We start from the raw sequence: 241,896 nt of genomic DNA, 5'->3' as shown, positions 1-241,896 counted from the left end.
TTTATTCTTTTAAAGAAAAAAAAAAAAAAAAAAAAAACACTGTTGGCATGCTGAAGTCCTTAGTCTGTCACTGATACACCAGAACATTAAAAGCAGAGAAAAACTGAAAAACATACATTTTGAAGATGGAAACATTTCATAATTGCAATCAGTACTTTTTTTTTTTAACTTTAAAAGCAAACCAGCAACAAAAGCACTGATCGGAGTCACCTGTAATTTACTGGACGGTAATGGTTGGGCATCGGTTAAGCAGTCAGTTTGGGAAAGTCTCGGGGCTTTATGTTGCATTGGCAGATGCAATAAGACCCACGTTGCGGCTTATCAAATCTAAAAAGCACCAACAGCCACCTGCTGCCCTCAGCCGGCGGCGCAGCTCCCTGCTGCATATCCTGCTGAACCTCAGCCGCACCTACAAGTGCCGACCAGGGAGTTGTCTCCGTCCTTTGTTTTCCAGCTGTAATTCTTCCCACAGATGAGCCCACACGGCTCTGCTGGTGACGATACCAGTGGCTCTCATGGACCCAAACACACCCACTCGTGTAGTTAATGAGCTTCATACAGAAGACAGAACGAAGAACGAGAACTGCGGCCTTTGTAGTTTAAAAGAAATGACGGTGATGTGAACTTCTGAAAACAGTGTGTGATTTAGGCCATGCAAGAGCCAAGGTCATTTATTGTGTAATTTAGAAATATATACATGATTAGTGCGTAGTATAGCACATTTTGTTGTGTGTTGGGAAATAAAGGAAATGAGAGAAATTCTAGTCAACTTAACAAATATCTTAATGAGCAGAGGAGCTGTTCAGCGGAGAAGACTGGGGGAAAAATGGGAACCATTGATTGTGATATAGAACAGGCAGGTGTGTGTGTGTGTGTGTGTGTGTGTTGTCGAGGTAGAAGAAGCATTCTCACGAACACAAGTTGCAGAGGTGACATCCAAACAGCAAATCAGGACGTTAAACAGCTAAAAAAGAAGGAAAACAGTTCAGTGTTTACACACAAACAGTTAAGTGGGATTTTTCTAGGGGGGAAATCTTCACCTTGCATCCTTCCAAGAGCTCCACTTTCAGTGACCTTGCATGTGGACAAAAAGAGCTAAAGTGGATAAGAAAAAGCCAGGATTTGTACATATATAAATATATATTTTTAATTTCCCCCCTGGTCTTTAATCCTGACCGCAATTAGTCACATCTTTCCTTGAGGGGATTTTCAGTTACCTGTGTGTGTGTGTGTGTGTGTGTGTGTGTGTGTGTGTGTGTGCGTACGTGCCTGTGCCTCCCCACTGCGACACATTCCCACAGTTCTCTTCTTTCCCGCCCTCAGACGGCGGCGCTGTGTCATGGGATCTGGAGGCATCACAGTCTGCTGCTGCTGCTGCTGCTGCTAACGCAGGCTGCAGCTGCCTGCTGTGGCCTATTTATGAGCCCTTCATGTGCTCTCTGAGCCCGTTGGTCACGGCCACCGCAGCCGTGCTGCTCCAGGCGTGCTGGATGGTGCCGTGAGGACAGGTGTTGTTGTTGTTGTTGTTGTGGGGGGAGGGGGAGGGGGGGACAACGCGGCGGCAGGGACAGCGAGTCCTTTTTTCCTGCTTCACTGGAGCAGCACACAGAGGAAGTTCCACGGTGAAGATGCAACAGAGCTTCTATAGATGGAGATAGAGAGATATTAATGATGAAACGTGTTTCCTGACACAAAGTCTGCCTTGATCCGGGGGATAATCGTACAAAGTGCTTTTAAAAGGAGCCTAATCCCTGCAATTATTAGATTTTTTTTCACCCTCTTTTTTTCTTTTCTCATCTTGTTCTCTCACGTTGCTGCTTTGGTGTGACATCAAAGAAGCGGCACCGCTAAGGAAAAAAAAAAAAAACTCAGAATTTTTGCTTTCAAGTAATGAAAGACTGTGGCACGGGCTCACCGACCGCCGCAACCAAACAGCGACCTTGGTGCAGCAGAAGCTCTGAACACACTGCGGCCGACATGTGGAACATTCATCCGCTGGAAATGCAAATGAAAATGTGCATTAGTGGATGATTTGTGCTGCGGGGGGTGTGAGGTCACGCTGTCGCACATGGCACGGCCGCGTTGTGTGTTCTGAAGCTGGTCTGCAGACTCTGGTTGTAACCAGCGGTTATTTGAGTTACTGTAGCATTTCTATGGTCTCCAGTCAGTCTGCCCATACTGACCTCTGACCCCTGACATCAAACGAGGCGTTTGTCTCCGTGCAGCTGCCGCTCACTGGATATTTCCACTGTTTGTCGAGCGGCCATTCTCTGTAAACCGTGGAGATGGTCGTAATGTAAAGATCCCAGTCTGTCACCAACAACCACATTCAACCACATTCAACCACATTCTTCCCGCATTCTTTGCACCGCAGCGAGTCGTCTTCACCGACGTCTACAAGCCTGAATGCACTGAGCTGCTTTGTTTTTAGTTTTTGTTCACAAGCAACTGAACAGTGTACCTAATAATAAAGTCAAGGCACAAAGATCTGCGTTACCATCAATTCTTTTAATTCATAGATAGGATCAACAAACCAACATTAACCCACTTAAGTCAATACCAAATTATCATCAAACACGTTTTTTTTCCTCGACTATATTCAAAACATCAAATCAATTTACTTTCTTGAGGAGTATTTCTTTTTTTTGGACATTTTGCAACTAGAAAAATTGATCTTGTGGTCGTCACTTTGTGACTCACAAAACTTTTTTTTTTAGTTTTATGGTGGGTGCACAGTTTAAAGCAGCGCAGGCTAACAGCTCTTGCTGGCTGCATGAAATGAGTCCTTGAGTTTGACACATGTGCTTTGGATCACCACTTAATTTCCCGTGGTCCTCTGACCATGTGACTCAGGGGGGGTCACCTGAAGGTTCAAGGGGAAATTTTCTATTTTTAGCCTGAGATATACTGTGACATATCAGGCTGCATGAAAAATTACAAGTAGGGCAGGTTGGAGATCAGGGTTCAGGGGTGCACGACTCGGTTGGCTGGATTTAGAAAAAAAAAAAAGACATGTTTACACAACCGTGCATCTGCAGATTGATCTCTCTTCTGTGCTGCATGTGCAGTAAATTATTATTTCCTGTCAACAACCATTTCATAAGAGCGCTGGGATGCAATGTGCCAATATGTAGCTGATGAAAAGAATCTCTGCAACTCGTAATACAATCTGGCGTTTTAAATCACTTCCTTGATGCCAAGCGTTCACACGCAGTCCAGAGCCATGTCCCAGCACGCCAGTGCATTGAGAAAACAGCCGGAGATCCGCAAGATTTACTTGTTACCTGAATTTTCATTTCAGGATCAAGTTCAGCAACAAAAAAAAAATAATAATAATTACATTTGGCTGACAGGAGATTTAAAAGCAATTGTAAAAACCTGAAACAGCAGAGACTGAAATATACTTCATGATAAACTGCTGCAACAAACAGCAATAAAAAAAACATTTTTTAAAATTGGATTAATCCAATGTACTGACAGTTTTCTCTAGTCTATTAATAGTCTGGAGCTGCTGCTGCTGTTAAAATTGAAAAAAAAAAATGTCAGTTTGTTGTCTTCCACATCAGGTGTTTTTTTTTTTTTCTTTTTTTTGATCAGTCTGACTAATGGCAGCATGAAAAGACTTGAAAGAGAACTGTTGCATAATCAACGTTTAGAGCAGAGAACTGTGTGTGTTGCACCAAAAAGAGTTTTTTTTTTTTAATTTTGCAGTCACAGATAAATAGAAATCTGGCATTTGAAAAAAATAATAGAAGAAAAGCTCCCTTTCGCAAACTGAAAGCGGCGATGACATGAAGCACTCAGTGAATACGTTCAACGGATTTTATATAAGGCCGAGTTCTCCAAGAAAAATGAAGAAATATGACATAGACATTAAATGCAAATATAGTCCTTCAAGTCCTTCCTGTCTGGGGCCAATGGCATTAATTTGACCCAACGGTCCGAGTCCACACATCGCACCCAGTCCGCCAGTCATCTTTATTTCATTCCATCTGAAACACAACCAGAAGAGAATTAGAGCAGCAGAGGATTCTCACATTAGCAGTGAGAATGCAGCCTGTCAATCAGCTCCATGGAAATACAACGTGCAAAGCCTCTCACAGACCGTATGGCACAATGCTGGGAAAAGGTCCCTTTCTGATGTCATAAAGGGCGCATATACCTCCACCAGGTTCATGACACCTGACCTGGCCAGGTGTCGTCTCGGCCCTCTCAGTCCTCCTTGTTCCGGTCCAGTTTCCAGACGTCTGAAAGGTCAAAACAAAAACATCAGTTTTAGCAGGAAGCTTATGGAAGGCAGTAAACAGAGGGCTAAATATGCTGTTTTTCAGGAGGTCTGTGTCGTTTTAATTGGTTAATTAATAGTGCACGGCTGCTCTGTTTGGGTCCAGGAGGGAAAATATAGTTGCAGCACACATAACATAAATATGTTGTTTTTTTAATATACTTTTGGAAGTTCTATAGATTTGTTTGGGTGTTTTGCTTTGTTAATGGATAATGAATTAGCAGGTGCTCCACTGGAGTCCAGGACAAAGAAGCCTGCAGTTGGCTGTGGTGTACAACCTTTGAGCTGTGTTTCATGTAGTTTCATGAGTGTAGAGTCTGGAGCTTCAACCCCCGACTTGTGCAACCTGACATTCCACGATACCCACCGTCACTTCTCACGGTGGTGAAGTGAACGATGCAGGTGATGGCGATGATCAGGAGGCCGATGATGATGGAGGCGACCGCCACGTAGAGCGCCATCCTGCCCAGCCGCCTGGAGCCGTCGTAGTCTCCCTGAGAGTAGCTGTTCCTGGACTGGGAGCGAGAAGACACCGTCGCAAGTCACTCTTGACATCTAGACGCTGAACTCTATCAGAGGTTTCAATAAATCCAGCTGTTCAGTGTCGGGGAAAATCTGGAAAACCTCCAGACGAGACTGCAACGTGGCTGACTGCTCTTAATTTCCAAAACAGAAATCACATGCGTTGGTTTGACGAGCAGAACAGGTGTGTGTGTGTGTGTGTGTGTGTGTGTGTGTGTGTGTGTGTGTGTGTGTGTGTGTGTGTGTGTGTGTGTGTGTGTGTGTGAGAGACTCGGTTACATCGAAGTGTCCAAGCACACCGACTCACGAGAGACGCGTAACCGAAGCGTATGAAGTCATCCTGCAGGAAAGCACATCTCTCTCTCTCTCGCTATCTGTCCTTCTTTTAAAAAGGAATCTATCTACCCAGAATTTTCTCGGTGCTCACCATGATGGAGAAGACCAGAGCCACGATGTTGACGGGGTAGGCGGGACAAAAGCAGGTGAAAATAGTCAAGCACAGGTAGCTGCGCAGCGGAGACGGAGGCTCCTGTTCTCCAGTGGAAATGCCGTCCAAGTATGTGCTGGCACTCAGGTAACTCTTCACCTGCGGGTTCAGGCTTCGCAGCGCCATGCTGCCTCAATCAATCAAAACAAATACAAGCAGGTAAGGATTAAAAAAAAACAAAAAAACAATAAGAAACATAAAAGGACTGCAATCCAGTTGGAGAAGTGCAAGTTTCAAAGAGACCCCTGTGGGATTTCAAGGGTTGGTTGTTTGTCCCCGTGCGTCGGTTCCACTCAACCTTGGAGGTAAAAAATAAATAAATAAACCCTGAGGTTTGTGAGGAGACGGCGGGGCAAGGAAAGACGTGGGAGAGGACCACTCACCCCCTCCTCCCCCCCTCCCTCACCCCGCTGGCGGCTGCCCAGGACGCTGGCCTGGGACGTGGTGTTAAGAATCAGACTCTGTTTATTGCCGCCGCCATGGAACTGATCCCTGAGAACAGCTCAGTGTCTGAGTGGCCGTGCAGCTCAGCCTGAAGGAGGCCATTCCCACCAGTGAAAGCAAGAGAAACAGAGGGGGGAGGATAAGACTTGACAATACAAGAAGGAAAGTCATAGTATGGCATCGAAGTTAAAGTTGTGAGACACCAACCGAGACCAAGACATTATCAAGACTAGAGTATCGAGATCAAAACAGACAAATGACAACAAAAACGGGGGGGAAATGCAACTTTGCTTCATAACATTTAAAAATAAGTTAACTGGAAATGAACTCTGGGTGTCACGAACAGAGGATTAAACGGCAGCAGCTGGATTATTTTCCTTTATTATCTGTCATTGCAGTGTTGGCTGAGTCTCGACTGGTCTTGATCAAAAATCCCCAGTCCACCCAGTCCGAGACCGAGACAAGACAGAGTAAAAATGTCCGAGACGAGACCGAGACCCTTAAAAAGTGGTCTGGAGACCAAGCCCAATCTCCTGTACTACAACACAAGACTGAAGGTGGTAATAATGAGCTGAGACTTTGGAATAAAGAGAAGAGCAGCTGTGAAACAATGAGACACAAGGCAGAGGGGGGGCGCTGTAGAGTCTATATTTTAAGGCTTGAAACTTCCTCTTCACCTTCAACACTAAATCTCTCTTTCATCTCTCCTGCCAATATTCATGCTTCACATATTAATTCTGCTATAATCATTGCAATGATTATAATAATAACAATGCTGTGTTGAACCTGTGAATCCATTTTCTGAGTCCCGTCGAGGACCAAAGCACGGGGCAAAAACTTCCACTGTGCTTCATCTTCCATACTTGGTTGTAAACTTCCCTTTTCAATTCAAAATCCAGTTTGAAAACTCAAAATGATCATGCATTTAAATGAGTGTCCACAGCGAAGAGAGAAAAGAGAAGTGATCAGCTGACGTGTCATCTACATACTTGAAAGTGCATCCAAAAAAAAAAATCCCAGTGAAAGGCTTTAGAATAATTTATTAGGATTTTAAAATCGAAATTATCAGAAAACAAAACGAAAAAAAAAAAAAAAAAACAAGGAAGAAAGAAAAGCATTGCTGTAAAGCTTGGCGGGGGACAGCCCAAATCTTTTTTCTTTTTTTTTTCCTTTTAAACATTGAACCGAGCTCACGTCAAGCAGCGAGCTCCACCCACAGCGTTGGCCCTTTTCTCTTTACATCAACACAACAAAAAAAAAAGAAGACAGCATCGAAATCAATATACAAGGGGAACAAGATCTCAGAACAGAAAAATATAGTTTCTTCTTTTTTTCTTTTTCTTTTTACTGAAAATAAGTCTTAATGCCGCAGAATTGCCCACTCGTCGTCTGCTATTACCAATAATAGTACTATTTTCTTTTGTAAGGTAAAAAATAACTTATTGCTTTATTGTAAGTTTAAAAAGTTACAGTGTTGGTGTCCAGCAGTAGTTTTTTTTTTTTTAAATCATTATTATTATCATCATCATCATCACCATCATCACCATCATCATCATTATTATTATTACTTGTGTGTCTTGTCCCGGGCGGCCTGACAGAGGAACTCGCAGCTGTAGCAGGAAGTCCTCCTGCTGCTGCTGCTGCTGCTGCACATCAAACAGTCTGCAGCGCAAGACGCCTGAACAAACAGGCCTCTTGTTTTTAAGCCCACGCTGAATTTGTTCCAGCCCTTTGACTCTCTCTCCCTCTCTCCCTCCCTCTCTTGTTTTTCAGTTGTTCCCTCCAGTCAGTGTGATGAGGTCCTGTGTCAGAGCCACCGGGAACCACACGCCCCTGTTCCATTTCTGGCCCTTCCCCTCTTCCTCCTCCTCCTCCTCTTCCTCCCCCATCAGATGACCACTACACAGAGCAGCAAGTGTATATCATAAACAACGTGGGTTTCAGGGAAGGACAGATCCAGAGATGGGCTGAGGAGGATGAGGAGGTGGTGGTGGGAAGAGCGGACGGACCAAAAGTCAAACAGAAGATTTTTTTTTTTTTTTCAGTACCAAAAAAAAAAAACGAACAAAAAATAAAACATGGCAAACGAAACGCTCCTTCATTGCCAAAGACAAAGTAGTTCCATGTTACACCTCCGTGTACGCACACAGACACGCACTCGCACGCACGCTCACAGCCACATGCACCTTCAATAGTGATAAGAAGACAGAACATGATTGCGATGGGTTTGTTTGTTTGTTTGTTTGTTTTCTTTGAGTGTTTCTTTGTTTGTTTGTTTGTTTGTTTGTTGTGTCTACAATTGCTTCTCTGAGAACGTCCTTCATTTCGCTTTGTCCGCGGCAGAAAACGCCGCGTAAAAGAACCTTTTAAAAATAAAAAATAAAAACCAAAAAGAAAAAACAGTAAGAAGTGAACCGCGCCAAAAAATATATATATAATATTTCCAAAAAAAGAGGAAGTCAAACCCCCGAGATCCCCCGTGAGCCCCTGATTTTCTCCTGTTTTTAAGGTTCTTTCGTTTCGTAGTCCGTCCTTTCAAGGAACTGACGTTTTCATGAAGATGTGAAGAAAAGAGGAGGAGAAGAAGAAGAAGAAGAAGAAGAAGAAGAAGAAGAAGAAGAATGCTTCGTCTTGCTGTGAGAATGATCTAGGCAACGTGATGACTAAACTGTTGTTTCAGTGGATGAGTGTGACAGAAGAAAAACTCCCAGAAGCTGACTGAGCGTCGAAGCAGAACTGGCCAACAATACACACATGGAGCATATGCATATTGATCAAACAAATAAAAAGTAGTGAGATGACCACACGTAGCAGTAGATGACAACCCCCCTTTAAAACGCCTCTTAACCCCAAACCAACCAATGGCATGCCGGCCGGTTCAGCAAACCCCGCCCACCCTGCCCTCACCCCTGCGTCTATGTACAATATCTTACAGGAAGACATAAAAACATTGCTTTAAAACCAATTACAGAATAAAATACCTTACAGATTATCATTATTATGTCAATATTAATAACAATATTACAAAGATTTTTGTTTTTAAAGACTACCAAAATATACATTTTAGTTTGTTTTCTTTTTTTCCCCCATGTTTCCGTGATGCTGGAGTTTAAAAAAGGACATTGTGTGAATTTGTTCTTCTTCCTTCGTTAAAAATGGATTTTTTTTCAGACAAAAAACCCATCGCGCACAGCTTTTTTTTTTCTCCCCAACTCTCTCTGTGTTCACATCAGTAACAGCTTCTCAGGATTTCATGATGAAATGTTAAATCACATTGAAATAAAATTATAATTAATAATAAAAAATAACTCATACAAGTCCTCTGGGTCTTTGTCAAAAGGTGGCAAATGTTTCCTCAGAGATTTTCGTGTAAGCAGTTTTCTTTTTCCCCAGCTTCAAATGAAGAATAATGGGAAAAAAAAAAATCAACAACGGAGGCGGGGGAGCTAGTTATTAGACTACAAGGGGACAAAAGAGGAGCGACGGTGGAGGTTATGTTGAAGTGAGATTAGTACAGCAAAAAACAGAGTTCAGGATGTTTAAAAAGATATTCAGTCGGTGGGTGCAGCCACAGGGAGCCAGGAGGGAGCCCGGGGGAGGCTGTGGCCGGCCAATCAAGTCGCGCCATCAGTGGGCAGCCAGCGTTTCGATTGGCTCATCAGCAGAGGAGAAAGCCCTCCCATCATCCGTGACCTGAGTCTTCTCAGTGGTAGCCATTAGTGAACGCAGTAGCAATCAGAGGACCCTGGAGGAGACACAGACAGGAAATGATGTCATTTCTGTCATCGTCTGCATCCCTGAGTGTATTCAATAGTGTGTGTGTGTGTGTGTGTGTGTGTGTGTGTGTGTGTGTGTGTGTGTGTGGGCGGAGGTGACCTACCCCGAGTCCGTGTCCAAACCCTGTGCTGGGGGCGGGACTAGCGGCACTAATGTAACTGTTGACTCCTGAGTCCTGATTGGCTGCAGCGTACAAGTCAGCCATTGGTCCAGGGCTGCTGGTTCCCAAGAAACCAGCTGTGCGTGAAGGGGTGGAGCCTGAAGGACAGAGCAGAGGAGTCAGGCCTCGTCACAGTCACACACACACACACATACACACACACACACACACACACACTTCTAAAAATATTCCTTTAATTGTCCAAGAAGGACAATGTGCACACACAGTGCCTTAGGCAACCACACAAGAATATGCTCAACACATTCTTTTGTCTCACCACACACACACAATCACAGACACACACACAGACACAATCACACACGTACCTCTAACTACTGCGGCTGCTGCGGCTGCTGCCATTGGTCCATAAGCAGTCAGGGGAATGGCTGCGGGTTACGAGCAAAACAAATTATTGCGTGACGGATGGCGGTCACTGTGCATCGCACACAATATTTATCTATTTTCATCAATTTAACAAGCAAAGGAAAAACAAAAAAAAAAACAGAAAAGCAGCATGAAGCTGAACAGGCTCAACGTAAAGACAGAAACAGCATCTGACGTGAATCTGTTTAGTGGCAGCAGTGAAATATCACCTCCAGTAAATCTGACTTATGGGAGAAAAAAAACAAGCAATTCCAACAAATAGTGGCGCAGATGCAACACAGACACTAGATGGCAGTGTGAAGGCCAAGCCGTTTGAGGACACCCTCTGAAATTGCATTACGCGTGATTAAAACATCCGATGTGTGTGATAATATTGAGGAGGAGCGATGCGAACTGAAGAGGGGACCAACATTCATTCCAGGATGGTTTGCTTTTTGATGAAAAACAGATTCACGGATGATTTAGGCGAACCAGGCTCCAAACTGGAGACTGCAACAGCTCATTTAATTCTCCAACAGTCAGGCTGCTTTTATCTGGATATTCTTTTACCAGCTTCAACATGACGCTGAACCATAAAAGTGCAATTTGTACTCTTGGACAGTAGTAACTGTTACTGATGCACCAATGTCAGATAATACAAATAATACACATACACATATATATACATATATGTACACATATATATAGAACATATATATAGCTATAAATATATATATACATATATATATATATATATGTATATATATACATATATATCCAGGTTCCAATATCCAGTCGTCAGTTTTTTGGCCATTTTTCCACCAGATTAAATGTTTTATTGACCCGGCGAACTTCCTGAGGTTGTCAGTTACCGCAACATTTTCTGGAAAATTTGCTCATTTATATTCTGGCAGGCGCTTCTTTATTTGACTTTCAGCCGCTGAGGAGATTTGGTTTTTGTTTTGTTTTTTGCCGTTGTTGTTGTTTTCGTTTCGCCCTCTCTGCGAGGAGCCACTGACCTGTCAGCTCAGGGGGGTGTGATGATGTCAGGAGGGGGGTCCTCTCTAAATGGAATTCTGGAAAAGGAGAAGGTCAAGAGAGAGAGAGAGAGAGAGCGTTGTAAGTATGGTCACCGTCCAACAGCCGGCCTGCGAAGCTGAGTATACACAAACAGCAAGTTAAAAGTCTTTGGCGTAACGGCAGGCAGGAAGCGGAGGAGGCGGTTATGTAAGGAAATGAAAACAAACACCAGACGAATATAAAAGGAGGGAAAACTGGCGAGACAATGGACGAGACATTAAAAGATGTTTGAGAGTTTTAAAGAGAGTCTGGAGCGTTCACGTTAACGTCTCTCCGAGCAGCCACTCAGTCTGCTGGAGGGAAAACCGTGCAGGAAAACTCACTCGCTCACTCGCGCACAGGTTTCATCACAGTTTAGACTGAATGCCCACCTTGGAACTCACCTGGGAATTGATAAGTGTAACCAGGAGCGATTCCAGAGTAGCTGCGGCTGGTGTAGGTAGTCGTTTGGAAGCCCGGGTAGCCTGTTAGACATGGACAGCGATCACCACGGCAATCGTTAGTTCAGACAAAGTTGGTGGAAATACACAAAAATGGAGCTACAGCACAACATGAGAACATCCACAGTGAAGTCCAGCCTGCTCAGAGCTTCTTAGACCTTCGGACCTTCAAATGTAGTAAAATTTACACCTCACTTTTTTCTCTACTTTTGAGAAAGTACGCAGTAAAACATGCACTTCCTCAAAACCCACCCGCTGTGATGTCACAAAGGGCTATTGCCTGGCTGAGGCTCCCTTCCAAACAGGAAGGTCCAACAAAGCATCTGTTGCAGCAATGATGCTTAACTTAGTCTTTTTTTAGTCTTCGTTTTGTATTTTGCTGGAGGCTGTAAACACCGAGCTAAATATGAATGTGTAACAGTTAACAATGATGTGTTTTGATGGGAGTAGCTTATTTTTGGAGTGTCTGCCTGTCTGAGAGCTTTTTTAGAACAACTCTGCTTCTTAGTCTGCTTCCTTCTGCAGAGTATGCAAAGCTTCTGGACAGAATGCAAGTTGCATATCTAATGTCACAAGGTTGCTTTGCATGTCATTCCTGCAGCAGCCGGTGTTTCAGTCAAAAGGTCTCGTTCAACAGCATCTACGTCGCAAATAAAATCACCCAAATTGAGATTGAAATGCCTCGTTTTCATTCACTTCGGTCCAGAGTTTGTTTGTGTTTAAATATCACAGCAAACGAGGTACATTCTAAGTACCATCGGCCTCAGACTGCAACAGTGAAATCAAACGTCCAGTAGAGGGCGCCAAACTGCCACAGAAGGCCCGTTTGGTTATCAGTTTGTTTTCTCAATGACAACATTTGTCAACAGGATGTGACTCCAGCGTTCGGCTCTATGCTGCCCTTGAGTTTGTGACCTCTAGATTGAAGAGGCTTTGTGTTTTCATTTCCTCCGCATTTGCACGCGACAATTAGCTGGAAGCAAATGAAACACGTTAAGCTGTCAGCAAAGAAAAAAAAAACATTATTAGAAAGGTGTCATTAGATTAAATATTTTTTCCATTTTTAGATTTTTATTTTTCATTCCTGACTCCAGAAAACAGCCAATTTAGCCCTCTGTTGACAGCCTCCTAATACAACAATGCTGTTTAGCTTCCTGCTAGAACTGATTTTATTATTTATTTTTTTTTGTTGTTTTGTTTTGTTGTTTAGTTGATGTATGGTAGTACATGTATGTAATAATTGTGGTGGTAATTGTGATGTCTGTAAGTTTGTCATTGAAAATCTCATAAAAATATTTGAATATAATATAATATAGAACTGATTTGCTTTTGCTGGACCTTATGTCCTGCGAATGTTTGGAAGGGGACAGAACATGTCCTCGCCTCAGAGGGTGAAGCCAACACTTGTCAGTGTTGCTGTTGGGAGGTGTCTGTGAGGTATCAGCGCCCTTTGTGACATCACAAGCTGCGTTTCCATTTCCCCTAGAATATCGCAATAAAAATCGGGTAGCCTTCACACCATTCAATATAAAAACCTGCAAATTGCAATTGCGCTTTGTCAAAATCTTTAGAAATATCGCTTTTATTTTGCGAGAAACTGTCCTGGAAACGCAGCAGCAGAGGGCTGATTTCCAGAGTTCCGCGCTATAGCGCACCGTTTTTGAAAAGGTGAAGGGAACAAGCAGAAGAAGCAACGGACTTTGGACTTCTGGAGACATTTACCGCAATCGGAGGCTGCTGGTGAACTTAATGTTGCCTCCATTGAGCCTTTAAACAACCGAGCATGTTGTCCAGCCATTCACACACGCTCAAATTCACCTCCTAAACTGCTTCACACAGACGCGCCCCCCCCGCCCCTCCCCCCTCCCCCTGCCTCCTGGTTTCTTGGCATAGTCCAGCTCTTTGGGTGAGTTAACCTTTGGCCGGCAGTGGGTTCCAACCTCAGCCGGTGACAGCGTGAGGTTTTGGCTTCGTCGCGACCAGGTTACATCACCAGAGAGGGCTGTCCGAGTCTGTCCGGAAAAAAAAACCTCCAGCAGCGGCGCACACACGCGAGACGGGGCCGGGCTGAATAAAAGCCAGAGGCTCGTGTCTAGGTGTGGGTGGGTGTGTTTGTTTCAGCCAACAGCAGACCGAGACCAAGAGCGCATCAATCGGAGGGGGGACGGGAGGGGGCGAAAAAAAGAACTTATCTCTATGATTCACTGTTTTGTTTTGCCGTCTGTGTGTCACAAGTTGTGCCGGGCGGGATGGGAACGACTCTGCGAGGGGCGTGTTTTTGGAACGAAGGAAGAAAAAAAATAAATAAAACTGACATCCAGCAAAATCAAGGTCTCGCAGATAAAAGTTCATTCACGTGTCGTCCCAGTTGTGTTGTTTTATTATGAGGTTTTAGCTGCGGGCTATTTTCTCACTCATTTGCAGATTTGCGGCGTGCGTGTTTGTCCACACTGTGCGTTTGCTGGAGGAGCAGCCAGGAACTCACCCAGCATGCCTATTCCCAGCATGAAGGCGTCCATCCCGTAGGGCATCACTCGGGAGCGGCCTCTGGCTGAGCCCGTCGGCGTCATCACTTCCTTGGGCTGAGCTTTCTTACACTCCACCTTCAGGAGGTGGGAGGAGCAGAAAGAGAGTGAAAAAAATATTAATAATCAGTGTTGAGGAATGAGTTCCGTGACGACGACGCAGCAGCAGCAGCAGCAGCAGCAGCAGCAGCAGCGGCGGCGGCGGCGATGACTCAAAACACACCCTGACTCAAAAACGTAAGCAACTCATTCAAGTGCCGGAAGGAGGAGAAAAAAAAAATTTTTTTTTGGCCAATTATGCGGCACAAAAGTCAACGTGCACTGACAAAGTTTCCGCTCCGCCGACTCGTCTGCACTGACGTACCATCTTGTTGTTGATCTCGTGGAAGTGGATCTCGCACACTTTTTCCACCACATCTTCGTTCTCGAAGGTAACAAAGCCGAAACCTGCGGGACACAAACACACACACACACACAGCACACACTCACGTTCCATCACTTGACCTCTCCCATTGTTCCTGTCTGTTACATGACGCGGTGTGTGTTTCACAGAAACCGCACACACCCAAACCTCAGTCGCTCTGTACCAGAGCAAAATAATCACACAACTGTATTTTGAACCCGTTTTATGTTTCGTTTTCTGCATTTCCGCGTCTCTAAGCAGGCTGCGTTCAGACTGCAGGCAAATCTGATTCGAAATTGGATTCCTTCTAAAAAAAATTTTTTAGGGCTGACTGTCCACACTGTTTTTAGCAAGTGGCTCTGTTCAGACTGGGCCACATTGTTGACTCATCTGACAGGTTGCTGTAGCTACGATGTCAGGAGGGAGGCGTCGTCCAGCGTAGCGTGTAGTGTGTGACGTCATCTCATTGCAACAGCGGCACTTGTTGCGATGCATGGCCTGGAGCTTGTATGGAGCTACAGTATCCCAACAGACTGATGAGCCAATGAGGTTCCTCCTCTGTCCAGGGACTGCTGCCGTTCTCTACTTCTTCTCTCCGCTCCATTACGGTTACAGCTCCGCACCTGGGATGGCGCTCTCTGGTGGCGCATTGGGTCTTGCGTCGTGCAGAGTGACGTCACGGACGGTCCAAACCGATCGGTGTGTTTGGAGCTGTTCACGCTGAGACACATCTGTCCAAATGCGATTTGAAATCGCCTCCCGAAGGTGGATTCAGTCTCGATCTCATGTGATTGGTGTCTGTTCAGACGACAAAAGAGCCATCCGAGTTTCAATCTGGATGGGCTACATATCGGCTTTTGGCTGGCAGTCTGAACGCTGCTTCAATCTATAGCCAATGACTTCAGTGTCCCGGTGATTCTCCTGATCCCAGTCCAGGCTGTGACGATGACATACACACAGAAACACGTGTGCACCCACCCCCCGACCCCACCCCGCCCCTGTGCATGGATGATGTTTCTGATCATCCCACCTTCTGATTTGCGGATTCCTATTTGCACGTCCTGTTTGTTGACTCGCTGGCGCCCAGACGGCAGGAATTTCTAAATCCAAGAAACGTGAGACTGAGGTGGCTCGCCGCGCCGCTAAGCGCTATTAAATGCCACCATCACGTTGCAGATATGCCTCATCCGAGACGGGAGGAGAGAGGGCGACGACTGATATTATCTGGTCCTCACCTTCCGACGGGTGTCAGGCTGCCATAACACACCGGAGCAGCGGGCCAACGTGCACAGCCAGTTCTCTCGGTGGTTGGTGATTGGTGCGGGGTCGAAGTCGTGTTGTATAATAGTCAGTTTGCTGCCGTGTTTGTATCCGCGCTGGATATGCGGACGAACGAGGCGCTCACGTGCTGCCTCTCGCTTTTCTTTCAGCTCATCGCAAAAAAAACGTTCTTAAATGGGGCTTATGTGGGGCGACAGAACCTCCTCCACAGCAGCTGCCACCCCAAACACACTGGTGACTGTACGGACCTGCCCACCTTCAAATCCCATCTCAAAACCCATCTCTTGAACTGCTTGTAACATCTGATTAATTGTCCTGCATTGCCTGTCCTATTTTGTCCCAAACTTCACCGTCTTCAATTTCTTTAAAAAATTTGTTGTCATTTTTATGTACCCCTACATTTTGATTTATTTTGTAGCTATGATTCTGTGCACTGATTTTATTACTTTAATGCCCTTGTAAAGTGTCTTGGAGTTTTTTGAAAAGTGCTGTACAAATAAAATGTATTAGTGACTCCCTGCCCCTTATTCCTAGTTAATTTGTTTTTTAATTTTATGGAGCAAAGTTGTTTTTTTGAAAATGGTTCAAAATAGTTGGCAAAGAAGCAAAATGTTAAAGAAAATTATGAAAAGACACCTTGCTGAAAATAGATGTTGCTGTTCTGTTTAGAAGCAAACTTGAATTTAAAAAAAAGATACTGGTCGTGTTTTTTTCTCTGCTTTGTTGTCATTTTTCTTTGCTATACAAACTTGGTCTGGTCTCGATCTCAATACTCTCTAGCCTTGATAATGTCTTGGTCTGCGTCGGTGCGGTCTTGACTACAACACCCGTGTAAACACAGTCAGTGAATGGATTGAGCGCAGCCCCGGCAGACGTCAGTAGCTTCCTTTGGCGCCCCAGGAGTTTGCCGTCACAAAGTAGCGACTTTAGAGGGCTAAAGATTCACTTCTTCCTTCCTTTTTTCAGCAATTTGTGCTGGAAAATCCTGCTCTGGTGTCGGCTCCTTTTATCTGCCGCTATCACCCTATCAAAGGCCGACCCTCCGCCCTCCGCCCTCCACCTCCACCTCCACCCTCAGTCCAGCCTTCACTCCCTGAAGCATGATGCTGCTAACCCGCTGGTTCCTGCCCTGCCGGGTGTTAGTGTTGTTGTTGTTGTTGTTGTTGTTGTTGTTGTTGTTGTAGGTCTGCTCGCGCATTAACATAATTTATGTGCGTAGTGAATTGAAAAAAAAGGAGTGGAGGGGCATTAAGGGGTGGGGGGGGGGGGGTGCAGTAACTTCTCACACATACGAACCTCTGTGTCTGTTGGTTGTTTTGTCGAACATGAGCATGGCATCGTCGACCTGCGGGAACAAAAGCCAAAGAATAGATGAGCTTTGACATATTAACACACACGCGCACACGCACACGCACACGCACGCACACACACACGCGCACACACACACACACACACACGCACCATTACACAGCATGGGGTGCTATTGTCCCTCTTCAAGTGTGGAGAGTAAGAGGGGAAAACAGATGGGAGAGGAGGGAGGGAGGGAGGGAGGGAGAGAGAGAGGGGTGAGTGTAGGCTGACAGGTGATGAAGGAGAGAAGAAAGACTGAAAACAGGGGGGAGGAAAAGGGGAGAGAAAAAAAGAGGAAATTAGGGGATGAAGGGCCTCGGCGTGTGTAAAAATAAAAAAAGGGGGATAGGTGGAGGCGAGAAGAGAAGAAAAAGAAGAGGCAGCTTCCCCTTCCCGAGGCGCCGCCAGGAAATTCTTCCCGCCATTCTTTGCTCTCCTCCTCCTCCTCTTCTTCTCCCTCTTCCTCTTCCTCACCCTGCGAGTGTTTCTCACCAACGGCTCACTCGCTACCTCTTTCTACCTCCTCCTCCTCCTCCTCCTTTCATCCGCTCACCCTCGCTAGTTCTTTCTCTCCCTCCCTCCCTCCCTCCCAACAAAGTTTACTATTCCCATGGAGACTCTGTAAAGAATTTCAATTAGGAGCCCCCACCACCACCACCACCACCACCTCACACCACACCCCCCACTCCACAACTCCACACGCACCACAATGAATGAGTAAAGAAGGGAGAGAGAGAGAGAGAGAGAGAGAGAGAGAGAGAGAGAGAGAGAGAGAGAGAGAGAGCATGTGACAGAGAGCGAAAGACAAACTGTGGCAGAAAAAAAAGGAAGGAGGCACAAACAAAAAACGCAGAAAAGTTTCTCAACGGAGGAAATTAAAAAGGAAAACGGTCGTATTTGCGTTTGTGTGGCGGCTCAGCGCAGAACAAAGTGACATGAGGGTCTTTGTCAGCGCGCTCTTCGCTGATTCCCCGGCTTTCCCTCCACTTTTCCTTTTTGTACTCACTCCGCTGCCCTATTCATATTCCTCCCCCTCCTCCTCCCCCTCCTCCCCCACCACCCTTTTCACCGCTTTATCCTCCCTCCTTCACTTGTCCTACCCTGGCAGGGAACTCAGCAGCAGCTTCTGCTCCAGCCCTTTTTTTTTGTTGTTGTTTTTGTTTTTTTCGCTTCAGAAACATGTTTTGAACACACGGGGGGAAAAAAAAAATAGATTTATAGAAAAGAAATCGAGTCAAGACGCTTTTCCCCTATCACATGGACACCCGCGTGGAGTATGACTTCAAGGCTATTTTCATTGGGCGGGCGAGCAATGAAACTCAAACCAGTGTAACATGAGTGGCAGAGGCCCTGTGGATGACTGGGCCAAACCGATTTCTAACCTTTACATCAGATGGGAAACACATCCTGCGCTCTGATTCAAACCAACAGTGTCGGGTGGGGGGAGGAGGGGCAGTGGGGGGTGAGGGTGGGGGGGAGGAGGGGGACCTTCTGGTGGATCAAAGCCACTTAAAAAAATCATGTCAACATTATTTTCCCCCTCTCTCTCCCTCTTAGACGCACACACACACACACACAGACACACACACACAGACACACAGTGAGCGACAAGCCGCCCACCTCCTCCTCCTCCTCCCCCTCCACCACCTCCTCCTCCACCTCCTCTTTTTTCTGTCCTTCATTCACTTTTTATCCCTCCCCCTCCACCTCTCTCCCCTCCCCTCCCCTCCCCCTCCCTCTCATGCTTTCCACCCTTCCGGTCATCCAAACTCAATGACACAGCAGACGGCCGGGGATCAGGACAGTAAGCAGACAGCTGCAAGCCAACATGTTATCACGAGCGCTGCTACACGCACTGGCTAGCACGGGCTAGCCCAGTTAGCCGCCACGTTTCGCGCCAGTCGCCGCCCACTCTACCCCCCCGACCTTCCGGGACCGAAGTGACTCGTCGCTTTTCCATCCTTCCTTGCTGTGATCCGATGTTTTGCGCTGACTTCCGAGGTATTCGCTCCCCTGCGTGTGACCTTAACGCCGCCCCCACCCCTACCCCCCCCCGTCCTTGCCAGAACCAATAAGAGGGCCATCTCCAGTGTCCACTGTCCAGGGTGCTGTAAGACAATCTGATTGGGTAGCCATGGGGGGGGGGGGGGGGGGGGTAGAGGGGGAGGGGCTCTGACATTGACTGAGGTGAAGCAGGAAAAGCAGGAGTTTAAAAAAGAAAAAGTTAAGGTCATTTTTTCATGACGTTCCGACTTTCTCACATGTGACTGGACAAAGGTGGACTGTAATATCCCGCTCAGCTTTCTTCCCTTTCTTTTTTTTTAATAACGAGGGTGGGGAGGAGGGGGGGGGGGGGGTGGCGGCTGGTGGCGCTGCTGCTGCTGCTGCTGCTGCCGCCGCTGCGGCGTTTCGAAATATCCCGTTTTTACTGAAGCGTGCAGCTATTGTTTGAAGACCAAGCGTTTGCTGACAAGTCCATTACTCTATTTGCCAGATTATGAAAGGTGGCATTCACATTTTTTCCCCTCCTCTCTGTCTCCTCACATCTCCCTCTTTCATTCTCCCGCAGCCTGCCTCTCTCTTCCCCTGGCCGGCCATCTCTCTCTCTAAACAGGCCAGCGGACAAAGTGTTCAGTCAAGCCTCCTAATCGCCAGCTCACATGGGTGAATGGAGGCCCAAGTTTTTCCCGTCTGCCCCGTCCACGCTGCATTTTTCATCTTATCCACTTCTTTCCCTGCTGCTCTGCTGCTGCTGCTGCTGCTGCTGCTGCTGCATTCTGATTTGATTTCAGGACAGGGGAGCCGCAGCCTTGTTTGTTTGTTTGTTTTATTGATGCGCCGTTGTGACATCCTGGGCCGACGCTTATAGCCGTGTTTAAAATTAAATTTGGCCGATAGAGATGTTTTTCTGCCGCTGCCGCGGTTTGTTTTGTTTTCGGTATTTTTTGCCTTTAATTCCTGGGAAACAGCGAGACAGCAAAGCCTTACACAACCCTGGAATAATCACAAATGTAATCACGGGGAAATTATGGAACAACTTCTCGTCTCGCATGAAAATGATTTACTTTATTTGCAAATGGCCGCCCTAAAAGACTTTTTGGCCCGAGACGCGGCTCCGCTGCTCGATAAGCGACAAAGAGCAACTCCAGCAATCAACACAACGGCGTCCGTGAAAACACTGGCAAAAAAAACATCTTGTCAGGTCGGGAAGATTTCAGAAATACAGTGCTTCGCTCCAACACCAGTGATTTTACAGCCGATTCCCCACGAACAAGTGCAAAGGGCGCGAGAGGCTGAAATGTTAATTATCAAATTACCTTCGTGCAACAAAATCTAAGTGATCCACACTAGCTGAGCAGAGTCTGGCCTCTTGCAGCAGCTCAATCTGCCCAAGGGAGGTGACACGACCTTCACCTCAACACTGAGATTTAGTTCTTTGAGAGAGAGAGAGAGAGAGAGAGAGAGAGAGAGAGAGAGAGAGAGAGAGAGAGAGAGAGAGAGAGAGAGAGAGAGAGAGAGAGAGAGAGAGAGAGAGAGAGAGAGAGAGAGAGAGAGAGAGAGAGAGAGAGAGAGAGAGAGAGAGAGAGAGAGAGAGAGAGAGGCTGCCGTGGCAGCAGGTGCTCGGATGTGTTCTGGAAAAAAAAAAGAAAAACGAAAAAGCCACAATGGCCTTTGACTCTCCACAGCCTGAAAAAAAGGAGAAAAAAAACGCCTGACCTGACTGACTAGTCAGCTGAGCAGCCGTTCCTGAGCCGTTTGACCGAGTTTGTGTAGGTGCGCTTTGAAGGAGCGGACTGTAAAGAAATCAAACAACAGCAGCGTGCATCAAAGAGCGGCGGGAGGAGGAGGAGGAGGAGGAGGAGGAGGAGGAGGAGGAAGAAGAGAAGGAGGAGGAGGAGGAGGAGCCGTAGTGCACTGGTTGGCGAGGCGGTGCCACAGTATGAAAACAAGCAGCACGCCGAGCCCCCCCCGCCCCTCCCTCCCTCTCCCCCTCCTTCCACTCTAGCCTGCACCTTGCAACCAGGCTCGGATAATAAACAAGGAATACCTCCCGCTCGGCTGGAATGTGCCGTGGGACCCGCCGCTATCCTTGATACAGCTCCGGCTCTCACGTGTCCAAACAGTCCAGATATTCCCTCATCCTGCGCGAGGCCTCGCCAGGCCTCAGACGCCGCGAGAGCGAGCGAGAGAGAAAGAGAGAGAGAGAGCAAGGACGGCATCCGGCACCGAGCTGCAGCAGCTGCTTTTTGTTTTGTTTGCTTGTTTTTTTCTTCATTTTTTTTTTTTTTTTTTTTTTGAACGAAAAACGTAAGCGGCCCGAGTGCGAGCGCGACACGTCGCCTCGCAAGGAGTTAAAACTGCGCGATGGTCGCACGCCAAATCCAGATCAACGGGGATTGGCCAACCCAGAATTAGGAATTTAAATTTAAACCGTTACCTGAAATATGGTAATTACGGCCCGACAAACGTGAGGCGGACTGAGAGGAAAAAAACACGTCCAGGCAGGAGGCAGACGGTGATCCGTGCTCGCACACCCGGCCGCCACGTTAGGATCAGCCCCAGTTTGATGACGCCGTGATCAAACAGAGAAGCACAACGCAAAGGTCCCACATTATTCCCACTGTCACATCTTTGTTGTTCGCCTGCCTGTAAAATAAATTATTTCAAATATGAAAATGCATTGGGCGACACGGTGGTGCAGTGGTTAGCGCTGCCACCTCACAACAAATAGGCTTGATTTGCGGGCCTGGGGCCTTTCTGTGTGGAGTTTGCATGTTCTCCCAGTGTCTGCGTGGCTTCTCTCCAGGTTCTCCAGCTTCCTCACACAGTCCAAAAACACCCATGTGAGGTGAATTGGAAACTCAAAATTGTCCGTAAGTGTGTATGAACTGGCGATGAACTGGCGACTTGTCCAGGGTGTCACCCTGCCTTCACCCTATGACAGCTGGGAGAGACTCCAGCAGACCCCCACAACCCTGAGTGCAGGAAGAAGCCGGTATTGAAAATGGATGGATGGATGAAAATGCATTGGTGGCCACCACCAACATATTTCAGCTTTGCTTAAACTGTCCAATAAAGATAACGTTAAAGTCCCAGTGATTGTCACATCCCGCAGGAAGTGAAATTTGTCCTCCGCATGTGACCCATCATCCCCTGAGGGAGTGGTGGGCAGCAGCAGTGCCACACCCGGGACTCAGTGGGTGATGCAACCCCACAATTCCAACCCTGAATACTGAGTGCCAAGCAGGGAGGCAATGGGCACCATTTTCACAGTCTGTGGTATGAACCGGCTGGGGATCGAACCCACAACCTACCAGTCTCAGGGCGGACACTCTACCCCTGAGCTAAACTCTGTGGAAAAATATTTTAAAGTATAATAAAGCATTTATCAGCCCTCTGTTTGAAGCCACCCATCAAAAAAAGCTACATTTTATCTCCCTGCTGAAACTGATGCTTTCTTGGAACTTCCACCTTTTTCCGACCAGAAACAAAAAGCCGTCTCGGGGGGCGGGGGCGGAGCCAACATCTAGCTATCTGGGGGAGTAGCCATTAAACTGGAGGTGGCGTGGAGTGCCATTTGTGACATCACAAGGGGGCTGATATGTCCAGAAAGGCGTTCTCCCGCATACACGCGCACTTGCTGAACTTTTCCCTCCTCTCTGGGAAGTTCAGTGGCAGGTGTTGCGCTGGAAGCCGTCGCTGAGGTGAATCCCCTTCATGCCTTTGACAGCAGCTCCTTTAGTTTCTTTCAGTCGGTGCACAAAAGTACACAAGCCCGCCTCCCTCCCCCCCTCTCCCTCCCTCTCTCCCACCGCCGCGACGCCGCTGTCACACCACCATTGCGACGCCACAACAACGCGCACAGACTCACACACTTATTTTCCATTCATGCAAATTCGTACTTCTTACACGTCTTTTTTTTTTTTTTTTTTTACAGGGGAAACAAACAAAAAAAAAACCCTCTACTGGATTACAGCGGGACAATGGGTGAAAGCAGGTCACCACGGCAACAAGCTGAGAGGGGGACTGGAGCAGGGTGTGTGTGTGTGTGTGGACGGAGGGGAGTTGGTGTCTGCAGTGCTGGTTTCAGGGGGGCCAGAGAGGTTGGGGAGGGAAGGGGGGGGGGGGTGAGGGAGGGGTCTCTTACAGGAGCAGCTGTTGCATTTGATTAGTTAATACTGATGAGCCTGAAATCTTCTCCAACACGCCTTCGGAGCGGCGCCAAAGTGGCAGCCGGTTAAAGAGTAACCCGACATTTCATGGCCGATTGATAGTCGGACGCCGTAACGGCCCGTCAGATCGCCGCTGTCCCCCCTTTTTCTCACCCGCACGTCTCCTCCTCACTGTCTCAACATTCCTCCCTTTCTCTGGCCTTCAACCCCTCAGAGTTCCCCCTCCTTCCCGCTCCATGGGGGGTTTGCTTCTTCCCTTTCAGCCCCACCGCCCACCCACCCCTCCCTCACCCGCTCTCCTCCTCCCCTGGCCACTCATTTGCCCCCTCCACTGTCCACCCTCAACCCCACCCACCCCTTCTCCCCACAGCATGTGTTTGCCTTTCACCAAATTTCATTCAAAAGGAGCCTGGCCGAACAAATGCAGCGGCCGAAAAAAAAAGAAGATGGTGGGAGAGAGGAAAAAAAGCTGCACGATGTGATCGGAAAAAGAGCTAAACAGCCACGGAGGAGAGTGGGATAAACTAACAAACTAATAATACGGCAAAGCAAACCGCTGAGAGATCACACGGCGTCTTCTTTTCCTTCCGTCAACTTGGCTCTCTTTACGCTTGCCCAAACTTTAGCTGTCTTCTCTCACTGCTACTCTCACAGTGAATTATTGTCTGATGCGTCTGAATCAAACAACTTAAAAGAGGAGAATGGGGTGCAGATGGAAAGAGAGGGACAAAATCTATCAAAAGCGCAGCGCAGTGTTTCCAAGGGAAGAGAACTCGTGCTCTGCTTTCACACGCTGCTGGGTTCCAGGGTCGACAATAATCAACAGTTGGAGGGAGCTTTCTTGAAAACAACTGAACCTGAGTCATTGGCTGTTTGCTCGAAAACAGAATATCAAAATAGAGCCAAATATGTCCAGTCAATAGAAGAATGAATAGAAAATGCCACTGGCAGTGAAGCCAAAGTGGTTGAAAGGCCTCAGGGTGAGCCAAAATAGTTTGAAGCTAATCTGCTAAAGCATTGGTGACGCTGCTCGACAGACGAAAGACAAAAATCTGACACGAGCCGCTGACATACGATCAGAATACTTCAAAGACACAATATATCAAATCCACGAGATCTGCAGATCACTACGGATCTTCTGTCACTGCGTCTTTCACACCGTCTTAGATCCAGCAACTCCCAGCAGAGCGCGGCTCAGAGGCGAGGTCGGAGGAAACACTGCGCTGAGGGAGACGCGAGTTGACGGCGGCTTGTTTACCTTTCCAAACTGGTCGAAGTAATGCTTCACATCTTCTATGGTGGTATTAACGGACAGGCCTCCGACAAAGATCTTCTTTGTCCTCGTCACCAGCTGGCAACACAGCGACCGAGAGGAAGAAAGAGAAGAAGAGGGTGATGATGATTGACACTTGACCTCTATTTCTATTTATCTGATCCTTCGCAGACTGAGCACCTTTGAGCAGCAACCTTTTTTTTCCTTTTTCTAAATCATCATGTGTGTGTGTGTGTGTGTGTGTGTGTGGTGGTGGGGGGGAGGGGCATCCGATCTTAGCGGTCGGGGGAGGGGGAGGGGGAGGTGGAGAGGGGGTCACGGCAAAGGGTCAAAGGGTCAAGACGGACAAGTGGATTGGCGCTGGTCGCCCCCGTCGCTATCTGTCTCTGAGAGCAGCGGCCAATCAGAGGCCAGAGTGATGAGGTGTGACAGGGTGACATCATCAGCACGGCCTCCTCCACGTTAACCCCTTCAGTGCAACTCACCTTAGGCTGAGCCCGGCGGGGGAACGCCACCTTTGGGTCGATCTGTGGAGAGGCGAGAGAGAGAGAGGAGCTGAGATTAGACCGGAGGTGTCGGATGCAGCAGGAGAAGATTTGTTTTGTTCACACTCCATGATGCCGCGCTGGAGATCGGCTTGCAGGTTCTGACGTCGCGACGCAGGGGGGAAAAAAAACAAAAAACATGTCGGGCTGCTTTATCACACGTGCAGGAGACTCCTATCAGAGAATCAGCCGGTGGTGCTCGGTGGCGGGAGACGTGCATGTAAAGCGTTTGCCGCCAGGGTTTTCCCTCAAATCTGCTCTCCCCCTCTCTCTCTCCCTCCCTCCCTCCCTCCCTCCCTCTCTCTCTCTCTCGGGAAGCAAAACGTGACGGAAAGTATTAATGCAAAGAGAAGGGTCACTTCTTTCCCTTTGACACAAGCTGGGCTTTCATGGGGGCACAAGGCCAAAACAGAAATAGCTTGTTTTTAAACCAAATAAGCTTCTACGGCTACGCGCACACACTATGCGCACACTATATCTTCAGTGTGGACGGCCGAACGCAGTTCTGGAGCAGGTGAAACTGCGGCAACTATTGCAACATCCCGGGCTGCACCGTTAATTCACCTCAGCACAATGTAATTTACTACTGTTAGGGATTGTCGTTGGGTCATGTCTCTTTACTTAAGGCTGCTTACTTGTTATTACTGTTGTTTTAAGCAGATTAAACAGGAAAATGGGTTTGAAAATCCTAAAAAGCATACATTTTGATTTTAAATGATCATGGATTAAACATGCAAAGAGGAGAAAAGAAGCTAAAACAATGAAACACTCTACCGCTCTGCCTTAGTCTGGAGATTCACTCGTTTTAGAACCTCTTCACTGTTTATCCTGCGCTTGCGTAAATAAGCGACGCCGTATTTTTGCCCTTGCTGCCGCTCAGTTGTCACCCCGTCGACTAACTAGAATCACTTTCAACACGTACACAAGCGAGTGTGTGAACCAACCCGTCCTAAAATAGAACATATGCTAATCTACAAGAATGTATAGAAGACCCTTGTTTACGTAAGCCCGCCTCTCCCGCCGCCACCCTTCCCAAAAAAACACAACAAAAAACAAACACGACAAGCAGACGTCGCACGTCAAAACACACAGTCAGGCGACAATGTGTACATTTACAGAACTGACGCAACGTAAATGTGTGTTATCCGCAGCTAGCTGCTGCTGCTGCTGCTGCTGCTGCGCGGAGCCAAAATGAGCTCTTCACACCCTGTGTACGTTCTCAGATGGATGTGTGTTTTCCTTAATTCTCACACATGCAGACAGGCTCCAGTTTTGGATTAGCCAGATTTGACTGTATCCATATTCCTCCCGAGCGGGATGTCTCGGCAGTGGTCAAGGTTACAGATAAAATTAGAAGCAAATGAGTTTTGAATGAGCTGGCCTTTAATAACACTAAATATGCAAAGCCTGGCCTGGCATTTTAAATTTGCGAGGAATCTCGTGTTATTCTCACTCAAGCCGGCGCGAGGCGATGATTTTGGGTCACAGGACCTTGTGGTGTATTACAGTCTTAGGAGTTCATCTTTGTTCTAATAATTGGATGTGCGAGGCTGAAACCTCTTGTGTCCCACGCGCCCGCCGTCGGAGGTATTGAATTGATATTGGCAACTAAAAGGAGCCTATCAAATGGCCGGCAATAAGCACTTACCATGTGAATAAGGCCCACAGTACGAGGGGGACGGTTTTCATTCAATATTCACGCCGTCCTTTTCATCTCCTCTCTGTGATAATGCGCCCTGCGTCTGATGACAAATCTACAGACGAAAATACCCCAAAAGGACCTTTAAGAACCTCATATTTAGCACCGCGGCGCCGCCGTGTAACCAAGATGCAGCTGCAGCGTCCTTGGGAGGGATTGCAGAAGGACTTTGCACCTTGAAGTAGGACACAAAGACCAAGAGCGCCGTGTCACCTCCAGCTGGTCTGAGCACAAAGGCAGAGGTGACAGGGACACGCCAAGCCACCGGCGACTGCTGCCGACGGCTGTTCGTCAGCGGCGGGGCTGTTCAATCGATGGCAATACAAGATTTCTCACAAAAATCCATTCTGGTCGAGCCAATTGGTTGCGTTAGAGATGAAAACGCTGGAAACAAGCTGCTTTTGTTGTTACTTTTCAAGCAAAAATAATTACACGGATGCTAAACATTTCGACATTTTCCGCTACTGGTAATTAAATTCACCAAAATAAATCTAATTTTGAAAAGCGGTTCTGTCGTTTAATGGGGTAAAAACCATGGGAAAAAAAATCAAGGAAAAAGGGCTGCAGTGACCTCTAAAGCATTACCCAATGACACAATCAATCTCTGACGGCGAGGGGTGGTTTTCTTCGCAGCACCATTTCTCTGGTGATATCCAGAAAACAAATCAAGCAAATTAGTCTCAGTGTTAACGAGAATTTGCCCAGAGCCGCTGGCGTTTAGGTCAGCGCTGCCGCCTTGAGCCGTTTGAACGGGGCTGGAGGGCAGGTGCTGCCCTCAGGCGTTTTTTAAGGCAGGAACAGGGATCAGGAGCTGACGACGACAGCGGTCAGAAACCAACTCTCACTGACAACCAGCCGCGCTCACACACAGCCTGTCGACGGGCTTCACTGGGGTAAACACTGTTTTTGCTGTCCTTTTTTAAAAAACAGTGCTGCGATTATTACAAATTTCTGTCATTGTGTCTTCTGTAAATCTAATTCCTTCAATTCCCCAGCAAAATAGTTTCATTATCATTTGACTGGAAAACGTTAAATTGGCTGCTTGCTCATTTTTTTTTTTTTTTTTTTGGCTTTCCTAATAATAAAATTCAACACTTGACGAATCAAGAAGCATATCAACGTCAGAGCCCTGTTAATACCACATTATGAGAGACATTTCAGAGCTAAATACCGGGGTAAAGAACAATCAGAAGACATCCGTTCGTCTCTTGGCTCGGCAGGTTTTGCATATTTTTGGGAATGCACGATATACATAATGAAAATTCAATGGGAATTTTAAAAAAAAAAATCCTTTGAATTCAAGCAGCAATAATGACGGCGTGCAAAATCAAGCCGGCGTTCTTATTGTGGGAGCGTAGTATTTGTCGCATGGTGTGGGCAACAAATGAGTGAATGTGTCGCCTTTGAAGGAGGTTTTTCTTAATTGAGGTTGGACAAAAAAAATTATCGCAGCTCACCGTGCACAGTCGAGGGGAGAAAAAGCATTGGTGAACACAGCAATTCTTGCCAGAGCTCTGGAAGATGAAATAATATACCTCTTACGTGCTGAAATCTTTGTGCTGGGATCGTGTGACACTGTTAATCAGGTTGGAAAACAGGTTCTGTTGAGCCAAGGAAGGCCACGCCGTGCATCCCTTCGTGAACCCCCCACTCATGTTTCACACACCAATAGTCCACCTCTTCTAAAAGCGATCAAGATCTCTTAGGAACGTCCTATAATTAAGGTTACTACACTAACTATTCTAGGTTAGGCCTAGTGCGACGTCGCAAGAGTGCTACTACGGCTACGTCATGCCATGCTGTTAAAACAAAATCATTCCACCTCACGGAAATAGCAGAGTTCGTCTAACGATTAATGTCTACGTCTGAGCTCAACTGTGATGAATACAACTAGACGTCTATTGGGCTCAAGGATTAGCCTCGGACAGGAAGACAGACAGGCCCAAAAAGCAAAAAAGGATTTGGCCAGGTCACAGTTTGCAACACTCAGAAATAACTCTTCAGGAGGGTCTTTGGGGCGGCTGGGAAGGAGGGAGCGCTGTGCAAACCAATAAGAGGCGTCAAAGCGGTTGTGGAATTGTTAAGAACAATGTCCCAGCCCACAGGAAGAAAAAAAAAGAAAAGGCGCTCTTCCCATCGTGACAAATGAGAGTTATGACCGAGTGCTGGTGAAATGGTCTGACCAACATCCTGCTTCATGACATCCAACCTCCGCTCAATCTAGGCAGCGTAGTGACGGCAGCAGAGTCTACGATATGATTTAGGTGGTTTAGCTCTTTCTTAAATTATTTTACTTTTTAATCTTATTTTTAGGACTAGACTAAACTACGACCAATAGTCACCTCACGTGGCCCAGCGCGTTCACCTGCGTTACAAACTGCAAAACAAAAAAAATGAAAAGGGGAAAAAAAAGAAATAGGACATCAGAACAAGATTGATAAGGCATAAAAAGAGAGAGAGAGAGAGAGAGAGAGAGAGAGAGAGAAGGAGTTTGATAATGAGAGAGCGCAGGGAGAAAGAGGAGGCATTCATTTGGAAAACAGAGTCAGCCCATGAGAAAGTGGGCCTGTCCAACGTAGCGGTGCAAGCAGGGCCGTCCCAGCAGGCAGCCCCTCTGATTTCATTAATTAACAGGACAAAGAGTACAAAACAGATGGGCCCTTAGAGGAACTGGGGCTCCCATTCTACCCCCACAGCCTCACATACATACACTTGCAAAATGCCATCATAATGCAGCGCAAACATAAACACCGACACACGTATATGCATTGTGGCACATGTGCAGAGATAAAACGGCCAAGAAAAATGTGGCCAAAAAATGTGAAAAAAAATTATAACAATTATATATTTTTAAAAATCCCGCCAAATACGTATCCATCTATTTTTTTTCCTGTTCTTTTCCTGGCAACTAATGTATTCTCGGCGCATATATAGACATTTAAGCTCTGGCAGCGTTGGCCAAAGACCTTCTTGCAACAAAATGGCAAACACCAACGCCGATATAAAGACGCCACAGGCTGCACTATTATGGGAACATAATCAATATGAGCTAAACAAAAAGCTCTAAACAGGGGAGGAGACAAAAGCGGTTGGCATGTCGACTCGGAACAAGAGAAAAGACTCGGTTTGGGCCCGGGCCAGCAGGGTCAATCTGCACGGCTGAACAATGGCACAATAATTAGTTAACGAAGCTCACTAATGAGGAGACCGACCCCCCCTCCCCCCTCCACCCACCCACCCATCACCACCACCACCAACCCCTGCCGTCAAACTGGCCCCACCCCTAACAGTGCAAACCCCACGATGGCGCCTCTCTGGTGGTGCTGGTGGTGGTGGTTCTACACTATGCTGTGGGTGTTAGGACTTATAGAGACGACGAGACGGGGACAACCTTCAGAGAAGGTCCAGGGCTTTATCCTGGGATCTGAGGCCGCACATGGACCTCTGAAGCCAAATCCAGTTTGTTTCCTCCAATCGGATTAGTTGCTTTTCAGATCTATACTAATTACGGCGCGGTGGCCCAGGCCTCCTCTCCCGCCTCTCTGCTCTCCTCTAACTTCTCCATCCTCCCCCACCACCACCACCACCACCTCTCTCAACTTCTGTCCACGTCAGCATTTACAAGCTAATCTCCAGCCGGTAGCAGGGCACAAGTGCATCTCCTCCTCCCTCTCCGCCATTCCCTCCCTCCCTCCCTCCCTCTTCTGTGCTTAACCAGGTGTTAGACCGGACCAGTCTCCCCGGCAGCCTGTGGTGCCAGTGGTCAACAGTGGCAGGTGTTAACATAGAGCAGAGTGCGAGTGCACGGACTAAAGTAGCTCTATTAGCACCGAAAAATCGTGCCCACCGCTGGGCATCGAACAGGCGGTCCTGCCATATGCGATCTACCTGACCCCAGAATAATTTGGACATGTCACATAATGGTCAAACACAATCATCCATAATCCCCCACGTACAAGAAAAACTACAGACGCTGCTGCCGAAAAACATGCTCAGTCACCCCTCAGTTACTCATCCCAAGCAGAGGCACAAAACTGCCGTGGACAAAAGTGACGTCTCAAATGACAAATACGACCTTTTGTGTCGTCACACCGGCCCCTTGTGCTGACGTGTAAGAAACTCAAACTCTGGAAGCTTTTCACAGAATATCTGGCCTCGTCTTCCCCCCACCCCTCTTTCCGCAACTGGTTCCAGCAATTCTCAGAGAAAACAAGTACCAGTTGTGCCCTTCTTCACCGTCCAGGGCCATAGGAGTGCACGCCACTCCACTGCCCCGAGGCCGGAGCGCTGCGCCGACAGGAAATCTAACCCTCGGAGCGAAAACAAGAACCTCAGCGGACACCACTTTAGAGCAAATAAGACTACCTCTCGCGAGCGCCTCTTACATTTTAGCCAACACAAGTAGTGACAGTAAGGCACGTGTATGACGTCGGGCGACTGTTTGCTCTGAGGCTTTGGCTTCCTGCAGGTGGATGGAACGATACAGGATGTAACCGAACTGTAAATGTTTAATACCGCATGTAACCGGTGGCATGGACCTTGCACTAGCTGCAGTTTACCGCTGAGCCCTGTGTGCAGTCCAAGTGTTAGACTTGGAACGGCTTTTCTTATAAACCAAAGGAGACAAAAAAAAAGAAAAAGAGGTGCACTGGCTGCTTTTTCTTTTTTGCAGGGCACAGGAAGGGAAGAGGAGTGAGTGAAAATAAATAAATGAGGAGATGGGAAAAGCTGCTTCAGATTTACAGACTGGCGCTGGACCGTTTGAAGCCGCTCTTGAAAAGTCTTTATCTATAATTATTAACAACTAGAGACGACAGAGACAGCATTACCTCATGCTGAGGTTGGAATGTGCCGCCTTCACAACCTTCTTGGTAATATTTCCAATTTTCGGACTAAACGAGGCCAAAATCACCCGCATCGTCTGTCAAAGTCAAAGCCATTCCTTCGTGAAAATGTGGGAAATTTGCACACAAGGTACAAACTGGGCATCTCATTTTTCCAATCCAAGCGCCAAACAGCAACCATAGCCACGTTCCAAAAAAAAAAATAAAACACCTGGTGGATTATAAGGCACCTCGGTGCATTCCTGGCAGACGCCTGCCACAATAACCGGAGCTGCCGAAGCTGCGTTCAAGAGGGGCACTATTAAACATTATTATTGTTTAGCCCTGTGCAGTATTTTGGTTGGTAATAAGGGGCAACGCCTATCTCCACCAGTAGCCTGCCAGGCAGCGCTTCAGCTTCCAGAGGGCCGAGCCTCCAAACTAATGTTCATATCACACACGTACAAACAGATAATGTCAAGACTCAGCCTGTACCTAACTTAACAGGTAATATGACACAGTGAGTAGCACTTTATGATTTCTTTGAACCTATTTAAAGCCACCTGGAGATGAGGGGGGTGTAAATCAAAAAGGTTACCAGCAGCTACGCTCATTATCGGTAAGAAAATTTACAGTCACCGCGCAGGAAAAAAACAAAACAAATCTAACTTTTTACTTCCACAACTCCCGACTTTTCACACAAAAAAACCCGAATCTCCAAAAGCCGGATAGGCTCGACTGTGCGAAACCAAGACAGAAAGGCACGGCGTGTGTGCGTGTGAGTGTGTGTTTGTGTCTCGAGTTAATGCAAAATAGCAGAGAAGTTGTTATGGGGACGTAAATCCCATCAGGCTGTGCCGTTACAGCGCCGTCTCCTGAGGACGACATAACCCCTGGCAACAGGCTTGCTCCGACAACCAACCGACTCGCTGCCCTGCCGCCACTTCTCCTCCGCCAAACAATTCTTTCCTCTTCTTCTTCTTCTTCTCTCGCCCTCTTTTCATAATTCCCCAAATCATCCCATTGTGTGCGTGTGTGTTTGTGTCCGTGTGGTTGGCGGAGGTCACAAACCGAGGAAAGACACGCCCCTGCAGCCAATCTACATGACCAAAACAGCAACATTCACACCGGCATAGTTATTTAAATGTGAGTCAGCAAGCTTTGAATCTGACCGAGAGCAGCAGCACACGGCAGGGGCTGACACGCCGTCTCACAGCGACTTTTTAAAACATTATGTGGCCGGGGTGCGAGTGCCACATGCTCCACTTTTTTACCGCCGTTTGGTGGCTTCTTTGTCCCATTTACCCACATCTGAATTTTCGTGCCTCCGCCGTGTAGGAGGGGAAAATCACAGGGAGCAGTCCGCCCTCCCATCGCAGTAGTTGTGCAAACAAACCTCTGCATCCACATCAATATTTAAATTCAAGTTAAGTCTTATTTGGACCTCACAGACTTCCTGACATGACTCTGGGAACCACTGCCACAACTGTTTCCTTCCCTCAAACTTTTTTTTTTTTCCTCCCCACCTCTGCAACTAAACTGGTGCACACTTTATTTCTGTGAAGAAGAAAAAGAAGAAAAAAAAACTTAGGAGCTCTCTCTCTGCATAAACCCCTTTGAGGGTTTTGCAGGGGCTCCAACCCCATTCAGGTCCCCCAGGTAACCATGGCAATGAAGACCAAGAAAGAACGCTTTCATGTTGGCGCCCTGAACCGGGATTTGAAGGGGGAAATGAGCAGAGAGAGGAGGAGAAGCAGGAGGAGGAGGAGGAGGAGGAGGGAGGCTATTCCAAACTCCTCAATTTTACAGGCCCAAGACAAGGGTAGGGTAGGGGGGGGGGGGGTGGCATGCACGCTCAAAAGAATCAGTAAAGTCAACCCAGTGACGCAGGCATGCGGGGCTTACCGTTTTGGAATCCAACTCGTGTCTGTTCTGCGCCAAAACCTTTTCCACACCGGCTTGTTCTGCGTACGTAACAAACCCGAAACCCCTGAGAAAAGAGGAAAGAAAGAAAGTAAAGAGTTGGAGGGGTGGCAGGATGTTTAACGGGCAAAAAAAAAGACAGAAAAACAACTGCTGGGGAGAAGCGAGGAAGGGCATCCCGTGATAGGACGGCGGGGAGCACACGCCTCCTTCTCTCTCTTACCTCGACCGCTTGGTAACGGGATCCCGCATCACCATGCACTCCTTCACCTCGCCAAATTTACAGAAGTACTCCTTCAAGCCCTCTGGTGTGGAAGAGGGACAGAGAGGTGGTCAGACACAGCCGGACATTCCGTTTCCAACCCCCCCCACCACCACCACCACCACCACCACCACCCCCACTCCCAGCCTCCCTCTGTGCAGGCCCCGGTGAGGTGATGGTGGTGCTGGCAGCGTGCGGCTGAGAGACAATGGGGGTCGGGGCGGACCACGTTGTGTTTGTGTCGCCCCCAGAGGTGCGTGTGGCGCGGACTGCGTGTGCGTGTGCGTGTGTTTGTGGATAACAGTCGCACTTTAACTTGGCCAATAGCGGGGATTTACAAAAGAAAGGAGGGTGGCAGGGATGGCGTGCTAAAAGTCTATTTCCCGCGCCAGACTGCGCTCTCTTGGAAGCAAATGAATGGGATCGATGCGGAGGGGAACCAGCAGCGAGCAGCGAGCGAAGCGGGCGAGCGGGCTGCACCGCCAACTTCTCGAACAGCCACAGCCGCGTGTCGTTGCGGCGGCGCCGCGATGGCACCAGAATGTGGAGAAAAGGTACAAGTAGTGGCTGGAACGTGCACGCGTTTCCCCCGTGTTACGTTAATCCCCTCCCTCCCTCCCCCCCACCCCACCCCCCTGCGTCTCAGCAAGTCTAAATCCAAAGAGCTGATCCTTAGTGAATAGAGGCGCGATCGGAGCAGAGAGGACTGCTGCTACTGCTGCTGCTGCTGCTGCTAGTGGTGGTGGTGGTGGTGTGTGTGTGTGTGTGTGGGGGGGGGGGGTTGCTTGAACTATTTACAGTGTTTTTATTCCTCCATAACTTCAGGGGCTGAATAGTGAGTGCGGCAAGGAGGGTGGTATGGCGGGGAGGAGGAAACAGGAGGCTTTCATTCAGACTTATTGGAGTGTAGTAGCAGCAGCGGTAGCAGCAGCAGCGTGCGGGACAGCTCACCTTGTGTTGTCTGCCAACTCAGACCTCCGATGAACATTTTGCTGAATGGTGGAGGAGGAGGAGGAGGAGGAGGAGGGGGAGGGGGGGAGAAATACAAGCCGTTAAGTCACCACACAAAATAACACGCGTCGTAATTCAAAGCAAAGAGGGACGATTGTTGGCTGTAGCGTCGATAAAAGTAGACAGAAAGAAAGAAAGGAAAGAAAGAAAGAAAGAAGAGAGCATCGGCCATGTTGCGAAGTCACCAATCGGCCAGTTGGGCCGTTATAATCCCCTGGAGGAGCGGCGGTGGTGGTGGTGGTGGTGGAGGAGGAGGAGGAGGAGGTGGAGGAGGAGGGGGGAAAACAGCGAGGGTGTTTTATTTTCCAAGAGGGATGGAGGAGAAGTTGCGCCGTAGCCTTGTGTGGAGGAAAAGGGGAAATAAATAAACAAACACGAGGGGTTGGGGGGGGGGGGGGGAGGAGGGGGTGTGCAGGCGGAAAGCAGCGGCGCGTCTCCTCCACTGAGCCGATCCATCCCACAGAAATACACAGACACGGTGCGCACACACACACACAGCAGCACACCACATCCACGTCCGAAAAAAAGAGGGGGGGGGGGAAAAAAACACGCGCACGCAGCACACAACAACGTGCTTGTCTTTTGTCTCGACGCGGCTCCGGCTCCTCCAGCTCCCCGCACCGCGCAGCGAACTCATCTAAAGTCCAAGGTGAACTCAACCCGGGCCGAGCAGCAGCAGGAGCAGGAGGAGGAGGAGGAGGAGGAGGAGGAGGAGGAGGACAGCGGAGAGAGAGAGCGAGAGACAAGACTGGGCGCGAAAATAAAAAATAAAACACAGCAATATTTTTAGATCCTAAAAAAGAGATAGACAGAAAGAGAGAAAGAAGAGGACGGCTGCCCCGAGGCTTGTTACCAGGGGTCGTGGGGGGAGTTGTCCGTGCCGGAGGACAGGCTGCTCTGGCTCCCTTCCGTGTCCATGCTGCTGCTGCTGCCGCTGCTGCTGCTGCTACTGCTGCTCTCCGCTGCTATATTCCCGCACTGCGAGGCGAGGAGAGGCAGTGAAGCTCCACTGCTGCTGCTGCTGCCGCTGCTGCTGCTGCTGCTGCCGCTGCTCCAGACTCAGGGGCGGGCAGCCGAGGGGAGGAGGGAGGGAGGGAGGGGGGAGGGAGAGAGCTGGGAGGAGGAAGGGAGGGAGGGGGGGAGGGGGGGTTGAAAAAAAAAAAGGAGGAGGGGTTGAGCGAGGAGAGCGAGAGCGCGCGCGCGCGCGCGCACACACACACACACACACAGAGTGAGGCACGCAAACACATGTACACACGCACGCACACCACACGCTCGGAAGACAAGCTCCGCCCCCTCCTCCCTCCCTCCCTCTCTCTTTCCCGTAGCCTACCCCTACTAGCGTCGGACCGCCCCTCCCTCCTCCTCCTCCTCCTCCTCCTCTTCCTCATCCCCCCTCCCTCCTCCTATCACGCCCCTCCCCCGCTCCGCCCCGCCCCTCCCGCCGCACGTTGCCTCTGCCTCTATTCATGCTGCCGGTGGTGCCCGCGCCGCTTCCGTCATTGGCTGGCGAGCACGTCGGCACGGCCCATCAAAGCGCTCTCTTGGATGTTTTTTTGCGAGGGCTACGGCAGCCTCATTACTCCCGTTTAGGATTGTTGCTCTGTAACGGAAGTAGGGTGTTACGGCGAGTGATGAGAGTTGAAAAATAGCGACGGCGTTACGTTACAAACATCTACACACGATAGGTCTCCGGGCTTGAAAGTTAAAGTGGTAAAGTTGTTTATGTTATGTTAATAGTAGACAGATGTTTATGTGAATATACATCTAAATAATGTTCAGGTTTGAATGTTCAGGTGTCTAATAAAAGACAGTTTAAACATTTAAATGCTGTTTGTTATGTTATGTTACAAATGAAGTGTTACGCTAGTTGTTCTCTTCATGCACTACTTTTATTAGTTACATATACACCACCAGTCAGAGGTTTGGATACGTCTTCTCATGCAATGCTTTTTCTTTATCTTTACTTCTTTCTACATTGTAGATACATACTGAAGACTTCAAATATGAACAATATCTGTGAAATTATGTAGCAAAGAAAAGACTGTTGAATAACTCCAAATGTTTAATATGAAGGGAGGCTATATTGAAGAAATTAAAATAGGAAATGTTTTGACTTATGACACACATTTTTTGTTTACTCCATAATACCATATATGTTTCATTCATTCATTGTTTTGATCCCTTAAGTGAGAATCTATGCAAATAGTCATTAAAAAGAAAGAAAATGACAAAATGAGAAGGTGTACCCAAACGTGTGACTAGTGTTGTACATTACTTTTATTTGTGGATTTTAACTCATGGGGTCCTTAATTTCTGAATTTATTTTTAAGCACTGAGCCCCAGCGATAAGACAGGCTCTGGAACAGAGCATGTTTGTTTATATTATAGTATAATAATATAGCATGTTTTTTATATTAGTTTCTTCGACTATGGGATAAAGCTGATTCATATATGTTGTTATTTTTACATTGCATTGCGTAATTACAATTTCATTGAATTGTATCACAATTCAGCCTTAGCATGAACTTCATTTCTACTCCAGGGTCCAACCAGTAAGAAATGAACCTGAGTGATTACAAACAAGGAAGGCAAGAAAGGGATTTGCCAGTTCAGTTCACAGAAAACAGTAATATACACTCTATGTGAATATATATGAAAAAAAAAAGACTATTTAAAAGATATATACTTAATTTCCATGGCATTGAAAATGAGGCCCTGTTATAGAGGTGAAATGTGATGTTTATGTTAATTTTTATTTTTGTTTTTCCCTGTCTTTCTTTTTTTAGGATTGTTTTTTTTTTTTCATTCGTCTTATCACACACTGTCTAAAATGTAAATGTAAAGCACTGTGGCATGATAAAGCCCAGTACTGTCAGTAGCCATGATTTAATGCCTGACCTGAGTAGCTGGATGTGTGACATCATGCTGGGCAATGTGACCATATGACAACATGACACCATGTGATATGTCGTCAATTCAACTTGATGCGTTGTGGCACGTTATGTCACAGCTATATGTGTTTGCCGATCAATGCTTAGCGACATCTTCACATTCAAACTGAAATTCCATTTGCGTGCTAATCCATGACGCTAAGTGGCCAACTGAATTCTTCCTTTGCGTCAGACCAACATCCAGAGGCATATTTTCAGGGCAACTCTCTTCTTCTATCAATCACTCTCTGTGGCCCCATCCCTCTGCCCACCTGTCCCCGCTGCCCAGCTTTCATCCCTAATCCATCACATCCAAAACAGCTGTGATGGCCACGGCTACATTCCTCCTCCACTTCTTCTTCAAGCCACTCTGTGTTCAACCCTCTTCAAACCAAACCAGCTCTTGCCCCCCCGACTCCCTCACACACACCCCACGTGACGGGCCGCCCTGACCAGCTAAGTGGAAGATTAGCAGCTTTACCTCTAAGTCTGCCAGTCTTGGCCGGAGCCAGCCCTGGTCAACTGAGCGGTCTCTCGTTAGAGGCATCAGGTGCTCCGAAACAAAGAGTCAAACAAGTGCTTGCACAATTGGATGTAGAGGAGGGCACTTCTTTTCCCTCGTCTGCCTGTGGCCTTCGCACACAGGAAAACCAAAAACCTCACTGCTGTGACATTTTTTGGACTAATAAAAGAATGAGCGCCGTTTAAACAGAACACACCTGCGCCACTCGCCGGGCTCAGTAGCGGCAGTGTAGTGTAAAAATCAAAATGTAGCGCAGACGTATGAATAACACAAAACGTCCTTGTCCCTCTTCAACCGACTAAAGGGTTTTTTCAGTAATGACGAGTTAAAATTCCTCGCACCACATGATGACCTGTGAATGTGCTGGTTCTGAGACAGGCCGCCGGCTATTTGTGTGTGTCCGTGTGTGCGCGTAGAGGTGGTGGGGGGAGGTGGGTCAGCGAGGGGAGGCAAATCAGGGGGAGGGTGCGACTGTGGCCTGGTGGACCATGGAGAGGGAACAGTATGTAGGACAGGGCTCGCACTAGCGAACCTATCCTGGCGAGAGCGGCGGCTGGGCGTGCTGACTTTCTGCATGCATGATCAATGGCAATGAATAAAAAAGAGAGAGAGAGGGAGGGAGGGAGGGAGGGAGAGGGAGGGAGGAGGCAGCGGCGTGGGGGGAAGGGATGGTGGAAGTTTGGTGAGATGATGAGAGAGTGAGACCAAAGCACACTGATTTACCTTTTCACATGTTGCACTTTGCAGCTGCTGAGGAACTTTGGCAAACTTTTTTTTTTTTTTTGAGAAGGTCGAGGGAGAACTCGAAAATGTGGGCACTGGACAAATGTGAAACAATTGTTTCAAGGGTGCGTGTGTGTGTGTGCGCGCCTGTGTGTGAAAGACGTCTGAGCTATTCTCCCGTTCGCTTTTTGCCTTTTCTCCCTTCTGTCTTCCTCCCCTCTGTCTCGGTGTCACTGTCACCTGAAAACACTGCCAGAGTTTGTCCACGTCCCAGTCTTAACTGCTTTTGTTTCCTCAACCACAGCTGACCCGCAGTGGGAACACCATTGTCTCAGGGGGGTGACCTTTGACCCTCCGGGGCCTGGGACCTGCTTTCCAGCCGCCCTGCAGGCAGCCTGAAAGAGAAGTCAGAAAAAGAGCAGAGCCACTCTTGGCCAATCTCAAAAGCCAGCGCCTGTGGCTCTGTCAGCCATGTGCTTCTGATCCCGCACAGCAGCGCTGAAGAATCAGGAAAAGGAAGAAGATGAAGAAGAGAGAAAAAAAAAGACAATTTGCATGCAATGTAAAAACACAAACGATCAGCAAGTTGTCGGAGAGAGAAGTCTGCGAATCGAGCGTAGGCATCGGAAGATTAAAAAGAACACAAATACGGTGTTTACTGACGGATAAAGTCCTTGAAAAGCGGAAGCCAGGGGGCCATTTTAAAAAAGATTTCTTTTGCTGTGGGGGTTTTTTTCCCACCTGGCAGGTGGCGAGCCAAAGAAATCATTACATGAGAGAGGAGAAGGGAGGAAACCAGCACACCTGTGGTTGTGCCAGCCCCGCCTCCGTTCTCCGATCACAATCCCTCCATTCCCCGGGGCAAGGTGTGGCAAAGGGAGAGAGACAAAGGGAGGGGAGAAAGGGAGAGGAAGGAAGAGATTGTGGGGGAGATTTACAGGCCTGGCTGAGGGCTGTGTTAACCTTTTATTAATCGAGCGCACACAAAACAACTGGACTGCTGGCAGTGGAAGACTCCGGGCGCAGGCTTCCTGTGAGCGACACACATATTTACCCCGATGCCATGGGACCGCACTATCTGTGTGTGTGTGGGGGAGGGGGAGGGGGGTGTGGGGGGGGTTCAGCTCGAGGATGAATGGGGGCAACAGCGGCAGCAGTAGCAGAGAACTTTGCTGTGGTAGCACACAGGCACACACACGCATACAAACACACACTCCCACACACATATAGGGGCCGCACAGCAGCTTGTGGTAACAGACCGGCAGAGAACTAACACTTAAAGACAGATTGTCAATACTGCACTTACTGTGGAAATTGGTGCGAGACTCACAGTTCGCTAATGGACTTGCCTATTCATTGCAGCCATGATTATTAACTCCTGGATAACTAATTATCTGTTATCTATCGGCCCATATGGGATGCCGTTTTATTACGCTGTTTGTTTTATTGGGAATTTCAAAAGGTAAATTAGATTCAAAGGGCCCGAGTTGCGTTCCTTTTTGAGTCTTTGTTTATAATCCTGGACGCTAGTGGGGGGAACGCCAGCATAATTAATAGTCCAAAAAGAAAGTAGAATCTATAGACCACCAGGGATCCTGCCCGTTTAGCCCTCTGTTTACAGCCTCCAGCCAAAAAAAAAAAAAATCCTCCGTATTCACCTCCTGCTAAAACTGATGCTTTGTAAACAAACAAAAAGGAAGAAGACAAGGCAGCTGTAATGTGTCTTGGGGGGCTGAGCCAACACCCCGGGGGTATTGCTGCACTTTATGACATCACAATGGGCTGCTTTAAAGAGCTAGGGATTTTAGCACACACATTCTAAACAGTACACTGTACAGTAATTATACATTAACAGTGGCATTGTTATTGGTAAAGGAAAATTTGCATTATATGAGTCTTTTTAAAACTTTTCCATCTGCCCTGATATTACATGCGCTTCAAAAGCAGCACCGGTGTTTCCTGTCACTCGTTAAGTGATTGTATTTACGTTTACACTCGCAGCCTCCAATCTGCGCTGACCTCCTTTTCGGGGGCCGAGGTGATGTCACCGAGGCGATTGCGGGAAATTACAGTGTGACGAATCCCGACCATCTCTGACGGCCGTCGCCGCTCCGGGTACGAGGAGACGACGGCCGCGGCTGTGACTCATCACCTCTTTTTGTCAGGAAGGAGCGTTGCGGGTAATGTAGTGTGAAAACATGATGGATTTCACACGGGGGCCTCGGAGACGGATGGAAACAAAGGAAGAGAGACACAGAAGGAAGAGAAGGAATAAAACAAACCCGAGGATGAGGTGAGATCTGTCTTTATACAGAGAATTTTGTTGGTGGCAAGAAAGCACCTTTTTTAACCTCACTCTCTCTCACGCACACACGCACACACACACACACACACACACACACACACACACACACACACACACACACAGGAACCTGCAGAGTTGCACTGTATCTCTTTTAATCCTTTTTCCACTCCCCCCTCCATTTCTTTTCACAGGACCTATCAACGCCATTCCGAGCTGCTATTTATAGGTGACCACTATCCCCCTGTCCCCCTGCCTGAGTGTAGGTCTTTGTGCGTGTGTGTGTGTGTGTGTGTGTGTGCGCGCGTGCGCACACGTGCATGTGAATAAATGAGTGCACGTGGGTGAGTGTTTTTAAGGGGGAACGTCAGTGAACCAGCGTGTTTCACAGGTAACTAACTTAAGGTGGTTGTTTGATCCACTGTGTGGGATATGTGGGGGAAATCCAGTTACAGAGATAGGTGTGTGCCCTGTGTGTGTGTGTGTGTGTGCGTGTGTGTGTGGGCGTCTGGGAGGAGGAGGAGGAGGAGGAGGAGGAGGTAAATGAGGCTGATTTATCCCACCTGTCCAGTTGTTTCCGGTGTGTGTGTGTGTGTGTGTGCGCGTGTGTGTGTGTGCACTGAAATGTATTCCGCGAAAGCCTGGGAACACACTGCTCGTCCCTGGAAAGCTGGAAAGTGTGTGTATTTATTGCTCATGATATGCGCGCGTTGCTGTGGACGCTAAAAGTGGATCTATCAAGGTTTGGCTTTAGACAGCGGCCAGCGGCTCAGCTGCACTGCGGCTGCCTGACTCGCGTGCTGTGGGGTGTGCGAGGCCCTGCAGCCTGATGGAAGGCTGTGGTCATTGATTTATGAGCTCACAGTTAGATCACACCCTGCTTTGTGCTCTAATCAGTAGCTGACACATTAGTGCTTCACACTGCTGGATTTTAGGGGAGGGGGTTCACTTTCATGGTGCACACAACATGTATAGAGTGAAACTTTTTTATTTATTTATTTATCTTTAAGGAAAACAGGCTTCAGGACTATCCTTAGGGGTCTTTATAAAAACATTTCTTACCATATTTGTGTTTTTAAGGTGTTTTCCACATTCAGGCTGAACTGTCACTATTTTTCTTCAGCGGTGTGTAAATGTGAACATTTTCATAGGAGTGTATTACTTAATTCTGCATTCAAACTCTGTCTTTATGTGTTTTAGCTCAAGCTGTTGGGCTGCTTTTACGACTTGCAGCATCTTAATGGTCCTGATGCAGTTTAAATGACCTCGTTAGCTTTGTTTTGAGCCGCAACAAGCGGCGCTTTTTCACTGAAAAACTCCGGTGAGGCCTCTGTTCTCTGGGCGCTCCGCAGCAAATAGCAGAGAGGCACAGCTGGCAAGCTGTGGTGGATGTAGTAAAAATTTTACCTGATTAAGAAGCGCATTAGTATAAAGAAATTTGCAAGAATGTTGAACTGGCGTTGCCTCAAATCAATGACCACATATTAAAATAAATGACGCTGGATGAAAAGAAACTATTTTCTTCTTTGCGTCCAAAAAACATTATAGCATTGTGGAAGAGCTTTCTGATTTTATGTGTGTACCACATGGCCCATTAAAACCAATTTTTCCCAAATAAAAAACTACAACTACATACAACTTTGCAGCGTGTGAATCAAAGCAGAGAATTGCCCAGGGAGTCAGACAGAACCAAAGTAGGGATTAAATTGAAAAGACAAAACTGGAAAGAAAAGATTCCTACTGCGAAAAGTCAAGGAAAGAGAGTAGAGGAAAAGGAATAACAACTGCAGGGTGTATGTATTCTTATATAATTTGGCCTGTTTTCAGTGTGTGTGTGTGTGTGTGCAGCTGCAGCGACAGAGTGCAGGGAGGAGAGAGCAGAGGGGGTCCATTGTGGGTCTTTGTGTGGCTCAGATTGTCCTCTTCTCTGGGAAAGTGGAAACTCAACACTCCTCTCCAGAGGTCTGGTTACCAGGTGAGAGAGGAGGAAAGAAGAAGAAGGGGGGAGGGAGGGAAGGAAAAAACCAGAGCAGGGAAGCCGAGGGAGGGAGCCGCTGCATAGGTGTGGAGAGCCAAACAGAAGCAGGAGAGGCCAGGGGAGCATGAAAGAAGGAAAAAACACGGCCATGAGAATCTGGGCCTGAGAGCTTGAAACTGAAAGAGGAGTGATCAGGAGATGGACACAAAGATAGAGGAGGAGGAAGAAAAGAGGAAAAACAAACCCCAGAGTGTGCAGCTCTGATTCCCTCCACATTAGACCTTGTAAAAGGGACGAGCAAAGTTTAACAACCCCGAGGAAAATTTGAATTGAGCTGCATTTTGCGTGAGCTTATCAGAGAGGCAAGCAGATCAGTGGCTGTTGATACGTTAATGAAGTGGAATTTAAATTATTAACTATCGCATCCTGCCTCTCGGCGCTGAAATCACAGCGAGAAACTAATTTCAGATCACTGCCTCAAGTCCAGTTGGGAGCGAATGCCAGGACGTCGTCTTCAGATCAAAATAAACCCATTTTCTGCTCAAACATGAAACTTGACTAAAAGCAGCGCTCGTGTTTCAGAGTCTGTTAGAATATTGCTCCTCCTAGTGGCAACATTTGGAACCTTCTGCTTGCTCTTGCAACTGGGTGAGTTGAAATCGCATCAGGCTTTTGTCAACCACATATGTAACATATCGTTATAAAAAATGAACACAACTGGCACTTGTATCTGAAAATTTACATTTATTGATCCAATTACTTTTCTTTACAAACTATACATTTTTTTCTTCATTTTTACAAAGAACAACTTTAAACCCTGAACACCAAAGTTTACAAAGAGGAAGAACACAATCTATCTAAGAGAGACCAATCAGTTTACTCACATTACCCAACCTAATGTTTCAGGAAATACGTGACAAAGCATTGACTGTTTCATGAAACTTGGAGGGGGGGAAAAATAAATGCGATGTGGCTTTAAAATAAGTTTATCTTACCACACTTTTTTTTTCTTTTATCACGATCAATACAAAAAAAATAGATCTTAAAAGTATTTTCTCTTTATTAAATAGATCATGATATGAAATCATGACGTCTTAGGGGGATTTTCTCCTCTTGAAAGTCCCTTTTTGACCATTCAGCAGGTCATTTTTAATCATCTGTTTGCTTACATGTAACACATATACACACACATTTATCCTGATTGTTTGGCCTTGATCAAAATCGACCGTTCCAACAGACAAAATATACAAACAGCCTTCAAAAGACCTCTGATTAAAATCCCGCTCGACGTGAGCGTCCATGCAGCTGTGCGTGTGTGTGTGAGACTGGGAGGGAGGAGGGGGAGGGGGGATCTCAGGAGTGACCATGTGTGTTTGACAGGAGTGTTTTTGTGGATGATCTCTCTCCTTTTTCCCCCCCCAGTGTCGTCTGGAGTGCATCGCACAGGCGGCAGCTGCCTCTGACAAACGCTCAACAAGAACGATGTTTGCCACTTGGGGGTTGAGTGCGTATGTGTGTTTGCATGGGCGGAGCAGAGGGGTAGAGGAGTGTAGTTGTAAAATTGCTGGAGAGCCCAATTTAAAATCCAAAAGAATAAACCTGGCCTTTGTTTCAGCATTTGTTTCAGGGCTTCCGTGACTGATAATGAGCTCCTGCAATTTTGAATACATAAATAAACAGGAAAACACACACAAATAAATAGCTTTTTTTTTTGTAAGTATGTCTGTATGTTTGCTTGAATGAGCCCATGTGTATGCGCAGCTATGTGCATGCATTTGTGTATGCAGGGGATATATAGCTGTAAAATTGAGATTGTGTTCGCATGCACACGTGCATGTGTGTGTGTGTGTGTGTGTGTGTGTGTGTCTGTGTGTCTGTGTCTGTCTGTCTGTGTCTGTCTGTGTGTGTGTGTGTGTGTGTGTGTGTGTGTGCATGTGTTTGCATGCTAGTAGGCAGACATCACTGTCCTCCATTGTAGGCATAGTCTGCCTTGTTGTGCATGACCAGTCTGCTGTCCACAAAGTAGAAGCTGTCCGACCGGGTCTCGTAAGGGCACTCCACCATCTGACGCACTGAAACACCGAGACATCACACAGTCAGCGGCTTAATACTAATGACGCTCAATCATTGACACAAGCATTTGTGGGAGTATCACTTAAGTCATTTACTCGTTTATTAAATAATTCAAGCTGAACAACAGTAGTTGTTTTGTAAATGTAATTACTTGGGACAGTATTACAGCATGGTTTTAAATTTCTTTTGCTGGTATGACAAAACTCTGAAATATTTTAACTCTAAAAATGCAGAAGACCAGAGTCACAGTTCTTGATGTGTCCACCAACTCAGCTCAGGTTCACATCATGTTAATGTCGTCCACTGCTACATATTTTAGGATTAAATTTCCTCTCTGCGTTTCCCCCAGAGCGGCGTCTCCCTGCTCTCCCCAGCGGCTGCCACGCCACTTAGTAAATAATATCAGCTTGAGCTCGACCTCAGGGTGCAGTTTTACACGGCATAAGGGCAGTGCCGTTTGTTCCGCATATTGTTTATTTCAAGGGTGGAATCTCTTTCGGGTCTGTGTGCAGAGGAAGAGGCTCTGCAGTAATAAATACCACCTGGAACTATTGTCGTTTTTAGAAGACTGATTTTTTTTTCTTGTGTTTTTTTTTTTTTTTTCAAATGAGAGCGCAATTATTCTGCATAGCAAAGGGGGTCCAAAGCTTCACGGCGTACACATCTGTAGACACTGCATCATGTATTGTTTTGACAATTTCAGGTCATATCTTGGCAACAACAATCCAAAAAAACAGGAAGATTACATACAGTACTGATATTTGTCCTTGAAGCACCTAGTTAGCAGTCAACATCATGTTTTTCCTTGGAGCCGAGGGCTCCACTGTGGCGCAAGGAAAGAAAAAAATTGGCCTTATCTAACATTAAAACCACTAACATAAACAATAATAGCAAAGCCACTAATCAGTGGCTAGTATTTGCACAGCTCACAGACTCTTCTTGTTCTTATCTTGTTTTTATTTTATTGATTATTTAAGTTTTTTTCAATAAAACTATTCTATTCTATTCTATTCCAGGAGAAAAACGTTTGGCATGGGGAAGAATAGGCGACACATATATTCAGGATAAGATCTCATAACGCACTGCACCCTTTGATGGACTCGTAATGAGAGATATTTCTGTTGAATTAACATGAGTCACCATGAAAAGAAAGATGACTCACCCAGGCTCTCAGATAGCTGAGGGAACTCGTAGATGTGCTCGCAGGTGTTTCGGCTGTTCGGGATGCAGAAGCCGAAGTCGAAGTCGAAGCTCTTCAGCAGGTGATCACGGAAGTAGTGTCTCTCGACCATGCGGAAGTTGTTGAGGGGTCGGTTTCCAACGGTGAATTCCACACTATAATTGGATTTTGGGAAGGGGAAAAAAACACAAAGAGAACAGTGAGAATGTACGTCATGAACTCTTGTTTTGCTCTTGTGTAATAATTCACTGGCGTAGCTTCTGGCTGAGGGAGACAATGCAGCAGCAGTTCTGATTGTTTGGGCACAGGCCAGGCCAGGTTTTTTTTGTTGTCGAAATGTGAGTCACTCACGTAGCTCCCACGGTCCTCAGCTTGAGGAAGGCCGCAGTGAACTGGTAGCGTACAAATCTGCCCGCGCTGGCGTCCGCCTCTCGGTTCTCCTCGTCATCTTCTGACAGCGCAACGCAGAATAACAGCGTTAGTGGAAACTAATCACAGTGAAAAAATTCTCTCTGTGACATTTTAACAGCGGTGGACGTTTGTGAACTTGACAGCGTTAATTTGTTACTAATTTTCAGCTAATAGCAAGTAACAGGCTGTCAACGGGGTCGGCATTTTCACTTTGTGCGTGCTTAAAAAGCCAATTTGTGTCACCGTGGCCGGTAAACACCAAACTGAAGCACTTGAGCAGGAGACTGAAGCACAGTACCTGCATGTGGGGGCTTGGCAATCTCAAACAGAACAGTGCTGGTCTCCAGGTCCCGAATCTTAAACCGGACAAAGTCGATGTTGTAAATGTTCTCCTCTGGTTTGCAGAGATAGCCTAGAAAGAGGACAGGCAGAGATTTGTAACACTGAAATGGGCTTTAAGCTTAGCATGTGCATCCCTGAGATGCGCACGGAGCCTCGGCATGTGAAAGCATATCATGCAAAAAACAAAAAAGAAAAACAGTTGCTCTTATTGGGGCAGCTATAATTAGTTCATTCACAAGCGGATGAGCATATGCCACAATCACGCTATATTTAGGGTAGCTATGGAGAGGTCTTATCACTGAGGGGCATCAGAAATTTGAAATCAGTCTATTTTAAGGGAACCCTAAAAAAAAATGTCATTTAAAATTTGACACAGCAGCAATTGAATTTCGTTTGACTTTTATTTCCCCTTTCTGGTTTTAATTTTTGCTTTAACATCTGTTAAATAATAATGATGATGATTTTTAAAAAAAAAAAAAAAAATGACTTTGGTGCCAGGCAACTGGATCAGCAGCATGACTATATATTACATATATACATATTTACACTTACGGAGAGAACCATCATAAAATTTGCTCAAAAGATAACACGTCATGTCACAGCTATTATTAAAACCACAGCCCCCGCAGAGATGCCCAAAATGAAAGAGCGGCTGTGACGTATGCGCGTGGTGGTTACAGGTATACCCTCGCATGAATACCACGCATTTTACCTGACGGCAGGCGCTTCCATTTTTAACGATCGATCTATGTGAACATACATTCTATGGGGGGCTTTTACAATTTCTTTACATTATGACAGAGGCACTGAGCATCATATGTCCACGTATAGCCGATACAAAGGACGCAAACCTCGCGTAGCTAACCGCAGACCCAACACATCCTCCGGCGTGATGGCTCCGGTCTGCGTCCGCAGGTCCTCCTCCGTCACGGGCCTGCTGTCCACCTGGCTCCTGCGGGACTTGAGCCTCTTCAGAACCCCGCCGCCCGGCTTGCGGTCCCGCTGCTGAGGAGCCGCAGTGCTGTTCCCGCCGCCGCCGCCGCCGCCGCCGCCGGAGACGTTTTCAGCAACAGGCGCGTCGCTGCGGGCTTTGGCTCCGCTCATCGTTCACTTCCCTCCGGGCCTCCCTCCGTTTCCCCCTCCCCGCGTTTTGGTGTCGTCGCACCTTCCCGGCTGATTAATGCCAACGGAAGAGGAGCAAGAGGAAGAAGAGGAGGAGGTGGAGGAGGAGGAAGAAGAAGATGGCGCCGTGGATGTCGAAGAGTCGGTGAACGGTCAAGCTCTTGTTTTTGTAAGCACATGCTGCACAGTTGTCATGACAACTCGTTCCGAGGAGGGTCCCAGGGAGGTGTGAGTTGGTTGTCGGCCACCAGGGGGAGGTGGAGAATCTCGATTCATTCATGCCTTATTTCACCTCTTAAATCGAAGTATGGAGAGAGAGAGAGAGAGAGAGAGAGAGAGAGAGAGAGAGAGAGAGAGATAAGAACCAACCCGACCATGTCTCTAATTTAGTAATACTATGAAGTTTGAGCGATTCTGTGAGTGCAATATGCAGCTATGGGGGAGGAGGGAGGGGGGGGGGTTCTCTCTGACTGTCTCTAACAAAACATAACAAAACCAAGAAGCACGTATTTGCTTCGTATCCTGATGAACAAAACAAAAACGCAAATTAACCCTGAAAAACCCTGCTTTAATGCAAATGTCTCTTTTGTGCGAATGGATGGCCTCGTCCCCTGCAGTAAAGATCTGCCAGATAACCTCGACTCCCCCCCCCCCCCAGCCAGCATGGAGGGCAGCAATAGGATCGCATTCTCATTTTCACTGTGTGTTAAGTGGCTTTTCACTTCAGAGAACCAGTTCATCCAGTGGCGCTCTCAACAACGTTAGGTCGAGACAAGTAACAATGAATGTACGTGTCACTTCCTGTTTTGAGTGTCAAAATAAAGGCGCTGCCTCAAACGTGTAATATGTACCACTATGGATTTGCTGGTTTCATTTTTATGACGTTATTGTTATGATGTGGCTGTATGACTTGGCTGTTACTGACCCTCCGCGAAAAACCGATGACTCCCACATTTTGATGAACTGAACTCAGAAATAAAACAAATCCATCCAACACCTCTTTCACGTGTTCCACTTTCCAGAAAGTGTGCGTTAACAAGGCCAGCTCTGGAAATTAAAGGACACCTATTCCTAAATTCTCCTAGGTCAGTGACCCAAGTGAGCAATTGGTTCTGCCCTCTGAGGCCTTATTTTTGACCCCCTCCAAAACACATGGAAGATACAGCAAATAATCCACTTTAGGGTTGATAGTCGATCAGCTCTGCTGTGATTTGCCCGTCATTTAGCTGGTCGTGGCGCTTTTATTTTGTAACCAGGTCAAGCCACTTCCTGTCCTGAGCGTGTGCATGCACGTCGACTGATTCCCCCGGGGCGGCAGCGTGGCTCTGGCTCGACCTGTGGCGGGCGGAGGGAGTGTCTCCTGGGTGTCGGAGCCGCCTGACGTCTCGGCAGCGGGAGTGCCTGACTGCCTGGCTGGCTGACTGACTGGCTGGGGGAAGAGAAGAGGGGGGGAAAAACAGTCAAGAAAATAAAAGAGACACTCAGCGGGACACCGTGGGACGTCCGAGCGGAGATTGGTCTTTTGTCACTTCTTCCTGCATCTCTTCCCTCCTCCAGCTTTCTTACATGACTGCGTGGAGACAAAAGGTAACTGCATTTTCTCTATCGATTCTTCTGCCAACGGTTCGCTTAGCCCACGTTAGCGGCAGGTGGGACGTCTGTGTGACTTGCTTCACTAACGTGTGTTGAGATGTGCGGGAGTAACTTCCCCCCCTCTATCTTCTTCATAAACAACACAACGAGCAGCGAACTCCTCGCTGGGGTTGAACGTCGACGTCCCGGGCTGCTTAAGTTCCTTTTGTTACTTTCTAACCCCGAGGAAACTCCCGGTTCAACGACTGCGTGTTCGTTTGTTGATGCGTCTTGATGTTTTCGTTTCCCTCTGGTCACTGATTAACCAGACCACGAGTGAGTGAGTGAGTGAGTGAGTGAGTGCGTGCGTACTGTTAAAATTCACTGTAATGTGCGCGGACTTCGACTCCTGACATCACGATGCTTGGCTCCCGTCTCAGGAGCAAAGTTTCCCTTCCGAACGACCCACCACCACCACCACCCTACCTCCGAAGTATCCAGATCCACATATGTAAATGCATTTAAATACAAGAAAACAGCAGACACACTAAAGACAAGGAGTGTTTGCTTTGTTGACCTTGGCGCAGGGCCCTGGGGGGGGGAGCAAACAAGAGATAAAGAAAGTTTTTCTTGCTAAAAGTGCTCACATGTTTTTCTGTGTGTGGCTTCAGAGTGGTTCGACCTCAGCTGTGGTCTAAAAAACAATCATCTTGCTTGTGTTCCGAGGTGCCTCACTGTTTAGGCAAAGCAGATAACAAACAGGACACGTTGCTTAACATCGCTGGGTGGTTCACACTGCCTCGTTTCATCACACCCATCCAGAGGTTTTGGAATTGTTTGTCTATTTGTTTTTCACTTTTTTTCGTCGCAGCAACAATGCAACCACTGCAAGGCGCTTCTCGTGCAGAGATGCACACATTACACTTCTGTGGTCAGTGTTTCGAAACAGTTTCGCCGCTACCGCCGCCACCGAGTAGCTGTCAATCAGAGGCGCCAACGTCGCAACAAAGTGGGCGATACGTTTTGCACACCTACGACAATACACAGTATCAAACCTCGGGGCGTGGAGTTACCGGTTTGTGCAAAACTCTTACAGGTCAAACCAGATGACACACTGCTGCACAAAGCCTGTGGTATTTGGTGTAGCAAATTTAGAAATACAACTCTAACCCTTGGCACTGGCAGCAGGAAGATCTGACCTCCAGTTAGCGAGCTTATCTGCGGCCCTTGTGAACCTACCCCCGCTGTGGCTCGTTTAGACAGCACTTTGTAGTTCCAGATGCAGATCTGGGCCGATTGTGTCTCCCCACAGACTGTATTGTTGATGTCTGTGGTGACTCATGAGGCCTGCATCAGTCTTTTGGGGCACGTCTCCTACCTGCCGGTTTTGCTTCCTATGCAAATTTCGAGAACTGCTTTATTGTCCTGTAATAAGATTTGGTCTTTATTTTATAATCTTTACAAGCTAAGACTTTTGATTTAACAGACTTTCTTGTAAAGAGCGGTGTTGCCTAATACATGACGAGCACTGTTTGCTGTTTGTGAGGATTTTAAAGCGATGATATAATCCATAACAGGAGGATGGCAAACACGCTTTTCTGTCAAAAATGACAAATGGTTAAGGCTCAGTTTGTTGTATTTACTTGTTTATGTGTTATATTTAACACATAAATCATGGATCAGGTAATTGTTAATATGTTGTTTTCATTTAAAAACAAAAATACCTTACTTGAAGAGGAAAACCTAAACAGTTTCCTGTTTAGGTAAGGCTAAACAGGAAATCGTCATCCAGGTAGCTGGTCCCTAACAGTTTTGAGTGTCTGTTCAGTTTGATTGATGAGTTTCTTTTTGCCTGAGCAGATCTAAAACACATTCTAGAATCTAGACCAACCAGACCTATCCAGTCTTTACACTCAGTTGGCTGCGGCTCAACAGAGAGTGTTTTATTTCCAGTGCGATCGTTCAGCTATCTACCTGTAAACACCTCCTGTCTTGTCCTGTCCTCCTTCAGTGATTCAGAATGGAATGCTCTGTCGAGGCTTCCCAGATCGCTGGCATGTCCAACTCCAAGTCAGCCTTGGGCCCGAAACCGCGGCTCGCTCCCAAACCTTTCTCCCTGCAAAGCAACACCTCCATTCGCTCAATCCACGCTCCAAAGATGGTTCCTGCCGCCTCCAAGACAGCAGCACCGCCAGCGCCCTCGCCTGCTCCAAGACCCACTGTCCCCATGCCCAACTCCAGCTCTGTCGAAGTGCCCACCAAGGACCAGAACAAAAGAGCAACAGAGGCCGAAGCCAGTCCGCGTGGAGACAATGCAACTGACTCTGTTGTTGGAAAGTCTGATCCAGCCCCCGAAATCGCTCAAACTGCAGAGAAACCCAAGTCTGCAGCGTTGCCCATAAGCGAGCCCATCCAAGCAAATGGCAAGGTGTCCGCTGACAGCGTAACCAAACCAGAGGTACAAGATGAAAACAAGAAAGAGGACAAAACTCCAACCGTCCTCCGCAAGCCTGAAGAACCAGGAAGCGACATTTCTGCTTCATCAAACCCGACGTACAAGAGGAGCAGCGCGCGAAACCGCCTGTCCATGGAGCTCACGTCCAAGTTCGAGGGTGGCTCCATTCCTCTGCCCCCGCAGCCAATCAGCAGAAGTCCAGCAACCAGCTCCAGGAACGAGAGAAACAAAGCCGCGCCATCACATCCTGAACCGGGCCAGGCGACCCCAGAGCCGTCGACGCAGAGGGACGGCGATAACGGCGGCCTGAGCGAGGACGGTGTCGGAGGAGGCAGCATAAAGCGCAGAATCAGCCTCCTGTTTGACACCTCGTCCAGGCCAGAGGTGGCGGCGAGGAGAGAGGAGCCAGACGTTCTCAACTGCTCCGGAGGTGTCAAGGCGAGAATCAAAAACTGGTCCGCCGAGACGAGCGGCGAGCCGGAGAAGAAGACGCAAGTCGTAGCCAGAGCTCGACCCAAGAGGTGAGTCATTGTTCCAGCCGCTGTTTGTGCTCTCACTGATACAAGCACACCTACAAGCAAACTGGTGATACCTTATTATAACATAAATTCACCTTGCCACTACACTGTTAATGATAATGCTACGAACTACCCATGTAAATTAGTTGAAACTAATTAATTAATCCACAATTAGTTGATAATCGATATTGTTAACATCCCTAGGATGTACAAATTTTTCCGACCGATGTGTATTCCAGATTCATGTCTTAATAAGCTGAATTTTAAGGGTCACATGTTTCCATTTTCAGATCCTTTTTTCATCGCTGACACCCGGCGAATCAGCCGTGCACGATTTGTTATCCAGAAAAAGCTCAACAGATCTCCAGGACTTTGCGTTTTAGCTCCCTGATAAAAACTGATGCTGTGTTGAACTGTGTTGAACTGCATTGAACACGTCCACACGTTTGGAAGGGGACGAAAACAGGGCATCTGCAAGGCCACCTCTCTCTGATGCCAAAACCACCACCTTGTTGGGGTTGTTGTCTTTTACCAAGGAGAGGTTTCAGTCCCCTTTGTGACATCACAAAAGGCTTATTGCCACAGCGGTTCTCAAAAAGTGAAACAAGAAAAAGTAAAGTAACTGATGAGCTTTTCTAATTCCTGGTGGGGCTGGAGACACTGCTCTACTTCTACACTGCGAACGTCAGGTTAATTTTGCACTTTCAGTTTAAAGGTCACATTTTTGAATGTGAACTCAGAATAGCAGACGTGCACTCGTAAAACAGGCTTTTTCGCTGCTATGAATTGATCATTCTTTCCGTTGCTGAGAGTTCGAAGTGAGAAGCAGCGCGGCGCTCATGTCTGTAAACAGTTAACACTCGCGCTGCCAACATTGGGAAACAACTTTGTTTGCTTTGCACTAACTCAGCCAAGATTGGGAAACGGCGATGGCCTCGTCCAATGTTTTTTTTCTCCAAAAAACTCACAATTAACATACGGAGAGGTTTGAGTCTTTGTTGCGTGCCAGGCGACTTTGCTGTAACAGGAAGACTCAGAGCATCGTGACAAAAATGAGTCCCAGCTTGCGATATATATATATATTTTCAATTTCATCTTTTGCCCTCTTTAATCAAAGAGCACACCTTGTGAAACACTGAGTAGCAGAAGCCGTAACAGCTGGATCATAACGTTCTTATCTTGAACTACTGTTATTTTTCTGGCAGCTCTGAGCCAGCGACTCCTCCAGCTGCAGAGAAAACACCCCAAACACCACCTGCCCAACTCCCTGCAGCCGAGGCCAATCCCAGTTCACTTTCAGATCCGGCTTCACAACTCTCACCCGCTGAGCAACCCACAGCTGTCCCGGAGGAACCTTCAGCAGATAGTCGGAAAGACGAGCCATCGGAGGCGACAGCGCCGAGCACGTTGGCTGAAAGTGACGTCCAGCTGCGTGTTCCGAGCTCATCGTCGGGCGACAAGGCCGCAGAGGAGGAAGAATCCGAGAGCGCTCGACGCAGTCTGACGAGGGACAACGTCAAACGGCGCTCTGTGCGCTTTGGTGTCGTAGAAAAGGACAACGGAGAGCCGCCGCTGATCCTGGGCTCAGCCTCTGATTCCGAAGACGAGGAGGAGGAAGACGAGGAAGAAGGCGAGTCTGAGGAGGAAGAGGACGTTCCCGTCTCGATGCCCGTCTACCACAGAGTGGGACTATTCCGGAATGACGATACGGCGCAGGAGCAAGAGGCGGAGCGGCTGAAGCACTCAGAATTCGAGAACAAGCGGCGGGCGGAGAAGATGGAGGAGGCGAGGCTCAAGCTGGAAGAGGAGCGGCGGCGCAAAGAGGAAAGGGAGGAGCGAGAGAGGGAAGTCGCAAGGCAGGCGGAAGCGGAGGAAAGGGAGAGGAAGAGGCTGAAGGAAGAGGAGGAGGCCGCACTGAGGCTGAAGGAGGAGCGGCGGCGCAGAGAAGAGGAAGAGATGGAAAAAGAGAAGGCGAGGCAGGCGGAAGCGGAGGAAAGAGAGAGAAGGAGGCTGAGGGAAGAGGAGGAGATGAGGCTCAAGTTGGAGGAGGAGAGGAAGCGGCGGGAAGAAGAAGAGAGGGAAAATGAGAGAGTGAGGCAGATGGAAGCGGAAGAAAGAGAGAGAAGGAGGCTGAGGGAAGCGGAGGAGATGAGGCTCAAGTTGGAGGAGGAGAGGAAGCGGTATGAAGAAGAAGAGAGAGCGAAAGAGAGAGCGAGGCAGATGGAAGCAGAGGAGAGAGAGAGGAAGCGGCTGAAGGAGCTAGATGAGGCGAGGCTCAGGTTGGAGGAGGAGCGCAGGCGAAAGGAGGAAGAGGAGCGAGAGAAAGAGAGGGCGAGGCAGCTGGAGGCCGAGGAGAGAGAGAGGAAGAGACTGAGGGAGCAGGAAGAGGCGAGGCTCAGGTTCGAGGAGGAGAGGAGACGCCGGGAAGAGGAAGAGCGGGAGAGGGAGAGAGCGAGGCAGCTGGAGGCAGAGGAGAGGGAGAGGAAGAGGCTGGAGGAGGTGGAGGCAGAGAGGTTGCGGATGGAGGAGTGGGAGAGGGAGCGGCAGGAAGAGGAGAGGATGGAGCAGGAGATGATCAGAGAGGAGGAGCTGGAGAGGGAAAGAGTGATAGAGCGCATGTTGCAGAGGCAGAGAGGGGAGGAGAGAGTGAGGGAGCGGAGCGAGGAGATGCTGAGGGTGGAGCGGGAGGAAAGGGAGAGGGAGAGGGAGAGGTGGGAAGAAACGGTGCACGAGAACAACGAGCACAAGTTGGAGAGGAAGTTGAGGGAAGAAGAGCTGAACGCCGAGAAGCAGAGAGAGGAGGAGTGGGAGAGAGAGTGGCGGAGTGCGGCGGAGAGGGTGAGGTCGCAAGAAGAAGAAGGAGAAAGGAAAGAAGAGATGGAGCGTGGAAGTGTGGAGCCCAACCTGATCAGCCTGGACTCCGAGGACGCTGCTCCTCCTCCTGCGGCGGTCGAGCCGCTGATCAACGTGCCGTACGAGGACTTCTCCGTCAAGAGGCCCCTGATGGAGGTGGAGTTCGAAGACTTCTCCGTCAAACCCAGGAGGTGGGGCTCCAGGGCCGCCAGGGCAGAGCCCACAGCGGCAGCCCACGCCTGGGAATATGTGGAGGAAGTGGCCGTCAGCACTCCGGTGCGCCAACTAGTGGAGAGCACAGGTAGTGAGGAGCCAGGAGAAGCAGAACAGGAAATAAAGGAGGAGGAGGAGGAGGAGGAGGAGATGGAGAATGAGGTGGAGGTTGAGGTAGAAACAGAAGACAGAAAGGAAGATGAAGCCGAAGAGCACGAGAAGGAGGTAAATTCACACAGTTTTTATTATTTATTTTTATTGTCTGCGGCGACACCTGCTGTATTTGTGTGTTTGTTTGTTACCTTTGTTTAATCTCGTTGATACACTGAGGCGAGCCTCAGTTACAGAGCAGGCGAGAGTACCAAGCAAAACAAAAATTAAAATACAGAGTAACACAATAAAATGCAGTAAGAATACAGTAACAGAGATGATCAGAGAAAACACGGACAGTTGGAAGACAGGAAAGTTGTGATTAATGGGCGGTGCAGAAGCAGAGAAGCCAGAGCTCCCAAGCTCAGCATTTCAGCAGAAAGCAGAAGTATCTCACACGGTGGAAGGGTGGAGAAGAGTAGCACTGATTCAGGACCTTGATTACTCGAGTGACTCTAGTCTAACAAAATAAATCCACAGAAGGTGATAAATGTTCCCCCGTCATCACCGTCTTTCTAAAAAAAAAAAAAAAAAAAAAGCCTTAAAATATTGCTAATTTTGTCTATTTCTTTTTTGTTTGTCTAAGTCACCTCTTGATGATGCTGGTGAAACAGTTGAACAGATCCTGACCCTGCCTCTCAAGTGTCGGATCGTATCGTATGCTGTATATTTGGGTCAGTTGTTCCTGGGGTGTCTTTCATTTATTTGTTGAAACTTTCGGAGGACAACAATATATTTCATGTGTCTTTCTGGGAAGTAGCCCATAGAAAGCCATGACTGCGATGCCACTACCTTGATGGTGATTGGACTGTCCGTTCCGTCCGTCACACTCAACACAACACAGGCCAGTCACGCTGCTGGATCCCGTGGCGAGAGAACCTCAGGTCATTATCTGCTGCAGCTGTCGTCCTTCACAAGTTATGCGGTAGTTTTATTTTAGTTTTATCATGACAGCTAAATTACTTTGTGGCTGACCTGCATCCCCCTATCTCCTCAAAGGCCTCTGATTGGTCCAGTCATGTTTTCTCACCCCTTCTGGCTATGACAGTAAAGGTTCTACAGAGGTTCTGCTTCTGCAGGACTTCAGTCTGGAACTCTCAGAAACTCAGCTGCCTTGCCCCATATGTGAATTTTTTTTTCTCCCCTGTGGGGTTTTCTTCTCTTTTGAAGCACATTGGGCTGCATGTCTGGTGTCTGATGTCTGTAGACATGTGGGTTGTTTTTAAGCGAACAAGTCAAACAGGAAATGAGGTTCACACTTCCTGCGTGTATTTTTCTCTTGCTTTCGGTTTGCTCTCGTGTCTGTCTCGAGGAACTTTTGGCCGAGGTCATATAAAGGGCTCGTCATAGTCACACCGTTCGAAGGTGGTATGGCTTATTTCTCCTTCTCGTCTTGGGTAGCTTATTTCCAGCAGCTGTGGGTGAGTCCGCATGTACGTAAACGTTACCTAATGCAAGCTTGAGGTTGTGCTGTGAATTTCCTGGATGGGTTTCACTTCACCAGTCTGAGCACTTATTTGTTTTATTCTATTTTTTTTAGACGACTTCTTGAGAATTGAGACACGAACCACTGAAGTGTGAAGAGCCGCTTTGAATTTGCTGTTTTCTCATAATCGGCAAAGCTCGGGAACAGAGAGATCAGCAGCTGCATTTCACTAAATGCAACAACTCGCCTTCCTGGTTTGTGTTGGTGGTCCTGAAACAGTGAAGCACCTTCTAAATATTGCTGTGATCCTGAAAACGAGGCTTTAAGCAGCGTCACACTGGAAGATGTAGACGAAACTGTCACTCTGAACGTCACAGGGTCTCTCAATGTGAAAGTGCGAGGCAGGCAGAATTTGATGTGTGAGCTGATTTGAGCGTTTTGTTTTGCCGCCAGGGCACAAACATGTATTGCGGCATTTACGAAGAAAGGACTCGAAGAAGCTTTCTTGCACCAGCACGCAGTTGGAAGCTGAGCACTGTTCAAGCGCAGACAGAAACCCGCTTGTGTCGAGCTCGATGACGTTCTGCCAAGGTTCTGCTTTGTTTGCTTATGTCTTTTTACCACTTTTGGTTTCCACAGTAACAGGTCTGGGTTAATTATTATTAGCGCTCATGCCCCCAGCGCCGCTCACCTGCTGGCCTCGGCGATTTTGCTGTCCGTAAACTGCCACGATATTGAATTTCTTCCTTTTTTGCTTTTTGTCCGACTGGCCCGTGTTTGTTTTGCAGGTATAAACAGGTGTGTGAAAAGGTTGGTGGATGAGTCTGAGTTTGTTTAGACTTTACCCATTCATGCATAATAGACGGTGAAACTACTAGGTGTCTATAGCGGGATCTTTGAAGCACACACACTCACAAGCAATGTATGTGGAACTTTATCTCTCTGGTCCTGCTAGCAAAGACGGTTCGCATGAAAGAAGGTTTTATTTCCCCTCATTCTCAGTAAACAGTATTCAGAGTGAATAAGTCACTCCTCTCCATCTTTTATCAGGCAAAATGTAGATACAATATTTAGGTTATACATTTCCAGGTTGTTCAATGAACGCATTGTTTGCGCTATCTAAAATTTCAGCCCTCCGAGTTGGATGAACGTTTTAGAAATTTAGAAACACTGCCTCTCAACAAAGTTGACATGTAGATGCAGTGATGAGCACTTCTTGGCGGACTCTCGAACCAACATGGTCGCTGTTAGGTCAGAAAAAACTTAGTCAAACAGACTGTGTGACAGCCAGCCGGATCCTCGTTCATGGTGGTGTGGGAATGGTAGGGGTATTCATGAGTTTGAAGCATGTCTTGGATTATTGCCATGTATTAGATGTCCGTGAACAAACAGAAAACATCAAGGATGAAACACACAGGCCATTCAAAGCCCCTGGGGTCAATAATTCAGGGTAAATGGAGCAGAGATTAAACTCGAGAGTTGAGCTGCGCTGCCAGTCGAGACACATCAGCGCCCCACATGTTTGAACCTGTCACAATTTTTTTTTTTTTTCTTTGCACTGTCAGTGAAGCCACTGATCTTTGAAATCCGGCCGGGTCTTACATGTGTTATGTCTTTGTAACGTCGCCGCACAGCCACTTTCACAAACAGGCCAGACACACAAAACAGTCCGCAACCACACACAGAAAAAAGTCAATGAGCCACTGCAGGTGGTCATTGCACACCACCGCGTCACTGCCTGAAGGAAGTGGCGCCGCCTCTGCTGACGCCAGCGGTCGTCGGGATGGGCACATCCCCGCTTTCACCACCGAGAGGTGCTGCAGCTCTTCAAAACTCAACTTCCTAGTTCAGCCGTGGCCGAAACCGCCGAGCCGGTCTCCTGAAAAGCACCTGACGCGCCTGACCGTAACTGAAGCGGCACCGCCTTTTCAGAAATTGTCTTCTTCCGGATGAGAAGCCCTCGAGTTTGCGCTGCAGGGATTAAAAAAAAAAAACAAAAACAAAAAAAACTTGTAGAGCAGCAACACTCGTGCGAGAGGGAGAGGTGTTTTATTTTGGCGGAGAAGATCGAGCAACGTGTTTACTGAACAAACACAACTGGCAACCAGGTGCCTCCGCATCCCCCGAGCCCCTGAAGGAAAGAGAGAGAAGTCTAGTCACTGTGCTTTGGATGTGGTCAACGGGCCAGCGTGTCACAATGACCATACATGGTGACCTTCTTTCCCTGAACTCGATCTCTCCACCCTGTTTTCTGAGAGCCAGTCCCAACCAGCAACACGTCGGCACAGATACCCTGTGTGACACACACACACACACACACTGGGGGAAAAAAACCTCTCCAAAGAGGAAGGGCCAATGCGTTCACACAGGGAAGTCGCTCACTCTCCTCTGGACTTGCCTTGCAGAGCTCACTTCTATTCAAACTTCTTCTTCTTTTTTATTTTTATCATCAAAAGTCTTCCAGGCTGCTCTTGCTCTTTTCCGTCATTTCTCTGACAAAGAACAGATTCATTCAGTTGTATGTGTCCAACCATGGGGAGATAGAAGCAGCAAGGAGGAAAAGGAAGGACCCTGGCTGAGCTTCCACGACCTCTGGATTTTACCGCGCCTCAGCAAAGACCTTCAAGTTCAAGTACAGGACAAAAGCCGATAAGGGAAGGAGCAGCCTCTCTTCCGTCCTCCATCGGGTCATTTTTTTTCCTAACCTGCGTTTTGAAAGGAAAAAGGGTGTCGGAATTCGCAGCGGGACTGAGGCGCAACCTGAAAACAGGCTTGACTGTGGCAGGACAAGTCTCGGCAAACACAAGGCGCACATGAAAGGAGGTAATTGTTATTAGAGTTGTGTGAAAAAAACGACTACAAAAAACATCCTTTTTTGTTTTGTTTTGACAAAGAAAAGACCAAGATGCCTCCGTCCTTTTTTGTGGCAGCCCTTGAATGGGCCGGCGGTGCGATGATGGCGAGGTGTTTCATCCTGGAGCTGCTCTTTACGACGCCCCGCACATCAGAGTGAGCGCCGCGGAGGAATTGTGTTGTCGTGGAGCAAACACATCCCCAGTCAGACTATTTACTTCACTACTGACAGCAAATAATGGACCGTTCCAGGAAGTTTGTCTGCCTTTAAAACAGTCGGGGGAGAAGAAACAAAAAACAAATCCCATTCAAATGAAAGATTGAGTGAGTGTATGTGAGGGAGCGGAGTTCTCGAACAATGACGGAAACTTTGTCTGAAGGATTCACCGCACTCTCTCCCTGCACCCAGAATGTGAAAAGCAGCTCGGTGACTCACCAGCGGAACCTTTCGTCTCAAAACAAAAGCAAATTTCTTTCCCCCTCCCCTGTGACCCAGTTTCCATGGTGATCTCGGCGTGTCCACCGGCAGCTGCGTGAGCTCCTCAGCCATGCAGTACTTTGGGGGGAAGCTGTCGGCGGCCCAGCTGCAGGTAGCCGGCTGGGTGGGCAGCGTGCGACGCTCCTTGCAAGGAGCTCTGGACCTTTTTTGGAGCACTTCTGAGGAAAAAGAGGACGAAGACACAGATGGAGGAGTAGAAGGAGATAGAAGAGGTGGAGGAGGAGGAGGAGGAGAGGGAGATGGAGGAGGTGAAGGAGGAGGAGGTGGAAGGTTCGAGAGGGCCGTGTCACCGCTACGCAGCTTTGCCAGACGCAGCAGGAGATCCTTCCGTCGTTTCTCCATGAGGAGCCGGTCGACGAGAGCCAGCAAAGCCTGCTCTGTAAGAGAGCATCACAGTCCAGCAGATGCAAAATGTTCTTCAGAGAGAAATGGTTCACACGTCATGGTTGGAGGACATAGGATTGTTTAATGACCGTTGGGTTCCTAACACTTAACCCCAAAGCTTCATACATTCCTATGCAACTAATTTTCTGGTCTGATAAATACACCACAACTAGACACTGAAGACATCAAATATATGAGCGAGATACATGTAATCATGCAGCAAAGAAAAGCATGTTGAGTAACAACCTCAATATGCTTTTTATGAAAGCTGGCAATGTCAGTAGTCATGAGAATGAAAGAAAAGACATTAAATTCATAGGGTGTGTCCAAACTTTTGACTGGTAGTGTATATATGATGGAGTGCCACATACAATGTCTCTTTCCTGCTGGACGCAGTCAGAAGATAAAGTCATGCAAAGAGTTTTATCAGGCGGACAAGCGTTACCCATTTTCCCTCTGCGGGTTGTCCTGTGTGTTGGAGATATTTCACATCTCTCTTTCGTTGTGGACAACGTCACAGTATATGTACAATACGTCTCACTCTGAGTTTGCCAGTGAAGATGTTGCGGTCAAGTAAGCTGGTACACCAGAGTGTTTTCTAAGTCCCTTTTCTTTCATGAGCATGAGATGAAGAGCACATTTCTGAAAGTACAACTAAAATGTTACCGAGGGGGAACTAAAACTTGAGAGGTGGTTGTATGGCCACCTGTCTGTCGTATTTTGTGGCGTTACTTCCTCCTGCTGCAAGGTTTAGTTGTTTTCTCAGAAAAACCACTCCAGTGTAAAATGTTTTCGTCCGAGAAAATCCCACGGTGCCTTCGTAGACATATAAATCTTCCATCTTTAATGTGTTACTGTAGAGTTACTGTAATGGCATCATCTGCAGGGGTTTTCAGATCAGCTCTCTTAGAACAGATTATGGAATCTGATAACATTCATAGAGCAGTTTAACGCTGCGTCTATTTTTACTTAGAGAAGAGATGGAAGTCAGATTTCAGAGTTTGAAATGTGAGCGGTTGAATTGCTGTGCAAGGTTGCTGGTAAACCTGGGCTCATTTCAATCTGGTTTTGCTCAACCTGTCAGCCCCACTTTCGATATCAGACATGACATTCAAGGGACAGTCTCAGTGTGACCACAAGCTTCGCTGATGCAACAGCGTAATGCAGCAGTGGGAGAACAGGGCTACTATGGAATTCATTTGTTTGGAGATTGTAAACAGATGTAGATAAAACTATTTATCAGTGGAGCTTGCAGGGTTTGTGCTCTCAAAACCTGATGGTTGATGTTCTAAAGTCCAGTACGGGGTTTCTCTGCGCGCAGCGACATAGTTATCGCAACGTGTGCTGTTGTCTCAGCGGGGAGCACGTGGTTTCCTTGTCGTTCCTCATATTTGGTTTCGCATCTGTGTATCGTCTCAGAGCGAGCCGGCCTCTTTTGAAACTGTTTGATCAGTTTTGGTCCTTCAAGTCAGGTGACACAGTTTGCGTGTTTGTCCTCAAAGCGAGTTTTGGAGTGTACGCTGAGAAGACAAAACCTTTTAAGGTGATAGGAAAGACAGAGAGGGAGTGGTCTGATGGTTTTTGGGATTTACCATCCTTCCAGTCTACCCTGTTGCAACAGGAAGCGTTTCTTCTTGTACTTGCAGCCGTAGAGGGCCTGGTTGTAGGAAAATGTATTCATGCTGCAGTGTCCCAGTATAATCGTCACCATGCAAATGATTGCTGCCTCAGTCCCGCATTACAAGTGGACTGATGGACAAAATGAGAATGTATAAGTAAGTGTTGGAAGCTACGGCTTATGTGCTTCACACCATTCAGTGGAAACACCTGCAAATCGCAATTGTACTTTGCCGAAATTTTAGAAATATGGCTTTTATTTTGTGAAAAACTGTAATGGAAACACAGCTATTGTATCCTGGTGACAGTGTCAGGCAACCAAACATTTGTGTGTGCTGCAAACTGCAAAGTGAGTTTCAAGGAATGCAAAAATGTGCACGGAGTTTCCTTTGTGTGTGTGTGTGTGTGTGTGTGTGTGTGTGTGTGTGTGCGTGTGAAACATTCCAGCATGTGGGTGTGACAGCATGAGTGTGTTTGCTGCGTCTGTGTGTTGACACACTCGGTAGCCATGTGAGGCAGTGTGTGTGTGTGTGTGTGTGTGCGGGTGTGCGTGCATGCACGCACATGCTGGTGCTGGTGGTGTTTATTGAGGACAGCTCGTCCTCTGTGACCGGCTCATTAAAAGATGCACGCCTGGCTGGTCCTCGGTCCCCTCCACCCTGACCACTAGTTTAGGGTCTTGGCTCAGCAAACGATCCGTTTCATCCCGGCCTCTGCTTGTCCACATTTTTGAGCTCCGGCTTGCGCAGTGTCCATCGAAACGGACAGATCTGTCAAACCCGTTTGCGAAGATTAACGTCCCAGATTATGCAAAATGATTTTGAATGTTTGGCGTGATGTTAATATTTCAGCTGCATAGAATTTACCATTTATCTTTTGCTCGTTTTGCTCGCACTGCTTATTATGAGGAGTGCTCTAAAACACCAAGCGCTGTAGCCCTTTGTGACATCACAAAGGGACACCTCTCCCAGGCAACATGGCCTTGCTAGGTGCTTTACTTGCGTATGTAGAAAGTGGAATGACTCATCAATTTTAGCAGGAAGCTAAAACCAAACATTTTTTAATGGGAGGCTGTAAACAGATGGCTAAATGTGCAGTTGTCTGGAGATCTAAGCAGTTTATTGGCCAATAAATAATTTAACTTCATTCCACTATAAACCTGGATGAAAAAATAAAGACCTGAAAATAACTTTTTAATGGGATGTTTAAGCTGTCAATTTAATATTTTGTGAATCACAAGGTCAAATGCTTCTTGCTATATATATATTTTTTTTGCAAATGAATGTGTCTGTTCTCTGCAGGTCCCCAGCAACAGTCAAGGCCCAACCAGCGAGGACCCTGACGCAGATGCTTTGACTGACGTCGAGCCAGAGCAGCAGCAGATCGAGGAGAGTGCACAGACGGCTGAAAGTGACAGGTAGGAAAGTAGGAATCCTTCTTAGCCAAGAGAATATGGCTTTGCTGAGTTATAAAGTTGAAACTCCAGACTGCCAAAGCCCTGGCAGCTGATGAATAGGCGGAGTGTGTGAATGGAGACGATGAAGCATTCAGTGAAAGAGATGGGAATTTGAATGGGCCGACGTTCAAACAGCCTTTCAAAGTCAACAGAGACGGAGGCTGACATTACCGGGCAGGTGACGAGTCATGCTCTGGTCATCCTCACTATATTGTCCTGAAGGTGTGGTTCCACATCAGCTGATTTCACTCGCATACTATAATAACCCTAAGGCTGTGTGACAATCAATTCTTAAACGTCTCGGGCCGGGCCGGGCCAAGTCATAAAGAACCGCGTGACCTCAAATCTGTGTGTTTGAACAAGCGGCTGATGGCACATCCAGCTGCACTGCACCAGTGTGCTGCATCAAACGCTGTCAAGCAATTTCCATAGCTGAACTCCCTCTGCCCCCTTGTGGTTTATGTAGCACAACGCTGAAAACAGATGAGTGTGTTCTGTGGTTGGAATAAGCTTAACCCTTAATCTGCACAGAAAAAACTCACGTTATTTTTATGTATTTTTTTTCTCTCTCCAGTCTGGAGCCTGTTTCCCTCCCCGATGCTGCAGATTCCTCTCAGGACTTCGACAACGCAGACTTTGGAACAGTGGCAGACACTATTACGTTCCCTGATGTTAGTTATTCACTAATCATCTCTGCTTTTTAATGACGATGTATCATGACATGACATTTCAAAACTATCCGGGGAAATATGAACCTCTTGCAGATTGTATTTAGTTCAGTGATTTGCAAAAGGCAACAACAAATTAAACTCCCTTTCCTCTGTGTGCGCAGATATTCTCTCCTCTCCTCGACACCAGCGCACAGAAATCTAAAAGAGAGCTAGGCAAGAGGAGAAGTCGATCGCGGCCGTCGCGCATCCACCGAGCAGGTTCGTCCGACGTGAGCAGCCCAGACTGGAGGACTCGGGATTCCACAAGTAAATTATTTGCATCCATATTCTTTTCTGTCAAACAGAATACATTGTTAAAACCGCTTTGGGGACTTTGCCTGCTTCCAGCTCTGACTGATGTGTTTACTTCAATATTGTGTAGACGAGAGGGATGACTCTTCCAGACAGAGGGAGTCGGATTCTGAGGACGAGCAGCCGAAAGCCAAGATCTGCTCTCCTACTCCCTCTTCACAGAGGGTGCCCGTGTTCCCTGGCCTGAGTCCCGCAGCATTAATTGTTCGTATCCAGGATCCCTGTTCCACAATTTACAACATTCACATGTAATGGGCAACCTTTGAGTCCATTAAAATATGCTTTCCCCACATGTTACAGGCTCAGCTAAAGAAGAAAACGGGTGGAGGAGCAGCAGGAGGAAGAGGAAGAGAGGAAACGGAGGAGGATGTGAGAAGGGAATCGAGGGGAGGTCATAATGAGGAAGCAGCAGCGCCCTCCCCCTCACAGCTGTCCAGCTCTCCCCGCTCCACTGCGCATCTTGCAGGAGCTGCACGAGTCCTGCCCCCTATAGGCGGCTCAGACGGAGGGTGAGAGAGAGAAAAAATGTACACTTCAACCACATGTTAAAAGTCCTAGAAATCATGTTGTTGATTTGAAATGTCATCGGATGCGACAGTATTTTAAAAACTGCGACTCTGTTTGACTCAGCGGCGCCTCCTGTCCCGCTTGGCTGAAGGAACTGAAGACCAAGAAGCGTCTGAGTCAGTACGGCAGCGACTCTTAGACAAGCACAAAGTGAGTGACCTGGTCGGGCTGAGTGAAACGAAGCGGGCGTGCGCCACAACTCAACGAGCTTTTAACTCTCTCAAGATTTCATTCGTTGTAGGAAAAATATTATCTTGTCTTACTTTGCATATGAATCAGTCAATATTTTTCCAAATTCCAAACTTCTTGCAAGATATTTTTCAGCCGTGTAAGACCTGTCATCATCAGTTAGCTTGTAGTATGTAGAGAATGATGGTGTCAGTTATAATAATAATGAGCCTGAGGGCAGCAGGTGATAACATTTATTGCATATGGCTTGTGGCTCTGTGGCTTCTGAGGGCGGGGGAGGGGCGCTTTGAACTTTATGGCAAAGCTTGCAGCAAGATTCGAGTCGCTGAACGAACAGCGTCATTAAACTGACAGCGAGGGGGGAAAAAAATACAAAGTGGGTTCCAATTCTGCTCCACTTTCTCTTATCGCTGAACAAAGTGCTTCCGATTCAGAGGATCCAAAATGCAGAGCGTAGAAAGCCTCTGCTGTTCACCTGAATGCAGACCGTGCATGGTGGCTTGTTGCAGTATTTGACTCTGACTCTTTCTTTTTTTTTGCCACCCATGCTAAAAGTTAATTCTCCCGCAGTTGCAGCGTAGTGTAATTACAGATAAATCCACTTGAATCTAGGGCATGATTAGTGTGGGATATGATGTGTAAAGTCATTGTCTGTTCTGCTATTCTAAAAAAATGCTCTTTTCCATTTTCTTTAGGGGCTGCTGCTCAGCACGGTGCTGTTTTTGTTCCTGTTGCTGCTGCTGCTGCTGCAAACAAAGTTGCCACAATTGCTCCATTTTGCACTTATTAGTGCCTTTTTTCTGGACTCCTTACAGACCAATGCAGGAAGAGAGTTGTTGATTCTTGTGTTTTGTAAAAGAACTATATTGGCAAGTTTATGTGCCAAGACTGATTAGTCCTCCGCCCGCATTGCAATGTAAAATGATACCTACTGTTGTACAAATACTAAGGGAGGGGGATTTTGCCCTGTGTTTTTAGAGCGAAGTAATGGACTGCTTTATTGTTGTGATGTGCACATCAGATACCAACATGGACTGTTGACACAAGGCCTCTGGCAGGGTTTCTACCTGCACATGCAATCACGCAGATGTACAGGAAATCACTGACTACGTGTAATGAACTGCACCTGGTGTGTATTTACCTTAACTAAATGTCTTGCATATTCTCTCCAATCACAAGCTATATCTAGTGTACCTTCAAGCACTTTAAAATCAAAACAAATCATGTAAACATTGGGTTCATTCAGGTTCTGAACTGCAGCAAAGCGGTCGAGGGATTTTTTTCCCCCCAACTTTTAATGCAGCATTATTTTCTTCTTTTTAAAGAAACATTCCAGACATCTGCAAGATGCACTTCCTGTTTTTACAGAGAACATACATTCTTGTCATCACATTATCAGTGAGTGAATCAGGTAAATGACAGCGTTAGGGTGGGTTAATCAATCTGCATTTTTAAGCCAAGAGTATGCTTTCATCTGTTGATTTGTGTGAGTGCGTCTGTTTGTGTGCGTTTTCACGGTAATGCAGAGTGACACGATAATTCGTCGATGATCAATATCAGTGCAATGAGCAAATGTATTGTAAGAGGGAAAATGAGGGAATTTTATTAAAAACAAGGTTTTCTATTCAATGGAGCCACGCCTCTTTCTTGATGGAAGGTGAAACCTGATGAAAAGTATACACACAACACGCTTCTGTGGAAAATTTCAATGACAAGATCGAGCTCGTTCTCCATTAACAACGGGCGTAGATGCGTTTGTTTGGGCGCCAGTTGGAAGAGAAAGGTCAAGAAACAGGTAGAGGACAGGAAGCTGGAGAGCAAGATAGCTGGGTGGGGCCAATTGTGCTGAGTGAGGCCGATCACTGTTCGTTCTCTTGGCAGGCAGTCAGTGCGTGTGCCCACTATAGGATCACGATCAGGATGGCAGCATGGGCAGAGCTGGGCAGCGCTTGCCAGTGTGCCAGCGACAGAGGGGCAAGCCTATTGAGAAGCAGTGTGACGGACACAATGGGTGCGACAGACTTGCTGCATCAACAGGCTTTTTGCTGCTGTGGCCAGAAATAAACCATAAATACCCCCGCTGGCCTCAAACGAGCGCTCACCAGGCCTCCACACCCACACACACCCTCACAGAACTGAGAAAAAGAGAAAAGAAAGACGAAAGACGGAGAGCGTGGTTTGTACGTGGTGCAGTGAAGCACAAGCCATCCAGGTAAAACTGAAAAAAAGAGAAGATTAGCATTCGCCAGAGGAACTTTCTGTCTCCTCCCTCCCTTTCTCTCCCCTCCTCTGTCTGTATCCAAGTGCCTGCTTCTGAAGTAGCATTTTGTGCTATATTATTAGAGTGCCTCTAATGGAAACAGTCAGCAGGGCAATGATTTGTGCAAAAGTTTTTGTACTGTTAAAAGGGCTCGCTGATGTCTCTGTTAGCACGTGCGTTGCCTACTTGCAATATTTTCCTAGTAATGCAATTCTATTTTTAAAGAGAGGCGTTTTTTGACAGTCACCACTCGTTCTGTTTTTCCATGCATGGCGTGCAGTAAAAATGACAGAACAACAAAGAACCCCAGACCAGCTGCCAGCAGAAAAAGGCCAAGGAGGGGCCGGAGCCACATACAAGGTACCTTATTATTAAGCACACTTTTTGCAGTGAGTAAAAATGTGCATGTATTGGAAGGGCTCTGTCAACTTTCTGCCTGTGCACCCCCCATTTACAGTTGGCCATTTTTGAGTTTGAGAACTTTCGTGGGAAGAAGGTGGAGTTGTCTGGCGAATGTAAAGATGCATATGAGAAGGCAGAGAGAGTTGGATCAGTCATTGTAGAATCAGGACCGTGAGTGAACAAGTTTCACCATAAGTCTTTCTATTCATGCTTCACTGTGTTATTCTTACTTTTTTGTACCACCATTATTGTGAAATGATAATCACGTCCAATGCATTTGTGCCCGGTTGTCAGATGGGTGGGGTTCGAGCGCCAAGGCTTTGCAGGAGAGCAGTTTGTGCTGGAAAAAGGAGAATATCCACGATGGAGCTCTTGGACCAACTACCTAAATGTCTACACCCTGAGCTCATTCAGGCCTCTGAAACTGGTGAGTGTCATGATGATTCATGCCGGAAAACAAGGCATTCCGTCAGCTGTGCTAAAGCCTCGGGTTTATCTCTGCAGGACGGTGCCGATCATAAGCTCTACCTGTATGCAAACACAGGCTTTGAGGGTCAAAAGATGGAAATTGTTGACAATGATGTCCCCAGTCTGTGGGCTTATGGTTTCCAGGACCGTGTGGGCAGTGCTAAAGCTGTCAATGGAACGTAAGATGCAAACTTACCTCTCACGGATAGTTTTCTTGTTGTTAGCAGAGTCTGTTGTTTATGCAGTTTTGATGTGTTTTTTTCCTGCCCAACTGCCCCCCACCCCTCCCCCCTTTTTTTCTTTTTTCTCTTTGCAGGTGGGTTGGATATATGTATCCGGGCTACAGGGGGCGCCAGTATGTCTTTGAACACGGTGATTTCAAGCACTGGAACGACTGGGGAGCCTCTATGCCTCAAATCCAGTCCGTCCGACGTGTGCGGGACATGCAGTGGCACAAACGAGGATGCTACATTGCCCCTGCCCCAACACCTCCCAATCCTAATCCTACCCCCAATCCCAGTCCTAACCCTAATCCTAGCCCTAACCCTAACCCTAATCCTAACCCTAGTCCCAATCCCACCCCCAAATCCCAGACTCAGCCCAAACCTTAAAACCACGCCTCTGCCAACTCTCACATCAATTTGGGCTGGCAAAGCAGCTGGCCAGCCCCCTGTCTCCTCACTAGGCCTGGTATCAGTCTACAATATTTGATCAAGAAATTCTGGAAAACTGGAACTGATAATTAATAAAACGTTTAAACCTGTTGGGGGAAAATGGCTTTTGGTCTTGATTTGTGTGACTGACTTCTCATTTTATATTAGATTTTCATTCACAAAGCATAATTTAATTCATATTTCACTAATCTTATTAAAGGGGTTGAATTATTGTTAGGAGAGATAACCAAATATGCATTTGCGCAACAGATAGTATTTTATTTTTTTTAATAGACGACTCACAGCTGCTGCCTTTATAGGCAGGAAAATCAAATTATCCTGAGTTGTTCAGTTATGATTATGCTAGATCAATATAAGTAACTCAGATGATAGCTAGTTACGACAGTCAAAGCTTTGGATCAGTGGAGGGAAAATCAATTAAATGTTTACAAAACTAGTACTTGTAATTTTATTCCATTGTTAAAGATCAACAGTCCTGTCTGGAAAAAAAGTTTTACATGACGATAAAGTAACCACGTTTCTAATCGATGAAGATAGTATTGCCGTTATTTACAAAAACGGCAGTGGCGGGTTTCTTCTCTGATCACATGAACGATAAAGGAAGGTTGACATAAAGCACTTCCTTGTGGTGTGTGTGGCAATGAGCGGGCAGCAGGGTTAAACACGAGTCATTGGTTGAAGCCGAGCTATGAACCCGCCCCTTGAGTGTCTTGTCCAATCAAAAGCCGTTCTCATTCACCAGCCTCCCGACTTGTAAAGCGAACGCGCAAAATTTGAAAGTTGACCGGAAACAACGTTGGCCCGGAGGAAAACAGAGGATTTCCTTGTGCGTCAATGTCTCTGTCGCACTAAACCTAGTTTAATAAGAACCACCTGGATGGCAGTCTGGTAAGAAAGCACTTGCGATTCTATTTCGTCTGCGTTCGCGCAGCTCACAGTTACGTCAACCTGGGAGGCATTAGTGTGTGTGTTTTTTTGTTTCCTTCGTTAGCTTAGCATGCTACCCGAGTTTGCTATTGACGTGAACTGTCATTGGTCTCCACTTAACTGAATTTTATTTTATTCCAAAGAAGTGGGACAGCACTCTAAATGAATGCTCACTTTCGATGTGACCCATCGTGTCACTGTTCGTCCAGGTCGTCTTGTGTTTAGAAGCCATGCTGAAGTTTAAGTACGTAGGACAGGGGAACCTGAGAGCGTCGCCGTCATCACTGGAGCCGATCACCAGCCGCAGCTCTCGGCTCAACCAGGTGTTTCAGGTACAGAGGGATCGGAGCATTCGCCGAGTACACACACGTCAATCGCCTTGTGTTTATTAAAAGTGATTAAAGTGATTGCATCTGATTTTCCCCGTGCTTGTGCGATGCCCTCAGGGCCGAGTCAGCCTGTGTGGGCAGCAGGCAGCATGCACGGTGGGCCGGGAACAACTACTGGAGGCTCTGTTGATCCTCTATCAAGAGTGCACCACCCCGGAGCTCATGAAAATACATCATGTGGCTAACTTCGTCAACAAATGTAAGCTCCAACTTTACATGCGTCATTTCTGTCTTTGGAAGGCACTGTCACTGTTGCGCTTTTGACTGTGTGAAGTGAGGCTGAAAATAAAACAACCTATAACTGTAACATGGAAACATCTCCAACTAGTACTGTGCTCATTTCAGAAATCAGGAGCATGCAAAGATGTTATATTTCTACTATATCTATACTTTATAGATATAAATAACTATGTATAAAAATTCTATCACAATTACAGTTTATTAGCTTATAGTATATTACAAGAGTCGCCAGCCTTTCTGGCACTTCATGGGTCTTGGCTCATATAAAGGGCTACAAGTTTGCTAGACTCTCTTAAAGTAACAAACTCTCTGAGTTATATATTATTAATGATACTCATCTATGTGAAGACACTTATCAAGTTAATGAGTTTTTCAATAATTATCAACAATGACGTAACAGGGTTGGATAAAAGTGAATTTTAGATGCAGCTCAACGAACAGGCCTGCAGGCTACTCCTTGGGGGCTACCTGGTGCCCCCAAGGACCCCAAGAGCCCTGGTATATTATACATAAGTATATATTTATATAATAAATAAGCTATATTTATATAATATTCTTTGGATTCTTAAAGATGGCACACACTGGTTTATTCCACCTGATACGAGAGAAATAGTTGAGATATCGCTGTTATTTTGTGCTTGCGTTGACAGTTTCAGAAGCGATTGCTGAGCTGCAGGCCCTGCAGCCGTGCATCCATGACTTTGATGTGCGAGCAGTGGTGGGTCGAGGGCGGTTCGCTGAAGTCCAGGTGGTGCGAGAGAAGACCAGCGGAGATGTTTGTGCACTGAAAGTCATGAACAAGACAGCGCTGCACAGTCAAGAGCATGTAAAGTTTCCAATCGTATTGATTATGATCGATAAAACAAACATTTATAGAAATACGGTTTCAGTTTTCGACCATCAGATTGCATGTGGACACTGGGTTTGTGCTTCTAGAGGCACTGCTACAAGAAACTAGTGACACTATTACTATTACTCCTTTGATTGCTTTCTACTAAGTAGAGTGATCAGACTGAATTCACACTCGGAGCAAAACAAACACACAGCTCTAGTTTTGTAGGGTTTTGCGTTCCATTATTGCAATTTTATAATAATAAATATCCACTTGGGGGTGCTGTAGAGTTGAATGGCACCATAACCTGAAGAGGGTACATGATTTTTTTTTTTAGGTGTGCACTCTTCACACTAGAGGTCATCTGCCGTATCCTAGAAAGGAATCTGGGCTCTTATGATGGTTTTGTACCAGTATAAATGTTCAAGAGTCTGTTTTTGGTTAGCACTGTGATGATGATACTTTTTCTTTTACATATTTCGATTTAACACAATATTAAGTATAGTAAAGATTTTGCGGGTGGTAAGTTCATAAACTAATTGCATTTAGCTTCTCAATCTATCTGCAGTTGGTGTTTCATGAGGAGGAGAGAAGAATTCTGGCAGTGAACACCAGTCCCTGGATCCCACAACTGCTCTATGCCTTCCAGGATAAAGACCATGTTTACCTGGTAAACCAATGTTATTATAACTTAAAATGTTTCTTAATTTCACCCATACTATAAGTATATGATGAGAAGATAAAGCTTCTAATATTTATATCTTGACTGCTGTCACAAAATACTTACTAACACTAATACTAATTTAGTACTACTACTAGGAAGACTAATTATATTTTTATAACAAGAGAAATGTGTTTTTCTAACAACCATATTTTTTATCTCATGACATGTTGTTTTTGGTCCAACCACTAGGAAAGTCTTGAGGTGCCGGTGTTTTGTTGAGATGCATGGCGGTATTTAGTGCTGGCACCTCCTCTGAACACTACCTCAAAGTGGATGCGGGCAGTTATTGATCCCGGTTGTTGTTGCTGCTGTTGCTGCTGCAGCTGCAGCTCAAATTGTGCCCCTGCTGAAAGCTATTAATAGAAAAGCTGGTATTCCCCCATGCCTTCTTTCTAGAACTTAGGGTTAGGGGCACCTTCACAGTCACTGTACCTAATGTGGCAAATTAAAATGTGTATTTATTTGAGCACCATCGGCTTTCTGCGCACAGGATATCTGACTTGAGCGTCAGGATTGATGTCTTTATTTTCCCTGACTGGCTTGAGCGTGTCGCATAAGCAGACTGACTTCCTCCTGTGCCCCCCCCCCCCCTCCACCACCCTATTCAAATATTTCCCATAATGCCCCCCTGCATGCACGTGTCCTTTCTTCCTCCGACTTCCCTTTCAGCCCCTTCCCCTGTCTCACCCTGCTCCCTAACTGAGCACTGAAGGAAATACAAAGCATCCATCTTTATCCATGTGTCAGAGAGGCACCCAGTCTCCCTGTTGCTAGGTAACACTGGAGTAAGCTCCTGTTCATTCAGACTTGCCGACCATTCATGCACCAGGCGCTCCTGCCTGCCACGGCTGTAAAAACCGCACAGCCGCACAGCCCCAAAATCGGAATGACCAGCGCTTTATCTCTCAGTGTGAAGACAGCAGAGCACTGGGGAAGGCGTGAATCTAATTTGACGGCGCTCAATGTGTGTGTCGAGAGCTGAAATGTACTTTCCGCGATGTCTTTTCTGTGGCAGCTTTGGCGCAAAACGTGCCCCCGTTGCTGCCGTGTCTGATCTCAGACGCCCGACACTGTCTCAGCTCGTCGGGGGATATTTTTAGCTATCGAAGACCAATGCTTTATGGCATCGCTGATAAATCTGCAGTAGTATCCCGCCGAGTTGCATAACTGAATCTTTAATGAGGAGAATCCACCCTATAGGCTTAAACTGAAAGGAGCTTTGATGTCGACTCCACACGTGCGCCTTGCACTTGTTGCTTTTTTCCCCCTCTCTCTCTTCTTTCTAAATTTAGCCCCCATTTATAGGCATTCATAAATGTTTTAACGGCATGTGAGGCCTGTTTCATTTTTATCACATTTATTTCATTTATACGCGCCTGGCCATGGATTGATTTCTCCCGCCTGCGTGCTTGTCTGCAGGCCATGGAGTACATGCCAGGTGGCGACTTGATGTCCCTGCTAAACCGATACGAGGATCAATTCGATGAGTCCATGGCTCAGTTTTATCTGGCTGAGCTGGTTGAGGCCATACACGGTGTCCACCAGCTTGGCTATGTCCACAGGTAGGACCAACTCTCAAAGGCTGCAAACAACAATTAACATTAAAATCGTTCTGCGTCGACCTTTTTTTGCTTCTACTTACAGGCCAAATAACTTTGAACTCCGGCAGACATTAACGGCGCGTGAAAAATGAGGCGTAATTCACATATTAACCCAGAGCTACAGTGGGGGGGGGGGGAGTAGTAAGGCGAGGGTTGTGTTACGTAATACAGAAAACATTGCCGTGGTTTACAAATGTATTCTATTATCATCAGTGGGTAAGACGCATTACAGCGCCCGGCCAACAAACGGCTCCATAAAATCCCCGCTCAACTATCCACTTGCAGAGACGTCAAACCGGAGAATGTTCTCATCGATCGCACCGGCCACATTAAGCTGGCAGACTTCGGCTCAGCTGCCAGGTTGACTGCCGGCAAAACTGTAAGTCGATTGCAGACAAAGTTCGCTCCACGTATCCACTCCGATACTGTCGGGCTGTACGATGACATCGAGTTTTATCAAAACTTTTTTTTATTGATGATCAATAAAGGTGGCCGCCGCCACCGTGCCCGTCGGGACTCAGGACTTCCTCTCCCCCGAGGTGTTGGCCGCCATGAACGGGGGATCCCACTGCACCTACGGGGTGGAGTGCGACTGGTGGTCCCTGGGGGTCATAGGCTATGAAATGATCTACGGCCGGTCGCCTTTTTCTGACGACAGCTCCGCCAGGACCATCAACAACATCCTCAACTTCCAGGTACACTCGCCCGTTTCGCTTCTGTCACATTTTCGAACCCACTGTGGCCCACGTGTCAAAAAGTTTGCCCAGCCCTCCTCGAGCTTAACCCGTCTACCTTAAGATGACCTGGATGACTCAGAACCTTCACGGACTTCCATCCTCAGTGTGCTGTGTGATTGATAATTCTTTGTCAACGCCGCCTGCCCACAGCGTTTTCTCAAGTTTCCTGAGGAGCCCCATGTCAGCAAACAGTTCCTCGACCTGCTAAAGAGATTGCTGTGCGGCGCTAAAGAGCGACTGGGCTTCCAGGGACTCCGCTGCCACTCTTTCTTCTCCAGCATCGACTGGAACAACTTAAGACAAGGTGAGGGCCATTCTTTTTTTTTTTCTTCTTCTTCTTCTTTGTTTCCCTCCCTTGAGACGCCCGCTCCGCTGTCTTTTGTGAGTTTTAAATAACAGGATCATTTTGACTTGAAATGGCTGGGGCGTCGCTGCAATCACGTCACGCGGCTGATGATCTACGAGCGCTTGTCAAATTTGATGTTGTTTACTCCCGGAAGATCCCGCACGGGTGCCACGCAGTCGTAATTTTTAGCCACCGGTAGTAAAATAGTGAGATTCTGAGCACCGCTGGCTGCAGGCCAGCTCCTCTCCCTCAGTGGAGGAGGATTGAAGAGTCAAAAACAACACGTCAGACAGACGGAATAAACAAACTCCAGAGCGTCCCAGCAGACGCAGGAAGAAATGTTCACGTTGGCGATGCGGGTCTCTCTCTCTCACTCTCTCTCTCTCTCTCTCTCTCTCACTTACTCAGATGCGCATGAATTTTGTCGGATGTCGATGCTCCCGCGTCACATCACGGCTAGATGACAAACAGTTTGACGTGTTCGCCCGACCAGCTGTTGGCGAATGAACTCAGTAAACTCACATTAATGAGCATTTTTAGTGACTCACTGGCAAAAAAAAAAAAAAAAAAGACTTACTGCTCCACCGTAGCTCTGTAATCTAAAACAAGGAGCTGCAGGGTGTTTTTTTGTGTGCATAGCACCCCATGTTCTTGAATAAATAGACCTGATTTGTTCTGTTTAAGCCGTTGCTGTTTGTCGTTTTGGTGTGTTCAGTTATTTCTTTCAAATCCCTGCAGTTGGACACCGATAATCAATTTAAAAAATGGAGAGAATTTTAACGTCTTCTCAATAGGAACGTACGGATGTTTGTCGAACAAATTGTCTCAAAGGGAAAATATGAAAATACAGCAAATGTGTTTTGCGTGTTGTTGAAAAGAAAGTGGTTTATTGACAGTTGAGCACAAATAGAGGATTATGCTTTGGTTTTTGGCTCCAGCCGATCGGCTTCCTCTGCTGCAGTGAGGCAGAGTGAGTGAGCATGTGTGTATGAGAGCGAGGGAGGGAGGCAGGGTGGGAGGGCGTGAGGGATGGAGAGAGGGAGGGAGGGAGAGACGGCATGTGCATCAACGCGCTTCTTACCGCACTCTAGGCTCCCGCCGCTCCGCTTCGTTTCTCCCCTTCTCCTTTTTCCCCCATTCTCCTCGTTGTCTTTATTTATCTCCCCGTTTTTTTTCTCCCCCACTCCGTCCACCACTGCTTTACCCCCCCTCCCCACCCCAACCCTACCCCACCCCACCCCAACCCTCTCCCCCTCCCCCGAACCCCTCGCTCTCTCTCTCTCTCTCTCTCTCTCTCTCTCTCTCTCTCTCTCTCTCTCTCACTTCCTCCTGTCGTCCCTCCCGTGCACCCGCAGTTCTCCCACCTTTTGTTCCTGCGCTGCACGCCGAAGATGACACCTCGAATTTTGAGGAGCCGGAGCAGGCAGCCCCCCGGCCAGCTTCCGCAGCCCAGCGAGGTGCTCAGCCAGCGGGCTTCCAGGGCCAGGATTTACCCTTTCTAGGCTGGTTCTTCAGCAGAGCGTTGACAACATTGGCCAAGACTGAGTAAGTGCTGCCTTTTCTTAATTTTACTACACATTGTCTTCTTCTTCTTTTCCTTTAATATACATTTATATGTACATACATTAAAAAAAAAAAAGAAGCAGCCCCTGTTGGTCCAGTCACGTGAGCGCTTCCTGCACACACCTCCTGCAACACACCTTGGACTGCCCATTAGTTGCTGTTTTAACATCAGACTCCCCCTTCGCACGCCGACAGACTCCAGGTAGCCATGTTTCAGGTGACCTACGGTGGCACCCCGGGCCGGCTGATGATTTTTTTCTTCCCTCCGTCCCTTCCCTGGTGTTGTGCCTTCCAGGGGGTGGGGGGGCAAAGCGCATTCGGCCGTGTGCTGTGTCAGACAAGTAACGAGGGAGGAGAGGGATTTCCCTCCATTCTGACGCGCCCCTCTCCTTCTCGGCCCCTCGTGTCGTGCCTCTGGGTGGTTTCGCCTCGGCCGATCCGCCACGCAAACAAAACAAATGAATGGACCAAAGGATGCAAAGTTGCCGTTGCATTGCCACAGGCGCTGATTGGTATGCGGCTGAGCGTGTCAGTGAGGTTTGCAGAGAGGTGGAACCCCAGACAGACACACTCCCACCCCCTCGCTGCTGCTGCTGCTGCTGCTGTTGTTGTGTGTTTTTTTTTCCATTCTTTCTTCTCCTCCTCCCCGTTAGTGTGCAGCGTAATTGGCTGCTGACTTTTTATGGCATTGTTTGGGGACGGTAATAATCCCTAATGATATTTGGCTTTTTAACCTCTGGTGATAATGCACGAGGATGGGTTTTCCTGTCTGCAGCCCCTTGGCGGTGCTCTAGCAGGTTAATGGTCGTGGAGACTGCGGATCACAGCAGCAGCAGCAACAGCAGCGGCAGCAAAAGAGAGGGAAGGGGGGGGGGGGAAGCGTTAGCAGATGAGACAGGGAAACGGATGGGAGCTCAGATTGGGAGAGAGAATCTATTTCTATGGTTACAACTCTGATGGCTTTTTTTCCCCTCTCCCGTTCCCCACCCCCATCTTTACCCGTCTCATCTCCTCGATCTTTCTCTCCCTCTCCTCGTGTCTCTGTCGCTCCATGTGACACCATCAGTCATCTCACGTGTTTAGTTTTGTCTTTTTCTTTTCTCTCCCCCCCCACCCCCCTTCCAACTGAATCCCAGTCGATTTCTTTTGCTGCATTTGATTACAGAGATCTCGCAGAACGCCTCAAGTCTGCGTCCGAGTGCATGCGTGCATATGGATGTGCAGCATGTATGTTACATTACAGCCCCATAAAGACGGGGCCATAAACGAGCGCAGAGATGGCCGCAACAGCGTTGCTATTATATTTTTCGCACTGTGGCCTGAAGCCTGTTGTCCTGGTTGTGTGGACAATTCAGCAACAGAATCCCATTGATAATTCAGCTTGCGTTTACAAGAGGTTGTGTTGCGTTCTGGTGTCTCGAATTAATCTTTCCGCTTTGGCATTGACTGAATTTAAATCGAAGCCTCAACGGTTGTTGATTACTTTTGTCATGAAACTTTCCTTTATCCACAATTTCACGCGACAATGTGTTAATGGAATGGACGGAAATATGAAATGTTCTGATAACAGCCTCTTTCAGGGTTGCAGTGAAATGATGCTGCCAGATAGCCAATGGCTTTAACATTCTGTGTCCCCAGAGGATAATAGCAAATAATTTTATCAGAACAGTATTTTTTTTATTTATTTGTTTCCCCCTGCCGCCATCATCTGGTCGGAATCACCATTACATAGCATCTCAGTGACTAATGGCTAATCTACAGGGGAGTATCATGGCCTTCTGAGAGGAGTCTCAGCTCTTTAATGGCCTTGTGACATGCTCTCCAAGTCCTCCGCTGGGATCATGCGCACTGAGACGAATGTTCAGAGTCAGAGTGTGTAATGTCAGACTGATAGTAAAGTGCAACAGACCACCCCAGTGGCCATGTTTTAATCCAGGAGGCTGTGTTGTATGAATTGTGAGTGTTCACATTTGCCTTTTCAGACGCTATATCGTCTTCTTTTTTTTTTTACGAGATGCACTGAACGTGTTGCCTTTATTTACTCCTATTGTGACAGTATCTTATGATTACAGTCGAACCACAAGCACGGTGACTGTCAAAGAATTACCCCCCCCCCAAAAAAAGTCAACTCATCCTTCAGTGTTGTTTGGACTTAGTGCTTGCCATCCTATAGAAACCTTTTACGACATCCCTGATTTGCACTGATGAATTTTCTTAGAAACTGTAGGAAAACATGAGCAGCAAAACAATGGCATTTAGATTTGATATATGGATAAACATATATAAATAAATAGAAATCATGCAGACGGTAACAAAACAGTCCTCCCGTCCTGCTCACTACAATTTAAAATTCATTATGGAAACATAAAATACAGTGTGAACTAAGCAAGAAAGTGTGTGTGTGTGTGTGTGTGTGTGTGTGTGTGTGTGTGTGTGTGTGTGTGTGTGTGTGTGTGTGTGTGTGTGTGTGTGTGTGTGTGTGTGTGTGTGTGTGTGCGCGCGCAGGGTCCTGCCCGCCAAACTGTTTAACTGAACCTTAATGAATTCTGATATCTCGCATCAATTTTTAATCTCAAACAGATTCCCAGGGCTGGAACGCCTTTTCGTTTAGGTTCCTTTGAGAAAGTCTGCTCGCTGTTTTTGTTAATTACCAGTGACGCACGTGCGTGTGTGGCTGTGGCTGTGTGTGCGCGCCTCCACTCCTCCCGTGGATTGTGTGTATTTTCAGGGCGCCCGATTCCTGTTGCAGCAAGGCAAAAGGAGAGGCTCTTGCTTTTTGGGTGATTATTTTTAACAATATGACTCAGAGAGTCTGAGTCAACCGTATCAGAGATCCCTCTGAAGCATTTCTGAGCGCCATTCATACACAGCTACCTACTCATTTAGGAAGGTATTTGTCATAGTGCTAAAACCCGACTTGGCGCTCGCAGCGATTCTCTGGGAAATGGAAATAGACAGTGGGTTCGATTCAGAGCTCCGGGCAGAGCAGGTCCAAGTGAAGGCACCGCCCGAGTCCTCCTGCCACATTCTGGTCAGGCAAGGAGCAAATTCTCCCAGGTGTGACAGGCTGTTTTATTCATGCGCTCTGTTTTTGTCCTGGATGTAAGGCCATGAATAAAATATAGTTTCTCACTTCAAACACACCCAGTTGGATGTTATTGTAAATTGTTGCCAATATTCCCTCGACTGGCAGTCATAGCTTATTTATTGCAATTCTTTTTTCTAATCTTTGTCGTCTGTTTGCTTTCTCTTACGTGTGTAATGTCGCCGGCTGTCAGCCAGCTTAATCACAGTAAATCACACTCAGTCGCTCGACCGGAGCTGCAACAGCTGCAACCTGAGCGCCGTGTTTATCTCCATGTCCGCCGTGCTCAAGTCCAAATCAGCCCTGTTTTCTTTTGCGTTTGGCTTAAATTGAGCTAAACAAGATGTTGTTTTCAGGTCCGTGTCTGCAGGCCTCAACTCTCCTGCAAAGACCAACTCCATGGAAAAGAAACTGCACCTGAAAAGCAGAGAACTACAGGAAACTCAAGACAAATGTCATAAGGTGAGGATGTTCCTTCAAGGCCTCGTGTCACCGTTTCGTCATCGGGGAACAGACAGAGTTGCTGCCACCCAGCAGTCAGACTGTCACAAAACTGCTGCAGGCTCATTCTAGAAATGTATTTCTGTATTTCCATATTGTTGCACTTTGTTTTGAGCACAGGAGGACTCCATTATGATTTATCAACAGATGTCCTCAGTTAATTCCAACTGGCAGGCTTTACAGAGCTCAGGCGGGCTTCTGGTGCTGTTGTAAAAAGCCAAGTCAATTATGGCAATGCTTAGATGGTTATACTTGGATTTAGACATTTTCATTTTGGTCGAGTTGACCCAGAGGCTAATGACCGGCTCGTGTGTGTTCAGATGGAGCAGGAGATCTCCAGGTTCCAGCGCAAAATGACTGACCTGGAGTCGGTGCTGCACCAGAAGGATGTGGAGCTGAAGGCTTCTGAGACTCAGAGGAGCATCCTGGAGCAAGACCTCGCCACCTACATCACAGAGTGCAGCGTGAGTCTCAATAGCAACCGTGTGTGTAACGTGCCGTTGCATGGCAGTATCGATCCAAACCACAACAGCAGGCCTGACGGCGAGTGGACCTCCTGTGTGTGTGTGTGTCTGCAGAGCCTGAAGCGAAGCTTGGAGGAGGCACGAGTGGAGGTCTCCAGAGAGGATGACAAGGCCATGCAGCTGCTGCACGACATCCGCGAACAAAGCAACAAGCTGCAGGAAATTAAAGAGCAGGTATGTGACTGCTTCATTAGGACCGTCCGTCTCCTCATCGCTGTTGTTTGTGATTTTCTTTTCCTCCTCCTTTTTTTTTTTTTTTTTTTTTAAACAAACTCTTCAAGGTGTTTCCACAGGTGCAGAGGAATGCCTTAATCTCACAACTGATTTGTTCCATTCAGTTTCCATTAGACCTGATGAAGGGAGAATTAAACCCCTGGGAGGTTTCCCTCCGTCTCGCACATGCAGGGCTTTCCCTCTGAGGACAGCCCCGTTCTCATCACTCATAAAGGTCACCCATGCAGATTTGCATCCCTGCAAGGTGCAAATGTATTGGAGAACTCTGGTTATTACCCAGGGGACTATTCACTCGCCAACAAGGGGATTAGATTAATGCTTTTTTGATTTCTTTAATCACCTTCATAATTGAAATGGCATATTCCGGTCGGATTCACAAGCATGATCTTAAACGTGACGAATAAATAATCATAAAGATGATTGAGATCTGGTCTGTGGCGGGAGACCCATTTTGTTTCTCTTCAGTGCTGTGAAATTGGTCACATTTCAATTGCACTGCCTTCCGTTGCAATTATAGAAGTGGAAAAACGGCTGGAATAGGAAGAGTGTTCGCCAGCGAACAAACTGTTCATGCACAGTCTGAAAATTGGCAACAAATGTTTCTAGGAAGTGAAGTCTGTGCCGTATTGGGTCACATGACCACCCGCTTTCGAAAGCAAAGTAAATGGAGAGTGTTAGTGTTTGGCTGTGTTTAAATGCACCAGTGGCAAGTAAAGTGGAACGCTTACATAACAATATTTTAGAATAAACAGTGATTGTGGGTAGAACTTTGCAGAATAACATAGGTTCAGCAAAACTGTGGAGGGTAACTATTTGAAGAATTCCTTTTCAGTGTTTGAACACTTGAGTCTTCAAAATATTTTCACACCAGCCGTTGTTTGTCTCCTTTGCTGTTGGAATCTTTACAAAAATTAATCTCGTCTTCCCACTTTGTTGATAACGGTGATTTTTTTTTTTTTTTTTCTCCAGCTTACAAATAAAGTGTGATCACAGTGTAACGCTTGAAGGCAGGTTTCATAATATCAATTATGTCCCCAGCCCCTCTGGCTTGTTCAGGGATAGCCGGGCTTCTTTCCCTATCGTGACCATGTCGCGCTCTCTGTGTCCTCAGGAGTACCATGCTCAGCTGGAGGAGATGCAGGTGAGCATCAGGCAGCTGGAGGAAGACCTGACAGCTGCCCGACGCCGGAGTGACCTCTACGAGGCTGAACTGAGAGAGTCCAGGCAGACCAGTGATGACCTCAAAAGGAAAGCTGTGGAATACCAGCAGCGGATGCAGAAGGTATGACTGCCCCAGGGATCAATTCAACACAGTAACTACCCAAAATGGCAATAATTAATACAATGTAATCATTCACATTTCGGGTTATTGGTCTTCTTCTTTTTGCAGAATTGTTGCTATAATTTTAAAAACGCTTTATTACTCTTGTTTGTCATAAAACTCAGCGACTTTCTGCTGCGAATTGGGCATGTTTTACTTTTCTCTTTGGCTCACAAGTCTCCTTGAACTGTGTGATAATGGCCTACAGTGAAATGATCAGGGAAAGTGCTCTCTGGGATGCAAATCTAGACCTTCTGCAGCTGAATGCACAAAAAAGCGAGTGGATGGATTGCATTGTATTGAACGGTCCCTCTTCTCCGTCCCATCATTTAATCAGGCTAAAGAGCAGGGCAAGGCTGAGGTGGAGGAGCTTCTGTCCAAGCTCGAGAAGGTAAGACATCTGGCGTCTCACACTTATCTGACTGTTTTAAACTCCTCCAAAGTCTCCATCTTACATTTACTATGATTTGTTCATAGACCAACTCTGAGCAGCAGGTGAAAATACAAGAGCTCCAGGAAAAACTGTCCAAGGTAAAACCAACAACGTTTTGGTTTTAAAATGTGTCTAAAAACATCAACAAATATATGTTGTATTTATTTTCAACCAGATTTTATTTATGTGCTGATTTATCTGATTTCTAGAATGCTGATATGAAACACTTTATTCCGGAGACTTTAACAATTGTTGTCTTGATGGCTGCAGCCCTTTTGCAACTCTATTTCTATCTTTTTTGTGCGTTTTTTTTTTTTTCTTCAAATACCTCTGTGGGTTGCAATTGTACAAACAAATGAACATGCTTGTCCTGACCTCCTGACCTTCCCCAGGCGGTGAAAGCGAGCACAGAAGCCACAGAGCTGCTGCAGAATGTCCGTCAGGCTAAAGAGCGGCTGGAGCGAGACCTGGAGCGCCTGCGAGGCAAAACCGACTCCAGCGACACATTAAAGCGCCGCCTCAGAGAGACCGAGGTACCGGAGTAAACCATCGGTGCCCAATCATGCTAATTTGGCCGATGACCCTGGTTTGTTTTTGGGAAACAGCGGGCGCCGCACAGTTGGTCTTATATCATTTTTGTGGTGTAAGCAGGAGGGCAGGAAGACCCTGGAGAACCAGGTAAAGAGGCTGGAGATGGTGGAGCGGCGGGAGAACAAACTGAAGGATGACATTCAGACCAAGTCTCAGCAGATCCAGCAGATGGCTGAGAAGATCCTGGTGAGAGGGCCGCAGATCAGGCTTACTAATACTCCGACCCACCCAGCTTCCTAATGTCGCCCCCCGCTGCTCTGCCGACCACTTCCACTCATCCTCCACAGTTTTCTTAGGCATCGAATGCGCACAGTGCACACTTTGCTGCTTGGAGAAGTCAGGGTGATTTCAAACGAATTGATTTGAAAGAAGGTGTCCAAGATGAGCAGGCAGCGCAATAGCCGTCTTGTGGATTTTCAGATTTTTCGTGCAAGTGCTTCTTTTTTTCCCCCCATTTGGATTGCAGTATATTAGATAGTTGTGTGGCGTGTTGTCCTGTGCTCTTGTAGCAGGTTGTTGCAGCGATGGTTTATTTATGTGGTGCATTTTGACTGAATAGTTAATGATGTTTCCTTAGATGCGTGTTGTTAGATGTGTTTTGATGCCTCCTGCAGGAACTGGAGGAGAACCTGAGAGATGCCCAGTCCACAGCCCAGAGGATGGAGACCCAACTGGTTCAGAAGGAGAGGCTTTATGAAGATAAGATCAAGGTTGGAACATTTCTGTCTCGTTACTAGAACTGCACATATATGGAAATGCTCACTTTTTGTTGTTTTTTTTTAAAACTCCGTCATCCCTGCTATTGGAATTAGTGTTGTTTTGTCACATGAGTCAGAGCTGTCGCATGTCTTGCGGCGATGATTTGACACCACATTAATTACTACTTTCACACCAGGCTGCACAATTACAACTATGTTACTATGTGATATTTCTTTTTAACACATAGGAAAAAATGACTTTCATCTATATTTGCAAGTACCTAAACAGCACTGAGTCTTTTTTTTTTTTTTTACCCGTTTGTTCTCATGAAGGTTCTTGAGGCCCAGATGAAGGTGGACCTGGCTGACAAGGAGAACTTGGAGGCCAGAAGGGCCCAGCACGAGGAAGAGTCCAGGGAGAACAGCAAACTCATCAGTGAACAGAAAGCGGTAAGCCTAAACAGTATGGATTTCATTTTTATTTTTGAGCGTTGCTAATATTTTTTTTATCCCTTTTAAAATGCGTTTTTCAAACAGCAATGCTGCGTGGAGTTTTCTGAATGTCAACATTTTCACTATGTTTGTTTTCAATATCTGACACACACGCACGGTGCGTCAGTGTTTCTCCTTGTCACACGGTAGTTCCTGTAGAAGCATCGGCATGTACAGCCAGATTAGACTGCAGTACGGTTCATGATGCACAATAAAGCCCGGGATTAAATCCTAATCTAGTTAATGTGATAGAATTGAGGCACTTAAGAAGCTTTCATTGGAAGTCAGTTGATATTGGCAGCAAAAGATTCAGGCCACACCTTAATAGGCTCTAATAGGATTTCACTGCCGCACAAAATTCTGTTTCCTTTAACAATAAATAAATAAATTGCTGCTGTTTTTAAAGGGATTTTCCACCATCAACCCGAAAATGTGCACGATATCCCAACATCTTAATTCCATCATTTTCTGTTTGTGCAGACCATTAATGCTATGGATTCCAAGATGAAGAACCTGGAGCAACGCATTTCCGAGCTGTCAGAGGCTAACAAGCTGGCCGCCAACAGCAGCATCTACACCCAGAAGAATATGTGAGTTTACCAGCGCCTCTGCCCACGCTGCACTTTGATCAGGCCCTCCCACCCACACAGACGCCGGCTTCTCAAGGGTCCAATTGCTTCATTAGCGTTTGCCTGCGTCTCCGTGTGCATACACACCGTCTCCCCTGCAGCGTCTCTCATAGGTTACGTCAGCTACAATCTTCACGCAGGACTGAAAATGAATTACAAAAAAACAAATGACTGTGTGATTAACGCAAATGTGGCCACATTGCGTGTTGGAAAGAGCCAACCTGAATGAGTTTTATGGGAATTTTCACTGTCAAAATTGTAAATTTGTCATCCGTAGTTGTAATTTTCCTGTGAGGCAGAAAACACTGAAGTGTTTTTCTTTCTTTAACCAAGTTAACCAACTCGGTGGCCAACAGGGACATTTGAAAAAATGTAGTGCTTGCAGGCCACCGGTTCCAATAAATTAACGTTTCAAACGTCTACCTATTCATCAACACAGACAAGGCCGCTACTGCAACGGTGACATTTGTGTGCATGTGGTTTTTTTTTTGCAGGAAAGCCCAGGAGGAGATGATTTCAGAGCTTCGACAGCAAAAGTTTTACCTGGAGTCTCAGGCGGGCAAGCTTGAGGCCCAGAACGCCAAACTGGAGGAGCACCTGGAAAAGATGAGTCAGCAGGAGCAGACCAAGAGGACCCGCCTGCTGGAGCTGGAGAGCAGGCTGCGAGAGGTGAGGCAACAGGGAGCGGGAATACCGGCTGCACATTTTTCAGCTGCCTGAGATTAAGATGTTCACGTTAAAGCAGCACACAGTGTAGCCTTTCATTAATTCTGAGCATGAAAGGGATTAAGGCAGCTGATTAGCCAGCAGGCTTAGATCCCTTACAGATAAACAGCTAATTAAATTCTGGAGGTCTGGAATGGCACCTCAACAAAATTGCTATCGGGCTCTTTGTGTTTTGTGTCTACTAGGCCAGTGGAGTCAACACTCCTGACTTAAAAGGAACAGTGAAAACATATCGAAGTACATCATAATGAAATACAGCTTTAAACCTGTTGGAGGTTTAAAGTCCAGTTTGATGGTGCTCATATATAAAAAATAATTTAATGGCTCAATATCTGAATCCAAGGAACTTGGTGGCTTGGAACAATGAAACGCTTTTATTCTTAGTTATTTTTTGCCAAAGTCTACAGATGTCTATGTTGAAGGGCTGCTGAGTCAGAGAACGTTCAGAAATCCAAATCTTTTAATTTGTTCAGCTGGTCTGGAATGACTGGCTTTGGTCTTGCAGTTGTGTGATGAGGGGGAAAATGCAATATTTTCATCATGTCTCATCCTTGGTCTGACCTCAATGTTTAAATTAATAATTAAACCATTTTCGACAAGTCAATGGATTTCCACATTCGTTTAGAAGGTTTGGTAATAGAATAAGCGGAATAGAAGGAATTCCTTTTTGCTTATCTCAAATGTTTAATGCTTAATGTAAATATTAAATGATAAATGAATTAGATCTTACGTGAAATATATATGGCTACCTTTTTGAGATTTTCCATTGTGAAATGAAGCAGTTGTGCGTGCAGACAGGGTGAAAGTGGTCTGTAAAAAGGTGCGTCGACATAACAGAGTCGCTGTCTGCCAGCCACTGTGACTGCAGGTGGATCTGGATGTCACAGCTCCACCTGCATGTCGTCCTCCCCACTGAGACGTCAAGCACTGATTGGCACTAATTGCTGGCCTTTCTGTTCAATCCCATTCCAACACACATGCTGTTGACTCCCACACATGAATACCAAGTCTCTACGATCCCGGCATCAGCAAGTGGTAGACCTATAGAGAGACGAGGCAGGTTCACTCATCTGGTGGATTTTTAATCTTTTTCTGTGTTAATTTCCTTGGAGTTAAGTCTTAAATCCTTTCATTATTTCATTATTATTTTAATAATGGGCTAAGTGTGTAAGTTATTTTACCAAAGATTTTTACTTCATTTGGGGGTGTATTTCCACTTCATACTAGTCATAAAACGGGGTATCCTCGCGAGAGAGAGATGTAGGCCGGCTTATTTCAAGCAACCTTTTGTGAAATTTTGAATCCCTAAGTGGACTAAAAATTCCATCCATCTGCTATTAATTAAACATGCAAAAACAATCTGTTCGAGGGCATTTCTATTTTTTTCTTTTTTTTTACTTCGAAAGCACACAACACTCACCTGGGTGTCGTCTCTTCGCAGATGGGCCTGGAGCACGAGGAGGAGAAGCTGGAGATTAAGCGGCAGGTGTCAGAACTGACGCTCTCGCTGCAGGAGCGAGAATCGCAGATCAGCAGCCTGCAGGCCGCTCGCCTGGCCCTGGAGAGCCAGCTGCAGCAGGCCAAGACCGAGCTGGAGGAGACCACTGCCGAGGCTGAGGAGGAGATCACAGCCCTGCGGGTAGGAACAGACAAAATGAAACGACAACATGAAAACACACACTGTTTAAGACTGTCATTGATACATTAGTACAGATAAATTCATTTTTAACTGTATGGGATCTGTTTCGGGGATACTATCCAACTGAAATCTATTTTAACGGATGCTGTCAGCCTTTCATAACTCACCCTTTAACACAGCACTGGGGTGTGATTGTGTGTTTTTTCTCTCTTTCTCTCTCTCTCTCTCTCTCTCTGTCTCTCTCCCTGTCTGCTCGTCTTTCTCACAGAATCACAGAGACGAAATTCAGCGCAAGTTTGATGCCTTGAGAGACAGCTGCTCAGTAAGTGAAGCTGCCGCAGACTTTTGTCTTTTTTCGAGGTGGCAGAACAATTTCCCACATATTCGACAGGGCCTTTCACTGCAGAGTAATTAGCGCTGAGCTCTGGAGCTGGCCAGCATTTTCCTAGTTTCTACAGTGAGGGCATGAGTGTCTCAGTGGTGGATATTTGGGAGCAAATTCACAAGCTCATTATAAATCCACTGGCGTTATTTTTTTATACATGAGGTACTTCAGCTTAGTCGCGCCCAATTATCTCCTTGAAGCCCTTTGTTTTTCATCCGAAAATATCCATCCACTCCAGCCTGCTAATCCAACCCATCTTCTCACTTCTTGATTCAGGTGATCACCGACCTGGAGGAGCAGCTGACTCAGCTGAGTCAGGAGAACGCCGAGTTGAACCGCCAGAATTTCTACCTGTCCAAACAGCTGGACGAGGCCTCGGATGAGAGGGAGGACCAGCTGCAGCTCAGCCAGGAGGTGGACCGGCTGAGGAGGGAGGTGGCTGACCGCGAGATGCACCTCAACAACCAGAAACAGGTAAAAGATGCAAGTGAAAAGCTTGTTTGCACAGTCATGCAATTATCATCATATCTTGAGCACAGGAAGACATTTCTTTTTTCATGCAAAAGCTCTGGAGGTGTTTGCTTAGTCTTTTTACACCACCTCCCATTCCTCTCAGAACATTGAGACTCTGAAGACGACATGCAGCATGCTGGAGGAGCAGGTGGTGGAGCTGGAGTCCCTGAACGACGAGCTGCTGGAGAAGGAGAGGCAGTGGGAGGCTTGGAGAGGCGCCCTGGAGGACGAGAAAAGCCAAGCGGAGCGACGCACCAGGGACCTGCAGCGACTGCTGGACAACGAGAAGCAGAACAGGTGAGGTCCAGGTCAAAGGGCAGAGACGCCGCATGCGGAAAATTTCTCTGCGCCAGGTTTCAGTTCTGGGCATTATGAGAACTTTTTGCTGTGTTGCTGTTGCAGGCTGCGTGCAGACCAGCGCAGCAGTGAGTCTCGCCAGGCAGTGGAGCTGGCAGTCAAAGAGCACAAAGCTGAGATCTTGGCCTTACAACAAGCCCTGAAGGAGCAGAGACTAAAAGCCGAGAGTCTGTCTGACACTGTGAGTCACAAGCAACAACATGTCCGGTTGTGGTCCATCTTTAATCCTTCTAAATATGTTTCTGTGCTAACACAAAATCATCCACAACAAAAAATACCCAATCACAGCTTTTTATTTATTTATTTATTTATTTATTTATTTAGAAGTTTTGGCTTTTATGATTCATCAATTTAATTATATCCCGGCAATAATTCTCAGAAAGAGATGAGCCAAGACAAAATAAGAAAGTCTGTGCTATAACAAATTGGCAATAAAATACTAAAACAATGTTCGTTTTGCGTAATTTCTTGCCCAATTGTAGAGGATCATATTAAAAAAAGAACAAAGCAATAATAAAAGATTTCGTACCATCAGAGCCATTTGAACAAACTACAAGTTCCCAAAGATCCGCTCCAGCAGTTCAGAGCTGCACTGTGGGCTTCCTCTGAATGTGTTTTATCTTCATACACTTGCCTCGGCAGAGTTGCCAACATTTTTTTTTTTTTTTTTTTTTACCTTTCTCGCAGCTCAATGACCTGGAGAAGAAGCACGCCATGCTGGAGATGAACGCCCGCAGCCTGCAACAGAAACTGGAGACGGAGAGAGAGCTGAAGCAGAGGCTAATGGAGGAGGTACAAGTCAAACAAACAATTCATTACATCAAAGATGCTTAGCTGGCTGTCCAAAGAGTGTATGAAATGCTCGATTGTGAGTAGGACTGTGCGATTAATCGATTTTTTAAAATCCAAATCTGATTTATTAGTCAAGACGATGTTAATCAAAAAGGAAAATCCTAAACTCGATGTTCCTCTCTCATGCTTCAGGGCAGTGCACCTCTACAAAATGTCAAAGCTTTGGACTTAATTCATTCATTGTTCAAGATAATGGAAAAACCTCCTTTTAAAAAATAAATAAATAAATAAAAAGTGATTATTCCATACTTTTACCAAAAAATTTAAATCAAAAATTGAATTTTCAGAGATTTTCTTTTTGTCCAAAATCTAAAAATCAAATTTTGCAATTTGCCCACAGTTTTGGTCCAAATAACTTTAGTTCGCTACCGCCACCTGTCCAAAATTCAAGATGTTTTATTATCATTCTGCATGCATAACGAAATTTTGAGGAGCCTCTCGGCTTTCACATGGAAAAAGAAAAAAAATAGAAATATACATACATTGTTATTTTTTAATAAAAAAAAATATTGCACACAATAATAAGTGAAAGAAACTGAGTCTTTTGGTGGTGACGTTAAAATGTTCTTCTATCGTTTTCTGAGCCGTACAAACACGGTGTTTGTAGCATGACTTGATGTGTACACGCCTCTCAACATCACATCGTCGTTGTCTCCACAGCAGGGGAAGCTGCAGCAGCAAATGGACCTCCAAAAGAGCCACATCTTCCGGCTGACCCAGGGCCTGCAGGACGCTCTGGACCAGACCGACATGCTGAAGACCGAGAGGACGGACCTGGCGTACCAGCTGGAGAACATTCAGGTAGGAAATACTCCACCGCGCTCTGCAGTGATACGCTTGCCTGTGGCATGTGTGTGAGAGAGAGGGAGTCCCAGTTTGATGTGAGAGTAAAATAAATGATTTTTGGCAAACAACAAGGCGTCTCCGGGGAGCCAGAGAGGAAGTATTAACATGTTTTCTCCGAGGGAGCTCTTCTTGGATTCGCACTCTGAAGGTGTCTTTCATCCCTCCCCTTGCAGGCTGTGTACTCCCACGAGAAGGTGAAAATGGAGGGTACCATCTCCCAGCAGACCAAGCTCATTGATTTCTTACAGGCCAAAATGGACCAGCCCACAAAGAAAAAGAAGGTGGGTGGAGGGGAAGCACTTTGAATGCTGAGCTTTCCTCCTAAAAAATAAATGATTGAATGATGATGACAATGAATGATTGTTGTTGATTATGCATTTCAGCTCAGCCTCTTCTTCTTTTCTCTTCTCTTCTCTTCTCTCCGTTTCTTTCAAGGGGATATTCGGACGCCGTCGGGAGGACGTGGGCACCACGACCAACGGGGCGCTGGCGCCGCAGCCCCAGCCGGCCGTGCCGCTGCAGTACGGCGACATGAAGCTCGCCCTGGAGAAGGAGCGCTCGCGCTGCGCCGACCTGGAGGAGGCCCTGCAGAAGATGAGGATAGAGCTGCGCTCCATGAGAGAAGAGGGTGAGGCGGGTGACACCGGGCTCCAGATGGGACTGAGCTAAATGTTTCTCACAAGTTTCCATTTTTTGTTGGATTTGTTTGTGTAGAGGAGTTAAGTTGAGGCAAATCGGACGAGAGGCAAAATGTCTTCAAAATAGCAAAGCCAGTCCAGTCCAGTCCAGAGTCAGACTGAGAACCTTCACAGACGTGTTTATTGATTGTTTAAGAGATGAAAGAAAAATTGAACAGCTTTAGCTTTTAAAGGTCCATTGCGTACATTTTTTAAGCAAGCGTGGCATTTAAGAAATCCTCCCTACAGCTCTTTTGGTATTTAGAGCACTGTCAGGTGGGCTTCCTTAAATACCAGACCTCCTTATAAAAAGGCAGCTAACGAGGAGCAAGACCCTTGCTCTATCTATATACTTATACATATGTTAACTGTTCTAAAGGTAGAAAAAACGAATTACTGTTATTGTACTGCAAGCATACACTTTTATAAATGTATTTATGTGCATTGAGTTAAGCTCTTACCAATATAAAAATCCAAATTCAAGCCAAATTTGACACACTGGACCTTTAAGTGTTGTGTGGCTCTGCACACCGGTCCTTTAACAGACCCGATCTGAATTTTGCCGTTTCTCCGATGCAGCGGCCCACTTCAAGGCGCAGGAGCACGGTGCCTCCTCCACGCCTGCGCAGGCCCGACACCAGATCCTCATGTCGGCCATCGTCAAGTCCCCCGAGCACCAGCCCAACCCCAGCAGCCTCCTCAACCCCTCCACCCGCAGCAAGGAGACCTCCACGCCCGAAGGTCAGTCGCGTTCTCAAGACTGTGGAGAACGGGGACGCGCCGCTAGAAAGACGTCTCACTGAACAAATCAGTTGAGTCGGTTTTACGACTCAACGATGGGGGTCTCGGTTGTTGTGTGTTCATTTCATTTCTTTCTACCTTGTCAAAGCCATTTGATTGTGCTTGATTGTAACTCGGTTGCCAGCCTTTGGTGAGGACAGGCTGAAGATGAAGGTCCGCCTTGTGCTAAACTCTAGTTCAGTGAATCACCCCAAAGTAATTTGCTTCCTTTGATGAGCCCTTTCTTCCAGGTCGTTGTCGGGTTTTTCACTCAGCATTGTATGTTTTGTTCAACGTAACGTTGTGTCGCTGTTTGGGTTCACTACTAAATGTAGTTTTCAAAAAGGAGAATGTGTAAGAAGTCGGTCACTCAGGATCTTCTTCCTCTCCTTTTTGGAAATCAATGCCTCCCCCTTTGTTCTCAGGGCCAGCGCAGTTAGACTTTTTATGTCACGCAGTGTGTGTGTGTGTGTGTGTGTGTGTGTGTGTGTGTGTGTGTGTGTGTGTGTGTGTGTGTGTGTGTGTGTGTGTGTGTGTGTGTGTGTGTGTGTGTGTGTGTGTGTGTGTGTGTCTATGGTTTGTCTCACAGCAGGATGCTGATGTTGAATGAGGTCGGATAAGTGCGCTCAGTGCACGTTAAACCAGAGCCGTAGCCTGGTTTAATTTACTGCGCCTTTTATCCAGATAACATTGTAATCCTGCTCGGGCCTGTCTCACCAAGTCAGAATCGTGGATTAGCCAGGTAACATTTTAATCTAGTTTTTTTTTTTTTTTTTTTTTTTTTTTTTTTTTTTTACCAACCGTGAAGCCTGAACGCTTCTCTCCCTCTCCTTCTCTCCACCGCCGAGAGAAGCGACTCTCTCGCTCTTTATATCGCAGCTGCACCGCAGATCACATCAAAACGTGCATCACTCCATCTCCAAATGACGCGCTGTGACTCAGCCATCTCTCAGCTCTGGCTTTGTGATTCAGGCTCCCGACTGTTCGTTTACGTTCTGGTAGCTATTGTTAGACTGTTCTCTCCCTTCTGTTTCTCCCCCGGTTTGCCCCTCACAGAAAAGAGGAGGGTGACATTTGAAAGTAAGTTAGCTGCCACCGCAGCACGTCTCCCCCCCCATCCACATAATTGTCATGCATGCGTGCTCACACACGTCACGTGGGAGCGCATCCGTCTCACTGTCTCATTGTCAAGCTGTGCGTAAGCATTTTTGTTTTCATTTTTATTTTAATGAATTTATGGCTGTTGAGGAAGCTTTTCACCTATATGCATTTTACTGCATCTCAGGCTCATTGATGATTTGGGTTTTATTATATATCAGGATACATATGCAAATGCAGAACAATTTTTTTTTTCTTTTATGACTGAACTGGCACATGCTGCTTTAAAACACTCGCTCGGTGTCTTGCTGACTCTTCAAAGCAGAGGTTGGAGTGAGTCACACATGTGCAAGTCCCAAGACACTCTGGTGAGAATCAAGCAAGTCACAAGTCCAGTCATACAAAAATCTGATCATCTACCCCAGTTTCCACATTTAAATCAGTAAAGACAGTGGTACACTCAAGTCCTCAAATTTGCAACTCGAGTCTGACTCGAGTCAAGTCATGTGACTCGAGTCTCCCATCTCTGCTTCAAAGGGTTTATAGAAATATTTCAGTGGCGTATTTCTCTTCCGATGGCTGGAGCCTTTTTCCTCCCTCGTTGCAGAGTTTGGTCGCCGAGTGAAAGAGAGAATGCACCACAACATCCCTCACCGCTTCACCGTGGGTCTCAACATGAGGGCAGCCAAGTGTGCCGTCTGCCTGGACACTGTGCACTTTGGACGACAGGCTGCCACTTGCTTAGGTTGGCGTCACTCTGGATGATTTTCAGCCTGTTGGAACTGTGTAACCACAATAATGGCACCTCAGAACAACCGACCCGACTCTCCTCTCCTCTCCAGAGTGTCACACCCTGTGCCACCCCAAATGCTCGCCCTGTCTTCCGGCCACGTGCGGCCTGCCCGCCGAGTACGCCACCCACTTCTCCGAAGCTCTGTGCCGAGAAAAGGCCAACTCGCCCGCCCTGCAGGTCAAAGAGGCCAGTGGACACGTTCGCTTGGAGGGATGGATGAAGCAGCCTCGGTATCTCCTGATGAAGCCTTTTTAACCCCGCGTCACCCCGCATGTCGCGCTGTATGCTGTGTTCCTGACGCCCCGTGTTTGTGTTTGATCCCTCAGAAATGGCAAACGTGGTCAGCAGGGCTGGGAGAGGAAGTATGTGGTGCTGGATGGAACCAGAGTGTCCATCTATGACACTGAACCCAGAGAGGGTCGGTTCTGGGTTTTCTGTGGTTATTCAAATGCAGATTTGAAAGTTGATACGATTCCACATGCTTTTCACAATGAGATTATCATTATTATTTTTTATTAAAACATTATTTATTTATTTATTTATTTTTACATCAAATCTGTGGTGTTTGTCGTCCAGACTGCGTCACAGTTGAGGAGGAGTTTGAGCTGTGTCTGCCTGACGGAGATGTGACTGTTCACGGAGCCGTTGGAGTCTCGGAGCTCATCAATACTGCCAAGTCAGGTATTGAGCTGCGGCCAACAAATCCTCCCACTCTTTGCCTTTGGCAGGGGACTTAATTGTTTGACATTTTAGACGGGAACAGCGTATCCCAGCTAAACAGAAATAGTCATGCTGCTTTTGTGTGTTCTTGTTTTGGTTTGTTTTCAGACATCCCATATGTGCTGAAGCTGGAGTCGCATCCCCACACCACCTGCTGGCCGGGCCAGTCCCTCTACTTCATGGCTCCCAGCTTCCCGGACAAGCAGCGCTGGGTGGCTGTCCTGGAGTCCGTGGTGGGCGCCAGCCGTGGATCCCGTGAAAAAGTGGATTCAGATGCTGTAAGTATCAAACGTGGTTATTTTATTTTTAAAGTTTTCTTTCCTCTTGTTGGCCTCGATTGGGTTGAAAATTCAGGTTCTTTTCAGATGTTTTTAACATAAAAAAAACAAACCACGCTGGGTTATATTCAGTTTTAACAATAACTTTAGCTCAGGGCGGCTGCATTGTTTCCTGTAAACAACAACAGCAGGGGAATGTTTACTTCCTCCTGCTGAACATCCGGCGGCACCTTCACTTCTCTTTCTCTCCCTCCCCTTTTCTTCCTCTCTCTGCATGTTCTCAACATCTACGTCCTCCCTTTTTGTGTTGCCATCGTCCCTGTTGATGTGATTATACTGTGCGTTCGTATCCCCCATTCAACTCGGTGGTGTGGATCACATTATAGGCAGGTGTTGCTAAAAGACAGAAGAACCTATCCCCTCTGGTTCAGGTACAGTAAGCTGCACGGAACGCTTGGGCTTCACTTGACTGACTGACTGCCTGGCTGGCTGGCTGGCTGGCTGGCTGGCTGGCTGAGCATGCAGTAGCTGTACACATCTACACAGGCGGCACTGATGGTATTTGACACAGTTCCAGGTGGAAGAAATGAAAAAGTTCCATGCAAGGCGCCTGCTAGTAATACAGGCAGCTGCATTTGGCCCTGTGCAGGCATCAGTACACCTGTAAAGTGGAACAGTGCATGGATGTGAATAGGCACTGCACTGCTTTGTACCTCTGGCCTTGTGTAATTTTTTTTTATTTTTTTCATGCATGCTTCTCCAAAAGCCAGCAACTGCTACTAGAGCCCCTCGTCTCTGACACACGTCAGGCAAATGGACCCCCCCCCCTGTAGCAGCCAGAGCTGAGGTTCAGTCTGCAGGCTTCTGCTTTTGATGTGTGTTTGTGTTCACAGCTGGTATAAAATGATGCTGAACTCTGGTGGTCCTTCAGGTGGAAAGTATATGGACACCATTTGAAAGTAGCACACATACCTATAAAATCCCTAAACCAGAGCATGTTGTTTTGAGTGGTTTGTACACACATTGGAAAATGTCAGCATCCATAAAAGCTAAAGCCAAAGAAAATGTGTTCCAACAATTAAAAAGCATTATCTTGCTGAAATAAACCCTTAATTCACTTCATATGTTGTGAAAATATTCATTCTGTACATTTTGTTTTTTTTGCCTCCCATGTTTTTCCTCCCACTTCATTCTCAATATTTTCACAACCTCTTATATGAATTAAGGGTCTATAGGCACTTTCAGTTCATAGTTACTATGAGCCAATACATTAGAACCTGTGCCCACAACAGCTTTCATTTCTAAAAATAAGGTATATGATTTTAACTTTTTTGTAATTTCTTGGCCACCTGGAAATCAGGATTTATTTTTTTTGCAGTTGGAAGTAGATTTATTTTTGGCAGTTGGAATGCTTGTGTCAACAGTAAAAGGAGTAAATATATTTTTGTATTGAACAAAAAAAATACATCAGGTCGTAATTGTCCAATTCAGAGAGTTTTTTTGTTCTGGTTTACCTTGAAGAGGTAAAGATGTCTACCTCATTTCATTTGTGACAACCTGAAGTCATTCAGAAAGCAGAGATTACGCTGAAGTAAAAAAAATAGATTGTATTCTGCCACTCTTGCTGCATCACGTGTTGGTCTGAAGCCACTGAAGTGTCTAATCCACATCGTCCCACCGCTCCATCTCTGTTTCTGCTTCCTGTCCTCACAGAAACTTTTGGGAAACTCTCTGCTGAAGCTGGAGGGCGACGACCGTTTGGACATCAACTGCACGCTGCCTCTGACTGACCAGGTGCAGCAGCTTCACGCAAACAAAGACCACAGAAATGAAATGTTTCCTCTTTATAATTAGACATTGAAGCTGTTCCACATACTAGTCTTCCTTATTCATTCGTCTGCAGCAGGTTTCCACGTGAAATAACAAAGATGTCTTTTTGTGTTGCCTCAGATTGTCCTGGTCGGCTCTGAGGAGGGTTTGTACGCTCTAAATGTCATCAAGAATTCTTTGACCCATATCCCCGGCCTGACCTCGGTCTTCCAGATCCAGATCTTGAAGGAACTCGATAAGTTGCTAATGATCACTGGTTAGTAAAGGAACTGCATTTGTGTTTTGTTTTGTTTTTTTCCCCTTGAATCATTGCATCACTGTTATTGTTAATTGTTTTTCTATTTGACTTTAAATAAGATCCTTCTGACGCAAAAACAAACTTGTAACGTAGTGGATCACAAAAAATAGATGAGGATTATTTTGATAGCTGTGTGGGCCAGACTGCTGCATACGTAACCAACACACTCCTCTGTCTCTGATGTGTGTGCTTGCCGACCCAGGAGAGGACCGGGCCTTATGTCTGGTAGAAATCAAGAAAGTGAAACAGTCTTTGTCCCAGTCCCACCTCCCAGCTCCGCCGGACCTCAACCCCTTCATCTTTGAGACCGTCAAGGGATGCCACCTCTTCTCCTCTGGGAAGGTGGGTCCGTTAAGTCGTTGTTCTATTTCGTTTGCCTTTTAAAGAGAGAATTTCTTTCAGTTGCACCATCACTTATCCACCTAGTGAGTTTCCCTAACCCTCTGAAAGCCTCGCCGCGAGCTGTCCTGATTGCAGATTTCTCTCGACAGATTGACAATGGGACCTGTATCTGCGCCGCTATGCCCAATAAGATTACAATTCTGCGACATAATGAAAGCCTGAACAAGTTCTGCATCAGAAAGGTGGGTGAGGCCCAAAAGATCAATGAAAGGGCACTGAAGCCCATGTGGTGTTTGTTCCACTTTGGGATGTAATGACTTTAAAACGAGCGGCCGACTCCCTCTGCCTTCACCTTTGTTTTTCGCAGGAGATCGAGACGTCGGAGCCCTGCAGCTGTATCCACTTCACTGGCTACAGCATCATCATTGGCACCAACAAGTTCTACGAGATCGAGATGAAGCAGTATGTGCTGGAAGGTGAGTTCAGCCGCAGGCGGTGCCGACTTGCCATACATACCAGCTCTGTGCCTTTTTCAGAGGGGTGTCAGCTGTCAGACAGATGGCGCTGCCCGCGAGGCATCGCGAGTGTCTTGCTGTTGCCATGTGAATTTTCCCAACGTTCACACCTCAAACGAGTTGACTGACACCTCCATAAATTCTCCGCGCAGAGTTTCTGGATAAGAACGACGTGACGCTGGCCTCGGCGGTCTTCGCTGCGTCCTCCCACAGCTTCCCCATCTCCATCATCCAGGTGACCACGGCGCCGCAGAAGGACGAGTACCTGCTCTGCTTCCACGGTTAGACTTCTGGACAGTTTTACAACCGTTGACACATTTTTTTTTTGTCACGCTACTTTGTTGCGTTTACAGCGACGAGGAAAGATTTCCCCGATTTAGAACAGGAAGATTCGTTATATTTTTCCCCCGTCTTTCAGAGTTTGGTGTGTTTGTGGATTCATATGGCCGAAGGAGCAGAACCGACGACATCAAGTGGAGCCGTCTGCCACTCTCGTTTGGTTAGTTCAAGCGACATGCTGCTATATCACTTTCCAAATGTCTGACTTTCTTTATTGAGCTCTACATCCATATCTTAAGAATGACATATTTTTATTTTTTCTTTCTGTGCCGCAGCCTACAGAGAACCTTACCTGTTTGTGACCTACTTCAACTCTCTGGATGTTATTGAAATTCTGGGACACGCCTCTCTGGGGTAAATTTTCCTTTTGTCAGTAACAGGACTTCTTGATCAGAGTCAATAACGTATTGATCTCCGCCTAAAACTGTGTTTTACTGTGTAAATCAAAGTAATGGTAAATGACCAAATTAGTCAATCATCTGATCCATCCACTGGAGTTTTCAAGGACACAATGTTTTTGTGAGTCACATTCAATTTCCACTGCAGGCCACATTCATATGCACACCTGGATATTCCGAATCCGCGCTACCTTGGCCCAGCCATCTCCTCGGGGGCCATCTACCTGGCCTCCTCCTACCAGAACAAACTGAGGGTCATTTGCTGCAAAGGCAATTTGGCACAAAGCCAAGAAGGCATTGGAGACCTGCAGCGGAACGGCTCTGGGCGCAGGTGAGGATGTGATCTCCTTTGTATTTGTATTTGACCACACTGCTGCAATTTCATCAGCAAATCTATGCTCAGTCTGTATAGTGTAATATGCTGATTAAATGATGAGCAACAATCCTGTAATAATAGCATAATAATACGTGCATGTTGAGATGGTAAATTGGTTATTAATGTGACGTCACAAATGTTTGAATTGCTTATTGAAATCGCATCATAATGAATATAGGAAATAATCTTTTGACCATTAAAATTATACTGACTGTTCAAGATAAATATAGAACCATGTGAAAACAAAGAGGCAATTTGATGTCACTAAGAATATTTTGTTCATCATGTGTTGAGTTTTGGGTTTCCTGTATTGGTGTGGTTGAAGGGTCACTGGGACTGTAGCTGGCACTGCTGGGCACAGACTGGTATCAAGAGGTGACGTGGCGATGCTTATAGAATATACATATTTGTGTATACAAATATATATCTCACGGGGGAGAAATAAAACACCACAAAGCAATTAGCTTAACAAAGTAATTTCAATCTCCACAGGAGGAAGAGTTCATTTTTTATCTGTAACAGATCCTGAGGTATGTCATTTTGACTCAGAATGACGTTGATTAAACTCCTCCTGTTTACTGTGAAAAGAAAATTGTTGAATAAAGGCTGGCATTGTGTTGTTTTTTTAAACTCCTGGGGCCGATCTCTTTTAATTTCCAGCTTGGTTATAACCTTAACGTTCCTTATTCAGTGAAAATATAAATTATAGGGGGCCTGCAAGCTACTCAGTTGAGTTGTCACCTGCTGGCTCTCTAATTTCCATAGATAATGTGAGAGAAGAATTAAAGGGTTGACTTTTAAGAGCGAAGGCCACAAATAGCCTCAGTTTATGAAATGAGCTTGATGAGTTCTGTCATCCTCACCACACATCTTGACCAGACTTTGCCAAATAAAGCCCATTGACCCCAGAGCCAAAATAAGCTTTTGCTGTGCTTGCACTGCCTGCCCAGCTTCACGCCTCGGTTGCCTTCCGACAGTCCCAACAAGCGCGGGCCCCCTTCCTACAATGAGCACATCTCCAAGAGGCTGGCGGGCAATCCGCTGTCTCACGGTGACCCCGGCACTCCTCACCGCTACCGAGAGGCGCGCACCGAGTTTCGACGGGACAAATCGCCCAGTCGTCCGCTGGAGAGGGAGAAGTCTCCGGGCCGGATGCTGGAGAGTCGGATAGCTGGGTCCCCGGGCAGGGCCATGGCCGACCCCCGCTTAGAGCGCTCCCCTGGCAGGGCCATGGCAGACCCTCGGATGGAGCGCTCCCCGGGCCGGATGATGGATGCTCGCAGGGAGAAGTCCCCGGGGCGCTTTGAGGAGCGGCAGAGGCTTCACACTGGATCTGGACGCACACCTATTAATCCCGTCAATAAGGTTGGTCACCACTTGGTGGCGTTTCTCCGTTTTCTTGTTTTTGCTGTTCCGTTATGCAGATGATGCACTGCTCTATCTTTCAGGCGAGAACACTTGATTTTGGACTTGTCTTGTCTTGGCTCCTAAAGTTTTAGCCATATACCAGTTTGTTTTAATGCTAAATACGAAAGATGAGGCTGCAATCAACTTGATTGTCTTGTGTTGCTCATCAGTTCCAAGTAGGGATGCTAACAATTAATCGATTATCAATTAATTGGCCATTAAGAATTTAATCAACAATTAATTTTTTTTACTGTTCTCTATTGTAGAAATGGGTCACATTGGACCCTCCACTTCACTTAAGGGTTAAATAATGTGTTTCTTACACATTTTACATCGTGAAATTTAGGTTGTCAGGAAAAATCGCCACTGATCAATTAATCGTTAATCGATCGATACAGTCAATCAACCAATGATTAATAAATTATTCAATATCAGCATTCCTATTTCCGAGGTATTTCAACGTGCCTCTGAGTTGCTGGAGGTTGCAGGCTATCAATCAAGTCACTTTTTCCGTGTGTGCTTTCAGTTGTCTAACGCGAAAGTGTTTTTGACTTCATCCTTCAGGTTTGGGACCAGTCATCCGTTTGAGAGACAGCGGAGCCACAAACTGGCTTTCAGCAAAGGGAGGAAGGAAGGCAGCAGAGAACCTGTGAGAATGTCACCAATTCTTGATGAAACACTGCCAGACTTCACTTCTACTAACATCCAGGCTGGACGGATAATAAATCAGAACAAATGTAGCTGTCGGGCCATAAAAAGAGAAATCCTAAAAGAGACGTCACAAGCCAATCAGGTTTAACAGACCCAAGTCATAAAGATAAAATAAATGCCATATTTAACAACTTTTGTGTGCAGGGTTTCTTAAAAGATAACAGATCAGGATGTGCTGTTGACTCTGAGAAACAACCAGAGCCACAAAGATTTGTACGTATCATTTAAAGTCCAATGACGGAGGAGAATTCTCGACCCCTGATCTGGCCGCGGGGATTTCTGCAGCTCCACTCGGCCGCAGCCACTCGTGACTTTTGGTAAACAAGCACAGCCGTAGCAGCTTCGCCCTGGAAGTCGCAGTATTGACACTGTCATAGCGACGGTGGCGGATGTTTGCACATCTGCTCAGCTCGCCTCTCCAGTAGCCACAGATCAGGCCAGCAGAGTTCTGTGTAGCCAGCAGCATTTCTGGCTCCGGCACCCGCTGTGCCCACGTGTCTGCGCACACAATCGTTATCAGCTGATTACAATCGTCCTGGGCCAACTTCTGTCTCCAGGAGACGGAGGTCGGCTGCACCGACAACTCGGCTCCAAGCCGAAACAAATTCAAGTCAAAGTGAACCTTCCGCCGTCCCAGTAGCGCCACACACACGCACGCACGCACGCACACGCACGCACACACACGCACACACACATACAAACACAAACAATTGTCCGCCCCTCATCCCCTCCCCCCGGGTAGGTTGACACTAAAACAAAACTGCACTACCCAAAAATCCTCAGCAGCCCTTTCTAATCCTTCAGAAAGCTATCTGACTGTAAATAGACGAGACATAATTTTATATTTATTGAGATGGAATTTCAAGGCTGGAGAAGCCGTGTCTATTTTTGTTAAAGGAGAAAAAAAAAAAAAAGGTGATAACACGTCCTCTTGAATGTCCGATGAGTATCTTTTAATATGTCCCGACCTTCTTTTAACCAGTGAGTGATTGTATATGGATCCAGTACATGTATGCACTTCCATCTGTCCAAGGCAAAAACCTCAGTGCTCAACCGTATAAAGAGAAGATTGAACAGGAAAAAAAAAAAAAAGCTTCGACCATAGTTCTTTTTGTACCACACCCCTTATATTGTATAGTACCTTCAAACAAGTGTTCGCGGTGACGATGACGTTTTGTTCCTAAATTCGTATACGGCATGGATATGTATATCTGAACTGAAACGGAGTGTTTGTCTTCTGCTTCTGCCTCCTTTTTGCTTATGATTTCAATCCCACTGTCCGACAACAAAAGCACGGGACCGACCGACTGCCCTCTCATTAACTGTAGCCAAAACCTGCAAATTCAGACCATCGGAATTCTCTCGTCACTCAGACACTCTTGGCAAGTTGAACAACTGGTCAACAAGACAAAGAGATGCTAACCTATTTACGTATGTATTTTGGATGTTACTGTCCTATTGATTTTGATATTGGTCATTAAGGTCAAATTGTGTCATTATTTCTTTTTCAAAAGCTGTGTTGAAAGTGTTTTTATTTGGCTGAACGATTAGGAATGGCTGTTTCAACTTGCCCACAGTGTGTTTGTCATGAGTTGAAGCTCAGTTGGAAGATTCTTCCTCAGCTCCACATCCTCCGTGGATGTTTTCTGGGGCGTGAACGTCGCCCTGAATGTTTTTAAGCAGAGACAATGAAGCTGATTCGCCGGTCCACAAAAGCACCCGCAGATTGCACAGGACTTCAAGGGTTTTTTTTTTTTTCTTCCCCCCCTCCCCTCCACCCTGCTTTATTTTTCTATCCCTCTTTATTTTTTCACATGATGCTGAGTCACAATGCCGCAAAACGCTCAATATGATATTGATGTCTGCCAACGGATGTTTTATTAGCGTTTGCTGTAGAGATTTTGTCAAGGAAAAAAAAAAAAAAAGATTAAATATTATAACCATCTTCTACTTCCACGGGCCTGGTCTGTGTCTGCGTGTTTTGAGTGAATGAATTTTATTATTGTGTCATGTCCAAACAGGGCCCATCCCTTCCGGGATCATATAAGACGCCACATAAACTGTATTAAATAATAAGGTTCCCTTCCTGTAGATGACACCACAATTCCCCCGCTGGTTAACTAAAGCTAAATATTTGGCAAGGGTGAATATCTTGTAATCAAAAAAAACATTTTAGTCTGTCTGCATCACTCAGCCACGTCAAGTCAAGAGTTTTACACCTGTGCCACTACTTCTGATGCTACTCATGGTACAAAGGGCAATAAAACGCAAAGTGGAACTCATTCTCAACATCGATGTTACAGCCGTCGCAAAGTCTTTCTTCCTCTGGGACCTGATGTCCCATTTGCAGGTGCAGGGGCAGGAGTCCCAAGCAGAACTGAGCACACAATGACCGCTCTTCTTTTGACAGAGGAACACAGACATATTTTTCATTTCCATAACAACTTTTTATTTTGCTATACGTTCTATATACGCCGTGGCCATTTACTTTGACGTGTGGCTTATAAAATGTCCTTAGCAGAAATGATGTTTACTATGTTCTTTCTTTCTGCTGCCCATGTGCCATTGTGGCCGTCGCCGTAAATCACACCAGCACGGTGGAAGGCAAACAGTTGCGATTTGAGGCCTCCCTTCGCGCCGTCGACTCGCCGTGAAAGCCCGGAGGCCGGCGAAATGACCATTTGTCGGCTCCCATTTGGTTTCTGTGCGAGCGAGGCCGCTCTATTAATAGGCCGCTGATCCTGGTGCTCAGCCTCGGTGACGATGCCATTCCAGGCCGCCGCCGCCACCGCAGCTCCGAGCGGGTCCCCCGGATCACCAACCGTTTGGGGGGGGTGAGGAGGGTTGTGGAGTGGAGGAAAAAATGTCATAACAATAGCATGCGCTCCCTCTGTGTTCACAATGCCTCCCTTAAGTCCGACCCTCCGAGCGCTGCGAGACAACGCCGCTGACATCTGCCGCCGCTTCATCAAAAGCGTTTTTACGTGACAGCGAGCGCCGCGGCTTTCAGCGCCTCTCTTTATATAGAACCCACCCCACACCGCCTCACACCGCCTCCTCCCCTCCGGCTCATTTTCACAGACTGTCACTTTTCTTGACCCGGGAGCCGCAGAGTGACTCCCCGTGACACTGCTAATGGTGCACAGACACGCGGCGCACATTGTAAGGACGCATTCAATGCCAGCAAGTGTTTGGACTTGGGCATGTCGCACCTACTGCTGTTGACAGCGCCGGGGCTTAGTTTTACAAGCACTTTGAGGGTAACGACGATGTAGCAGAGGGTGGCGCGGGGGGGGGCTAACTAAGCTGATCCAAGATTTCCTGGACAGCAGCTTCCCTCTGCTTTGATTTCCCCGGAAACCGGTTTGATAACCTGGAAAGCCAACTGGAATGTTTGCCAAATCTGTTAATTTATAGAAAGTATGTTGGTCTCTGGTTGGCTGCTCTTAAACGCTTGCCAAATTCAGTTGCAGGCCAAGCAAAAACACTGAACTGTTGCTGCTAACAAAAACAGCACGCGCATTGCTGCGTTCACACTTTAGCAGCAGCTCACAGATGCTTCTGATACTTTTTCCACTCACTTTCATCACAAGTCGATCGCTCAGTTGGCTCCCGATTGGCCACAGAAAAACCAAGACCAACCAGAAGATGCTTTAGGTCTGATCGTTTTAAATTTAGATCTGCAAGATTTCAGACTTGAAATAGTTGCGATGCAAGCGATGTTTTTTTTATTATTATTTGTATATTTATTTCAAGTTCAGGTTCAGCAGAGCAGAAGCCGGTGGAGGTTTAGCAAGTTCTATGTCATTGGCATGAGCACCAGCCAGTGGATATAGCTTTACGCTTTACCAGAGGCCTCATTAATGGTCTGCAGCACGCATGGTGTTTCAGGTGAGGCTATTTCAAAGAGACGCACTGATTGACTGTGGTCTTTTGAGAAAAGAAAAAAGAAAAAGCACGTTATAAATGTGACTGGGGCACGGCTCCACCAGGTTCATAAATTACTGGGAACGAGCCGGTGATTTTCACACTCTCTCAACTCGTCTTGCATCCGGAGGGGAGGAGAGACGGAGGACACATAAATCAGAATATTAAATCAAAAGCTGTTGAATAGTCACCTGGCTTTTGATGGCTCCCAGTCATAAATTATGAGAGTTTAAAAGAGTTGAAAAGCTGTCGGCCTGTTTTATTATCGCGACAAGTTTTAGGGCATGATCATTACTTCCTAAAGCTTCTGCAAATGCATTCACTCTATTAGTTTAGGTTATTGACTAGAATAGATCAACAACTGTCACATCGTGCTGTCAAAGTTACCTTTATCGGGTTTTATTTAATGTGTATATAATATACCAGTACGTCACTGGATGGGGACTGAGTTTTACATCACTTCAGTTTAAATTTATTGCTCTTCAGGATGGCTCTGATTCTTTTTCAAATAAGCTTAAATAGTGGCTCAAAGGTTCCACGACAGGTCAACTGGAGGAAATCAGTTGACTTTTCTCCCACTTCTGTGGCTGTCCCTTCTTTTGAGGTAAGCAGGAGCGGAACAAAAGAACACAATGATAAGATCAGGTTTATTCAAAACCATTCAGTCTTATTTTATTTGCCGTTTATGCTGCTAATGACCCTTTTGAACTTGTGTTTTTTTTTGCGTTTCAGCGACGGTGACCCGTGCACAGAGGCACCACTGTTTGAGGTGATTAACCGCTTTAACCTTCAGCCCGCTCTTGATATTCTAAACCAGTTATTCCAATCTTCTGTGCTCCCCGTCAGTACTCACAGCAGCGACTGTGACGCCACTAAATAGGGGTGTGTGTGTGTGTGTGTGTGTGTGTGTCTCTACAATACGAAACATCATTTACCTGACACTTCCTAAAGTGGACATAGTTTATAAATATCATCCAGTGGAGCTGAGGGGTTGGGGGTTACAAAAGGCTTCCCACAATCTCTCCATTGTTCACTGGCATCACTGTTGGACCGACCTCCCAGCTGCTCAGCCATGGTAAGACCAGCACAGTGTGTGTGTGTGTGTGTGTGTGTGTGTGTGTGTGTGTGTGTGTGATGGATGGACAGATAAGGTGCATCATCAGTGCTTTGCTTTCTTTATGTTTCGTACCGCCAGCAGATGCTAAAAGTAATTCTGATTTCTGATCATCCATTATTGATTGATAATTAGATTATGAACGTGTTAATACATAATATGCATCTTACATAAATAAAAATCATTAAATGCAAGTTCAGTAGTAATATTTTTTTTATATAATTATAATTTAATAAATATATAAATCATCAAATTTCTAGCTTTTATAAATATACTCAAGTTAAGTTTTAGAAAGATGTTTAGCAAAAATATAATATATTTTTTATTATATATAATAAAGATATAATATAGTGACACAAAGTATTTGTCATACGTCTAGATGTCTGCACGTGTTTTAAACTTAGTCATGTATGTCTGTGTTTTGTGTACTTATTTCTTTTTTTTTTTAACATGGACCTGAGTCAACCCCCTCTTTAACAAAATAAATGAATAAATACTAGTTTGTCATTTTGAGCCCTTTGATTTGAATTTTCAAATCAAAGGGCTCACTGTCCGTCACTGTCCGTCATCTGCTCTCCTTTTGCACCAAAAGGCCCCAAAGAAAGCCAAGAAGAGGACCGCAGAGGGAGCCAACTCCAACGTGTTCTCCATGTTTGAGCAGGCGCAGATCCAGGAGTTTAAAGAGGTGAGAGCAGCTGCTGCTGCTGCTGCTTTGGGGCCTTTTTGCTCAATTTATTATTATATATTTTTGTGGTTATTGTTGTTGTTGTTTTTGTTCCTGACTTACTTGACCTGAGGGCTTTGTATGCGGTAGCACTGTGCCGTCTCTCTCCACTGTCCACGGCCGCACTATGTCCACCTGTCTCTTTCCCTGCCTCCGGCGTGGCAGCGGGCAGCTTTGTGGTATGCCGCTGTGACATCCAGCCGTCCAGCCTGTGTCATCAGTGATTAGGCTGCAGATAAACTGCTGGCCATGCCCAGGATGCCGATGCTCAACCCTCTGGAGGGCCGAGAGGGTGGAGGGCACTCGCAAGTTATAAATACTTAATAGCCATAAAGAGGGAACACCCGATATTCAAGAGACATAAAAACATGTGGCTGAAAATGTGCAGCCACCACAAATTGGACTTTATTCCTTTGATGGAAGCTGAGATGAGTGTGTGTGTGGGGGGGGGGGGGGGGGGGGTTGTGGTTGTGCGAGTTCCTCTCAGCGGCTCTGCACAGCGAATCCTTGCATTTTATATTCCATTTTAACTTCTGCTAAAAATGTAATTGCCCGTAATACGTCTTCTGCGCGATGCTGTGCGGTAAAGTGAGGCTAAACAGCGCAGCTCAGAGAGTCCGATATCTCCTCCTGTGCTCCAACTCCAGGCCTTCACCATCATGGACCAGAACAGGGACGGATTCATCGACAAGAACGACCTGAGGGACACTTTTGCCGCCCTGGGTGAGCCGAGCCGAGCCAAGTCGATACCTCTTCCTCCACTCACTCACAACTGCTCATTTCTTCGCAAATGACCTGCTTGTTCAGACCACATTCCTGATCGTTGTGCTTTCTGCAACGGCAGGTCGCCTCAACGTGAAGCAGGAGGAGATCGACGAGATGCTGAAGGAGGCCCCCGGCCCCGTCAACTTCACCGTCTTCCTCACCATGTTTGGCGAGAAGCTGAAAGGTGAGAGAAGAACCGCCAACGTCTGACAAGTTTGCTTTTTCAGAGCCGTTCTGAGAGATGTCTTTGCTTCCAGGCGCCGATCCCGAGGAGACCATCCTCAACGCGTTCAAAGTCTTCGACCCCGAGGGCAAAGGAGTGCTGAGGAAGGACTAGTAAGTGATGCAACACACTCCTCCTCCGCTATGTTAATTCATGACCTGGGGCGTTATGTCATTTGCAGTCATTGAATGCATTTGGGAGCGTTTAGTAGCCGATGTGAAGGCAGAACTCACCCTGCCATGCTGATTTTTTTTTCCATCCCTTCACTCCACTTTGCAGCGTGACACAGATGTTAACAACACAAGCCGACCGGTTCTCCCCCGAAGAGGTACTTCCACACTCATTTCTACGCTGATTCTCATGGCGTACGTGTGTGACAGTCGGTCAAAAATAACAACCGTGTCTGACTGGACCAGAAGCGTTTGGAATCATAATCACACATTTTCATTGCACACAGAGCCTCCGTGTCGTCTCCTTTTGAAACATGCCAAGGTCCAACAGGCACTGAGATTGGTCTTAGTCTCAAAACCGGTTCATTTGTTATTTTTCAAATTTTATGAAGCAAAATTAATTTTTTTGAAATTGGTTGAAAATAGTTGGCAAAGCAGCAAAATGTTAAAGAAAATTATTTAAAGATAACTTGCTAAAAAAAAAAAAAAAAAAAAAAAAAGGATGTTGCTGTTCAATTCAGAAGCACACTTGAATTTAAAAAAGATGCTGGTCATTTTTTGTTTTGTTTTGTTGTTATTTTTCTTTGTTGTATACAGTCTCGGTCTTGTCCTGATCTCGACACTCTGTCGTCTTAATAACATCTTGGTCTCCATTGATGCAGTCTTGGCTGCAACACTACTGACGAGGACCCAAATCTGTTTGTTTCCTCCCTGGTCAGATGGAGCAGATGTTCACCGCCTTCCCACCAGATGTGGCCGGGAACCTGGACTATAAGAACCTGGTTCACATCATTACTCACGGAGAGGAGAAAGACCAGGAGTAGAGCTTGTTATTTTATTTTTATCTGTTCTGGGAAAAACCTGATCATCTGTGTTTTTAAAATGCACATGATTGAAAGTCAGCCTGCAGCCCTTAAAGGAGATCTGGACTCTGTTGTGTGTTTGATTCTTAGCCTCAGTGTGCTTGTACATTGACCACTATAGAACCCAAAAGGATCGACGTGTTTGCATTTATCCCCCAGGACAGTCAACACAGCCAGTCCTCTGACGTCCAGCAGGGACTAAATACACTCTTTTTCCTCCTCGCCATTTTGTAAACCACTTGGATCTATGCATGTTCGTCTAATAAAAGTTTTAGAAGAAGCCGGCCCCTGTATTTGATTTATTTATTTATTTTTAAATTGTGTTTATCTTTAACAAGTCACGCAATCATGCTCAGGAAAAAGTGGAAGCCTGACCAAGTTTCCTAACAATAACAGCTGTGCAGTTTGCAGCCCTCGATCCCCGAGAGATTCATCCAGGATATGTGCACGTATATGTGTGTGTGTATACTGTATGTATATATATATATATGAGTGTGTGTGTGTAATGTGTATGTGTGCACAAGCGAGCACAAGACATATTTGGCTACTGAAACAGAGGACTCTGGCGTGACAAAGCTCTATTGTTATTTTGGAGCTGTGGTGATGTGAGTGAGCTGCTGGACTCAGGGTGCCAGCAACTGATCCCACCAGCCGCACCCTGCTCTTCTCAGAGACCTTGACAGAGCAGGAGCAAAGACCCTGCAGATGATCCACAGTGACTGATGGTTTGGGAACTGGGGGCGGCGGGGGGGGGGGGGGGGGGGGGCTCAACTCTGCCTACTGAGGTGACTCACGATCCGAGCGGTGGGGACAAAGTGCTCCCATCAACTCTGCCATTTGAGCTTTGAGCTCAGCGTCATTCTGCCCCCTGATTTAAAGGTCGCACATTATTGCAGTTTAGTTTACAGACTATGGATGATTCATTTTTGAGAAACACTCAATAAAACGGCACCCAGTTTACAGCCAATCCCACCCCCACCCCCAACAAATAACAGAGGTGGCTTTGGTGGTTATTTTTTTCACTCTGTTTGTTTTTTATGTTCTAAAAGGGACAAAAACAAGAAAACTGTGAGGTGGTCTGAGTGGCTGAGGGTGCTATCAATAAACAGGCAGAGGTAGTAGAGCCCTTTGTGACATCATGAATGGCCTGATTTTTAGAACAGAGGTGGGTTTGCTTTTTTTTGATATTGATAAGTTGAATTTATGCATGATATTGGATCTTAAACAGATAATTGTTGAGAATTGGTGGTTGCATCTGTGGCAACCGAGAATAGAATAGGAGATCACAAGGAAGTGAACAATATTTTTTATCAGATGTCTTATGTCTGACTGCAGATAGTCGTGTGTGTGTGTGTGTGTGTGTGTGAGTGTGCGTTACAGCTATTAAACATTTACAGATCACAGCTGCTGAGTTACATATGTGATTAGAACAGATAATAGCAAGAAAAGTAGTTTTAAGTATCACTCCAAACTCACATTCATTACTGGTGTCCCTCTAAGAAGTGGACAATGCGGACATTTGTCGTCAGTTACTCATGTCTCGCCTCTGTCTCTCTCTGTATGTTTTTTCCCTCTACCATAAGAGATGAGATCATAGAATATCAAGGCTGGTACCAGAAGTGTTGCTAGGAAACAGGACGGATCCAAGTTCTTGTGAGCCACTTACAATTATTGCAAAATTCGGTATATGCACTTGCGATTTTATTTACCTCCTGACGACGGAAGAGGGACACAATAAGTCTTGTCTGCACAGTTCACAATGCACGCTGTGTGTCAGAACTTTCCTGGATGGGGAATAATAATGACGACATCAAACCTGCAGGAGAAATAACAGTTTTCGTGGGAAGGAATTTGTAGCTGTGTTTCTCCCTGCTGCAGCTTGGTGTGATCATTCCGTAAAATATGTACTGTAACTTTGGATCTGTTGACGGGGTTTAGTTCCAGCCAGGAAGTGAAGACGTTTGCTGTCAACCCTGAAATGTTGAGCTGTCTGCTAACTACAGTGCAAGTTCTAATAACATGAAGGAGCTCTGGCGGTTGTGAGCCAAAGCATCGTTTTTAGATTCAATTTCATTGATTGTGTGTTTATGTGTATGTTTGTGTTTCATTGTCTCTACGGCTTGCCTCACAGCAGTATGCAGAAAGAGAGAGATACTAAAACTGATGGCTGCAAATGAGATTGTAGATACTCATTTATTTTTTGGTTGATGTTGCTGTACCAGGTTCGCATGATTTTTTTTTTAAATAAAGTGACAAAAACAACACACACACACACACACACACACACACACACACACACACACACACACACACACACACACACACACACACAGACGTTCTTCAATGAGAAGAAAGTGGCCAATTACTAAAACAGCTCCTGCTCAACAAAAACTCTTCACAAGTTTATACATGACCGCCCCCTAGTGGAAATGACTGAAACTAATCATTGACGATAAAGGGTTTTATTGCTTTTGCTCTTATCCTGCAACTATACTCCAATAAAATAAGTGAAAAACACATCATTATGTGCAATCACATCTCCCTAAAAATGACAATGGAATTCATTTTAATAAGAAGAAAAGTGGATGACAGCAATTATTAATCAATAAGAGCATTTCACGGTGTACCGAGGTTGCAGTTAATCCTCAGTACAGAGAGCTGTGTATGGAGATTCAATACAGTTCTTGAGTGGGGTTCAGTCTTTATCGAGCATTGAGAAGTAATGGATGTATTTTCTGTTCAAAGTGCTGATTTGTTCTCAGAGCAGTTCATTTCTTAATGGTATTAATATCAAGGACACTTATTAGTCCAAGAACACAGGGTGGGGGGGGGACCTGACGGCCTTCAGGTCCGGTTGCCAAGCTTTTAAGCCCAGAAACCTGGACCTTTTGCTGTAACTCCTCCACAGCCAGAGTCATCCTCCCCATCCATGACTCACTTTTGAAGGCTGAACTTGTGACTCCCAACGACTCCTAATGAATCCTTGGGGAGCCGATTCATCCAACGAAAGTGCTGGAGATTCTCGCCTCCTCATCACTTCCAGTGTCTTTGTATGATAAACAGAGTATATTTCAGCAGGTCTCCTAAAAATGAACACATCTTTTTAGTTAAAGTAGCTCTTAAACAAGTATACAGGTACAAGTCGGTGTGTTACTCCTAGATAGTGGTAATTTCTCACCGGCAGGTGGCACTGTAGGCACAAACTACCACATCGGAGAGTGTTGAAAATGTGGACCATCCCTCCCTTGAACAAAGATCTACAAATCCCCAGACACAAGTATAGGTAGTCTCAGCAGTTATGCAGTTCCAATTAACAGAATCACACGGTCAACAATTTTGTTCGGTTGTTTGTCCCTCATTACTTTAGAATAATTACTGCATGGGGAGAGGCAGAACAACAACAGCGGGTGTTCACAATTACATTGTTGTACAAATTGTTCAATTTCAAAGCCTGTTGCAAAGGACTGCATGCCGAGATGCTGCACGTTAAAACAAATACAAACACAAAAAAATGATTTAAAAAACAAATGAATGTAAATACATACATACATGTATACTGTATACGGGGCCTTTCAGTGTGGAGGTATTCTGCCTGTATCTGCGTGGGTTCTCTCCGGGTTCTCCGGCTTCCTCCCACAGTCCAAAAACATGCATGTGAGGTCAATTGGACACTCTAAATTGTTCATAGGTGTGCATGTGAGTGTGAACGGTTGTTAGTCTCTATGTGGCCCTGCGGTGAACTGGCGACTTGTCCAGGGTGTCACCCTGCCTTCGCCCTAAGACAGCTGGGAGAGGCTCCAGCAGACCCCAACAACCCTGATCTTGGGAATAAGCGGGTATGGAAGAAGGGATGGATGGATGGATGGATGTATATATGGGGCCTTTCAGTGTGGAGGTTGCATGTTCTGCATGTTCTGCCTGTATCTGCATGGGCTCTCTCCGGGTTCTCCGGCTTCCTCCAACAGTCCACCAACTAAATTGACCATAGGTGCGCGTGTGTGTGTGTGTGTGTGTGTGTGTGTGTGTGTGTGAGTATGAATGGTTGTTTGTCTTTCTATCTGGCCCTGTGATGAACTGGCCACTTGTCCGGGGTGTCAATCTGCCCTATGACAGCTGGTATAGGCTCCAGAACACCCCCCCCCCCCCCCCCCCCCCCAACACCTAACCCTGAGTGCAGGAACAAGCGGGTATTGAAAACGGATGGATGGATGGATGAAATTATTTTGAAGAAATTCCACTTCAAACAGTTAAATCTGAATTCAGTACTGCTTTCCGCCGCTAGGTGTCCCCAGTCGCCGTGTGGAGCAGCCAGGGGGCAGGCATGCAGGCGGGCAGGCATGCAGGCAGGCAGGGCTCGGTGTGGACCGCGGGGAGAGGCAGAGGGGGGCGGCTGGCTGTGTGTGTGTGTGTGTGTGTGTGTAAACCTTCCAGTGTGTCGGAGTGAGTGCGTGTCGTCGAGCAGCAGAGCAACTCGAAAACTTGTCCGCAGACGTTAGCGGGTCGGGGCTTTACCATCCGCGTTCGGAGCCCGGCGACTGGGAGCTGAATTTGCCCGCTGCGGTCGACTGAGGAGGACTGGTCCGGTTCAGTGGAACCATTTCCGGCCAACATGGATGATTTAGGTAAGTTCGCTTGGGGCTCAACGTACCGCGGACGCGGGGCGCAGGAGTGTTTGCTCGAACATAACGGCGGGTGTCGCTCGCCGGTGATATTCGCCCCTCAACCGCCACCGACTTGTTCTCTGGTCGCGAGGTGTGGGGGGTTTGGGTTTGTTTCTACTCATGGCTGTCCTGTGTGTTGGACCACAGTGTCCCGGTCATGGAGGCGAAGTTTTCCCGGTTCGGCTAAGCTGAGTCCGGAGCCGGGTTTACGTGCCCCGGAAAGGCCCCGGCGTGCTGGAAGCTCAAAGAAGCTTCGCGATTAAAACGCGTCCAAGCCGCCGCTTTTTCCGCCGAGAAAAACTCGCCTTTGCCGGGGACCTTGTGTCCCGCTTTGTGCCTCGGCTCGGCTCGGCTCGGCTCGGCACGGCAGCCGAAGTGACACCTCATCGCTCTTCCACATCACCCAAACAGGACACGCTGCGTTCCCGTAACTTCTCTCTTCCCCCCCCCCACGCTCTGAACTAGCAGAGATCTGGAATTTCCGACCACCACCCAACCCCCCCCCCCCCCCCCCCCCCCCCCGGAGCCCCCCCGGAGCCCCCCCGGAGGTTCTCCAGGTGGGCGGCTAACAGCTGGCCGCACTCATTGATTGAAAACAATCCGCACTCTTTCTGCGGCCAGTTTTTAACCTCCTGTTGCCACCTCTGAGTCCTCCCACCCCTTCATTTTTTAATTCAGTGCAGCAGATTGAGACCGCAGAATCGCGCTCGTGCGCACACGCGGGCAGAATTGAATCCAGCTGAGCCGGGCTGTCTCTCCGAATTAAAGCCCAGCTGGTGACAGCAGTGTACATGTGATGCTCGAGGGCAGGTTGTGGTGACATGGAGAGCTGCAGAACTCAGCACGCTGTTATTGATGCACTCCAGAACCCCCCCCCCCCCCTCCCCCTCCCCCCGGAACCCCCCCCCATTTGCATTGCTGCCATGGGGGTTTGTAATTAGCTCCATCAAAATCTACTCACGTTATTCCTTCATATCGGATGTAATTGGGCCACTAGGAACCCTCTGGAATCTATTAAAGGGCAATTTCAATATATTGAAGATACTCTGGAGCGACGCCAGGCAAAAAAAAAAAATAAAAAAAAATGCAGAGCTTTTCAAAAGTAATCTGATTGAGCCGTTTTATTGGAAAGGCTCATTTTAAAAGGTTTGATATCATGTCAAGTTTACCCTATTGGTTTTCTACACTAGATTAATATGTGTCTGGCTTGGAAGTGTATTTTCTCGTCGGGAGAAAAGCCGATCTTTTCATTCTTTTGCTCGCTCCACTCCACTGTTTTTTTTTTTTTTTTCCTACAAAGTCCTGCGTCCTGGAGATCTGTGATGCCACAAGGGACACAGTCCATCTTCCAGCCGGGTGATGTTTCCACCCGCTGAGACGGCAGCATTACTAATACTTTTCTTCACGAATGCGGTTTTAGCAGGAAGCTTAAAAAAAACAAAACAGGTTTTCTGTAGGAAACTGTAAACAAAGGGCTAAATGTTGTCTCCTATGTTCCGTGTTTTGGCGTGATTGTCGTGTGAAGCTTCCCCTCTGGGATGACTTTTAATAACTCACTCAACTGAATGTAATGTAAAGCCTTTTGTCTGCACAAGGCTTTTAGCTTTACCCCGGAAACATTCCCATGTAACTTGACATTGTGACCCAGTGGAAGCTGCGTTTATTGGGTGACTGGATAAAACAATTGCGTGTTACAACGTGTCAGCATTCTCTCACTCTGAGGACAGCAGGTGGTATTGGCAGTGAGATAAGAACGCCGCGGCCCGGTGTTAATGGCGCCAGTCAATTCCGGCTGGCTCTCATTTGCATTTTAATAAACTGGCACATTGAAGAGCAATCTGTGCATCTTCTCACTGCTTAGCTCCACAGTGGGACGCTGGTACTCATCACGCTGGGGCCACGAGGCAGGCAACCCCCTCCCCCCCCACCCCCACCACCACCCCTGTATACCCTGCCAGTGAGAGCGCACTGAGAACATGTGTTATTCTATATCCAGTCAATATTTATGGACACCCTCTCAGTTTTCAGGGGCGGGAGGGGGGGCTTTTCTTTTTAAAGTAGCGACCCTAAAAAAAGAGTGTTATACAACCCGGTAATTATCATGTCACAGGGGTTGTAAATTCTGTCGTAGTTTTAGCATGAGAGCTTTTAAAGTTTTTTTTTTTTTTTTTTTTTGCACACCGCTGCAGAGAACTGGTGACACTGCAGCGTCATGTGAGCGTGTGTCCGTTCCAGTGGATTGGTGAGGGAAAGTCTCCCTCAGAGAGAAGGTTTTTTTTTATCGAAGGTGTTGATGTTTTATCTAAATATATGTGGGTCGCTTGAGAGTCGTCTTCCTCGAGCCCCCTTTGAGAGGATAATGAAACCTTCAAGGTATTTTTAGCAGAGGAGTCCTTCTTCTCATGTGCTGAGCCAGCAGCGTCTAAAAACCCTGCTCCGCCCACTTGGGGAACACATTTCTTTCCCTCTTTCCCTCCCTCACCTGCATTGTTCACCAGTTTGCCAATGTGTCCCACACGGCTGCCAGGGCTTGAAAGCAGCGGCTGCCTCCCACCTGAAATCACCGGTTGTTGTGATTTTTATTCTCAGTAGCTGCATTTCCATTACAGTATTTGTAAAATAAAAGCTAGATTTCTAAAAAATTTCGACAAAATGCAATTGCAATTTGGAGGCGTTTCCATTGAACGGTTGAAGCGCATAGGCCGTAATTCTCGGAAAATCTGGCGGGATGAGATTTTACGAGATTGCTTTTGTTTGTTAGGGTTAGGGTTAGTTATTACTCGTAAAAAAAATTAAAAAAAATCCGTCTCCTCCTCCGTCCCGACATAACGCGCCATTTTCACTTAAAGTGAACTGGTCAGCTGACCCCGTACCTCACGTTAGCTGATGTGTAAATGCGGAAAAAAGTGTTTCCATGACACTTTTGTGATACACCTCTACATCGATACGTCTGAAAAACCACCTCATGAGAGGGTCAAAACCTTTTAGAGATAATTGAGGGTTTTTTCAAAGTTTGGGTGATTTTATTGCAATATTTAGGTTTTGCGCAATTCTAGACGTCATGGAAACGCAGCTATTGATTGCTGTTCATTTGACTCTCATCGTGCTTTGATCAGGACGGCCCCGGCGTTGCTCACAGGCAGGGCGTCGGGGTGCATCGGGCCCGCATGCACAAGTTGGGCTCGCAGCCAGAACGTATCCTCCTTCAGCGCCGCACCTCCCCGCCATACCTCCCTCTCACTCTATCCCACCCTTCCTCACTCCCCTCCATTCCTGTGGCCGACCGCAGAGGAAGCTGCGAGCTGCACTTCAAAGCCGGCCGGGTTTGCAGGGGAGAAGGCGGCGGGGAGGACGAGGCATCCTGGGGGCGATTCTCAGCTGCGGTGGTGTTTTAATCACGTCAGGAAGGGTCATTTTTATCAAAGCTCACACAGATCCTCACATCTTTTTCTCTGACGGTATGGATCTCCAGAAAACAGCTCACTCGTCCCTCTGCTCTCAAACCTCCCGCAAAGACGACGTGTTTAGTTTCCATTGTTGATGCTTTTTGTGTTGACACAACACGTTTTCCCCCCCCATCGCCGCTCCGACGGCTCCCCGCCGCAGAAACCTAGTCGGTTCTGTGCGTCTATATTTAAAAGTATCCTGGAAAGGCTCCACCGGAGCCAAGCAACTTTTTCTTAAATGAAATATTTAAAGCTCACCATTTTTTTTTTCATGTCGGACTCCAGCGGAGCAGCCTGGTGTGATTAATCACCCTGAGAACCACCGTAAATCTTCAGGAAACGTCTGTCCACGTCTATTTTCTTTTTTCTATTTTTATCTATCCATCCATCTATCTATCCATCCATCCATCCATCTATCCATCTATCTATCTATCTATCTCTGTCAAGATAAGAAAGTTATTAACAGCACTTTGTGATGTCACAAAGGTTGGCCTCTAAGGACTTTTTGCATCCACTTTCTGAAAAGTGGATCAAGTTTTATACTGTTTTGTATATTTATTAGCATTTTATTTTGGTTTAGGAAAGCATTGTTTTATATAGTTTATTGGCAAATGGCCTCATTGTCACCTGGCGCGACTATAAATACATCAGAGTTCAGGAGGTTAACCAGGTTGGACTTTGCTCTTGTCATTGATCGGCTCCCAGACACAGATTAAAAGAGTGACGGTTACGTAATTGAGTTATTCGCACCGTCGTTGCCTCCTCTGCCTGATGCAGCCGGTGCCGTTGGGATCTCCACCGCCCTCCTCGGCTAGCGGCGCTCCTCGCCTCGCCTCAGCGCTCCAGGTCTGCAGCAACAAGACGTGAATGTCAAACAGGCTCCAGAGCTGACTTCAGCTTTACCGACTCTGAGCAACGCTACCTGCTGCCACTATTTCAGGTTCTCCTTTCGCGTCGGCTGACACAATAAGCGCCCGCTGATGTGTTTTACCGTTGCCTTAGTGCCGCTGTTTGAAGCGAAGTGATTCCCCGGAGTCGTGTCAACGCAGCGGCGGCAGCAGCCGCAGAATCGACGCACCTGAAGTGAACGTGGGAAGTGTGTTTTTTTTGTTTTTAAAGAAGTCAAATGAGATGTGATGTTGCCTCGATGTTCAGCCGCAGCTAAATTTATCTGGGTTCGTTGTTTACACACCAAAGGAGACGCGTGACAGCTCCCATGCAGATATCTGACACACTCTGTGTCGGCCTGTAGCATTGATCTCGCTTATGCCTAAATCGGAGATTTTCAGCTCCTCAATGCCGCCGCCTGCTGCTGCCGCTGCTTCTATTTAAAATCTTTTCACCGCCTTAGCAGTGACACCGTTGTTGTCTGTAGTCTAGTAATGGATGTGTCTCTTTTTTGCCCAAATTGAAAGAGGGGGAAACCAGGGAAGCAAGTAGCTTTGTTTTCATGACAATCTTTCGCTAAATAACAGCGATATTTCTAAAATACATCACAATTGTGATTTGCAGGTGTTTCCATTGAATGGTGTGAAGCGCATAAGCCGTAATTCTGCAAGACCCCACTTTGAGGAGGATGGAGGCACAAAATTTCTCGCAGAAATCTGCATTTCGATGTTGTTTTATGTCAAGAATGGTTGTTATGTTTTTCTCTTTGATTACTTGTAAAAAAAAAAAAAAGATTTCCGTCTCCTCCTCCGTCCCAACATCAAAGCCAGTGTCAAAACCTTTTAGCCATATTTGAGGGGAAGTTTAGGTGTTTCCATTACCTGTATTTTTGATTGAGATATTTAGGTTTTGCGCAATTCTAGGGGTACTGGAAACACAGCCAGTGATTCTCATACCATTTTTCCAATTGCATAGTTGGCAATTTGCGATTGTTTTATTGTCAGTTGTGTTAATGTATACTCTATATACACTGTTTTTGCTCTATTTAAATGAAGTGTGTTCAGATAAGTCCAAGTGCATGCAGAATATGAAGTATGTATAGCTGACAGAATATGTGTGGAGATAAAATGAGATAAAAACTAACAAGATGGTCCTACAGAGTGAATTTGTGTTCCTCCCTGGTTTTGTGCGATGCTTGTGCAAGGTGACTGGCAACAGGCTCCTGTTGTTGGAGCGGAGGAGACTTTGTCAGTGAGTCATAGGTCAAGACGGAATTTCAGAATCAACTTCTGCATCTGATCCTCCCTTGTGGGTGAAACGCACAACATGGAAAATGATTCATATCTGTAGTGTAACAGGGACTGACAGTCTGCAGGGGTTTTATATATATATATATATATATATATATATATATATATATATATATATATATATATATATATATATGTATATATATATATATATATATATATATGTATGTGTGTGTGTGTGTGTGTGTGTGTGTATAACATATATATATATATATATGTGTGTGTGTGTGTGTGTGTGTATAACATATATATATATATATATATATATATATATATAGATATATATATATATATGTGTGTGTGTGTGTGTGTGTGTGTGTGTGTGTATATATATATGTATATATACATATATATATATATACACACACACACACACACACACACACACACACACATATATATATATATATGTGTGTGTGTGTGTATATATATATAAAAATATATATATATATATATATATATATATATATATATATATATATATATACATATATATATATATATGTATACATACATATATATATATACAGCATAGCAATGCATTCACAGTGTGAACAACCTGAAGAGGGAAATAACTCAAGTATTAGTTTGCGCTGTCAGGACAAAACAGAGTCAGTGGTTAATCTGTGGTTTTTAATTTTAGTTTTGCTGTTATCTTTTTACACTCGGCAGTCAAGTTCCCCTTTCCCCTTTCAAAAGGTATTGAGACTCGCAACTTGTTACCCTCATGTGTTTCTGACGTGCTAGTGTTGAGTTGAAGCCACCTAGACTTCCACTGGACTGGTTGGTTCTTGCACAAAGCTGCCGGTGTCTGCTGCCCTCATTCAGTTTCACAGCGATCTCTCTGAAATTTGTAAAAGCTCGGCTAAAAAAAACAAAACAAAAAAAAAACAACAGTTTTTCACAAAACATCCCCTAAACGAGACTTCCTTGTGGCTTGACCTCAGAGACCTGCTTCGTGCTTTCCTGCCCGACGACGTCCTGCAGCTCGCGGCCGCGTCTCTCCTCTCCGGAAATCAGTTCAGCTTCGAGAGAATCTCACTTCTCCTCCAGCGTTGGTCCATCTGCGCGGCTTTTTGAAACGATCGTGCCGCAGGCCTCTGAAGCATATGGTGTGCGAGCGAACACACACACACACACACACACACACACACACACACACACACACACACACACATGCGTGCACGCACACAGAAACAGTCAAAATCACGAGCTGCTGGCGTGGACTGACAGCTCCGAGGGGGAAGCTGACTAAGCAGCGACGGCTCCACACTCACTCAGCCATCCTGTCTCTCTCTCTCTCTCTCTCTCTCTCTCTCTCTCCTCATGGGCCTGATCGTCCTGACAGCATCCTGCAGGACTCAAGGTCCCAGCAGCCTCTGCAGGCTCTGGAACCCAGTTTTTATGTCATGTCAAAAACGAACAACACACTTCCACTCGCTTCAAGCTGTGTGTGTGTGTGTGTGTGTGTGTGTGTGTGTGTGTGTGTGTGTGTGTGTGTGTGTGTGTGTGTGTGTGTGTGTGTGTGTGTGTGTGTGTGTGTGTGTGTGCTGCCCCGCCGCGGTCATGCCCGGCGCTCGATGAGCCCCTTTGATTGGACGGCTTCCTGTCTAGCTTGGCACATGTGCCACGACAGGAAGTCCCCCCCGGCGACCTCTCTGGTTGCCGTGGCGGTAAAGGCAGGACAGGCCGCTGCAGTTGCACACACACTCTGCCAGTCGCTGCGTCACGCCTTCCTATTGTTGCCGACTTCCTCAATCCCACCCACATTAACGGTCTTGTTGTTGCACGGAGATACTGCAGGGAATTTGGGCTCAGATCACACTTCCAAATTAAAAGCAAGTGAGGAGGAACTGCGGTTATGGCCTAGTTCGCTATAAGCTGTGATGGAGATGTGATACCCATAGAGTTCATAAAATTCTTGAAGTGATACTATATGGTGCAGAATTCACTTTAGCAGAGTTGGTAAGGAGGATTGTACAACGTTTCTGTTCTGTTAATGTACTTCCTCCAGAAAGCAGAAAAACCGGTTCGCACTTCTTTCACTTCCTTCACTTGCCTCACCTGCACTTTTTGGAATCTGCCTGTGAATTGTGTGCTTTATAAAGGAAAAAATGTGTGAGAATGCACATTCTTGAAATTGGATCTTCTTGATGTCCAAAAGGACATGGACACTCTCTCAGACTAAAGGCCACACCCTCCCCCAGGTGGTGGTTCCGCCCCTCTGAGGCAGCCTCAGCTTTCCTCCCCTGGCAAACATGCGTAAGGTCCAACAAAGCCTCGGTGTGAGCAGGAAGCTGAGGTGTTTTCTGGAGATCTGTTGTAAATACTGACCACCAGTCAAAGGTTTGGACACACCCTCTGAATTTAATGTCTTGTCTTTCATTCTCATGACTATTGACGTTGCAGTTTCTCGCTGAAGGCATCAAAACTACGTCTGAACACACATGGAATTATGTAGGAAACAATAAAACTGTAAAATAACCCCACGTTTTATATTTAAATTCTTCAAAATAGCCACCTTTCATAAAAAGCATATTTAGGGTTAGTTAACATGTTTTTCTTTGCTGCATAATTACATATATCTTGTTCATATATTAGATGTCTTCAGTATCTATCTGCAGTGTAGAAAGTTGTAAAGATAAATAGAAAATTGCATGCAAAGGCGTGTCCAAACTGCTGACTGGTGGTGTGTATATTATTTATCACGTCATTCCCCACTTGTCTCGCCTGGCTTCCCCACTGGTGTCTGGGATGGAAGGTAAAGATCTGCACTACAGCACGGCAGCTTCAGACCTGAGCCACAGGGAAAGTTGCACCCGGTTCTATCACATATGTATAATATATGGGCACCATTAGGAGCATCACTCGTGCTTCCCCCTTTATCTCGCTGCTCGGGCTGACGCTGACTGATGGCTGCGTTGATGCAGAGCCACTGATCCTCTAATGCAGCTGTAAGAGGAAAACAGCCGCTACAAAAGGGGGTTTTTGCATGGATAATGAGCACGTGGGAATCGCTGCACGCGGGAATCATCAGCAACTGGTGCCAGAAGCGTGCGCCAAGGGTTTGAAAAGGGGAAAAAAAGAAAGATATTTGAAAGGAAAAAAGAAATAATCCAGGTTATGCTGCTATGCTTCAGTGAATAATGCTTTTTAAGACAATTGCTGCTGCTGGTGCTGCTGCTGGTGCCTGTAAGAGTCCCTTTCAACTACACCAGCGTGCTTTGATGTTGAGGTTTGCATCGGAGCGGCTCTTACATCACCCTCCTTCCTCCTCTGGGAGGTTTCGAGGACGCCGCGGCTCCGCAGACGCTCGGCTCTTTTCTCTGGGAAAACGTGCTTTGCACTCAGCGGGGCTGCTTCTGCCGTCGTCTGCGCCGCCCCGTCGAGGATGTGAAGGCACCACAATGAGAGCCTTTGACGCATCGGGCCGTTTGAGTGGGTAGAAGTGTGTGTGTGTGTGTGTGTTGCAGCTGGATTAACAGGCAGCATCTGGCTGGAAAAGAGGATCACTGAAGACGCCTCGTCTGAGCCCAGATGGGCGTCGATGGCGATACAGCCGCTGATGCTCAGGCTCGTCGAGGCTCTGCACCTCACACTGCACACGTGCAGGTTCCACCTCCTGTGGCCTACCTACCAGCCAGTCAGCCAGCCAGCCAGCCAGCCAGCGGTCATCAGACGCGGCGACACCCCGCCTCTTGGCCGAGGTTCCCACAAAGAGCGGCTTGTCTCCGGCGCCGTGACCTACTTCAGCCCAGAGAGGACGGAACCAGGGAGAACCCGTCAGAGGAATGTGAGGAGAATCCATCCATCCGCCCATCTGCCGCCCCCCCCAACTCCCCCCGCAAATCTGGGCTGTGATCTCGAAAACCCAGTTTACGGATGGATGTGTTTCCTCTCATCGCTGACATAGTTCTCCTCCTCTCTGTGATTTTAGGGCGAGACACAAAGTAACCCCGGTTCACCAGAAATTGTTTTTTAATCACGGTAACGCCTCGGGGCAGAGAACAACTCGTCCAGGAGAACAAAGTGCTGCATTCACCCTCAGTCCTGGGTGCTGATCCCGCTGCCAGCCCAAAGCAGGCAGGGTTGTTGTGCGCCAATTGCGTTGCAGCTCATGATCAACACAACAGGGCGGGAAGCTGAGAGTCGGAGTCAGAAGTTGTTCTGTGTGGCGTCGGTGTTCGAGTGACGTGATTGGCAGCCGAGCTCAGTGGTCACCTGATGCATCGTCGTCATGACCAGCGAGGGTCTCGCTAGTGAAGTCTCGAGAATGAAGGATAAACGCTGTGTCATACCAAAGAGGATTAGGGCCACAAGAAGAGAAAAGACTATCACAGCAAGGAGATTTTTTTTATTTAAGTTTTCATTTCGAGTTTTAAGTTGAAATTTCGTGAATAAAGTCAAACTTTCTTGGAAAAGGTCTATATAAAAAAAGGCGAAATTTAGTGATTAAAGTCGATGTAAAGAAACAAAATTTTGTGAATGAAGTAGAAATTTCATAAATCAAGTCGAAATTTCTTGAATAAAGTCGATGCAAATAAAGTGTAAATTGGCGAGCAGACTGGATGGATGGTGGATTAACCCAGTTAACTACAGTTAAAAGTGAACTGCCAAAAACAGGTGCATCCCACAAGGTTCACCCACAGTCATCAGTACTCCACCAGACTTTGCAGGGAGAGCCTTTCCACTTGATTCTCAACATTTTGACTTACTTCACGTTGACATTAGTTGCAAAATTTCGATTTTATTCACAAAATTTCAACTTTTTAACGTCAACTTTATTCAAGAAATTTCAACTTTAATCTTGAAATTTCAACTTTATTCTCCAATTGGAAACTTCAACAAAAAAAATATCTCAATTGTTTTCTCTTCTTGTGGCCCTAATCCTCTTCCGTAGCGTCAAGTTCTTTTTTTCTTTTTTTCTTTATTTATTTATTTTGCCTGAACACCACCTTCATGCTCCTCGTGACCCAGATTCATTCTGGCTAAGATGCTGTTGCCTGAAGTTGAACTGGCTGTTAATGTGCAAAAACTGCCAGAAGAAGCAATTTTTGCAGAAAACGAAACGCTCATGACGTTTGAAACTCATGCAGTTGCAATACAGCCGTTGCCACCAACAGGGGCACAAAACCATTTTGATAGATAAAGTCTCCTCCCTGCCTGATGTGGATTTTCTTTATACGCACTTTATTGCCCCAGGACGGGTGACTGACACGGCTGAGGAATCATGCAGAGCGGCGTAATTATTTTTAATCACACACACCCGTAGCGCGGCCCCGTCTTGTTAAAGAGCCGTCGACATGCTTTGCTTGTTTTGCAGTGGGACAGCCTGAAAATACTCTCCCCCGAACGCCCCCGTCGGGCGTGCTGAAAAGATTTTTGAAATGCTTTCGGGCCCCGATGCGTGCGTTGCAGACGCTCAAAATAACCGCATGGACAACCCGAACACCACAGGAAATCTATTTGCGCCCTCAAACGACTGACGTTTCTCCTTTTCCACTCAGTTGCGAGCGTCTCGCTGCGGGGAATCGGATGAGGCGTGGCGGGTGTGAAGTGGCGCGTCTTCAGTCGTGGCGGCTCACGCGTTTGGATGCACCATTTGTTAGCTTAGTAAATCCGACCGACTGATGACCTTTGCCAAGGCAACCGTTTCCCTGCAGGGCTGTCGTTTCACTTTTGCAACAAGGATTAAAAGCGGAACGACGCCTCGTCTTCATACGTGTGACGAACGTTGGCGCGTTTAGTCGGTTAAAGTGCGAGCTAGCTCTGCTGTTTAACCAAACTTTTCACTGTGGGTTTCCCCCCCTGCTTCCTCGTGAGGTCAAAGCCGTCACCCAGTGGAAGTAGATGAGTCATTGCTGGGGTGGAAAAAGGGTGTCGCTTTCTTCAAGAACGAGCAACGTGACTCGTTGAACGCCTCTTTTTGTTTGTTGGTTTGTTATTTTGAAAAATAAGTCAAACACGGCAGTGAGCGGCTCTGTTTTCCCTCGGGGGGTTTATAAACCGCTGTATGTTATATATAAATGATATAAATATGCAGAGCAGGGATTCATGGAACTGCACTTGTTGTTCTTCTGCATCTTGAACTTGATGCCACATGAAATTATTGACCTCACGGAATTATTTACCTCTCAGCAAGTTCCTCCTGCTGACGCTTCATTGACCTCCAGGGGGAAGAAGCTGTCAGGCTCAAATGTTGCTGTTTTTTTGTTGGGTTTTTTTTGCATATTGCACAGATGAAGAGAGCAGAGTCGTCTTCATTATCGAATCATCTCTGAATTTTCTACACCAACATTCTCTCGTCTCAGCTTCCCCTCCCCCGACTCAGGAACATCATCGAAGTGGCAGCTTTTTTGTTGTTGTTGTTGTTGTTGCTAGTTTCTGATTTTGTCCCTGATTCAAATACACTGAAATGCACAGTGAATTTCTTTTTAGGGAGAAAAAATAAGTGTCAGCTGTCATAATAAGGACGTACTGTACATGTGGAGGGGAGCCATGGGAAGTGTGGCGGCGGAGCGTAGAACAAAGGCAGGAATCAGACGGAGGAAGGTGTGCAGTGCGGCGCGGCTCATCTTCCTTCACCGCCTGCTGGGAAGCTGCTGGTTTTTTGTCGCTGCCGAAAATTTGTGTCAGTTTGTTTTTGCATTTGTCTTTGTGTGCAACAAAAGAAAAAACCCAGAATTGCGTTTCGGAAGTGGATGTGGATGTGTTTGCACTTTCGCAATGCAATGCAATGATTTCCTCCAACTGTCTGTGCAGTTTGTCTGTCAAAAGCTCAAAATGTGAGCAATGCACTCCGCTGTTAGTCGTTAGCTGGTCGTGATTTGTGTGTCCTGCAGCAGCGGCCACACCCACCTCACCGCCACACAGTGTACACTACCAGTCAAAGGTTTTTTACTTCTCATGCTTCTCATTTAATGGTTTTTCTTTCATTTTCATGACTGTATTGTAGATTTTCACTCAAGGCATCACAACTATGATTGAACACATATGGAATATGTATTAAACAAAAGAGAGTGAAATAACTCCCACAAGTTTTATATTTGAGATGATCTGGAACAGCCACCCCTCATATTAAATATATATAACATAACATATTTAGGTATTTAACTTTTTTTTTTCTTTTGCCATATTAATCCACATATCTTGGTCATATATTTGATGTCTTCAGTGTATCTACAGTGTAGAAAGTAGTGAAGATAAAGACGAAACAGGTGTGTCCAAACTTTTGACTGCTAGTGTTACAAACTCAAACTGGACTCTTTCATTTTCATCTAAAAAAAATAAATAAATAAATCAACTAAAATGAAAGCGGCTTCCAGAATGAACTCTGGTTCCCACACACGCTTTGCTTTAGCGTGACCATTTCCGCGGCCTGGCTACTGTAGCGCTGAGACTTGGATTACAGGCGTCCAGCAGGACTTGGTGTAATTGTGTCGAGTCGTAGCGAGTGGAGCGCAGGCAAAGCTCTGCAAAGCTCTGCAAAGCGGTGGTATTCTTAATTGCACGTGTGTCGCCCTTCCTGCGGCAGCAGCAGTAGAAGACGAAGCTCTCGCTCGCTCGCTCGCTCCCGCTTCGTGCCGACAAAATCCAGCACCGCTCAAAATCGGGCGCGAGCGTGAGACAATACTCTGAAAATGTAACGCAACACCGGGCGTCGACTGTTTGGGTGGTCTGTGACGTGCTGCTGTGGCTCTGAGCGGACTGACCATCCATCATCTCCCAGCGTGTCCCCTCTGCCCGGACCCGGGGTCGAGCGGGGGGGGTATTTTTAGCGGGGCGAGACGCCTGGCTCGCTCTCTGGCATGCGTGGGCGGCCCGGCCGAGGGCCACCTGACTGCGGCCAGTGTTGTCTCCCAAGCAGCAGCAGCAGCAGCAGCAGCAGCAGCAGCAGCAGCAGTGCAGGCGAGCGGCCTTCTGCTGACAGCAGCCCAGAGGGACGGAAGGCGTAAGTGCGCGTGTGCCTCTCGTGTCCTTGTTTCTTTTCTCCGTCTTTTTTTTTTTTTGGAAGCACTGGGAGGAATTCATGAGCTCTGTGACGGCCTGTCAGCTCGTGGCCTTCACAGAAGGGAACTGAAGGTTCGTCCTCGGCAGTGGGGCTGGCTTAGGGTCGTCGTGTTGTTTCTTACGAATATGACACCCAAAATCCAATGCATGTCCTCACGTCCTCGTGTGAAACTCCTCGTGTTTGGATTTTCTTCAGTCTCATTCAAGTCTCAGTCAAGCAGAGCAAGCAAATGAGCATAGAGTGTGACTTTATCACTCGGCAATTTACAATAACAATAACACGACGGCATTTCACGTCGACTAATTTGTGCTGCCGACGTAATCGACCAAATCGCTGCAGCCCTGTGTGATTAGAACAGGCACTAGCAAGAAAGAAGTTGTTTTAAGTAATATTGCAAACATCATCGTATTTATTCCTGGTGTCCCTGGAAGAAGTGGACAATGTGGACATTTTTCAGTTACACATATCTTGCCTCTGTCTCTCTTGTGTTTGTTTTTTTTTCCTTTCATAAGAGGTGAGATCGTAGATTATCAAGGCTGGTACCAGAAGTGTTGCTAGGAACTCGCGGTTCACCTCTCGTGTTTTTCGCCGGTCTTGCTCGGGCTTGTGAGGAATTCATATCAGCATGAACACGCACTTCACAACACGTCAGGGTTCTGAAGGGAAAGAAATTAAAGGAGCAGCAGCAGCAGTGAGGGGATGCAGGAAGGAGGTCAGAGGTGGCAGGTAGAAGAAAAATCTCACTTAATAATCTTCCCATTGAGTTTCACTCCAGTGTGTGTGCGTGTGTGTGTGTGTGTGTGTGTGTGTGTGTGTGTGTGTGTGTGTGTGTGTGTGTGTGTGTGTGTGTGTGTGTGTGTGTGTGTGTGTGTGAGGAAATGCCATGGCATTTACAGAAGCCTCACAGATAACGACTGCTCTGCATACCAGCCCAGAGTCGCTGAGAGGAGCCAGGGGGCCGCCGCACACGCAGGAACGCGACTCAGCGTCGCCCCCTGCAGGCCGCGCCGCTCCCTCTCTTCAAAGAGTGTGTGAACGTTAACCAGGCAGGAAGTCCCGTCAGGAAGAAAAGGCTGCTGGCTTTATTGATCCGACTCCACTCGGAGGAGGAGGAGGAGAAGGAGGAAGAGGAGGAGGAGGAGGAAGAGGGAGGCTTCAAAGCTTCGGGGCGACTCTGACTCGGTTAAAAACCGACGTCGTTGACATTTGGGGGGTTTTTTTCAGGGCTTTTGAAAAAGATTTTTCAGCTTTTTTTTTGTTTGTTTTTACCGCTGAGCCAGAATCGTTATCTCTCCTCTCGCTGTAAACACGCTCGGCTCGTCAAGCCGTTTGCTTTACATCCCCTCAATTATCCGCCTGCTCCTCCTATCACTTCTCCTCCTGCTGCCTCTTTTATCCTCCCGCCCCACCAATCTCTCTCTCTCTCTTTCCCCGTGTGTATTTTTCCCTTTATTTTATCTCTCTCTCCCTCTCTCTTCCTGTAATGAGCCCCATGCCGAGCGGCGTTTGTGTAATTAAAATGCACAGCATTCATCTGGGAGGAAGGGAGGCTCCTTAATCTGCGTCAACCCACATTCTGGCCTCCAAGGATTTTTCTCTCTCCCTCCCTCTTTCCCTCTTTCTCTCTCTCTCTCCCTCCCTCTCTCCCTCTCTCTGTCTCTCTCTCTCTCTCTCTCTCCGCCTGACAGACGCTTCCCAGTGTTTTTCCTGCTCGCTATCTCGCCCTAGCCACTCCCGTCCCTCGCTGCGCCCTGCCGTGTCACACCCAGGGCCGTGCTGGGACGATGTGGAAGTGATTTAATTTCTTCTTCTCGAGCCGATGAGCTTCAAATAAAGAGGCTGTGACTGCGAGTGCGTGTTTCAGCTGACGGAGGCCGCGTGTGAGATGTGGTTGTCTCCTAATTTGTCTCCCTATCGGAGCCGTTTGCTCCTCGAGAACACGTCGAGGTTTTCTTGATTAAAAAAGAGAAAGAGATTTTTGCCAATTCTTCCTCGTAAACTGACTTTGGATGTTTTGGACAAGTTTCTCAAGTCAGTGCAGTTCCGTTGTCAGCCACTAGAGAGCTAAAGTGCGCTGCGACGAGTGCGTGTATGTGTGTGTGTGCGTGAGTGTGATGGTATGTTGCCTTGGCAGACGTGGCCGACACACCTCTGTGTGTCTCTGTGTGTTTCTGTGCCTGGAGGATAAGCTGCAGCACGCCCAGCTGCACAGAAGAAAAACCCTCCAGCCGCTTGTTTCCCTGTTTCTGTTTTCCCCTCAAATCCCCCCCGAAATCGCAGAGACGCGCAGCGACTGCCGCCTTTGATGATGAAAGCCGGCCGTTAATTCCCATTTCGACTCGCGACCTCGTATGCAAAAGAAAAAGGGAGGAAAAGAAAATGTTGGCGACTGTGCACGACTCCCCCCCGCGTGGCTTCATAAACGAATGCCTTGCTCTATCCCGGGGCTGCAGATTCCCTTTGTAACAGAGTTAAAGCCGGTTCAGCTCCACTGCTAAGTTGATTAACATCTCTTGTGTAAACCATCTGGAGCAACATCTGTTGGCTGAGGTCTCCACCGGCTGCATTAGAACTTTTGCTTTTGACGTGAGCGAGGCTCCGGAGATGCACCAGTGATTTATCGACGCTCCACGACGTCGCGTCATCTGTTTTGACTCCGAAAAAAACCCTCAGAAGTGAAACATCAGCGTTGGCCTGAGATTAACGTCCTCTGATAATTAAGCACATGCCACACAGACTGTTGACCGCGCACTCTTCTCATTTTTTTCCTCCCACTGGATGTTTGTGATTTGGAGAGTATTGCAGATTATGAGAGAACAGAATATGATTTAGCACCATCGCGTGATATTTATTTCCTTCTGCAACACTTTTGTACGCGGAGGAAAAATATGTGCACATCTTGGGGGGAAAAAAGGGTCCATTTTGAGTCCATTTTTAATAAACGGTTTAGCTTAAGAACATAGTTAATGATAAAAAAGGTGTCTAAGACTTGGACTTGAACTGCAATATTATTCAAGGACAATGACAATTTTATTACATTGGAGTGCGATATTGCGAATATTATTCATTGACAATAAGAATGAGCCAGATCTTAAAAATAAAAAATATCACAGCTTCCCTTAAAGGTCCAGTGTGTAAAATTTGGCTTGATTTACAATTTTCATATTGGTAAAAGCTTAATATAGTGCCCATAAATGCATTAATAAAAGTGTATACTCACAGTACAATAACAGTAATTTGGTTTTCCTACCCTTAAAGCGGTTCTTTTTTATATATAAGAATATAAATATAGCAGGGGTCTTGCTCCCAGCTAGCTGCAATATCTCACTATCTCTAAGGAAGCCCGGTGAGGACAATCCAGCCCGCCTGACAGCGCGTTTCGTATTTAGGGTGAACACTCGCGTCCTCAAATTAACCAACGACAGGAGAGGGAGGGCGGGCGGGCGGGCGGGTGAGCGCTGCAATCTAAAATGAAAGCTCTTGGTGTCGCCGTTTCTTCTCAAAATCACCAAATATTACACACTTAACCTTTAAAGCACAATTGAAAGAAATGTCATTCAAGACACAGGAACTTCTTGAAGCCCCAAAATGAAACCAAGTCAGACAATTTTAGTTATTTCAGTCTGTGGCCTCAGTGCAGCCGAGGTCGACCACAGGAAATGTTGCATCCTACAAAAAGTTGTCCCCACCTGTTGACTTCCTCTTACTTCACACCAGAGAGACTTGTTGCCAAATGCACCTGTCTGTCTGCTGGCCGCTTCTGAAACCTTCACCGCTTCCAGCGGCCTCGAACCTTCTCTTGTGCCGCCGCAGTGTAAACACCGGGCCTGTGTTGTGTCCATAGGGAAGCTCTGTGGAATGCACCCGTGCCTCCCCAGTCCAGAGCCCGGTCTCTGGGTCTGTGGAACCCTCCAGTGGTGCCGGCCCAGAGGAGTCGGTCCAGGCGGGTCTGTGTCTCCTCTCTTGTCTGAGGGAACTCGCTGTGACGGAGCGGAAAAGATGACGTTTTTCAGGAGCGTGTTGTCATGTGTGACATCAGAATTGTGGCGACAGCACAGCGTTGAGTCACAGGCCTCAGCGAGGGCGGGGCTTCTCTCACCTTTATATACCTTCGGATGCCGCCACTCCTTCTGCGGGGCAAGTCTCCACTGATAAGAAGCTCCGCTGGCTCTCGACTTTCTTTTTCTTCCTCCTGTGAAGTGACCGTGGAGTGAGTGCGGAGAGCTCATCTCGTCAGTGAGTAGCTTCTTTCTCTGCGTTTCAGCTGCCTTCACAACCAGAGCCCCCTCCCCCACCTCCCCTCCCTCCCTCCCTCCCTCCCTCTGCTCTCTCACTGATGGTGGAGTTAAGAGCGGCACTTCCTGCCTCGCAGGCACTCTTCCTTCCCCTCTTCTTTTACTTTTCCTGTTTCCCCTCCTCTCCTCACTGTGCAGCTACGGTATGTCGTCCCTCCCGTCTTTTCCTTCCACCTTTTACGCTTGTTTGTGTTCTGGTGTTGCGCAGGCCCGCTTTATGACAGGACGATATGCGGCGGTGTGTCTCTGGGTGTTTGTTTGCCAGTACTGCCTGGTTACGTCGCAGGCGGGCGGGCACAGTCTAGTTGGGTTGTAGCTGTATTTTGAACTGTCGTCACGAACTGTCAGCTTCGTTTATTCAGGTATTTCTTGCTGTTGTGTTTGTAGTTTAATTGAAACTTTTACTTTTATTCAATTTGTTAACTTCATGTTGATGAAAGGTGTAACGGTGAACTGCGTCGTTGTGAACTCAGGGTTTCTCACACAGACTTTACTGTGTCAAGCAGGATAAATTCAGTTAATTATTTATTCATTTTGTGTGAAACCGTGCACTGCTCGCTAAAATCAGCCCCAGTCTTCAGTAATGCAGTCGGTGTTTTTAATTAAATCCCCCCTTAATATTACGTGTCTCCCTGTCCGCCTCTCCGCCGCCTGCTTCTCCACTCCTAAATTAGAAGTTGTGAGCTGGTGCAGTTTAACCCGGGAGGTGGCGGCTGTTGGATGAAATGAGCACGTCTGACCTGGTCACACGTCTCGCCGGAGCCGCCTCGCGACTCCAGGCGGGCCGGGGTCAATGAGTAACCCGGGGGAGTGGCCCTCACAGCCAGTGTGAGTCGGCCCTCGACGCGGTGCAACGTGTGCGTTTGAGCGATTGTGAAAGGTTGCCGTTATCCCGTCGTGACGCAAGAGCGAGTCGCAGCGCCTTGGTAATCAGGAGGAAGCAGTAAATCCCCTCATTGAGAAGGTTGCTGTTGATCTAATTCAACACGTCTCTAATGAGGAAGCAATTAGGGATATTGTGATGGAGCGTCGGGCTCCAGCCTTTCGCAATTAATTAAACCTCTGAATAATTAGGCTGTTGTTAACTGCTGTTGAATCCTCTAAATTCAATATTGCCATCCAGCGCTTTGATTTCAGAATAATTCGCAAAGAATTAGAGCTGGTATCAGTTCATGTTTAGCCAGCTGAGACAACAGAGTCAACACAATTGAACAATAATTTTAATATTGATATATTATATTATTATATTATATTATATAATATAAATATGATTTTTTTTTATCTCCATAGATGCATTATTGGCGGACCTCGAGTCCACAACCTCCCACATCTCCAAGCGTCCGCTCTTCCTGTCAGACGAGACCGCCTACTCCATCCCCGTGGGGGGCCAGTCGCAGCAGGACGTCTGCTCTCCCTCCGACCAAAACGGACTAGATGAAACAGAGGTAATTGCAAACACGTGTCACAGGCTGTGTTTGTCCCTGCCGCAAGTTCGAGGTTTTTTTGGGGGTTTTTTTTGTGTCTTTTTGCTGAAATTGCTGTTGTGATCCCACGTTTTGTTCCCTCAGTCTCTCAGCTCAGCTCAGAAAAGTCCCTGGTCAAGAGAGAGCAGCAGCCCGACCCAACCTGTCGGTGAAGAGGACCACGTCTACAGGTCCGGTCACTCGCTTTTATAGCTCAGCTCAACATACAGTGGCCTTAAATCGTGCTAATAATAAAACACCCCGCTCCCACTCAGCAGTTGAACAGAAGCTCTTCGTGGTGTCTCATTAAAACCAGAAGAGCTCTGCAGCATGCAAACACATGAGACATGATGTCAGCGGTTTAAACAGAGCGGCCGCTAAATATTGTCTTTTCGCTCGCCGCAGTTTCCCGAATAAGCAGAAGAGCAGCGAGTCGACGGCCGTCGCCATGAACTCGACCCTGGGCAACAACCTGTCCGAGCTGGACCGGCTGCTGCTGGAGCTCAACGCTGTCCAGCACAGCACGCCAGCCTTCCCCACCGAAGGTACACACACATAGACAAACATAGCGCGGCTCTTCGTGTGCCTTGCCCCTGACATCACTAATCTCGATTTTGGCGTTGCAATTTTGGTTGCTTCCTTCCTACTTCCTTGTTCTTTTAAAAACGGATGCAGTGGTTTGTGATCTCAACAAATAGAACGAGTGCGCCACAAACCCCTGGATTAAAATAAAGCGTCTAACATTTCATTCTCCTCTGCAACAGAGGAAGTAGCTCCTCCGCTGCCCTCTGTCATCCACCAGATCCAGGAGAACGGAGTCTCCACCTCGGGCAAGATGGCGCCACCTGTCTTGGAGAAGCCCAAACGCGGTGGCGGCGGCGCAGCCCGAGGCATAGACGACGTGCGGCCGAGCGTGGAAAGCCTTCTGGACGAGCTGGAGAGCTCTGTGCCCTCGCCCATGTAAGCCCCACTTCCTGTTCCCAAAGTGCCTTGAAAAACACATTTGAACAGCTGAAAAAGTGGAACATGAAAATTTGACGGTGCAAATTCAGCTTGATTGCGTTCTTCGTTTCTCCCCGTCCAGCCCCACGCCGCTGGTGGCGTCCGAGGAACTTGGAGACGGACAAGCGGAAACGTCGGCGCAGCAGCAGGCCAGGATGTCGGCCTCCTCCGCTACCCGGGAGCTGGACGAGCTGATGGCCTCACTGTCCGACTTCAAAGTCCAGAGCAACGTGAGTCGCTTCCACCACCTTGTCCTTGTTGCTGCTGTTTCTAAACGTCGGTGAGGACATTGGATGACCCGGGACTGATGAGGAACCCTGCTGTGGATTTTTATCACTTGAAAAGACTGATACACGGCTTTAGGAACACACTGGTTTTTGGTTTTTTTTAATTCTTTTGTTTGTTAAATGGATGCTGCTGGTGCTGAAAGCGCTCCACATATGATAAGGATGTTGGAGTTAAAACCTTATTATCAATCAAGTGAAACCATTCATCTCTACTGAAACACCCACACAAGACACACGTATATTCACACATTTATTTTCACATTTCCATATTATCTTTGAAAATATTTTAGTTTGCCACTCAGATTTCAGTTTTCCTGCATGCCGTTTTTCCTGTCCTCCACCTTGCGTTTCATTCTTTCTCATTTTGTTTTTACTGCTCTTTCCTTTCTTCCTCTCTACCACCGTGTTTGTCCTGTCTCTGTTTGGACATTTCCAATCCTTGAACACCTCCAGTCGGGCTCTCAGCTCTCAGTCAATCAGGAGGTGATGGAACCACCTTTGTCGGAGGTCCAAGCAGTCGCTGCCACGTCTGTTCGTGCTAGTTTTGGTTCGGTTTCCACTCCCACACCTTCTGGGTACACCACACCTTCCTCTACCCCACTTCCTCTGGAGCTCCACATAGATGAAGACGGCTGTTGCCCCGCCTCAACTTCTTCAGTTGGCTCCACCATAGTGACAACGTCGTCCAGGAGCCTTCAGTATTCCAGGGTAGATCAGTTGGATGATGGTGACTTGGTCAGTGCTGAGATCTGTCAGCTTGAGAGCTTCACGGTGTCCAGCACCACAAAGCCTTCCAATCAAACTCCCCCTAATGTCTCAGTCTCCAAAGTCCCAAGTCCAGTTGAGAGTCCAGCTACTGTCAGACAAAGTCCGGTCATCAACAGTCTTTCAAAGAGCCCCAGTCCTCTTCCTGTGCCCCTAAACACACCAAAGAGTCCGAGTCCGTCTGACCATCCCACCAATCTAGTTCAAAGTCCAGTCCAATCTAGTTCAAAGTCTTACAGTCCAGTTCCAAGGCTCTCGAGCCCGGTACCAAAGAGTGCGAGTCTAATTGCGGGCCCCAACATATCTTGCGCAACATCGGTCCCAAAGGGCTCCAGTCCAGAGATACCTCCCAAATGTGCAAGTCCTATCCCGGTTCCACATCTTGCAAGCCCAGTGCCGAAGACAAGCGCCTCTGTGTTGGCACCAAATGTTGGTGGCTCCGGGAGTGCACCCAAGAGTTCTGGCCCCGAACCGTCGCCTAAGACCGCTGGACCAGTTCTCCACCCAAAGCTTGCCAGTCCGGTGACACCCAACGACACTTTGGTCCGAAGTCCTCCAGTCATCAGAAAAACCTACACAGTGCCGGGAAGCAGCAGTCCCAGAGCTTCACCTCTCCCTGCCGTGCCCTCCAGTAGCCTCTCTTCGTCTCCTTCGGACAGGCAGGGAGGGGACATCCTAGACTTGAAATGGCCCTGTCGGGACCCAGTGTTGGACGACACCCTGGACAAACTATTGTGCCCCGACTCGGCCCGGCTGAGGGAGACCCAGACGCCCGTCTCACTCATCCCCGGAGACGAAGACAGGTCTTGGGAAGAGGAGGATGGAATGTACCCCGACTACAGCCGGGAGGGAACCCTCACACCCATGACTGAGTCCAGCTGGATGGACGAGTGTTTCACCCCCTCCACCTGCCCCGGGACACCAGACGCGGCGCTGGAGCTGCCCTCCCAGCAGCCGTCCGCTATCGAGCGACTGTCCGCCTCGGGCCAAGTAGGACGCTCAACTTGGCTCTCCCAAAATAAGCTGTTGGCAGAGAGATCTAGAGAGGCCTCCCGTCGTCTTTCAATTATTTGGCCATGCGCCCCCTCCACCTCCCCCAACTCCCACCCCAAGATATTAATGAGTTCCGACAATCGGGTCGAGTCGCTGGACAACTTGTCAAGCAGAATCTCTATCGAGCTGCGAAACAAGCTTAATTTGGGAGAGCGGCCCCTGCAAAACACAGGGGCGGGGTGTTGATTGCGAGTTTCCTCCGTGTTTCTTTGGTGTGATGCATGTGGTGTCATTGCACAGCGATTGCATCATGGCTCGGGGGGGAGAAATCTCCCCGCACTGTTTGCGGATGATGTCGAAAGCTTCGCTGAGAGGATTTTGCCAGCACTTGCCTCGGTTACGTGTCCTCCTCGGGCGAGTCAACCGGGCCCGGTGGGGGGGGGGGGGGGTTTGCACAAGGATTGGTTTCTACGAAAAAAATTAAAAAAATAAAAGCCTGTTAAATCTGCAAACAGGAGGGGGATGGGGTGCTTGGTTCTTGTTCGCGAGAGCGTTCATGGGCCGGGAATGTGCACATTTAATCAGAGCCAGGCGACTGTTGTGCTTTCGTTTGGCGTTTGCTTTGGCGTATGCAGGCTTGTGTGAGAGCATTTCATTGTGTTGGCTTGAGCTGTGGAGCATGCCCCGTCACCGATACACCGCCTCTGAGCTCATGCCGCATCGACTGCAAGAAGAAAAACCAAATGCGACGGCTGCAAATAAAAAACACCAACCAGTGCTTGTGGACTGACAGACCTGCAGAGTGTTTGGCTCCCAGGAGTTGCCGCTTGTCTTTTGCAACCCCACCGAGTTGCAGTGCCGGCCTCCTGCTCCCGCCGCTCCACCCTCTGCCCGTCTACTTTTGCAGCTGAAGTCGGTCATCCGTCGCACCAAGGAGACCCCCAACGTGCACCCCATGTACAGGGAGGGGCTGCTGCGTCGCAAAATGGGGCCCATCATCGTGAACAAGAGCAACTCGCAGGACCGGCTCATCGAGGAGCTGCAGGGGAAGCTGGGCATCGGCCGCGGGGAGCGGGCCGTCCGTCGCAAGCAGCAGTCCGACGACTGGATGACGGAGGGGGTCATCGTCATGTCCAACCCGCAGAGGACGCGGGAGGAGCGGGCCAATACACCGGTGGATAAGGTAGTCCCCATCGCCCCCCCGGAGGTCACGTCCCACTGGACGGCTCACGTTGCTGTGCCACTTTCATCTCCGTTTCTTGTTCCTCTCCCTTTTGCTGTCCGTCTCACCTCTCTCCTTTCTCTCTCTCACCTCCCTCCTCCACCCCTTCCAGATCCTCCACCCTCCAGACTCTCCCACCCCACAGAGGAAAGTCCTCCCCCCACCGCAGTCCCCCCCGGCGCCCAAAAAGCCGGCCCCGGTCAAGCAGAGTCCCCCCCCGCTGCCCCTGCCGCCTCCCCCACCGCCTCCCATCCCTCCCCCGCCCCGGCAGCCGTCTCCTCCCCCGCCGCCTCCTATCCCTCCCCCGCCCCGGCAGCCGTCTCCTCCCCCGCCACCTCCCATCCCTCCCCCGCCCCGGCAGCCGTCTCCTCCCCCGCCGCCACCCAGGGATCCCACTCCTCCACCTGTCCCCCGGGCGCCCAGCCCCCCTCCCAAGCCCGCCACGCCCCCTCCGCCTCCCAAGGTTTTCGTGTCAGTCGGCTGTCAGACCGAGTTTGACCCCGTCTTCCCACCGATGCAGGCACGGCTCGCCATCCTGTCGCCTCAGGTTTTCAATGACCTGATGCTCTCCCTCCCTCCCTCTCTGTCTGTCTGCCTGTCTGTCTGTCTGCCTGTCTGCCAGCCACTCACACGTTGAGTTGCTCCTGGAGAGAGTATGTGATTTCGGATCCAAGAGGATGAACTTGGCTTTTGCACCAGATATATCCCGTGTCTAGTTGGTCAACAACCTCGTGAGCTTTGCCTGAGATCCGTCAGTCAGTCAGTCAGTCATCAGTCAGTCCAGGGAACCGGTGGTGCTGACATATAGACAGGAGACACAGCGCTTCTAATTCTGACCTCTGATGGCACCAAGAGCTGTAGGCTCAGGGTGGACAGTTTAAGAGCTTGGAGCCAAGAGGAGTTTACCCTCTACACACACACACACACACACACGTTCCAAATAGACCAGCTGAGCAGCCATGTGCGGGAACGGTCGCCCCCCTGTCCCCAAAAGTGCAACTGACACCCAGCCTGTCTGCCACATGACAGCACGGTTACCTCTACAATTATAGAACGTCCCGCCGGGCTTCCATCAACAGGTCGCACACGTCCCGGGGCAAAGAACACGTTGACATCACCACGTTTCGCCGTCCGTGACGACATGCCGGGGTCTAAGGTGTTGTGTGGTTGTTGATGTTTTTCTCTCATGGTTGGTGGTTCCCATGGAGACCAAGCAGCCAAATGTCCTTTTAGAGGCCACAGGGAGGGTTCAAATTAGGGCTAGTGTGTGTGTGTGTGTGTGTGTGTGTGTGTGTGTGTGTGTGTGTGTGTGTGTGTGTGTGTGTGTGCAGTCACAGGCAGACACACATGTACACACACACACACACACACACACACACACACACACACACACACAGCATTTAAGTAATCAAAGCCAGGTGGTGTTTATTTGAGACCCGAGCTGTTTGCTTTTTATGAATGAATCTCCTGTTTTCACTGGGAGGAAATCATTTCACAAATAACAGTTGTGTGGAATGTATCCAAGGTTTACCACCTATGTATCACAGTGTATTCTGAGGCGCTGGTTTATAACAGCATGGAAGAAAAACTCTTTGTCACTCTTAATCTCCTGCAGTGGCATAGTTCTGATGGGCCACTACAGTAGCTTAGCCCGTCGCTAAAGTATCTATAGCCGTCTTCAGCTATAGTTAGCGCAGTCCTGTGTGCGGGTAGCATTCCTTTCTGCACCTCTGGAAGGAGACCACGCTGCTCTCCTTTTAAGTCAAGCGTCTGAAGCTGCTATTTCAGGTCGAACGCTGTTTGAGCAGATCAAACAGTTCCTGCTAATAAAGTGTTCAGGTTCTCGTAAAAAAAAAAAAAAAAAAAAAAACTCCACATGGAAACGCCAGTTATCTGAAGTCAGTCGGTCTTTTATTTTCACGACCCACCGTTTCCTTGACGCCCCTCTGGTCCTCCGTGTCCTCCAACAGATCCAGTCCCAGGGGAAGACCTCGCCGACCGGACCGCCCAAACCAGCCAACAAGCTGGACAACATGCTTGGGAGCCTGCAGTCAGACCTCAACCGACTGGGCGTCCAGACCGTCGCTAAAGGCGTCTGTGGAGCCTGCAAGAAACCCATCGTGGGCCAGGTGATGACACTAGACCAAGTGACTTGAAGAAAAACCGTTGATATCTTCAGGATCAGTTGGTGTTTTCGTGTAGTCATTGGGTGCGTTTTCATGACGCCTAGAATTGAGCAAAACCGAAATATCGCAATGAAAAACTGGTAATGGAAACACTTAAACTTTTGAAAAACCTCTCATATATATCGCGAAAAGGTTTTTATGCTCTCATGTGGAAGTTTTTCAGACGTATCCATATAGAGGTGTATCGCAAAAGTGTCGTGGAAACACTTTTCTCACATTTACACATTACTGGACGTTATGTACCGGGTCACGTGACCAGTTCAGGAGACGGAATATTTTTTACAAGTAATCAAAGAGAAAAATATAACAACCACTCTTGACAACAAATGAAAGCAAACGTAATTCACGTAAAATCTTGCGGGAAAATGTGAAAATTGAGAAAGAATATAATAAAAAGAACGCAGCTATTGAATCTTTATTTTCCTGTGTGAGATTCATACACGCGGCGTGTGAAATGCGTCTTTATTCAAAGTTGCAACATTCCATGCGTAAGCTCTCCTAATCTCCTTTGTTGCGAGTTTCCCCCAGCGCAGCCCTTGGGGTTCAAAGCTCATTCCGTTTTCATGCTCTGGCTTCCCCTCGCACCAGGTGGTGACTGCCATGGGCAAGACGTGGCACCCCGAGCACTTTGTGTGCACGCACTGCCAGGAGGAGATCGGCTCCAGGAACTTCTTTGAGCGGGAGGGGCAGCCCTACTGCGAGAGAGACTACCACAACCTGTTCTCGCCGCGCTGCCACTACTGCAACGGACCCATACTGGATGTCAGTGCTGCTCGAAAAGACCGACACGCACGCACACACGCACACACACACACACACACACACACACACACACGCACACACACACACAAATGCACACAGGGTAGTAGATGGGAAGTAGATGCCTTTTTAACAGGGCGGAATGAGTGCCTGTCATGGTCTGCTGCATCATTACTTCCCTTTCCTCAATAAAACAGAAATGTTTCCAATCAACATATACAGATATATTTAGAATGTTTGAGATGAACTCAACATATTACTAGAACATAGTTTTGCGGTTGTTAAAACTTGAATTGATGAGTGGCCTGATTTTTATTTTTAAATTTTTATTTTTACTTGCCAAGTTGGAAATCTTGCCCCGCTGCCAATGCGCCCCCTTGTGGCAAAGCCTAAACTTACTTAAGCGTGAAATCGCTTGTTCTCAAACCTTTCACACGACCACAAACCTCCAACTGGTCAGTCTCAAAATAGCGGCGTGTCGTGTCATTGTGTAACATATAATAGAACTGAAGTTTTAAAAACCTAATTGATTCATTCCCTGTGAGGGACTCATTTGGCTCCCCAGCTACGTTCATAAATCCCAGGGATTTCCCCCGAGTCACTGGCTCCTCGGCTGAGACTTGGCAGCGGTGGCTTCTCGTCCAGTCATGTGTCTTTTATTTTTACTGCAACATGATTACCCCCAAAAGGCTTCATAGCCCCTAGAACTAGTGGTACCCCCGTCCCAGCCACCGTCCATAGACTCTGGATGAGAGAAGCTGCTTAGAAAAGTTATCAGGCCTGGAAAAGATGATGTCACAGTCACGGCATTCCAGCGCCTCCCCTGCTGCCGCTGTGGACTGTGGCTGCCCTCTCCCGGCCTTTCCACTCTCACATCCGCTCATTGTTGCTGCCGAAACACACACACACACACACACACACACACACTGAGCCTCTGTGTTGATGGTTTGAGTCTCCCTGGTTTCCACAGAAAGTCGTGACTGCCCTGGACAAGACCTGGCATCCCGAGCACTTCTTCTGCGCCCAGTGCGGAGCCTTCTTTGGACCTGAAGGTAATGAAGGATTACACCACCACCACCACCACCTCCTCCACCACCACTATCACTGTTAATGCTGTTATTTTCTTAGTTGCCCAGTGATTAGAATGTTATGCACATTTAAAGGCTCGTATTAGATCCAATCTCAGGTCTTATTTCCTGCCCCAAACCCCCGTCGCAGGATTACCTATCCAACGAAAGTGTGGGAAACTGCACCGTGGACATGACACACGTCATGTCCACGGTGTTGATTAACAGGCTGGGGGTGTTTGCTTGAAACCGCCAATGGAGTGAAACCGTTTCTGTGACACATTAACCGGCGGAACAGAGAGGCCATGGATTCGTCGTCGTCCTCACTGGGAGTCACTGACTGCAGTGCTTTTTGGCCCTGGCAGGCTTCCATGAGAAGGACGGGAAGGCGTTCTGCAGGAAGGACTACTTCGACATGTTCGCCCCCAAGTGTGGCGGCTGTGCCCGAGCCATCCTGGAGAACTACATCTCGGCCCTGAACGCCCTCTGGCACCCCGAGTGCTTCGTCTGCAGGGTGGGTCTCACCACCGCCACCGCCGTGATTTAAACCGCCGCCTACTTTCAGTTCGTCATTATAAACCCCCCCCCCCTTCCCTCTGATTTCCCAGGAGTGCTTCACGCCGTTCATCAACGGCAGCTTCTTCGACCACGACGGGCAGCCGTACTGCGAGGCGCACTACCACGAGCGGCGCGGCTCACTGTGCTCGGGCTGCCAGAAGCCCATCACGGGCCGCTGCATCACCGCCATGGGCAAGAAGTTCCACCCGGAGCACTTTGTCTGCGCCTTCTGCCTCAAGCAGCTCAACAAGGGCACCTTCAAGGAGCAGAACGACAAGCCCTACTGCCAAGGCTGCTTCATCAAGCTCTTCAGTTAGACCAGAGTGTCTGCGAGTGCGTGCGTGAAGGTGTGTGAAAGAGTGTATGCCATTGACATAAATACTGATGAACAATGCGTCTCCTTTTCTGCCCCCGATTCCAAAAAAAAAAGAAAGAAAGAAAAGATGCCAGTTTGGGCTGATGATGTCATTTGGAAGCCAAAGTTTTTTGCTACGCTAAACCCGACCGTGGTGTTGGGTTCGACCGTCTGTTGAACTGTGAGTTGTTTTTCTTACAGGGTAACTGGCATCTGTTTGCTTACATTACGCCGAGCCAATCAGGAAAAAATGAACACTGACAGCAGCAATATTCGCAGGAAGTGAGCGGAAAAACGAGAGTGTGTGGTGTTGTCCATCGTTATATCAAGTCAGTGGTATATATATATTTTTACACATTTTACATGTCTGAGTGGCCCCCTTGTGGCTGTTTGCGGTAAGACGTTATTTCTTAAAAGTTGTTGGATGGCGCCATCAGAGTGGAAAGTGTCTCCGTCAGGATGCTGCACTTGTGCAGAAAGTCACTTGTTTGCTCAAGATGTTTTTAATCGAGCCCAAAGAGATTTTTTTTGTCTAGATTTCTCCCCCAATCCCTCTCTCCTCCAATCGTGCGACAAAGATGTTGTCAACCCCTGTGTTGCACCTGTGTGCATGTACATATATGAGCAGTTCGAGGCTCAAAGAAGGAGCCCTGTTTTTTTTTGTTTTTGTTTTTGTTTTTTTTTCCCCTAAGGATTTTATTTCCCCTCCGCAGGGCGAGACCTTGCAGCGTGCGCAGTTTTTTTTTTATGCAAGACGTGAGACAGGTGCTTGTATGCATGGACAAACCGAGAGTCGACTTTTTAAAATACAATTTAAAAAAAAAAAACGGGCGCCGAGCACGTGCGTGTTGACATTATTATCTAACAAAACAAAAAAAAAGTCAAGATGATATTTTTCTAACTTTGAAAATCTATCGAGGTGCCAATAACATTGACGAGGTCCACGCACGCAGACGCACGACAGCTGCTCCCCTGAAAAAGTCGGACGCCCTCGCACACCGCCGCTCGTTCGACGGCGGCACAAAACTCGAGGTGTTATTTTTGTATTTTTTCCACTATGAACAGATGTTTTGTTTTTGTTTTTGTTTTTGTTTTTGTTTTTTGCTTGAGTCACAAACTGAGCGTCGTCAATCAAAACCAACAACATGGACGTGTTTCCCCCTGAAGCAGCTGTCGTCGTCCGTGTTCGTCCTCTGCGTTGCGTTCGAGTCCCGATCAGCTTGTTTTGTCGCCACTGTCGCGATTATCGGTGGAGGCCAGTCAGGAAAACGCAGCGTCGCGGTCGAATATTTACCTTCAGACGAAAGCCAAAACAAACTGCTGGTGCTCCCCTCTCATTGGGGAGATTTTATTGCGACAGAGAACAAACGAGAGGAATTGATTTCAGAATTAAATTGGCTTATTCCCTCATTTGTGACTTTTTAATTCAACAATTCGGCTTTTTAAACATCTGGAGTGGTTTTATTGTTGTTGTTGTTGTTGTTTTTTGTTTTTTTCGGTTTTGGGCTCACCGTGATATGCAAAGAGCTGGCTCTGTAGGCATGTAAGCAGTTTGTCTTCTTCTCACTGGTTTCCTGCATGGAAAACAAATATTTGCTACCAGACAAAGAAATACATCACTGTTGATAATGGCGATAGTCAGCGACACAAATTGTTTCGGTTCACTGTAGACCTGAAGTGACACCCAATCGGGATGCAGACTGCTGGCTTCACCCAGGCAGGAAACTCTTGTGTGTGTACATTCAGATTCCAGTGTGTCAGGCTTCCAGGAAACAGCAGCGGTTTCCTTTCTTCTTTTTTTTTACTCCTATAATGAGTCTCTCTGATTTTATTCTGTCGTCAGAGTTCATATCGGCTCTTGGCCGACGGGTGGCAGGTGGATCGTGGGAAGAGCTGGCAGGGAAGCCAAGCCTCCAGCCTTCATGTATTGACACAATTCATATAATTTATTTTACTTTGTCCCTCCCCCCCCCCCTTCTTCATGTTTCGACACCTGTATGCGACTGTGATTTTTACCTTTTGTTTGACAGTGTTGCTCGTCTTGATTTCAATCACTATGTCTGAGAGGAGAGGAGTGAGCGGGGGGGTGGCAGCGGCGTGCGCGCTAAGATTCTTTCACTCTTGAGGAGATGTGCTCGCCTCGCGTGCCAAACCGTGTCAGTGCAATAAGGTCTTATACACTGTGGAGTCCTCGGCCTCCCCTGTGATTCGACTCCTCGCAGGCTCAACTCTGGGGGAGGCTTCATCTGCTGTGGTGGTGCGTCTTCACACCCAATGCAAAGGTTTACACTGTATAAGAGGAGCCAAGGAGAACCTTGATCTGTGGAGTCGTTCAGAAAACAAAGCAAACCAGTATAGCGCACGCTTGTAGCCCGTTCACATTTACAGCAAGTAGCAGCAGAAAATCATCGGTTGATTTTTCTCCATTATATATTATTCTGCCTTTATGCTTCTGTCAAAGTCCATTTAAAAAAAAAAAAAAAAAAGTATTTTACCGACATTGAGATAAAAGTAAACTTCGATTTGTTAACTGAAACATACACGTGATCTTTAACATTTTATTTTGCCAAGTGAATTTTTTTTTTTTTTGCCTCTTGTTTGAGTGTAAGCCTGTTTGGATCTTTGTTACTGTTTATTTTAACTGCTGCAGATGAAACAAGTTCTTATCAAATAAATTTCTTATTTCTCTTTATTTGTGTTTTGCTTAAAAGTAACTTTTAATATGTACTGGTGGTACAGTGGTTAGTCCTGTTGCCTCACAGCCAGAAGGTGGTGGGTTCGATTCCGGGCCTGGGGCCTTTCTGTGTGGAGTTTACATGTTCTCCCTGTGTGTGCATGGGCTCTCTCCGGCTTCCTCCCACTGTCCAAAAACATGCATGTGAGGTGAATTTGAAACTCTAAATTGACTGTTGGTGTGTGAGTGAGTTTGCATCTAAGTAGCCTTGCAACCCTGAGTGCAGGAGAAAGCTGGTATAGAAAGTGGATGAAGGTAGATGTGTATTCTAACACAATTAGTGACAAATATCACACACATCACACTAAGTTAATTAAATTTATATTTCCTTTGTTCATAGTCTTTGACCATACCTCTTTTTCTTTCCAACAGCCTCAAATTTGAACATTGCTACCAGAGTGTTTCTATTCTCTTTGACATCTTCAAGTTTTAATGTCAAGGAAAGAAAAGACTTACAAGTCAATATGTGAGACCATCAGGATAATTTGCCACAAAATGATAGACACGGTCAAGACTGATAGTTGGATTTAATGCAAATGGCACAATTTATAGAGACGATCATGATCAACTTGGACATACTTTACTTTGCATCACTGTAAGTATCAAAAAAGGACATATACAAACATGAGTACAGGCAGACAGTATAATACTTATAAATTACGGAGAAAGGGACCAGGTCAGGCCTGTATACATCCAGTCCTATGAAGCAGTTGGCTGCATCTATAGTGGCAGAAAGAGTGGAGTGTGGTGGCATTTCAGCCTTTTTGGGAGCAGTGCGAAGAATACAGTTCTGTTAGGAAGACGACTTGTGGCCCACTACTATTTATTAGCAGCTGCCAATGAGCCAAACCGACTGTAGCACAGCCCTAACATTAAATCCAGAACAACGATTCTGCTGTGTGTTCACCACCAATGATGGAACGACACTCTTTACCAGGCCTCGTTTCATCATTTTCTTTTTTAAAACAAGCTTTGTCGTTTAAGCTACAACACACCTCTTTACAGACATAAATAGAAAGCACAGGTGTTCTTGTAGAAAAAGCAAACGTAAAAGTGACTAAAAAGTGGGAAATTCAGCACATAATGGAAGTTTTTAAGTTAATAAAAGGTTATAAAGGTTAAAATTAATTTACAAAAAAAAAACTTCGACCCAATCTACCTCTCCACGCCGTCTGTGGGGTAACGCTTTCCCCAGGGGGGGGGGGGGGAAGAAGACAAAAAGAGCTTCCACGATGTTCTCTCTTCAAAAATTCCTACCAGAAGGTGTCAGTCGCATCGCTTTATCTCCCAGAGCCAATACTTCTATCTTCAAAAACTGTGATTTCAACCTACAGGACAGAGAGTTAAGGAACATACAAAATTCTTGCCAGCTATTGTAAAAGCTGTTGCATCAGCACCAACAGTGTAAATTAGTTTGCAATAAAGGGGACACTGAGATGAGGGAGGATACGACTCTGAGGCCTCTTTCAATGGGGTCAGTCAACAGCAGACCCCTGGGAGCAAAGATTTTCTCATTCTGGTCCTTGATGTATCTCGCAATCTTCTTTAAAACCTGAACACAGACAGAAACCAACAGTGCAGGTGGAAGATATACACATCTTTTCATAACTTGGAAATACAAAAAGCGAATAGTAGAGATTGCACACTAAAGACTTCTTGATTATAAAACCGAGCAGGACTCATTGCCAGGTTACTCACAGGGCTTTATTTTCAAAGATAACAAGCTGAGCAGTATAACACTGAAGTAGACTTTACCTTTTCATAGTGCGTCTCCATACAAAGAAAGACTGTGTAAGCAGTCAAACAAGCCAAGCAACCCTCCAAATAGGACTTTCCCCCAAGTTTCTCTGCCTCTGCATAGAGGTTGTTGAGGGTCTGGATGGTTTCTTCAAACTGCTGCTTATCGAGCTAAAAACACACAAAGGTTTCAAATTATTTTTTCATGATTAAAATGTTAAATCTTTTGCTGCTCTTGCATTTCTGACATCAAGTCAGCTCCTATGATGTCTCTACATACCCGTGACTCAAGTTCGGAGGGGAACTTGGTCTGGAACTTGCAGATTGTTCCTGAGCTGTAGTCTCTCTGAATGAACACCTTTGAGGAGATGACAGGATGCTGGAGATCCTGCAAGCTGTGGGTCTGGAAACAAAAGTTACACAGTTAGGCTCACATTTAAGAGTTTTAAATTGTGTCCCGTGTTTCCATTTTAGAATGGAACACGTCTTTAAGTGTTCTGAATATTCTAGCAGAAACAATGCTTGACATTTACACGGAAACAAAATACGTACAACAAACCTTACAAACTCGGGAGGGGCGGGGACTATTTGATACGAAAGCAGTACTTTTACGTTTGTCACTGCGTTGTCACCTTTTCTCAATACATCTGTTTCAGATGTATTTTAATACTCGCATTTACGCTTCCTGGGGGGAATAATCTGATTGGCAAGTGGCGTATAAAATGTATTATTATTATTATTATTATTTAATTTTAGATAGAAGCTACGTCTGCCATAGTGGCCAGCTAACAGTTTATTTTAAACTCGTATTTTGAGGGTCAAGCCAGCACAATGGGATTCAACCACTCACGATAGAAACTAATACTGATTACTATCAGCAAAGATGATGACTGAAACACTAATAAAATACAATCACAGAACGCTTTGGCTTCCGCGTCCCAGGGTAACGCTAGCTAACACGTTAGCAATGTTTGCCAACCTCTCAACGTCACCGAACAAGCTTCTTTAAAATGTCACGATTGTGGAGGTCGAAACAAAAACACCCCCAGGTACGATGTAAACATTAATTACTAGAGCTCAACATCTAAAAGGCCTGAAACACCTGAAATAAAGTAAGGAAAGAAATTCCTACCTCAGCCATAGTGGACGTTTCCCCTGAGGCAACAACACAGAAACATTCCACTTCCTCCAGCGGAGTTTCAACTTCCGGACTGAGGTTTTCACTTTAAAAGTGTAAAACACTGAACAACGGTTGAGCAGAAATAAAAACTAAGGGCCCCTTCACACGAAGAAGGCTTTCTCTGAACATGAAAAAATGTGTGCAAAGTGAAAATAAACACAACGGAAGCGATTTGCAAGCATCCTGTTTTACTTATTATTTTTTTCTCTTGTGGGTGGCTGACAGGGAAATCAAGCCAGATATACCTGAAAGACCAAAATGTCAGTGAACTTTAACTGGTGTAACTCCCAGTCAAACTTAACGTGCAGCTTTGAGGCTTTGTGTTCTACAGTCACTTGAAGCAGATGTTCAACTTTGTCGTCTATCCACACCGTCGCCTCATGTTCGCTGCTCGCCATCTTCATGGTGCTGTTACCGAGCTGCTACTTCTGTAAATATGCCGTCCTCCAGGTTTTCTTCTTCTTTTTCCACCACCTTCAGGGAGTAAACTCACAGGGCCACACGAGGCCTGACATAAGTACTGCGGCTTTTCCAGCTGTAAATGCAAATATTTTTGAAGATTGCTTCACGTAAGCATTTTTCTTTATCGAGAGTTCTTGCTTTAAAAAAAATAAATACATTTTGTCTTAGTATAAAGAGGGCCTTAATAGACCCAAGACACACACGGACATGACATCATCCCCCTCTGATGTGGGGAGAATATCACCTTCAGTCTGTAGTTAGTGAGAACTCGGAGCTTTTCGGCAATCTCAGGGAAATGTGGGCGGCTGTCTCGAACCTCCAAAGTTTCTAGATCCTGCAGGCGGACAAGTTCGAGGAAGTATTTCTCTAGTACATACTCGTGGCCAAGTTTGAGAGTTCTGAGCTTAGGAAACAGTTGTGGGATCTGAGCGGTGCGAGATCCCAGATGAGAAGGCCATAGGTCTATGTAAAGGTGCAGGAGGTTAGGCACCTGCAGAGCCACAGCTGCCATGTCCTCTGGGGATAAAACTGGAACACACAGCGTCAGACTGGTCACTGTGGCCGGGATAGAGCCGACATAGGTCTTCACCTCCGGGCCCTTGACAATTGTCAGGGTGGAGAGGTGACGCAGATCACTCAGCCATCGTTCCATGCAGCACCCTGACAGGTGCTGTAATTCCTGCGACCTGCGGGGGAACTCTCTGTAAAACACAGCAAGAGTCTTCAGGTCAGGCATCATCTTCATTGCATCCACTGGAAACAAATGATCCACTCCATCAATAAGTTCAAAAGTTGACAGTGAGGCCCCAGCTGGTTCCTGTGGCCCTGGCATCGGACCGGGAGGCGCAAAGTCTGACTTGTGAACCGACAGGGAGAGATGCTTGAGCTTGGGATGCTGGGCGCGGAGGCAGTTCACCGTTTGGAACAGCTTCGTGTAGGTTTCTGTCTCGTGGAGAACCAGGGATACGAGATTTGTGAAGTGCGAGATATCAGAAATAAAGTTTTTCTTGTGCGACATCTTTACGTCGCACAAGCTGAGGTGAGTCAACAGTTCCGGTCGACACACGGCGGAAGCGTCGAGGAGATGTGAGATGCAGCTGCTCCTGATGGCCAGACGCCTCAGGTTGAGGAACCCCTGCAGGCAGCTGGACGTCACCGCGGGGCAAAGCTCCATCACCAAGGTCGACACCTCGGGGAGGGACGACGCGAGCAGCTGCAATTCCTTGTCTTTGCTGCTTCTTCTCACCAACACACTGGCCATTCTCCTGCGGCGGAGAGTGGCCCAGAACTGGCTGTTGTAAGGGGCTTTAGCGTCCAGCACCACCGACCAGCCCGACCACAGGGAACAGTGATCAACCAGCTTCTTGAAGTGCTTGCATGAGGCGCGCACGCTCGACCTGTCCGCCGTTGACAGGTAGCCAAAGACCTTCGTCCAAACCTCCGAGGGAAGCCCGATATTTGACTGCGTCATGGTGTCGCGAACGGACGCAAGCTGGCGCTACCGATAGCGATGTGTTCATGTGAAAAGTTACAGTACGTGACACGTTTGCGGTAAGTTATTGCCTCTCGAAAGTAAGACCGATTGAGTTTCCGGTGTCAGATGCGTTGGGCTTCTCATTGGCTATGAAGTGGTTCTTCTTCTTCTTTGTTTAAAGGCGGGTGGCAACATACTTGTTGTGCGCATTACTGCCATCTACTTTGCTGGAGTGTGGCAAAAAATAACTACCTCCTTTCCTCCTTTTTCAGCTGTTTTCTGTTTATTTTATTTATTTATTTTTACATTTTCAAATGGCACGTTGCACTGTTTCCCTGTCATCCCCACCTTCACACATCCCAGATGGATGTTTCCCCAACATTTGTAACGTTTTTTTTAATCAAGTAGTTTTATCAAGATAAAATTGGCATATGAAATATCCAATGGCGGTGCAGGTCCCGCCCCTGGCGCGCAGCCATTAGTCCTTCCCTCCATATATAAAACGTCACCGCTCTTCGTCTTCCTCTTTCTTTCACGCGACCCTCTTGAGTAAGGTGAGCACGGGTCCCGTGGCCAACGCAAGCAAAATTGTCTTAATACCACTGTCCGTATGTTGCCCAGTACGGTTAAAGTGGCCTTTGTGTGTTTGAATAACGCCGGTGGAACCTTTGAAATGTTCGTGTCGTTCATAAATGCGGGTTTTCTGCAAGTGAGGCCTGTTGTGAAATGGCTAACGTTAGCTTAGCTCATTAGCTTCCGCCCGCGTGTTGTGCCCGCACTTTTTCACAAACAAAATGTTAATTTCCGCCTCTGTTCTCCCCGTTCAGGTACAACCTTGTCTTTAAACCGGCTTTTTAAGCGATCCTTGGAAGCACTGCAAAGATGCCCAGGGAAGACAGGGCCACGTGGAAGTCCAACTACTTTCTGAAAATCATCGTAAGTAGGACTTCAAGCTTGAAGCTGGTCGACCAATCTTTAAATTACGCCGCGTTTTAATGGAGCGCTTTGTGGTTTTGTAGCAACTTCTGGATGATTACCCAAAATGCTTCATCGTGGGCGCAGACAACGTGGGCTCCAAGCAGATGCAGACCATCCGTCTGTCTCTGCGGGAGAAGGCCGTGGTGCTCATGGGTAAAAACACCATGATGCGCAAAGCCATCCGTGGCCACCTGGAGAACAACCCTGCCTTGGAAAAGTGAGTTTTCCTTATTGTACCTTTTATTTAGCAGATTATGCCTAATAGCAGGATAAGTTACAGTGCAGCTTGCATAGTGCTGTGTTGTCGTTCCCCCTGCACACATTAACCTGTTTCCAGCTATCCCTGTTTGTCTACACATCGGACTACCAGGGACGCATGGTCTCAGACAAGCGCTATAATAAGGCTGATATGTGACTTGCTAGCTGTTGGCTATTGCAATATCTAAATGCCTCTCATTAATTAACAGGCTTTTGCCCCACATTAAAGGAAACGTGGGCTTTGTTTTCACCAAGGAGGATCTGGTTGAGGTCCGGGACATGCTGCTGGAAAACAAGGTAAAGAGAAACCTGACCTGGGACTGCCTGGCATATAGGTAATAGTTGACCCCTGACCTTGGATATCAATCAAATAAGTACCAATGTTTCAACGCTACATATCTGAAAATCCAAGATTTATCTGTTTCTATATTGACTAAATTGTAGATATTTGTACCTGAGGGTGCTATTGGTATCCTGAAGTGCAGGTTAAGTTACAATTCAGCCAGTGAAGTGCTGTGTTGTCGTTCCCCCTGCAGAAAATAACTTGTTTCCTCGCTATACCTGTCATGTCAGCATCCACTGACAGTCAGGCACGCATGGTTTCAGACAGATTGTCATGCTCAGTAGCTCTGTTCAAGTTGCAATATTTGCAAACTGTGATGTTCCTAAGAATTTTCTTGATCTCTAACCTTAGGTGCCTGCAGCTGCCCGTGCTGGTGCCATCGCTCCTTGCGATGTGACTGTTCCTGCCCAGAACACTGGTCTGGGCCCTGAGAAGACCTCTTTCTTCCAGGCTCTGGGTATCACAACCAAGATCTCCAGAGGAACCATTGAAATCTTGGTAAGGTCTTGTTTTAGAAAAGAGAGGTTTGAGCTCAAGTCATCGGATATTCCTGCCTTTGACTAACTAAAAACCTATTTCTCTAGAGTGACGTCAGTCTTATCAAGACTGGTGACAAGGTTGGTGCCAGCGAGGCCACGCTCCTCAACATGTTGAACATCTCGCCCTTCTCCTATGGTCTCCTCATCCAACAAGTGTATGACAATGGCAGTGTTTACAGCCCTGAGGTGCTTGACATCACAGAGGCTTCACTGCATACCAGGTTCCTGGAGGTGAGCTCAGCAGCTGTCGCAATGACGGATTCAGATAAAAGTTGCCTTATTCATCTTTTCTATCGTGTACCATTGGCCTAATTTGGTATGTTTTAATCTCAGGGTGTGAGGAACATTGCTAGTGTGTGCCTGGAAATTGGCTACCCCACTCTGGCATCTGTCCCCCACTCCATCATCAACGGCTACAAGAAGGTCCTGGCTGTTGCTGTGGAGACGGATTACTCCTTCCCTCTGGCAGAAAAGGTACAGACATCAAAACAGAAATGCAAAGTTTTTGTACACGAGCCACTAACTAGTTTGTCTTTGTAAATACAATGCTAAAATGAATTTGCTGTTATCTCAACAGGTCAAAGCCTTCCTGGCGGACCCATCTGCGTTTGCTGCCGTCGCAGCTCCTGCTGCAGCTGCTGCGACTGCTGCAGCAGCCCCAGCTGCCAAGGAGGAGGCCAAGGAAGAATCTGAGGAATCCGATGATGACATGGGCTTCGGTCTGTTTGACTAAACCACAGCAAACGGATCATGAATCACTGAAGATCTTGATTCAATAAAAATTTGAAAAATTCAACTACCTTGTTTGTTTTTTTAAAAATGATTAATTGCATTACTGACAAAACATTTTAGACTTAATTGGACAATGTATGACATGCATTGTGTAGAACTGACTCTTGGTTTTCTGTTAATCAAGTTCCATAGCCACACTAATCCTAGTTTATTGGGTGACATTTTCTTTCTTCCCCTAATTATATATATTTTGGCCCATTTTCAGAAAACAGCCTTTGTTTTAAGCAATGTCAAAAAACCCAATTATGGTGGGTGGCGAGGGGTTGAATCAAACCCAAGTTTGTTAGTTAATGCTTGATCACCTGTTTGCACTTCACTGCTAATCCCTAATTGATCCAAAAGTCAGAATAAAACCTCAATGGAGAAGGTTTAAAATCATGACATGTTAATTACTTGTCATGGGTTTAAACTTTGGTTTAACAAATTACTTTTAAATTCAGTCTTAACTGAACCTTGCCAATCAAAACTAGAAATACCCACAAAAACTCCCCTAACCCAAGGCACTGTTTTTCAGGGACGCAGTCCCAGATTGGCTTGAAACACGGGGTAGACTGTCCCATGCAAAATCTCAACATGTCCAAAAATTGGGGGGTTGGGGAAGCGCCATACTATGTTAGCTTTTTTTTGGGGGGGGGGGGGTTGTTCAGGGCCCAGATTTTTCCTTTGGCAGAAATAACTGTCCCAAGATAAATGATACAAATAGTGTTGCTTAAATGCCTCTGTAGATCCAAGTGAAGTGCTTAGTTCAGTAGTCTAAACAAGGCTAACGGGCTACAGTGGAAGAAAATTGGCATTTAAGTCCCAGCCAGTGCCAGTACAGCTCCACTTAAACTTTACCAATAACTTTTTCTTTTTCAACTGTGTGTACTTGGTGAATGATAACAGCATGACGTTTCTGTCATTACCTATCATTGAACAAGTTCAAAATCTCAACTCAAGAGGGGCCAGCTGAGGTGGCTCGGGCATCTGTTCCGGATGCCTCCTGGACGCCTCCCTGGGCAGGTGTTCTGGGCATGTCCCACCGGGAGGAGGCCTTGGGGAAGACCCAGGACACGCTATGTCTCCCGGCTGGCCTGGGAACGCCTTGGGGTCCCGCCGGAGGAGGTGACTGGGGCCAGGGAGGTCTGGGCATCTCTGCTTAGGCTGCTGCCCCTGCGACCCGACTCCGGACAATGCGGCGGAAGAAGAAGAAGAAGTTTTGTTTTTCATAGGTCCAAACCAACAGGGGCGACATTTAACCTTTGGAGCTAAAGAATCCCAGCCGTTGATGAAAAGTTTTTTTTTTTTTTTGGGTGCCGAAAAAATTAAGTCAATCAAACCATCAGTGGTCTAACCCTCTGAGCTATACACCACACTTGACATTGGAGGTCATGGCGTGGAAAAGTTTGGAAATTCCTCGTGTAATATATTGGAAAAAAGGTGCTTTTATTTCGAAGAAGCTTGAGCGGAAACTGTATAGTTTCCGGAAGCTACATACTGTAACGGCTAGCACAATCCGACTTTTTATTATGCGTTGTCGCCGTTGGTCTGCGCTATTGGGCCCAGAAAGTCGCTATAAAAGTAACAAACATTTTCTTCTGTAGTGACGACGATAACGCGTAAACTGCCAACAAGCATTGCTACAGCTAGGCTAATCGCTAACATCGGACAAGGCAGGGTTACCTTTACCCTCGCTGCTGCCTTCACTAGCGTTGCGCCAAAAGGGAGTGCCGTTTCGGCTAACAAACGAGAATTTGTTCATAACAAACAGGATTAGCGGTCACGGTATTTTTTATTTTATTTTATTTTTTAACAGCTCTTAGTTGATTACAAGCATTGTCATATCAGTTCTACTCGGCTGCGTCGCCTGTTCCGGCCGGCAGGGGGAGCTCCTCTGTAAGTGACACATTCGCCTCAGTTTGACCAAAATGTCTTTTGCACACCGTTCGTCTCGTACCGTCTGATTGCTATGTGGTCTAAGTGAAAGACAGACTGACGAATGCACTATATACTCTTGCGTGTTTGTTTTCCAAGAAGTAGGCTGACAGTAATTTAGATTATTAAAGGCTACTCAACATTATATCATAGAGAATCAAGCATACATGTACATGGGTCTCCCTACAGAGGCTGCAATCTAAATTAGCACTGTACATAGTTTTATAAATGTGCAACTATCTGATTGGTTAAAGCAGAACAAGAGGGTCCGTGTTTGAGATACGGTGTCCTCTGATTGGTTCTGCGTTGTTCCTTTTTGTAGATCTTCAGGTACAACATTCTAAAAGCAGGAAAGAGAGAAAGAAAAGATAGTAGTAGTAGTAGAAGAAGAAACATCCTGTCTTGCCCTTTATTTTTCAGTCTTATCGCTCCTCTTGGAATTGTCTGGCTGACTTAACTGCAACTTTAACAAGTTCATATTTGAGCCTTTAATTGTCTGATGCTCCAGGACGTACCTGCGCCTGTCCAAGGATCATGGTGTCTCTAGGTTGCCTTCAGACTTCCTGTTGTTGCCCTGCTGAGTGTGCTGCTCTGCAGGTGCAACTTTTAGGCCAACATACTTAAGCCTATGTGTGCTCATGCTTTGCTTTGTAATATGACGTGTATATATACAAAAGAATAAGTGTATAAATGCATGGCTTTGCTATATGACATTTATACGAATGCATTTCTTTTTTTATCTGACTTTTTCTGCCAACGTTACTGTCCGTGTTAACTTTGCAGCAGCAGAGGCAGCAGCAGCAGCACTTCCAATATCCCTCCTGCTCGATGGAATCAACCTGTTACCTGCCCAAGCATGAGTGTCAGTTCATGCACAGTGTCAGGGACGAGCTGGAGATTTACCAGACACAGACGGTTCTGACGAGGTGAGAATACAATTACTGGTTATGCGGTGTAAAAAAATATGCATTATACGTCAATTTCTGTTGTTGTTTATTTGTTTTTTGCATGGCCAGTGTGCTGGTGTTCCCGCCTCTGCCCAGCAGGCTGCGGTACCTGATCCATAATCACGTGGAGGAACTTCCAGACCTCTGCACCTTCTCTGTGGGGGAGAACACCTGTCGCAGGGTGGTGGTCTGTCACTCTGAGCTCAGGTGCGGAATAGATTTCACTCATGAACATAGTGCTGACGTTTTTAAGATTTTCAAGTTGAAACTCATAATGATGTCATATTATGAAGAGCTAATGGGACTGATTTTTTAACGTTAATCCACCATCCATCCACTCTACTTGCCAGTTTCCACTTTATTTGCGTTGACTTTATTCATGAAATTTCGACTTTATTCACAAAACTTTGTCTTTTTTTTAATGTCAACTTCATTCATGAAATTTTGACTTTATTCCCGAAATTTTGGCTTTTTTACGTCAACTTTAAAAAATTTTTTTTTTTTTAATGAAATTTCAACTTGAAATGAAATGAAAATCAAATGAAACCTTTAGATAAAAATCTCCTTCCTGTAATATATTTTTTTTAATCTTCTTTAGGCCCTAATCCTTTTTCGTACCCTACTCTCATGGATTTGTAGTATTAAAAAACCAGAAAGGGAATTCCTCTGTAAATTATTTGTCTTTTTTGTCTAGGGCTCATGTGGAGGAAGACAGTGATCCAGAGATTAACAGCAATGTGTGTGAGGAGCCCCAGAGAAGTAATGGCAGAAAGCAGAAGGCACATCCCAGGGCCAAATCTTCATCTCAACACAGAGCAGCCAAAAGGCCCGATAAGCCGCTCTACATGCCACGTGCAGCTCGGGAGAGACTCTCCTTACAGAACTTGCCGGAACCCTCAGTAGAAGCGGCCTCGCCTCCTCTTGCCTCAACTACCTCCAGTAAATCGGACTCTGAAAACACTAACTCCTTAACAGCCGTGGGACATGAACATCTTCCCACCGCCCCACATTCTTCACCGAGCTACGATACTGAGCAGCCTCTGCTTCCTGATGAGTCTCTGTCACCTTTTGCTGATCTGACTGTGCGGGAAGACGAGGAGGACCAGGAATTAATTTCGGAGACGCTAGACAGAGATGCAATGAATGAGGTAAAGAAATACTATCCATCAAATGTGCACAAATTGATTGTTATACTTTATGGTTAAACACATTTTATTCCTCTCGGCTGTGTTTTGGTCTCGTATTTGAATTTTCTTTTTTTTTTTTTTTTTTACGTTTTCCACATTTCTTTTGTGTCCGTGCTGTCAGATCAAGGCCCACTTGAAGGAGCCAGGGAACATCTCCATTGAGCACGCCCAAAACGACTACGCTTTGTACGAGAGCCTCTACATCAACTTCAATCCGGAAGAGTTTGGCCATGTAATTGAGATCTACGACTTCCCGGCCATCTTTAAGACGGACGACCTGCTGGATGCATTTGCTGAACACAGGTGAATCCACGCAGCCTTTTCACAGTGGATTTTTACTATACTGACGACAAGCCATTTCAACTTGTAATCGGTTTCTAGCAACGGTGGAATGAAGATCAAGTGGGTGGACAACACACATGCCTTGGGGGTTTTCGCCAGTGAGTCTGCAGGTATGTGCTGTTTGGTTTTTTTGTTAGTTTACTGGGAGACTGCTGTACAAGATAAGTGGTTGTAATTAAAAATGCGTCATATTCTCCACAGCTGTCCAAGCCCTTTCTGTCTGCCATCCAATGCTAAAGACACGAGAGCTGCCAAAAGGAAGCAAGAAGGCCAAAGCCAAGGCCATGAGATCAGCTGGTAGGTGAATCACAAAGCTCATCTAAAGCATGTGTCTGCTTACCTTTTAAGATACGAGTCTTCTAGCTTTTCACATTTGCACGCGTGAATGAGTTGTACTTCCCAGAGGCCTTAGAATCAGTCCAGTAAATAGTCTGAGTTGGCGTGCTCTGGATCCAAACGTAACACCTGGGGGGCAACTTCAGCATCATGTACACTATATATCAATGTAAAGTAGTGTCTGAATATAATGTCTGAAATCTCTTGGAGTGGTTGATCGACGGCCCTCTTTGTTTTCTCAGAGTTTATCCAGCCAGTGAAGGAGCGTCCCAGGACAGATTGTGCTGTCGCTCAGAGGATGGTGACCCGGGCTCTGGGGATGCAGAGACGAGGCAAAGTGCAGCGATACTAATGCGAAACGCTAACCCTGGTAAACAGACGTATAGCAAACAACATGGTCGACACAGTGATGTTGGCTCTCATGAAATTGTTGAAAAGCTTTTAATGTGTGTTGTTGTTGAAAGGATTAAAAAAAAAAAAAAAAAATCTTAGTTGTATGAACCTATGAACTTAACCCCAAATTCAGCTGATTTCCTTTCAGTACACTTTAAGGTGAAGTATACGGATAAGCATGGTTGCCACAATAGAAATAAAAAACAAACAGGGCTCAGTATCACGGCATAACGTGAAACTATCACGTTATTTATGTGAACGTTTCTCGTTTTTCCGTGATGGTCTCCCTTTTTTTTTTTTACGTGATATTGTTCGTATTGAAACGTGGCACTTTTCTTCTTTTTTTCGTGATAGTTTCACGTTACGTGATACTGAGCCCTGGGTTTTTTTTTCTAGTGTGGCAGCAATGCGCTTCCGTAGAAATAGTCTTGAATCCCACCACGGGAAAAAAAAAACGAGTCCAGTTGTAATGGTGGAGTCGAACACTAGAGGGCAGACACAGAGCGCGTCTGAAAACCACGTGCAACTTAAATAACAGGAAAATTTAGAGCCACGTGGATATGAATTGCTGTTGTTGAGCGCAGTGATGTTATGTCACATTAAATGTGCGTGTTTTGTCTCTTCCTCAGTGATAATGCTACAAAACACAGAACAGCGGCTCTCTGCTTTGACAGTTTTTATTTTTTTAAAATGCAATGCTTTTCAACATCAGCCCATGCATACAAACTGAACACAGTCAGCCAGATAGCAACAAGTACCCTTTGGAAAACAAAAGGATCCTTCAATTTGTTACACTTAAAAAAAAAACAAAAAAACGAATGTACAAAAACGACAATGAGGCATTTTCACATACATGTGTGCCGTGTACAGTACAGCCACACTGTTATTTTACTCCCTGACGGTAACGGTATCATAAAATTCAGACGTTAGGAAAGGAGTTCAGGGGAAGCACAGATCACAAACATGAAAAAAAAAATGTGCATCCCACATTGCAACCAGGAAAGGAAAATAATAAATAATACATTTTATAAGGTGAGCTCAAGTATTTGAAGTTTCAGAAACAGGACTGTCCAACTCAATGTAGTTCTGACATTTCTTGATGGAACCTGGGGCGGAGGGTGAATAAATAAATCTACTTTTGTTGCTCCATATGACGGCTGTCATTTATAGAAACTTGGTATTCAACACACTATACTATTTGTGTTGTTCTGAGGCCTTTGAATATCAAATGCTGTGAAGTAAATGCCACAAAGTCACGCGGTTCCCCAAGTTTAACGATTCTTGGGAGAAACCCAGTGTGCAAGATTCAATTTTTAGCACCATATTTTCCAGTAGACTGTTTTCTTCCATACCAACGAAAGCTGTTCTTGACGATCCTATACTATGATTTATGTTGTGAGTGTTAAACATTAACAAAGAGTACACGTCTTTGCTCGTAAATGAATAAATTACTGTGCTGTAAACCGACCCTCACTAAGATGTGAGTGTGTGGGGTTTCTTTTTCTATTAAATTACTGTCCAACTCAGATCCCGACATTCTCAGCTCCCCATTTAGTGGTTGTTGAGTATTTAAATACAAATCCGGCCAATGTCCATCTGTCAGTCTGAAGTGTCCACCTCTGGTCTACCTGTGTGAGAGCTGGTTGGTCAGCAGGCCGGGGAACGTTTCCTCTGTCTCTGAGCTCCTCGAGCCACCTGTGAAGACCACATTCAACACAACAGCTGAGAACTGACAAACCAACGAGATGTTCAAGGCCAATGACATCCCGATACGCCATGTGAGCATTGCATTTTCTAGTTCTAGTTCACTATGTTCCTATTGTTGCTTCATTTTCCACAGGAGACTCCAGCAGAGACTTGACTGCCTCCAGCTCTGAGGTGCAACCGCAGTCCAGCAACTGATGGATTCAGCAGGTTTTTAAAGGGACATTTTAGTATTTTTGAAGTGAAGGGTTGCATAGCTTCCTGATAGCAAGTGTATTCGCTAGAGCAGATGTATATGGGAGGGAGACAGAACCCAGACGCTCTGTATGGAATCTGCAGGTTGCAGCAGATGTGTGTAACAGGTCCATGTTATTTAAGAGGTTTTCAACACGCTCCATTCGCCTCATTGCAGAAGAAAAACATTCAGTAGAACTAAAGCTATTGATAAGCACCCTGATACAATCCTAGTTTGTATAAAAATGATCAAATAATAACTGTTGCCAGTGACAGAAACATTCATCCCGCTGAGCTGCGAAGCAAATATACCTGCACCAACATGTCAATGTAAGTAGTTCTGACAGAATGTGATATGATCTCAAAATAACCAATAAACTAAATAACACATTTTTGTATCATATAGAGTATGTTTTTTTTAGTGTGTGTGTGTGTGTGTGTCGCTCTCCTCCGTAATTGATAAGCCACAATTTTCTGATTTTGCATGAACCCCCCCCTCCCCAAATTTTTTTTCTCTAATTTCAACATTTGTGTTTTGAAAAATGTCCAATGTTCCATCTAAGGGGTCCATTTCTGCAAACTGGATCCAACAGACATTAAAAGTGTTCTTCTCACCTATGAGACAGTTGTACGTCCACATGCGTTGTCCGTCGTAGCGGGAGCGGCACTTCATGATGTTGTTGGTGTAATCTGACTCTGCAACCTCGTAGTTGGGGTTGATCACCACCTGTGAGGGGGGAAAGGGACGCGGCGTGAGGAGACTGGGGGCATTGATTATAACACATGATGAGGGCTGTCTCAGGTCACCACAACAGATTATTCAGCGGAAGGCAGATTGAGGTCAAAGGTTAATGCTGAAAGTGATCAAGGAGGAGGGTGATGTCACTAGGAATCAAGCCGGCGCAGAAATGGAGAAATGAGGAGAAAACAAACCAAACTTTTCCAGATGGAATCGTCTTACCTGGAAGATGTAGTCGCCCGGCTTCAGGTCCGTGATGTCGATCCACTGGCAGTCGATGTCGTGTCTGTAGGTGTCCGAGCAGCCGACTGAAATGCCCTGCGAGCCAAAGTTTGCACAAGCGTACCGCTTCTGGATCCCTGTCAACATACAGCGACGAGCCGGTCAATCATCGGCACCTGATTCTGAACAGTGAAACTCGAAGCAACTGAGCAAGCGTAGACTTTTTCTTGTTTGGTTTTTTTTACACGACGAGTTGCTGCTTATGCACAGAAATTGTAGTAAAACCACAATTCATTTTTGTAACTCTCCATAAGAGCAGGTTGGACATAAAAAAAGAAAAGCCATAATTACCTTCCTCGCAGTGAGTGTCCTCCAGACAAAAGCTGGCTTTGTGTCCCTCCGCTACTTTGGTACCGTTCAGACTGAGCAGGTCGTAGTGGGTGAAAACCTCCATGCTGTGGTAATGTCTGGAATGGGCGAAGGGCACGGTTGGAAAACATCCTATATATAAACCGACATGAAGCAACTGCAGAACAGCAAACAAGCACCCGGTCAGAAGAATTGTCCTCTGAGTCTGCGGCCTCGCTGTGACCCCTCACCTGTGGCACTCGTGCCAGACCCAGGAGTGGTGCGCCGCTCGCGGCCGGAAGTCCGTCTGGCCGTTGTTGTGGATCTGCGAGGAGAAGCGCAGGAGGCGGCGGTAGGAGCTGGGGTCGGCGTTGTCGGCGCTGCTGGACAGACAGCGCTCCTCCTGGGCGCACTGCAGCACGTACATGGGCCGGTCCTCAAGGTAGGTGGTCTGCTCCACCACCTGGGCATCCAGCACCAGGTCTGGGGCCGCTGGGGGGGTGGGGAGAGAAGAGGCCATATCGCGTTTTAAAACAAAATCAATCAAAGCTGATTTCTCAAAAGTATTTACACAGAGTTCACCTGTTTCATTATGTTTTAAAGGTCCAGTGTGTAACATGTGGACTGATTTCTGATTCTTTTATTGGTAATAGCTTGACATACTGCCCATGAATACATTAATACAAGTGTACACTCACAGTACGATAAAAGTCATTTGGTTTTCCAACCCTTAGAACAGTTCTCATGTACACTACCGGTCAAATACAGTATAAGAATATGTATAATCTGTAGGAGTAACAGGAGCTATCGATGGCCCATCATTAGAAAAAAGTCCTCTTACTCTGGGTGCATGAGACCCCCGCGGCAAAGCGCCCGCCCCCTTTAGGGCAGTCGATGAATTTGCCATGGTGCAAACACTGGTCCAGAGTGAGCTCGGTCCCTGAACATCTCACGCCGCTCATCACCACTGCATCAGCGGAGGGATCGCCTGGCCAGTAGTGAGTTTCCTAGTGGGGAGAGAAAGAGCAAAAGAACATAAAATAGATGAGTGAGCTTCTGGCTCATTGAAGACTCAGGAAGGTAGTTTGGTTTTGCTCGGGCAATAAATCTAAAAAGCCTAAAGTCTCTTAAATCTGAGTGATGAAGATGGTGTTGAAAGAGGTTTGTGTGGAAACATCTTAATTATCTTCAACTCCACGTGTCACGTCAGCCCTGATGTACTAAAGGGAAAAAAAATATCAATCTAAGACATTAGACACACACACACAGGGAGTGTGTCGGCCCTGACTCACTCTTACTAAACCATCTCTCAGAGCACCAGGACGCGACCCTTCAACTCCTTCGAGACAAAAATCGGTTGCTCTCCAGTTTTCCATCATCCTCCGGCAGAGCGGAGGCTCCGTGGGAAAGAGGCTGAGCTCAGCGACGGCTGTGGGAGTTCTCGCAGACGTGCAGCTGTGTGGCTGGAGATGCGTGTCATGTCTTCCATCTGGCATAGGGGGGCTTCCCTGCTCAAGTGTTTAAAAGTCAGACGGGGGAACTGTCTCCTGGTGGACCGAGCTGCGCTGTGATCACAAAGAGGAGACCTGTCTGGAACGTGCCATTAAATACGTTTATGTAATGTAAAATGAATACGTTGGAGCGAGGGGCACGTCCCATCACGACGCCTCAACAATCCAAGCCGACGCTTTGTTCCTCCAAGAGGATCTGCTAAAGAACTGCGCTGACTCTGAGGTGCGTTTGAGTCAAGCTGTGACCTGAAACACCCACCAGGACGACTGAGTATTTGTTTGTTGCTCTATTAGGAATCCAACGGAACCACATTCAGCCCGGGCGGACTTGAGAGAGATAACAGCCTCCGACAGCCTGCACATCACCACGCGTCTGCATGACTCACGCATACTTTCCAGGCCTGTGTCATCTCAAACCGCAGAGACGGCGGCAAATAGGAAGACGCAGGCAGGCGTTTCCGACTTTACCAACCTACTGTCCTGAAGGCATAGAGGTAAAAAAAAAAAAAGAGACTGGCGTCACCGTCAAACAGCTGGAGGTAAACGTAAGCGGGACGGAGCTGAAGGCAGCAAGGATGTTGCGAGTTGAAAATTCCACCCAACTTCAAACGGGAACGCTTCCCCATAACCCCCACTGGGAGAGTTTACCATCCCCGACCTACTCTCTGCATAAACCCTGCTCCCAAGACGGTGACACGCATTTGTTCGTGCCCTCCAGGATCAGTAAACTTGTTACAAGTTGATGGCATCCACAGCCACCGTGTTTGCCGTAGCAACCGCACCACAACTGGCTGCAAGCTCTCAACCGCTTCATGTCACGCACTCAAACCAGAGAACACTACCGTCAATCTTTACCGTATAGCGTATATGTATTAGTACACTGGTAATGCTACTTGAACTACACGAGCAGTCAAAAGTTTGGACTCTCCCTATGAATGTAATGTCTTGTCTTCCATTCTCATGACTACTGACATTGCAGTTTCTCACTGAAGGAATCAAAACTACATATGAACCCCAGTGGAATTATGGAGGAAACAATGAAAGTGTAAAATAACTCCAACGCGCTATATGTTTAAATTCTTCAAAATAGCCACCTTTCATAAAAAGCATTTCGTTTTTTAGTTATTTAACGTGTTTTTCTTTGCTGCATAATTACTTGATCATATATTTGATGTCTTCAGCATCTATCTGCAGTGTAGAAAGTTGCAAGGATAAAAAAAAAAACTGGTAGTGACTGGTAGTGTACATCAAGCGACTATCTTTTTGTGTTTGCATTTCTAGTAGGTCGCCTGCTTTGTGCTTTTATTTTGAAATGTCACTACAGTCCTGCCACAAAGAAAAAAAAAAACATTTCCTGGGAGGGTTTGGTTGAGTCGCGGTTCCGATTCCCAAGAATCCCTGTTGTGTTCGGGCTCCTTACCTGGAAAGCGTGATTGGCAAAGCCCAGCCCCAGCTGTCTGCAGACCACCATGGCCTCCATGGTCCCCCAGCTCTGGCTGCACACAGTGCCCCAGACCAGAGAGCCGTTCCTCTCTGCCAGCACCTCCACGCGGCCTTCATAAGGGTTACGGCCGCCGTTTAACCGCAGCTGAGGGCAGAACGGGGTATAAAATTACAAAACTGGGTAAAAGAAAGAAACAAACCAAACACGATGTGACCCTCAGGCCGATTACAGACGGTGTTGTGTAAATCCACGAAGGGGAACTCACTCTTTTGTTGAAGCCCATGGCGGGAACGTTGCACCTGACGGCTGCGTCTTCTTCGTGGCTGCAGCCCAGAGCGTCGCGGTTGAAGTAGCACTCGGTCAGAGACTTCTCGAAGCCGGAGCACTGCACCTCGTTCATGTGGACCGGCCCGATTCCTGGAGACGCGACAGGCAGAACATCAACATTGGAACGCAAGAAATAATTTTTTTTTTTACTATCGTTCCACTCTTTAAAAAATCACTCCGATGTTGAATTGTCGTCATCGGCTGAAAGCAGAAGGGCTGTGGGCCATGTGTGGCGCTGGACCCAGGAATGCAGCTCTTTGGATTACTCAATGCTTTTTTGGCTCGCTGCCACCCAGCTCCTTTTGATAACAGCAGCTGCATTTTCAACGCTTACATGTGAGTTGTCCCTGTTTATAATGTAGCCGTGTCAAATCCAGATGAGCCACTCTACGCTGGTAGAAAAACATATAAGATTCCATCTCCGCTCTGCCTTTTCAGTCATCTGTGACCAAAACTGTGAGCGTTGAAACTGAAGACCGAAACATCCAGGCAGGCAGATTGACAACCCAGAGGAACAACCCTGCTCAATGCAATCAAGTCATTTTCCACATCGGACGTCAATGACTTCAGAAAAAATAAAAGCTGCCACTTGACATCTGTTTGTTGTGCCTTAGTTGGACTCAGCAGTCGGCTCTTGGAGGAAATAACCCCAAATAACCTTTTGCACTCTCTCCAACCATAAATTCCACCTCTGAAAGCCATTAAAAGCCCCCCTTCTTCCCGGAACATTGTGTGCAGGCTCGATGTTTTGCTGTAGAACTAAGGCAGTGTGAGTGCGAGTCCCTGATCCAAAGCACATATGATTCTCCTGACGCTGTGGCGTGTTAGATTTCGCAGAATCAGAATCCGGGCCGAGGCGTAAACACTAATGTGCTTCTGCATACATTCCCCGGTGCACCGATGTGCTGACTTCAGGTCTGCGCCGACTGAGGTGAGACGATACCAGGCCAAAGACCATATGGATGTTTTCACAGCTTGGAATATTTGACATTGAAAAGGTTGTGCTCGGTCTGGTGTCGACTGGGGAGTTCTGTGAATGTGACGTGTCATCGCAGCTGAACATCCCCCTGCACGCAGGTGGGAGTGGAGTCGCACCTTGGCCCAGTCTGCCGCTGGTCAAGGCCTCCTTGGCGCTGCCGAAGCCGAGCTCTCGGCACACCACGGAGGCGGCGCGGATGTCCCAGCTGTCGTCGCACACCGTCCCCCACTCGCCGTTCTTCAACACCTCCACTCGGCCCTCGCCGATCATCGCTCCGCCTCGGAGACGCACCAGGGGTTGCTGGAAAAGACAATCCAGGGCGCACAACTTAAAATTCAATCCTTTCCAGGTCTACATTTTCCCTAAAACGCTGCGTAGTATTTAAAAATATGAAATGTATTCAATATTTGTGATTTACTCATTATTTTTTTGAAGTCTAACATTAATGTGGCATGTAAAACAAATTATTGTTGATCGTTTTGGCTGTTACAGTTTTGTGTTAGGTGAAGTTTATTCTTTATTTGTAAAATAATGTAAAAAAAAAAAAAAAAAAGTAAAATGAAGGGAAATATGTCACTTTGGCAACAGAACAAAAGAAATTGCACGCAGGAAAATGATAATCTCATTATACACATCACAGATGTTAACAGATGTTTAGTATTTAGCCGATGAAATGTTTCCAGATGCAAGAAACATCAAACACTAAATTATAGTTATATTATCTGCTAAAGTTGACTAGTTTGTAAAAAGAAAACTTATTAGCACAAATTTGACCTTCGTAATTCACGTATATATATGGGACTTCTGTTAAAATGTCAGATGTCAGTGTAGATTTGTTTTACAACTAAAATCAAAAAGACAAAAGCAAACAACGTGTTGACGAGCGACGTCCGTCTGCATTTCCACAGAAGCATCAGTCAATTTTAAAACGTGATGTAAAAGAATTCTGAGAAACAAAAAAAAAAAAACTTCGCAGGAAAAAACTTTCACAAACATCTGCAGGGATTTCTGACTAATATTATCCATATGGTGCTATAAAAAAAAAAATCTGCGCGAGTTGTCAAGGAGTTTGTTGATATTATTTCAATTTAATGTTTTTCTCCAAAACAGGAAGTTCCAGTCCTCCACATGGGATTAATCTCAACTGCTCTGAGAGAATCTGTTAAATCCGTAGCAGATATTGACCACGGCTGCTCGGCTCCAGAGTCCTGTTATGTTTTCATAACAGGACTCTGGACTATGGCATAGATTTGATTTGATTTTAATTTCTATATTTCCATCCAGTCTACAGGAAAGGGATGCAGACTTACGGGTGAAATCTGTGTTTGTCCGTTCTAAAACTGTCACCCAGAAGAATCACCGTCCCTCTACCAACTCTACCAGCAGCAGCAGCAGCAGCAGCAGCAACAGCAGCATCCTCAGGAAGTCATGGACTGAATACAAAGTCACTGCAGTCTGGGGCTGAGCGTGACGTCGACGTACCTCCACCCTGTAGGCCTTCATGTAGCCGATGCTGACGCTGGGGGCGAAGACCCGGCCGGGGATGCAGCTGACCACCACTGGCATGCCCTGCTCGCAGGTGCGGTTGCCCTTCTGCTCGATCTCTCGGCCCAGCTTGCAGTCGGAGACGTCGGCCTCGTTGCCGGTGCAGTTGACGGAGAAGCCCCAGTAGTTCTTCTTGCGGCGCTTGGACAGCAACCTGGAGGGAAGAAAGATCAACATCTGCTTACCGCAAAGCTTTCTGTTGGCCTGCTTAATGAGAAGGCTGCTCATCGGCTCATCAATACAGGATGACTTCCTAACTTATAATCATCCACTACTGCGCGTACACCAGGGGCGGCGTTGTTTATGGAGGGTTGGAGTTTTAACGATTGAGCGTGCGGTATTTCACAACACCGGTGGTGTGAAGAACAATGGGTGAGTTGTTGAGCACCTCGGCATGCAGTCGTGACCCTTGTCTTGAAAAGAGGTCATCAAGTGAGGTTCACTGAGGAGGCCAACATCACTGGGGCTCCAAGTCCCAGTGTTGCTTCTCACAACTTACAGAAATACTGCAAACATGGTGCCGCTCCAAGTTTGCTTGTTTGTTTGTTTGTTTGTTTGTTGTGTTGGGATGTTTGGTGGATAGAGCTGTCGTGCATCTCTCTCCAGTTTGGAGACGGATCCAAGGCGACCTTTCACCTCCATAAAACCCTGAACCACATGGGATCACAGCAGCTCCAGCGTGATGATCAACAACTGGATGAGTTTCTTTGATGGGCGTCACTGTTCCAGCGCTGCCATGTGTGGGACGAGCAGATGAGATCATACCTTTGATTGAAGCTCTTTATTCTGAGACACTGAAGGAATTAAAATGTGGTTTCTTGGTGTGTTTCAGGTCTGACTGAGCTGACTGGACGTTCTAGAAGTTCTAAGAGCCTTTTGAAAGATAATGACCAACTCTGACTAAATGGACATAATGAATAAACTAGGGACAACTGAGCCCATTTGTTTGGATGCTGCTAAAAACCCAGCCCACGTTTCTATGGTAGACACACAAATTTCAGACCTAAATTTATATGTGATATTTTAGAAAATCTTCCTGTATTTAATGGGAGATTTGCTCATGTGATTCATTCATTTTCAGCAAAATACTTGTTTTGGTTTGAACTTCATTTTTCCCTTTGAACAGATAAAAAAAAAAAAGAGATAAATAAATAAAAACAACATATTCTGGGACAACGTCGGCTTTGTCTGGCGCAACTTGAAAATGACATTTCATGGTTAAGCCTGTCGGCACACGTGCGCAGAGGGAAACAATTAGGCAAAGCCAAAACAGCCAAAGTTTCCCAGCATTCCGCTGTTTTCCACAAGGCCCATCCTTCATCCTCTCAAACTTCCTCCTGAAGTGTTTGGCTTCTGGTCAACAAGTCTGTGCAATCTCAGTCGGGATGGGCGTTTGAGTAATGAAACAGTGTACACAAACACGGTTGTGTAACTTTCCCAGACATCTGTTTGAAATGGCTAAACTTCCTTAATGAGCTGAGAATAAAACTTGGTCGGTGAAAATAAAATTGTTTGATACAAAAGCGTGACCCTACAATCTTCCCTCAGTAATTAGCTATAATTTCCACCGCCTTCGGTGCATGTGGGAAGCTGCAGGTCCATTACAAGCAAAAGCGGTCCGATCACTCTTACTTAAAAGTTCATTTCGTCGGCACCGTCACTCACTTGTAGGGTTTGAGATTCACGCGTTTCTCCCCGGGGAAGCCGTACATGCCACAGACGACCCTGGTGTTCATCTCCGTCCAGCCCTCGTTACAGATCTGTCTCCACTTGCCTCCGTCTTTCACCTCCAGAAAGCCGTCGGTGATTGGAATCCTTTTCCTGTGAGAGTACGTGGCTCTGATCCTCACATCTTCCACCTGCACCGTCAGGCCCTGGAGAACAGCAGAGGGGTGGTTTTCATCGAGGAATTTTTTTTATAGTGCAGAGAATCAATAAAGTTTCACCCTAGAAAGTGATTTTTGAAAAGTTTGTGTTTGGACACTATTGATAGGATACGTCATGATTACCATTATTATTATTAATTTATTTTTTAACCATGAATGAATTAGTAAAATAAAAGCCACATAATAACCATATTTACTGATGAATCAGTAAAGTGCTGTGATTCTCCAATAATGACTTCAACTTCTCCTGAGAAGTGCTTCTACATTTTTGTTGTTTTCATATAAAATGCAGAATATAATAGGTTTGTATGGTTTCAAGGCTACATACAATTGAAAACCCCTTTTGAAAACAAACTTTAACAAGAAAAAAAGAATATGTTACAGTGTAAGCTCTTAGGAATTGCAGATTTGGCACATTTTGTTTCGCAAGAACAAGTCAAGTTGAAAAATCTAGAGATTGTTTAAACTTGTTAACGTGTCAAAGCGAGGCCTTCGGGAGGTTGCATGGATGCCAGGAATTTTTTCTTCCATTACTGTAGCAACTCCAGAGTCAAGCACCGTGATGAGCTGGAGCCTGCAGGAAGCAGCAACACCAGCAACATCAAAAGGAAACCTTTCGGGCGGTTTGAGAGAGAGATGAATTGATTTGGAATAAAGAGTAAACCACAGTTTTTCCATATGGTTTGATCTCATACACTGTGAAATCACTGTCATTATGACCCAGAGTGAAGCACGAAGAGGAAAACTTGAGTCTTTTCCCGATGGCGAAGCTGGTTTTTACCAGGCACTGGGGGATTTCTTAAAGAATTGTTGACAAATACAAAATTCGCAAAAAGGGTGTGGTTAAACAAAAAGGCATTACCAATGAAATAACTTTTTACAAATTAAGATTTGAATAAAAAGGCTGCCGAGTCCTTTGGTGGCAGCGCGTGGTCCTCTGGGAGGGGTGCTAACTCTGGAAGGTCAGAAACCACAGTTTGCGTAACGTGTCCTAAAGACCCCTAAAACAGGAAGGAATGGTAACCTTTGACCTTCTGGTCTCTCTTTTGAAAAACCTCATCAGTGGCGGCCTTTCAGCGGCGGCCTTTCAGTTCACTACCGCGTGGCAAAGGCCGATTCGAGCCATTTTCCAACAGTCAGCCCATTTTACTCTGCACACGTGCAAAAAAAAAAAAGGATCCGGGCATTTTTCCCAGATATTAAACGTTCGCCCACAGGGTGGTTTTCCTGGGATGCCGTCAGCCTCAGGGAATGTTCAAGGTTTTCTCCCAACACTCAGCGCTAAAGCGTGCCTGCAGGAGGGGCCGTGACTAAGTCGGACTGTTCCTGCGGTGACCCCGGTCCCCCCACTGACTGCAGCGGTTGGGGCCAGTGAAAACCACTCTTTCATGGAGACATTCCTGCCGGCCACGGCATGATAGAGGTTTTTTTTTCCGTCAGCGCAGGGTGGAAAGGTGCGAATACGGGGATCGTGCTCAAGGGAGCGTCGGGAGTTATGTTTCGTTCACAATGAGGAAGAGCGCCAACTATCAACATATTTCTTCCAAAAATAAAGCCGACAGGTGGCAAAAACAAACTCATGAATAGCTGAAGCCATCCAACTGGAAGTGGACGCAGCTCAACGGAAGACGTGAGGAATCAAAGTGGTGCCAGGTGTGATGAGGAAACACGGCAGACAGGGGCGGAGGGTGAGAGGTGAGCATGAATCGGGCCACTGAGACGGCCCTGAACGGTTGTTGCCTTTGGCACGGACGCAGGAAACTGGAGGTCTGGGCCTGTGAAGCTCAAGAGAACCCGGGCCGATACCCACAGATGGGATCAGTCCTGGTGGGTCCCCCCTGCTTCCCGGCCACCACCAGACCAGACATAAACTCAGCATAATCCTGTTTGGACCAGGTCCAGATTTACACATTGGTCACATTTACAGCAGCTATCTTAGGTGGGGTGAGGGTGCGGGGGTGTTAATGTATGTATAATGTAGCGCATAAGGCACTGAGTGGTGATATTATAGCTGTAAAATCAGAATTCTGAAGTTAAAACAATCACAGGTGAGAATTCTGCATTTGTTTTGTTCAATTGAAGCAAGAAAATGTTTCACTGTGGTCTTCTCATCCGTATCAGTAATTACGCAACCCAAGCGGCTGCTGAATAAGGGACTCATTATTCCCAGGCTGATGAAGAGCTGCGCGATAATTAGACGCTACAATAAAACAATGCCGCATTCCCGCTTTTTGATGTGGCTCTTAAAAATATCTGAATGGATCATCGGGCGCCGTGTCTCCCGAAGTCTGAGTTTGGCCGGCCAGACTTTACAGAAGTCAAACCTTGAAATATTCTTAGCCTTGTTTACCGTCGGCGAGGAACAAACCCGCCCTGCGCACTTTATTTAGGGCTGATTCATTACTGTCCTGCCAAGTGATTGTTGGCCATTACGGAGCTATTTCCGCTCGCTGGGGAAGCAGACTTGTTTTTCTGACAGGAACCCCCCCCCCACCCGCCTGCTCTGCAGTGAGATGTGTGAACATGAGACTCTGGTCTAGCCAGGATCTGACTAATGCTTCCACTACTGTGCATTTTTCCGCTTTATTCGCCCCCCGGCAAGCGTGCGCGCACGTTTGTCCGCACGTGCTGCCAGGCAGCCGCCCGCTGGCCCCCGAACGCGCCGCCTCTGCCCCACCTTACAAAACACGACGGCAGGAGCGGATGATAATCACGCCACAGTTTGGGATGAAAGGCAGGGAGAACAGCGAGGCTCTTTGAAATGACTTTCACATCTGCCCCGCCTCACGTTCTGCCTGACTGGCCTCCAGTCTTACCTGACTGGCTGCCTCGGCCTGAGGAAGAGAGTGTGTGTGTGTGTGTGTGTGTGTGTGTGTGTGTATATGTCTGTGTGTGCATGTGTGTGTGTGTGCGTGCGTGACTTTGCATCTGGAAAATCTATTAGCGCACAGAGTGCTGCTGCCATAGCAACCAGCTTCATAACTTGGCCGCTTCACCGTATATATTTTTCAAATAAATGTTTATTGTGGCAATGCTTACACAGTCACGGGGATATGAAACCACCTCCCTCAACCCTCGACTTATTAATTATATGTAACTGTAGACACGAGGGAGAGAGGGGTCCGCTCGGAAAGAGTTTCTACAGTTGAACTGTATAGAAACACGGCTTTCGTGATTTAAACCAAGCCGACGTAGCGGCTTGTGTAAGAAAGAAGGACCAGATGGGGCGGAGCGTCGGAAAAAAACCCTGACTGACACTGAAATGGTTTGGCATATTCTTAATGAGTGCCAGGGAAACTGGCACTGGCAGTTTTTAAAACTTTGATGTTTGGGAGACCTGCTTAAAAGAGACGAGGTTGGTTAAAATATCTCACAGGTAGAGAGAACTGGTAGGAAAGCCACCAAGAAAAGCAGAGAGCACATTCATACAGACAGTCTGAGGGCTCATATTGGCATCAGAAAGGCTGTACACACACACACACAAAAAAAAACATGACTACACACTGAACTTGAGTTTGTTAGATGAGGACCAAATTACAAAACATTCCTCCCAAATGTTCCTCATCAACTCAAAAGTTCCACAAGCCAGGAAAAGCTAAGGCGACAACTACCTTTTAATTCAGTGCCAGCACAAATGAAGCATGTGGAGAGCTAACATGGGTTGCAGCAGTTTCTTATCCGGCCCATCTATCTGCGAGCGGGGCCTGATTTCAGTCGGCTGACGCTCGTCAGACCTGTTCTCCCCTCGATCACTGTCCTCCTCGAGAGCCTCTCACATACGTTGCGTTGGAAAGGAATCCGGCTTTGTCTCGGGTTTCAATTTGTTGTATGGCGGAGCGTGCGGGGAAGAAAAATTCCTGAGAGCAGACGCCAGCGCGTCCCACGGAACGGCCAAACCTTTGCCCCATTTGGAAGCGCGACGGTTCGCCGGCTTCTGAACTGCTACGGTCTGCTGTGACAACTGGCTTCTGGACTCTCTGTGTAACTGTTGTGTAAGTGTTTGTGAATCGAAGCCAGCGGCTGTGTTACTCTTTCAGTTGTTACTCTTCTATAGTTGTGCAGTATGGTAAAGATGGATATATACTCCTAATAGTCATGCATGTTTGAGGAAGGAGGAGAAAGAGGTGATGAGAGATAATGGTGGATTTGTTTTCTGTCTTGGCAGAGAAGGTGGGATGGTAGATAGAGGTTGGGCTCCAAAACCACTTCCAGAGAATTATTATTTATTTTTTTTTAAATCAAAACTGTGTATTGACTTGATGTCATTTAAAATTCGAATGCCTTAATTATAGGTCTGCCTAATGGACCACATGCCTCGGATTCTGGCTGCTGAGAGTGGAAGCTGCTGTTTTCATTAATGACAGACTGATGTTATCGGGAGACTGTTATTTGTGGTCAGGCCAGGTCTTGCCAGTTCAAGCTGCTGTGATTGGATCATCACATATTCCCACACACTGTGAGGCTCTCTGGTGAACTCCTCACAAAACACAATATGGGTAGATCATGAAAAACAACTTTGCAGTCTGTGTATTTCCGCTAAATAGAGGAGTGAAGAAAATATTTCTGGATGGAATTGTCTTACATTAGTGAGAATGGGCAAGAGACATTTTGTAGTTTGTTTGTCTGGGTAAGGGTTGGCTCATTAATAATCAATTCATTGGTTCAATGGGCAATTTCAATTGGTTCAATTTACAGCCAGTTTTTTTTTGTGGTTTTTCCAACTGGAGTCCCTCTAAAGAATCTCCGGGGCAACTGAGTGGGTCGCCCAAAGACCAAAAGGTTGGTGGTTCCAATCCCGCTCCATCCGGGTCTATCGTTGTGTCCTTGAGCAAGACACTTAACCCACATTGCCTTGTACAAATGTGACTGGATGTTGGTTGGTGGGTGGGAGGGGCCGCTTGGTGCAGATTGGCTGGCAGGCTTCCATCAGTTTGCCCCACGGCGGCTGTGGCTACGCATGGCGCTTAGCACTAGTGTGAATGTGGTGTGAACGAATAATGGGTTCAATCACAATCTTTCGCACAACGACGCCTCTCACGATGCCAGCTTCCACTGGCGCCGCGGCAACGTGAACAGACAAACCTCTGGCAGTGGGCACAAGACCGTGCGGTAGAAACCACATGGCTCTGAGTTGTTCAGGACGTATCACCTCGCAGATCATCGACACCCAACGGCCTCTTTTTTTTTTAGCCGCGACTGTTTGGGTCCCGACTCCGACCAAACAGAATGTTACTTCATGCTGTGAATGCACAGTTTGAGGGAACAGTGACGCCCCCCCCCCAACCGCCGGCTGACGTCAGTCCAGGAATAGTTAAAGAGGTGTAGCTGCACCTTCTTGCCATTCGTCCACCGCTGGCCACTTGAAAGGCTACAGTCACACTGGGGGAAATGTTTACAGGGTCGGGGGGGGGACTGGACTATATTTAACACCTCCACAGACCCCTAAAGGACATGAGGCAAACAAGGCACTAAGAGGGAGCTGTTTAAGTATACATGTCTTCTGAAATTTTGGAAGGGAAATTGGGTTCAGCAGTTCATGAACAAGAGCCCTGCTGTGATCTATTTGTCCGTTCCCATGACTTCACGTCGGAGACACACGGCTGATACCCGATGGCCTTAACTCCTCCGACTCTGACTCATTCATGAGCAAACTAGACAATCTGGAATGAATGCAGTCGTCAGGTGTTGATAGGTTACCACAACTGCTGCTTCTCCTATGACTCTGGTTTTCACAAGAAAAGACATTATAACTTTTTCCCGTTAATCTGTTGCTTCCCAGTGTCGTTCTCCAGTTTCCCTACTCCCCTGTCAATGTCCTCAGTCCTGCACCAAGTCAACATCTGGTACAGAGGGCGATCGTTTTTTTGTCTTTTAACAAGAAAAGATGATCTGCCCTCCACTCTCTGAGTCATTTCTGAAAAATCCCATGGCTGCAGGGGAGCAGAGGGCCAGCGTGGGCTGAGAGACTCTCTGGTAAAGTTATTAAGGGAAGTGGCGGGTCGACCATCCACATTAGACCCAGACTTTTAACCCTCATCTTATTTTTCTTGCCCCCACGGCTACAGGTGGTTACTTAACTAGTAAGCAATCATACACATTATCACCAAGGCAAGCAAGATTTTTGCCACGCAAAATAGATCCGACGCGTACACTGGGAGCTATATTTTGAGGCTACGTTTTTGAAAACACAAACCTATTTTAGCCGTCGCTTTTGTGTTTTAGCGGCGAGCTAGCAGCTGTGAGTGACACCCACGCTGCGGTATACTGACAAAACGCTTTACAGAAATATTGTACAGCTACATATTGCAGGAGCTTTCACTCATCTGACCTGTTGCGCAACTCAACGTTTCAACCTCATTGGGCCAGACACTCCCTGAGGGTCACGCCAATGTCATCCATCAACCCATATGATTGATACCACCCTCACATAGTCCTGACATGTCTTTCGGTAAAAGCAAAGGGCTTAGAGAATGTTTGCCTTGCTCAGGTTTTGCCGTTTTTAAGGGATTTTGAAGGGGTTTTGAAATACAGTCATCTTTGACATGTCGGCAGAAGTTCTTTGTAAAATCATAAGGACAAATGACAGTAATCCACCGCTGGGGTCAAGAGATACAACTCTCACTCTCAGCCGTTGCCTCTTCTGGATCACTTCAGCGAGCCAGGCAGTCTTTAGTACTTGCAGCTGCTTTGATCCATTTTTTTTTTGTCTTTCATTCCTCCTTTAACGGGTATCGGCATCTGTTCGGGTTTACGCGTGCGAGCTGGAAGCACGTTTGGAGGTTGTTAGTGTGTGATGGAGCGTTCCCACATGGTGTTTACACACGTGCACTTTAGGCGTGGACGATGTTTGCAGGGCGCGTGCCGGCTTAATTGTGAAGCGTGACGCTCCGCTGGGTTCCTACCTCTCCGCTGCTGGCCAGGTTTTGGATGAACTTGAAGCCCGGGATTCGCCTCTGCGTGCACGCCACGCCGACGTCTTCTGAGTGCTTGCAGTCCGAGACGCCAAAGCCATTGGACTGACACTCTGCCAGGCTCTTCTCGCCGCCGTTGCAGTGCACGTTGTCGAGCCAAATATGGCCTGGAATGGAGAGCAGCACACGGATATTTATTGTGAGGCATAGACAGGTTCTGATTGAACAGCCGCTGGTAGGACATTAGTTACAGAAGAGCGCAGCCACTCTGTGGTTTCATTTACTTTACCTGAGCTTTTATTTATAGAGGTGATCTAATTGGAAAAATGAGTCATAACTTTTTCTGATTCACTCAAACAACTTATGATACTCACAGCAAATCCGGCATTTATGTCATACAGGAAGAAATCCTAGAACAAACAACTGCATGATTCCAATTCGTGGGTCGGCCTCACACACATGGATGGTGCCATAGTTTTCCCATGTATGGAACCAAACCCCACCGGAGACATTTGCTCAGTAAGGGTTTAATCTACGAGTAAACACACTGGAAGATTTGTTATGAGACCGCGGCTTCGCAGCTGAAGGCATGCGTCTCAACCTTTTCAACCCCACGAGACTTTTCAAGCCGAGTTACGTCACAAAGACTTGCACACCTACTCACACGCACACGTGTTTGTTTTTTCACCGCAACCTGCCGCATCCTTTCGGGACAAAACGTGTCTGGTAAATTCCATCCTCATGTGGATTATTTGCTGCACAGCCGGCTACTCTGACTCATCACGGGGGGGAAACCACACAGCTACGGTCACGGAAACCTGCAGCAGGGTGCCGATCACACAGCAGGGACAGTCTGGACATGTTCGCTCAAGAATGCCCCCCCACCCAGATCGTGCCAAAAAAAAAAAAGGGACCGCGCGGCACGGCGCGTCGTCACGAGGCCACCACCCGCAGAGATCTGCTGATTCCTTATGGAAACGCTTTAGTAGTTTGCCTGAGGTGAGCATTGCCAGCGGGGATAAATCTAGATTGGCGCACTAAAGATTTGCTGGCCTTATGGGAAGTTAATTTGGCGAGCAGGAGCAGGCGTTTTGGCACCCGGAGCCCTGAAGGTTTCTTACAGTTGCATTTTAATGACACTTTAAGTCAACCACAAAACGAAAACGCAAATCGAAATAAAAAAAATTGGACGGTTTGTCTCAGATAGATTGTGCTCAGTTTATAGGACCATTCCTGCTTCGGGGCATCACGTGTACTGGACTTGTTCTTTCACATTTTGCACATTTTTATTGCAAGCATTGACTGGCAATGAGGTATCTGAGTGTCTGGTTTACAAGATCTGGCAAAATGAACAACCTGCGCTCAAAGGGGTTGTCCTCAAACACGTTGTGTTCCTCTGCTTGTAATTAAAATCATTTAATCATTGCACAGTCCTTTAAATTTCATTATGGAAAATGGAAAATGCAACGTTAGCTCTGAGCACGTCTGCATTAGGTCACATGGATAAGTCTTTGCCTGAGATACTCTCTTTTAAGCCTCCAAGCCCAAATTAAACATCTGTTTGCCAGAAAAAGACAGTTGAGGTTTCTTTAATGGCGGATAGAAAAAGCCTTGCTGCACACATTTAATGTAATGCTAGGCCTTTAGCGACTCGTATAATAAACACTGCAACTACCAGACAAGAAAAGTGAGTGACGCAACTGTCTTTGAGGACTTTTTTCTTTTTTTAAACACGGTGGCTGTGCGCCTCCAAATGCAAACTATCAAGCCACCACACACCACTAACAAGTGAGATACATTGAAGAAAAGTCTTGACTGCAGCGCTGGCTAATGTCAACCCAAGCTGCTTGTTAATTGCTTCTAAGTAGCCAGTGCTTCAACACTACATGAGTACTGGGAACGTGAACCTTGAAATTATCATAATCACTGCTGTGATTTGGGGGGTAGAAAGTATCTAAGATGCTTCCGAGACGGCTGTTACGGAACGCGGCTGTGTCAGTGGGAAAACATCCGCCTTTAACGGGGGAAACTGAGCTAATTAGCAGCTACTTACTTACCACCAGCAGCCAGACTCTCAAGAGTCATTTTTTTACGGGGGCGGACGAATTCATACATGTCAAGAGTAAGAGTAAGAGGAGATGAGATGACGCGCGTCTCTGTGCCTGATTCTGCTCACGCAGTATTTCCACCAGCCACTCCCACTCCGTGTTCGCGCGTGATTAGAGCGTCTCGCATCTCCTCTAATGAGGAAACCAGCGGCAGACGCGGAGCAGTCGGACAAAAGGGAGAGCGGGGGACATATGTATCTCATTTAAAGTTTCCACTGAACATATAAAACTGCATAGTGGCATCTGCTGCTTTTGAATGTATGTGGTTGCTGAAATTAACACCTCATAACAATTTAACAGATCCCACACAGCTCACCAACTGGACTGTGAAATCGGTTTTCAAGGATTTCGATCGGGGAAAAACTACCCTCAATTTAATTTCACAAGACTTTTCTTACCTTCTCCTCTGCCGTACTTGGCCGAGGGTGACCAGGACTCGGCGTCCAGGAAGCCGAGCTGTCTGCAGACCACTTGGGCAGCCGAGATGGAGAAGTCATCATCGCAAACGGTCCCCCACTCTCCATTGTAAAACACTTCCACCCTGCCCTCGTAGTGTTTCCTCTTCTCGCCGGCTAGACGTAGCTGGATGGCAGGCGCGCCAGACTCTGACTGGGCAGTGCACAGCACCCACGTGCACAGGAAGAGTGGCAAGAGGGCGAGGATGGAACCCGACTGCAGCATGATGCAGGAGAGGGGGAAAAGATCTGTGGCGGGACATAAGAAGATGATGAGACAAAAGATTAAGCATGTAATTAAGTAAATTGGTGGCTTAATGCCATAATGGTGGGAATATGTGTTAGCCAATATGAAAGGGAAATGTGTGAACTCCAGATTTCTGTGTGAACTCAGTCAATGTCACAGAGAGCAGGACTGGCGTCTGTCTTCAGGAGGCCTTAATGGGAAGCAAATGTGAGTTCCAGGCCGGAGGGTGCTTCCCCCACTCATTTATCTGTAACACTGAGCCTGGGGGCAGCGCAAACCAGCTTTAGAGGGAAAGTTGATTTCACCTCCGTATTTCACAGCGCACCATGAACATGTCAGCAGTCTATAGGCCCTGGGGGACAAGGCTGAGGCAGTAAAGGAAGACAGTGAAAGTAGGGGGGACCTCTGCGGGGCGTAAGGGGAGGGGAAGGGAGCTTTCCGAGTTGACGTCATAGTAACCGAGCAAACAAACTTCAGAGAACACAGGCTTAAAAAACACACATGTCCTGCACAACTAATAAATTGTCAGGCTGAACAAGTTTGGCTGTCCTCAAAGTAAAACATCTGCTCGGACTTCCTGTGAACAAAGGAGTGAGTTTAACAATTAACAAACACCGAAACCACCTTTGGTGCGAGAGCTTCAGGCGTCTCATTCACTTTGGAGGGACAGAATCAACTATGCCCAACTTTTTCTTCAGTCTATTAGAATCCGTGAAGCAAGCGTGTTCGCATGAGCAAACACAGTAGTGCTTCTTTTTTGGCAGAGCGTGCTGAACATACTGGACACATCTGCAGAGACACACCCACTCCCTATAGAGAAGCGTGTGCAGTGAGGGTCACATTGGATGAGGCTCAAAAACCAAACTCTGGCTTTCATCAGCTTGCCAAGGGGGAACTCGGCAATGCAGAAAAACCCAATAAAGTCAGATAATATGTTCAAACTGATTGCCAGTGACAGTGTGTGATGAAGGCAAGTGAAAAACAAACCATGCAATAAATTTATGGCTTCATATTTAGGAGGCAAAGCAATTCTAAAACACACAAATCAACCATCAGAGGCCACTTGAAGACTTTGTCAGCACACATTCCCCCAACAGTTTCACATTAAGGAGAAGGATATTTCAGGAGTCAAGGGGAAAATGTCCAGAATAGTTACTTCAGAATATATGTTTTCACATAAAAGCGAAAGTTAGGAACACTGGGGAGGATAAACAGCTTGTGACAAAAAACCAACATACACTAAATATCAAACACAAATGAAACTAAGTCGCTGCTGATGATATAAGATAAGATATAAGAAATATTAAGTTGTCTGAGTTTAAGGGGGGGAAAAAAAACTTTGTTAAACCCGGCGAAGGCGCGGTTTAAAGCCGGGAGGTAAAAGGTGAGAACTTACATCAACAGGCGAAGACCACGCAGCAAAAAAAAAAAGCCTTCCGGGACGAAGACTCGAAGACTCCCGGAGATGATGGGAAGGATGAGACGGAGGAGCTGCGGCTCTTTGTCCCTTAAAAAGCCCCCCTGTCCGGTTCCCCTGCACCCCTCACAGCTGGCCACACGCTGCCGCCCCACTCCTCGCCAGCCCAGGCAGCCAATGAGAATGCGTCTCAGCATCCAGCGTCCCGCCCACTTGTTGGCCGGTCTCCACGGTTACAAAAGCACAGCGGCGCTGGCGTCGAGCCAGTACGTAATGGAACTTCAAATTTAGGCTCTATAATTTGTGTAACATACACACAGCCGCTCGCAGCTGCATTTAGTTTGTTTAGCATTCTATAAGTGTAACGTTTAAATACCGGAAAGTTGCGCCTCGAAGGGCTATGAAGGAGACGATATGGCAATTGCACAAGCAAACATCACTTACATTCAATGATCGATTCCGCTCAGCTTTTAGTTGTTGGCAAACGGAATAGAATAGGAATATTTCATGGCAAACTTTCAACATGTGTTTTTCAAAAGTCCTCTCTGGTGCCCATCTCAGTTCATCTAGTTTGGCAATAAAGTTCGGACCTGTTGAATCGTGCGTTCACCATCCGTTATCGTTTCAACGATTAGCATTAGCATTACCATAGCGCCGTTGGTATGAATGCAGCCATAACGATGGCCCACTTAGCAATTTGACAGTCGGCTCCTGAGCTGTCACCACGAGCTCACACTGCGCTGCTCTCGTGACTCGCCCCGTGCTCGAGGCGGCACTGTGGAGTGTGAAGACGACACCGTGTGGTGGAAAGTGGCTGCGAGGGGAGACCCTGGTGTGTCGTGACTGCGTGGAAAACTGGCCAGGGCACACGTGCACAGAGGTCTACGTGCGTGGCAGAACGTCGAATCGTCGCGGGGTCAGCGCCCCGCCCCTCCCCGCCCCCACTCTCACTCCCATGCCATCTGTTGCTAATTTGTCAAGCTTCCGATGACATTAGAAAAGCTCCTGAGTCAGCTGATAAAGGTGGACATTCGGGGGCGGGGGAGCTCAGAGTTCACTTTCATAATATGCCTTTTGTATTATTATCTTCTTAACCACTGCTTTAGAAGTCGGAAAACACACACCACAAGGTTTAATGCCTACGCGTGTATCCTTTTTTTCCCCTTCTTTTAAAATTTTTTTTTTTTACGTGATCTAATCTGTAACTCTTTAACTGCCGCTATCTTTTGGGGTTTTGTTTGCAAATGCCACATTCTCCAAGATTGTTTTTGGTTACTGCAGCCATTATGCAATGCAATTATAATAAATGTGTAAATATGTTTGATTTCTAACATTATTTAGAATAAAGGTAGATAGTGCGTATAACAATAAAACGTTAACATTTGAGGTTACAAGTACACGATGGTTGGGAAATTTGAAGAATACAAGCAGACAATTCAATATTCCAACGAGTAACTTAAAATTGGTGCACGGCGCTGAACATCAAAACAGGCTCTGTCAGTCAAAGTGTCAAACAAAGAAACAAGTCTTTGTCGTGAAATTGCAACAAAACCATGGCAAGACAAAAATGTGTGTAACTATTTTTGACACGTGGACAGGGACAGGGTCATCGCTGAAATTCCACAACTTCAGAGGACACCGCAGGTTCTTCTTTCGAAAAACCAACGGCCACTGATGACACGTTTGTAAAAATGTCAGCGCAGACAAAGGCAAACACCTTGATGAAATATGACCTCTGACTCTCAGTAGTAAACAAAGAGATCAAATGTTTTTACACTCTTGATTGCAGGAACAAAACAAACCCTCTGTTGCTGTTGTGATGTTACCTGCTCAGCTTGAGCAACTCAGGCAGAGGAGGCTGCTTGGCAGAAGAATAACTCTTAACCATTTATTAAGGAATGCACAAAATATAGCAGGTAACACACAGTATGAGCATACCTATTTTTTTTCATTTGTTTTAAACAAATATTAGGAACACATTTCTTTTTAGTATAAAACATACACACAATGCACCGTAACAATGGACGTGCTTTGCAAAAAGCACATTCAGATATATTTTACACCACGTTAACAGGACAGAGTCACATTTAGACCCATCTTAATAACATTTGGCAACTGATTGTGCTGATGTGGAAAAAAATGATATGCACCCACCTGAAGGCTCAACCAAACCAACTGTGAAGATGTTTCAAAATAAACCTCTAATAAAGTGCAGGACACAGGCCTGCACCTTCAGGTATATTTCCAATCATTAAAAAAATGTAGGAAAAGTATTGAAACAAACCAAAAAATTTGTTGTCACATATATTTTGATCACAAGTGACCGGTGAGTATGTTTGAGCATATATACACAGTATACATATATGTATGTACGTCTTGGTTGTAACCAGTGGTTATCTGAGATACTGTTGCCTTTCTATGGTCTCTAACCAGTCTGCCCGTTCTGACCTCTGACCCCTGACATCAACAAGGTATTTTCCTCCACGCAAATGCTGGATATCTTCCCTCTCTTTTTTATATATATTTTTTTGACCATTTTCTGTGAATCATACAGTTGGTTGTTGTTGTGATGCCAGAAGATCGGCGGCAGCGTTCACGTTCAACCACATTCAAAGTCACTCAAATCCAACTTCCTTTGCCGTTCTGTTGTTCGTCTACGTGTCTAAATGCATCAAGTATCTGCCATGTAATGGGCTGGTATACCCATTTGGGTTTAACAAGCAGTGGATACCGAATAAAGTGGCCGCCGAGTATATGTGCTGCAGATGACACACACTGAAGATCATGACATTGCTTTTACAGAAACAGACAAGAAAAGTTGCTCCAACAACATTGTTTCCACAAATAAAATAAAATGCAAAAGCCCATTTCTATCTACATGGCAGAGACGGAAGGTGACTCACTTTTCCACACTCAAAGGCAGAGCAAGGAAAATAAACATGGCACATGTTTATTAATACAGTACAAGAGGCAAGTTTTTTAGGATTCAAACCAGGCATTAGTTAGACCCATCACTGAAAAAAACATCAAATGGATGAAAAATATAATTGAATAGAAGATTAATTTTGTTGCTCTTCTAATTTGAAGCCTTTACTTCACTGTATGTCACTCTGTACAGGGAGACAAACAATTCCAAAGGCATCTTGAAAAACAACATATAAAATTAATTTTGACTGAATTTTCCCAATAATGGAAGGTCACCAAAGGAACAATCAATTGGCACAATAGAACACTTGCTGGCTAGGTAGTGATTTCAAAATCAAAATCAAAATCAAAATCAGCACTCTTGGAGCCGTACTTGTACTTATAATTCAAGGTAAAAATTGCATTTTCCAACACATCTGGACAAACAAATTGAGATTTGATCCAGGTTGATTAAGTGGTATAATGCAACATACAACTTGTCAAGCAGGGTTAAGGGCAAGAGGATCAATCTTCAAGGCACAATGACATTTTCAAGAAAAGCGTGTCCCAGTTGAGGCTGCATGCAATATCATCCGCAGCAGCTGATGTACATACTAGAAAGAAAGCTAGTGTGCTTCATCACAATTATTTACATGTAGATACACTAAGAGATGTTTGTGCTCTATTTCCCTTAATTGTCATATTAATTCCCAAAATTGTTGTTGTCTTTAACATGCTCTGCAGAAAGGAGAGAGTTGAAAAGGTAGCCGTTTTCTAATGTTACAAAACACTTTTAAATAAAATAAAAAGTCAAACCAATGCAATGTAAATACCATGCAAAAGGATCAATAAAACACAGTCCTTCACTTCAATAAAAATAAATCTTGTGGCCACTTTACGCTTCATGAAAACTTTCATGTCATGGGTTAGACAATCATCAGCTCTCATGTGTAAATCTAAAAGAGCAAATGATTGTGTGAACAGAAATTTAAAAAAGTTCAAGTGTGATTGATTATTCAAATGTCATCATGTACAGGATATGCAGCTTTGTGAAAACCTGCTTTACTCCGTTCCCAGTTTGGCGATAAGCTCATCGCAGATCTTTGTGAGCTCTTCAATCTCTTGATTCTGTAAGAGATGGCAGAAATTCCATTTAGAATGATCAATAATTTGTTAAAGACACACCTCTTCTCTTTTTGGCCTTTGTTTCAAAAAGGTAACATTCAATCCCAACAGATTTTACTAATAATTGTGTTATTGGGTGTTATTATTGTTCTGTTTAAGTATTGTTTTTTTTTTTTTAGAGTCTTTTTGGTGTTTTTGTTTCCTGTTTTACCTTGTAAAAAACACTTTCCAAGTCTGGTTGTTTTGCCACATTAAAAACCAAACACCTCAAAGGGTGGAGTCAGTACATTATTAAAGTAAATGACATTAACATTTCCCAAGCTGAAGCTTTCACTTGAGACTCTGGCATGTCTGCATCTGGGTCTGTTTTACTCAAGGAATTCTCCCGTCTCTGCCAGCGAGATCAGCTCAGACATGAAGTGCAGCCTTTTAGCGGAATCCTACCAACATACTTAAAATGGAACCCAAACCAAACTTCAAAACAAAAATGTATTTTTAAAATGATATTTTATGCCTTTAAGTGAATTATCATGTTATACGTCTGGATTTCCTTTCTTTTCCATCACACGCTGTTTAAACTCAATTCTACACTGCCCCCTAGTGTTGGATGCAACACAGGCACACTGCCAGCCACTTTCAAGCGAGTGGCTGACCTTGGCATTTCTTGGCTTCTCTGGCATTTCTTGTACTTTCCTCTATTTTACTTCCCAAGCCATAATGTACTTTCCTCTACTTCAGTTTGCTTTCTCGTGTGTTCACAATGATAATTCCAACACACCAGACCCATTTTGGGGAACAAGTCATTGTTCTGCAGAGAGTTTTGCCAGATTCCAACATACAAATGCATTTTTCATCCCTGTTTTCAGGCCTTTGACACAATGTTGTACTAAACTCACTGACTTGATAGTTGTCTTATTCTTACCTTTTGCAAAACAGCTCTTTCCAGAGAGTCCACCCTCATCTGCTCCTTCCTCAGGCTGGCACTTAGTGCAACACTCTCAGAATTAGACTTGGCTCGTACCTGGGCTATCTCCTCATTTGCCCTGTTAGGAACCAAGAGAATGAGACAGATGATTGGAAGCTGTGCAAAGCACGTGTCAACGAACTGCAGAGACACGTTGGCTCACTTGTCCAGTTTCTCCTCAGCGTGCACTTTGAGGGTTTGGTATCGCTGCTCCTCCTGTTTGATCCTCATCAGGTAGTCCTGCGCACACTTCTTCAGGACCTCCTCATTCTGGAGAGTGAAAGCACAGGGAACGTCAAGTATCACCCACGACGTCAGAAACCCAGCCGCAGTGCCAGAGCTCTACTGACCTTCTTAAAGCCCTCCAGGACTCCCTTCATGTTCTCATACCTCCTGAAAAGGTCGGCAAAGGAGCGCTCCACAGAGTTGAGGTCGGCTATCGCTTGATCCCGCTCGGCCGACAGCTGCCTGACTGACTTACTGCAGGAGAAGGTTTTCTGTTGTTGCTCATCCTCTGCGGAAAACACAGAAATCAAAAAATAAAAATAAATAAATATGAAAGTGTTAACCTGGTAGAAAATTGACACGCAACACCTGTCTGACTGGGTTGAAACAGTTTTGCTGCAGCAATGCTGAGGCTCCAATTGGTGGTTTTGTCATTGTTTCAGTACTGTTGGCTACTTCAGTGATGATGGTAACAGCTGATGGTAGGATTCTAAGGCTGAAGCCAGTCCAACATAATCCAACACATTTTCTAAATGACACCGTATCCTCTGTATTTACAGAAGCAGTACGATAAAATACCATTAAATTATAACTGGCAGGATGAGAAGGATAAAGGCTGGATTATGTAAAAGAAAATAATTTGAAGTTGTAGCCGTATTAGTGGTATAATATTTCATATCACTGAGGGAGAAATAAACTTTTACACAGTTTATTTTCTCCTCTGTTAAGAACAAGGCCCTAAAAAAGTCAACACATTAAAAAACGTACAACATACTTCCAGCAGGAGGCGCCAACTCACCTATCATCTGTGCAACTGTTCTCTCATATTCTGCAACTATTTTCCTGTCAGCGAGAGGAATAAAAAAATTCTCTCAGACAAATTGATGACACAATTGATGGCAGTACTCGGGTAAAGACATCTCGCTGTCCTAACCTCATCTCCGTGACCTCGACTCGGCACTCCTCGTATTTCCTCTTCCACTCGTTGACCTCAATCTCTTTGGTGATGATCTGATAGCACCAGGCCAGGACAGAAACAAGACAAAAAGCTCAGGTGAAACGTTCGACTCATCTCCCATCATGGCTGGCAGAGAGTGTGGTGGTGGTGGTGGGGGGGGGGGCGCGGTACCTCCTCTCTGATCATTGTCAGCATGGCGGCTTTGTCCATCTCACTCATCGACATATTGTCCAGGGACAGGGCTGCCAAGTCTGGGGCCTCGCTGCTGCCCATCTTTGCCATGTGGTTCACGGATATATCACTCTGTAATGCAGGCAGATGTGGGTCCTTCAAAGCGTGTCACAAGAACCTGGCCACATTTGTGTTTAATAAACTCAGAGTCAGTGCGCACACAGTTCTGTGGGGGAAGGGGCGTGTTCTGTTGTGCACCTCTGACTAGTCAAACGTTTGTTTAGCTTCAAAATACCTCGTCTGGTTGTGTTATAAATATTGGTGGAGAAACAATTTCAAGTTGCAGCGTGCTGGTGGTGCATGGGAATGCAAAATAATTATTGCTCTAGCTAAAAACAAATACTTTTACCTATATGAGCTGAAGAGAAGCTGGTCCAAAAAAAAGGTGTCATGTTAAAATATTTACGCCGCCTGCTCTACTTACTATATCGTCTTTCACGTAGGTGTCCTCCAGCTCGGACGCCTTAGTGTCAGGTCCTTTAAAGAAAGAGAGAAACTGCTGTTTGTCACCCATATACAAGTCCCCAAAAAGGGAGCATCAGGACCCATTTGAAAAATAAAAGACACTCTCTGATCTTGGAAGGTGCTTTTGCATTTGAATTTTCAAGTTAACTAAAAGCAGAAACTAAATCCTTTGCAGCTCTGAAATCCCAAAACCAACAAAAGACCAATCAAGCGTCATTATAGACTGCGTTTTCTTTCCTCGATCTCTGCTTTCATTGCATATATGTCACTGAGAACTAAAAATAGCCCACAAGCCGTCTCAGACAGGGGCCTCAGTTCAGATCTGTGGACTTCAAAAGAATCTTTCTCTGCTTTTGTTCAGTTTTCCCTGCTAATTCTGCACATGGTGAGGAGGAGTGAGACCCTCCCAACACACCTTTCATGTCTGACGTGCCTTTGATCGGTTGTTTTTTTCCAGGTGCCGTCAAGTTCCCTTTAGGCTCTACGTCCTCGTCCTGGCTGTCGCCAGTCTGGCCGATCAGGCCGGTGGAGGCCAGTTTCTCCTCATCGGTGGCGTAGTGAACCTGCTGGGTTATCTCTGGGGTTTGGACGATCACCTCGTCCTGTGTCTGGAGGGGCCAGATCACACCCAGGTTAACATTTTCAATAAAGCATGACTTGACAAAAGTCTTTAAAAATGCATAATTTCATAGAATGCTGTGTTATCATCTCCAGGACACCCTGCAATGATGGAGCGGTGATGTTGTGTGTCGTGTGATCTGCAGATGATCGGAAGACACAGCGATGAGTCACAGCTCTGACACTCTGCCAGGCCGCCTTTGCAGGGCTGCTGCAACGCCACTAACGGCTGAGACTGAGGGGAGGAGGTGAGGGAAACGCGTCACCTGATTGTCTCCGTCGAGCACCAGCGGTTGGCTCTCCTCGCATTTCTGCGCCTTGCAGGGATTCCTGTGGAAAAAATCACACAACGATAAGACTATTATCAAAACTGCACATTAAGAGTTCATGTTCCTAATAATTGCTTTTTTTCAGACTTTTTTCAAACAACCACAGAGCTGCAAGATTTTCTCGGGGTCTTTCTGAAGCACATCAAAGGCAGCACAGGCCACATAGGTGTTACGAACACAAGGGAAGCAGCCCACATTCTGAAAGGGACGACAAGATGCTGCAAACCAGTGTACTGATGCGACAGAGAGGCAGACTGGATCTGGCCTCCAGGTGAGCGATGCGATGGCGGCAGAAGTGGTAAGCTGACATGCATGGGAGAGAGAGAGAGAGAGAGAGAGAGAGAAGGAGGTAGAGAGAGAGAGTGAGAGAGAGAGAGAGAGAGGAGGTAGAGAGAGGAGTACTTACAACAGAAAACAGAGAAACTTGGCCTGCTCAGATTCAGATTTCCTGGGGCTAATCAGAGAAGGACGAAGAGCAGCGGAGGTCGAGAAGGGGAGCGGGGGAGGAGAGGTGGTGGTTGTGCAACACATGGGAGAAAATAAGAATGGAGGATGGAGAGGAGATGTTATTGAAAGAAGAGAATGGGAACAGAACAGGGAGGAGAGACAGAGAAGAGCGTGTGAGCAACGTCGCGTGTTCAGCTCAGCCGCCCGACCAGGAAATAAATGATACTAATCCAAATCACCATGATATCCTTTCATAAGCACTTTTGTCAGCCTTGATATGACCTGGGCGTCGCGTCAGTGATCAGGATGTGGTGTTTGGCAAATGTCAAAAGCATTACTTTGCATCCATCTAATCTCTGAGGGGTGGACGTGCTGATACCTCCAGCCAGGGGGAGTCAGTTATTGTTGTAATTTAAAATGCTTTTAGTAATCATTTCGCAGTCTCAAAGATTCATAACTCACGAGTCTAGTGAGAAAGACCTACTTGACCGTTCTCTCTTTGTTCTTCCTGGCGATCTGCCTCACTCTCTTCTCTCCTGCCGGAGCTGCCGCTTTCTGCTGACCTCCGTCCGTGACCTTTGTCTCCGCCTGGGGGGCGCCGCCGGCCGAGGTCGTCTCCTCCGTGCTCAGGATTTTGGAGGTTTTAAAAGGGTCGACAGAGTCGTTGAAACTGTCCGGGTCGAAACTGTAGGAGCCCTTGGGCAGCAGCGGAGGGGAGTTGCTCATGCCGCTGTTGCTACCGAACGGGTTGAAGGTGGGGTCGTCCCACTGGCTGGGGTCAAAGTTGTACGATCCTGCCTTGGGGATGGGAATGTCGTCGAGGTTCAGGGGTGCGGATGTGTCCGCGGCTGAGAAAGGGGCTTCTGCTGCTAGTTGAGAATCTGCTTCTGGTTCTGGAGCTTCTGCTGCTGGTTGAGAATCTGCTTCTGGTTCCGTGGCTTCCGGCGCTGGTTTAACAGAAGCTTCTGAACTTTTTGGCTTCTGTTTGTTCGCTGCAGTTTTCTTGATTGTCTTTTTGCCGCCTAATTTCCTCGGAGGCGGCCTGCTGACCGTCCCCTCGTCCACACCGAACTCCAGCAGCACGGGCTTGGCGTTGGACGGCGGCTCCGTCGTCTCCGCCTCGGCCGGAGCTGCTGAGCTGACCTCGGGCTCGGGCAGCGGCCCACCCAGTGGTTCCAGCCTGGGGGCGGAGCTCGAGTCGCACGGCGGTGGAGAGTTGGGGATTTTGGAGCCGCCGCAGTTGAAGGGATTGAAGCTGTCGTCCATCAGGTCGGGGTCAAACTTGTAAGCGCCCATCGGAACAGGAAGTTCTTGTTCCTCCTCCTCCTCCCCCTTTGTCTGCTCGTGAAGGCTCGCCGAGGCGTCCACTTTCAGAGGCGGAGGCTTCGACTTGCTGCTTTTGGTCTTTTCAAAGGTTGCTGTGGGATTGAGGTCATTGCACTGTGCCTCCGCTTCCTGCTCAGGCAGCTCTGGGGCTGGGCTGGATGCAGGCTCGCCGCTCTGGACCAGCGCTTCTTCTGGGGTCAGAGGTCGGGGAGCGGGAGACACATGCAGAATTGGGTCTGCTTGTGGAACAGAGACGATCGCTTGGGGTTGCTCGGGAAACTGCTCGGCGCTTGTGTCCATTTCAAGTGTTTCACTGGCTGAGGATGCAGCGGGAACCAGGCCGGACTCATCGGGGAGATTCTCTTTTGGTTCTTCCTCCAGAGTCTGTATGTCTACTGTGAGCGAGCCTCCCGCCGGAGCGACAGGCTCGTCCTGACCCATGCTGCTGCTCAGCAGGAGGTCCTGATCCCCAGCAGGAGCAGTGACTATCAGGTGCTCCTCTCTATCCACATCTGATGAAGAAACCAGAGTAGAAAATGTTTAAGTTCAGCAGCAAAGACTGCACGCCCACACCGGCGGCCCTTATCCAACACATCTCCGCCTGCCATGTAGCTGAAATCTGATTGGCTGTTCGCCACCAAACCGTCCAGATAGCTGCTGTTGCCATGTGATGGTGGCACAAGAAAACAGAACGAAAGAAAGTGAAAAAGCCTCTTTTTTGCACTGAGATAAACAAGGAACGATGTAATTATTCCTCCGGGGAACCCTTTGGCACATAAACGTCTTTCATAGTCTGTCACACCAGTCATATTGGTGTAATATGTTGTTGCTAGGAGACAACAACATCTCGCCAGAGGGTCAGTGTCAAGAAGTCCTGAACACGCTCGTGCTAACAAAGGTGAATCCACAAAAAATTGTGTTCATAATTGCAAAAAAAATAAATAAACACAAAGAGAGAGACTCTACTTGTGTATCCATTTCTCTTATAATATGATAGTTGATTCGTATAATCACACTATTTGTTTTAACACATTATTTTGTAAAATTTCTCATGCTTTTATTCAGCAGATGAAATCTAAGTAAGCAATTGACTACAAAAGTCAGATGTTTAGCTTTAAACCTTAATATGTCCTTTTAAACATTTATAAACTACCATGTTGTGTAAACCAATGTCTCAGAAACAGTCATCAGCATGTTTACATTCAGGTTTCCAGTGGCCCTCAGAGTGGATTTGAACTTCCTCACTCTAAACAAAGGTTGACTTCCTGCTCATTCACACACAGTGCACCTTTATGCGCTTTGGCCAATGTTGTCAGAGCTGTTCTACAGGAAGGATTGATCCCAGCTAAGTGGTTTACCATCAACACTCACAGTAAACCCCCTTAAATAAGTCAAAAAGCTAGATGGCTTTAGCCAGATAACAGGCTTCATTTGGCCCCGCCCGTCATTCTGACTTCTATCAGTTACCAGTGTAAATTGAGGGGGAACGGGCCCTTTTGTTCAACCTGTTGAATTCCAGAGCAAAGGCCGTTCCCACAGTGTGTTCCAGGCTCTGCCTTTAAACTCCTTCTAATGACAATGACTGTCACTCTGCCACCATCCTGCAAGAAACTTTTACTCTGCGCGCACAGCAACCAACCAAACTACATACCAGGAAGACACGGCAGGTGCCTGGGATTCCAGACACAATGTGCATGCTTTTAAAGTTTGAACAACCTGTCCTGCCTAAAACCTGAACATTTAATGGTGAAAAGTTGGTGTTTACATTCCTCAACAAGGGAGATGCACGCATGCAATCATACCCTTACTGCGAAGCTGCAGGTCAGAGCTGCAATACAGTGATGCATTTTTTTTAGATAAAAAAAAAAATATTGACTGTTTTGAGAAACTTGTGGATGTATGTGTTATTCATCTAGAATGCCTCCATTTGCACACATGAAAGCAAAAAAAAAACAGTTGCCGATGAAATATTTTTGCCCTCCAAGATGATACTGCAGTCTTTTTGTGCCTCCCTTTCCAGACTCTTCTCCCTCTCTCCCTGCACTCTACTTGCTCAGCAGTGGCCTCACCTGTTTTGTCTGGATCAGCGCTGCTGTCCTCCAGCTCTCCTGGGAAGGTTTTGGGGCCGTGGACAGGAGTCGCCTCTTCAGGAGTATCGAAATGACCGTCTGAGTCAGAGCTGTGGAGGCCAGATAAAGACAGAGGGGGGGGGGAAGACAAGCGCAGTTAACGGAGCGTTCAAAAAAAAGGCCTAATAGGTCCTCACTGAGAACTCAGCCTGTAGATATATAATCACATCATCGAGAAACAGAAATGCATTGAAACCTTTCATTCTACACTTAAATATGATATATGAATAAGAACAAGCGGACATCTGTTCAGTCAGAATGTACACACCGCACGACATAATCCAATTTCAGCATCTGCAGCAAGCAGAAACTCATAATTTTTGGTTGGCACACTGTTTACACTTAAACTAAAAACACTGTATACACAAAAGTGGATTAGTTTGTTCTTAAGGAGCTGTCTCAGCATTTGGAGGTTAAGGCAGAGGTTTCTCTTTACTGATCTTTTGAGTGCAGTTCTGATTGGAGAACAATGTCTAATTAATCACAATTATTACTACACAAAAAACAGAGAAAAGAAATCACTTCCTTCTTTAAATTATGAAAATTATGTGAAACCTTGTTACCGCCCGAGATGTCTTCCCAGATACGGAATCACATGGTTCATTTAAAACAACATACGATTCAACTGAGGAAGAGGAAATAGGGCAGTCTGCACACTGCTGTGCACTGTACAGCACGAGCTACACAAAGCTACCCTGTGTCCAGGATATGAATATGTCACTTCCAACTTGAACACAGCAACACGAACCTGTTCGAACGCAGCCATGAGATATATTTTTTTTATTGTCATTGGAGCAACAACATGACAGGTTGGTGAGAGAGGCGATAAGCAGCCATGTATTATTATGCAAGGTGTAGCAGATGATCTCACCATTAGAGTATCATCGCACACACACACACACACACACACACACACACACACACACACACACACACACACACACACACACAAAAGGTGTGCATCAACAGCAGCTCTACCGGCAACGATCAAAAGGCGGCAAACAACAAAGATATGACAGCAGGAGGTCAGTACGGCACAGACACTTGTGCACTTTGAGCCTTCGACATCGGCTGCACTTCGAAGCGCTGCAGGAACGGCGTGTGATTTTGGCTCAGCCAGCCACAGAAATGAGGGTGTGTGATCGTGCCAGCGAGGCGGTTCTGAAACGCTGTCAGAAACCACAGCCGCGCCAGAGAGATGTGTCAGCGCTGCACGACAACACAGCAGCACTGGATGTTGTTGCTGCTGCACGCAAAACGCACGACTGTTAAAGCAGCCCCCCCCCCCCCACACACACACACACAGGTGAGCAACCACCATATGGAGAAACCGTCATATCTCCAGGCCGCTCCAGACTTGCCTGCAGCCTTGAGATCTCTCCTCCTCCTCCTCCTCCTCCTCCTCTCCTTCCTCCTCTCCTCCTCTCCTCTCTCCACGCTGCTCGCCGGCCTCCAGCTCCTCTTCATCCCCATCTTCCTCCCCTCCTCGCACAGCCGTCCAAGTCCATTTGGCCCATGACACGGGTGACAGCCAAGACATTCCTCCGCTTCCTCCTACTGGGCTTCCTTCAGCCCTCTATCGGCTCAGTGGTGGTGGTGGCTGCACTCCCAGATCCTCCTCTTCTGAGGGATTCTTCTTCTTCAGATTTCCACACCACCTCGACGGCTCTCACATCTTCTCACGGGAGTCCTCAGCTTGCGATTGGGGCAAAGCTGACGTTTTCTCCCAGCGGCGTCCTCCGGTCTTCAGAACACATCGATTTCACGCTTTTTTCCTTCTCACTTGACCGCCTTTTCAAACGTTTAATGCAGCCGTTCCTACCGCCTCGGTGGCAGAAGACCTCCGCTGCTCCGATCCGATCAGCTGGCTTTCAGTATGCTGCTCTCTCTCACTCACGCTCTCCTCCTCCTCCTCCTTTGAAGCCCCCTCCTCCCCTGCAGAACGTTCCCCTCGACTCCACCTCGGACCAGTCCACAAGTGTGAGATTCAGCAGGGGAGGCAGGAAGCGTTGAGGCGGCTTCCCGTCACTCGGCTGCAGAAGTTGCCCCTGTGGCTGCGGCAGCAGTGGTACCTTCCAGTCAGCCAGCTCTTCCACTCTGAAGCAGCAGCAGCAGCAAGAAGAGGAGGAGGGAGTCAGAAAACAAACACAGGAGGAGGAGCCGAGTTGGTGGGGCTCCACATTTTATAGTCCAGGGAGAGTGCAGGAATGTGGGACCAAGGCTTCAAGGCTCCTTTGCTTCCCCCAGGCTGTTTAACCGTTGACTTGTTTCTTCCATCCGCGTGTGGCTCAAGCAGGAAAATCAAGTTTTGTTCTCATGCGACTGAAAAGATATTCCTACATGGATTTGGTGGACCACTTCAAAAGACTCAAAAGTCACAAAAGAACTTAGAGAGGAACAATTGCATATGCATTCTAATAGAACTCTGCTCCAAAAGCACTTTGCAAGAAGAATCAATAGAATTTAACGACTGGTTCAACATCTTCCATCAGTACTGCTGGTCTACAGAACACATTGTGTGGATGTGCTGTCCCCCCCTGGCTTGCTGTATCATTGCCCTGCTACATTGTTCTGACAATTTGTATTTTGTGACATCACAAAGGGCACCGATACCTCACAGACACCACTCCCAGATTCCTGACAGCACCCTCCCCCAAAGCCAAATGTTCAGTCTGTCCGCCTAAATTTTCCCTCTACCTTTCTTTTCTGTTCTTTTCTGCTTGTTTTTTTTCTTCTGAAACATGTGGAAGGTCCTTCAGTTATAACAGGAAGCTCAACCCAGCTTTACTGCTGAAAAACAAGGATCTGGAAATAGTTAAATAGAAGACCTTTTATAAGGAGCGGAAATAATCACAACAGAATCCAGGGAGTAACAAGCACTTTTATGGACAGACTTATCTAACAAGGGGAGTTGAAACTGCTGAGGGGAATGGCATCACTTTGGTTTTTCACTGCTACCTGAAAGCTAAGTCTGTCTGGCGTTCCTCCTCCCTCCGAGTGGGAGCATGTGCTCTGTTTTCTCCATAATTACCCTCAAAGCTCAGAGGAGAGTTTGACTCGGCCGAGCAGCAGCTCAGTTCTGCGGAAACGGCAGTAGAGGAACACAGACACACGTGTCTCAGTCCGACTCAGCCCAAGCAGGCAGGGGTGGAGTCATCCCCCAACAACTCGTTTTTCTTTTTTTCTTTTCTTTTTTTACTGTCTGGGCCTACCGAAGGTTGGAGTAGTGTTATGACTAAACAATGACTTTATTGAGTGCATATGTTTCAGTCATCCAGTCATCGCAGTACATAGAGGTTATTATAAACAAACGGGCAACTCATTTCGGGGCATGTCAATGTTTTCTCTTAGGAGCCCTTGCCTGCAAAGGAGTCCCCACTTTTTGAGAAATGATGGCCTGCTGGCCGTGTCAACAATTCTGGATCAATAATTTGATTCTTTCAAAATGTTTGATGGATGAAGCTAAAGTCCTATTTTTACACTCTAAATTGGTGTTTGTGAGTGGGAAGAGGAACAAACCCTTTGTTCCCATGGCCCTAAATAATTTCCTGCGCCAGTGTTGAGGGGCCGGTAAACACTCGCGGTCGCTGGGATAAGGGGGTTATGTAACATTGAATCATGACGGACTGTTGCCAGGGCTTTCAGTGACACACTCAGGAGACAACACAGCAAAATATCATTGCCTTTCCCCACCCCTTTTAAAAACAAACCAGACGTGCTTACGGACGCTCTATAAATGGCATCAATAAACATTGGCGGCGTGAAACAGCTGCTTGTCCCCAGATAAAAGACTGGTCCTTCTCACGAGCTTCCCTCACAGCCCCAGAGTTCCCGTTGAGGCATTTAATGTTCCACCAAAATCTAAACCCAACACGACTCAGATTTCAAACGCAGAGGGGAGGAACATAAAAGAATGAGCATCACTCTGCCACCTCAGTCTTGGCAGTGTTGCACTGGGTGGCACAGCGACTCGCAGTCTTTCTAACTGTGTGACCGTGTTAAAAGTATGTCAGGCCTTAAATTCAGTTTAAACATTTTACCGACAAACCTGCTCTGTGACTTCACAGTGCAAGCCCTTGAAAGAATGCAGGGACACTGTTTACATATGATCACATAACACTGTGTCAACAAAACACTATTTTAACCACTCGCAAGAACTGAAAGTCTCGCAGGTTAGAGACACATTAGAGACAATAATGGAGTCACATCTACCACTGTCGACACAGTGAGAGGAAGAGAGGAAGGAAATGAGTTCAAACGAGGCCATACGTTAGTTGCGTTTTCAAGAAACACATGAGGAACAGGAACCAAAAGGGTAAACATGGGCCCCAAGAAAATGCTTTGCTTGCACAACTAAATATGAAAGAAACTGATGCTGTCAATTATCAATTAACATATATGGACAGATGGCATGAACAATCAGAAAGAAAAAAAAAACTTCTTGAATGCAGAAAATAAATAAGTGAGCCTACCTGTTCTATTGACTGCTCTATTTTCCTCAGCTTTAATTTTCTTACTCACATTTTTGTATGGAAATGTGCTACAATACTGAGGCCATTTCACAACTGTAAAGTATGCACATATTTGAATGCATAGATTTAGTGACACCTAGTGGTAAAAGACCATAATTACAACCAAAACAATGAGACTACAATGAAGTACTCCAGAAACACCAACACAACCCAAAACATGCTCAGAATTATTTACAAGTCATAAACAAAAGTTTCAAGTGTTGGTAATTTGTTTTGTCATTGGATTGTATATTTTCACTCACAGATTCATGCAAATTGAAACAGATTTCATAGCAAAATTGTTCTTCATTTATATATTGCACGCCTAAAAACAATGGTGGTTTAAATTGGGTAAAATTAGAAAACTAAACGTTTTAAAAGGCAGCTGCACCTAGAAGTTAAAATGATCAACCGGTAGGTGGCGGCGAGGTTCTGCGAGTTGTTTCAGACTGACGAGGGAAGTAAAGTCCGCCAACCTCGAAGAAGAAATTATTGTGACGTAGTTACTTAACTGGTAGTAAATGGCGGTTGTGAAAAAGGGCGGACAGTAAATCGCCACGGTTATAACTGTAACTGTCTAATTATCATCCAAAACATCTACCTGACGTTGATAGAAAGAAGGGTGGTGATAAAAATGTCGTTTCTCAACTTTCAGGTTGCTTCGTGTTCCGCGCTCACCGGAAATTCACGACGCAAAAGACGAAAACGAAGCAAAGGGTGAGGCGAGCGTTCGCGCTGAATGACTGCAATCACGGTTAACAAAATGTTGTCTTTTTAATTGATCAAATGTTAGTGGATTAGTTTGATTCGTGCTATACTTTAGCCTCTTCTTAATATGCCAAGGTGCCGTCTGTAATCGTAAACCGGTAGACGTCAGTCATTCCTCTAAGCGCCCCCCCACCAGCAACCAAACTCAATATTGCACAGATATAATTTAAATAAAAAAAAAAAAAATCAGATCTTATTAATGCTGTCGATATGGGCTTTTTATTGTTATATATATATATATATATATATATATATATATATATATATATATAAAAAAGGAACAGATACATCTGTGTCTTGTGTGTTTGTTGCAGAAATAATTTGTGGTGTGTGGACCTAAAATCACAGTTGCATGAAATAGACGCCTAGAAGGGAGCATGGAAAAAAGCTAAACATTTCATTCAAAAGTATTACATATGTGTATATTGGAGTGAGTGAACTTGCATATTATGTGTCAAAATAAGCATTTTAAAGTTAATTATATGCTTAAAAAAATAATTCTGCAATCAGGCCCCAGACTTCTTAGTGACTGTCGATTCGATATACCACATAAAACTAACTTCACTGTTGCAAAAATGAGCCCGCCACTATTCTCCGCACAGGCTAGAAATGGGAGTTGCCATTTGGTTCTGATCTCAATGCATGTCTTTATACAAGTTTTTACCGGTTATGTGTTTAGTTGATCTGATGGAGAATGAAGATGGAGAAACCGAAACAGAGTGCGAGGAGGCTGAGCTCCGGCAGAAAGTGGAAGCTCTGAAACAGGAGCTGCGCGAGTGCAGAGCCGAGTTGTCCAAGTTACAGAAACAACTGAACCAGTCGGAGCGACTGCAGAAGAGCACAGAGAGCTACAATGAAGACCTGAGAAAACAGGTTGGTGAATACACACCTCAGTCATTTTCTGTTTTATTTGCACCAATCTGGTGTAATTCAGATTTTGTTGCGTCTGTCATACCAACTGAATAAATATACACGACCTGTTTTGTATCAGGTTGACAAGTTGAGCGCAGAAATTCACAAACGCAAGAAGAAGGAGAAAGAGAAAGTCGACCGTGAGACTCAGACAGAAGAACAAGTGTGGACAGAAACAGGTGTGTTGCATGTACAACAACCCTCATCAAAGTGTTTTCATCGTTTCACTTTCCTTCACAGAAATTCAAGGCAAACCATATTTTGTCGTTCCAGATTATTACAACTACTACTATGGAGGCTACACTCAGAACCCAGAGGCCTCAAACGCTCAGGAGGAGCAGAGCACAGCTGCAGCTGCAGTTGCAGTGGAAGCAGTGGATGGCGGCGAGGCAACAGAGGTGACGACGTCATGTGAAGGCGTCGGTGCCGAAGAGGCCAGTCAGCCTGACAACAGCGCCGCAACAGCCACAGAGGTTCGTTCCATCACAATCGTGAATGCAATTTTTTGTCGCTGCTCCATCGTGATATACCAATGTATATATTTCCTTCATACTGTGTACATTTGTAAAAAAATATTTATACTTGCGAAGCACTTCTGGATGGATGCAAACTGCATTTCGTTGCTCTGTGCTTGTGACATGTGCAATGACAATAAAGTTGAATTCTATTCTATTCTATCATGGATGAAATTAAATAACACAACTGTTTGTCAAGCTTGTTCTCACCCTGTTTGATTATTTTAGTATCTGTATTAACACTGATCTATTCAACTTTAAGAGGCTGTAATTGGGCTGGATGTCAAGTTTTAACAGCCTTAACAAATATCACTGTGTCTGTCAGGAGGGTGATGCAGGGTCCATAGCAGACATGTTAAGAGCCACAGCTGAAGAGGCCATGACACAGACCGGCTTCATCTTTGACGAGACGACTGGGATGTACTACGACCACAGCACAGGCTTCTACTACGACTCGGTTGGTCGAGCTGTCTCTTGTTGTTTATCGTTACAACGGCAGATTTGCAGACACGTGCTGCTTTGTTTGAATTTCATTGTTTGTTTTTTCTATCTAACTAATTCAGGTCAGTCAGTTGCACTACGACGCCAACACAGGCATCTACTACTACTACGATGCGGAGAGCGGTCGATACCAGTTTCACTCCAGGGTGGAGCTGCCTGCTGCTCAGACTGTGGAAGAATCTCACCAAGACAAGGGCACTGATGAGAAGAAGAGCTGGAAATTGAAGAAGGGGCTCAAAAAGTCCTCAAAACAGGATTATAAGGTAGGTTGACACCTGAATATGTTAATGATTTATTACATATTTTAACGCTATAACTTTTGGCTGAAAGATGGCTTTGTGGTTCCCTCCTCTCCCCTCTTGGCTCTGGTCTCCAAAATACTTTTTTTTCAAAGTCTGGTTCTAGTTGACTGATAGCTTATCCTCTGACCCAGGTGCAAGAGGTGACTAACTCATTGGCAAATATGAAGATTTCTTCTTACTGGAAGACAGCATCCTGCAGAGGTACTTATTTAAAATTGACATGTAGATTGATTATTTAACATTTAGCCTTTTTAGTATTTTTTGTTTTTGTTTTTGCCTTGGCGTTAACATTCTAAACCCACACAGAAATTGAGGGTATCAGGTTTTAAGAAGTGTTCATTAACTCTGCAGGGTGTCATGTGATCCAAATTACTTGGATTTTGTTTCCAGCCTTTAGATGAGAAATTCACTGCAAATAATTTCCCACACGGATGCTCATGGTGAATCTTGGTGGAGGTCTAGGGTATATTTTCACAAAGCACTGACCACGACAGGGACTTCTGGGAACTACAAAGCCAACTTTTGCCGGTTGTCAGTCAACATCAGCCACGTTGGTTTTTCATCATCAACTGTCTGACGACAGGAACATCTATTTGACGATGCAAAGATGAGAGACGAAGACACAGACGCAGCCGAGGAGCAAGTGACTAAGCGAAAACTGAAGCGCCGCTCGCTCAGCCCCGAGGTCTCGTCTCGAAGGAAGGAGTCGTCCAAAGATGCCGAGGACGGCGATAGATCAGCGTCCAAACGGAAGAAGGAGCGAAACGGCGAGGACAGAAGCCGATCGAAGAAGAAGAAGAAGAAGAAAAGCAAGTCCAAGAAGAAGAAGAAGAAAAAGTCTGTTCGAAGCGATGACTCAGAGGCGAACAGTGAGCCGGAGGAGGGCGAGATCACGGAGTCAGACAGGGAGGAGTGGGAGTCCTCCTCCGGCTCCTCCTCTCACATGGAGACCCCAGAATCAGAAATGGAGGTTCAGGGTCCTGAAGGTGAGACGGCAAGAGAAGAATCCCAGTTTGGAGCAACAACAAAACCTTGTTGACGTTGAAGTTTTTCCCAGAACATCCTTTTTTTCTCTGCTGCTGTCTCTGCCGTCATCGCCTCCCTCCTGACCAAGTGCGTTTCTCTTCCTAGCCGGCAAAGACATTTGGCCGCCGTGTGTCAGAGTCACTGTGGTCAGATCTCCGGTGCTGCAGGTTGGGACGCTCTTCATCATCACCGCCGACTGTCCGGCCACTGTTGGCAGGTTTGTGCCGTTTCTGTTTTTGGTCTTGACGCAGCGGGAGCAGAAACCCAGCAGAAATGAGCACATCTGGCCGCAGAAAAATTGTGCCGATGCGGCTCCGCTAAACATAGTCTGACTTTGCTTAGAATAAAAACCCAAGAAATGAACCCGCGCGAGAGACTAGAAATAGCGTGACGCTGTCGGGGAAAAAATGAGAAAGTGATTCCTCAGCAAAGTCAGAAATAGTCCAAAAAGACTCTTTGGAGACAAACTCTGTTTTTTGTTTCTCCCCCAGAGAGAAAGACATGGACCATGCAATCCGAATACCTGAGATGGGAGTCAGCAAGGTGTCCGTCTCCACTTGAACACTCGCTTGTCCTGGAAATTACCTTTGTTTGCGGATGACGTGGCTGTTCTAAACCGAGCCGCACGTGTGTTATTTCAGTTCCACGCTGAAGTTTACTTTGACCAGGAGCAGCAGAGCTACATGCTGGTGGACCAGGGCAGTCAGAATGGAACGGTCATCAACGGAAACAGGATCCTACAGGTCTCCATTAAAGCCCTCTGTCCACCCGGCTGCGTGAAAACACGGAGAGATTCAACTATTTTGTTTTCCAGCCCAAAACCAAGTGTGAGCCTCACGCGCTGATGCACGGCGACGAGGTGAAGATGGGAGAGACCGTGCTCTCCTTCCACATCCACTCGGGCACCGACACCTGCGACGGCTGCGAGCCGGGCCAGGTGATGGCCCACCTCAGCAAGCACAGGCGGGAGGAGAAGACGGGTGAGGAGCTCAGCTCAGGTTGTGCTCGAGACGCGGCCGGTCGATTCGGGGTCGTCGCTGAACTCTGCTGTCCTCCCTCTGCAGGCTCTGCGCCCTCCAAGGAAGACAAGGAAGCCCTGCGGCAAAAGGAGCTGAAGCAGATGAAAGCCAAATACGGCCTGCAGGTGAGTGTCGCTTCCTCAGGCTGTGATCCCTCTGCTCCCTGCGCGGCCAATCACGCTTTGCGCTTTCTGTCTGCGCAGAGCAACGAGTACGAGGACGGCAAGACGCTGAAAAACTCCAAGTACAAAGACCGAGCCGAGTCCCGGCGGCAGGCGGTGGGCAGCGAGGGCGTCTTCCAGCGAGACGACGCCCCCGCCTCCGTCCATCAGTGAGTCTTTCGGTTTGTGTTACTCAAGAAAAAGGAGAGACGTAGAATAAGAAGTGCTGACGGTGTGTATTCTTCTTACAGGGAGATCAGTGAAGTGAACAAAGGAAGGAAGATGCTGGAGAAGATGGGCTGGAAGAAAGGAGAAGGTCTGGGCAAAGAGGGAACTGGAATGAAAGACCCAGTAAGACGCCGCCGTGACTTCCTGTTTTTCCAGCGCAGAGTCCCGCTGCAGAAAAAATTACTCAACGTGTCTCTTTTTTTTTTGTTGCTTCCTTTCACTTCACAGATTCAGCTGAAAATCAGGAAGTCCCAGTCGGGTTTGGGGGCGGGTGTCGCGCTGTCCGTGGACAGCCTGGCCGTGAGCAAAAGCAAATCCCAGAAGAACTGGGAGAAGGCACGCGAGAGGTTCGCCGATTCGTGCCAGGAGGACACGCTGCCCTCCAAGAGCCTGGCGGTGGCATCGGCGGCGGCGCCGCCCACGTGGGTCAGAGCAGAACAGGAAGCTGCCGCGGCAAACGCACAGCCTGGTTTCAATACAGACGGACAAAGTCAGGAATAAGTCGGAGCTGCTGGACGTATCGCTGATTTGACATTGTGAGATCTGATCAATAGTGGCATTACTTTAAGTGTTTTGAGTTTTCTTGTTGTTTTTTTTCATTGACGCTGCCCTCATCATGAAAAAATGTTCTGTAAAGAACTGAATGTCACAAGGTTTGATTTGCTGTGTTTTAACAAAGAGCTTTTTCCCCATCATCATAGAATTATTTGAAAGTTTGCCGGTGCATCTTGTTTAGTGACGCGCTGACGAGATCAGAGCGTCTGAGGACAAAGAGCGAGAGAAACTTATTTCTGGAGCCATATTTCTCACATTGAGATCATTCCGAGTCAGGCATCAGTTCACACAGCAACGCAAGAGGTCACATGACCATGTCACATCCACCCTTTTCTCTCTTTTCTTTTAAAAGCTGAACAATAAAACAAAATGTATGAACCAACGCTGCTGTTTTTGTGTGAATACTTTTTTCAGTTTTATTGTCACTGTCATGTTTGCTCATGCAAACGCGCGCACACACACACACGCACACGCACACACGCATACACCCAGTTAGGACAGTGAGCAAACAGCCTGCCCTCTATGCTTCCCTTATCTTTGCCTTCATTTAAGGGTGTGTGAATATTTGCATGTATGTGCAAGTGCTCGCCCAGACAGAGGCCACTCCACCAACCAAGTGAACGGGAACCAAAGTTTGAGCTTTTTCCTGCTACTATTCCAGCTTTTACCATTGAGATTGTCAAATTGTTTCTTGGACTTTTGGATGTGTTTGACGTGTTAGTTTGTGAGAATGATTTCTCTCTTGAAAGGAAACTAATTGGCTGCCACGCAGGAGCAGGTGAGAGCTCGGACTTACGTGACGTTGCTTGAATGATTCTTGGCGCTGGCTCGCCTGCTGCTGCTGCTGCCTTTCTTCTGACTTATGTTGCCGCCCATTTTAAAATTCCACCGTCGCCGCTTGACAAACAATCACAATCGGCAGATTTCCCTCAGCCGGTTTTGCATTACTCCCTTCAGCTGCCCCGGGACTCCTCTGTGATTTCTGATACTCTGCTGACAGGTGGGTCCTCCTGCTCTGCCTTCTTCAAGTCTCCTCCCTCAGCACACAGGAGGTAAAACAGGCGCTCCAGTTCAATGGGAAAAGAAAACGATCCGGTCGCGTCATCCAGCACAGTTGCGCTTGTTAGAAAATTCTCAGCCACAGAAAGGCGACATCCAAAGTCATGAGATGAGTGAGTGTGTTGGCTCCTGCGTGCCTATGTGGCTCAAGGCTTTTGCGGAGATCTGGCTTGACCAGTTTGTGACTCCATTGAGTGGAACACATGAGCAGTGTTCTTTCAAGTGCAACAGATAAACACTGCGCTTTATGTGAAAACGCAAGAATTGATTTGAAGGTCTGCAGGGGTGAAAAATCAGCTGACGGGAGTTTCCTTCATGCCTTTCCGTCTGTGTGATAATAAAATCCCAGGGTATTCAATCCTGTCTGTTTTTCTGCCTGCTTGACACCACTTGGGTGCACAAATCTGTGCGCCACATAAAACTGCCAGTTAGTGTGAGCTATTTTTTTCAACTCTTATCTCGATTTGGAAATTACAAGTGAAAGTTCCTGAGGCAAATGACTCGTTTCTGAATGTTACACTCACAGGGCAAGTAGAAACAAGTTGTGTTGCTGGAGGAGCAAGGTGGTTCAACAGACAAGAGAATATTAATAGTGTTCATTTTTCACGAGACCAATCTGTGTCTGAACAGGACAAATGGCCACCACATTTGGCATATTTCAGACTAAACAATAAGAACTAATACAGTAAAGATGGCTACAAAAACAGGTTACATAACTGCCTTTTGCAATGTGTTGCTCATAACGGCACCTTGTTCTCCAATGCCTTTGTATGCACTGTAAGCAGGTCAAAGGTCAAGGAGCAGGAAAGGTTCATAGCACAGATATGCACCCAAAGACCTGTAACGATCCAGTTGTGTATCTTATTTACAGTCAGACAAGAAAAAGTAGCAGACGGCGACAACATCCATCCATCCATCTTCTTACACGTACCCACCCAGAATCAATCCACACTCACATTCACACCAGCAGACAGTTACCCTAATGAGTTTGTCTCTGGTCTGCGGGAGGAAGTGGGAGAACCTTCACACTCAAAGATGAAAAATTAAAACCTGTTAAATGTAATAGGCTGTAAAATCCAGACTGTGACTGTGAGGGCACTGTGGCTTCTCCTCCCCACAGCGTTCTGGGGAGCGCTCAATCGCAATCATTCATAGTTTCCCTCCATGGGCCTTCATTGGGTCTTTCATTTCCACGGCACTCCATCATGGTTAGCGGCTAGGGTTCGTCGCCAGAGTCTGTAATCACGGTAAATATACCTCACGAGTGCAGCCGAGCCTGGAGAACGTCTCCATGGTTTCACTCGTCAAAAGATGCTAAGTGCAGTTGCGTGCACTCCAGGCTTGTCTGGCGCAGAGGCTACAGCCAGCGGCGACCGCGGCTTGTCGTACTACTGCAGTCGCCGTGTGTTTGTAGAGGGGGAGTCAAGCAGCAGTGCGGCTGAGCGCAGTCCTTGTGTAACGCACATGAACGGGCCAAAAATAAAGATGATGAATGGAAAAGAAATGCTGGTCTTTGTCATCTTTGGATTGGGAAAATCTGAGGATGAAAATGTCGAGAGAAATGCTGGGTACAAAAAAAAAAAAAGACAAAAAATCCAAACTGAGGCCGACATGGTTTTGAATGGTACAAGCAGCAAATCGGTGTTGCACTGTTGCTGTAAATCTTCCTTTTGTGGAAACACCACAAGCAGCATTAGTGAAGTATTCTGGAGTCTGTTTAGTGTTTCTTTTGTTCAAGCAGAAATAATAACGACCAAAAAAAATAGACCACACTTTCCCAGTCGGACCACACTAAGTCTGATTTCATCAGCCAGACTGTCTGTCTGTCTGTCCGTCCGTCCGTCTGCCTCGTGTTATCACAGTCCCAATCTGTGCCAGCGATCCCATTGAAGGGCTCGACAGAGGAAGCCACACAAAGCCTGAGAAACAATCCCGTGTTGACATCAACTCCATCCTCACCGACTTGACTTTCAGCACAGGCGGCAGCGTCTGTCCGCATGCTGCTGGTGAGTTTTGAGAAATCCCAGCGCGGTACACCGACTGGAATCATTTTTGGCAGTAAAAGACCAAAAAAAAAATTTAGACCAGAAAACTGGAGGAGAAAAGAAACTAGAGCAGAAGCACAGCAGCTGTGTGTGTGTGCCGCCTTGTGAGGAGAGGTTGGGAAGTCTCACAGAGGGGTTCACAGGTCACACTACTGGAGCCCGGTGCCGGAGAGGAAATGACTCTCATTCCAACCGCATTCCAGCACCAACATGAAACAATCTCTCTCTCTCTCTCTCTTTGAAAAAAATATAGATATAAATATATATTTGGGCACAATGTCATTGTTTATTTGTGTAAAAATAAAGGACATTATGTAAGCTGCCACACATCTGCTTGTGTGAAGGAGGAGGAAGTTGGCCATGTGTCTCGGTAAAAATATCACAAGTGAATGGAAATTCCAACAAAGCCGTGCTTTCCTCCTGGCTGGTGACTCAGTCCGACTTGTTGCTGTGCGTTCGTCCACCCCGGTCTTTCCTCCTCCGGCCCCTGGGTGTGTCCCCCTGTGACCTCATCTTCACATAAAGTTCTTCCGAAATCCCCGGCTGACACCCGCGCACACAGGATGCAGCAAACCGTGCAGGCTGTCCACAAGCCGGTCCGTTTACAAAACAACACGAGCTCCGATCGTGATGCAGGTGTCCGTTCAACCAACCACAGCAAGCAGCTCAGCGTGTGCATTCTGTGTGTGTGTGTGTGTGTGTGAGAGAGAACACGCATCCTGTTTAGTTATGGCAGCCAACAGAAAACAGAAGCAACAAAAGCAAAGTCTGTGAAGGTTCCTAGTCGTCTACTAAGTCGTGAATAAGATCCTCCCATTTATGTCATGTATGACAAATTGAGAAAAAGGGAAATCTAAAGTCAGCAAATGTTCAGTCAGCTACAAGTAAACTCTGGCTGCTGGAACAGCGCTGTACATCCCAACAACCACAAACTGCTGGCTCGACCACTGACGGGAATTACAGATTTGTGAAAAGAGGCTTTGTGTTCATGCAAAACACAAAAGCTCCCACATGAGCGGCAGGACTTTAAAAACCAGACAGGAGATGAATCATGTGACAACAGAGTTCAAAGGTCAGTAGATCAATGGCAGACAAAAAGCTACACCGCACCATGACACGCAGAGTATACTTATAACGGGACACCTGACAGTCCAAACCTGACACATGACTCAGTTTAGGTGTTGGATGGTTATGAATAAAAAAAAAGGAAAATATAATACCTCGTCTCCTGTGTCGGCAGACGGTTCTGTGGTGGATCTGACGGATGATGTGAGTCCAAAACAGCCGGATCACTGTGTGCGCTCGGTGGCAGAGTCGGCGCCCAGACTGCTGCCGGAGGTTGCCTCTGTCTGAGTGAAAATACTGTGGCGGAGCTTAGACCATGTGGCTGGATGGGAAATGGGAAATGAACTTTTCTGGGCAAAGGGCCAACAGCAGAGTGGGTTTTTAAAGACACAGCAGTTTGTAGTGTGCTGCTCGGGGCTTAGTCACACTTTAAACCATGTTTGATTCAAATGGATTCAATGGAGATATTTCCAGCCACAGGAATTACCAACTCCATAGAAACAACCAGGCTTGTTTACACTCTTTCACATTCATTGTTTTTGCCTATGTGTTAGCGATATATGTAAGATTGTCCACAGACACAAATAATTCCTAATTGCCTCTCTGCAATAAGTGAAGTTTTCTCTGAATCTGAATGAAATTTAAAATACTTTGACTGAAGTGAGGCGTCTATTTATAATTGACTATATTGCCACAGAAAATGTTTAACTCAACTATGGGATTGTTGTTGTTGTTGTTGTTGTTGTTGTTGTTGTTGTTGTTGTTGTTGTTGTTGCGCGTATTAATGCTATTATAAATGAATAAATAAACTTAAACATAGTTTGAGATAAAACAAAAGACTGAGGTGATACAATTTCTACATACCTGTAGGACATTAGCCTTTTCAGTTTATTAACCCCTTCAGTTAATCCAGTGTCAGTTGGTCATTTTCCCGGCATATATATTCTGTAATAACAAAAAATAATACTGACAACCGGAATGACACATTCAGAAAAGTAAAAAGACAAATGTGCATTGTTGATCTGAAATAAGAACACGATGACACAAATTGTGTCTCCAAAATTGTGACAAGATGAGGGCAAATCTAAAATCTCAGCCACGTTCAGAGAATTATTGCTGGAGTTAATCGGCAGGTGTCGCCCTCTAGTGGTAATAACCAAGAAAGCACGTGGAATGTAGATCGATAGATCGATGATAGATAGATAGATAGATAGACCTCCCTGTTCACATAAGCGCTATTGGGACAAAAAAAGATACTCATTATAATTATTACACATACAGTCATCAAGGTATCTTCTTAACCTCCCTTTGAGTACAGGTGCATAACGATCTATGCGCCACCTGCTGTTTACAGGAAGCAGAATGACTTTGCCTCTGAGGTCTGGTTGACGTTATCAGTATAGTTTCATCACCGGCAGACAAGCCAAGCAGCGTCACACAAAGGCACTCCAGCACCCTTGGAAGCAGCACTAAAGAGCCGTGGTTTTGTATTCCGGTGTGCGATGAGATCATTGTCACTTTGTCTTCGACCGCGTTTCTCTCACACACGGGATTAACAACTTGGATGTGATCACAAATGTATCCTCTCCAATTCCTCTTCCATTCACACTGTAGCCTGGCAACGAGCTGCTGGATGATATGCACAGACATGGCTGCATTACACCAATTACATGATGAGGAGCTGTGGAGGGCTTATTAAAAATCCTAATGTGTTTTTGTCAGCAGGAATGTACTGACACATCTTATGTCATGTAGAAATAACTCCACGACTCAGAATGTCATCCAATATGTGCGGGTGCAGCAGTAAAATAAGATGCTGTCCTTCGAACATTTAAGACAGCTGATCGCCGACAGCAGGAAGTCGTCTCAAAAACACGTGAGAACAGAAACAACAAATTAAACTAGTTTTCGACTGTGAAATGTAAAAATCTTCATCTCTTAATGTAAAAATTCTGTAAAAATAATTTTTTTAAAACAAAAATCTTCATGCGTTCAAATCAAAATTTCATCATTAGAATAAGAAAAACATTGGCACACAGTTAAACATTTATATCAAAAACAAATTATGGATATTTGGGTCAATAGATAATAAATAATTTGATATTTAAATAGATTTAGCAGAAAATGTGCTTTTTCATTACAGTGGAATATGTAATTTGAAGCATGGCAGATTCTTAGCTACTTAGCAACATTAGCATGAAGCTAAATAAAGCGAGTGTAACAGTTTTACACAACCTCTTCGGGCTCTTATGAAATAAGTAATTTAACCTTGTTAAATTACCTGTGTACTGAATTCAAGAACACGGTTCAACGTGTTGTTTTCACCCTAAACATGGACCAGAACTGGAAGAATTAAGCTACCTAACCTCACTTCCGGTTTGACATGCGGCCGGCGTCGCTCAGCACCTGCTCTCAATTAATCAGTCCGATTTCCCCACCTGCCTTCCAGATGGACGTTCTTCACCGCATACAGGTGCTGCTCTGATGGCTAACAGCACTGTACGCGCAGTTGAGTGCAGCAGGGTTTCCTGCGCGGCACGTATCAAAGTGCTGCACTTGTCAAATGTTACATTAGTTGTCAAACGGATTAAAGGAAGCACATCATTTTACCACATTTACGGGTTGTAACGTACCTGATGGATGTGCGAGAAAACACATTTTCCCAACGCCTCTGCCAGTTGTTTTATGTTATTGTACAATGCATGGATGCATCATTTATTTTTCGGTCTCAAGCAGATACAGATTTCACACACACACACACACACACACACACACACACACACACACACACACACACACACACACACACACACGCAGTGTGTGTATTTATGTATACACATATACATAAATACATACACATATGTGTAATGTGTATATATTTTTATTTTAAATTATTTTATTTTAATATATATATGTATGCACACATGAACACACATATCAACTACACACACGTGTGTGTGTGTGTGTGTGTGTGTGTGTGTGCGTGCGTGTACGTAGTTCAGTTGGAAAGTGTGCATCCAGACGATCACTTAAACGTAATAAATGAATTATGATTAAATGTGAACAACAACGGGACTTAACCGGTTTATTAACAAGAAGAGTAGCAGCCACACTCGTCTAATTAGAGACCTGCAAACACAAACTGGAGTATAGATAACACCGCAAGCCAGACACAACTGGTTTCCCCTCGCTGACAATTATGCACTTAAAAAAAAAAAAAAAAAAAAAAAAAAAAAATCTTTCTGAACTACACCGCTACTATAGCGGTGAGGGACGAGGTAATGATGTTGTTGCATCACAGTCATCATCATCATCATCATCATCATCAGCATCAGCAGCAACCAGCTCAGGAGTTGAAGCGGCGCACGCACAGAGCCAGCTGGCCATATTGTGCACCGGCTGTCCGCATATCGGCTGCGTCACACCGGCAGACCACCTCACTGCTCGAAGGATCAGTCGCCACACCGACCCGGAGCAAGAACCCAGAAAATCGAATAACCGGCCGTTTCGCAGACGCTTGCTGTGCTGTGCTGAGCTGAGCTGGTGAGTGTTTGGAGGCGGCGAATCACCTCCTTTATTCGCGGCGATGCGATCAATCGTCGGCGTCTTTCTGTCGAAGCCAATGCGCGCTCGCTTTGTGGCTTAACAGGCTCTCCCCCCCCCCCCCCCCCCCCACCACCCATTCCCCGTGCACGGCCCGCAGGGCGCCTCGCATCCGCTCTCTTCTGTTCTTCATTTGCATCGCCGCCCGCGCCGAATCGAACCGAACAACAGTGCGTCGAAAAAATAGAGAAGGAAAGGAAAAGAAAATCGAATTGAAACGCAATCGACTCATTGTGATCCCTGAATTGTTTGCGCGTCAACGTGGGTGATTTGTGTGCACGTCTGCTGGCCGAGCTTGTTCGCCTCCAGTTTAATTCATTTTCTGTTTTGCAGGGGCAAAAATGGTCAAACTCGGGAATAATTTCAGCGAGAAAAACGGCGGAAAGGCGGTTTCCGAGGACGGATTCGACACCATCCCTCTCATCACACCGCTAGATGCCAGCCAGCTGCAGTTCCCACCACCAGATAAGGTGAGATTCACGTGTTTGCCCTTTAATTGGAAGGCAGCCGCTGCAACGGCCTTTGTCTCCGCAGTTCTACTCTCCTACTTTTATTCAAATGAAAAAAAAAAACAACCAACAACAACAACAAAAAAAAACGCACACAACAAAAACAATGTAAATGTAATCCCTCCCCCCACCCCCCCACCCCCTTCTCCCCACATGGAGCTGATGTTGAATCTCTCCCACCTATTTGTCCTGTTTGCCCTGTGTTTTGTGCCAGGTGGTGGTGAAGACAAAGGCGGACTATGATGCCGAGAGCAAGAAGGGGAAGCTCCGATCCCCCAAAATTGCAGAGTTCTCAATAAGCATCATCGAGGGCGTCTCAGAGCGGCTCAAAGTAAGAATCATGACATCATCGGTGTGTTTCTTGTCTCCCTCCCACACACCTTACACTGCACACATGCGTACAAAGCCAGAGCGAGAGATTGAGAGGACGCCGGTCCCTCGGCAGCTCGAGACGTTTATCACCGCCACTGCTGCATGTCTCCCCTCGTCTCTCCCCCCCCCCACCTCTCCAAACCCCACATCCACTCTGCTCCTCAGACCACCTTCCTCCCACTGTGCGTCCTGTGCCCGCCTCCTCACCCAGGGCCACTCAGGGAGGCATAAAGCTGAGATGATTCACTTAACCCCGCCCTGAATCCCTCATTAATTCAGCCGCTGCCATGGCGATGGCCTCCTAACAGCAGCATCCTTCCCACCTCCCCCCCACGTTAAAGCTGGTAAATGCATTTGAATGCTCACACCATATGGAATGAAAAAAACAAAACACAACTGTTTATGTATCCAATATGAGGGTGACTCGGGTGCCCCCCCGCCCCCGTGTACCTTCAAGTGCGTACAACTTTGTTGCATGCTGTGCACGCAGACCATCCCGACACTTTGCTTGTGCGATGGGAAGCGACATCAGTGTCTCCAAACGCAGCTCGCATCCTTTCGTGGGTGCTTTGAAATGCCGCAGGCAGCCCCTCTTTTCTTCTCTTTTTTATATTGCGGGAGAGCCTCTTTCATAATCTGTTTGTTGCTTTGCTGTGTGTGTGTGTGTGTGTGTGCGCGCTGCACCGTCTGCTCTGCCGAGAAAAAAAAAATGCAGCAGTCGCGCAGAGAGATGAAAGCGCAATCCTCTTATTCGCACTGATGCGCTGGGCTAATAACCCACGCAAACCTTCTGCCGAGCATTAAAAAAAATAATTGAAATATTGTGTGGCACGGCACCTCGCTCACAATTTCACGAAGCCGTCAAGAATATTCCCGTCCAGGGAGAGAGAAAAACCCCCCCCCCCCCCCTCCCACATCCTAGAAACACCAGTAGCTCTTACATAACTCCCAGGAGAGGTGAGATCCAGGCTGTGCAGATGGTCACACCAACACCGCCCCCCCCACACGCACTCAGAGTTCGTGAACATGCTGCAGCACTGACATGCACATACGCGGACCGCTAGTGTGGAACTCACCTCTGCCCGGTGCTGGTGGTCCCACCAGTCGTTAGTGGTCCTTGCTGCTGAGCTGCTGCGCTGCTGTTCTCCTTCCAGGTGACTCTGCTGGTGATCTGCGCTCTGGCCTTCCTGGTGTGCGTGGTGTTCCTGGTGGTCTACAAGGTCTACCAGTACGAGCAGCCCTGTCCCGACAGCTTTGTCTACACGGTAAACACTCGGGCTGTTGCATTACGGCGGTCGTTGCCCTTCTTAATATTTTAACTTAACTCTGGCTCTGTTGTAATAATGCAGAAATTCTGTTTAAATTATTAAATTCTTAAGCATTGAAAACTTGCATTTTAGGGGGAAAAAAGTAGTAAGTCAATTTAAAACTGGCAGAATTTGTTAGTATTTTAGAATATATTTGGACATTTTTTTAATTACCTACAACAAAAAAACAGGAAGAGACTCGGAACACATGATATGAACACTATCAATAATAAAAACCAAACTTCAACAAACATAAACGGGACACTTCCATCCTGCTTCATTTGTTATCTCTTCAGTAGCATTTAGCGGCGCTGAATCGTAGCGAACAGTGAACAGTGATTTTTAGCAGATGCACATGACCTCAACTGCTGCTGTCAGAATGAACAATATCCACATCTTGTCTTGTTTCCTCCGCTACGTTCACCCTAACCCTGCTCCTGTCCTCTCTGCCGAGCAGCAGGGTCGCTGCATGCCGGTTGGAATGTACGGCAGCTACCCCCCCCAGGGCCCCGGGGGCCGCGGGCGCCTCTTCACCCTCATCAACCACTACAACATAGCCAAGCAGACCATCACCCGCTCGGTATCACCGTGGATGACCATCATGTCTGAGGAGAAGGTCACCCAGCAGGAGATGGAGACCGCCCAGAAACTGGCTTAGATCACCTGCGGATAAGGGGGCGGGGGGGTCGTGGCCCGGGGAGGGGCGCGGCCCTGGCCGGCTGCACAGCAAAGAGTAAAATAAATAATAATACGGTTGTGCCATTCAAGCAAACCCCAGAGTCCCACGGCTTTCTGTAAGCAGGAGGTCAGTTCATTTCCTTCCCTGAAGGGGGTCTGGGGAGGGGGCTCTGCTGCCTTGTTCATGTAGTATTCAGTGGGTTGATGTGTACTGTAGCAGGATATTTGTGGATATTTCAAAACATGTTTTTAGCGACGTGTGCCTCACAGTTGAGCGGATTCACGGTTTGTTTGAATTGCATGTGTTATTATTTATTTAGGCTTGAGAAGAAATGTTGAAAAAGAGAAGAAAAAAAAAAAGCCACAGGAACACACAGGCACGCACACACACACACACGCACACATTCGCCCTCACGATGTTTGTACATACGCACATGTATAAGAACTCATTTTAGTAGTCACACTGTATAATGACTGTGAAGCGTCGTCCGTCTGCGTCACTGGTTTTCCATCGCGCAGTGCACGCACAACTCGGAAACACCATCAGTTTGCTTCAAGGCTCTCGCTCTCTCTTCCCCCCCCCCCCACCTCGAAGCGAAGCGCGTCCAGCACTGATAATGCATGTCGGAGCTTTTATTGGGGAAGGGTACGGGGGCTGGGCGAATTTCTCCGGAACAGCTAGCGGCGTACCTGCCGGTGGGCTCGTCTGTGTCATGATGTTGTGGAATTAACGAGGCTCTTTCTGGAAGAAGCCATGTAACCAGCGGACAGACAGGATATTTTAACCGTGTCGTTTTTAACACCGTCCATTCTGCTCTTTGCGTATAGTACTGTTGACGGGGTTTTCTTTTTTCCACTATTCGACGCCACTCGAACTTTCAAACCAGCATTAACGATTGTCTCCTCTCATCTTAACGCTGTGGCCACTGTGTGCTTTTTCTCTTCGACCAGAGACTTGCGTATTGTTAACTTACTTTTTTCTTTTTAACGTACTTATTTCATTGCCTACGACCCCTAGATGCTACTGTATTTGAATGTTTATTTTTGCATCGCCCGGTGAAGACACTGTATTGTGCGACGCCCGGCCAAGATGAAGGCCGGCGGGCCGTCACGGTTAAACTCTGTTCAAGTTGGTGTTGTGGATCAAATCTGACGCTAGTCGCTTGTCCTGTTGCTTTCTCTCTGTGTTTTACTGTCACCAGTTATGTACCTTTTTCAACGCATTGTAAGGATTACCATCCAAGTGCATTTGCTACATTGAAAAAAAAAAAAAAAAAAAAAAAAAAAAGAAATGTTCGAATACGACTGAAATAAAGTGCCCACATTTCACACTGATGGGTGAGAGTTGGTGTCTATGAATGGATGACGTGTGAGGCTGCCAGACTGAAGTGCCCTTGAATCCATTGAATGAATGCTGCAAGTGCTGAAGGTTGAATACAATAGGGATCAGAAAGTTTGTCATAAAAAATGAAGTCTGTTATGAAATCTGAAATCTATTCGTAGATGTGGACAATGTGAGGTGAAGAAGAAGACAATACTAAAATTGAATTACATTGTGTAGTATAGCTTTACTGTTTTACTAGAAATAAAACACATCAGCACACTGACACGGCAACAGTAAATGTTCCCCGTCATGCCTAATTGACTTGACCAATAATTTTTACAATTAGTCGTATAATTACTTCATCATAATAATTGTCAGTGAAAAGTCCAGCATTTTCTTCCTCTGCTTGCTCCACTTAGAAAACGCACGCTAAAGCACACAATTATGTCCACAAGCCTGGTGTGATGTCACAAAGGGACTTGAGGAGATGTTTCTGATTCAATGGTCAATTTTGAACTTGGAAAATGTTTTTTGCTTTTTTTTTTTTCTCAAGGTGTAATGGAACGCACCCCCAGCCCTTTATGGGTCTTCTTTGAAAGGTCCAACACAGCTTTTAGTTTAGCAGTTTTAGTAGGAAGCTCACACCCAGGTTTTTGCAGGGGGAAAACAGAGGGCTCAACATAGATTTTTTTTTTTTTTTTTTGGAGGGGGGGGGGGGGTATGATTAATTGTGCAATACAGCTCCACTAGTCAGTGATGAAAATTAAATCTTTGAAAATGAGAATAACATTTAAAGCACAACAACCTCAACATGAGACGGTAGAGCATGATTTCCTTCTGTGGTCAAGCTGAAGAGAATTAGCAGATAAATATCGTTGCCTCTAGTGGTGAGTGCTGACTGTCACACGCAGACTTCAAAGTGGACAAAACTCTTCTTCGGAGAAGCGCAACCGAGTATTGAAATTAAGACGGCGATGCGAAGCGACACCTCTTGATGAACACACGATCCTCGCGGAGAGAACCAAGTCCGACACTCAAGTCTCAGTGTGTTCGTGGCGTCACCGAATATGTGCCAGAGTTGCAGCGGTGCAGAGTCCAGGGCGGCGCCAGGCCCGGTTAGCTGTCGTACCAGTCCAGGAAAAGCAGAGAGAACGAGCACATGACCAGGAAAAACAGGATCCAGACCCGGAAGCCAGCGTTGTTCTTGATAGCCTGGAGAGACAGCACCCAGAAAGGCGTTTCAATGATGAGATTCGTCGACACCGACAGAGCTTAACGGCGCCTGCAGAGGTGACGGCTTCCTCCGATCCCGCTTTTAGTGAACTTTACCTCCCGGATGTCCTCGTTGCCCTCTTTGACGTTTTCCGTGGCGCCCACGACCAGCTGATGAATGCTGTTTATCTCCGTTTCCTGTTTGGCAGAGAAAGTGAGACGGCTCACCGGGCTGAGCACCGACAGCGGGCGCATTCAGCGGCGCTGACCAGAGGCGGAGACTCACCTGGTGCAGGACCTTCTCAGCAAAGATCTCCTGGAGTCGAGAGATCTCCACCACCTTCCCCTCGATTTGCCTGCCGTGAAAAAAAAACCAAACGCGTTCAACTTAATTTACGCGCTTTCAAATTAGCAAGAGAGGTTCTGGTTCCATTTTCAAACGGAGACTATTTTTTTACCTGGCAAAAAACCTTGCCCATGACAGTTACTTCAGATCAAATGACAATTAGACTGTTTTTTTTCTGACTGCCATCCATTTACCAGTTCCCTTTGTTTCAGGTCAGCGCCGTGATGAATTATAGCAGCCAACTGGCACAAATCAAAACCGATCGAAACAGCTGCGGCACAGGAAGTTACTGACCTGACTTCGTCCACCAGGCTGTTCATCTCACTCACCAGCCTCTGGTTCTCCTGCTCAAACTGGACACAAAATGGCAAAAGGCTTTCATCAGTCGCGCCTCTTAACCAAACTGAACTCTCTTGGTTATCGTGTTGCTCTTGAGCTGTCTTGTCACGGTGGTCGGTGACGTGCAGGTGGCCGCACCATCTGGATCTCCTCGGGGGAGAGCTCGTCCTCCACTCCTCCACCTTCGTCCCACGCGTTGCCAGAGTTGTCCGGGACCTCTAACACACTCTTCTCTACAGGAAACAAAACAGACGTGTGCTGTCATTTCCCCTTTGGAACGGCGCAGTCAGTCTGCAAATCCCTCTGAGGTCAGAGAGAAAGTATGGCCTTTACATATCTCAGTTGGTATACAGTTGGTTTGTAGTAGACTGCAGGCGGGTGACGGATCACAATGGAGACAATAAATACAACATTTTGCCTGGCAGTGTTGTATTGTCATTGTACACAGCTGGTAGCTAAATTAAATATCACAAATTCTGAATAAATGTTGGAAAAAACGACAACATCCTTCTCCGGTTGCTAAATCAGTTCAATGAAGCGTTCAGTCCACTTTCAGTCCACTAGATGGTGCTAAATGCCAACTATTTGGTCACGTGGGTCAGCACAGCAAAGGTAAGGCACATTCAGGACCTTTGCAGTTAAAAAGACAAGACTTTTATGATGTAAAGTCAGTAGCTGCGTTTCAATTACCCCAAGAATTGTGCAAAAGCCCAAAATCGCAATAAAAATCTGGTAATGGAAACACCTAAACTTTGATAAACCTCTCAAATATGGCTGAAAGGTTTTGATGCTCTCATGAGGTGGTTTTTCAGATGCATCGATATAGAGGCCTATCGCAAAAGGGTCCTGGAAACACTTTTGTCGCATTTACACGTCAGCGGATGTAGCGTACGGGGTCACATGACCAGTTCACTTCAAAATGGCGCATTATGATTGGACGGAGGAGGAGACGAAATATTGAGTGTTGGAGCCTGGAGTCTTATTTTTCCGATATACATTGACTGTAATGGTCCACTGATTTGACGACTCCTCTACTGTACATGAAAACTCCATCCCACAAGTGCACAATACTGTGCAAAGACGGTGGGTCTGAAACATTAAGGCTGCAAAGAGGTCCCAGTCAGCCGAGCATGAACCTCCAGCGCCGCTGCAGGGAGGCAGTGCGGCGCCTCAGAGGACTCACTAACTTACCGGAAGGTTCTTCCTTGACGGGAGTCTCCGCCGTGTGATCCCCTTCTGCTGGTTTTACATTCAGAGAACTGTGGTGCTCTGGAGCCAGTCTTGATCTGAAACCACACGACTCACAGTCACAGAGGGCGGGACACATCTTTCAGTCATGTTAGCCAATTAAACAGAGGGAGCAACAATGCCGTACAGTCTTTTCTTGTCCACCATTCTCTTGACCCTGATTGCCCTCTGCTCGGAGTAGATCTTACAAACACCTTCGAAACGTGGAAAAATGCAACTTGTTACCGGGCAGAATGTTTGCTGATCAGGTCATCGATGTTTCTGTGCAGACGCGTTGACAAGAGCGCCACCTGTCACAATTTAAAAGAGCAGTATGAACTTACTTTTAAGATACGTGTCACTGAGGTCCAGCACCACCACCCTGTGCTCCTTTATCTGCGCCGATGTCACCTGCTTCTCGGCTAAGGGGACAGAAAGAGAAAAGAAAAGAATAAAAAGACAGCAGATTCCTTTGAAAGTTGTTCAGGTGGAGAGTCATGAAACACAGATCCCGAGTCGTCCGGGAGTTAATACGAGACGGGCACACGCGACGCACGCGACGCACCTTCATGACGAAGCTGCCTGATGGCCTCTGAACACGTCCTCATGAAGATCTGAGCGTCCTGGTCAATCTGGTCCCGTTCACTGTCAGTCATACGAGTCAGATCTGAGGAGATGAGACTGTGAAACACATCACAATCAGTAGGAAATACCAATAAGTGAAGAATACTTAATCTCTCACCAAAATAAAGATTTTTGTTCAGAGTATATATACATGTATCCAGTATATACTCATGTTGCTAGATATTAGTATGTAAGTAGAGTATGAAAAGCTAAAAATGTTTTCCTACTTCGCTGTGTACTTCATTTTTTTTTTTTAACTCACTTGAATCCTATTCCTCTCAGCGCTCTCAACTAGTGACCGTTTGCTTTCTCTTCCATGTGCAGTTGAAACGTAATGTCTCCCTCTGGTGGACGGTTGGTGTAATTGAATTATTAGAGACTGCGGCGCTGGATATGACCGTACTAAATTATCTTTTTTTTTTCAAATGACCCAATTCACCAGTTAATTGTTGTAAGAGCTACAGGTTCCATTTACTGAAAGCTGAAACCGGTAAATGAAGAAAAAAAATCTCCCAAAAAAATAATCAAAAAAATGTCCACAACGGCCACAATGGGAGTCCTTCTTCGTAGTACGTAAACAACTCAACCACTGTTACTGTGTTAATGCTGATGATACATTAGGGCTCCCATACAAAACATAAATAAATGTATTGAAAGCATCTCCCAACATGCTGGTGACAGACGCTAAACCACTTCATTGTTTTAAATTCAATCAGACCCCAATTGAGGCCAAACCCCTCCCGGGGGCTGTAGGAGAAGACAGAATGTCGAGGGAGCGACGCCAGACGCGACGCTCGCACACGTAGAACTCGTCACGGCCTCGCTGTGGATTTTTCCCACCACTTAACGCCGCTGCGCTCCACCCATTGACAGCTTTAATGTTTCAGGCCGTGCGTTCTGTCGGAGGCTTTATCAACAAACCTAACAAAACAAAGTCTGACTGCGCACACCCACCCACGTCCACGGAACACACTGCAGAGAGAGGCCTGGGAGGGAGGCGCCCTGGATTAGTCCCAGGGCGTGATTTCTTCTTCACTTGGTTGCAGCCCAATTATTCCAGACAATTAGAGCCGAGTCTGCCGTCACGGACCACCCGACTCGCTGCTGACCTCGTGCCAGCAGACGCCGCCACCGCCGCCGTGTTGGACACACATTTGATGGTACCTCTTAGCAGCCCTGACCCCCTGAATGGAAGGATTTTTTTTTTCTTCTCTCCCTCCCCTCGAAGCCTCAAATGTTTTTCCTTGTGCTGTTGTTGATTATGGCGCACACTGAGACTGTTTGCAGGGGGCTTACCTTCCGCCGCTGACATAATCTTTCCTGTGCTGGAGCAGAAAATCTTTGAGCTTGGTGATGTTTGTAATCTGCCAAAATAAGAGTGAAAAGAAGCATTACTTAGACATATTAGCCCCACGTCAATGGGTTTCTTTAAACGCTGCGTCCCCCGAACCCCTCCTTTTAATGTGTTAACACTGTCAACAGCTCAAGAAAGGCTTTTTAGACATGTACCAGGAAACTAATTTTCTTCTAACTACACTCCAGACAGAGCCAGAGAAAATACGCGCACTTGTATTTATTGGATGTGACAGGCAGCCAATGGCCGTCTGTCCTCTCTGCGTCTTCTATATTTACTTTTGACAATTCATCAAGCCAGCAAACGCAGTGAAAAAAAAAAAAAAAAAAAAATCAACCCTGCAATTTCCCCCCGTTAAGACTCGTGTTCATAAATAAGAACGGTGAGCCACTGCCTGCAGGACACCGACAGAGGCATCAGGCTACAGGCTCTAAATTCATGATGTTACTATTTATTACCCGGAAAATGTCCGTGTGTAACGGGGGTGAAAACCAGAGGGAACTTGGTTCAATCCAATATTTGCCTCTGTAATTTGGTCAAATACATATATATATATATATATATATATATATATATAAAAACACACCAAATCACTTCCCCGTCGACAGAGGTCTGCTGGCCGGCTGCAAGTGGGGTGCAAAGACGCACACAGCCAGCTCTGTTTAATCCAGTGGAAGACAGGATGCGGACAGGCGCGGGATTGAAACATGACACAATGAGTGTTTGACTGTGACGGCGACCGCAGAGCGTGGGAGACTATTTTGATAGCGCGGCGACACAGCCTTCAGCCTTCCAGCTCGTTCCATCTAACAGCCTCAATTATCTAATTGCCTTGGCTGAAAGGGGGAAGCTGGCACCGGCTGTCTAATAGCGTCTCCAAATATTCTCTTTGAGCGTCGCGGCGGCCTGCCGCACGACAGCAGCACAGGCTTTTCATTCCAAAGAGGTGTCAGGATAAACACTCGCGAGTAATTTGTTCGGAAGCTTCAGGGTTTTTTTTTTTTTTTTTTCCCCTTTTCTTTTTTTATATACTAGTTTCGCAGGCAAATTTTTGGTGCGACGCTGCTGTGGGGCTTTGACTGAGACGAGGGCTTTGAAGGCAAATTTGGCCTTATAATAATATAATTATTTGGGGTTAAAGAGTTAATTGTCGTTCAGAGAAATTGAGCTCGGAGGGAGTTGCGGGGGTGAACGGGGCTGCTGTCTATGCTTGACAGTCGGTCCTAAATATCGTCAGTGTTGTCACGTCTCTGTGAACGAGATCAAACTGAGCTCCTATGAACTACGGCTGTGAGCGTATATATGTGTGTGTGTGATAAGTGATACCTGGCTGGGGGGGAAAAAAAACTTTTTCATATCGACTACTTAATTGACTTGTGGTCGTAGATGTGTGAGAAACTTTCTCTCTATACAAGTAAATTGGAAAAGGAAGAAGTGAAATCTTCAGTTCTAAAAGGTCATAAGATAAAATGGTAGAAAAAAGGCAGAATGAAAAAAAATACAGATTAAAAAAATGGTTCAAAGAAATGTAAAGTATTTTACCTGTTTCTGTCATTTTCCATGAAGCTGATTGGATTGTTTTACCAGCTTTTAATTTGGAAAGTTATCTCTATTCTCCCACATTCTGCTGACTTTTAGATCTTAATTTTCACTCATGTGGCACAGCTTCACACTTTAACGATATAAAAACCAGATCTTGGGAAAACAACATGTTGAGCCCTCTGCACAGCCAAAAAACAGTGCTGAGTTTTAGCTCCCACCAAAAACTGCTTTATTGGACCTTACAAATGTTGAGAAGGGGACTGAGGCAACATAGCCAGGAGGCGGTCCCAGGGGGCGGAGCAATTAGGCACAATTGGGTAATAAAACCCACTTACATCTGCCAAATAATGCTGCTCATTTAAAGGAAAAACAAAACTCTTATCTGCCGTGAACCAACAATTCTGAAGCGTTTTACGTGTTTGGCTGATGCTGCCAAACTTAGCGTGTTTAAGGTTACGGCTGCTTCGAGACATATCGCGATGAGGCAAACGCTTTATCACAAGGAGAACCATCTTGAACACTAAATGGCTATTTACGGCAAATAAAACCCCCGTAGATGCTGGTTTCGGTGTTTATTTGACTTTCCAGATTTCCCTTGGCCCGCCACGACGTGGAAAATGTAACCTCTTACATGGCAATTTATATTTTCCTACAAATACATATCTGTATGGAATTACCTCTTGGCTTAAGCCTATTTTTTTTGTTTTGTTTCTGTTTAACATAGTAACTACAAACAGAACCCCGACGATGGCCTACTTGCCTGCCTGGCTGCCTGCCTGGCTGCCTGCCTGGCTGCCTGCCTGGCTGCCTGCCTGCACTGCGTCCCTTCGACCAGCAGGCAGCGCTAAACCCAAGGCAGTGACTGGCGGCCGTAAAGCCACATAAGGAGGGGAAGGTGTGAGCGAGTGTGGCGGCCTGTGTACTGTGGGAGTGGCGGGCAGGGAGTGTGAAGAGAGAGAGAGAGAGAGAGAGAGAGAGAGAGAGGGAGAGAGAGAGAGAGAGGGCTGCTCTGGGGGGCTGAGCCGTCTCCTCCTCTCTATACACTGGAGCTCAGATTCCCAGCACAACCTCCAGGGTTTGCAGGGGGTCAGTGGGATCAATTGCTGTTGTAACTTAAGACCCTAAAGAGCAAGTAATTCCTCAACAATGAGGAAGGGGAGGGAGGGGGTGGCCTTGTGCATGTGGCTCACTGCACCAGTGTGTGTGTGTGTGTGTGTGTGTGTGTGTGTGCGTGCGTGCAGCGTCCAGCCTCCCCATAGGTGTGTGTATAGCAGAAGGAGACAGTCTGCCGGGCTACGTCTAATCTCGTCATCATCAAAGACCCCCACTTTACCTCCTCACTTTCTCCGTCCCGCTGCCTCCCTCCAGCCCCGGCTGAGCCCAAACAAACCACCAGGCGGGATTATTATGAGCAAGAAAAGAGAAAAGGCTTAGCTAACAGATTTTCTAAGGGATTTGGACGGCTCCTTTGTTTTGCTAAATCCAGGTAACTGGCAGAACTCGATGATGACCCGCCGCTGCTTTGGCTTAAAGTCCCTGTGTGTTCTGACCGAGGGCGATCCATACTGACGCCACGCCATGTTGTGTTTAGGGATGTCGGGCCGCTTGCTCGCAGACAGGATGCCTCGGCGGAGAAGAAGACCCTGCCGCATGTTGATTATATTAAACATGTTTACGTCTGGCTCCGTCAAGGGCTTTGGTTTTGTCTTCCACTTAAAAAAAAAAAAAAGTGTATTCGCAGCTCTCACGCTTTTAGTCGGCTCTGTAAACAAACGCGAGGTGCCGTTACGGTTTTCTTTGATGGGACTTAAGAAAGACCCTGGCGCTAGTGCTGGAGTTGTCTTGATGTGTTTGGGCTTTTTTTGTTTTTGCATGTATAGCCGCGAAATATCAAAGTGTAGTGCACTACCATTTTGTTCTCAGCAGAAATCACAAAAAAAAATGTTCTTCTGTTTCCATTTCTTCTACAGAACCTATTTCACAGGCATGCATTAGCAAACTACCAGTCACTAGTTGTAACTACGCACTGCATAGTAAACTACAGAAGTAAACGATTTGGAACGCTGCGTTTGTCAAATCTTTACCAGCGACGTGCTCTAACTGAGTGAGGAAGACTCTCAAGGGGACGTCAACCGTTGAGGCAAGTCCTTGTCTTTATGTGCAACCATCAAATTCTGAGGCAACTAGCAGTTCACATTAATCATCAATCAGCAGTAGCACAAGAATGCACACCTGTGTGCCTTTGGACCAACTGAAGACACTGTCTAGCTCTCAATGATCTCGCTCCTTGACCTGGAATTTACATCTCTCTGGATTTATAGACTTGTGGTTTTTTTGGACTGGTACAGCATTCACAATATTCATCTTTCTATGCACTGTTGATCACGGTCATGCTGTTGTAATCTATATTTGCAGAGAGAAGGATCCCTCTTCTGTAAAAACCCTTTGGGGGTAAACTGCGCTGGCAAAACTTGGGCAACACAAATAACATTTGATTGATTAATTGATTGATTGACACGTTGTGACCGGCGCTCTTCTACAACTATACACACCGCGTTAGGCCGCCTCCAAAATATCTGATGTGCTAGACAGCTCTGCGGTAGCGTTTGGAATAACTGAAGTCCACCAGTGCCAGCGAAGGGCATAAAATGAAGAGCTCCACCAGTGTTTCTGAGGGAAACTGTCGGTTTTTGAAATGTATTTATTTATTTCTCTAACAGCCCGACCATACTCATCAACATCTGGGTTTTGCAGTCAGTGGGAACAGGTCCAACCAACATTTGTTGCTGAGGGGAAAAGCCTCCGCAGTAGGCACAGGGATGTTTTGGCTCCAGCTCTGGATGGCAGTGATGGGAACATGAGAGCAGGGGAAGGGCCCGCAGAGCGCCGACCCTTTGGCAGCGTGTTCTGGTGCACGCTTTAATTCCATAACGGCATGTAAATAGTCTTGCCATGTGTGTCCGTTTAAGCTGTGCTCAAACATCATTTGGTCGGCAATGATATTTAAGAAGAAACCCAGGAGAATGATATAAACGCTACATTAAAGCTAACCTCTGTGCACTGCGTGCGTCCACGGCTTTGACGTCACGCAACTTTTTCAGAGTACGCTGTGAACCATTGTAACGGTTTCGCTTGAAGACGAAAATAATAGTTTTTCTGGCTTTTCGGTATTTTCTGTGTTTTAATCCCGCTTGGGTGTGGGTGGGGTGGGGTGGGGGGGTTGTAAGAGTAATGAAAATTTTGGATTTGAATTCAATGTAATAAACGGCAACAATATGGATTTATTCTGTACACTTTGCCAATCCTCTTAAAGCCGTTCTGCACAGGAGCACACATCTGTTCTAGTTCATGGTTCAGACTGTTTGGAGTGTCAGGGTCAAGTATGCAGCCTGCTGTTATGTGTAATGGAGGCATTTGAGTGATTGTAAATCACATTAACCAGGGCTGCCTGCAAGTCTGACAACATTCTTCAAAAGGCCTCGACTCCTCCGCTGAAACGATCCGGTGAGACGACTTCGTCTCATTATTTTGAGTTTACATGTGTAAATCTCCATTCTACCCCTCCTACCATCCACTTCTGGTTGAACTTTTAGGGATCATGTGAGAACATTTTGCACGCAGTGAAACACAAGCTAGGCTACAATTTTATCCAAATGCACATGTTGTAAAATGTAATCTGCCCGGGTCCCAGTGGAAAACAACTTGGAGACGATGCCAAGTGTTTGCAGACCATCCAGTGACAGACTTGGGCAGGAAAACTTCTGCTCATCACTTTACTATGACTCCCATCTCGGACAGCTGTGTCTAAACAGGTTTTTTACCGGTGGGCAAATGACGTTTGTGATTTGATTAATGTTTATTCAGTCTTGGAAATCGTTTATGGACTTGTGCTCAACTATTTTGTGAATTCTGATTTTGGTTTATTTGAATTACGGTACTTCCACTGTGTTCTTTTGCAAACAAAAACAACAAAAAAAAATAAATCATTTATTCTTGTCAAGTGACCCAGGATAAATTTTATTTTGGAACAAAAACAGGAAAGTTTTTTTTGTTGTTGATGATGTGCTATTGTGGCTGCTCAACGTGACCTGTCAATCTTGAATATCTCCAAATCTAATTATATTTAATGACAACAACAACTAAATTGTGAAATCGTCCAGGAAAATGTTCCAGTGTTGAGTCTATCTGTAAAAAAACATATTCCAATATTTTCAATAATGTACTGAAAAAATAATATTTGAAATTTGAGAAATGTTTGACCTCGAAACAGAATCTGGGGTTCTTAAAAAAAGAAAAAGAAAAGAAAACTAAATAAACAAAACAGAAACGTTCTGATATTGTGAAAGCATGAGCAAACTATTTCAGAGTTGTCATTTGGAGGCGCCCTCCCTCAGCACCACCGCTTCACTACCAACAGCATAACACACTTTTAAGTGGCGAGCCAAGCACTATTGCTTTACACACAATTTACCAATTCTAAAGTGACCCCTGCCAATTAAACCTGAGAAGGGCAGCATGCTGCGGGCAGAGACGAGGTGAGCAGTGAAATAAAGATCACAGAGCCAGCAACTGACCCCTAGGAGGTAGAAGATTCCCCTGAAGAAGCCTCACCCTGTAAACACTGGCCCTCTTATTAGTCCATCAAGCCTTTTTCGTGCATGGCTTGAGTTTGGGGGGGAGAGGGGGGGGTTGAGGGACCCTCTTAGGGCTGCTGTGTGTTTGTCAACTTTGATGTTCTCTTTCTATTTTGGTGAAGTTTTCAATGGGAACTCAGAGTTATGTATGTCTTGAAGGGCTCGCACATCTGTTGCACATTAGGTGCCGGCCGTCAACATTGTTACTGGGGACCTAATTTAATATTTTCTTTGTTTTGATCTTCTACCTTTAATCACTGGCACTTGGGAGGATCATCTTTCCCCAAGAAATTGTCCGAGAGCCAAAAGAAAATGTTATTGTAGCATGTTTATGGAGTCATACATGTGAAGATGGAGCTTGGGCATTTTGGATAAAAAAAAAAAAAAAAAAAAATCTGCCTATGTAAGACTGTATGGACAAGAATGGAAAATTGAGTTCTCGAGTGAAAACCGCAGCATAACTGTAAGCAGGCAGGACATTCCAAACTCGCCATTTCAATTTCTTCAAGAGCAGCTTTACCTAGATGGCCTGAGATTATATCTGCAGCACGAGGGAGTGCGGAGACGGCAGTGAAGGGAGGATAGCGGAGGACGGGCACCACAGGATGGCTTTGGGTTTCTTTGAATCAGCACCGCTGCTTTTATTAAACCACCGTTTCAAATATAAATGTAACAACATAACAAAAACCTGGTTGTGCGCTCTGACTGATGGCTGGAAAGATCAGGCTCTGACTCCCAGAGGGAAACTTTAAGTAGTTCTTCAAACATGACTATGAAGGGGCTCAAGTTCATAAATTTAACGTCAGCCGATGGACCTCTGGCTGTAGAAGAAACACTAAAGGAGAAAAAGCTATGGTCCAACAAGCCTTTAGGTTGCCAATGATCCATCTCTTTGTGTTTGTATGTACACTGGTGAAGCCTGTTACTAGAATGGAAGAATTGAATGTACAATGTTTTGTAAATGTTCCTAAACTAATTAAAAACATATTTAGTTAGACAACAGTCTCTGAATGAAACAAAGGCATTATTCACATAAGTGTGTAAATATATATATAGATGTATATAAAACAACCTATAGATACAGCTATTGAAGCCTGTTTTAATTTTAATTGATCAAGCGCTTTCGGTTTAAAAAAAAAAAAAGCAGACTTTTTGAAAAGCCAACTGAGGGGAAACCACTTTACTGTTTGGTTTTTTTTGTAAACTAGTCTTTGGCTTAATGTCTTGATCACATTCAGGTCAGTTCCAAACCCACAATTCCGACCTGGTGGTGTTGGGGAAAAAGCACGGCTCAGATCTGACAGCTGGCACAAAATATTCAGAACTAAAAGCTGCTCAGCTTGTCCGGTTGGCCTAATGCATTTTTTTCCCCCCTGTAAATGTCGTTTTCTGAGCAGAAAATTAGTTTATCCTGAAATGACCACAATGGGAAGAATTTTACATTTCTTCAAGTCCAACTGAGGGCAAATGGTGGTGATTTGATTTGTGTGTGTGTGTGTGTGTGTGTGTGTGTGTGTGCGTGCATGCGTGCGCGCAAAATGTTTTACCTTTAGTCTTTAATGGAGTATAGGCCAAGTTGTTGTAATGTTTTCGTTCTGAAAAAGGCTCAGATTGATTTAAAGTGACACTTAATGCGAATTCCTGGCCAGATGTTGCAGGGAAATAAGAAGTGACATAGTTGGCTGGCATGACAAAAGGAAAGTGTGTGCAAAAGCTATGTACACACACCAGAAGGTCGAAAAAACATGAAAATCTGTGCTGTAGTACATTAATCTCAAGCCACATTCTAATTCTACAGTTTAGTACTGAGCAACTTATTCTACCCTGGATGAGCTGGTACAGCCTAACCTATACTGTAGGAGCACTTATGATAATGTTGCAGTGAGTGACACTATACAAATAAAGTTTCAAGTTGTTCTACTAAAACTCTCAGAAAATAAAGCTTTTTATGCTGAGTTGACCATATTAATGACAGTTAATTGAAAACAACGGTTTATAGTCTCGTAACACTTAATCATTAACGTCATCTAAATATGTGCAATACATGTCTTTTAAGTTCAAGTTTCCATAACTGAAAATCTATAATTACTGCCTCAGGTTAACATTTTCAATTAACATGAGTTTAGAATTAACACTGTAAATACGTGCTGATTGGTCCTCGTGTTATCACATCGTTGTTGGCGGAGTAATGCTGTATGACAGTTTGAAAAGCTGCATCACGTTCACGTTGACATATTTAACCAGCATGCGTGTGATTTATGATGCTCCGAATAAAGTACAGTAACTCATTTTCTACTCAGAAAACGACATTTACATAGAAAAAAAAAACGTTAGGCAAACCGGACAAGCTGAGCAGCGTTAAAATTACAGAAGTACAGAACTTTAAAACTTCCCAAACAAAGTACAGAACTTTAAAACTCGAGCAATGAATGGAAGCTGGTGCGCCGCTCAGTCAGTTCAGTTTCCAGTATTGATTCTGACAGAATTGTACAGAACTGCCAGACGTTCCAAACCGAACTCACACATCTATTACGTGCAGTATACTGACAAACATATCATATGGCTGGATATCACCGGGACAGTCCAATATTCGGCTGTCATCACATGCAAACGTCAGTTTGTGGGCATGCTAGCCCAGTTAGCCAAAAGCTAGCTTCGGAGCACTCACCACTTCCTTTGCCTTCGGGGAGAAACTGTTCTTGGGTCTGCTCCGCTTGAAAATTTCATCCTTCGTGGAGTCGAAGCCTATTCCTATCGCCTTGTTCCTGGTTTTCACTGTCTTGACACTGGCTTTAAACAGTAAAGTTATATCCACGGCCATGTCTGTGCAGTTGCACGAGCGCAGGAGCACCGCTGTAAACAAACCGACACGTCACCAACTGTTTACGTCATCACCATGCGACACGCGTGGCTCTTCCCTGTCTCGGAAATCCTCACATTTCCCCCCCAATGTTTTGTGTATAAGCTGGGAAAGCTGTTTCATACGATAAAGGTTGGATATTTAAAATTTGAAAAAAAAAAAAAAAACCGAACTTTTATATATATATATATTTTTTTACATTTTAAATCAATGTTTTTTTTTTCCCCTTTAATTAGCACTTAGCCTACAACAAGTAACCAACTCCCAAGCAATGTGTCCTTTGCAGGAAAATGCCTGAGAAACTCCCTAAAGAAAGTTCAAAGTGAAGCAAAAGCTATAAGTAGAATTGGGTTTTAACTAAAGATCAAAGAAAAGCCAAGGAGGAAATGGCCCCAGACTACCATCGAGCTTTCCCTGAGGTTTGATGCAAGGGTTCTGACTGTCTCGGAAAGTAGGCAAATATTCAGGCTAAAATAAAATAGGAAATGAAGCGTTAAAAAGGCGGACAGGTGCATGTGTGTCAGTCCTAGTTAATAGAGATAAACGTGTAGTTTTACATGCTACTACTACAACAGCACCAGGAAATAGCATCTGTTAATAGTAATTGGGTGAGGTGTTTTACATAGACAGATGACGACAACTCACTATCAGTGTAGTACTATTACTTTTATAATTTGTGCAAAATAAAGGGTTTCATTATGGACAAATTTGTGTTTTTGATAATGTCAAAACCACATTCGATCTATTTTGAATTTAGCCCTTTATTCTACTCATTTATTTTACCCATGTAAAAAAAAGGTTGGATTTTAATTGTTATATGAAACATTTTTTTTATTCAGATCACTATTTTTTTTTTTAATTCATTTTGTTTGTTATGTATGCTTAATGTTCTGCTTCTAGCTTCACCCAGTCACTTTCATCATGTCTTTAAAAAAAAGAAAATCTGCACTATTTTCAATCAGCATCATCTGAGTTTGCTCTTGTTCTTTTATTCTTAGTCTTGCATTGAGTGATCAGGGAGTGTTTGTGGTTGTGGTTGTCACCTGATAATAACTTTAAGACCAACATTACAATATTAGTGTGCAACAGTTTTTTTCCCCCAAAGTGAAACCCGTTTACAGTTCAAATTTTCTGACTACTGACAGAGTTAGATATTGATTAAGAAAATATTCTTTTGCACGAATGTTAATACACTATCATGTCTACACAAATGTAGTAATTTGTGTGTCATATTCTTAATTGCTGTTTATTTGCGAGTGTCTGAGGTTGGAATCCAGATGTAAGTCATTTGGCAGTTCTGGGGGGTGAAGTGTTGAATAAATGGCTGTTATTTGCTGTGTGGTTTGCTCATTTCCTTTGTTAGTGTTGTGGCAGACTGTTTCACTTCTCTGCGCTGCGACCGTGTCTCCGTCTGCGCTCGTGCTGCCTCAGCATCAATGCCGCGTCATCTTTTCTTCATTCAGCAACGGCAGCTTTGATGATGTCTAATGTGTTGTTATGACAACTGCACCTTTAATCTCACCACAGGCCTGAACACCATATGATGTACACATTAAGCTCCTCAGCTGTGTTTCCACTTTGTTTACTTCTCGCTAATAAACTTTTGCAGTAGCTCAGAGGCCCATGTTTAAAACTAACTGCTTCATCATTTTTGCCCATGCCTTAAAACAAATCCTACACATTTATCTTTTCTACACTTTAACATTCGTCAGCCAATTTTTTTTCATAAGTTTGATCAGCTTTTATTGATCGAGAAATAATAAGTTACGACTACTTCTTCTGTTCTGTTTACACTGTGAGATGCACAACGTGTCGTGTTTACTAAGCTTCTTTCATAATAGCAATTGGAAATTACTACATTTTGTTTTTCTGTTTACCTCCTTTCCAGTTGAACAAACCTTTATGGTCTTTTTTTGAGGGGGGCGGGGGGGCATTTTTCAGTAATTTCTTATGAATTTGATTTCCTAATTAGCAAATTGTTCAAGGCAGCATTTAAAATACAAACAAGCTGATTAAGTGGAAGTTAAACACTCGGTACAGCAGACTAAGCATTCTTTATAGCATTCCTTGATGCTATCTGTCCCCTGGATGAAGCGTCGCTGATGGTATCCATTCCTCCCCGTCCCTGACAGATGAGCCATGTTTCGTGGTGCCCTCTGGGCCGTCCACTTAACTGCCTGAAAAGGAACCCCTTAATCTCCACTTTCTCTTTGTTTGGACTATTATCAGACCTGTCAGTCCAGGCTGCTTTATCTTCACAGAACTCATCTACTGGCTGTTTGACGTTGGCTTAATTCTATCAAAGGCCCTTATCTCTGCTTTGCCTGAGGATGCATCCTCTCCCCGAGTCGCCGCTCACTGATAAGGGGAGGAATTGAAGTTTAATGACTGCTTCATAAATTGGCGTATAAATTAATGTGTCTTGCTAATTAGCAATCTATTTGCTTGCCCTCACAGAGAGCCGCACAGCGTATTAGCATGCATTTGTTTGTAGCTGGCTTGTTGTTGGAGAGCTGAGCTAATGACACCGTGATAGCCCATCAGCCTGCCTCCGATCCAGACTGAAGTGTCCCCCTTTGATGGCCGTTGACGTTCTGTCTTTGGGCAGTAGTCACTTGAAACAGAATGGAGGAATGTCTCGCAGCTTGATCTGATGAAGAGCAATTACATGGGAGGGAGCTGTTGCCTTTGAGGTGACGGCTTACCTGCCACACCCTGCAGGCTTACAAATAAGCCCCTGGACATGTCCCAAAACGTGTGAGAATAGTCTCCTTTCTTTGCGTGCGTCTCCTCAAGACATATGGCCTGACAGGATTTGACGGGCAGGGGTAAAGCAGGGGGGCGCTTGCCAAGATCTGGATATAGATTATCCAGTTTGCTTTGCTTGGCACAACATCAGCAAGACAATTAGATGAAGGGTTTTTGAAAGCTCAGACGAAGAGCTATTTGGAGTCGGTACATAGAGAGAAGCGTGTCATAAATGTCTTATTTCTCTCATGTTGTAATATTATGTCCCCTATTATGCAAATTTGCCTCTCCTTTTTTTCAACAGTGATGTGTATCACTAGCCTGTCAGTGAACTCCCTGGAAATGAGAAAAATTAATTCTTCACTTTTTTTGCTTGCTCAGCTTTTCAGAAAGTGTGTGCAAAAATAGACACTTGAGGATGTGGCACATCAGCCTATTATGATGTCAGAGAGGGCTCTTAAAAGGCCCTAAAAGAGACCCAGCTGGTCATTTCAACCTTTGAGACCTCTTAACAGATGGCATGACACAGGAAGTTGTTTACAGAACAAAATAAGGTTTGTTCCAATTTGTTGACTTTTTTTTTTTTTTTTTTTTTTTTACAGAGGGGTAAACAAGAAAAAAGAAAATATGGGAACACTGACAATGAAAATGAAAGAGTAAATAATATTTTTTGTCAAACAAACATCACAATTTTTGTGCAGGGTGAATTATAGTTGCATATAAACCTCTCTTTTACATGCACATTAGAATTAACTACGTACTTTAGTCGTGATTTCCCCCAGCCAGGGAATGTTTAAAATAGTGAATCATTTTTGTCAAAACAATAACCAGGGTCCAGTCCTCGCTTAAGAATTGTACACAATGCATGCAGGGCCATGTTCATCTAAGTTTCCTGGAAAACACTTTGTGGAAAAAGTAAACATGCAGCTTAGCCGTTTGGACCGACTGTGATGTAGCCATAGGTGAAGCACAGATGTTGCAATCAAATTGGATTTTCCATAACGCAGTCGGCGGTGCAACTTTTTGACTTTATTTAGGTTAGACACGGCATTGCCCTTTACCAAAATAAAATAAATAAATAATTTAAAAAACCCCTCAGGCACAATGTCCCTGCTCAAGGGATTAACCACAATTTATGCTTTCACTTAGTTGGCCTGGTGAAAGCCAAGAAAGAAAGAAAAACTTTCCTAAAAGACCCAGTTACAAGGAACATTACCCACTTATTTTATTTTGCCCGAGTTGCCACCGCAGGCATAAACAATATTCCCATGAAGGAAACTACTTTTTGGGCATTGAGTGATTTAAATGTATCTGTCAGAGTTAGCATTGGGCCCTGTTCAGTGCTACATGTCACTTGGATTTTTGTTTCCACCCGTTTTTGAGGATTTTTTTCCTTTTTCTCACGCACACTGTCATGACACATGACAACGGAGCATTCTGGACATGCTCGACTTGATTCATTTTTCCACAATGCTCCTCAGAAATGAACAGCAACATGCACCAGCAGTGAAACGGGATCCTCTTTGTAATTAAAGCTGGTAGAAAATTGGATAATTTTTTGCCTGGACAGCTTTCACATTCCAGTCTAATATGGAAGTGGGAGCTTTTTGAAGTTTGCTGTCTTGCTGGTCCCAAATTACACCTTTCATCAGCCAATCATAGGAAAAATGGCACCCTGACATTCCCAATCGCAGCTCACGTTTGAACCGGAGTCGGTGTAATCAAGGAGGGCTGTGCGATACCCGCTGATCAATGTCCTGTGAGTACTAGAATTACACTTTAAGCATTCTGCAAATGACATTTAATTCAAGCCACAGAAGCCTAAATTTACATAAAACATGACAATGAAATTAACTGTAAACTAATATGAGGAAGATGTGACCGCTTCACAAAAGTCGCCGGACCTTTGGAACTTGGAACGATATATTTTTCAGTTCGAAGCCTCTTCTCACTCGCTCCCATGTTTTTTTTTCTTTCTCTCTGAACTAATTGTCTTGTTTTCCTTCATAGCTCTGGACATTAATCCCTGCTTATACCCATTAAGTAAATAAGGGGAAAAAACAGAGGATTAAAGACACAACCACAACCTGTTTTCTGCACGAGTGTGTAATTCTCGGCAAAAGCATACACAGACGAGAGTGTAATATTGGGTCAACAAATTGTGGCGGTCGGAGTGAATTAAGTCGTCGCCCCTCGCGATGAACAGCCACTCTGTGTCGCCGTCAGACACGGCCGGGCGACTCTCTGAATCGTTTCCTCGCAAACTCTCTCAGCGGTCACCTGATTGTGACGCGCCCACAGCCGACACAGACGGCTACATTCAGCGCGGCGCTGCGTTTCTCCGAGGGGCTAACAAGCTCCGTGGAAGCACTGACGGAGCGGCTCACTTTGCCGCCCCATTGCCTCATCGTCAGCGGGCAGCCGCAACGTAGAGTCTGAAAGCATCACATAGGGGAGCGAAAGTCAGAAAATGTACAAAGAAAGGCTATTTTCACTTTCTGTCGCAATCTTTTTTGCGTACAAATTGCCTTGAGCCACACTGTACCCAAGACAAACGTCTTGATGAAGACAACTGAGCGTTGGAGGGCCGAGAAACATCTTCCACAGAGTGGCTGCTGGCTGACCGACTCTCCCCAAGAGAACAATGGCCACCATCACGCATCATCAGGCTCCGTCAAAACCTATGGGCACCCACTCCTGCCGCAAAAGCCAACCAACCTCTGCACAGACGCTGCCATAGAGAAAAAATTAAACGCAAACCAATTTTGCGTCTTGGCGTGTCTCGGGGTTTGTTTCCCCCAGTTCTCAACCTCTGTTTCTGGCCGAGGCCAAATGTCGCAAAGAGGATTTGTGTATTTATAAAAAAAAAAAAGGGCGCAGAGAGGAAAAGGGGGGAGAAGTGAGTCCAACCGAGGACCAAAACCATATGTGCGGGTGGAGAGTAACTCATCTTGTGACAACGTAGCACGCAATACACACACACACAAGTCCCCCAAAACACACATACACACACACAAACACAAAGTCTCACTCTGTCTCTTGTCAGAGTCGTTCAGGAAAGACTGCAATCGGAGAAGGTCAATCGGTGGCTGGGGCCAAGAACAAAGTGATCGTGATTTTCATAAAGTACATGCGGGATCTGAGGAGGAAATGGTTTTGCCGCCAGTCAATTAGGTGTAATTACAATAATTCAGCCTTGGAGGATGGCTTATTCCATTTTATCATGGGCTTTCATGTCGCCTGTCGGCAGGGAGGGGGCATCGGGAACAGCGACAGGGACTATGTGAAACAGATACTTGGTGTCTGAATGCTTTCATTTATTCCCTTTTTGTGCCCCGCACGACTTGAACCCGCCGACGATCATTTTCCTCTGAACGGCCGTCGTAACCTTTCGCTGCAGACTTTTCGGCTGCGGAGGGATGAGTGACCTGAACGTTTCAAAAAGATTCACAGGCCCAGTAGATGCAGAGCAACAGCGGCTGAACTTTTTACGGCCGTTACTTTTATTTAAGCCTCATGATAAAATATTGAAAGTGTTTTTATATCCTTTTATATTCTATTTCATTTGCAAAATAACTCAACGCTCTTCACTAATCTCACAGTGAGTGTTACAACAAAACCTTCAAGCGCCAGATTCTAAAAATCGCTTGTTTTTTTTTTTCAATCGGCCGAAAAAATGCGTGACGTCACAAACGCTTGATTTGGTTGTTTTTCTTTGGGGTCTGAGGATGATGATGCATTTCCACAGAGGACAAAGGCCCGACTCACGGCTGCAAGCGAGCGAGACTCTCGGTGGCCAGAGTCAAAAGTTTCCCAGTGAATTTTGAACCTTCAACTCCAAAAAAAAAACACACTCAAATATCAGCTCGCTCAGACTCACCACGTCCCGCTTTACGCCGCCGCCATCGCTGCCGCCGCCGCCGCCGCCACACCCCGAAACCAAGCGGCTGAGGAGTCAGTGTGATTGATAGTCACTTCTAATTCTTTGTTTAAGTATTTCTGTGTGATTCCCGGCTGGAGTTTGAATCTCCCTAATGAGACCAAATCACAGATGTGGGCAGCGAGGAGGTTTTGGGAGACGCAGAAAAACCTCCGAACCAGAAAATAATCACGGCGACTCGGGCGACATGGCACCGCGGCCGGAAATTCGCTGTGAACGCCGGGTTCAACCGTGACCGCTGAGAGCGCCACACTTTGGGACTATGTTGCATTGATTTCAAGGCCCCCGCCCCACCTCTCCTGTTTCCCTCACGGCTGTTTGTCACACACACACACACTGACACACACACACTGACACACACACACGCTCGAGTTGGACGCCCTCCGAGCTAAAAAACCTTGATGAGTGCCGTCTCTGTTCCCGGGGCCGCCGCTCTTGTCAGCGAAAAAATGAGCCGCCGCGAGCCTTGTGACACGCCGAAAATGTGCATGCATGCGTGCACACACGCACGCACACGCACACACACGCGCACACACACACACACACACACACACTAACTTGTGCGCTCATACAAATATACATTGCGTTCCTTTTACAGCCGTGGCTGCCTCGCAAACACGTCACAGGGACGGCTGCTGTTTTCTGCCCGTCCAGCAGAAACCCTCTCGTCTCTGTTATTCCTCCTCCTCCTCTTCTTCTTCCACAGCGGAGGAAGAAATTGCGGTGGAGGGTTGAGGGCCAAGTCTCACCACAGCTTGTCCTGATTACTAAGTAGACAAGTACCCATGGTCTGATGGAGCCGGGTCTCTTTGCTTTCTCGGTCGCCCTCCTTCAGATCATTTTTTTTTCCCCCCTGAGGGGGAGGCTGGGAGGGGACGACGGCCACCAATGGATTGTGGAAGGATCTACAACAAACCCGCTTTTAATCATTCGTGACTCTTTCATATGTGTTGTATACAAAAAGCGGTTGATAAAGTGGGTCACGAACTCATTTAGCACGTGGGAACACACACACGGTGTCATTAAGTCTTGAATAAACAGGGAATCGACCGCACGTCTGCCGTGTCTTTTTAATCTCAACGTTCGCATCAGCCTTCAGAAAAGCAACCCAGCGTAATTCTTTTTTATTTTTTTGGCTTTTAATCTGCAGTTTCCACTCCCCCTTTCCGCCGCCCCGGCCTCTGATCGCCGCTTTCCCTCTGAATTGTATCAGCGGCTTACTGGCTCCTAGCCAATTAGTAAAGGAAAACACAACAACAATCAGTCCGCTGGCCTTAATACACTCCTCCGCCTCAGCAGTAAATACCAACTGACTCCTCAAAGTATTGTCATTCAGCAGGGGCCCCTGCTGGCTCTGGTCTTTGTCAGGCAGAGGAGGCCCACTTTGAAAGAGCAGGCCAATATCAAAAAAACACAACATGTCAAAGAGCGAGACAAAGGCTAAAAAGGGAGTTTTTACAATGGCTGATGGAAGCTGATAAAGGCAGAATACAGTCAACTGGCTCCTTTTTATCAGCCTGAGCGGGTTTTATTTCCTTGTTGTGACACAGGCAGTGTGCTGCTGTGACTCTTTCAGAGAGACGGTTGACATTAACTATTATAGCTTTGGGCGATAAGTGTCAACAAGCACCTTTATTTTTGAAACTGAATGAAATAGAATTTAAGATGCAGTTGACCAACAGTTCCTCGTAGACCCGAAACGAAGAAAGTCCCTCCTTTATTTCTTTGTTTTCCCCCTCCTTTCAGAAAGAGAGTGTAAAACACATACTTCCGGGAACCCCCTTGTGATGTCACAAAGGGTAGTGGTACCTAACCCAAGTAAATGACTCAGAACATTTGTTCTCCTGGCCGTTTTCTTTTTCTTTGAGAGGGCTGTAAAGAGAAGGCTAAATTTGCTCTTTAGCAGAGATCTATCGAGTGCAGAGCCCTGGGATGAACGAAATAAAGATCTGAAGACGGGTAGAATACGGGGACTCAAAATAAATATAAAATATAATACGTACAATATAAATAATATAAAAGCAGCAGAGCTTCAAGGGGATGCAAGGCATCAAAAATCAAAGAGAACAGGAAATAGAGACGGTGCAAATAAATAAATAAATGAAACCAAATGGAAACAGGTTTTGACTGACACGTTACATTGTTTCATTTTGTTGTGCCAACATTCAGCCACAGTTTGTTCCACGCGTATGTTGTCAAAACACTTTGGTCGCCGGGCCAAGAATCAGATTTTCCTGAAATTCTATACGTGGTGATTAAAACCCAGACATCACGCAAGAACTCTGCTGGAAACATATTATATTTAGACCACACTGTCACCGAGGACACGTCAAGTGTTAGAGTATGCTAAAGGATGAACAATGGTAATTTAATCCCGGAAAAATCGTCAGTATGACTATACTTTAATCTACCTTTGACGCCAGCATCGTTTGCACGCGGCGAGCGATGATTAAGATGATTGACACCAACAATATCTGAAGCAATTCTATTGAAAAGCATGTGACCAGGTCTCATGTTCTGTTTTCTTATCTTGTAGCCTGTGCAGCAAACTGCTAGCTGACGGGTAAGTCAGGGGTAAAGGCTACAAAGAGAGAGAGGGAGAAAGAGAGAGAAGAAAAAAAATCGGAATAATCAAAAGTCTGCGCCAGAGCGTCACAAAAGCAGCATGCGGTAAAAAGAAAAGAAAAGACGGGCTTTGTATGCTAATCATCCGCTGTTTCCTTGGCGTCATGTGAAAGCAGGCGAGACGGCTGCGAGGAATCCCAGGCATGCCGGCGGCATGAGAAGGCTCCGACGCCAGACCGAGCGGCGGTGCCTTTGTCAATTTGTCCCCGTCAGAGGCGCAGAGACAGCGAGATGGAGGGACTGGCACATGACAAGAAGTGGAGGCTGAAAGAAAAGGAGAGAGGAGATGGAAATGAGACTGAGAGAGAGAAAAGTCCAGCGTTGGGGGGGTGGGGAGGTGGAGTCAGGTGCCCCGGGGCCACGCTGGAGCTGGAGGAAGGCTGGGAGACTGAGCGGGACCCCCTGCGGCGTGTCCGTCTCCGACTCCTCTGCGCTCCCGTGAGCACGGCGGGTCGCGCTGAGGAAGTTCCTCCTCCTCCTCCTCGTACGCTCGGCGCAACACATTCATCCTCACTTCCTCCGTCGCAGCGCAGCGGCGCGATAGCGTGCAAAGTTGGGCAAAGCGTCTCCGTGCGTCCGCCCAATGCTCTCCTCTCTTCCTCTCTACCTTGCTCTCCACCCTGCCTGCTCCCCCCTTTCTTTTTTTTTTCCTCATTAGGGGCCATCCCTCACTTCAAAGGCCCTTCATTATCTGCCATTTCTGGGGTCAATTAGGAGCGGGGTGACTCGGAGCGCCGGCCTTTATAGCTACTCATCCCCTGTCATGAGGGCCTTTGTGGGGGCTGCCGACATTGATGGAGAGGATATGACGATGGTGTGGGTGGAGGGGGGTGCTCCTCTCACACCCCCCCACCCCCCGCCCCCCGGTCAGCCGGCCCCTCCTCTTGACTGGTAAATTGTGGAGTAAACGGTGTGTAATTAAGTGGCGGTCAAAGCGGGGACCTGTTTGGCTGCACGATGGTTCCTGGCAGGGGAGAGCCGAGGCCACGGCGGCGCTTTGGATGAATGAGAATGGCAAGGACACAATGGATGGGGGGTGGGGGGGGGGGGGGGGGGGGGGGAGGTCGGGGCGGGGGGGGCAAAACCCACACTGGACGAGATAGAGTCAATGTTTACACATACACCGCCAGTCAAAGGTTTGGACACATACTTCTGATTGAATGGTTTTTCATGTTACATTGTGGATTGTCACTCAAGGCATCAAAACTATGAATGAACACACGTGGAATATGTATTGAACAAAAAAGTGTGAAATAACTCAAACAAGTTTTATATTTTAGATGATCTAGAATAGCCACCCTTCATATTAAACATAACATATTTAGGTATTTAACTTTTTTTTCTTTCGCCACATGAATCCACATAGCTTGGTCATATATGTGCTGTCTTCAGTGTGTGTCTACAGTGTAGAAAGTAGATCAAGAAAAGACAGGTGTGTGCAAACTTTTGCCACCGATGGTCTGCAACAAAAAGGAAGAAGTGGAGGCCGGCCCGTGAAGGCGAACCAGTGGTTCTACGGGCGATTGCAAAGTTGGGACGGATAACACGCGTCAAGAGTTCTTCAGTGTGAAGAAAAAGAGCTCGCTTCAAATCCACCCACACAGGTGCCTTTTTTTCGGCCAAGGCAGCAGAGTCGTGTCAAGCTGCGACAGTTTTACAGTTCGCCTCGAGGTTTTAACGGTCAGAAGCAGCTTTGGCCCACAAGTCCAGATTGGTGGAAGGTTTCTGCCATCCTGGAAGAACAATACCACTCGTGTCTCAGCGGCAGAGGGGGGGGGGGGGGGGGGGGGGAGAGAGGAGGAGGAGGTTCGAGGGCTATACCGTGACCAAAGGGCCGAGCAGACTTCTCATACAAAATCACCATCAACCGACCACATGACCGTGAACGCGCCCGAAGCCCGGAGCAACGGTTCCAAGTCCAGCGCCGCCGCTGCGCTGCCGCCCGCCGTTCGTGTTTCTGGGAACAAAGCGTGTGTGAGAGACGTGCACGGACAGCGCGCGGTGATGTCATGTCATGCCGTGACTCCCTAACCAAACCTAGCTGTGGAAAAGCAGAACCAGTTTCTTGGCTGGTTTGGTAGGCTGCAGCCACTGGCAGTGGGTTCCAGTCAGTGGAAAAGATCAAGTCGGCGCTCAGCGCTTCCATCTTGTCGCTCGCGCCGTCTGCCGCTGCTACGAGCGTTCGTGAGAAGCCGCCGCCGCCGCCTAATAAACGTCACGTTACAGAGAAACGACTAGAGCTCCCCCGCTGGTGGAAGCAGACGGGGCCGGGGGCCCCCCCCGCGCCTGCGCTGAGTGGTATATGAGATTTTCTTTTTTAAAGGACAGTGGTTACTGTGTTACGGCTGGCAGAGTAATGAAAAGAGGCGACGGCGTGGCACAAAGTGAAGACAGCTGTAAAGAGCCGCGTTGGTTTTGATTCAACGGCAACGACGAGCGAATCGGGAGAAGATCGGCAACAAAAGCTGAGTGTCCCCCCCCCCCCCCGTGCGCATACCTTCACGGAGGCACTTTTTAGTGTGTGTGTGTGTTTTGTTTTCCGCAGAGCAGCGGAGTCCCTTTCATATCTGCATACCTTGGAGGAATGCGGTGACTGTGGAAGGGAGTTGATTTAGGCGTCCTTTGATGCTCTCACTAGTTAGCCATCTCCTACTGAGCACTGACATCCTGTCAGCAGGAAACCTCTTCTCATCCCCCGGGTTAGTCACTACACGACCACAAGATGTTTGTGTGTGTTTGTGTGTGTGCGTGTGTGTGTGTGTGTGTGTGTGTTTGACAGAGCCAGGGAGAGAGAGAAGAAAAGAGGGAAAGAAAATAAGAAAGATAGTTCCCGTCAGGAGGAAGGAGGAACAAGAACACAGACAAAGGAAAAGGTCATTCTTCTTGAAAGCAATAATTCATTCAGGTTTAAAACTGTTCTATTAAAAAAAAAAAAAAGCCAGCGTAATAAAGTAGACTTTAATCTTTTTTGGTATATATAAAAGGTCCTTCGTGCTGTCCTTATAATGCACACTTTAAATGTTCTCTCCCACTATATTTTAACTTTCCCACAGAGCAAAGGACCTCTCAGGAACTCTGGAATGTTTAACCAAAACTAAATTTAGGTTTTTACCCCAAAAAGATAATAAATAGCGATCTACCTATCAAACCCCTTTGTTTTAGTGTAGTGGGACTGTGACGTTGCGGTGACAAGTTCTAATTGGTAGTTGACCTACCGGGATAATTGAAACATGCCCAGTTCTCAAGTAACACAGCAGTCCAGTTTAGTTTTTTTTTTTTCCTCCTTTTCAGTGAACTTTTAGCGTCACTTGACATTTTATGGAGCAGCGTCTCACTTTTGGAGGGAAACTGAGGGACTTGGTTTTGTCTTTCGGTCAGGTTTTAAATATCACTGGTTGAAATGTTGACCGACTAAAGTGCACAAGATGCTGTTCAACTTATCAGCAGACTCACATTCATTGGTATCCATCAGCGAAAAGCCTTCAATGAGCCTGGCTGGCGGCTTGAATGTGAAGGTTATTGCGGTTGAGAAGAATGAGGAGAATCAGTGACTTTAATGCATTTAGAACGCGTTCCTGGTGCATCTCCACATATCAGGCTCATGCGCAATATGAACACTGCCCAATGTTCAAACCTGGGAAGAAGCTAAGACGCCTTCAGATGATTCACTTCTATTATTCAGTTGACACATGGATCCACGGGGGAAACGTGCGGGAACCATTTAGAGTTTTGCATCCCGTTGTCGTGTCGTGACTCTAATGGCTTTAACTGAACACCTC

The 241,896-nt window shown here is 46.3% G+C and overlaps 16 protein-coding genes, 1 long non-coding RNA gene and 1 other non-coding gene across 49 annotated transcripts; 11 read left to right on the top strand and 7 right to left on the bottom strand.

The window, feature by feature from the left end:
• Positions 1 to 3,808: 3,808 nt before the first annotated feature.
• LOC142880418 (transmembrane protein 233) lies at positions 3,809 to 5,884 on the bottom strand. The gene is made up of 4 exons (XM_076014337.1): positions 5,235 to 5,884; positions 4,653 to 4,800; positions 4,163 to 4,247; positions 3,809 to 3,992 (listed from the first exon to the last, which is right to left on the bottom strand). The coding sequence occupies exons 1-3, from the start codon at positions 5,418 to 5,420 to the stop codon at positions 4,213 to 4,215; spliced, it is 369 nt and encodes a 122-aa protein (XP_075870452.1). The 5' UTR covers positions 5,421 to 5,884; the 3' UTR covers positions 3,809 to 3,992; positions 4,163 to 4,212.
• An 877-nt stretch (positions 5,885 to 6,761) lies between these two features.
• On the bottom strand, positions 6,762 to 35,886 carry LOC142880412 (RNA-binding protein Musashi homolog 1-like). Its single transcript, XM_076014319.1, has 14 exons — positions 35,680 to 35,886; positions 34,767 to 34,807; positions 33,777 to 33,858; positions 33,536 to 33,620; positions 25,049 to 25,090; positions 24,549 to 24,641; positions 17,064 to 17,112; positions 14,448 to 14,530; positions 14,044 to 14,161; positions 11,502 to 11,582; positions 11,058 to 11,114; positions 10,002 to 10,061; positions 9,619 to 9,773; positions 6,762 to 9,483 (listed from the first exon to the last, which is right to left on the bottom strand). Exons 1-14 carry the CDS (start codon positions 35,742 to 35,744, stop codon positions 9,442 to 9,444), a joined length of 1,053 nt encoding a protein of 350 aa, XP_075870434.1. The 5' UTR covers positions 35,745 to 35,886; the 3' UTR covers positions 6,762 to 9,441.
• A 3,093-nt stretch (positions 35,887 to 38,979) lies between these two features.
• Positions 38,980 to 48,428, top strand: LOC142880423 (uncharacterized). Its single transcript, XR_012925438.1, has 4 exons — positions 38,980 to 40,038; positions 41,007 to 41,298; positions 41,502 to 41,536; positions 48,207 to 48,428. It is a non-coding gene; the product is annotated as an uncharacterized LOC142880423 (long non-coding RNA).
• LOC142880415 (protein unc-119 homolog B-like) lies at positions 44,010 to 48,731 on the bottom strand. 2 transcript variants are annotated; one of them, XM_076014332.1, is made up of 5 exons: positions 48,143 to 48,731; positions 47,248 to 47,361; positions 46,890 to 46,989; positions 46,521 to 46,693; positions 44,010 to 45,357 (listed from the first exon to the last, which is right to left on the bottom strand). In XM_076014332.1, exons 1-5 carry the CDS (start codon positions 48,393 to 48,395, stop codon positions 45,245 to 45,247), a joined length of 753 nt encoding a protein of 250 aa, XP_075870447.1. In that variant the 5' UTR covers positions 48,396 to 48,731; the 3' UTR covers positions 44,010 to 45,244. The 2 variants fall into 2 exon arrangements, with proteins under 2 accessions (XP_075870447.1, XP_075870448.1); XM_076014333.1 differs by having other exon boundaries at positions 46,890 to 46,986.
• Positions 48,732 to 49,740: 1,009 nt separating this feature from the next.
• On the top strand, positions 49,741 to 67,816 carry LOC142880404 (uncharacterized). 2 transcript variants are annotated; one of them, XM_076014307.1, is made up of 10 exons: positions 49,747 to 50,000; positions 51,997 to 52,961; positions 54,164 to 56,249; positions 64,255 to 64,370; positions 64,984 to 65,080; positions 65,242 to 65,386; positions 65,502 to 65,635; positions 65,732 to 65,940; positions 66,062 to 66,148; positions 66,883 to 67,816. In XM_076014307.1, exons 2-9 carry the CDS (start codon positions 52,006 to 52,008, stop codon positions 66,135 to 66,137), a joined length of 3,819 nt encoding a protein of 1,272 aa, XP_075870422.1. In that variant the 5' UTR covers positions 49,747 to 50,000; positions 51,997 to 52,005; the 3' UTR covers positions 66,138 to 66,148; positions 66,883 to 67,816. The 2 variants fall into 2 exon arrangements, 1 of the variants encoding a protein (XP_075870422.1); XR_012925431.1 differs by lacking the exons at positions 65,242 to 65,386; positions 65,502 to 65,635; positions 65,732 to 65,940; positions 66,062 to 66,148; positions 66,883 to 67,816 and adding an exon at positions 56,761 to 56,848 and having other exon boundaries at positions 49,741 to 50,000; positions 64,984 to 65,029.
• A 448-nt stretch (positions 67,817 to 68,264) lies between these two features.
• LOC142880414 (beta-crystallin B3-like) lies at positions 68,265 to 70,093 on the top strand. Its single transcript, XM_076014330.1, has 6 exons — positions 68,265 to 68,399; positions 68,728 to 68,807; positions 68,905 to 69,020; positions 69,144 to 69,276; positions 69,354 to 69,496; positions 69,634 to 70,093. The coding sequence occupies exons 2-6, from the start codon at positions 68,733 to 68,735 to the stop codon at positions 69,926 to 69,928; spliced, it is 762 nt and encodes a 253-aa protein (XP_075870445.1). The 5' UTR covers positions 68,265 to 68,399; positions 68,728 to 68,732; the 3' UTR covers positions 69,929 to 70,093.
• A 648-nt stretch (positions 70,094 to 70,741) lies between these two features.
• On the top strand, positions 70,742 to 103,694 carry cita (citron rho-interacting serine/threonine kinase a). 12 transcript variants are annotated; one of them, XM_076014296.1, is made up of 50 exons: positions 70,742 to 70,879; positions 71,128 to 71,250; positions 71,365 to 71,506; positions 72,198 to 72,373; positions 72,948 to 73,049; positions 74,523 to 74,665; positions 74,990 to 75,083; positions 75,193 to 75,399; positions 75,592 to 75,745; positions 77,143 to 77,332; positions 80,792 to 80,897; positions 81,257 to 81,400; positions 81,515 to 81,634; positions 82,806 to 82,976; positions 83,353 to 83,406; positions 83,493 to 83,546; positions 83,841 to 83,981; positions 84,100 to 84,225; positions 84,654 to 84,749; positions 85,071 to 85,187; positions 85,710 to 85,819; positions 86,353 to 86,527; positions 88,026 to 88,223; positions 88,492 to 88,545; positions 88,885 to 89,082; positions 89,225 to 89,418; positions 89,524 to 89,659; positions 90,166 to 90,270; positions 90,991 to 91,131; positions 91,350 to 91,457; positions 91,612 to 91,804; positions 92,433 to 92,594; positions 93,690 to 93,713; positions 94,339 to 94,476; positions 94,574 to 94,754; positions 94,851 to 94,942; positions 95,101 to 95,205; positions 95,353 to 95,522; positions 95,909 to 95,953; positions 97,236 to 97,316; positions 97,473 to 97,608; positions 97,853 to 97,992; positions 98,142 to 98,234; positions 98,360 to 98,468; positions 98,660 to 98,788; positions 98,926 to 99,006; positions 99,122 to 99,200; positions 99,393 to 99,575; positions 100,598 to 100,985; positions 101,592 to 103,694. In XM_076014296.1, the coding sequence occupies exons 2-50, from the start codon at positions 71,149 to 71,151 to the stop codon at positions 101,613 to 101,615; spliced, it is 6,411 nt and encodes a 2,136-aa protein (XP_075870411.1). In that variant the 5' UTR covers positions 70,742 to 70,879; positions 71,128 to 71,148; the 3' UTR covers positions 101,616 to 103,694. The 12 variants fall into 12 exon arrangements, with proteins under 12 accessions (XP_075870411.1, XP_075870408.1, XP_075870410.1 ...); XM_076014293.1 differs by having other exon boundaries at positions 100,571 to 100,985; XM_076014295.1 differs by having other exon boundaries at positions 84,097 to 84,225.
• Positions 103,695 to 106,584: 2,890 nt separating this feature from the next.
• On the top strand, positions 106,585 to 109,804 carry myl2a (myosin, light chain 2a, regulatory, cardiac, slow). Its single transcript, XM_076014397.1, has 7 exons — positions 106,585 to 106,740; positions 107,372 to 107,464; positions 108,151 to 108,226; positions 108,348 to 108,452; positions 108,526 to 108,604; positions 108,771 to 108,819; positions 109,381 to 109,804. Exons 1-7 carry the CDS (start codon positions 106,738 to 106,740, stop codon positions 109,483 to 109,485), a joined length of 510 nt encoding a protein of 169 aa, XP_075870512.1. The 5' UTR covers positions 106,585 to 106,737; the 3' UTR covers positions 109,486 to 109,804.
• A 4,026-nt stretch (positions 109,805 to 113,830) lies between these two features.
• On the top strand, positions 113,831 to 145,484 carry LOC142880347 (paxillin-like). Of its 6 annotated transcripts, none has more exons than XM_076014199.1 (12): positions 113,863 to 114,146; positions 133,426 to 133,580; positions 133,704 to 133,789; positions 134,004 to 134,143; positions 134,363 to 134,558; positions 134,683 to 134,830; positions 139,838 to 139,996; positions 140,642 to 140,815; positions 141,783 to 141,864; positions 142,245 to 142,393; positions 142,488 to 143,454; positions 143,547 to 145,484. In XM_076014199.1, the coding sequence occupies exons 1-11, from the start codon at positions 114,134 to 114,136 to the stop codon at positions 142,752 to 142,754; spliced, it is 1,569 nt and encodes a 522-aa protein (XP_075870314.1). In that variant the 5' UTR covers positions 113,863 to 114,133; the 3' UTR covers positions 142,755 to 143,454; positions 143,547 to 145,484. The 6 variants fall into 6 exon arrangements, with proteins under 6 accessions (XP_075870311.1, XP_075870314.1, XP_075870316.1 ...); XM_076014201.1 differs by having other exon boundaries at positions 142,488 to 143,460; positions 143,554 to 145,484; XM_076014200.1 differs by having other exon boundaries at positions 142,488 to 143,460.
• Positions 145,485 to 146,034: 550 nt separating this feature from the next.
• golga7 (golgin A7) lies at positions 146,035 to 148,541 on the bottom strand. The gene is made up of 5 exons (XM_076014195.1): positions 148,396 to 148,541; positions 147,544 to 147,666; positions 147,282 to 147,434; positions 146,977 to 147,078; positions 146,035 to 146,854 (listed from the first exon to the last, which is right to left on the bottom strand). The coding sequence occupies exons 1-5, from the start codon at positions 148,402 to 148,404 to the stop codon at positions 146,807 to 146,809; spliced, it is 435 nt and encodes a 144-aa protein (XP_075870310.1). The 5' UTR covers positions 148,405 to 148,541; the 3' UTR covers positions 146,035 to 146,806.
• Positions 148,542 to 151,156: 2,615 nt separating this feature from the next.
• rplp0 (ribosomal protein, large, P0) lies at positions 151,157 to 153,293 on the top strand. The gene is made up of 7 exons (XM_076014194.1): positions 151,157 to 151,315; positions 151,399 to 151,574; positions 151,825 to 151,912; positions 152,310 to 152,456; positions 152,543 to 152,728; positions 152,831 to 152,971; positions 153,075 to 153,293. The coding sequence occupies exons 1-7, from the start codon at positions 151,262 to 151,264 to the stop codon at positions 153,228 to 153,230; spliced, it is 948 nt and encodes a 315-aa protein (XP_075870309.1). The 5' UTR covers positions 151,157 to 151,261; the 3' UTR covers positions 153,231 to 153,293.
• Positions 152,095 to 152,225, top strand: LOC142880495 (small nucleolar RNA SNORA63). The gene has a single exon (XR_012925449.1). It is a non-coding gene; the product is annotated as a small nucleolar RNA SNORA63 (small nucleolar RNA).
• A 1,436-nt stretch (positions 153,294 to 154,729) lies between the features above and the next one.
• Positions 154,730 to 160,672, top strand: r3hcc1 (R3H domain and coiled-coil containing 1). 4 transcript variants are annotated; one of them, XM_076014224.1, is made up of 9 exons: positions 155,723 to 155,800; positions 155,987 to 156,129; positions 156,220 to 156,357; positions 156,845 to 157,298; positions 157,459 to 157,640; positions 157,719 to 157,789; positions 157,881 to 157,976; positions 158,258 to 158,385; positions 160,249 to 160,672. In XM_076014224.1, the coding sequence occupies exons 1-8, from the start codon at positions 155,738 to 155,740 to the stop codon at positions 158,365 to 158,367; spliced, it is 1,257 nt and encodes a 418-aa protein (XP_075870339.1). In that variant the 5' UTR covers positions 155,723 to 155,737; the 3' UTR covers positions 158,368 to 158,385; positions 160,249 to 160,672. The 4 variants fall into 4 exon arrangements, with proteins under 4 accessions (XP_075870341.1, XP_075870340.1, XP_075870339.1 ...); XM_076014226.1 differs by lacking the exons at positions 155,723 to 155,800; positions 160,249 to 160,672 and adding an exon at positions 154,730 to 155,164 and having other exon boundaries at positions 155,990 to 156,129; positions 158,258 to 158,520; XM_076014225.1 differs by lacking the exons at positions 155,723 to 155,800; positions 160,249 to 160,672 and adding an exon at positions 154,730 to 155,164 and having other exon boundaries at positions 158,258 to 158,520.
• On the bottom strand, positions 159,070 to 180,622 carry loxl2a (lysyl oxidase-like 2a). Its single transcript, XM_076014222.1, has 14 exons — positions 180,465 to 180,622; positions 178,765 to 179,070; positions 176,250 to 176,425; positions 169,127 to 169,335; positions 167,399 to 167,615; positions 166,033 to 166,216; positions 164,876 to 165,027; positions 164,587 to 164,754; positions 162,497 to 162,662; positions 161,907 to 162,147; positions 161,659 to 161,774; positions 161,308 to 161,444; positions 160,962 to 161,073; positions 159,070 to 160,103 (listed from the first exon to the last, which is right to left on the bottom strand). The coding sequence occupies exons 2-14, from the start codon at positions 179,045 to 179,047 to the stop codon at positions 160,033 to 160,035; spliced, it is 2,232 nt and encodes a 743-aa protein (XP_075870337.1). The 5' UTR covers positions 179,048 to 179,070; positions 180,465 to 180,622; the 3' UTR covers positions 159,070 to 160,032.
• A 1,737-nt stretch (positions 180,623 to 182,359) lies between these two features.
• tacc1 (transforming, acidic coiled-coil containing protein 1) lies at positions 182,360 to 204,191 on the bottom strand. Of its 5 annotated transcripts, none has more exons than XM_076014241.1 (14): positions 203,501 to 204,191; positions 192,147 to 192,256; positions 189,236 to 190,589; positions 188,711 to 188,758; positions 188,242 to 188,305; positions 187,773 to 187,965; positions 187,317 to 187,369; positions 186,833 to 186,964; positions 186,638 to 186,714; positions 186,503 to 186,546; positions 185,829 to 185,992; positions 185,642 to 185,748; positions 185,437 to 185,557; positions 182,360 to 184,517 (listed from the first exon to the last, which is right to left on the bottom strand). In XM_076014241.1, exons 1-14 carry the CDS (start codon positions 203,578 to 203,580, stop codon positions 184,452 to 184,454), a joined length of 2,613 nt encoding a protein of 870 aa, XP_075870356.1. In that variant the 5' UTR covers positions 203,581 to 204,191; the 3' UTR covers positions 182,360 to 184,451. The 5 variants fall into 5 exon arrangements, with proteins under 5 accessions (XP_075870356.1, XP_075870354.1, XP_075870353.1 ...); XM_076014239.1 differs by lacking the exon at positions 203,501 to 204,191 and adding an exon at positions 193,568 to 194,132 and having other exon boundaries at positions 187,791 to 187,965; XM_076014238.1 differs by lacking the exon at positions 203,501 to 204,191 and adding an exon at positions 193,568 to 194,130.
• aggf1 (angiogenic factor with G patch and FHA domains 1) lies at positions 197,172 to 203,086 on the top strand. 5 transcript variants are annotated; one of them, XM_076014246.1, is made up of 16 exons: positions 197,172 to 197,286; positions 197,373 to 197,434; positions 198,165 to 198,358; positions 198,477 to 198,576; positions 198,671 to 198,870; positions 199,238 to 199,369; positions 199,476 to 199,676; positions 200,323 to 200,701; positions 200,847 to 200,958; positions 201,233 to 201,284; positions 201,383 to 201,484; positions 201,556 to 201,721; positions 201,806 to 201,885; positions 201,964 to 202,091; positions 202,173 to 202,272; positions 202,378 to 203,086. In XM_076014246.1, exons 3-16 carry the CDS (start codon positions 198,173 to 198,175, stop codon positions 202,648 to 202,650), a joined length of 2,211 nt encoding a protein of 736 aa, XP_075870361.1. In that variant the 5' UTR covers positions 197,172 to 197,286; positions 197,373 to 197,434; positions 198,165 to 198,172; the 3' UTR covers positions 202,651 to 203,086. The 5 variants fall into 5 exon arrangements, with proteins under 5 accessions (XP_075870361.1, XP_075870360.1, XP_075870362.1 ...); XM_076014245.1 differs by having other exon boundaries at positions 200,299 to 200,701; XM_076014247.1 differs by lacking the exon at positions 200,323 to 200,701 and adding an exon at positions 199,847 to 199,916.
• A 2,497-nt stretch (positions 204,192 to 206,688) lies between the features above and the next one.
• LOC142880375 (neuronal vesicle trafficking-associated protein 1-like) lies at positions 206,689 to 214,677 on the top strand. Of its 3 annotated transcripts, none has more exons than XM_076014250.1 (5): positions 206,689 to 206,880; positions 210,810 to 210,946; positions 211,200 to 211,316; positions 212,512 to 212,622; positions 213,122 to 214,677. In XM_076014250.1, the coding sequence occupies exons 1-5, from the start codon at positions 206,820 to 206,822 to the stop codon at positions 213,320 to 213,322; spliced, it is 627 nt and encodes a 208-aa protein (XP_075870365.1). In that variant the 5' UTR covers positions 206,689 to 206,819; the 3' UTR covers positions 213,323 to 214,677. The 3 variants fall into 3 exon arrangements, with proteins under 3 accessions (XP_075870365.1, XP_075870367.1, XP_075870366.1); XM_076014252.1 differs by lacking the exon at positions 206,689 to 206,880 and adding an exon at positions 206,943 to 207,077; XM_076014251.1 differs by lacking the exon at positions 206,689 to 206,880 and adding an exon at positions 210,180 to 210,416.
• Positions 214,678 to 214,890: 213 nt separating this feature from the next.
• stx18 (syntaxin 18) lies at positions 214,891 to 228,876 on the bottom strand. The gene is made up of 11 exons (XM_076014283.1): positions 228,613 to 228,876; positions 219,711 to 219,778; positions 218,356 to 218,471; positions 218,135 to 218,212; positions 217,939 to 218,005; positions 217,755 to 217,849; positions 216,702 to 216,796; positions 216,519 to 216,577; positions 216,165 to 216,234; positions 215,996 to 216,076; positions 214,891 to 215,878 (listed from the first exon to the last, which is right to left on the bottom strand). The coding sequence occupies exons 1-11, from the start codon at positions 228,763 to 228,765 to the stop codon at positions 215,783 to 215,785; spliced, it is 978 nt and encodes a 325-aa protein (XP_075870398.1). The 5' UTR covers positions 228,766 to 228,876; the 3' UTR covers positions 214,891 to 215,782.
• Positions 228,877 to 241,896: the final 13,020 nt, after the last annotated feature.

The sequence above is a fragment of the Nelusetta ayraudi genome, unplaced genomic scaffold (assembly GCF_046127955.1).
Source record: "Nelusetta ayraudi isolate G7.1 ecotype Tasmania unplaced genomic scaffold, CSIRO-AGI_Nayr_v1 ptg000168l, whole genome shotgun sequence".
NCBI lineage: Eukaryota > Metazoa > Chordata > Actinopteri > Tetraodontiformes > Monacanthidae > Nelusetta > Nelusetta ayraudi.
The sequence above is the reverse complement of the archived record's forward strand: the minus strand, read 5'-3'. Positions and strand labels throughout refer to the sequence as shown.

Coding starts and splice junctions, on each gene's coding strand:
- LOC142880418 (XM_076014337.1), bottom strand. CDS start 5,420: ATGGCGCTGCGAAGCCTGAACCCGCAGGTGAAGAGTTACCTGAGTGCC. Junction 4,801..5,234: donor CTCTGGTCTTCTCCATCATG/GTGAGCACCGAG, acceptor TCTCGCTCCCAG/TCCAGGAACAGCTACTCTCA. Junction 4,248..4,652: donor CACCACCGTGAGAAGTGACG/GTGGGTATCGTG, acceptor TTGACCTTTCAG/ACGTCTGGAAACTGGACCGG.
- LOC142880412 (XM_076014319.1), bottom strand. CDS start 35,744: ATGGACACGGAAGGGAGCCAGAGCAGCCTGTCCTCCGGCACGGACAAC. Junction 33,859..34,766: donor GAGTTGGCAGACAACACAAG/GTGAGCTGTCCC, acceptor CTTCCACACCAG/AGGGCTTGAAGGAGTACTTC. Junction 14,531..17,063: donor AACAACCAACAGACACAGAG/GTTCGTATGTGT, acceptor TGTGTCCCGCAG/GTTTCGGCTTTGTTACCTTC.
- LOC142880415 (XM_076014332.1), bottom strand. CDS start 48,395: ATGAGCGGAGCCAAAGCCCGCAGCGACGCGCCTGTTGCTGAAAACGTC. Junction 46,694..46,889: donor CTGAGGACCGTGGGAGCTAC/GTGAGTGACTCA, acceptor ATCCAATTATAG/TGTGGAATTCACCGTTGGAA. Junction 45,358..46,520: donor TCAGCTATCTGAGAGCCTGG/GTGAGTCATCTT, acceptor TCGGTGTTTCAG/TGCGTCAGATGGTGGAGTGC.
- LOC142880404 (XM_076014307.1), top strand. CDS start 52,006: ATGGAATGCTCTGTCGAGGCTTCCCAGATCGCTGGCATGTCCAACTCC. Junction 52,962..54,163: donor GCCAGAGCTCGACCCAAGAG/GTGAGTCATTGT, acceptor TTTTTCTGGCAG/CTCTGAGCCAGCGACTCCTC. Junction 65,081..65,241: donor ACACTATTACGTTCCCTGAT/GTTAGTTATTCA, acceptor CTGTGTGCGCAG/ATATTCTCTCCTCTCCTCGA.
- LOC142880414 (XM_076014330.1), top strand. CDS start 68,733: ATGACAGAACAACAAAGAACCCCAGACCAGCTGCCAGCAGAAAAAGGC. Junction 69,021..69,143: donor GTCATTGTAGAATCAGGACC/GTGAGTGAACAA, acceptor CCCGGTTGTCAG/ATGGGTGGGGTTCGAGCGCC. Junction 69,277..69,353: donor CATTCAGGCCTCTGAAACTG/GTGAGTGTCATG, acceptor TTATCTCTGCAG/GACGGTGCCGATCATAAGCT.
- cita (XM_076014292.1), top strand. CDS start 71,149: ATGCTGAAGTTTAAGTACGTAGGACAGGGGAACCTGAGAGCGTCGCCG. Junction 89,419..89,523: donor GACAACGAGAAGCAGAACAG/GTGAGGTCCAGG, acceptor TTGCTGTTGCAG/GCTGCGTGCAGACCAGCGCA. Junction 93,714..94,338: donor GAGGAGGGTGACATTTGAAA/GTAAGTTAGCTG, acceptor CCCTCGTTGCAG/AGTTTGGTCGCCGAGTGAAA.
- myl2a (XM_076014397.1), top strand. Junction 107,465..108,150: donor AGATCCAGGAGTTTAAAGAG/GTGAGAGCAGCT, acceptor CTCCAACTCCAG/GCCTTCACCATCATGGACCA. Junction 108,453..108,525: donor GTTTGGCGAGAAGCTGAAAG/GTGAGAGAAGAA, acceptor CTTTGCTTCCAG/GCGCCGATCCCGAGGAGACC.
- LOC142880347 (XM_076014196.1), top strand. Junction 133,581..133,703: donor ACGGACTAGATGAAACAGAG/GTAATTGCAAAC, acceptor TTGTTCCCTCAG/TCTCTCAGCTCAGCTCAGAA. Junction 134,831..135,340: donor ACTTCAAAGTCCAGAGCAAC/GTGAGTCGCTTC, acceptor GAACACCTCCAG/TCGGGCTCTCAGCTCTCAGT.
- golga7 (XM_076014195.1), bottom strand. Junction 147,435..147,543: donor CCTCCGAACTTGAGTCACGG/GTATGTAGAGAC, acceptor GTGTGTTTTTAG/CTCGATAAGCAGCAGTTTGA. Junction 147,079..147,281: donor TGGAGACGCACTATGAAAAG/GTAAAGTCTACT, acceptor GTCTGTGTTCAG/GTTTTAAAGAAGATTGCGAG.
- rplp0 (XM_076014194.1), top strand. CDS start 151,262: ATGCCCAGGGAAGACAGGGCCACGTGGAAGTCCAACTACTTTCTGAAA. Junction 151,316..151,398: donor ACTACTTTCTGAAAATCATC/GTAAGTAGGACT, acceptor GTGGTTTTGTAG/CAACTTCTGGATGATTACCC. Junction 151,913..152,309: donor ACATGCTGCTGGAAAACAAG/GTAAAGAGAAAC, acceptor CTCTAACCTTAG/GTGCCTGCAGCTGCCCGTGC.
- r3hcc1 (XM_076014224.1), top strand. CDS start 155,738: ATGGTGTCTCTAGGTTGCCTTCAGACTTCCTGTTGTTGCCCTGCTGAG. Junction 156,358..156,844: donor GTCTGTCACTCTGAGCTCAG/GTGCGGAATAGA, acceptor TTTTTTGTCTAG/GGCTCATGTGGAGGAAGACA. Junction 157,299..157,458: donor ACAGAGATGCAATGAATGAG/GTAAAGAAATAC, acceptor CCGTGCTGTCAG/ATCAAGGCCCACTTGAAGGA.
- loxl2a (XM_076014222.1), bottom strand. CDS start 179,047: ATGCTGCAGTCGGGTTCCATCCTCGCCCTCTTGCCACTCTTCCTGTGC. Junction 169,336..176,249: donor ACCTGGCCAGCAGCGGAGAG/GTAGGAACCCAG, acceptor GCTGTTCTCCAG/GGCCTGACGGTGCAGGTGGA. Junction 160,104..160,961: donor GACGTACAACTGTCTCATAG/GTGAGAAGAACA, acceptor TGGTCTTCACAG/GTGGCTCGAGGAGCTCAGAG.
- tacc1 (XM_076014238.1), bottom strand. CDS start 193,746: ATGTCTTGGCTGTCACCCGTGTCATGGGCCAAATGGACTTGGACGGCT. Junction 188,306..188,710: donor AAGTTTCTCTGTTTTCTGTT/GTAAGTACTCCT, acceptor TTTTTTCCACAG/GAATCCCTGCAAGGCGCAGA. Junction 184,518..185,436: donor AAAGAGCTGTTTTGCAAAAG/GTAAGAATAAGA, acceptor CATCTCTTACAG/AATCAAGAGATTGAAGAGCT.
- aggf1 (XM_076014243.1), top strand. CDS start 198,173: ATGGAGAATGAAGATGGAGAAACCGAAACAGAGTGCGAGGAGGCTGAG. Junction 201,285..201,382: donor CTGAGATGGGAGTCAGCAAG/GTGTCCGTCTCC, acceptor GTGTTATTTCAG/TTCCACGCTGAAGTTTACTT. Junction 202,273..202,377: donor GAACTGGAATGAAAGACCCA/GTAAGACGCCGC, acceptor TTCACTTCACAG/ATTCAGCTGAAAATCAGGAA.
- LOC142880375 (XM_076014250.1), top strand. CDS start 206,820: ATGAGCGGCAGGACTTTAAAAACCAGACAGGAGATGAATCATGTGACA. Junction 206,881..210,809: donor TGTGACAACAGAGTTCAAAG/GTCAGTAGATCA, acceptor TCTGTTTTGCAG/GGGCAAAAATGGTCAAACTC. Junction 210,947..211,199: donor AGTTCCCACCACCAGATAAG/GTGAGATTCACG, acceptor GTTTTGTGCCAG/GTGGTGGTGAAGACAAAGGC.
- stx18 (XM_076014283.1), bottom strand. CDS start 228,765: ATGGCCGTGGATATAACTTTACTGTTTAAAGCCAGTGTCAAGACAGTG. Junction 216,235..216,518: donor AGCCTGGTGGACGAAGTCAG/GTCAGTAACTTC, acceptor TTTTCACGGCAG/GCAAATCGAGGGGAAGGTGG. Junction 215,879..215,995: donor GCAACGAGGACATCCGGGAG/GTAAAGTTCACT, acceptor CTGTCTCTCCAG/GCTATCAAGAACAACGCTGG.